The sequence below is a fragment of the Strix uralensis genome, chromosome 1 (assembly GCF_047716275.1).
Source record: "Strix uralensis isolate ZFMK-TIS-50842 chromosome 1, bStrUra1, whole genome shotgun sequence".
In the NCBI taxonomy this organism is placed as follows: Eukaryota; Metazoa; Chordata; class Aves; order Strigiformes; family Strigidae; genus Strix; species Strix uralensis.
This window is the reverse complement of record NC_133972.1, coordinates 123242387-123530744: the sequence shown is the minus strand read 5'-3', so window position 1 is coordinate 123530744 and position 288358 is coordinate 123242387. Positions and strand designations below refer to the sequence as shown.

The 288358-nt window shown below is 40.6% G+C and overlaps 6 protein-coding genes across 18 annotated transcripts in view; 3 read left to right on the top strand and 3 right to left on the bottom strand.

Annotated features, from left to right (window-relative positions):
* Positions 1-97311, bottom strand: part of LAMA3 (laminin subunit alpha 3) — a 119517-nt gene extending 22206 nt beyond the window's left edge. Inside the window, exons 1-50 of the mRNA XM_074879676.1 lie at positions 97057-97311; positions 90981-91133; positions 79010-79127; positions 78271-78389; positions 76533-76703; positions 73402-73499; positions 71834-71949; positions 67361-67479; positions 62674-62764; positions 61505-61636; positions 59653-59709; positions 57191-57325; positions 54496-54630; positions 52910-53047; positions 52367-52413; positions 51355-51454; positions 50092-50144; positions 49610-49715; positions 47808-47907; positions 47181-47337; positions 43797-43929; positions 42371-42513; positions 40953-41053; positions 40684-40837; positions 39165-39325; positions 36840-36948; positions 34570-34667; positions 32136-32301; positions 31602-31728; positions 31378-31517; positions 30898-31013; positions 30163-30374; positions 29136-29340; positions 26409-26553; positions 25481-25621; positions 24320-24484; positions 21327-21428; positions 20151-20234; positions 18976-19206; positions 15099-15212; positions 11223-11332; positions 9235-9315; positions 8196-8302; positions 5492-5542; positions 4950-5101; positions 4299-4409; positions 4087-4198; positions 3370-3537; positions 2022-2218; positions 460-576 (exon numbers count right to left, since the gene is read on the bottom strand). Coding sequence (XP_074735777.1) covers positions 460-576; positions 2022-2218; positions 3370-3537; positions 4087-4198; positions 4299-4409; positions 4950-5101; positions 5492-5542; positions 8196-8302; positions 9235-9315; positions 11223-11332; positions 15099-15212; positions 18976-19206; positions 20151-20234; positions 21327-21428; positions 24320-24484; positions 25481-25621; positions 26409-26553; positions 29136-29340; positions 30163-30374; positions 30898-31013; positions 31378-31517; positions 31602-31728; positions 32136-32301; positions 34570-34667; positions 36840-36948; positions 39165-39325; positions 40684-40837; positions 40953-41053; positions 42371-42513; positions 43797-43929; positions 47181-47337; positions 47808-47907; positions 49610-49715; positions 50092-50144; positions 51355-51454; positions 52367-52413; positions 52910-53047; positions 54496-54630; positions 57191-57325; positions 59653-59709; positions 61505-61636; positions 62674-62764; positions 67361-67479; positions 71834-71949; positions 73402-73499; positions 76533-76703; positions 78271-78389; positions 79010-79127; positions 90981-91133; positions 97057-97311 — 6453 coding nt within the window. The remainder of the gene's footprint in view (positions 1-459; positions 577-2021; positions 2219-3369; positions 3538-4086; positions 4199-4298; positions 4410-4949; positions 5102-5491; positions 5543-8195; positions 8303-9234; positions 9316-11222; positions 11333-15098; positions 15213-18975; positions 19207-20150; positions 20235-21326; positions 21429-24319; positions 24485-25480; positions 25622-26408; positions 26554-29135; positions 29341-30162; positions 30375-30897; positions 31014-31377; positions 31518-31601; positions 31729-32135; positions 32302-34569; positions 34668-36839; positions 36949-39164; positions 39326-40683; positions 40838-40952; positions 41054-42370; positions 42514-43796; positions 43930-47180; positions 47338-47807; positions 47908-49609; positions 49716-50091; positions 50145-51354; positions 51455-52366; positions 52414-52909; positions 53048-54495; positions 54631-57190; positions 57326-59652; positions 59710-61504; positions 61637-62673; positions 62765-67360; positions 67480-71833; positions 71950-73401; positions 73500-76532; positions 76704-78270; positions 78390-79009; positions 79128-90980; positions 91134-97056) is intronic.
* A 16694-nt stretch (positions 97312-114005) lies between these two features.
* On the top strand, positions 114006-148043 carry ANKRD29 (ankyrin repeat domain 29). Of its 2 annotated transcripts, XR_012630308.1 has the most exons (11): positions 114006-114049; positions 119345-119455; positions 121311-121409; positions 123508-123606; positions 130466-130564; positions 133528-133626; positions 139380-139478; positions 139925-140020; positions 141089-141187; positions 142825-145224; positions 147921-148043. XR_012630308.1 is itself a non-coding variant. In XM_074879660.1 (10 exons), the coding sequence occupies exons 1-10, from the start codon at positions 114029-114031 to the stop codon at positions 142906-142908; spliced, it is 906 nt and encodes a 301-aa protein (XP_074735761.1). In that variant the 5' UTR covers positions 114006-114028; the 3' UTR covers positions 142909-147772. The 2 variants fall into 2 exon arrangements, 1 of the variants encoding a protein (XP_074735761.1); XM_074879660.1 differs by lacking the exon at positions 147921-148043 and having other exon boundaries at positions 142825-147772.
* A 6807-nt stretch (positions 148044-154850) lies between these two features.
* Positions 154851-183757, top strand: NPC1 (NPC intracellular cholesterol transporter 1). 2 transcript variants are annotated; one of them, XM_074879590.1, is made up of 25 exons: positions 154851-155109; positions 162223-162345; positions 163604-163710; positions 164310-164485; positions 165392-165559; positions 166203-166452; positions 168368-168444; positions 169106-169476; positions 169839-170065; positions 170599-170699; positions 171671-171773; positions 172726-172915; positions 173323-173505; positions 174224-174338; positions 175139-175266; positions 175356-175496; positions 176066-176155; positions 176268-176458; positions 177218-177333; positions 177916-178045; positions 178435-178635; positions 179527-179758; positions 180816-180929; positions 182430-182592; positions 183127-183757. In XM_074879590.1, the coding sequence occupies exons 1-25, from the start codon at positions 155026-155028 to the stop codon at positions 183207-183209; spliced, it is 3864 nt and encodes a 1287-aa protein (XP_074735691.1). In that variant the 5' UTR covers positions 154851-155025; the 3' UTR covers positions 183210-183757. The 2 variants fall into 2 exon arrangements, with proteins under 2 accessions (XP_074735691.1, XP_074735701.1); XM_074879600.1 differs by lacking the exons at positions 154851-155109; positions 163604-163710 and adding an exon at positions 164017-164078 and having other exon boundaries at positions 162237-162345.
* On the bottom strand, positions 183673-199811 carry RMC1 (regulator of MON1-CCZ1). 5 transcript variants are annotated; one of them, XR_012630304.1, is made up of 21 exons: positions 199561-199811; positions 197334-197410; positions 195812-195896; positions 195372-195428; positions 194222-194308; positions 192867-193007; positions 191107-191210; positions 190557-190646; positions 190342-190447; positions 188903-189014; positions 187802-187846; positions 187336-187389; positions 186907-187035; positions 186449-186555; positions 185617-185736; positions 185359-185436; positions 185091-185195; positions 184937-185005; positions 184570-184795; positions 183929-184156; positions 183673-183850 (listed from the first exon to the last, which is right to left on the bottom strand). XR_012630304.1 is itself a non-coding variant. In XM_074879614.1 (20 exons), the coding sequence occupies exons 1-20, from the start codon at positions 199744-199746 to the stop codon at positions 184074-184076; spliced, it is 2061 nt and encodes a 686-aa protein (XP_074735715.1). In that variant the 5' UTR covers positions 199747-199811; the 3' UTR covers positions 183673-184073. The 5 variants fall into 5 exon arrangements, 4 of the variants coding, with proteins under 4 accessions (XP_074735715.1, XP_074735729.1, XP_074735738.1 ...); XM_074879614.1 differs by having other exon boundaries at positions 183673-184156; XM_074879628.1 differs by lacking the exon at positions 183929-184156.
* Positions 199812-202216: 2405 nt separating this feature from the next.
* On the bottom strand, positions 202217-214035 carry RIOK3 (RIO kinase 3). Of its 2 annotated transcripts, none has more exons than XM_074879536.1 (13): positions 213886-214035; positions 212761-212882; positions 211791-211936; positions 211558-211662; positions 210907-211016; positions 210032-210175; positions 209016-209143; positions 207695-207883; positions 207056-207215; positions 205972-206052; positions 205794-205883; positions 205324-205431; positions 202217-203843 (listed from the first exon to the last, which is right to left on the bottom strand). In XM_074879536.1, the coding sequence occupies exons 1-13, from the start codon at positions 213946-213948 to the stop codon at positions 203742-203744; spliced, it is 1548 nt and encodes a 515-aa protein (XP_074735637.1). In that variant the 5' UTR covers positions 213949-214035; the 3' UTR covers positions 202217-203741. The 2 variants fall into 2 exon arrangements, with proteins under 2 accessions (XP_074735637.1, XP_074735628.1); XM_074879527.1 differs by having other exon boundaries at positions 207695-207880; positions 213886-213963.
* A 3313-nt stretch (positions 214036-217348) lies between these two features.
* Positions 217349-278699, top strand: TMEM241 (transmembrane protein 241). Of its 6 annotated transcripts, none has more exons than XR_012630296.1 (16): positions 217349-217487; positions 219756-219802; positions 222334-222411; positions 226803-226884; positions 230747-230824; positions 232190-232212; positions 233632-233683; positions 234859-234907; positions 236907-236952; positions 237931-237966; positions 245136-245170; positions 246431-246500; positions 249633-249726; positions 259252-259453; positions 270987-271051; positions 274464-274529. XR_012630296.1 is itself a non-coding variant. In XM_074879564.1 (15 exons), exons 1-15 carry the CDS (start codon positions 217416-217418, stop codon positions 274522-274524), a joined length of 888 nt encoding a protein of 295 aa, XP_074735665.1. In that variant the 5' UTR covers positions 217349-217415; the 3' UTR covers positions 274525-278699. The 6 variants fall into 6 exon arrangements, 3 of the variants coding, with proteins under 3 accessions (XP_074735665.1, XP_074735651.1, XP_074735673.1); XR_012630294.1 differs by having other exon boundaries at positions 232187-232212; XM_074879564.1 differs by lacking the exon at positions 259252-259453 and having other exon boundaries at positions 274464-278699.
* Positions 278700-288358: the final 9659 nt, after the last annotated feature.

Sequence of the window (288358 nt, the reverse complement as noted above, 5' to 3'; positions counted from 1 at the left end):
TTGCACCTGAGGAGACCAAGGGGAAAAACATTCCCTTCCAACTTACTGTGCAGGTTACTGGAAAAAACTGCTAGTCACTACATTATGTTTCTAGACCCACTATGTAAAAACTGAGTCAGACCAAAGACCCTTCTAGCCCAGTATCCTGTCTCTAGTGGCTAAAACCAATTGCCCAGAAAGAAATACAAGAACAGCACAATCATTTATGGTATTACTCACAGATATTCTCCCAAATTCAGATATCTGCAGCTGTCTTCCTGAGACACATCGCAAGCTTCAACAAGCTTCTCTTATGGAAACCTGTGCAGGCAGGCTCCTCTTGCACCCAGGATGGGCTGTGAGATCCTTTCCCTTTTTGTGAGGCTCAGATAAGCCTTGTGTCCTAGCCACTGAGCTATGCTACCCATTACAGTGACAGCAAGATATTGGGGTTTTTAACCTTAAGAAGGTTAACTATACCTCTTTGCTTTTTTGCAATAATCCAAGCATACTGTTAGCTTGTGTCAGGGAAGATCGGGCAGAGCTCAGAATATCCAAGATACCATTCTGTTGTACATTTGTCTCCTCAATCCGTTTCTGAAGAAAAGGGTTGAATAACACATGATTGGGTTAAAAATGAGAGGCAGGGAAAACCGTATCTACCTAATCTAGTTTGCATCAGGATTTACCAAAGGTACTATGGCTGTGTTGATTAGATGCCTATATACTGTTTAGGGACTAATGGTATCCTACTGATTAGAAGAGTGAGGAAACTCAGGAGTCTGCAGTGGTATAACTTACAGCTGAGCAGGAGGCTACAGTAGTTTAGTTATTAGCACTCAAAGCAAAAGCAGTACAGGTCAGCTGAGGTGAACTGTCAGGACAGACCATCTAAGTGTCTGATCTCTTGAACCTGGAAACTTCAAACCCGGAAATTTTAGAAACAGCTCCCTAAATTTTCCTACGTTTTCAAAACAGCTCCCTGGTCACTACCCTCATCTTTTCTGTTCTCTCAAAGGCAGAAATAAAATGATTACACTATCCCTTTATCTGGGGATCTTACCAGAAAGGGGGTGTGAAACCTCCTCACTTTATTCTCTTGAAAGCTCTGAGGGTAATGAAGCCCCTTGGTCTGGAGCAACCCCGTGACCATCCACAGCATAGCTCTAGAGTAATGGCACACGACAAACACAGCCAGACAAGTGATGTTGTAAGGATGCATTAGCTCTCTTTAGTTGGGTTTCTAACATTGTAACATGTCAAATCTCTCTCTACCAGAAAAGTGTATCAGATTTACGACTTGTACAGATGCATCCATCTTTTAACACAACTGTGCATACCTATGTGGCACATGTATTGTGCAGTCCATGCACATAAAGAAACAATTAAATATTGAAAGGGACAGTTGAATGTACAAATTCTTTTGTTCAAGCAGTGTTAGCAAACTGGATGGACATGAGTGTGCTAAAACAGTGATATATTTCAGAAAAAATACAATGAATTTAGAAGAATGGGTCCTGCAGCATGCTCTTATTTCTTGTACTATTTCAACAGCTCTAAAAATCAAGCACTGCTCAGGAATGACAGCTGTTCCTTGTCACCTTTCTGATGAAACCTCAGAAGCAGTTCTGTAGAATATTAATCCCAAATAATTTAACAGTACTATACACATTATTAATCCTATCTTTCATAGCTGTTAAAGCCAAATACTTGAAGGAATTTATTAAAAAAAGTACATCAGCATCAGGGATTTGATCTAGACTAGGAAACAAAAATGCTAGTGGCAGCTGAAGAGAAGGGCTAGGCTTCCCTGCTACCATCAGAGCTATGTCTTTCTTGGTCACACTGCCCTGGTCACATAAAGAGGCCACAAGTGGGAGTGGACTACATTTATACCTGTCCATACACGTATCAAAAGATGGAAAGAGACCTTGTAGAAAGTCTGAAGAATTAGTGGTACTTGGCTTTGCAAGGTCAAAAGCAGCAATCAAAAGCACTTATCTCCTGAGATTTAACTTTCTTCTCCCGAACCCTGATATTACCTTAACGTCTTCCAACAGAACTCCATTATCTCTGTTTAAGTTTTCAGCCTGCTTGATTTGTCCCGTCGCCTCATTCAGAGCTTCACGGAGGTCAGTGATTTTGGATTCATATTCATTCAATGAATCCCTCACAATTTTGATAAGCCCATGATTTTCTTGGTGGTACTTTTGTAGTTCATTCTTAATACGTGCCAGTACTGCAGTATCAGGACCAGAAAGAAAAGTTTTATTCAGAAAAGAAGGGAACCAGAAAAAACTTCCTTCAAAAGGGCTTGACATTTAGGATTAGAAAGCTGTGGTTGTGTGAAACACTGCACATTCTTTGCAGCACTAGTTCCAGTGTTACTATAGCAGAGATGCTATTCAGCATCTCACTGGATCAACTCTGCTCAAAAGTTTGCTGCTGCAGATACAGAGCACAGGTAAACATTTATTTGGCTATTTCAATATTAAGTAAGGATGAAGATGATCTGCAAAGACTGAATAGTCTTCTCTTTTTATATGCAACTAACACAATTTCATCAATTTCATCTACAATGTAGACATCTACATTTGTGCTAGTCATCAAAGCTTCCTCTGTAATCAATGGAGAGATATGGGCACATTTAATCTCAAAGAAGGTAGAAACATAAAAGAGGTCAAATGATTCACACTCTTAAGAGTGCCCATTTCACTGCCTACAAGACAGGATACGGAAGAGTTACTCAGAGGTACGTATCAAAGTCCAAAGTTAGGGGAAATTACTATCACTCGTAAGGTCTTTCACTTTTCTCAGCTATGCCCCTGGTTAGGAGATAAGCCTGTGACTTTGCTGTTCTTGCTGTCTCTGATGTCCAGAATCAGTTTTCTGAATGTCTCAGTCAAACACATGCAGAGAACATAAAAGGGAGTACAACTAGTGCAACTAAAACTTCTGAACTTCCTTATCCTTGTATGTTCTGGCCCTTGGACTACTCCAATAGCTTCTTAAAATCTGTTCTTAAATTACATGTGTAATTCTTCTAAAATAGCTGCATGTGCCATAGCCTATATATTACAATACACAGAAACGTTGCATAAGTATATTATGATTGGCTACGCCTTTATTTTACCGAGATTCATCTTGTTATTAAAGAAGGATCTACTGGGTTTTTTTCCCCAGTTCAACTCAGTTTCTTCCATAACAAACTAAAAATGCCTTTAAATCCCTTCCAGAACTACTACTTCTGTGCTGACTAATGATCATGGCAGATCCCAGGGATACACTGCAAAATCCCCATCCCTGCACTCCATCCAAAACAATCCATAATGCTTCAGATTTAAGATTGATCTTTCTAGACAGTAAGAAGCTGAGAGAACAAGCCCTTACGCAGCTGAGCTTCTGTTCTCTCCTTCTCCGCTTCTGCTTGAAGGTGGCCAAAGTTGCGGTTTCGCATCTCCGTCATCATGCGTTGAGCTTCAGCCAGTTCTTTGGCAGCATCTCCCAAGGGCAAGTTGTTACCTTCTGCATTTGTACCAGCTACTTGTTCCAAGAGCACTAAAAAAAAAGTATTGTCAAAGCCAAAGAGGATGCGCTTAAGCTTATGGAAAAGACACAAATGACAGGGCTGGTCTCTTTTCTAAAAAAGACCTGCCTATTCATAAATTTCTTAATTAAGTAGATCCATTTTGCATTAACTGTATTAAGCTGAAAAGTATCCCATGTCACATGACCAGAGCTAGTAAGATGTCATCAGGCTTGAAATCTGTCCCAAATGACCAAGTTCCCAGGAATAATTTTAAACTTCTAATTTAAGAGCCTATGATAGCAACCCAGACTAAAGTCAGGATAGACAATTCATTGCTCTACATGTCCCTGTGGTAAAGCCTCTCTTTCCCTATTCAGTACACAGGGAAGGTAGGCTCCTAAACTAACATAATACATTAGATTTCTAATAGGAAGAGTGAATTCCACAGCTATGTCTAAATTCTGATTTATGAAGTTGTTTTCTAAGAAAACCTATCATGCTTAATTAAGAATATTGTAAATACACTGAACAGATTCCATAAAACAAAACAGGTTATGGAGTTAGAAACTATTTTTTACCTTCTATATTGTTGACAACTATTTGTATTCGTGAAACCAAATCCTTTCCTTTCTGATGAGTTTGGCCAAAATTATTAAATAATATCTCAGCTGTTTTGTAGTTCATTTCAGCCTAGTAAGGAAAAAAAAATTATTAGATTAAAAATATCTGGATACATCATGCTAATATGTAGTCAAGAGATGTGTGCTTTTAAATTGATTTGGTAAGTCACCTTTTCCTGGAGAGAATTTACATCACGATTTAGGTTAATGAATTCTGTTTCCAGCTCATCTACCTTTGAACCCTGATTATGGACAACAGAACGGTAATTGTTCAGTAAGACCTGAAAAGAAAGAAAAAAAAATCCAATAAGCCACCCATACACAGGAGACAAAAAAGCAAAAATGCACTAGGTTAGATCTTTACCCAAGGTAAATAAAAGCAGCATTACTGACATGAAGACTGACCAACTGCTGCCCAAAACCTAGGCTTTTTTATCTGTGAGTATAGCAACTGCCATGTCAACCAAATAAATTCTTTTTAGGATGAATTTTGGTATTGGCAGTTGGAAAGTTGGGTTTTTTTGGTAATGCAGAGACATGAAGTGCTGGAAAAAGACAGAGCTATACAGAAACCTCAGAGATATAGCTTTCAAGGCGAGCAGGCCTCAGAAAAAGCAGAGATACTGATTCTCTTTCAGAGAATAACATGGAAACAACAGCTGTCTTCTAACAAGTGAAGCCCAGTGCTGTCAGCATCTGGTATTTGAAATCAGAAGTTGATGTATGTTTCCTTGCAAGCTGACAAAAAGATGGCATAAGTTCCTAGGTTCGGCTGTTAGCTACTTAATCTGAAATCCACTTTTCTGTTCATGTGTGCCTACCTTTAAGTCTTTGATGCGTGTTTCCAGATGCCTCATCTGCTCCAGTGTGTGGGTATTCGCATGGACATTTTGCAGCCGAGACTTAATCAGCTGAAGCTCATCACCTATTGTGCTCAAATCCTTCAGCAGTGTAATTACACAGCTATCACAAGCTGGAGGGAGCATGAGCAAAGGAAAACAATAGATATTATTGATACTTGGTGCAGAGAACATTTCACTGAGTTCATTAATAAATGAGATGCAATGTAAAGACTTTGATGCTTGTCACCTGATGCCACCTGAAGAACAAAGGCAACAACAAAGCCCACACTATTAAGGAGAGTGACCAAAGCCAGAAATAAGGACGAGGCCCCATTTACATCTGGCTAGCTGACCACCTCTTTTATAATTTTTCCAAGTGTTTGGTTGAATGTTTACTTTTAAAAGATTCATTACAGGACATCCCCAGTCCTTTTTAAACTCTGCCACCCTTAAAAGGGTCATCAGTATGCACCTGAAGCCAGCAGAAGACAATCTAAGTGCCGTTCTATTTTATTACTTACAGTCACAATCTTCATTGGGATCCACATCTTTTGGTTCATTGTTGAAACACTCTGAAATCACAAGACTGTCATCAGTAACCAAAGTTTTCTTATGGAAATACTACTATTGTATTTTTGCCCTCACTTTTCATGGTTGGCAGCCATTAAAACATGGTGCCGCCCTTTCATAAATCCATACCCACTGCGCATGAGCTGAAATACCCAGAAGGCTTGAGCATGCCAAAACATTCAGCTCCCACTTATGCCTTGCTGAGATCAATGTCTTTTTCATCCCTGAAAGGAAACTGACTGTAACCCCCCCCAATATCTGCTGCTTGGGTAGCAGCAGGAGGCTCTCTCACATCAAGTGTGCTGAATGTATTGCTAGAATTTGCCTAGAATAACACCACCAGGATTGGAGCCAAGACTATATTGTTAAAGCATTTCACCCAGGACATATGTTCAAACTCCTTCATCTAATTTAGTGTCCATATTCAAACCACAGACTCTGATTCCCCAAAGGATGTCTTACCCACAAGGAACTGAGAAATGTTTATGTTCTTCCTTCATACCTGTCACAGCTTGAAAGATTAAGGGATTAATCAAGCTTGAGAGAAATCCAGTGTGTACATGGAAGGAAGCACTGTATGTAACCCAAGGCATGGAGCTTGGACCACAGATACGGGTGGTACCTAACAAACATTGCCCTCAGACTTTCCAACAAACTAGCACAAGTGACTGTCTCTCCAGTGTGCTGTTTTGTTTTGTTTGTTTGTTTTACAAACCCCATTATAAGAAGCTTAACACTCTCCAGGTGCATGTGGGATTGTAACATCCTGGGATCCTAACTTCTAGAAGGCAGGAGAGGAACTGGGTCCTAAAAGTGCCATCATATAGGACAGGAATCTCCCTGTCTTGATGCCCAAGTTCCTTTTACAGGCTTGGTCCTGCTGCCAAACTCTTATCTCCTCTTGAAAATGAAAAGGGCTGTGTGTGTCTTTTACTCTGAAGGCAAAGGATGCACTCAGGGTATAGGCTGCTGCTGTCAAGAGTCAACAACAGCTTGCAACTGTGAGAGGTTACAGTGATAAAATTGGACCTGAACTTTAACAGCAGCATGAAACAGCCTGGAACAAACAGCCTAGCTGTGCCACTTCCTTTGGCACTTGCACATTAAGTCATCAGGAAGTTAAATGGGATTGGTAGTGAGCGCTGCTGCCAAAAGGAGACAAGTCACAAAGAATATATTTGTAAGAGAATGAAGGAAATTATTCCAAAATTCAAATATCCATGCAGTTCTGCTGTTGTGTAATTCAGCTAACACCAGACACATTTCAGCTGTCACTGTGAAGTACCAATTAAATAAAACTATTATTACAGCTTGTGCACAAACAACATCAGCCAAGAAAATGTGAAATGAAAAGGTCTGGCCAAGTGCCGAACATCACGCACAAGAAACCTGCTAGAACATGCTGTGCTGATGATCACAGAGGGTTTTATTCCTAATGCAGAGAAAGAGATGGCTGATCAGAATATATAGTTGGAGACAAACTGAAAACAAACTGGCTTGTTGAATTTTGCCCTACGGATTAGTTTGTCCTAGCAAACTCTTGCTTCAAGAACAAAGAATGACAAAACATCAAACACTGCTTGGATCTGTTCCACACAAAGTATAAATATAATAAAGATGTATTACTTCAATGATGAAATATGAAATGAGAACTAGCTACTGAAAAATTGCACCAGCTGCCAACAACAGTTCACATCACTTGCTGGTTTTCTAATTTCTGTGACCAAGGAAAGATAAGGTGATCCTTGGCAGTCATTCAAACGCAGTATGAAGAGCAGTGCAGAAAAATTAAGAGCATGGAAATATTAGGAGTTATTAGGTTGACACTTCACTAACATCTGAGGAGCAGAAGCTGCCTACAGGGAAAGAAAAGTGGAATGTTATTGGAGAACGCAAATATGAGAGACTCAAGGTCCTTTTCAGGAGCAGGGGCCTATGCGTTTCTGAACAGAAATGAGCATCCCAAGGGACTGAAGTGAATAGAGGTAAAGACAGTCTGAGGAATGTAGGCTCAGGTCCTTTACTTTAGAATTATAATAGCAAACATATGCCAGTGGTGTAATATTCTTATAAGTGCTTACTAGTAGTGCAGTACATGTGTGACTGATACTGGGAAAATCATGGATGTCTTAGGTGGCAAAATGGTGTATAGCACTATTTATAAAACAGTCTTCTGAGTCAGGTCCTAACTTCCACTGTAAACACAGCTAGCTTGGACACCTAAGATGGCAGTGCCTGATGCAAACTCTGAAGATGTCACTGATCTGTCCCAAATACATTTTAAAAATGCATATTTAGACTGCTCAGTTTCATAAGCCCATAACACAGACTGGCAAGATACAACTTAACCATGTCAGAAGAGGAATCATGGCGCATTTAAAAACATACCCGTGATACAGAAAAACAAAATAAAATTTGCAGTATTTATGAGGGGAATTACATGACAAAATGGTTTACAAGGGTGAACTCAATTACTCAGGACAGCCCTTGTATTACCATGGTGTTATGTTTTAGGAAATCTTACTTTTTGATAAAAATGATCTGCATTTCTTTAGTCCACATCTTTCCTTCAGTTCAACTGATCTAAGTACCTGCCTCCTCTGTTTCCCAGAGAGAAAACAACATTCCCTTCCGTGTTCATAGGCCCTCACGTACCTCCAGTCAGGTGGTCACAGCTAGCCAGCTGTCCATTATTATTACAATTACATTTCTGACAGTAGCCTCCATATTTTTGTGGATTTCCAAAATATCCTGGAGCACAGCTAGATAAAAAGATACAAATATTTTTTATTAAATATTTGAAGTTACTTTAGTGAAACATACTTTCCCTTGACAAAAAAATCCAGTATTCTCTTGAAGAAACTTCCAAGAACTTTTTATTTCATTTCTTGACTTAGACAAAAAGGGTATATTTTTGGTTTACAGTATCCTCTGCACTATGCTAAAAATATCTTTCCAAGTACTGCAGAAATCTTTCTAAAAATAAAAGAACTCCCACAATGCTTGTACAGGAATAATGCACTTAACCTGAAAAAATACAATGTACACAGACACATACATACATAGAGAATTTGACACGGCTTAACCCAGAAAACCACACCATTCTGGACTGTGATCCCACCAGAAAACACATATTAAGGAGGATCATACTGCAAGCACATGTTGAGATTTCAAACAGCAATGGCACTGAATGACATTATCACCCTTCTGCTGGGTGATACCTCCTCTTGACATCTGCCAGCAAAGCAGTCTGTGTGAGTGATCTCTAAATATTTTATAGGTAAAATATATTGTTCAGACTGGCTTGATAATATTCCTAGAAGTCACTCTGTTGTAAGATCTATAGGGGTGGCAATGCGTGATCAAAGGGCCACGATGAACAGCTGAGGTACAGCTAGATCTGGAAGAGAAAATCTGTCTAAAACCTGCATCTTAGAGGTATAGGTAACAGTCTTCAAGCACAAGACAATGTGCTACTGGAGGTACTGTCTTCAGGTGAGACATCATGACTTACTGGCCTCAAGTTTCCAAGCCAGACACCACCACTCCATTATGCTTAAATTCCCTCTGGATCTGAAACGTAAGTAAAATTCCATACTATGCATATGCATACATCCATTTACTACCCAATACAGACATACCTCCTTTTATGGTGCCTCTTAAAAACCTTGGTCTTGAGAAACAAGTCACTTACCGTTCACAACGAACTCCGGTATAGCCTTCTTTGCAGAGACACTGAATTTCATCACCATTTGCCACACAGCCAGTTGCAAATCTTTGAGAAGAAGCAAAATTATTATTGTGAGCACATCATCAAACAGGTTTTACACTCGAGAGGCTAAGTTCAGTTAAATGACTTTCAGATTAAAAGTTTTTTATACCACCAAATTACTTCTCAGCTAATTTAATTGCCTCTAGATAAATTTCTGTGACTAATTATTTGAAGTTTTATATTTTTCCTCTAAATTCTTTCTTTAGACAAAAAAATAATAATTTCTTGACCCTCTGGACTGAGTATAATAGTTCATTACCTAAAGGAATGCCTAAAATAAACCTTACTAGTGATGTTCTAAAATAAAGCAAGTCTGGGTACCTATTTTATCTTACTAGGCAAGAATCAACAGCCTGTGCTAGACAACATTTCCTCCTGTTTGGATAGCACTTTTTTTTTTCTTTTTTATGGATGGAAACATTAGAGGATATTTTTATGTAGCTAATATTGTTTGGGTTTTGTTTGCTTTGTTTTGTTTTTTTAATCAAGGCAGAGTAGAGCTGAGCACCATTTTGGGGAGCCCTAGAGTATATCTGGTTAACACAACAAACACTTTTGTCTGCTCTTTCTAGCAGACTCATCTAGATTCAAATTTCCCTGGGAGGAAAATAATTTTTAGGCTGATGTTTGGGAAGGAGAAGGCAGGAGGTGAAGCAGGGATAGGCCATGTTTACTATTTCCATTTTTAAATCTAAGAGCAGTTGGATAAAGCAAGTCTGTGTATCAAAGACAGATGTCTGCATTAAGAATTACATATAACTTGACTAGGTGGAAAACTGTCAACTCCAATAATGCCAGCTGGGGTGCATTTTCTATGTTAGGAATGGTATTTACCACCCTAATGTGCAGCTATGAAACTGCACAGGTTTATGGTGTCCCTAGGTATTTCATCACTCTTAAAACAAAAGATGACTAAAAATATGCTCAGTCAGCCTCAGGCAAGCACCTGCAGAAGAGGCCAATGCTGTCAAAAACAGATCTATCAGAGAGTTCTCTGATAAGTGAAAAACCTGTCTGTTGTCTGCTAGTGTAAATCTCTAACTTAAGGCTACTTGGTGTTTTCTAACGCACCTGGCAAATACTATGTGGTGCCTTTAGCAATTTATAGCTTGTTTTTTAAAAAAATATTTGTTTTTATTTAACACATTTCACATTTAAAAACTGACCAACGATGACAATGTGGCTAAACATACCATGCGTTTAAAATGCAATTTACTGCCCTATTTTAAAAGCCTGGCAACCCTATTAGATCCAAGGAAATTTAATTTTTTCTAGCTCAGTATGTTTGTACTTCAGATGGAGCTTCCACCTGAAGAGCAACATACTCTTTCAGAAATCTAGATCCATGCTTAAGAGTTTTTATATTATTTTTGCATCAGAAAATTACTAAATTTTCTGAATTCATATAAAAGGCTTGTTCGATTGTTGTCAGTTATCTCCTAGCCAGAGTAATGGTGTCAAACATGAGACTAAAGATAATTTACATCTTGCATTTCAGTAAACAAGAAAGATTCTGGATATGCCCAATAAGGCAAGAGACTTCCATCTTGTATTTCTCACTACGAAGGAGTTACTGGTGATTTTGTACATGAGCCCATTACAACTGTCTGGGGCTCCCCCAGGTGATGAGCAGTGTGCCTTTCTGGTTCAGGAACAGAGTGAAAATTGGATACTCAACTTATTAAAAAAGGTAATGCCATGAGACAGAGCACCAACTTAGTGCTGGTCTAACATGCCTCAAATAGGTCTGATGCTCCACCATGTTGGGCAATATGAGAATACAGAAAAAGATCATTATCCTCCTACGGTAGCAGGGTTTTGGTTTGGGTGGGTTTTTTTAATTTTTTTCTTATTTTCTTTTCCACCTCCTCTTTACCCTCTGTTTGACTACCCATGACCTTTTACTGTACCTGTTTGTATAAGGGCAAGGACACACCCGACAGGAACCTTGAGTGGCATCTCCAAAATAACCATCCTTACAGCGCTCACATTTCTCCCCAGCAGTATTATACTGGCAGTTCTTATAAAGGAAACAAGCAAGACAGTTAACAGTGATTTACCACTCAATGTGGTTTTATTATTATTTAAAAACAATTATAGCCAATCTACTCAGAGGATATGTTCTTTCCCTTCCACATAATCAAGCATTTACTGCCGAACTGCCTTCACGACCAGGATAGATTGATTCTAGTCATTCTCTAATTGTAGAAAGCACAATTTGCTCACTATTGTGGAAAAGCAACAGATAAATAAGCAGAACTAAACATATTTTTAAAGGAATTCAGTCAGATGCGTAGTTCGTCAAAGAACATTCCATTAATGCACTCTCTATGCCTTGATATTTCAATTAAAACCCACTATGTTTAAATGGAACTTTAAATTTTGCATTTTAACACTAATTAGAAGGCAGATATAATTTAAAAGCATGCAATTAATTGAGCCCAAGTACATTCTTAAAAAAATGCCATGAAATTAATATTAAAAGTATTTACTGTAGTAGATTCAGATCAGAACTGAATTTCATGTACTTTCTCCAGCATATACGTAATTTGTATTTATCTGGGGTAACTGGAATAAATAATAAACAGCAAAGGCTGGGAAAACAACTGAAACTGATACAACTGAGCCACTTATTCCATGACAAAATTGTTGGGACTTACATCTTATTTTAGAAACATTCTTATTCCTAGTGCTAATTGTCACACACATTCGGTTGGACTTGATGATCTTAAAGGCCTTTTCCAACCTAAATCATTCTATGATTCTACATTTATACATTATGGGGAGAGGATGAGCAATTTGCTTTTGCATTACCTAAAATGATGCTAACTTAAAATCGAAGTTGTTCAAATACATTTTTGAGCAGCCATAAAAATTCCATGTGATCAACACTCAAGAGGCATTAAAGCTCCCAAGTTTTAACACTGTTTTCTTCAATGTGCAACAGACTGATCCAGTGTCCCACAGAGCTGAGGGTGTACTAATAAAATGGAAGATGGAAAAAGAAAGTGGGATATTGGCTGGAAGCAGTCAGCAATCAGACCGCACTCCCATTTCATGGATTTAGATGACTTAGGGCTACGGTTGAAGGCCCTGCTACCATGTTTGGCAGCAGAGGAGCATTTTCCCCTACAAATGAGAAACAGTTCTGTCCCTCCCATCTCCTCTTACACTCCAGTCTCCTCTGCGTTTCTTCACACCCAGATTCCCTCAACCACATCAACAACCCTTCCCCCGACTCTGCATGTAGTAACCCCTAATTTGTTTTCATCTTGGTTAAGGAACTAAATTTGTGGCTCACGTGTGAAAGCTTCTGGGAAAGAACAGGAAAAGCTCCAGTTCACAAACAGACCATTTAACTAGGGGAAGTTAAAGTAATATAAAGACACTATGTTTGTAATAGGAACCATTTTAAAATGCAGCCTCTGTAAAAGCTGGTTCCTGCAAAAAGCTCATGAAAAATTCAGACTGTTTCTGAATAAGTACTGTAAATTTTGATAACCCCGGGGAATAAATTAAACTGCAAAAAATTTAAAAGAGAGGTATTTAAAAATATTTGTGTTGGTTTCATCTTGGAGCAACCTCCCCCCCAATTTGTCTCCTGGCTTTTGTTTTGCTCACTCTGCCTATAGAAACTGAAGCAATTCCATAATTGCCAAAGAAAGTTTAAGATATTTCACATATAAGCCACTCTGAATGTACCATGTTGTTCTTTTAAGCTACATGGCATAGAAGGACTGGAGAATATAAACCAGTGCTCTGAAGGCACGGTGGAATGAAGCCAGAGCAGCAACTCCCTCATGGGTCTTTCTTCAAGTTTCAGAGGGCTGGAGACACAGCATCTCCAAACCATCAAGTATTGCAGACTCTGAAAGGAAAACTCTCAGCTGACTCCACAGGCACCCATATGGTACAAGGAAGCCCGAGCAGAGTGTGTCAGGGCCACAATAGAAACACCTATGATATAAACGGGGTTACGTGACATGCAACAACATGTCATGGGATGAGCAAGTCTCAGCATCATGTTGCTGCTGAGGGAACCTGCCTTTCAGGAAGAAGGGCAGGGACCACGAGGACACAAAGACTGATTAATGGCAGAGGGCCAGCTTTTCCCTACACAGGAGAACCAGTTCTTTTGTCTCTCCACCTCCTCCTGCACTCCCTTCTCCTCCACTTTCAGCAGTGCAGCACTGCACCCCTCTCCTTCCACCAGCATGCAGTGGGATAGGTATTGTCTGAGCTGGGGAGGATTGCCCTGCTCTCACAGAAGAAAATGTCAGCCTGGGCTTAGCCTCACAAAGCCTTCTCTGAAGGCTATCACTGGAGAGATGCTGGCATGTGAAGGTACTGAGGTCCAGTACTCTGGGTGAGGAGCAGGAAGAAGGAGGCCAAGTGAGCAAGCTTTGCACTTTGGATGCAAAACTTGATGACTCCACATTGGGAAGCCTCCTTGTCTTCTCTGCACCACTACAGGTCTTTGTCCCATGGCTCCTCTACAGAGAGACAAACTTGCTCCTTATTAGGTGGAGGCTCATGATGAAAATACAGCCCCTCTGGGCTTTCATTTTTCACCATATTATCCTGGATGACTTTGCTTGCCCTAAATTTTGTCCCAGGGCCAAGTGTTGATTTAGCTCTATCTATCTGAAAGTTAATCCAGCTGTGAGAAGGAAGGGATAAAGAGAAACCTAAATCACATACTTCATGAGGTAAAAGTGAAATTTGCATTTTTTTTTCCTTTATAATTTTCATCTGAAGTAAAACTTCCTCATCTTTATAGCTCTGCTGCAGCACTTTCCTGTCACGGCCTGCCCTGCCTCTCCAAAGCAGCCGCCTGTAAGTCATCCCCCAGAATGTGCTGAATTGGTTTATAGTTTCCATTAAGGCAAGAGGGTTGGTTGAGACGAAGTCGGGGGGAATGATATAACGTGCAGGAATGCACCGCGGGCGGAACGGATGCAGCACGAACAAGGAAGAAATAACAGAGAAGGCAGACCATGAAAGATGTTGGCAAGGCTCTTGTTTACACAGTAAGTGAAAAATTAGTGAAAAGGTTTTAAGTGGGAATTTTTCAGAACAAACTGTTCAAAGAAGTGTCACAGATAAAAGCTAGAGAAGCACAGTCGGCCAAATGTCACACTTCCATTGCTACGAGGGCTGATCCCATGAGGCTGCTTTGGGTTTAATAAGGTGTGCCAGGGAGCAAAATTTGTCTTGCTATATCTTCTCTAACAGCTGAAATTTTCTAATTAATTTTTATCCCCTGTATCTCACCTTATTTATTCCAATATTTTTTAATCTATCTAGTTGTAGATTAAGATTAGTGGAGATTTACTGATGCTGATTTATTTTAAATAAGAGATTCTGCAAAGGCTATGCTATGCATGAATGTGGTATCTGTCAGCATTGGCAAACCCTGGTATATATGTATAAAACTAAGGACTGCAGATGCCAGGATAAGACCCGTATTTATTATAGATGACTGCAAACACACATGTACTAATCTGGTGACTTTTTATACCATGAGCTAACAAAAATTATAGGGGAAAGAAGAAAACAAAAACAAGGACACAAATTATTCTAATCACCCACAGTTACATTAAACGTACAACGTTAAGTGTATGCATTTACGCTCATTAACACTACAAGACATAGAGAATGAGGCGTGCAAGGATTATTTTTAGTTGCTTGGAATTTAACAATACTCTACAGTCCATACTGCAGTAAGGTAAATGTTTTTTTCTTTTTTTTTCCAATTCATTTCTTGAATGTTAGCAGTAACTTACAATACATTTTCCAGTACCATCCTGACACCTATTTGAATTTCCATTGCAATTGCAGGGTACACAGCGTCCAGTAAATAATCCTTTATTCTCACGATAAAATCCAAGGCCACATTCCTAGACAGTAAGCAGAGGGAAAGAAAAATAGTGAGTGTTGGCAGAAAGAAAGTTTTGCAGGTTATGGGAAGTGTATTTTGAAATTGTTTGCCATTTCCAAGGAGCAGTGGAGGTGTACATTTCCTTGCAAGCTCTTCTAAGCCCATATTGTTGTTTAAATTACATTTTAATGCAGTGAATACCAATGAATGGAGCTGAAGAAGTTTCATCTGAACCCTGTGCTCTACACTTTGTGGTAGTGGGGATTTCATCATTTTGACTCTAACCTCTGAACAAAGCACATTTCCTGTGGCTATGTACAAAGGTGTAGAATATGACTTTTAAACCACAGAAAAAGATTTGAATATAGATTCACAGTACAGTGTTCTCAAAGAACAACATATGGAAATCTCACATATTATCTAGTGGTTATATGAAATCTTGATATTCATTTAACTATGGTGTATTCCTTGGAAATACTTCTAATGCGATACCTTTTATGTGAATTCATTGTGACTTCTACAGTAAGTCTACCTAGAGCTATACAAAGCCATGCTTAGACAGAGCTAGTGATATAACAAAACATACAGCGGTATAATTTCTACGTACAGGCTTGCCCTGGAGACCAGTGAAGCATGAGAAGAATGTTCAGCTACTAAGGGCACAGGGGCAGGAGCACAGCCTGTCAGATCTGAGTTGGGTTTAAATAGGGAGCTGAATCAGAAGAACATCACGAATAAAGCAAGAGACATGAAGTTTGTTAGCATACACCATGAAGGTAGTAACTAATATGTTAAAACCAGGTTCTTGCTTGGCATGGGCTGGGAAAGCACAGGGGTAGGGAAAGTACAAGAAATTCCTCCTGAGCATGGAGCCTTCCCGTATATAGATCAATTAAAAAATTCATGCCCACCTTCTCTGCTCAGCACCCTCCTAGCACACCAAACACACCAAAAATGACCAGACATTAAGTCTACCCCTTCTATTCACTAGCTCCTTTTCACTAGTAACTAAGCTGGTGTGGTGCAAGGAAGATCAGAGGCTGTACGGAAGCGGGGAGAAAGCTGTGCTCCCCACAAAGCCAACACCTCCCAGGTGCCTGCCTCTGGCAATGTACTTCTGCACTGTACCTATACCTCGCCTCTACCTCACAGTTAGAGGCTGGCCCCAACGACATTCAGTAAAAAACTGACAATTGAACTTTCAAGCCACAGATCTTGTCTCACAGCAACTGCACCACCAAGACTGATGGGACTAACTAATCTGAGGAGCAAAGGGTTTGTAGGACGGTGTCTCAAACCATGTTCCAGTGCTTTGAGGTGTATTTATGCAGGGGCAGGATTAACCAGTGAATTTATCAACCATGCAACTACGAGAGAAAAGATAAATTCACCTCTCCCAAAGCAGATCCCAAAAGGAATATTGTGTTATTGCTGTTTAAACAACATCTGCTAGCCGCACTTTTGCCTTCTTTACATGTGGGATAAATGAAAAATAAAAAATACTAATTTCAGCAGCAGCTTTTAATACTGACTTCAGTGTGAGCAAGGACTGAATTTAGAATAGGCACTTGAAATTTTTCAGATAAATTTTTAAAAGGGTGAATATGTTCCTTGAACAACAGGGACCCAATATGCACAGCTTGTGAAGAAAGCAGGGCCTGAAATACATTAAACAGCATGACCAAGTAAAATCCAGGCTCTAATGCATATAAATTTTATTTACAAAAAGTCTCTTTTTGGAGAGCAAAATGGATCGCTCATTTTAAAAATACATCCAAACACATTTGGAAAAAATCTATGCAGCTTTTTGGTTTTTTATTTATGCTGTCTTTAAAACAACACATTTGGAGTACAGATTTGGGCACTTTGTTTTTGAAGCAGCATTTGTGAGACTAAGAAATTGATTCCACACAAATATAAAGCTCCAGGCACTTTTAAGTGTTCAGGAGTTCAGGCTGATTGTTTTCAAGTAAACAGCAATTTAAAAGAAACTCCTCACACACACTTTTGTTAGCAAAGTACTTTGAGACATAAGAAGATGAGCATTCTTATTACTTTTATGTGAAGTAATATTTAAGTTGTTATCAAATTAGTTCATTTAAAAACAAAGAGAAAGAAGGAAGCAAGCGAGGAAGGGAAAATGAACAAATTACCTGTCTCGGGTAAAAATCCCTTTGAACTTGTTGCAGCTGACTCCCCTCCTGAAGGTGAGGATACCATAGCCTCTGTTGCATATCTTGTGCTAAACAATGCCCCAGGGCTACTAACATGACAACCAGCCATCCTACATTCCCTGGCCTCTGCGCTTGGACCATCATTTTACTTTAGCTCCACTGCAAACATATGCTGCTATCCTTTCAGTGCTCGTCTGTTCACTTATACTCTCTGTTCTTCTCCAGCTTCTGACTCAGATTAATGAGGCTCTGTGCTGTGATGGGCCCCACCTTTAAACTTTATACGTGAGTCAAGTTGTACAGCACACATTACTGTTCCTGAGGTTAACAAGTAACCCTGCAGTTCCTGTAGCTCAATATATACCTAAATTGGGGTGTGGCAGGCATCACCTCCTCCCCACCTAAGGCAGCCAGACAGAGCTAGGTGATTAGAACAGTAAATCACTGCCTGAGTAATGCTGCATAAACATACAGGGCGTACGAACTACCCAGGCAAGTGTCTTGATCACTTCCTTTGGCTACATATTTCCACCAGGTTATATAAAAAAACCCAACAGCTTAGTTTATCAAGGCAGTATGTTGAAAGCAGTGGGATGGCAGTAGGAATTTCAGTCAATGCTCATCAACTTGTATGTGGCACAGAACATCAGACGTGTGAAAAAACAAGTTTCTAGAAATATTTCCAGAATGGTATTTGACAGATGATGAACAGCTGCCCTGAGCAGTGGATGCATGCATGAGACATAAGCTAGCCATAAATGTTGTTTTATTCAGTCAGCAGCTGCTCCGGTCTAGATATTATTCTTTCATTCTCATTTCAAAAACATTTGCAAGATTAGTCCAGCAATTGCTGCTTTATAGTAACCCTCTGAGAGAACAATTCCTCCTATTTTGTGCACTTTGTACCCCGCTTATCTCTCCAGTACTTCATTCTGCTGCCCTGGGTGCTTCCACATGGGAACAGTCAAGCTCTAAGCTAAGCAGAGTGACAACCAGAAGTACAGCTACAGGAACAGTATCAGGGATAGGATATACAACTGCAGCTACGACTTCACCATTCTTCAGGTAACAGTATTACTTTGCAATGGTTACATTATCTTTCATAAAAATATCTCCAAATATTTTTTGCAAGTATGTTAACTTCAACTTTCAAATATTTTCCTATAAAAATAGGAAAGCATCCAGAATTATCTAGGTTCAGGTTACTTCCCTTGAACCCTGTTAAAATAAGGAACACCAGGAATCTTCTCCACTGTGTAGGGTCTCATAGACTTTGACCAAGTCGGTTCTGACCTTCCCTCCATTAAAGTAAGTATTGACTGAGATTATTCAGCCTCTCACAGGGCATCACAGAAGAATCCCTCATTACAGTGCCTTATGCATGTAAAATAACATTAACAGCTCCACAAAAGCAATCACAAGTTTAGTTAGAGGAACAGGATAGTTTGCTTAGACAGTGAAAGTATTTGAGCCATTGGAAGTGCACGCGCTTACAAGAAGCACGTTTAATTACTTTAATAACTAGCCTGTTCCTCCAACTAAACCAGAATGTATAGCTGTAGGCGAGACAGAAGGTAATGGTACAGTATAGAGGCAAACGCTTCCTACCTGACATGAGTCACCAGCATACTCTGGAGGGCAGGAGCACGTCTCTACGCTGTATGCAATGCTGCCGCTTCCTGTGCTGGTGGCTTCTTCCAGCCCAACCTCACCAAGGGTTAGTCGCTGAGTCTCCGTGAAGTAAAGGCCTCTGATGTGCAAGCCATCTAGTCTAGACAGGATTATCATCAGTTCTTCTCTGGATACAAGGTTATTGCTGCCGGCATGCCTGAAGTTTCCCTGCACATTAAGGGTATAAAATGAGCACAGCCTGGCTGCTTCTTAAAAGGAGTATCTGCAAAGAAGACAGGATGACAGAAAAAGGGAGAAAAACCCCAGGGAACAGACTTCTATGGTGCCAACTGGTGTGGGGTGAAATAGAGGTCAGGAAAATAAATATAATGAATATAAACACAGGATAGGTGGAAAAAGGAATAATGAGCATAAAAAAGCATGTACCCTTTACCTTGCAAGGTACACATGGCTTTGAAGTATCAAAAAGTGAAGAAGCATATAGGTTCTCCTACAGTTATCCAAATTTCTTTGAGGGATCCCCACCAAACCACAAAAGGGTGGAGGAAAATGGGTTTTTTTAATGAGTAAGCAAAGTTCTACAAATCTAATCTTTGAGGGCTGCCTTCATGTGCTTTCTTGCTACTAATAGACAAAGCATTACTGAAAATGGAATCTAGCGTGAAGAAACATTATCTGTTTTGCATATACATGAGATGGAAATAACCCAGTTTGACCTTCTGAGCACAGATTTAAGGTAGGTGCTAACTGCACCTAAGTGTTGGACACCCATTCTAAACTAGGTACCCAGACACCAAGGAAAACAGGTAACAGTCCATTCCATCCCTATTAAGTACAGTCTGGGGCTGTGATGTGATGAATCATCTTCCATTGATGACTGATTCGGTATTACCCCACTGGCCCTGGAGGGAGTGCCAAGGGCTAGATTGGACAAGATGCCTAGCGTAGAGGTGATAGAATTAGGTGGTGTGAGCTCAAACCTAGATTCACTGTGGTTGTAAAGAGAGAAAAAATGTTTGTATTTAAGGTCTACAGTATTTGTTTATATTTATTAACATTATCAAGTATTCGGCATTTCTGCACATACTGTCTGCATATTTTTATGTATCACCAGAAAGAAAAGGGAAGGCCATTCCATTTTCATTTCTTACCTCAACTAGCTGTACACGGCCATAATATTGACGATCTGGCAGGGGGTTGCTGGGATCCATATAAACAACTTTCATTTGCTGGCCCTATGCGAGAATGAGGATATAACATTGTCATTCCACTAGTTTTTGTGGTAAAGTGTTCAGATGCAATAAAATTTAGTGAAGCACATTAATTCTGTTTTGTGGAGGATAAAAACTAAGTAATACTAGAAAAACTGTATGTCATTTTGTCAGCGAAGTGGTATAGCAAGCATTGTGTTCTAGTGTCAGCAGGGTTTTCACTGCTTTTGCCTATTAACAACCTTGCTTTCAAATAAAACACCAAGAGGATTAAATTAATGGTAGTCAATTTTCACAGGAACTGGTTATTACTCTTGAGTAAAAACCTTTTTGCATTTTCAAACACTATCCTTTGCTGCCCCACCTTCATGTTAGAAAAGGAGCTGCCTCCTGATTATCATTGTTAGAGCTTGCTTTAGACATTTGTGGTTGGCATGAGGAGTGGAGTAAGACCAATATTGGACTGAGGAACACTCTTTGACCTGACATCCTGGTGCGCAAACAACTTTGGATACTACTGTAGTACTTCACGAGGCATGTTTCCCAATGAGAACTCTAGAACACTGAATTAATATTTCTGATGAAGAAACAAGACCACCCTCCTGGGAGTTTCAACAAACAGTAAAAGATTCCAATTTTTGCTCTGAAGTGGTTAAATTAAAAAACTGTTAACCTAAAATGCATTTTTACTTCAATCCCTTGAAGTCTTATAATTATGCTTAATTTTATGCTGAAGAAAATTCTCACAGAAAATGAGATTAATTACACATGGAATACAGGATATATTTTGCAGAGTCAAGGCCATACTTGTTGGCAAGTGTGCAAGGCACTAGTTAATTTTTTTTCCACAGGTGCATTTTACAGGGAAAATTCTGTTTTATCTTTTTATTTGCTCTCAAGTCAGTTATGCTTAATAATATGTTACTTTGGCAACAGAGATAGGTGTGTTGATGGCTCTGAGCAAAATGCAGTAAAATCACTTTTATAGAAACGCAGCAAGTTGCTATAAAAGTTAAGCACACGATAGGAGCAAAATTTGCCATAGTTGTCAGGTAACAGAAAAAAATCATGGTATTGTTATTGCTCAAAAGAAAAAAATGGTATTTCAAAACTTACTGTTAGTTGTATATCAGGTCTCTTATCCAGAAGAACCATGCCCTCACTAGGTAAGCCAAAAGATTTCACTTGGTAACTTAGGAAGCCACCATATGAAGAAAGCTATAACAAAATATACAAGACCTGAGATAGTTTACTGCACTATTGCTTGATATTAATACAACTTTGTATTCAAGTTTACCCCATCTTCCAGCACTGTAAATAATATATTTACTCTTTGTTCTTTGGACCAAATATTAAATATGTGTGGCTTGGAAGAAATTACTTTTTGTTGTTTAGTGTATCTGACATCACTTTTTGAGCAGTACCCATTACTGTTCTCTGTGTACCTACATTGATTTTTTTTTTCATACCTGGGATCATGCCATCTGTGTCATGGAGAAATCACATGTTCACATGAACATTGTTCTTCCCCTGACTCTACGCAACAGATTTGGCTCATCAAGGGCAGACATTAGACTGACAGTGGAACTGGTAGTGAACCCCATGAACAGCCATGGATAGAAAGGAAAAGTCAGACTAAGCGTGTTTAAAGGCGGCTTTCACAGGCCAGTATTTTCTGAACTTACTACAAGCATTAACGTAACCAGGAAATCTTTGCTCCACCTTCTGGAGAACAGGACTTCTACTGGTATCAGCTGATATCAGCTCTGTTGTAAACAGTTGCTGTAGGCTGAGCTGAAACCACACTTCTTTTGGCTCAACTACTGGTGACCACAGGTGGCCTCAAACCCAACCAAATACATATGCTGCTGCCCAGAACAAAGACTTAGGCAAGTATGTTTGAATCATCTGACAAACAGCTTCCCTGGGTTGTGTACCAGTGATTCAGATCAAAACATACTGAGAGGAAAGGAAGCTCCAGGCACACCCTAGACAGTTTTTATTCCAAGAAGAGCCTAAAAGTAAGGTTTGTGGGTACTAGGGGAAATCAGATGTTTTGCCACAGATATATGACTGTTTTGAACCCCTTGCTTTTTGCCCTCATAGCTTATTCTTGGTTTTGATCTGGGAGGAAGAACTGCTTTGTCAGGTTTTGGTGTTCTGCAGGTAAGCACCAGGCTTCAGCCTACCCCTTTCCATATACTTTGATGAATTATTACAAACAAAACACAGACATCTCAGTACAAAATTTGTTCCTTGGATCACAGGACCATACTTAATGCTATTATCTTTAGTCAACAACATTTTCAAAAGCATCATTTGGAACATTGGCTATATTTTGCCAACACAATCAAAACAACCCTGTATAAATATTTTTTTTCAAAAAGATAAGGAAATTCAAATTAGAGCTAATTTTGTTTAACACACATTTTAGGACTGCACCATATTACAGGCTGTTATGTTTGCTTTTTTAATGATTTTATTTTAAATGGGAAAATATTGGTGTTATAAGCTACCCTCTGTATTCTATATGTACAGTATTTATTTTCTAACATTAAGAGTGGTCTGATGTGATCTTAATTTCTTAATGACTGTTAGTTTCTGCACTGCTATAGATTTTACATTTGATCCTCTTTAACTTTGTAAACAAAAGATAGAGGAAAGAAAATATGCTCTGCTAAATATTAATGTTCCAGTGGAACCAGTTAAAAGGTTTAAGATAATGGAGAACAGTATTTATACCCTCATCATACTGAGAAATGTCTGGAGTGATCTTCACATTTTCCAAAAGAGATGCTATTACTGGAAGTAGACCAAAACCTGACATTTTCAGAATACAATAACATGAATAATTGGTAAATTTATGAGCTTGTAAAACTAGCAGCAAGATAGCATTTTGGGGGGGACTTTTACTACTGCAGTATTGCCTGTGCTAAAATATATGCTTACACACAGTGTACAGTAAAAGCTGGGCCAAAAATAGAACTATTTTATTTACAGTGTTGTCATTGTAAATAAAAACAAGTCATGGCATGCCTAGTTAGATACTCTGACATGCAACATAAAACTCATAGCACTGTTCTTAATAGCTGTGTTTAAAAAGGGTTATTGCCTGCTTTCTATTTTGGTATGGGAACAACAAAAGTCCTTTTGGTTTAACACTGTAGTAGATAACATATGCTTTAATATGAAATTTCTTTGAAAAATAGTTTGTAGACATTGAAACAAGAACCTCTACAACATTAACAAAAAGCACCCTAAATAAACGTGCTGTTCAACTGAAAGACATGTATCTCTGAGCGTAGGAGAGCAGGATGAAAAATACTGCTCTAGTCTTTAAAACGAGGGCTAAGAGGAACTTCAAAAATTGTACCATCTTTAATGCTCTGGTGTCTATTCCATTTATTTTCACTTGTGTGACAGTGGGATTGCATCTGAAAAGCCTGTGTGTCCTACAAATGGCTACCAACTACCAACACTGTCAGAGTTCTGAACCTGGGGCTCTGGAACTGCAAGCCACCACTAGCAAAGTCCCTCCGGTCAGTATGATCCCCAGGCTGAAATGCTGATAGGCATTAACCGTGACCAAAAGACTGCTCCCATGCATGAATAGAAAGAGCAGCAAGCAGTTCAAAGAACCCAAAGGTTAGAAAACCAGGTGTTGCTCTTCCCAAGCAACATATCAAAAGCAAAAGGTTGGGTTTTTTGTATGCTACTGAGCATGCCATCACCTTTTACTCTTTTGGAAATCTGCCCAGGAGATAGGCAGTCTAAAGGATAGTCAGGCATGTTGGCAAGCTCTACATGTTCTGGGTTTCAGAAAAGCAGCTGAAGGTACCAGCTCTCTGAACCATAGCTTCTGACCATGCTGTTCACATAAAGACCTTCCTGACACCAAGCAAGATGATTAATTCTGTGTTATTGGATATAATTTTAACACCATACTCAGAAGTAAAATGCTGTGATTCCTGGCATGTCAGGTAAGAGAGATAAGGATATTGTGAGAGAAGAGCGACAAACATGTCTAAGAAAAACAATGAGACTCTTTATCAATGATGCTGGCAAAAAATGAATATGTTATTAAAACAGATGAGTTAGGTGTCATTTACCTTCTCTCCCAGGTAAGATGGTGGTGCTTTCCAGTACAAACTATGCACTGAAGCAGGCAATTCTTGAATGTCAGCCACTACACTATTACTGACTGGATTGAAAGTGACTGGAATGTCAATATTTTCATCCATTGCCTCCAAGCGCCAGTTTCTCATGTCCACAAACTAATGAAAATACATAAAGGAAATAAAAGCTTGTCTCATTCTTTATTAAACTCTACCAGCACCAAGTAATGAGGAGAAATTGTTTAGCCTCTATAACTCCCTTAACATGAAATTCAACCCCTTCAGAGCCAGCCTACGGACTTTGCGCAATGGATGTTGCAGGGACCTCAAAAGAGGGCGTAAGTGGGACAGATGCGCCAAAGCTACTTGGGATACAGGCACTTGGTTTGTCACCTGAAAACTAAATTCTATCTTCAGTCACACGAAGACATAACCTTTCTGGAGGTGACTAGGAATTGTGTACACAAACCCAAGGGTATAATCTGGAGGTGCTTTTTTAAGTCCATTCTAAAATCAAACCAAGGACACTAACCTAAAAGACAGAGTGCAGACCTATTGTGGTAGGTTACCTGGGAGGAAGGGGACATGGCAGGATATTTGGGAGAGGCAGGCAATGTAGCCTAATATTCTAGCTCTTTAATGCACATTTTATGTTCATGGCCGTTGTTTCATGAAAGACCATACATCCTGTTATTTATCATTATGGTGGGGGAGAGAAAGCATAATGCATATGTACCAGAGCACTTCTGTGGTGGGTTGCCCTTGGCTGGCCAGGGCAATAAAACAAAAAGATAGACATGTTTTCAAAACCAGTCTTTGGTGAGGACAAGTCATCACTAGAAAGTATTTTCCTAAAGCAAGTGGAAGTTTGCTATTGACTTCACTGAGGCCAGACTTTCATCCTTTGCTTGTAAACAGTAAAGTGACACCATCTGGATTGCATCTATCCTTCTAGGACTCTCCTTCTCTCTTGCATTGGTTCAGACTACACCTAAGTCTTAACAAGGCTGCACTAAATCTGCACTGTTGCTTGCAGAATATTTCTCATCCTCAGAATTTAATAAAATATATTTCCAATTTTGGAGAAAATCTGGCATTTCCTTAATGGAACAAGTGTAGGTTCATGATAGCAAAGAAAAAAACTATTTGATACACCTTGGTTCTACGACGATTGGTACTGTTACAGTTGCTGGTTGCCCCAAAACAAAAGCAAGAAGTGCATCCCCTGGGATTAGAAGGGTCCAGATAAAAGGATCCTGGTCGGCAAGTATCACATTCTGCACCTTCAACATTCTCCTGGTAAGGCAGAGTTCAAAGAAGTGTCAGTCCTTTCCTTTTGGTTTTGGTGAGGCCCCCAAAACCTCCTGCACATAAAACAAATCTTATGAAAGAATATTTATTTAAATGTATGGAAACATGAACAAAAATGTGTGATTGTCTGGATACACCGTATTTCAAATGCAATAAAACTGACTTCCTGGAGATTATCTTAGTTATGAACTGTCTTTCCAGTTTATAAAGTAAACCACTGAGTAATAAATATTAGTCAGAGACAGCTGGTAACTTCCCTGCCAAAACCCTCCTGCTGGCTTTTCCAAACCTACAATATAAAAGGTCACTTGTGAAAGTTCACATATATCACATTTAATTATGCAGATCAGAACAAAAGAAGATTTCCTGAATATAATGATGTGTTGAAATGTCAGCTGACATAATATGGCTAAAAAAAGCATGGGACCTGGTTAACATCCAAAAGCCGAGATGCAGATGTATAAAGCGGATCTGTGCAGGGTACAGACTGCTTCAGTGAGTCAGTGGACATTGACTCTGCAGCTCTGTAACATCCTGCAAAGCCTAAGACCGCCTGTGCGACTGTCAGATACTGAACTCATTAAAAATGGCATTTAACTGCTACCATGATAATCTGTGCACATACTGTGAGGTGTGATGGTTTTGTACAGCTGCATTTAATTTTTACTGAAAACTTAATGATAAACTTGCTTCATTCACCCCATTAGATGTGAACTAGTCACTGATGTGCAAACGATGCTTGTGAATGCAGAAGTAATTTGATTTATCTGACCTTGCAGAGACAAATTCCTGTCCGGGGATCGCAAACATCAGGTTCTGTTCCATCTCTGTTACAGTTACATGGCACACAGTTTGGGAAACCGTAAGTTCCAGGCGCACACTGATCACACTGCCGTCCTCTTATTCCTGGTTTGCATCTTATCAACAAACAAACACATACACAGAGGAGGGAGTCAATAGGGGAGGCAGGAATGGAGCAAGGAAGGGAAGATTAAAACAAAAGGCAGGTGGATCTTTGAAGGGATTGCATGGCTGTGACACAACTTTATGATTTCCACGGAGAAACAGCAGCAGGTTGGTATTGTTCTCCAATTTGAATGGTGAGATGTTTTAAATGGTCATGGAACTGATTAGGAATGGATTTGCTTTTGAAGGCTATAAATGCTCACAGTAGAATTAGACTTCTGCAGCTATTCAGTGCTTGCAGTGCAGAACTACTCTCTCTATACACCAAGGTGTGAAACATGGATGTTGTACACAGGTAAGTGGAGCTGGAATAAGATTTATAGCTGGAGGATGTGACTGGGCATTACTCAAAGCACTCACCTGCTACTAAAAAGGTGGAGAATCCCAGGCATATGAATAATTATGGGGACTTCAACCTGCCACAAGTCTTAGGTTAATTTACAACTGTTCACAAAGGATACAATCCACTTTGCTCACAGTGAAAGCTGAATGCCTTGAATTGTTTAGGTGAACTACAGCAGATGCAAAAACCAACACCAAACTATGAACGAGGCTTGAGATAAAAGAGAACATCTTTCCATGGCAGCAGCTACTTGATCCTACCTTTACAAGAAACTTGCACAGTCTGATAAAACTAGTGAAATCGTAGGTCTGATGACCCTTCTTCCTCCTGCCTATACTGGTAAACTGTTTGCACCAGCCCAAAGCATATTTGAAGAGAGTAAGGATCCACTGATAAGGAATGTCTGTCACCACCACCATCCACATCTTTACATTTCAGTTGTGATAAGATAATTTTTAAAAGTCTCAGCAAGCTGGTGGAGTCTCCTTTGGCTCTCAGCACCAAATTCATATGTGCATTAACACTATTAACTTAAAGGAAATAAACAGTTAAAGAATGCGGACAAGGTAGACTGCCCTTCATGTAATATATGAAAGCAATTACTCAATTCAACAAACAGTGGGCGAGGTTTCTCAGAGTCTCTCTGAATACATCACCCCCACACACAGATAACTGGAGCTGGATGGGGACTTTGAACTTCATGTAATCCACTGAAGGATAAGTATTAATCAGAATTTAGTAGTTGGCTATATACTTCAGCAATCAGTCCAAAAGTATTTGCTAAACGTCGAATTTTCCTTCAGAACTTTTTACCAATATGCTGTCATTTCTTTGATGTTTCCATTTAGGCTGCACATGAAAAATAACACCATTATAAACAGGCAATACAGCTTTTCACTGAAACGGAAAATGTGACTATTTCTGCAAAAATTATCCTCAATTTTACTAGAGTAGAAATGTGCTAAACCCTTCCTTTGAAGTATTAGATTTTATTTGACTGAATTATTTATTTGATGTATTTTTGCATAGTATTTATTTTTATTTTGTATTGTATGGGGAAAATGAAAGCAAAGACCAATCAGATTGAGAGTGCATCAGGAGATATAGAATATGCTACCCTTTAACCCTGAACCCCAACTTCTAAATATTAAGACAGATTTTGGTTTTGCTCTTGCGATAAGACAATTAATTATTCACTTTGTATGAAAAGGACAGACTTAGGAAAATAATTTAAATTCAGGAAATAATATGAGCATCCTCTAAAAGTTAGTGTTCTCTATTGTATTTACAGGCTTAATGGCAGAGCAGGAAGGAAAAATTTCTCTTTGTTAAGACCCTAACGCAGCCAAACCAATCAGACTGAACTAATCCTGGCCTTACACAGCCTATTGGCTATCAAGTATTTGTACTTGCTATTTAAGGACTCGATCTCCCTGAGGAAGTAATAGAAATGTTCAACTATACTAATATGACAGCATCTGAATTTAAGATCATTCCCTATGGTTGTGGCTGTATGCTACACCTATTTTAGAGGATGTAAATAAGAGAATAAAACTAAAGAATTTATTCTCATCTCAGCATTCAGAGTTACAGAAAAATAAGCATGTCATACAGAAGGCATAATTTTAAGGGCAGTTATCACCTATGGCTCCAATGGAACCATATTTTCCATAGACAGAGCACCTATCATCAAAGTTCCTCAGAATTTATTGCAAACATTCAAGCTTTACAGTACTTAAAAACATCATTAGACTTAAATCCAGACATCAGACTGTGGAAGGTCAACTGCAAAGTTTTAAGAATTTGGGAAAAAATGTTCACCATTACAAATGATGTACATGTCCAGAAGTCAGTAGCTCTGATCTGAGGTCTGCTACTAACTGACATTGGGTAAGCCATATGAGCTGGACCGAGATTTGGTGACTTACCATGAGACACATAGCACATCACTGGCAAACAGAATGCAACCCCAGGAATCCAAAATCCCACCATTAGTTACCTGCACAAACCAAGTTTCCACTAAAACACTGCAGGTGTCCCTGAAACAGCTGAGTCCTCACTATCGCCAAGCATTGCTTAAACCCCTATTCACCACCATTAAAGTTTCCCACATCCCCCCCCAAATACCTGAAAAGAACAGTGAAGCAAACCACTCGGGCATTGTTTATAACACACATAACCCAAACTTACTTGCATTGCCCACTGTTTTTTTCACATTCTGGGCTTGCCACATTAATGACTCCTCTTTCTGAACAGTTGCAGCTCTCGCAGCCAGCAAGAGGGTGATAGCTGAAGTAATGTTTCTCGCACGCTTCGCATTTTGGTTTCACAGTTCGCGGAGGGCAAATGCATTTACCAGTCACGTCATCACAGAGACGCTGCCCGCAGTTGCATACTGGGTCAAAGAAAATGTTGTACAAATCAATCACACCTCGACTTACAATGATCAACTCTTACTGAACTTGCATATGAAACAGACACAACCTTTATGTATAAAGGACATGATTCTTTTCTCTCTTTCCCTACTTTTAAGCTCAGGGTCATGGAAATCAACTACATGACTGTAAGAGTCATTTCAAAGAGTAGCTTTAGTGCCTGGCTCTTTTCCATAGATTGGTTGCTTAACTTCACCACAAGCATGATTAATCACTTCCCAAAACTGCCAAGGATTAAAAAATAGTTTTGGTGTTAAGGGCACCATTTTTACAAAGTAACATTTATAAACATCGAGTATAATATCTGGGAAAGCGGCTGAGGACTGTTGGTGTAAACTATAAATCTGCTGGTGTTATTAAGAATAACATCAGAATATGAGGAATTAGGAATGCTGTGTCTCTGATTATGGAAAACCTTGAAGGTGTAAACTGGGATACAACAGTAATAACGGAAATGATTTAGCAGTCAGTGCAGAAAAATCCATTTGACTGAAAGAGTGGCAATCTGGATTTTAACCAGTTTAACTGAAAGCCTACTACGCCTGATCAGACAACTCATGCAAAGGTACACTCCGTTGTGAACCAGGTGTGCTTTAAGGAAATGGGGTTACTCCTGCCTTAAGCTAAAAGCTATGCTTATGCTAAATCTAAGATAGCTCAACCAGCCTCTCATAGGATCAAGCCCTATAGAGAAAAGCGAGGCAGCAGTACATACGCAGTAAAATCAGATAATTAAATAAAAGGTGAAGTCAGGTGCTGAATAAGTCCGAGCATGTACTTACACTTGCAGTATGGGAATCCATAGTAGCCAGTTTGGCATCGACTGCACTGACGACCGATGACATTAGGTCTGCAAATACACTGTCCTCCCAAGGGGCTGCAAGTAGGACTCATGGCACCTGCGCTATGGCAATTACATGGCAGGGCTCCGTTGTTGTAGAAAGCCACTAGTGACCTTACAGAGTCCTTACAGAAGGCTGATGATCCTTCTGGGCTATTTAAATTGAAATATAAATCACGTAAGTACTGGCACTTAGGAATTGTTATGAGCATGCTTTGCAGTGGTTCAGTAAACTAGGGTCCTGTCTTTCAAACAGTTCTTTGACATAAGGATGGCATCAGCACACATGCTAGGATATACTTTAATTAAACTAGTGGTGAATGGCTTTGAACATGCAGGTAAGAGAATTTTTTTCAAAGAAAGTGCGTATATTATTCATATCAGTTCAGACATGCCAAGCAAAATACCAAATACCAAAGATGGAAATACCAAAGACAGAAAGATGACATAGATTTTCCTCTTTTGTACTGTGAGCAATAAAGCTCTGCCTTTACATTTCATTTACAATAGAAAGTCATGGAAAAGTGACTCATGGAAATTTAATGGGCCAGCATAAGCCATGAAAAGCATTTTAACGTAGCACAGTGATGGGGATTTTATATGTATGTCTTTAATACAGAGTAAAAGTAATATTAATTCCCAGCTTCTTCAGGTTTTTTTAGAAAGCGATGCTTACTCAATATAAAAACTGTTTCCTCCACATTGGCTGAGAAAATCAAATGACTTGTCCACTGTCTTTTTGTCAAGAATTTTGTAACTGTAGATGTCTGCTGGAACAACTAAGACATTTTCCTTAAAACAACAAGAAAGCTAAATTGTAAATTTCAGAGAAAAACAAAAGACACAAGCTAAGGCATTTATATATTTAAATCTTGCTTCATTATGTGTTCTGGATTTTCTCAAAATCTTTAACATTTTAACTGAAAAAAATAGGAAAATATACTTCTTATCTTCCCCCCAGAGTTGTGATGCTACAAGCAGTGTACAATAAAAACAGTGTCTTAAAAATTTAAAATAAAACAGAAGCAGTGTACAAGATCCTAAAAATTTGAAACACAACAATAAATTCTTTTTGGCTTTCATCTTTGAATCTATCTCTAAACGAATGGTGAAACTAAGAATAACATTTCAAAGTTCATTTATGTAATAAGCGTACCAGAACCAGCATTCTTCCCTCAGGTATCATCACTGTAACAGAGACCTCAGGTTCAGAAATGTCAAGCTCAATTTGGTTTTCTGCAATCACCTGATCCCGACAGCCAGAGGTATGAGGGCAGAATGAAGCATTGAAGGAACCTAGAAGGAAAAACACGACAAAAAATGCTCCATGTGCCAAAATGCTGAGAAAGGAAAGGGGTTACCTCAAATTCAGATGCTCACCTGACCACACATGTCCTGCATCCACACGCACTTGCACAGGGAACACTGGGTATGCTGGCTGATAAAAATGTAACACAAATACGTATCTGCCCAAGCGGGGCACTCTGCCACTCAAGGTAATCTGGTTCTGCAGAAACAAGAACAGATCTGATTGATAGTATATTTGTTTCATGAAATATTCTGGGGTTTATGAGCTGTGCTCTGTGCCACCTACCTGCAGTGAAAGAGAGGGGGCTTAGCATCTCTTAGAAAGTTAAATATCTTCAAAATATGGCATTACAACTGCACGCCCCTATCTGTTTGCATGCCAAACACCTCTAATGTTCTGCAGTCTGTGAGGCTACTGCATAGTTTAGAAAGAAGCTGGCATTTTTGTTTCTCTTTCTGTATATTGTCTTTGTGGCTTACTCAGTCTGCAACATTTTGATCATATCACATCATTCAGTTCTGATTCTCTTAAAGTGTTTAATCTATTTAACTTTACTAAGAACATACTTTGTGACTCGGGAACAAAGTTTTCAAAATATGACATACCTGTAATGGTGTCAAGGTGACTCCATTAACTGAGTTGGAAGGTAAAGGGGCACTCAGTGGATCATAGAGTATATTTCTCCGTACTTCAGAAACTTTCCCATCCTTGAATGCATCCAAAACCAAAGCTGCTGGTGGAGTGTCATACACTGAGGAAATGCATGCTGCACTAAACACAGAATTACAGTAATTACTCTTGAGGCCAGGAGAATTTCTTAAGCATCATAGAAGGAAAAGTGGTCAACTCACAAAAGTCAATATATTGCACTGTATTACAATTAATAATGCAATAGTAACTCCTCTTACTCTCTGGGTTCTATGTAAGTGATCAGAAAGGAAACGAAAACAAGAGGTACGGATTTAACCCCCAAAGGGGAAAATGTACATTAACTGATTTTATTCACTCAAAATTTCCATAACCTGAACAGTTTCAATGGAACGAGTTTGCTAAGGAAGATGAAACCTAAGGGAACCAAGAGTGTTAAAAAATTAAATCAATTTTAGTTAATGCAGTTAGTTACATTTACCAGAATCTATACTAACATTGAATTCTCAGTTCTACAAATATTTACATAGGTGTATCCTTTAAACATGCAAGTTTTCCCACTGAAGTCAATGGGACTACTTAAGTACTTAGAAGTTAAGTATACAATCAAATATTTGTAGAACTGGAGCCAAGATAAATAACAGTGCTCCTTGAAAGCATCCTTATTCATTCACTGCTGTGTTTAACTATTTCTTCCTTGGTATATTTAATTCTGAAGAACCTGAATGACAGAAGTATTTTCCAAGACTGCAAGAAAAAATGGTTTGGGGGGTTTTCTGATAGTATTTGTTCACTTCTCATAAGTACTCAACAGACAGTGATTGATCTTTGCTCAGGACAGGCCCAGAACTGGAATGGCAAGTATGTTTCAGGGCCAGGATTGAGACATATTTGCCAGGCTTGTGTGGGAAATCATGTGCAGCATCCACTTATAATACTGCTAAATGGAGCCAAGACTCTGCATCTTTCAGCTTGGTGAACATGAAACACTTTCAGGAAAGCAGAAATGCTGCCAGATAATGGTCTTAATAACAGAACATAAACATACAGTAAACTATGCAAATATAACGAGATTAAAAAAACCACAACACAAAACCAAAGGAAAAGGTACATTAGCTTTTGTACATTTCTACATTAGCTTTATTTTACACCAAGTTTGTCACCCAGCCTCTTTCCCCCATTTTACTCATAATATAAATGCCCAGGATGCAAACCACCTTTGGTGTGAGGACAAGTATCTTCAGTCTTAGAAGTCTGCTCTCAGTTGTAACACTGAGCAGGAGAATTAAAGCTGTGATTCAATGCTACGAATGCTTGGAAGCCAACAGCAGTCACATGCTTTTATCCAATTTACTATCCAGATTTTTCTGCTTTCTATTTCAATTCAACCATTATATTAGAAGCTACCGTCTGGAAAATTATTAGACACAGTCTCCAACTCTTTCTGCCTCCAAAGTCCTGCAAATGACATTTACTTTGAGACCCTTCCCATTGCCAGATCAGTAGGAAGAAAGCCTTAGGAGTAGCATCACGAGGGACACCCTGGGGAGTGCAACAGGAACTGAAAAGTGGGGCCCCCTAATTTGGAAGCTGCAGTGATATTTCCTCCCTGGTCCAAAGAATAAAACATATGGAGAGGGGAAGAGCTTCAACATGACAGAGCAAGTGTCCTTGCAGAACCCAAACCTGACCACTTGGGAAGTGAAAATTCAGGTTCAGATCTTCACAGCAAGCAAAGAGTCATCAACCTGGCTCAACCAAGCTGTATATGAGTGCTCTAATTACTGATCCTTATACAAGTACAATGGAGGAGAAGGATCACCTGGTGTTGCTGGGGGGGGTGTGAATGCTGAGATCACACCTACCATACGGGCCCCATGATGAGATGGACAAGGGAACGGCTTGTTTGTGAAGCGGGGGTTTACATGTTGAGTAGTTTGATGCTGCCAAGTTGAGCTGGTGGATTTGTGCCTGAAAGGGCAGTCACATTCCCTGTCTAATGACAAAGCCATTTTGGAACAGCTGAAGCAGTAATTTGCAGAATGAAACTCCAGATGGAGCAGCAAGCTTTTCAGGCTGCTGAAGTAGCAATGTTTCTCCAGCTGGGACACCTATCATACTGGACAGAGTGTGAAAGATGCATGATGTCTAATGCATCAACACTCAGTAGTTCAGACAAGCCAGGAAGAGGCTAGTGTTAACAAAATCCTGCACAAAGACTGTCTAGATTAACACTAACACTTCAGCTTTTTTACAAATACTACTTTTCAAAAGTGGCCTACAAATCACCTGTGAGTCACTGGGCAAAGGTTCATTGAAAATAAAATACCATTTAGTCTGCCTTTCAAGGTCTTCTTCAGAAAATAAGAAGGATAAAACCAAGCAAGTTACCTTCCATCATGGGTACTTCTGTAAGCAGCTATGCATTGTACTTTAGGATCCACATATTCCGGAGAAAATTCTTCAGCTGATATAATACAAACCTTGTGCTGAAAAATAAGCAAAAGGCATAATTAACAATTAATATCATAAATAACTGCGCCAGGCCTGGACGGGAAGGATGAAGCCTAATTTTAGGATGGGGAGGCCTGAGCCGAAAGCCATGTTCTGTCATGGACTTCCCACAAGATTTTGGATCCCTTTACCTCTCTGCACCTGAATGCCTTAGTGTTGAATAGCATTTTTGTCCTTCTGAGGCGACTGTTGGCTGTTCAGAAGTTAAATAAATTAAAATGTAAGTATATGTATGGCAATGGGAATGACAAGACCAGCTTGCAGTGTCAGAAGCTAGGCAAGGAGCATACAGAGGTGTGAATAAAAGCCCTCATCTGTGGTGTCAGAGACCCTGAGGGAATTCCTAGATCTTCTGAAATGCAGACATGAACACTTGCTCGAACAAAGTACATCTGAGTGAGATTCAGTGACACCAGGATTTCTCCCAATAGATTCAGAACTAATTTTAAAAGCCAACAAGACCTCATATGATTTCTTTTTAAACTAAAACTAGACATGAGCAAATGAAGCTCTGGTAGTCCTGCTGTAGCCATGGTGGTAAGCACATAAGGGAAGGCTTGAGGGTAGACAAAACGGTTTCATTAATAAAATTTATTACCTGCACTTACAAAATATCTAATGTAGATTACAAAACTTGTGCATGAACTACTTGAAAGGAGATAAAGATGCCTGATAAGCTTTAAGAAAACTACCACCATGTATTCATAGAAATAAAAATTGCATAGGGAGAATTCATTAATGTGCAAAGTGATTCAGCTTAGAAGCAGCTCAGTTTGTGTTTTAGCAGTAGTGAACAGGGACTAGAAACTAGAAACCCTCTATAAGCTAGAAGGCAGAGTGCTAAAAGTCCCTTTTTCTGGGCAGCAAACACTGTGCCTGTCCTGCATGTAATGACCTACAGGGCTCCAGCTCATTACAGCAGAACAAGGGTAGACTCTGAAGCCTTGAACTGCACTTTATGAGCAGATAAAAAATCAGTGTGAAACATTGTCTGGGTTTAGACAGCTCATATGCATCAGTGTGAGATAAAAACTACCAAGTCATAAGAGCCCCACTTGAAAGCTGACCTCAAGAACCCCACTTCCCCTTTATTTAGACCAGATTTCTGAACTCCAGTGTTGGGGTGGTTCCCCTTTGCCTCTCTGGTCTACATGAGAAGGGGTCACACATGGGTCTTCAACTCCAAAGCTGCTGCTCCATGATTAGTGTCCATATACCTGAAGATCTTCTTTTCCCCCTCCTTCCTGTCTTTTGCTAAATGCAGTCTTTACATTTAACACAGGGAAATATTTCCTGTATCTCAGGAGAATATTGAAATTTATCTTGTAGCAAGTTACCCACAGAATGAAAACTAGAATTTAGAAATAAAAATACAGAGATTCTTAGCACAAGAGACTAATAGCAACATCTTTTCGATGTGGATCTTTTTAACACAGCAATTGCTGCAGGGAGCTAACAGACAATTTAAATGGTGTTTGTTCACATTGAACACTGCCTTATGAAATGAAGAAAGCATGTATCAGTTGTTACTCCTAATAGTTCCACAGAACTACTCTATGTTTATAGCTGTGTTTCAACTCTAGATTTTAACCAACTGTAACTCACCTTGTGTTTCTAAAATGGAACACAGAAACAACATAGAAAATTCAGTATTCAGAAAAACTTATTCCTGGGGTGGCCAAGAGAGGGCAGTGAAGGCTTTTCATTCAAAGTATTTGAAGTTCTATGATTAATAAATGCATTTATTACCTGAAATGAATGCATTTATTACCTGAATTTTGTAAGAGACCCAGGAAACTCCCACATGGGTTTTGGGGATTTAAAAGCAGTGAAAGATAGGGGGAAAAAAAAGACATATAAAAGCTACTAGAAGATTTTTAATTTAAAGTTTAGATGCAGAACAGAGAGGTAAACTGAAATAAAGCACAAGAGAGTTGGAAAAACCCTTGCCAAGAAAGGAGAATTTCTGTTTATCTTTGAAATTTGCGTCAGTATTCTCTGACTATATATATAAAAACATCTTTAAGCATCTAATACACATAATTTCACACATTACCACACAGCATGTGAACACAGGGAGAAAAGCATCTCTCTTTAGCCACTCAGGGAACACGTATTACAAAAGGGAGAAGAAAACAAAAACTTACCAGAAGAAAATTAATTGATGATGCCTTAAGATGTATCTTTGTATCTGCTAGAAGGTCATAGGCTGCAATGCGATTCCTGTCATCAACTACAACACTGCGACAAAGGAAACTGAGACAGAAAGCCAGGTTAAAAATGTGCTGGCATTGCAACGTTGTTTAGGCTATTGTCTAGGTCAGCCATCTAGTTTCTGGCTAGCCTCACCACTGGTGCCTAGCTGTCCTGCTGGATCACAGGTAACAACTACCTTTGGCCACTGGTGAACATGCAGTATCCTCGCTGTTGAGGCAAAGGATGTACCATGTACAAAATACTGCTTGTCTTTCATGGGCTGACCTACCCAGAGCCCAAACCTCCAGACCTCAATGAACAGATAGATGTGAACAGACACATACACACACATGCTGCCTTCAGAGGTTTCCAAGATGCGTAACATGGCGTGTAACTAATATTCTGTGCCTGGGCTGTGATCCTTGAGGGACCAGCACACACCAGCTGCTGCTTTCCACTCTGCCACAAGCCGTGGATGGTGTGGATCAGCAGCTCTCACCCACACAGTGGCAGCTGGGCAGGTCTTGATTTTAGAAAGCTCTTCTGTACACTGAGATACTCCTCAGTACAAGTGAAAAAATGTAAGTTTGCCTCTTACTGACTACCTTTGATTGGCTTTGGTAAAGACAAATACATACTAAGAGGAAGATTCTTGATAAAGCCTTTGAACTCTGTCTTGTTCAGGGAGCATGACCCCTGCAACTTGCCCAGAGTAGAAACAGTTCCCTTTTGCTAAAGAGAAATTATATATGGCTTTAATTTCTTTTCTTTCTTCTGCACTTCTGCTCTGTTAGGCCAGCCAGCATGCCATGGGTGAGAAGCTGTAACCACCATACAACTGCTTCTCTATTTCTCCTCTATGAACCAGAGAATGTGGAATTTTCACTCCTGTTGAGAGCACAGCTCAGAAATAAGGAGAGCTCAGGGCTAAAGACATTTAAGACCAGAGAAATATAGGTCCCTTATTTGTGATTCACTGGAAGTTTGCGATGTTTTATTCTCTTATGATGCTTTTTAGGGAATCATCAAGTTCACAGAGCTGTAAGAAGGCCTGGCACAATATATTCCTGATTCTACAAGTTACTCTTATATGCATGTACCTCAGTATGTCATTTCTTGATTTATTTTTTAACAGAAGAGACTTGTTGCTTCCTGCTTTGGAAAGCTGACACAGCAACTTACTTGTAGTGTGACCATTAGCTTCATGCAGAATGGCTACAGAAGGGATTTACTGCATTGCTACATTGAAGTAGCAAGGGCTTTCTTTGTCTTTTCATAAACAAGTTCTTAGTGTATCATACGAACAAACAAATATGTTAAAAATTAGTCCATAAAACATGTTTGGGAAGAAAAAAAAAGCAATAAAATGGAAGATTTATAGCAAGTAGTTTGGCACTCAAAGTGTTACTTAACAGGCTAAAATAAGAGCTTTCCCCAGCAATAACCTGACAAGGTCACTGCTCCACATAGCTCTGCTCTATATCACAAACACGCTGATGAAAATTATTTTTCTTACTGGGCAATTTCATCCTGAATATCTCTAAGCCTCCAATCGGCCAAACACTTGACTCATGGGAAAAACAGATGCATGTCTGTAGTCCCCTGGCACTGCATAGGCTCTCTCAAGGGCACAAACTGCAGGATCTGCAGGATCACAATCCTAATTTGGGTCATAAGGTGAATTGCTCAAGTGTTAAAGACAATTTTGCTCGGGACAGACAAAATCTCTTGTGCAGAAACATCTGCAGTAACCTCAGTAGCCAACAAGGATAAACAAGCATTCAGCTGAAGACCTTGCCTACAGCCTAACAGCCAGAGAGGATGGCTACACTCATCAGAGACCTTTATACTTCTGCTTCAGCAGATCTTGCTAGAAATGGTGGGAATGCTCTTGTAGAACTAGCTGCTACATTCTTTATAGCCAAAGCCCTTGGACACACTTTTAACTAAATAAAAACAGTGCAGGTATCTGCAGACAACAGCGACGCTCTTCCACTGGACATGGAGATTAATACTTTATAAGGATTTATGAATGGATATAAAAAAGTTGCCCTTTGTATAGGAAAACATGTCACTGAAGCACTAGCAATATTTAACGAGCTGATTGCACAGAGAGAATTAAAAATCTGTACAATACTCACAGAATCATGTACTTGCTTTTAAACCACCCTAAAATTCAAACAATCTACATAGTAAAATGGATCCAAATATATAAAAAGTATAATTATATCTCAAATGCTTATTTAATCATTTAGTGATTACTCAGAAATTCTTACCTGTATTTACAACTATATATTCTCACTCTGCCTTCAGTGACAGGTCCAGGGCTATGTATTATTACCTCAGCAGTGTATAACCGATCCTCTTCATTGGCATATTCAAAAACCAGAACATAGCGACCGACCTGAGGAACATTTATGGTCATCTGTAAATTGACCTAGGTCAAGATCATTGAAGAAGAAAAAAACTGTTAGATTTTTCAGTTCCTTTCTTGCAGAAAGCTGCCTTGTCCTGCTCTGCAAGCCAACTAGTCAGCATTAGTCCAGGGCAAATCTTGTAATGTCTCAGCAAAACACATCCAGCAGAATGGAAGCAATGCTTATAAATATCACTTTGTCCACTAATAAGAGTCAACCAAGTTTAAGAAACAGCTGCCATTATAACAGTTCTAGGAAGGCTGTAAAATAAGCCTAGGAAATGAGTATATTATTTCTCTTCTCCCCAGTAGAAAGTACCAATAAGTAAACATCAATGATACTAAAAAATTGTCACCGTCATCTCTAAGCTATTTTTTCCACTGAAAAAAATATTTCCAGGAACACAGTTTCTACAACAGCAGTGCTGTATATTGATTCCCTAAGAAGAGTGAAAGCATCTCTCCAGCAAACAGCCAAGTGACACTTTCTGAAGCATCAAGATTTCCTTTTAGTTTACCTGCACGAATTGGTTAACACAATACTTGATGCAAAATACTTTGAAGTAGTTGCATGGAAAGTGCTGTGGTTACAGAGGTTTTTGCTACAGTTAGCTATATAATTCTTTTCAAATTTAAACAAATTTTTCTCAATATTTCCTTAGGCTACAAACACTTAAACATGTAAATAATACTGTCAACAGCCCTCTTGACTTCACTGCAATTATTCCTACCAGTAAAGTTTTGCACATGCATCAGTGATGAAGCACCAGGGCCTGTGGCATGTAAGTATTCTTGTTGCACTTGGTATTTTTAAAAGCAGTATCCAAGTCCAGTAACAGAGGACATAATCATTTCACATGTAATTATCACCTACTTGATAAAATACCTTATTTTTACAAAACACACTTCTAGTAAAACTTTTCATTTCATAAAACACGTTTCTCTTTCAGTGGACATACAGCAGTGGCATAATTGCTTCTGCTTGTTTTTCAGTAAAGCAATTTTTACTTAAGTATAGCTATCTAAGAAAAAAATATTACAGTGATGTATGTACACCATTTCTGCTGACAAACCATTATGCCATTTCTGCAGCAATTAAACAGTATGCTGAACAAGCCAGTACATCTAAAGGAGAGGGATTTTCATTTAATGAAATACTTCTGTCAGAGTGAAATGTCCACTCTAGTCACAGTTATAAATTTGCCTACACTGATACGTTTACATAGTTCTGTATAAAATGCAGAACTTGGCGCAGAGTCTGTTTCAGGGATGAGTTACAGATCTGCAAATCCCGAGCTGTAAAACTGCAACCGTTTTAGTCCAGTAGGTTTACAGTCTATAGTGCAGATGGGACTGCAATTAGCCCTCAGAAATCTGACCTCTCTTCCACTGATATGGGTCATCACTGGTTGATCAGGAGTTGGCTGTCGCACAAGTATTCTTCTGTATTCTCCCCCGTGTCTGAAATACGCTGCCTCTGAACCAAGGACACAGGAAAATCTGCCCAATGGCAAATGCTGATAGAGCAAGCAGCTTACATAAAAAAACAAACCCAAACAAAACACAGGATTATTATTGTTTTCAAGTGCAGCAGGAAAATAATAAAATAATCCAAGGCACTGGTTTGTTCTGTAGCATATATACTGACTGCTCTGTTGAAGCACGTCCCAAATAGGTGCAAGGCTCTGTAACTTGTATCTGCAAGATGGATGCTTCGTAGTAATCACTAGGTAACAGCACCATATAATCCTAAGAACAAAGAATACAGCAATGCAAGCCATGCAGAAAATCACAGAAGAAACATCTCTAGACTTTCACAATGTAGCAATGAACAAAACCAATCACATAAATAATTTTTACAGAGGATATCTGCAATATATGGATTATTTTTTTTGTTACATGGGCCATTAACATCAGAATGTTAACTCTATTTATACTTTCATAGAGATGGAACGAAGGCAGCTGCCCTGTGAGCAGGGAAACTCTGAAGCCACTCTCCCATCAGTACAAGACAGTGCTCATAAAGGAGCCTCCCCACGGCTTGGTAACACATAGCCGGCTGGGCGCGGTTTTCACCCAGGAGTGCAATCCACGTGCACATCTCAACTGCGCGTGGCTCCACAAGGGAGATTCACGTATCCCAGGTGACTTTACAAAAATACTCCATGTAATCTATTAAGATGTGCTTCAAAAGCTGGTGTATTTTTGCTCTGCCTTGCCTACTTAAATTAACATATTAGAACTTATATATAAAAACTGTTATTGTGAGAACATGCTGGGCTAAGATCATTAAGAAATTCCTTTACAAAGGTATTAGTAAAAAAAACAGGCACAATAAGTACTGTCACTTTCAGCAAGAAATATGTTTGCAAGCTCTTTAGTAACATATAATGTGGTATTCCATAAATTTAACAGCGCTCCAGGCTTAATGACTGAAGACACTGGCTGCTTGTTAACCCTATATGAATTTCAGCATGCTGTCTTGATGATCATACATTTTTAAGGTTTTTCATAAATGATCACCTCAAACAATTTGTCTCTTTATAACAATTTCTCAGAACCTCTGTCAGAAAGTTTTTCAGTTTTTCAGGAAGTGAGAGTAATGATGGGAGGATAAAAACATTTAAGAAAATGACCTGCTAATCATGCAGTCCATCTTATACACATTTTGGAAGAATTTTTGTCAAGAAACTAAGACCTTGGTCAGCTGTGGCTGAGCCAAGCTTTAGATACAACACCTGATATGTAAGAATTACGAATTTCTGTGAGCATTTATGCTCAACCAATTGTGCTGTATATTAGTATTACTTTTTTCTTTGAAGGTACAGATTCTGGATAGACTTAAAGTCTGTAAGCACAAGAAAAATTAGAGCAGGTGAAAGTCAGAGAAGAAAAAAAATTAAATAAGAGGCAGAACTGTAAATTTTCATAATGATACTCTGCTGCTGTACTCTTTTCACTGGTGCTGAATTTCAGTTGTTTGCAGGGTTCTTCCCAGCAAATAACTCCAGAGCAACACTATCACGACAGCCTTCAAGCATTTGTTTTCCTCAATTGTTTTCTTACCAAGAGGACTTCCTCTGCCATTATACTGACAGTCCACGTGCCTGGAACCAGTGAGAAAGGCTCTGCGGAGCTTCTTCCTGGGATTGTGACAAAAGCTGGCTCCTTGCTGGGTGGGAAGACAAACTCTTTGCTCTGAGCAGCCCCTGCCAGCAAAAAAAAAAAAAATTAAGTTAAAAAATAAGGGACTGTGTAAAATGTCTCTACTTGCTTAGTGTGTTGGACCGATGATTTCATCCATTAAACTTGGTCTAACAGGAGCTGATCAATGCTTTTCTGTCAATACGTATCAACACTGCATTCAACCACACACAGTAATCTACAGAGCTATGCAGTGGTTGTTGTCTTTGTTCTTATTAGTCTTGAGCAAATTGATTCAGAAAGGCAGAGCTCTGCCCCCGTAATGGTCAGTTTTGCAATATTCTGAAATGCTCATTTCTTCACTTTCTCCTTCCATGATTTTTCCATTCAACCTGTCTCTGCACTGACTCACAATATGTTCAGCTGATGCAAGGCCTGTTCTCATGTGACTTTCAGCCAAATATTTCAGATACTGGAAGTTCTCAGTAGCATCTAAAATGTTTAGTTACAGATAGTAACTGAAGGTAACTTCTGAGCAGAGATGATGTACGACAGAGATGTAGCTGTGGTATGCTTTAGCAAAGAGAAGTCGTGAGGAAAAATTGTTACGAATATTAATGGTGTCCTCTTTGAAGCCCCTGGACACAGACAAAAGCTGGTTCCCTGCTTTCCAGGCAATATAAGCCAGACATGACCACAAACTGCTGCTACTCTGCTGAGTGGTATCTGTGAAGTCTTCAGTTTTGTCTCCTCTAAATAACTAAAAGGATCTATGACTAAACTCCATTAGCTCCCATCAGTATGCTGAGGTTAGTCATAATAAGAGATAATTCTGCACACAGGCTTGGTATGTTTCTATCATTCAAAGGACATAGAGTACTTATCTTTTATCAGGGCCCAAAAGGCATCACATGCTGTTGAGGTCTGTAATCAGAGCTAACTTGGTAGATTGGATTCATCATTAAATAAATGTTATTCATGGAATGAAGTCAGAAGCCACCTTTAAACTGAAATATTAAAGGCAACTAAACCAAAAAAAGTGCTGTAATCCCTTCTTTAAAAGCTTCATAAAACACACAGTTCAGAGCTTCCAAGTGCAGAACTCAAAGTACTAAGTTTGGCAAACATTTGAAAAAATCAATGGTGATTACTACTGTAAGCAGGGGTTTCATGCAAACACAGCCACATCAATTACATGGCAAAATATATTAGAAAAAGCACAAAAGCACTGACACTGTTAAAAGTGATGTATTTTAAGCGACATTACAAATTTGATTTAGGTGCACCCTGAAAAGTCTCCTCTGATCTAACATTCATCTGATCTGTTGTGCCACTGAGTTGCACCTACCTGTTTCAGGCCGAGATTGACAAGCAGATATGCGACCAGATACTGTTTCACTTCCAGGGTTAATATACCTCAGGATAATACGAAATAAGTAGAGGTTTGATTTTTCCACATTCAAAGTTATCCTCACTTCATTCTGAAAAATGGAAGTTAATAAACAAAAACAGCCGTAAAGTGCTGAATAGAGGAACAGTTAGAAGCCATGCAAGCACCATACTAAAGTCCTACAAGAAAAACACTCATGCAGACAAGTACTCGAATGGCAATGCTGGTGTATGACAGAGGACGACAGGCAAGCCTAGTGAGAAAATTAATTCACTTACAAGTATAATTAGTGCCAAAATGTTTTCCCTCAGCAACTGAGATCTTCCCTTTAGAGCTTTTTGAGCCCAGGCCGACATAGCGGAGGACTAGGTGGAAGAGCTTAGGGGAAGCCACAGTAATAGGCACAACCACCTCTGGCTGGGAAAAATAAAAAGAAAGGGAAAAAGGAGGAAAGGAAAGTATATTATTTGTTACTAGCACCCAGAGAAAGAAAAACCATTTGGCAAAGACAAACTCCATAACAGAAAAGAAAGGCTCAGGCAGCTTACAAGAGAATATAGAACAAAATCTCCTGTAAAATAAAACTCTTGTTGAATAATAGCTTATCAAGAAAGACACAGAATGGCTGAACTAACATGTGTGTTTATATTACACCTTGATAAATGGACAGTACTTTACTGTTATTCTCCCCTCCTGTGCCATAAAGGAGGCATATGGTATCAAAGGCTGTCCCTATTCCTGGCTTCCCAAGGTACAGGCCAGATCCTAGTCTGAGATTACACACAACACTTCACAGCATGCAGACATCTCAAACTGCCACTGAAACTTCTGCTCCTCCACCAGATCCCAGTTTCTTAGAGATGCGACACCCTGCATGACTTTGCCCTGGCACTGAACTGACACCTCTGGAGCCATGAAGTTCTCAAGCCCACAGGAGGCCGCATTCACACAGCCTCTGTTATTTAGTTTGCAGAGCAACAGAATTGGCTGAGACATATACAAAGGCTGGTGGTGGATTAGGAAAAAACAGGATTGGTGCAACCTCAAGTGTTTGGCTTCCTTCCTTCCATCCTAAATCCTAAAGCTCCCCTCATAATCCAGCTCCCACCAGTTCACCCACCACAATCCACTTGCTGTCCCTTTCCAAGATACTTGTGGCCCAGTGACCTCCCCACCACTGTGGTCCATTCTGCTTCCCCAAATGCACACAGGTTTTCTCCGTTCCATACATTTGAGAACAGAGCACAAAGCCTCATTTTCTCTTACTCCTGAAAGCTACAATAAATGCAAGAATGCCAGCTCCCATACGCTACTCTGAATGTAAATTCCTCAATTCTGTCATCATCATCCCCTAGACCTCCACCTTAATAGAAAAGCAAAGCAGAAAGCAAAGATAGACATATGACAGATGACAGGGCTGAGAGATCTACAGAGACTAGATAGCTAAAATCTAGGTGACTGCAGAAGGGCAGTGGACCAGAATGGAAAATACAAATAAGTAGGGGAAGGTTTTACATGTGTTGTTTTAAATGGAGAAGGATGACTTCTGAAGGATACTACATGGATAGGGCAGGCATTGAGGGAATAAAAAAAATAGATATGAACAAAAAAAAGGCAAAAGAAATAAAGAAACATGCTTCAGGAGACTTATCAAAATGGTTTCTAAGATTTTACGGAAAATCTAGAAGACACAGTGAAGAGAGAGAAAGTAGAGATAAGTGAGGAATAAGGGAGGAAGAGATGTCAGTCCCTGAGTTCAAGCAAAGGGAGAGAATGGGTAGAAATTATTCTCTGAGCTCTGTCACAAACTCTGGCCAGAGCTTTAAAATCAGAGCCTGACTGTCAGCTTCTCAATCTATAATGAGACAACCATGTCAACAGCATGACAGAGCACCAGTGACCTCCGCTGAGGTCACACACAGCTTATTTATTTCACCTCAAAAACTTTTAATTGTATTGAAATAGTTTCTTTTCACAAATAGTTGTTACATTAGCCTTTTGTGTGGTAGATATGGTAACACTATTTGTCTTCTACAAAATAAATGTCAGGAGGATTATTTCAGGGTCCTGCAAGACACAAAAACACTATGTCAAAATTAGCAAAGTTCCTTGAAATGAAGAACATCAGACTATCTCAGTTATGCAAGGATCTAAGGAGGGCCTGGAGCTTACATGAGTGAAAAGCTTTATCCAGGTAAGCAAAAAACCACACACTTTTAGCAAGATTAGAGACTAAGCCTTTTCAGTACCTCTTTACAAAATGCAAATCACTGGATATACAAAATCCGTATCACTGGATATGAAGTGCAAAAAGCAGCTGAGTTAGAAAGCAGAAGTTAAGAAATCAGTTACTGGAGAGTTGCCTTTATTTGTGAATGTGGAGTAACTCTGAAGATCCAACAAATATGAGCTCTGGGATGAAAAAAAACCAAACAAAAGAACAAAGAGGGAAGAGGAAAAAATGAAGAACAGAAAGGAAATCACTATGCTTGTGCAATAGTTATGCGCTTATGTCTCAGTCTATAGTGATCCATTAGTCCTTGGACAATTTATGGAGGCTGGACACAACTATACCAGAAAAGTGAACAAATCCCATTTACTGCTCAAATCTAATGCTTTAAAATCCTGGTTTACTTGCTCAGCAGTTCAGCCCAAAGTCCCTTCTCACACAATTAAATTATGGTAACTTTCTTCCTGTGATTTACAACTGCTGTTGTTTAGTTTATTTGTAGACTGTCATGAGATTAAAATAAATGTTGCCAATATGCTCCTCTTCACAGCTTCTTTTACTGAATCACACATTTTTCTGTTTGTGTAATGCAAAGATATAATTCCTAATAAAAAGTGGCACCTTTCTCTTCTTCACCCAATATAAGTTGCAAGTGTAAGAAGACTTCAGTGACAGCACTGTGATAGTACCTGAAAATCTTATGGACATAGACTGCCAAGGAATTGTGTAATTCAAATTATCTAGCCAGGCATCAAGCTTCTGCTGTTTCCACTGTCCTTGGCACGACAAGAATTTCTGCATTCAATATTATAGGCTTTAAAGCTATTAGTTCAATTGTTTACACCTACTGCAAAACACGTATTTCTCACCAAAAAAACCCTCAAAGAACATTTCTGAAGAACATATATTTGCACAAGCAATGACCAACTCACAATAATACCAAGACTTACTAATCCAAACAGTGATACAGTGCCAAAAGGTTCAGATTAGTGAGATCCTGTCCTTTTTTCTGGTTTCTCCATGACCTTGCACACACATAGCAGTACTACAGAGACATTTATACCATACACCTATGTTTTCACCCCAAATCCTTGAACAAAATACCAGCTTACTTGTATAGAGGACATCTGGGCGTATCCTCTCCAACTGAAGCTAGGAAATTCCTGTGGATCATAGCCAAATCGAATTTCCCTTCCCTTGACAGTAGTACCATCTTCAATCTCAAACTTCATGTGGTGCAGATCAGGGAAAAAATAGTTTTTTTCAGGCCTTTCAAGGAGAGAAAAAAAACAACAAAGAATTACCAGTTGCTGTATGGTCTACATCTAAAGAGCATACATAGGGAGGTGACCTACTGACTGAGGAATCCTGATAGCAGCTAATAAATTCAAGACAGCTGATAAGATGGATGTAATGAGAATTCTCTTTCCAGAAGCTTTTACAGCCTACATACATTTTGCTATACAACTCTTGATAGATATACAGATACATATGCAATACTATTGCAAAATAGGTATTGGTTATTTAAGGAAACAAGTAAAAAAATCTTATTTATGTTATTTCTTCTGTTATTTTAACAGAAGGAAAGTGCCCAGCAAAATTAATATCAATAACTAATACAATTTACCAGCTTATTTATCAACAAATCCAGAATCTCACGTGAAAAGATAGCAAGGGACTTGTGGGCAGAAAAGAACTATGCTGAAGCACAAGCTATCAGAAGCTACAGCCAGACTCACTCCCGACAGGCCGTCCCCACGATGTGCGCCCTGCACCGGCAGCCACCCAAGGGCTCAGCACACACCGGGCTGAGGGATCCTCCAACGTCACACCGACAGCCTGTCAGGCAAAGAGCACAAGCCAAATATCCCATCAGAAAAAAAAAATTATAAAAATTATAAGAAAACACCATTAATGACTTGTTTCCTCCTTCCGGAGCCCTTCAGACTCCCCTCCCTTCAGGCTCTTTCAAATACATGTTAACACACATGCATAAGATGCAACTATTTCAGGCCTCCCATGTTCACGGTTGTTTTTTTTATTTCTCCTTGGAATGTGACAAAAGCCATTTTAAAAAAAAATCGCAAGTAATAAGCCATGCCATATTACTAAATGCAGGTCTACAGTTTTGCAGAACAGCCATTCAAATGTTTTGATAAGAAATCAGAATTTCTACAACAATATCATGATGAATAATTATTTTAAAAGAAAACAAACCACAAAACCTAACTTGCAAAAATTGTAAAATGTTAATTTTTCAGAGTCTGGTACCCCAGTATTTAATCTATCCTACAAAACTTGCACACAACAAGAACATATGTGTTCATATAATAGCCAACAATATTGAAGGATTTTCTACAGGAGACAGGACTTGTGGTACAAACTAAAGGATACCCCTAATAACAAGATATAGTACATCATACTAAAGAACGAGTACATCTAGCCCAAAAATTTCAAGCTGAATTGAAAAATGGAAAGTTCCTAAACGTGTATTTACATATTAGTGTAAAAGCATCCTGTTTCCTAAAATATGTTAAGCACCTGTAATCTCACTGAAATCAAGGATAATTGTATTTGACACCTTTGTGAAACCAGATCCCTTTCATTAGCTTCTTGGTTTGCACATCAGGCATTAAAGCTCTGTTTGATACAGTAGAGATTATTTTTAACTTTGTACATACTAAATGATTGTCAGAAGTACTTCAGTGCTTTAAAAATAAATCTCTTGCATCAACCCTGGACAGGTGTAAAGCACACTGAAGTCAGTGAAAGTGCTGTCAATAATTTTAACAAACCTAAATCTAGCGGGGGGACAAGGAGGGAAGGGAACTGTTGAAGTAGCCCTACATCACTGAAAACACATGGCAGAGCAAGTATCCTTCAGAAGAAGGACCACTTTCTCCACATCACAGCTACATCTGACTCTGCTTCAAAACAGATTGAGCCCTGGGCTAAAGCAATACACAAATATACCTGAAAAAAAAATCAAGCTAGTATCTGTTGTAACACTTTAAGATTTTATTGCAGCAGCAGACTTTACAAAACTGCTAAGCAGCACAGACAGCTAGCACTCTTACAGGTAACACTTGCAGGAAAATCAACCACCCTTGGCCCCACCACTCAGGAGAAGGAGTGAGAGGAGGAATGACTCTCAGTTATCTTATTTGATAAGATAACAAGCTTTAGCATCCTGGTGTGATATCACTGCCAGCTTTGACAGAGAAGCCTCAGGCAGTGGTGGTAAATTAGGCACCAGGGAAGGTGAGGTGAAGGACAATGAACTCCAAGAGAAACACCTTTCCTCACGTGAGTGAGCCACAAAATGGCTGGGAACCACAGTGGTAACATCTGCCTTGTTCCTGCTCCCTTGGGAAGGCACAGGAGGAGTTACAGGGGTAACAAGCCATTACAAGCAGTAGTGCAAAATGCTGTGCACATAAGTGATTCAATATATACATTTAAAAAATATAGCCTAGGGAATTCTAAAGACTTCTGTACTAAGTGCAAATGTGCTACTAGAGATGTCCTTTATTCATTTTACCTCGGCAGCCAAAATAATTCGTGTTTTCGAGAGCATAATAACCAGCTTCACAAGTGTCACAGGAATCTCCACAAACATTAGATTTGCAGTAACAGTGCCCATTTTCCTGTTAAGAGAACAATTTCATCAAAAATGTTTCAACACCTTTTTCAGAACTTTAATCTTACAATATTTTGAATTTCCTCTAATTCTAAAGAGAAAAAACATTCTAATCTCAACAAAAAATATTATCTGGACATAACTTCTGTCATTTATCATCTTCAATGAACAGACTAGAAAATACATAAACTCAAGATGATGAAAATTTTTCAGAACTTTTATACATCACTAGGATATAAAACTGCTTCTTTGCTGCATAAAACCAGACACTTTATGTCCAAAAGCAATAATCAGTACTAAGATTTCCACCTTACCAAATGTTACAACAATTTATCTTTACAAAAATCAATTTAATTAATGTGTTTCTTTTAATTTCACTTTACCTGCTGACATTCTCCGACTCCACTTAGTGTTCCACTCACATCACACTGGCATGCTGCACAGATGAAAAAAAGACAATCTGCACTTCATTTTTCCAACATACTTTTGCCGGAAAAAAAACCCACCACCCTGCATCTGCAACTTTGAGTAACAGTGCCACAAGGTGGATTTTACTCTAGCAGGTTCAGAATAGCAGATGGATACTGGCACAAGGTGAGAAGAAAAAACAATGGAGAAAGAATGAGGCCTTCTGTGGGTTTTTTTTTTACTATTTAGTGGTGTGCTTTAAAGTGTTCTGACTTGTGTTCAACAAAAACAGTCTTGAGTTTGGATTTACAATTGTTTTCTTTCTTAGAAACATTCAGACAGTTGATGCAAAACAGTGTCTTTAAGCCTGACTGGCATCTTCTATTCTGCAGTGCTACTGTGGAACCAGTTCAACTCTCCATATGAAATATAAATGAAGCAAATATTGCGGGAAGCAGCTATGCTGACCTAGAGGTTTGGTGAAACCCTGTATTGACTCTGTGACTGAAGGCAGAGAAGATGAACTACATGAAAGGTCCAGTAATTAATCTTTGAGGAGATGTTTAGACTGTACAGCATTTAAAGATTTAGAGTCAAAGATGTAATGATATCGGTATCAGCTCTAAGGCTACTCATCCCAACTAGGTGGCTGTTGTGCTGGAACCCCAAATAGTTGGGGAGAAAAAAGATCTTTACCTTTTTTTATCTTTATCCTTTTTCATCTTTAAATTAATTATTATCTGCCTGAAAAACACACACTCGCTGTTAGCAAACATTGAAAATTGCACACAGATTGGTATTATATAGACACAAACCATAACAGATTTGTCACACCCTGAGGCCACGAAAAGGCTTTTTACTCCTCTACAAGCTAGGAGATGATAATAGATGAAAAAGCACCTTTTTCTCTAATAAATAAGACAAATTCTGGTTTCAGCATTAACAGCGGAAATCCTGTCTCGCTCCAGTAAAACTGCCATAGGGCCACATAAAGTACAAATCACTGTAACCCAGAGCACACCTTGGTCCAGCACTAGCAAGCACTCATGAAATTACGGTCTAATTTCTAAAAGTAACTGCTGGTATCATGGGTAATTTGGTGTTACAATTAAGTAGCGTGAAAAACATGCTGTTAACAAGAAAGTCACTGAGCACCAAAGACGGAGACAGCAAATAAAGATGACTTCCAAAAGAATAATACATTCCATAAGCCAAAGAACTATGTCATGAAGCCATACCTGTACACCCCTCAGGGTTTTCTTTGGCCAGGTTCCAGTACAACGGTTTGCATTTACTACAGGTAGGACCTTCAACATGCTGAAGACACTGACAATAGCCCTAATGACAGAAAGCAGTTAACATGGATTCATTCATTTCATAAAGACCATACTGCTCTTTAGTACTAAGAAAAACCTAGCATTATTGACAGCTCATGCAGTTTACTGACTTTTACAGATCCATAGAAACGGAGGCTGATTCAGACTTAGATTTTTCTGTCTCATACTACCAGCACAGGATTGTTCCATCCTGTGTATTTTTTCCATATCTAATTTATTCTAAAAGTCACAATGCACGTGCTTTCCGATTCTTTTATAGCCTTATTAGAACTGCTCTGAAGTATTAACTGTTTTGCAAAAAGTTTTTAAAAAATTTCCTTACAAATAATCATTAATTTTCATATTTACGCCTTATTTTCTTGGTGGAAGACATACACAGCTGTATACATAAGCCTGCATAGATGCCTCTTCCATCAGTCGGACTTACCCTCTAGGTCTTCTTTGCTACACATTTAGCAATGACTGCAATTTCTGGTAATTTGCTACTACTAATAACCATCACTGTATTAATAACAATAATAGTGGAACAGCAACAGTTACAAAGAGATAATATTTTTTTCAAGAACAATTTGATGCTGAAATGGCCTTTTGCAACCCAGAACCAGAAGGTGTTTCAGACACGCATAGGCTTACATGCCATGTACGTATTAGTGTTCTAGCAGACCAAGACATAAACAGTATGCATATTCTATATACAAAAGATGAAAAACCCCACCCTCAACAGCTAATTGCACTGGTATGATGAAAGAACAAAACATAAAGTTTATTTCCACTCTTACTCTGCAAATAAGCTTGTGCAATGCTTTCACAGTCTAAGAGCAGGCTTCAGGACTTGAGCAATGAAGTAAATGAATTCAGCAAAGGCACATGAATTATTAACATGTACTGTTAGCTGCAATGATAGAATACTTACGGAATGAGATCCAGCGCTACCTGAAGGGTCACATTCACTGTTGACACCTTTATGAAATTAAAAAACGAATACATTGAAAGAACTTTTGAAAACAGAGTTGTGGAATGTAGCAGTGCATAAGTAAAATGCAGCAGGTGTGAGTTTGAAAGGGCTTTTTAATACGGTTACCTTGGAGGGACTGAAATATTTTAAACTTCAAGACAAACAGAAGCCTTTAATAATGATTTTTCAAACGTGTATTTAGCCTTGGTTTAGTATGCAAGGTAGTCACTTGGAAAAATATAGCACAAACCTACAGAACTTTAAGTTCCTGTAACATAATCTAAAAAAAAGGTTTTAATCTTATAGTTCAGTTCCTGAAATAACATACAGAATGACAAATAAGCTCATCTAATATGCGCTCCTGATATGTCACTCCCTCCCTCCCCATGCTTCAGGGGGTTTCTGTAAAACTTTGCACACAGAAGACTGCCCCAGAGAACGCTGCAATAAAAACGGGGGCGATCTGAATCAGAATGGAGGATTTTCCCCCAAAAGCGTTACCTTTGCAGTAGGGGAAACTGTTGCCTGCAGAAAGGCATCTGTCGCACCGTCGCCCTGTGACGCCCGTTTGACACTCGCACTGCCCTGATGCCGGCTCACACGTGCTGTGCTGGGAACCGCCGGGAGAGCACTGACAAGCTACACAGCAACAAACACAGACAGTGGTGGGAGGGTTTACCCTGTAGGTAACAAGCAACAACTTTCCAAAACTTTAGTTAGAGGCTTTGAATAGTATTTGTCTAGAGTGTTCTTCATTTTTCTTTCCAATAAATAGCTCGCAAGGTCCTCACCCCTGCTTGGAACCTATGAGTTTGAGGTGACCTGTATTGTCTTGATATTGTCTTCTTCCTTTGCTCTTGACAGAAACGGGTAAGATTATCTGGAACTGTATTAAATCTCTCTTCCTCAACTTCTTTGTCCCATCCTAAGAGCAGGCTTGGTTTTGGCTTTCTGCTTTCTTGATGGTTATAGAAAGCACAGGGCAAATTCTGTAATTAGACCTGCACTTAAAAACATTGATGGTGAAATATAGAATATAAAATTGTATGCCCATCACACCTTCAGATCTGAGGGCAGAGGAGGCCAGAAGCAAGCTTTGAAATACACCATGCAACGGTCTTACTCTTTCAGATTTCTACATAAGGTCTCAGTTGTGCAATGATTTACACACACATGGTAAATAAGAATAACACCACAAAAAAGAACAATGCTGCTACGGCCCAGGGGCCTAATCTTTGCTCAGATAGAGTCTAAGGGTGAAATGGTTAATGACAATTATTTTAGTAAAGTAGTAGCCAGTCTCCTAAAGAGAGAGAACAAACCTGACAGATTATTTTTTGCTGTGGTTGTGGTGATTAGTAATACCAGAATTCTGAGGATACGTTCCTTTTTTAGCACTAATAATCTTTTGATTTCTAGGAAAAATCAGTCCTGTTCATGATGATCAAGTAACTTGCTGATTTTAGTGACAGAGCCTGCAGGTTTCCCTTTGCTTAATGTGAAAAACCTGTACACACGTTCTGGGCATGATCAATTGATCCACTTGGGCAGGAACAATTGTTGATACGATGGAAGATTTGCAGAGTCAAGCCCTTCTAGACTAGGATTTATGGTGCAATATTGGCACATGTCAAGAGCACACAGTAATGCACTTACTTAAAAGTTTACAAGACAGCATATCAAATATTAGAAACCCAAATCAGTTGAAACACAGCTTATGTTCTGTAAGTTGAGTGAGCCAGAACTCATAAAGGTAAATGCCCACCATCCAGCCTAAGCTTTAGATTTCATATTTTAAAAGAGAGATACAATTGCATCAAGGCCAAACATTGCCACGCTCACATTAATCCAACTAGCACAGGAACAGCAATGATGTGCCAGGGAGGACTACCAGAGTGTGTGCCTGCCAGGAAGCCTGGCCACTGCCTGGATATTCAGTGTTACTGTTGCCAGCTTTGGATGGAACAAAACTATCACGGTTACCTAGGTAGTTTTAGATGGAAATATATTTGAGAAAATGTATTTTCTTCTGTATTGTAGAAACAAGAAAGGAAACTGCCGTAAAAGGAGGAAAGGCTTTTACTCACGCAGGCAGCTGGGATAGCTGTAATAACCTGGAGCGCACTGGTCACATCTAAGTCCAGTGTAGTTACTATGGCACGGACACTGACCTCTAGGACCACATGTATTCTCCACTGAGCCAACAGCATCACAGTTACATTCTACACAGAGAAAAAAAATAATAAGTACCCTGACAGACACATGTCTAAACCAGCAGTTATTTAAACCAGAATTTGCCAAAAAAGTTACCTTTGAACCATAGTTTTACCACCAAAAATAAATATCCTGAAATAGATGCTTATCCTGTAATTGCCTTCTCAACCATTGATAATCAGTTTCTTACTGCAATTCTATAATGTACAGTTTAGAGATTTAGTTTGATGCCTTGCAAAACACATGTATAAGGGACAGAAATCCATCTTACAATGGAAAGAACATCACATGAGAGAAGTACTTAACATCTTTAAAAAATAACCTCTGAGAAACAGCATACACAAAGCTGGGCTAAGTCTAATGGCTAACAAGAAGCTTATTAGTAATGATGCACAAGTTTATGATGCACAAATAAATGATGCACAAGGTAGAAACTGCTGACATCTTAATTCTACAAGCTGGCAAGCAGTGCATTGCAGGAATCTGCATGTCATACATACACAAGGCATGTTGTCAGACTATAAGAAAAGCTGTTGTCAGACTATAACAACAAACTTCTCTTGGAGTTACTACTATTTTAGGCTAACAGCTCTATCACAGATAAGACGTGCTACTTTACTGAAAAGATGCTGAATGTTACACAGGGTGACACTTTATAGGTACATGAATGGGAGACCGTCTGGGAATCCCAGCTGCCCCAGGTACAAGCTGAAGTGTTGCAGTTAATCACCTGGATTTTATGACTGACAGAAATGGCTGACTGACAGAAATATAAAACAAACACTGTCTTTCTGTTTCATGTTCATGTTCCTGGTTCCCCCTTTCGGTTCCTCTTTCTGCTGCAGCCAAAGACATCTGACTTTGCTGTGTTTCCTTCAAAGACGCCTGGAAAGACGCAGGGCTTGCTAGGAAGTTAGTATAAGAGAAATACAAATACTGAAGCTTCCAAAAACATCACCTACACTAGAGTCCACCCCCAGCTGAACATTCTCTCCTCATTTTAATAACACTGAATTGTTTAAAGGCTTTATCTTGATATCACTCCTACTGAATAAAGCTTCTATTGAGTTCAACAAGGCAAAACCACAGAGATTAGTTCTAGCTGCAGCAGCCAAAAAGTTATAGATCTACTGAAGATGACAACGCCAAGCATGAGTAGCAGGCTGGACTGCTCACTTTCCACCACAGTTTGCAGCATACTGCATTAGTTTAAGTTTAAATCTATGGCAGCTTATTTTAACAGAACAATTGTGAATGCAACAGTTTTGCGTGGACACTGACACTGTTTTCAATTATTTTTATCTGTCTTTTACATTTTTTTCTTGTGTGCTCTTTTAAGCTTTTATGTCTCTTTTCAGCTTTTGGTGTTAAAAGTTCAAACATATTCAACATGGGTTTGATTTGCTTTAAGATTGCTACCTGAGTCAGTTCTAAGAAAAAAAAAGTGGTTAGAGTATTTTAAAACCACCAAACAGCATGTACCAACCCAGAATCCTGATTTTATGTTTTTCATTAAAAAATGTTAATCTACTCCAGACTATGAAACACAGTCATGTGGCATTTCTTTATTCCACCCATTGTGTTGGTAACACAACATAATATATCTTTGCAAGGGCATAAAGGATTCTGCTGTCTGTTTATAGGACATAAACAAGTACGCAAGCCCAAAAGGAAGACGACTGCTATAGCGAACAACCAAAAATAATAAGAGAGAAAAGTAAATCATAATGTTCTATATAAATCTTGCTAAGCTGTACAGGAAAGTACATACCAGAACTCAGCAATATTCTATATTCTTTCTCACTGTAAAATTCACTAAGGATTAAGGGCCTCTCTCTCAATCACTGCAAAGGCAGATGAAACCTAGGGGCCAAATAGGATTTGATGGATTCTTCATACACACACAAAACCATTATGATATTCAAGGTTATACTTCATCAGTGCTGACCAATTTTCCTCTCTTGTAAAAGGCAGGATAGTCCTTGGTGGCAGGTACACTGGTGAAACCCTATGAAGATCATTCATGTTTCATGATTACATGGACTGATGTTGGCTCAGTGCCTATCAGATGATATTAAAATGAGTGAGAAATCACCATGAAGGGCAAAATAGAGCTTCTAATTTTCAGATTTACAGGACACACATTTTACAAGGTACCAAAGAAAGACCCTCTGCAAAAGTAGATTAGTGCTTCACAGCTCTGCTATGCCAGTTCCTTAACAGTCAAACATGCTCTGCTGCTGTAGGCCTCATGTGAAAACAACTTTAAAATCCTTTGGTTATTAGTAAGAGAGCTGTGCTGACTGAGGCTATATCAAACAGTCTGACCATGCAAAAAAAAACAAAAGCCTGTGAGAAACCAGACTATATAATTCCTCCCTACTATGGAAACATGCCTGGAATTGGAGAATTAGAATATATGAGGATTTCACTGTAGAGCATAAGAGTCCCTTGCCCATTTACTGCTGTGAACATTGCTTCAGCCACTGTAAAAACGGTACCTGGAAAGCACTCCTGTCTGCCTTTTCAGGAGCTGTATGATGCTGTACATGCACTAATCAGCCTTACCTTGACAGGCAGGGAACGAGTAGTGGCCAGGCTGGCAGCTGTCACACTGAAGTCCAGCTACCCCTGAGCGACAAAGACACCTCCCAAGAAAATCGCAGACTTCGGGCTGGGTACCTGCTGAGTTACATTCGCACACTGCAAATGAGAAAAGCCATTTCAGAAGTGGGCTCTGCGCAGACTCTCTTCTTTTATCTTTCTTGAAATTAAAAAAAAAAGAAAAGAAAAAGCAACTCCCTGATGCTCAACATGACCAAAATCTTCCCATCAATTCATTCTGATTCATAACAGCTTTTATTGATTGCCCACACCAGTAATAATTCAGCATCGGGGAGACATTAATGAAAGAGCAAAAGAATCTGGCTCAAAGTAACTACTGGGTTCAATATCAGTGCTGAAGCACTACACTTCGCCTGTCCCCACTCAGAGTCTGATTTATTGATCCCAAGTAGTATATCTATTGAAAGTAGTTAATGGTTAATGAAGTTTAAAAACAGACAGTTTTCTAGTATTGACCAGAATGGGCAGCTTGATGCATCAAATGAGGTTGCAAACTCAAATAATTTTTTTTAAAGACAAGGATAATTAAGATAAATGTTGCCACTGGTATTCTAAATTTCATCAATGTTACTAAATCCAACCCCAAAATGAAGTCTGACAGCTGCATCACACAGCAGACAGCAATCAAGGAAAAAGGGGCATTTTCAGATAGAAATCCCCTGTCATCACACTCTTCTTCTTCTTTGACTTCTGTGAGTTTTGGGAGAGCCCTTTATGAACACACCTCTGTGGCAAAAGAATTTCATCCCTCAGTATAAAACTTGGGTCTGTATTTTGGATATGCTTGCCGAAAGGGAACGTGTGGCTTACCCTGGCAGAAGGGGTAATGAAAATACCCAGCTGCACAGGTATCACAGGAAAACCCATGAAATCCGGTTCGACATCTGCACTGTCCACTATTTCCATCACAGTCACCTCCCAGCACTCCTGCGCTGTGGCACTGGCATGCTGAAGAGCACATTTGTAAAGAAAACATTTGCGGCATTACGACCTTAAAGTTCCTATTTCACTTGGCATTTACACTGGAGCGCAGGCCTCCAAGTGTCAAAGAAACTATGGCACTTACGCAGACACTGGGGGCCAAAATACCCTGGTTTGCAGCCACCTTCTAGTTACAAGAGAAAAGGAAATGAAAGAAAGGAACAAAGTTAGTGCATAAAATCATGCAACCCCTTGTATTTTTGAAGAGAAAAACAGACCAGTGCTTAGTAATTATTACCCTTGAATCGACAAAACTATTTGACCCTTACACACAAACCTCATTTTAAAAAATAATCTGTATTCATGCTTAGTCTGCCAGCACAAATTTACAACTTCATCAGACACAGAAGCTTCCACTTAGAGGCAGCTGCCTTTCTCATGCCTTCAACTCAGATGCTATTCATTGAAAATGTAAATAGCTCAAGATTTGTTTTCTCCTGTTTATTAATTTCTTGAGTTTTCTTTCTTCTTCCTTTTAAAAATATGTGAGAGAAGGGGATATACAACAGAGCATACCCAGAGGCCTACCAGGGCAATTATTTTGGATGCTGTACAAAGGAGATAAGTGGTACAGGAGATTGAGGCTTCATGGGCTGTGATGGCAACTGCAGACACTTTCAAGAAAACAATTGGGACTTGTAAATACATACATGGATTTGTACTGTCTGCTTATATCTCAGTGTCTGCTACACCCACAGAAAAATACCACTTTTTCATTTGCCAACATAAACTCCAGTTCTATTAAAGCTAATTGAAATAAAGGGGAAGAATGTTAATTTTAGGATATGAAAAAAGTTTTGAGGGTTTTTAAAGTTATAAAGTGCATTATAAGCATGTTTGTGATTAAGCACTAGCTGTGATGATGTCTCCATTCTGCAATATAATAATATATCTTAAAAAATGTAAGCCCACTGAGAGAATCATTGTATGGATTTCAGGCAGATTTGCAGTGGGCTAAATAAGAAATATGTAGCACTCTCAGAAATCAAAGTCCTTCACAGCCAAGGGCAATGTACAATTTGCCAGGTGCAAGAGGACAGTCCAGAAGCAGAGGCCAGTTAGCCGTAAGAAAGAGATTTATGCTGCAAAGCATCTGACACATTGTACGTGTCAGAGTCTTGATGAATCAGTTCATAAGAGCACCAAACAAGATGGTCAGTCTCTTCTGCAGATGTTTTCCGGAGGCTGGTCAAACTTATTTTGCTCCATAACTGTTCCTGAAACTAGCCTACTAAACTGTTTAATATGAACATGACAATAAGATGAACTTCTGGCAAGAACAAAGTCTCTCCAAAAGATAAATACCAACAGTGGCAAAATTACTACATAAATCTCTACCAAAGAGCAGGCACCACCAAAACAGTCAAAAATAGTGACACAGGGGAAAACAGTGAAATGGTGGGGAAAAAACACCAAGAACTTGCCAATTATGTCACCAGCCATAGCATCGCTTGGATTTGGAGAAGGATATACAGGAATACCTTTAAAACAAAAGAAACAGTGAAGTGTATTTGAAACAGACACATTTATTTCATTACAAATTATGACAAACCATGAAGTCATCTCCTGTCAATTCAGAGAGCATGATATTCACATGACTCTAGTAACCAACTTCAGCTTAGTTTTCTTTCAGTTAGGAACAGGGTAAGAAACATTTAGTTTTGATCTCCAATTCAGATACAAACATTTCTTCTCAAAAGAACAGTGTGACAGGCCAGATGCCATTTGGAAATGCTACCAGGTTGCTTCCCTGCTCCCTATCCTTTTGTACTTAAAGCCTTCTCATGCTAGACAGTGTTATGACAGCTATCTAGGGAGGTCCATATTTATTTCACATTTTCTGCTTCCAGTTGAAGGTCCATCTCCTGCTATTTGGCATCACGACCTGCTGCCTGATCTGCCAGAATTCATTACATGTATGGCACATCTTGGGAGCTTTTTATTTAAGAATCCTCCAGATTAGGAATGAGAAAGACATCCCAAAAAATTTTCCTCCATTAAGATGGGATCCAGAGTTGATGAGCTACAAACATCAGTGGGACTTAGATCAAGGTCTACCTGAGCTGAACTTACTTAAAAATGTTGAATTACAAACAAGAGGATACATGAGATGTGATAATCTAGAATGCACTGTACAGAGAGGTTTTATTCTATCACAGCCATTGAATTCAAACAATATTCATTTTTTCCTCTGTTTTGTATCGATTTCCCTCTTCCTCCATTTTTATCATGGTACCTCTCTTTTAGTTAGACCTCAAAACTTTCCCCATAACAACACCTGTTTTATCAACTGTCAGAAACACGCTTCTCCTGAGGGCACAAAACATCTCACTGATGCATTTTTAGAATCTGTTCATGGAGTCACAAGCTTTTATGCAGCAAACACAATGCTGATATTACATCTTCTTCTCAGTTATTTTATATAACATTTGTTTATGGGGAAAGAATTTAATTTTCTGAATTCCCAACATTTAATTTTGATCTTCTTATTTTAAAGTAAAAATCTGATTTTCAACTAATCAATAGCATTAGATAGTATTCTATTACCATTTTCAATAAATGGAAGCACTCAGCAGTTCTGTGTCACATTGTTTTTTCTAATATGTTTGTTTTCTTTGGATTTACAAACACCTTTCCTTCAACTACTTCTGAAAAAATCCGAAACATACTGGAACCCTTCCCTCAACCACATATCTGCACCTACCTGCAGCCCAGCAAAAACAAGAGAGCATGGCTGAGAGCATTATGCTCTGCCAGGAGAGCCTTTCCAACATTATGTAGGCACTATTTTAGAATTATTTTCCTTTATTTTAGAATCCTCTGAAAGCCCACAAGCTTTTTTTATCAGGAATACAAGCTCCAAATCCTAGGAGGTGTCAAGAACACATAACCATTTTCTCCCCTCTCTCTCACTACAGTCATGTTTCCCTTCCCAGTCCCAGTGGTTTTCGCTGAGACATGTTTAAACAGTTTGTCCAGGGCTTTAGGACTCGAGTTTATGACTTACTGAGAGATAGGCTGTAGCTTCGATGAAGATGTTTTAAATGAACTCAGAATTGTGAGAATGAGCACAACCTATTTGATTTTCAAGTAACCATTATTTTGTAAAATAAAACAGACTCTCTTCAGTATTATGACAACTGATTTATCAGAACGTGTAAACATGTGAAGCTGAAATGCCAGATGTTTTAACCAAGTAAAGTGTAATGAAAACTGTTAATTCTTTAATGCACATTTCAAATATGAGAAAAGAGACGTTTTTATTTGTATACTTACGGACACAGAACGGATAGCCATAGAATCCATCAGCACATCGTTCACAGTTTTCTCCCTGGAAATTCTGCTTACAGAAGCAGCGACCAGACCCCTCCTCACAGCCCTCTGCATGCTCTGAGTTACAACTGCAGGCTGAGTAAATATCAGCAATTAGGCACTCTTTGGGAAAGAATCAATTTGCCTTGTACAGCAGTGCACAATGGCATTATAATAGTAAATCTGAAGTTGTGAATGACTCATTATTTAAGGAATTAACATTTGCATGCTGTTACCTATTTTCCAAGTACTTTATATCACCAACTAATCTTTGTGATACCCTTTAGAAATAAAGCTATGTTATTTTCTTAGAGTGTTCAGGGTTTTTTTTAATTCAGAAAGCATGTTATTACTCCACAGCGCTGCAGCAACTATCTTTTCTGTGATATCCACTCATGTCTCTCCATGGTCTAGGCTAAGCCCCACGCTCCACCTGCCTTCCCTTACACACCACGTGCAACACTATGGCAGCACGCCACGGCTCTGTTGACTTCCCATTTATTTCAATACCCAAACACAACAAACCATAGCTTCCTCCAACCTGTCACAAGGCTCCTTCAGCCTGTTTGTAATTCAACCCTTAACTCCTACCTATACTCAGTTCTTTTTTAAATGTTGTATTAGTAATTATCCTATTGGATCATTTATTAGTTGTTAGGTTCAGCACTGCATAAAATACTAGCAGTGATCCCTGTGACCTTTTGAGCTACAGAATAAAATTTTCAAGTGACCAAGAGCTAAAGGATATCTCATGTGTACATCAGATGGCTAAGAGAACCAAGGTGATGAGGGTAGGATATGAGAGTGGCTTCCTAGAGGTCATGCCTCCTCACTGTGGGGTATGTAACAGCACCCCAGGCTTATGTGATCCTATCTCCTCAGCAGCCCTTTCTGGATTACTTCCTCCTATTGTCCTGCTGCTGGTCCAAAGCTTTAGGCTCATATGACACATAAGTTGAGAAGAATATCATTAAAAGGGTCTAAAGCAACACAGAAAGTAATGTGCAGTTGTTCAACATCTTTTGGCCACTCTTTCATTTTTCCTCCCCAAAAGATGCGTTCCATGCCTTGATTATAGCTAAAAAACCCCCAAGCCACCAACATGAGAAGACACTTAATAGAGAAGGACTCACGTATGCAGCCATCAGGGGCTCTCGCTGGAACACCATAAGGACGATAGTAACCTTTTGCACACTTCTCACAGTTAATGCCAGCTGTGTTATGCTGTGCAAAATAAAACAAAAGGAGAATATGAGATAAAAAGGGGAACTTGGAAGAATTAAGAAGCAGTAACATCCTTTACACTGTTTCTATATACAACTAAGAAAGAATCAGTGCAAGAAAAAAATGAAATATGACTGCAATAAAGACAGCATTCATCATTTGGTGTTCCTTAACCACCTGTTCTCTACAGATTTCTGAATCATGGTATTCTTACATAAAGCAGCTGAATTTTATCTTTAAAGCATTATAAAAAAGAGCTATTTTTAAAAAAAATATCTAGGGAAAAAGAATGTCTTTTTCCTATCACATGATATATCTTTTTACGCTACTTTCTTATCATAACGTATATATTGTTCAGGCAACTGCATCATGAATCTTTCCTCATGCTATATATTACTCTTTTGAATATCCTACATCTGAGATCAGCACATCAAAATAAACCAAAACCTCATCAGTCAGGTCAGCACAAAACAGACCTTCCATTAGAAAAGTATACGTCTCTGTAAACACAGAAAAGCACATAGAAAAAATATTGTAAGTAATTTGAACTACAGCAAAAATATGTAACTCCCCTGTCAACACAGTCCTGAGTGCATTTCAGCTCCTGCAGCAAAGCTCTCCCCTGCGGTGGGGCAGTAGGAGCGTGTAGTGGCAATGGCATGCACCAGTTGAGTAAATCACAGTCATGAGGCATCCTGGCAAGCTCATGGTCTCATGAGCAGGAAACGGGAGGGGGAAGCTTTGCCCTGGAGCAACCAAAGCAGCTCCCCCCAGCTCCCACTCGCTGTTTAGTTCCTCCTTAGGGAGAGCTGCAATTCAGGGCTGAGCAGGGACCTGGCATTTAATGGAGGGACTGGTGGGGCAGTTCATGAGCAGGGCATCCAAGATGCTGCTGGGGCTGCTGCTCGTGGCTGGCGCTCTCAGTTTGTGCAGCAGATTTGGGTTCTGCTTCCAGCTCTGCTGGGAGCCTCCTCTGGCATCTTCAGATCTGAGCTCCTGCAGGGAGAAGCTGATGCTAGATCAGGGAGGATGCTGCTCACATCGCACAAGAGACGCTGTGGTTGCTGCAGCACTTAGCATGGCAGGAGCACGGTGGGGGGCCAGCATCTCTGCTCAAGACTGCAGGGCTACTTGGAGATTGTGCAGCAATGGTCTCCACACATTGCAGGGCACATTCTTTGGAGACTACTGGTGCTAACTCCTGTGGCACAGCAGAGTCCCCACCCCGGACAGAGCTCCAGGAGGTGGATGCCACTGTCCAGGTCTGAGGCTGTAGATGGTGCCTGAGTCTCTCCTTGGGGCCTGGGGCAGGTGATGAACCTGTGCAGAGCTTGAAGGTAAGGATAAGGACAGATCAGCACAGCTGATATTGCAGTAGGTGTCTATTATAGACCACCTGAACAGGAAGGCAAATGAAGCCTTATTTAGGGAACTAGAGAAAGCTTTGGTACTCTTGGATGACTTTAACCATATCAATATCTGCCAGAAGGGCAATGAAGCTGGGTGCAAGCAATCCAGAAGTTATTTTGAATGTATCAAAGACAATTTCTGGATGTAGGGGTTCATGAACCAGTTAGGGAAGATGCTCTGTTCAAACTGGCACCCACTAACAAGGAAGAACATAAGAAGGTTGAGGGCAGCCTTGGCTGCAGTGACCCAGAGACTGTGGATTTTAAGAAGTAAGCAAGACAAATATCAGAATTACAGTTCTGGGCTTCAGACAATCAGATTTTGGCTTGTTCAGGTATCTGCTTGGCAAGATCCTGTGTGAAACTGCCCTGGAAGGGAGAGGGGACCAGGAGAGCTAGTCAGTTCTCATGGACAGCCTCCTTAGAACAAGAACAGTTCTTTCCAATGTATGGAAAGTCAAGCAAGTATGGCAGAAGGCCAGCATGCATAAATACAGAGCTCCTGATTGATCTCAAACTCAAAAAAAAAGTACACAGAAGGTGGAAGCAGGGTCAAGCTACTTGGTAGCAGTACAATGACATTGTCCACACATGTGGGAGTGGAGTTAAGAAAGCCAAAGTTTAGCTGGAGTTAAAACCAGCAAGCAAGGTGAAGTGAAAAAGCAGAGTTTCTAGGAGTACATCATCAGCAAAAGAAAAGCTAATGGGAGTTAGGGGCCCATTGATCAATGGGGAAGGACATGCAGTGAACAAATCATCTTAGAACACACGAAGGACAGGAAGGTGATCGGACATATTCAACATAAATTTACCTAGGGCAAAGTATGCCCAATCAACCTCACTGATCTCTGTGATAATATGACTGGTGCTGTGGACAAGGGGCAGGCAGAGCCACCAAGATGAAGCACATGACACCCAAGAAGAGGCTGAGACAGCTCGGTCTCTCAGCAACAAGAAGAGGAGAACATAGTGCTATCTACAACTACCTGATAAGAGGATACAGAGGGGATGGAGCCAGACTCTCCTCAGAGGTGCAGAGCAATAGGATGAGAGGCAAAAGGCATGGATTGGAACATGAAAAATTCTGATTAGGTATTAGGGAAAAATATTTATCATGGAGGTGGTCAGACACTGAAATGGGATGCTGGGAGTAGTTGTGGCATCTCTGTCCTTGGAGGTGTTCAGGGCTTGACTGAACAAGTTCCTGAGCAACCTGATCTAATTAGACTTGCTCTGAGTAGGGGGTTGGACAATGTGATTTTCAGAGGCCCCTTGCTATCAGACTCCAAAGAAAATTAATCTAACTTTGTATGCAACATTTCCATTCTATCACTTCTCTGTTCAGGCATCCATTCCTAACACTTTTTTCTCTGACACAAACAGAAAAAGTAAATTAAAATCCATGTGCTTTATGCATTAAAAAAATGCTATAACTTATGTAAACTCATTTAATCCAGCATAACTTCCACAAAATTAGGTTACAAAAAATTCATATCAGTCATATAACCAGGACTCACAGATTTAGATTAATTTTGCTGTTTTCTATCCTGGAAGCAATATAAGAGAAATGGTCTTTCATGACCAAAGAGCTGACAGGAAGGACCAACATAATAAATCTTACCAGACTGCATGAACAATGTTCTGCACAGAAATGTCATTTGGAAGACAAAGAGCATTTCTTCTACTCATGCTAGTAAAAATAACTCTATTCTCTTCCGACTGCCTTTTGGACAATGTCTGATTATATTGTGGCAATAGGATGGAAAACATACCCTATAAATTTTACTGGATATTTCTTTTTTTTTTTTTTTGCTTAAATACAGCTATATTTTTAAATGCACAGCATGGTAATACACAAGTCATGATGCACAGCTTTCATATGAACAGAGGCTTGACCATAATTTTCCCTCTGAATTATGTTCTGGTCAGCTGCTTGTCATCATACTTCAGATCACTTGACAACAAAAGGAAGACAGACTTCCAAATAAGTCTGGATGTATTTAACCCTGAGATCACTGAACTGATGAATAATGTAGGTTGTAAGGGAACTCAGGAGGTCAGGTTGTTCTGTCCCACTCAAAGCAGAGATAAATCCAAGATTAGATCAAGTTGATCAGAGCCTTGTATGATCTTTCCTGATTGTAATTAGTCACAGCAGAACAAAATTCACTCAGGATGAGAGACATTCTTTCTCTTTCCAAGAACATGTTATCCATTAACGACAGACAGAGTGTAAAGTCTCTGATTCCAAATTTGCATTTGTTGATTCAATCCAACCAACCTCTAAGACAGTTATGGGGCTGGATAATGTAAGGAACTGAGAAGGAGAAACTGAGGGAATGGCTTTGCTTGGCTTGAAGAAGAGATGTTAAAGGAGGGTGGAGGTGTCTAATGGCAGTCTTCCTCTATCTACCTCTACACAGAAGACAGAGCTAACTCTTCTCAGACATGCACAGCAAAAGGACAAAAGACAGTTGTCACAAGTTGCAATTGGGGAAATTCCTACTGAACAGTAACAAAAATCCCTTTACCATGAGACCGATTAAGTGCTATAAAAGATTACCCAGAGTCTATGTAATCTGCATCCTGGGAAATTTTCAGAACTCAACTGGACATTTTTCAGTGCAACCTGATATAACTTTGCATCTAGCTTTTGTTTGAGTGGAACACTCATCTAGATGACTTCCACAGGTCCTTTCTGTGATCCTGTGCTTTTCCAATACCTACAAACTTCCTTCTTGGCATAGGCTATGCCCTTCTTTACTTCTGTTAATGAGGGAGAGCCCTCTATGTCTTGCTGCAGTAAGGAACCAGCTGGCCTGAGCTGGAATTTTATTTGGTTAATTTTACTTCCTTCTGTTAAGCAGAGAAATGGCACAGTTTGTAATAACAGGAAAGGGAATTTTTGTAGTTGATTTAATTGTTGCATTGTGTGGCTTTATTTGAATCACACAGTACTGGGCATAAATACAACTTATATGTGTCTTTTATATATTAACAAGCAATGTTGTACAATGTAAATTACTTTCAGACACCTTTTTCCCAGCTTTGAGTACAAGTAACAACACCAGAGAAATGGAGCTATCTACACTGGTTAGCCTCCAGCCTCTCGGTATGGACACAGTCCCACTTTAGCAGCCCTTCTTCAAACGTCATTTATTTAAACTGACCAAAATGACCTTTTTACCTGGCAGTTAATGCAGACTCCTCCACCTTCATAATGGCCATGTATGTTTAAGCTTTCTCGACGCTGATCAACATCAGCATCATAGTAGCAATCAGTGGCATGTTCATGGCAATTGCAGGCTGAAAAAGTAATATTGCAAGTCAGCTTTCTTTATGATGCTGGAATTCAGTAATGTAGCAGAAGTGAAAAAGAAGCTTACATCTTTTAATGTATACATACCCTCAGGTATGTTTGGAGTATGCTCAAATGCACATATTTACCTATCAACAACTGAATTTTCATATCAGAAACATGGTAAGATCATGCAGACATGAAGAAAATGTGTTGTCAGGCTTATCAGAGGAGGCAACAGTTGAACCATTTCAACACTATATATTTATGTGTAAATGCAGAACTAGGAAGCTCCAGAAGAATGGTCTCAGCAGTTTTGAAAAATTATCAAAAACATCTTCAAATGCTTATTCTACTTTTCCATGTCTAAAAAATACACCTGGGCTGAAGCTGTGTGCATTAAATATTTATTTAAAACAAACAATTATAGGTAAGATATGCACATTTGAATGAAAGACCTACACCAAAGAACTCTCATATTAAGTCATAGATACAGATATACCAGCAAACTTGGCTATACATTTACCCAGCTGCTGTCTTCTGAATGGAGAAGTTTTAAGTACGAGTTCATTTTACTTCCTGAAAATTGTGGATTCAAAAAGAAGCATGGTATGAAGAACAATAATACCACCAACAATATTATTACTATCTAGAAAAGAATAGAATTAGGTGACTGAGATGACTCATTTTCCCAGTGTATGGTTGTTTATAGTCTCAGCTGTGATACGCTTTACTTTGGGTGGTTTGTGGTTAGCTCCTTTCTTTTCCCTTCTGTTAAGCCAAATAAAGCTAACAGTGAACTCACAGGGGCTCTGAATCCACCTCTACGTACATGTTCTGCTATACTTTTAACTCCATCTAACAGATGTTAATACTGCAGTGCTCAGAAGAGATTCAGAGATACCTGTGAGGCTTTGCTTGCAGGCACATCAACCTCACCGACGCCTCAGCCTAGGAAGTTCACCTATTGAAAACATCTGAGATATATCCACTGATATATCTGCTTGTAGACTTGTACACACATCAGCTGGCTTCACCAATCTCCTTACATCAAGGTGGGAGACCTAAATCCCGAAAAAACATTGCTGTTTTGCCTTTGGCAAAAAGGCCTAGCAATATAAATCCCAGAGCCAGCCCAATGTTCATGCCTTGTTTGCAGAAGAGAACTAACCTGAAAAGTAGCTCCACACTTTGAACAGTTCCTGCAAATACATTTTGAGTAAAGGGTGATGGATTTACCCAGAAAATAATTTATGTCATTTCCTATAGATCACTTATGTGTATCTCATCTTAGTTAAAACTAATCTCTTCACATCGGTCATATAAAGCTCTGCCTGTCTTCACTGAAATCTTCCAGAACTATAATATAATTCTGAGTAGGAACCAACCATAATAGTAAGCAAGCAGAGTAAATCAAAGGGCAGGGCCATTGGGTTTGCCATAAACTCAGCCTATGTCCTCTTTTTTCTGATCTGATCTTCTTTCCTCGCTGGAGAGGAACAATGGGAATTTTTTGAAAGAATTCAGGAAGCAAAAAAAAGGCTTCCCCAAGCATCTGGGTGATAGGTGAGCTTTTAATTACAGATGTTCCAGCACTCCAGGGAAACCTTCCCAGGAAATTCCTGAAGTTTTGACTTTACAAAGCTATGATTTCATGTTTAAGGAAATCATAGAATCATAGAATCATTCAGGTTGGAAAAGACCCTTGGGATCATCAAGTCCAACCATCAGCCCCTACACCATATCCCCCAACATCTCATCTAAATGACCCTTAAACACATCCAGGGATGGTGACTCCACCACCTCCCTGGGCAGCCTATTCCACTGTCTAACCACTCTTTCTGTGAAAATTTTTCTCCTAATGTCCCTAAGGACTAGAGGAAACAGCCTTAAGTTGTGTCAGGGGACACTTAGATTAGATATTAGGAAAAATTTCTTCACCAAAAGGGCTGTCAAGCATTAAAACAGACTGCCCAGGGCAGTGGTTGAGTCACCATCCCTGGAGGTATTTAAAAAAAAACGTAGACATGGCGCCTAGGAACATTGTTTAGTGGTGTGCTTGGCAGTATTAGGTTAATGGTTGGACTCAATGATCTTAAGGGTCTAAATGATTCTATGATTCTGTTCTCCCTTCATCTGGAATAAGGCGATAAGATACTCTGGAAGGCAATGGGTTCCTGAAAGCACCTTAAAACAGAAGCTAAGGGCCTTGGCCCTACTTCCTTCATGATGAGGGAAGCATATGGGAAGTAATCCTTCCAAACTCTATTCCAAGTACCTGGCACAACTGGGAGCACAACTCAGGGATAACTGATTCTCTGTGCCTTGCTATGCAGATAAGAGAAGGCAAACTGGATCATTCTATGTATCTCTTCTGTATCTCTACTGTATCTCTTCTACGCCTTTATATCTGAACAGCTTTGGGCAAGGAAGCCTTTTTCCATAAACTGCCAACAACACAGCTGAGGCCATGGCCATGATAGGTTTTTCCCTACCATCAGGTTCCCTTACGGTCTGCTGACAAGAACCAGACAAGTCAAGACTGGGTTCCCTGGCCGGGTTGTGATAGCCTGTGAAGCTCTTTGGGGTTTTTTATTCATATAATTCTTCAGGAAAATAAAACCTTGCACAGATGAGATGTTGGTTCAAAATAATAAGTCAGAAAAGGAAAGAAGATAACATCCGTCCTCCAAAATATTTACACCATAAATAAGAGCTCCTTGCCTCCAGGGCCAAACTGTCTGTGAGCTACAGCTCACAAGTACGTCTTCTAAGAGTGATGGGAAATTATTTGCTCTGATTATAGTAATAGCATTTTTTCTCACAGGGGAATAGAAACCCCTTGTACCTCACCAAGCATCTTCTTACCACTTTAAGCCATTTGCTGACCCATACAGTACTGGGAAACTCATAGCGAAAGGTTGGGATTATCCCTACAAGTTCCCACCAACCTCTTTCAATCAGTTTCTCTCAAGGGACACCAGGCTTCTTAACCTCTGGGAAGCTTAACGAGTTTGCTTTAATTCCTTCACTACTGGCTGCCAGGAAAAGAGGTCTGCACCTGGCAAACACTTTCAACAAATCACCTCAAACTGCTAGGAGCAATCCATACTAAAAAGGGTATATTTTCAGAAGTAGTTAGAAGCAAAGTTGTTTTGGCTCAGAATCTTGTAGATGATCTTTTATAAATTCATTCTTTAAAAAGTATGACATTATTTATGCTCTCTGTCTACCTCTTTCCTGGCAGAAAATGTTTTCCTTTCAAAGAGGGGAATTTCAATGAGGTTTCAAATATTGTCCAGAAACTGTGTCCCAACATGCCTATCTCCTATGAAACGTTTTAATCATCTTCCTCCCCACCCCCCAACACTCAGTCTTAGTACTACAGTTTTGATTAAACAAGCCCTCTCTTTATTCCTCAAACTAATTATATAGGTACATCTCTTTGGCTTTCAAATAAGGTTCCCCTCTTAACAGTTTGTACTCACTGGCTATGCTACTTTCAGGAATGGCAGATGAGGAAAATAAATCAGGCCAGACACAAAGGAAACTTCAGGCTGCCAACACATTTGCTCAGAATAGGATGTGCACAGAGATGGGAACACTGTCTGTACCACATTCACTGGTTTCTGTCCAGAAGGGTGCAAAACACCCATGTGTGACAGTACGTATCCCTCCACCAAAAGGGGATCCACATGGTAATTTTCTTTAACAAAAGAATGAAACACAAGGGAGGTGGGAGACAGGTCAATGGGCTTCTGCAGCTTGACTAATCAGTCTGTCGGGCTAAACAACTCCAAACTCCCAATCACGAGCACAGGAAGGGGTGCAAGTGTGGAACTGCCAGGGTTCCCCACCAGAAATGCCTTTGTGCCCATTTACATACAGTCAGCCATCTACAGAAGAACAGAGGGCAGCTCAAGCATCTGTAAGCAGTGGCAGCCTTGAGCAATTTCTCTGCAATCTGAACACCAAGAGGCTAGGTGATGGGGAGGCAAATTTTGGAGTTGTACAGGATGCCTATAGTCTCTGCTCTGCTTGGGGGGGATCCACAATTTGTCAACAGACAGCTATGACTGTGGAGAGATGTTGACTCAGTGTACTACAAGAAGGCTTCCACTTTTCTCATATAATATTCTCACATGAATTACCATTTTAATTGTTTAATAAGAGAGGAGAACATAAATAATATTCACTGCATCATTTGTTCTTTATTGCTGCATGGAAAGAATTTTCTCAGTAAAGAAAAAAGGTGTTAAAACATGCAGTGTGCTAGTTATGTTCCATGAACACCTGTGCTATGGCTAATTCCCACCCTCTTGTCTATGTCCCTTTTAAACTAGCATCTTTTGGGCTACTCACGTTCGCATATGTTTGTGCTCCCAGCCGTTGCGGGTTGCCACTGTTTCTGATTATATCCAGGGCAACAGCTATCACAGGTTTCCCCACAAGTGTTATGCTGACATTCACACTGAAACCTACAAAAATGAAAGCCTTTTATTCTACTGAAGCTGATTTAAAGTTTTTTTCTTAATTTTTTGCAGTCCAAGACTTACATATAGTGTGAAAAGGACAGGACATAACTCACATGTAAAGAGGTCAAACAGTAATACTAGAACATTTTGGAAGTTTCCTAAAATTCTTCATGACTGCTTACTTTAATCATGTGATTATGAGTTTATTAGCACAGATTACTTATAAAGAATATTTATAAATGGATTCAATAGACTGGATTATGTAACTTTATTCTAGAATATTAAATAAAGACAATATACAACAGTTTAGGATGTATCCTATTTTAGCTTCATTCCAAGGGTCAAGCTTGTTGTACAGTACATCAAAATATTTATCACCTTCATACGCGCGCCTTCATAATTTTTTCATTATGCTTTGTTTACAATAATTTTATTAGCGTTTTTAATAAACCAAGATCATATCATTGCCTTGTTATTTTTAAAATAGTACATACTATTCATCAAGAAAATGTCATTCATATTTATTTTGATTCAGCTGAATAGCCTACTTAAAGGGCAGGCTCTCATTATGGGCTAGGTCTTACTATCATGCATAGTAAATGAAACCCAAGAGGAACAAAGACCTTGAGACTGGAGAGGCCTTTTCCAGTGTTCCCCTCTTATCTGTGTAGTCTAATAACCAAGGGGCAATAAAATTTTCAAGTATAACCATCCTATTCCCGTAGATGTCACATTTTCTGTACTTAATGTTCTCTAGCATAGACAGCTGAAAAGGAGGCACCCATCTGCCCAATTTTCATTAAAACACAACTGAAAATATTGCATTGTCCTGATAAAAGTTTGTTTCAGTGCCATCATGGATAAGAGCAACAGCTGGTTTAAATCAGGCTTTTAAAACGTTTTAGTGTGGTGGGTTTGGCTGATTATTCACAGTCACCTCCCTATAGCAGATAAGCTGAGGAGCCTGATCAAATTCCTTGTGAAATCAATATGGAGATCATAAACTTCACAGGGAAAGGGAATAGTTCATTCAGTTTGTTTTTATTTTTTCTAGTAATGAGCGAAAGCCATTGGATCTTGGCTGAGCTCAGTCATAATGCTCAGTATCTCCAGGAAGTTCACTAACTTTGTTATTGAGTTGGGCTTGTAATTCCTGCTGTTGGAAGATGATATCAAACCATGTTTTCCCAAAAGAACTAAGGGTTTCTAAGAAATTATTCAATCTGCTGAACTCTTATTTCAATTAAACAGAAAAATCTAGGACTTTTTATTATTATATTTCACATACAATAGCTCTTGACACGTTTTTGTGTCACCCATTAGCAGATTCTAGTTTTTTAAATATAATGAAAAATCCCTGTAAGACTATATCATTCTATAATTAAAAAAAGTCATTGGAAAACATTCATGTATTGTTTTTCTCATATTACTTAATGTTATGCTCAGTTTACTTACTGGTAGTGGTTTTCAGCATTCTTTGCATTGCATACTTCAGCATGGCCATGGCAAACACATCGACCACCAATACTGATGTCCTTTATACTGTAGTAATACTATGGAACAAGCACAAGAAGTACATATAGGTCTTTCCTTACTTGTGTTATGGTCAGAAACATCAACATGAAATTGTTAAATCTTACTTATCAGAAGTTTAAAGGCATGCCTTTACAAAAGACCAAAGTCAGGCAGCCAATGGTTAAACCTCTGTTGATGTCTATGTCTCAGTATGAGTACCAGCAAATCAAAGTCAATACCCTTGGGGTGCCTGACAGCAACAGACTTGTGAAGCTCAGATGCATATTGCTGTAGCTCTCCATTCCCCAGCAGCTACACTGCCACCAGTACTCAAGCCCAAAGCTTGCTGAAAGACAGCTTGAGGATGGAGATGTAAATACTGTCAAAGCATCAATTTATGAGACTGTGGTCAGGCCAACACACAGGACATGCTGGTAGGGGCAGTGCAGTTTCCCCATTGAGTCAGACATGATCACTAAACACTAGAAAGAGATTAAAATCACCAGCCTGGTCAGAATCACTCGTGACTCAAGCTGGATTTGAAATTGTAACCCGAAGTTCAACCACTTTGTATCATCCTCATGCTATGCAGGCATCCAGGCAACAGAAGATAAAAATTTAATTGGTTCAACTCAGTGAAAATATCATTAGTGTATATATACCAATAGAAACTTCTGCATACATTTTTGTAGCTCAGAAGTTGTTTCCTTGTCTCCTTAGAGCACCAGGCAGAACAGAGAGCTGGTTGTAAATCTTGATCTCTATGTACCCCCAGAAAAATTAAAGAGGCAGATTTAATGCTACTGGAGGATGAAGAGAAAAAGGGTCAGAACATTATGCAGGTACATCTCCTGTGCTCACTCTACTCACAACACATCCCCTCTAAGTGGTATATATAGACTCTCTCAGTGGTGATCCTTCCCCTTCACTCAGCACTGGTGAGGCCACACCTGGAATGCTGTGTCCAGTTCTGGGCTCCCCAGTACAAGAGAGAGTTCAATAAAAGGCCACGAAGATGATGAATGGACTGAAGCATCTCTCCTATGAGGAGAGGCTGAGTGAGCTGGAACTGTTCAGCCTGGAGGAGAGAGGGCTCAGATGGGAACTTATCAATGTGTATAAATACCTGAAGTCAGGGTGCGAAGAGAACGGAGCCAGGCTCCTTTCAGTGGTGCCCAGTGACAAGACCAGAGGCAACTGGCACAAACTGAAATGCAGGAGGTTCCCTCTGAACATTGGGAAACAATTTTTCCCTGTGAGGGTGACCGAGCACTGGCACAGGTTGCCCAGAGAGGCTGTGGGGTCTCCCTCCTTGGAGATACTCAAAAGCTGTCTGGACATGGTCTTGGCCAACCAGCTCTAGGTAGCCCTGCTTGAGCAGCAGGAGTTGGACCTGAGGATCTCCAGGGGTCCTTTCCAACCACAACCATTCTGTGATTCTGTGATTCATTTTGGTTGCATATACACTCTAATTTTACGTAGGTGGAGTTGGCTGGCACAGAGGAGATGCTTCTCCAAGGCAGAGAGCTTTTCCAACTAGCTCTCTTTGCTCTAGGCAGGTGAAGAACAGTAGGTGGGATATACAGACTAGGAAATACTTATTGCCTTCTGAACTATCTTTATTCAAATATGCACATTCATTTCTAACTATGCATACCATTTTCATACTGCAAGTAAAACTTTGAAGTAAAAACTTTCAAGTAAAAGCTTTCAGTGTTTTCAGCACAGCTAGAAATGATCACTGACTCTTGCCAACATATTTTACAGTGTTTTTTGGTATAAGAGTCTTCACAACCCAGTCTATAGTTTTACACAGCTTTGCAGAGCTATGCTTTACTACTAACAGTAATTGTACTCTCACTGGTCAGTAGCAAGTCGAATTAGTAATAGGTCAAAACAATTAATAGGACAAACTGCCACAGTATAGACATAAAACATACTCTATATAATTTAGTGTGCCATGAGCTCAAACCATTAACAGGGGAAGCCAGGCAGTTACTTGGATAGGAGAACAGAAGTGGTCTGGTTTTCATCTGTTTCTTTAAGTTTAACACAAAGATTTTCCTTAAGAATTAACTATTTCCTAGACTTGGAAGGTTTCTACAATAAAAACTTGTGCTCTCTTTTAACAATAAAACACTTGACATTTCATTCATCTAGCCTGCATCCCACGGCTATGATAATATCAGAAATTCCTTACACTAAAACTGTGCTGCTTGCCAAGTAAACTAAAAACTGCATTTATATCTGCCTGTGAGCAACATCTGAAAATTTACTTAAGACAATAAAGGTACTTAATAGGAGTGCTGTCAAGTAACTGGAATAGTTTTATGTTTTTCAATGCAGAAACCCTCACACACATTTGTGCAGTGCCTCACCCCAGGGTTTCCTCCAATTGTTACCAAATCTTCATTTTAAATGAAAAGGTTAAAAATAACAAAACAATATGAAGTCTGCGATCTCTCTAAGTATATGAATTTCTATGCGGTGTTCCCTTGAGGGAGCTTAATTTCCTTACATTTCCCTACTGAATGGGAGTGGGACTTTGCCTTTCAAAACTCCTGGATAGCCCAAAATCCACTGAAAACACCTAGGCATCTCAAACGATTTGTAGAAAGATAGTAACTTTCAAGTACGCCCTTTGATTCCTGCTTTGTCAGAAAATCAGGTACTGTTTCTTGAAAATCTTTCTTTGAATAAATAAGGGAAAGTAGTGTCAAATAAAGCTGAAGAGATTTAGTTCCTCAGTTCTGTGTAAGATAGTTTAGAAGATTTCCTCTTTGGCTCCTTATAGCTCCCATGATGTACCTAACTTCCTTCCATATTCAAAAACAGGGAAAGAAGACAGTTTGTTACAAAATCATTATTCATTACTTCCCCTCCATAAATCTGTGCTGACCCAGTTACCTCCTTGTCTCAAACGAACCTGGAGAAAATATGGGGATTAAAGGTGGGTCACTGTAAATTTCGATTGTTAGGATGTTGCAAACTTAAAACATTTGGATCATTTTTTTGGTCTCTAACATGCTGAATATGATCGTTGAGCGTATCTTGGCGAAAACAGTACTTACTCTACGGGTTACAGTGGGGTCTCGTTGAGCTTTCGATATCAAGTGTCCAAGAAGTGTATTAGTTCTGAGAAAATGAAGGCGGATGTTTGTTGCTTTTGTGAATTCTCGAAGGCTAGGGGAATAAGTGAAGTTTTTTGCTCCTGGGCGGCCATTTACCAAAGATACTACAATCTAACAAAGAAGTAAGCACATTTTTGTTAAAATATAACAACTGTGTCAGTAGTGGCACAGAACAATATTAATATAAGAATTCAAAAACTTACTATTGTTTCTGAGCATATTTGCAGTTACAACTACACATTTCATACTGAAGCCAGAACATTGGGAAAAATAATGTGGTTAGTCTTGGACACTCCTGAATTCTCATTACGCATATGGCACATCGGAAAAAAAAAAAGTGCCTCTATCTGTTTTGAAAACAGTAGGTATAACACACAAAAAGTACATGGTTTAATAGGAAAAACAATAGGAATAGTTGCAAATAGCTATATTAGCAGTTGATAGTGTCAATAGGAGTTTTGCCTGAGTAAAAACATCAGGTTTTGGCTCTTTGCCAAAGCACATTTATTTTTGGGTTAAGGCACAAACATTCCTGGAAAATATTATTGTTACCAGCTCCAGTGCCTGGGAGCGTATTAATGGTCTTTTGGAAGAAAGTACACAGTGTTGCTTTAGAAAATCCCCTCACATGAAAGCAGGTTTATCTGACTTTCAAAACAAGGGCTCTGGTACGTTTTTATTCTTTAAAGAAACAGATGCCAGCAGCCTAGCAATATTGAATCTCTACTAAATTAGCAATCCAGTGTGCATGTACAGGACTAAATAAGAGACTGGAATTTATTTATAGCCAACCAGATAACAGATTTCTATTTTCAAATGGCTTCTATACTCCAAAGCACGTAACAAAGGAATGGTGACAGTTCTGATTGCAGCACAATTCCTTTAGGAAGTCATACAGCATGTAATAGGGTACGGGACCAGCAGTGTTCCTCTGTGGAAATTATTCTTTACAATATTTTATTAGGAAAATTTTACAGATATGTTAATAAACAAATTCTACTTTAATATGAAGCTACAACCCCCAGAGCCATATGCTCAAAACTCTGGGTAACTCCTGAGGACTTCAGATCTGGATTCCAACCACATCAGGCATAAAAAGGAGAATATCAGCAGGACCCATCAGCACAGCCAGGAGTGTAACATTCATTCAAATAACACAAACCACAGTTCTGCATAGCAAGGAACAATGGCTAAAACCTGAGCAACGTTTTCCAAACACATGTATTATATTATAAACATGTAGCATATTATATATTTTTTTATTAAAGAGCTACTTATTCTTGAATGGTAAATATCTGTTTCTACAGCCTTTACTCCCGTGAGCAATTCTGCTGCAGTAAGTTCTGCTATATACATTGGAAGTGCTCAGAAAATGCGGTCAACACCTTCAAATGCATATAGCTAAAGTGAGGTACCAAAATCATGATCAAAATCAACACAAGGTGGCTCTGAGCAGCCCCTACTCCCACAGGGAATGGTGAAAGTCAGGAGGAGCCAGCTCGCCCTCCAAAAATCTCATCAGTTACTTAAGTGCTTGGTTATGGACTTACTAATGTGGAATCAAGCACTCATAGCTGAAAAATTACTTCCAGTTCTATGTTTTTACTGAAACAGCAAACATCTGAAACCGATGCTGTTTGCTTCCAGTGTTCTACATTACTTTTGTAAAAGCACTTACCTCTCCATTTTCAAGAGGCAGAATGCGAGAGTACTCTGTGGTGCAAAGGACATCACTGTCCCTCCTCACTGGAAGATCAGCTTCCTTTCCGAAGCGCTCCAAGCAATCTGCTTTGGAGTCTAGTCAAGTGAGAACAACATTATTTTTATATGTGAAAATAAACACTATTGTTCTAATTTAAATTAACAAAGAAGAACCCCTGTGCTTTCAGGTAAATTCCCCCCTGTAACTGAATAATAACAGTGACTGTGTTGCTCAGCACAGAAAAATGGGAATTCCTAAAACCAAATCCATTCTCGTTCTAAGCAATTCAGTGGTGCCTGGCAAGACATGGCACATTGTTTCTCGTATTGTCACAAAAAAAGCTATACATGTACTCCAAGATTTTACATCTGTATTTCACTTTGATTTTTGCAAGGAACCCTGGGGTCCCATGGGATGAAGGACACTGTAGTTCTGACAGACCCCAAAACCAAGACAAACAAAGCAAAACAAAAATTCCCAACAGACTGAAAAATATTAATGTGCTGAAGTACACTTTCAAAATATCATACTCATTTTTAGTTACACTCTTGTCACTAATTTATTGTGGATAACTAAGACAAGAGAAGTGTATTTGATGTTCACTGTCTTCACTGCAGTTGAAATCTTTAGTGCGCCCCATGGTCTGATTTTCCTATCCTGAATGATTAAAGAAACCTGTCCACAAAAGAACAGTGACACAAGGATTGATACTCACAAGCAAAATATTGCCAAGGAGTGTAAGTTCTTCCAAAGTCCACTGATCTTTCTAAGATCCAGAGATCTGGACGAGGAGAATTTGCAAACTTGATAAGGATATAGGCAACATGGAAGAGCTGGTAACAGAATATACATAGATCTTATCAGGAGCTTTTTGAACTCTATAAAGTACCACAATATTAAAACTAATTCCAATAAACACCTGTTTTTTCGTGTACAGTGAGAAGGCTATCCTCTGCAGTTTCATTCCCATTAAAATAATAGGTCAGATTCTCAGCTAGCTACCTCACCTGGCAACGTGCATTAAGAAAGTTGCAATAGGTCTGTGTTAAATGCCATCTCTTGCATTTCAGGAAAGCTCTGTTTTGGACATGACTGATTGCTTGCGTGTGTAAAGAGTACAGTACTTGACCTTGAAAAGTTAGCATCTCAACACATCATTAACTCAGATACTTTTGCAGCATCCTGGTACACCTGTGTTGCATTCTAATCATGAAATTGTGCTTGTAGTCAAGGAAAATCACAATGATGTAAGAGAAAATGCACACACCCTTTACACTGGGACTCCTTTGGTTGTGTTTGATAGTAATCTAAGCCACCTGTTCCCTCACTTTAAGAATATTTCTAGTTAATTTTCCCACTTGACAGACTTTCCAAGTAACAGAAGCAAGACGCCCCAGAATTTTGTGGTTATCAAGTAACACAGGAGAGATTCTTATGAGTGGTAGCTCATGCATTGTCTGAAACAGCTCAGAGAGCTTCATCAGCTCAAGGTTCCCAAGGCCAAGAGTCCCATCTGGCTTCTTTAGGTGCTCACTGTGTATCACAGCAATAGACCACAGAGACAGAAAGCTCCCAAACACCAGAGCAAAAATGGACTTGACGAAAAAGGAAATTGTACTGTAAGTATCTTGGGATAGTCCACAGCCATAAAAATCAAACATCAGCAAAATTACCTCTACACAAAAGGCTGAACACAGATTGATTCTAAGGGTCATTTAGAATTTAAACAACCACAACATGGATATGAGTTGTCATAAAAATGATCTGATACTGAGGTACAGTCAATATTCAACTGAAGCTGCACCAGAATTTCCCATTCAACATCCTCAATTCAGAATCATTCTTGCAAGAGATTCTTACTTTGGTGGAGGAGGCAGGAAGTTACAGTCAATAGTCTGTCATGCAACTGCTGCCAGAGCTCCTTAAATTACCAATGGAAAGTCTCTACACTGATTGTCAGAAATAGGTGAATACTTTGGGGACTGTGGCAAGATTTGCTCTTACTGAGTTTCTGATACTCTTTGCCTAAGTAACTTCTGCTACTTGATCTGCAAGTTTCAGAGTAGGGGTATTGGCCATACTGACATTACATGTCATCCAGTACGGCCATCCAGTGCAAGGACTGGTATCCTCCCAGGAAAGCATAATAGCTCTGAAACTCCTAAAAAAAGTGTTTCATGTTCTTGCTTTTGGCCAGCTGAATCTCTCAAGGGGCACTGCCCTGTTCAAATCAGGTTCGCATTAGGCACGCAACTGCCTATCTGTTAATAGTCTTACTTCCCCTATGTTTTAGGGTCTTTGGGAGTCCCATCCTTACATGCATGTTAACAAGTGTGGATAACACTCTTTGTGTTGATTGATACAGATTTAATCAAGACAAGTGGTTTAGAAAGCTCAAGAGGAATATGTTGGGTTTGTGTGGCAAGATTTTAGTAGCAGGGGGGAGCTACAGGGTGGCTTCTGTGAGAAGCTGCTAGAATTTTCTTAGAGCCGATGCCGGCTGGCTCTAAGAGGGACCCGCCACTGGCAAGGCCAAGCCCATCAGCGATGGTGATAGATATGTTATCACAGAGATGCTAAGAAGGGGATAAAGAAAACCGTGGAACCATGGCCGGAGAGAGGAGTGAGAAACAACTCTGCAGACACCAAGGTCAGTGAAAGAGGGGGAGGAGGTGCTCCAGGTACCAGAGCAGAGATTCCCCTGCAGCCCAGGGCATAGACCATGGTGGGACAGGCTGTGCCCCTGCAGCCCATGGAGGTGGAGAAGAATCCACCTGCAGCCCGTGGAGGACCCCACGCTGGTGCAGGTGGATGTGCCCGAAGGAGGCTGTGACCCCACGGGAAGCCTGCAATGGAGCAGGCTTCTGGCAGGACCTGTAGGCCAGTAGAGAGAGGAGCCCAGGCTGGAGTAGGTTTGCTGGCAGGACTTGTGACCCTGTGGGGGACCCACACTGGAGCAGTCTGTTCCTGAAGGACTGCACCCCGTGGAAGGTACCCACACTGCAGCAGTTTCCAGCCCGTGGGAAGGACTCACATTGGAGAAGTTTGTGGAGAACTGTCTCCTGTGGGAGGGACCCCATGCTGGAGCAGGGGAAGAGTGTGAGGAGTCCTCCCCCTGAGGAGGAAGGAGTGGCAGAGACAACGTGTGATGACCTGACTGCAACCCCCATTCCTCATCCCCCTGCACTGCTTGGAGGGAGGAGGTAGAGAAATCAGGCATGAAGTCGAACCCAGAAAGAAGGGAGGGGTGGGGGAAGGTGTTTTAAGATTTAGTTTTTATTTCTCATAATCCTACTCTGATTTAATTGGTAATAAATTAAACCAATTTCCCCAAGTAAAGGCTGTTTTGCCCACGATGGCAATTGCTGAGTGATCTCCCTGTCCTTATGTCGACCCACGAGCCGTTCGTTATATTTTCTCTCCCCTGTCCAGCTGAGGAGGGGAGTGATAGAGTGGCTTTGGTGGGCACCTGGCATCCAAACAGGGTCAAATCACCACAAGGAAACAAAGGAATATAGAAAAGGTCCTGCCTTCTCCAGGGCCCCATTGCTTGTAGTCATGTCGTGGAATAATTACAATGACCTTCTACCTACTCTCCAAAAAAGCAGATGACATCTGCTTCAGCTTGTCATACAGTTACTATATTCTTTTACTTGGGTGCTACTCAAAGCACTGACACAGCCAGTCTTGTCTCATCTTTCATAACAGGTGATACCTTCTCATAAGTGTAAGCAAAATAGTAGCAGTGAATTCCATTTCCACAGTGCTTCCACACTGCTGAAGAAATACAAGACAAGCTCACTTACACATCAGTGTCACCCTAGACTATAACCTTTCATAAGCCTCTAAAGAAAAAAGTGGCCAAAATGAAGGCACACAACAGTAACACAGCTGAAACAGCACGTGGCACCCGTCAAACACCTGTATGCCATGTCTGCTATGCAGCTGTGGAATTTGCTTAACCCTGTGACTATTCAGAGCATGTGAAGATGAAGTACTGTCCAATGTGTGTATTATATCAGGAACTCTGCAAGTCTGCCAATACTTAAAGAACTGTCTTCCAACACCACACTTTGCATACTTCCATGCAAACCACAAAATGGAAGAAAAAAATGTATGGCAACTTCGAACTACTGTTGCATAAGAAATCCTTCAATTCACATGCAGCTCTCCTTACATCTCATAGTTTGAAATACTGCTCAGGTTTGTACAGTCACATTCAGAAAAGGGAAAGGGATAGGTCTTGATAAAAATTAAATTAGTGTTAGTTAATGACAATATATCACCAAAACTTAGTCACCAACCCTATCATCTGTTCTGCTTCTGACTTCACATGGCTGCCAATGATTTGGTTCTGACCTGGATCAAGGATGCAAAATAGCACCCGAAAATCCAAATTTCTACTATGATTGAATACTGATCAAGTTGATGAGTGGTCTCTCTCCAGATGTGATGAGGCAACAGTGGAAGAAAAATAATCCTTGGCTTAGCAAATAAATCCTAACTAAAGATAGAAGAGTAACCTTGCTGACATAAGACCTAGAAAAGCAACCATTAAAACCAATTTGAAGCACGTATTCTAAGCTGGCATTTCACTAATTTAAACCTTGATCCCATTGCGTTGACAGAAATAAGACCTACCCTGAAAAAAAGGCATGATAAACTCCAAGCAATTTTTTTCTTAAGTCATTCACTTTGGGGAAAAAGGAGGCGAGTTCCTTCATTTTTGAAAAAAATGTTTATTTGGTTGCTTTTAAGTCAAATTTCTTTCATTAAAAAAGCAATCATTTTGCAAAATGGGTGTTAAAAATATAAGTAAGAATTAAATATAAGTGCTCTTTTGGTGCAATTATATAATAGTAAAAAAAATTTCACCAAAAAAAATCAGAAATATGGCTTAATAAAATTTCTGACAGTTTTCTTATATGAATAAAGAATTAAGTTTAAAAGTAGAAACAGTATTTTGCTTCCAGTAATGGAAACAATCCACTCTGGAAATGCATGCTTGAAAGAGGATGTATTCGTGTAAATGTCCCAACACCATATCCTGCTGTAATCTAGCAGCATGGGTCAAACCTGATTGATTGTCAACAGCTGGAATTTAACCAGTTCCATATTGATGTGACCTTTTCCTGTTCACTCAAGGTTGTTCAGATTTGAAATGTTCTTGCAAACAATGGCCTTAAAGATTTATAAAAACCCAGATAAAATTTTAAAAAATCATCCAGTAGAATGAGCAAAATGTCATGTTCATCTGAGAATGGAAATTATAATTCAGTGCTAGGAGTTACCACTATTACATTATAAAGACAGAAACATTTCTATAGAAACCGTTACAGGTGAATTTAACAGTGTTTTAAAAGAGCTCATTTAAACTGAGTGAGAATCACACTGTACCATTGTTGTTGATGATACAATATTCATGATCTCTAACAACATGCATACTACTTGTCTTAACCCAGCAGAAAGAAAACATCCTACGACCACTGCATTCTCATGAGAAATTTAAAAATTACAAAATTACAATTTAAAATATTTTCTCCATTTTCTCCTTAAAAGTTTAAACAACTCTTTAAATAGAGGAACTCCTAAGATTTGTTTGAATCCTGAAATACACACACAAATGGAACAAAGATGTGCATATACAAAAGTATAGCATATTTTCCTCCAATCCTACCATCATAGACTAAATACAGAATACTAAAATGCTGGAATGACTTGTTTGCTAAATGTTGGACATAACCTAGTACAAAGAAAAACCACACTATGTTCTGAACAATCGTTATGCTGTGTGCTGCACATGTAGCAAAGAATTGTTCTCCATTTTTGGCTCATGAAGAACAAAAATCCCTGGAGTGTGGTAATAACTAGAACACAGCTAGAACCAGGTAGATCATCTATCTGATCATTCTAATCTGAACTGTAGAAGCATGGAGAACAGCTGTTCCCAGCACGACAGTACTTCCTCAGACTGTATTAGCAGATATATTTACACCACCAAAACTTCCCTCAACATAATATGACTGCTCTTCTAGGCTTCTGACATCATCTTGAATAATGTCACTGGGGTTGGCATTACACATTACACAGAAGATAGTGAAGTCCCTGCACTGAAGGACCTCTGCAAAAGATGCCCTGCATTAGCAGACATGCAACCTTTCTCTACTTGCTGATATGCTAGTAAAGAAAGTGAGAAAGAGGCAGAAATCTGATGATTGTTCAATACATAAACAAAACTTCTCAGACATGGACCAGTGCAGTAGCGGGATGCAAGGAAGCGTGACTTGTGCACAGCACCCTCTCCAGAACACACCTTAGTGCCATTGATTTCACAGGGTTGGCATGAGTCTGCCCATTAGTTTCTTAATGGATTGAGGCCTTAAGGTCTTGAGCATTGATTCTTCTCCAAGACAAAGACATATAAATAACAATCTATTAAATGAAATAAAAATCCCACATACTCTGGTTAAAATGAAAGGCTTTGATTTCTTGTGGTTACAAAGAGGCGAGCACCCCCTTCTTCAGTGACCTCTCAGTTGGACTTAAGGCACCCTTGCAGATCCAGAGACTTAATACTCCTGACAGTCAGTATTTGGTAATTCCCAATGATATATTTCACAGCTGGAACTGTAATATAAAAAATGCCAACTAGAGAGAGCTGAACCAGCCTTTTTGGCAGTTGCCAGCCACACTTCTGGGTATGTGGAAAAGCAGCTATGGCAGAGGTGTAGAGAAAAAGCCCATGTAGGTAGTATCCAAGAGGCAACAGATCCACTGAATGTGCTCCATACAGTTTAACCACATACACGCATATGCAGCAATGCTAAAAGTGCGTGACCAGTGACAGTGACTGGAGAGGCTCCCAATGCACAGCATGCCAAAGTCGTTCCTTGCGTGCCAGCTTCACAGTCTGGGGTGCAGAAGCCAAGAATGAGTGCAGGGCTTCCAACATTGTTCAGTTAGCACTGCACATGTTGCATTCATATCACTTCTTTGTTTAACTAGCCACTGAGGCTAAAAAGCTACACTTTTGTTTAGTTATGTAAGTGGTGCCTGCAAATATGCTCCACTGACAGGTCTGGAGATGTTAAGTTTTTCTCTATCACAGTCAATGGGTGGGACCAGAAGGGAGAAGCTCTCCACACTTCACACAGTATTCTGGAAAGAAGGAACACTTCCAGAAATGAAATTCATTGTCCAGGTTGGTCTTTTTGCCAAGGCTGCAGGCAAATACATTAATGATTGTCAGTCACTATCCTGAAATTTCTCATGCAGCCACTTTTCCATTGAGATCTGGACAAAGATCAACTCAATGCTCATAATTATTTCTTACATATGGCCTATTTCTTCACAGAACACTGAAGCTATTCATATGGGAAAAGGATTTGTACAATTCAGACCTCAGTTGTTCAGGAGATAAATGTCCCCTTATGAGGGCTGCAGTCCAAAAGTAAAAAACATAGTACTGTCAGTGCTGGAAGGAAACACAGGGAAGTGCAGAGGGTTGGAGGCTATTAGCAGAGGCTCTGCTTTTACTATATTGAGTTGAAAGAGAGGTATTTAGGACAATGTATCACAAAATGAAAGTAACATGTAAGAATGAGCATGAAAAGGGAGGTGGGAGAAGCAGAAGTACAGACATGGAGGGAAGTGAGATCAATGAGTGGGAACAAAGACCTTCCTAAAGGGATGCTGAAGAAGAACCAGAGGAAGACAGTGTCAGGAAAGCAAAGGAGAGCAAGGAGAGCAAGACTTGCAAGATTTTTTCTGTATATTTTGAGAATACTAATTAATTAATATCAAAACCACATTTTAAAGCCAATGACATACATCTATTAATGCAAGCGTAAGTATAAAAATGCTAAGGCATTCAAAAGGTTTTTAATTAAAGCTTTAAGAAAACAGAACAATTGACTACATCTTAAAGGATAACATATGAGCAAGAAAGGATGTATTTAGGGTATTTCCCTGTTTAAGGCTGGCAGCTCAGCCCAGAATGAGCTGCTTGTAGTGTGACTGAGGAATAAATGGAGCGTGCATTACCCAATACAACTTTTAGAAACTTCTATCAGACAGCTGCTACTTAATCAGCTGAAATTGTGTTAATCTAGAGTTCACAAGTAGATTCACCTTACTGCGGTATGAGCCAAAATCAACTAACTTCAAAGCATAGTGTTTTGTGGCATGATCCCAAATCAGCTTCCTGCACAAACTGAAATACTCAGAACCAGTGTTCTCTAATATGAGGTAACACACGATTCTCTCTGCTGTTAGCATCTCCCTTTCTGGGTACTGCAGGGACAATATGGTGCCTTCCTCAGACCTAAAAGCCTCTTTTCTCCCCAGTGTGAACCAAAACAGCAGATCAGGGGTCAGTGCTGCTGCAGAAGCAGGGCTGTGCAGGAGTTCCAGAGGAAAGGCTTTGTCTCACAGCTGGGCAGTTCTGTAGGACTGCAGAAGTTTTATGCAGTGGTTCTCGTGCCCTAATTTGTAGGACTTCTTGGTGTTATTATAGAGGTTACATAATTCCACACTGGAGCTGGGTCTAATTTCAAGGTCAGCGGTAACATAGTCTTCAACAGTCAAGCACAATGAATGCAATAACTATTTTTGGAAGCCCAGTTCAATGCAGCTTATGATCTCCCAGCACCTCGACAGTTTCTTGCTACAGAAGAACGGCCTACAGGACACTATATTTTATAGAATGACAGTTAAATTAACTGTAACTTCAGACATATTTTAAGAAATTATGTCAATCTTTCGTAAGTTAAGAACAATTGTCTTAAATAACAGCAATTAGCCAAAGCTTATTAATAGTCCCAACCACAAATATTCTTTGTAAAGCTCTGAACATAAAGGATTACTATCAAATATAAAAATTAAACCCATAAGAAATACCTACCGTACAAAAGCAACTCAGATTTGCCAAACTGCAAGGCTTTTTTACAAAATGTTTATATGCTTTAACTGGCATATAACATAAAAGCATAAAGTCCTCCACAGGCCATAACCATGAATCTTAAATTCATGGTTAAGTTTCCCTCCCTCCCTAATAAAACTACAAATTTGGACATTACGCTCCACTGTGTGCCTTTAATTTACAACATTGACCAATAATATCACTACATAAAAAAAATTCAACATTAGTACACAAGACTTCACCAAGCCTGTCTTTCAGTGTTATATTATTGCCACAAAAGCAGAGTAAAAAAAGTGACACATAACTAAAAGCAACAATAAAATTTGTGGACTACACTTTTTGAAGTGTAACAGTTAGACATTTCTTTTTTATCATACACTATCACGTGATCCTGAACCTTCATGTTCTTCTGAAGACAGAGTTCAGAAAAATACCTGGGGGAGCATTACTGTAGTATCTGCTGATCGTTAAGCAATTCAAAGATGAGGGCACACCTGCTAAAATCAGGCAATCCAAAGAGTCAGGAGAAGGACAATGAATTTCAGTCAGACATTCTCCATTCAGAATTTTAAAATATGTTGAAAACTACATTGGGAAAATCAGGACCAATTAAAGGAATAAATGAGACTTCATTTGATCCAAATATTTTAAGCAAGTCAGGAATAGTCACAGTGTAAGCAGGTATGTTAACAGGATTGAGAGACTGCCGCAGGGATCAACATTATAATTATTATTATTCAAAAGGACTGTGATTGATTAGAAATGTAACCATAGTACAGAAAGTCAGAAAGGGAAGCAAAGCAGGGCTTTTGCTTTTTCTCATATTACAAAGTACAGCAAAATTAGCATTTTTCTAGCAGAAAGATTTAACATCCTGAAGGGATTTTAACTTTCAAAATCACCCCTAGCCCTTGTGAAACAGAAGCAGCAGCAGGTGGGTGTTCTGTTCAAACTCCATAGTAGTGAGTGCTCAAACTTCCATCATGGTGTAACTATGCAATTAAATATCATCATCAGACCATAGGAAAAGGCTCCACTGGGACTCCCCTCTCAGTCTTAAAGATATAATGGCAGGAACACAGTAAATTAAAAGCTTCTGACATTGCACTAAGTTCTGCTTCCTCTAATTTTGAATATTTGATGACCAACTTACAATTCAGTCATTGCTTCCCCGCATGCATATGTACCTTACTGTTTGTCCTGTTTTGCACCTGCAAAAACATTTCCATATGTTTGCAGAAAAAGGTGGCTTATGTCAAAATAAAGAACGGAACAACTACTCAGTGAGGAAAACTACATCCCTGCTACCTTTTCAATATTACAGCCTGTGGTTCTGCAAGGTATTTAGGCACACATCTAACTTTAAGAAAGTTTATTTTTCCTTAAAAACCAAAACCCTCATTCCAGCTCCCTTGAGGGGGAATTACACTCTGAAAATTTCTGTCTCCATCAACTACTGAGAAAGTCTGCATGACTAACACACATTAACCTCTTAATTTTTAGGACACTAAAATAAGGTAAAATGAATTGGGGTCTCAGTGTTTACCTGTTTGCTTGAGTAGACTTACTCTGTCACAGTATTTCATTTTCTTCTTCATTATTATATTGTGCACTACTGTATGAATTTGGGGTGTGAGAATACTAGGCAAAACGTTGAAAGTGAATCTCAAGTTCAAACAAATCCTGAGATTAAAGTTTAACTGAGTGAACACAGATACGAGATAATGTCAGTGAAGTGAAAAAATAAATAAACATTAAAAAAAAAAAAAAAATCAAACGAATCTTACTAAACCCTCACCCAACCACCAACTAAAATGATCCCTTCCTGATCACAAGACTTTAAATCATTTTGACCTTTGTCTTGGGTCTCCCTTGTTTCCAAGTAAGGGAATTCAGAGTCACCTTTGAAGTGGTACCAGAGCAAAGAGAAACACACAGCCTGCCACTAAGAAATCCGTTAATAACTATAAGAATTTTAGTACATAGTGGTTGGTCTTCAAGGAGTCCCATAAGAAGAGGACACTTAGTTCATATCCTTTCTCTGAAGGAAGGAGGTTTCTCAGAAGTTTACTCAACACATAAAAAAGAAGGTGTCTGTCAGTAGATCCTCCAAAGAAGCTAACGAGTACACAGTGGGAATAAAAGTTTCGGATGGAGCAATGTGCTACACAGGTGGATGATGGTGAGGATGATGCACTAGTGTTGGTCACAAATATGCTGGACTACACTGCAAAACAAATTACAGCCTGCAGCCTAATCCTGCATCTTGCAGAGACCACGATGGATGCAAGCAGCTCGGAAGGTTAAGGTCTGCTTTACCAGGAGGTGATTGCCTTCCCATGCCTATCCATAGCACCCTGCTCTGCATCCAGTGTCCCTACTCTGTACACCCAGCCGGAAAGACATACTTCCTTACAGTTTGCTGGGAAAGAATGACTGAACAACTCACTTCACAGGAGCATAAAGCATCAGGGGATGCAACACCCCTCAATTGTTCAATGTAACAGAAAGAGCAACACAACTCTGAGGTAGGTCCAACCACTGTGTGCTAGGCTAACATGGACGCTGTGGCCTAAAAATTCATGAGGTTCTATATAGCTCTCCCTCCTTTTGTGGTACAGTGGAGAAAAGCAACCAATAAAATAGGCATGTTATTTATTTAATTAATAGAAATGCAAATTCAAAAATCACAGCAGTTTAGTTTAACTATTGATATCCTCTATTCTAAGTTGTCTGGCCTTTCTGCACTGCTGCTGTACTGGATCCAAAAGCACCGACTGAAGATATCCTCAAAATGAGAGCCATTCCAGTCATGTGAGGGACAGGAGCATTAAAACCCCATGCAACAGAAGATGTGAAATAATTTGCACCTCAATCGCCAGCAACATGGCAGCTTAGTCTTACAAAGAAACATTCTTCCTTAGTTATTCCTCCCCTTGCTGTCAACTAAATTGAATGCCTGTCCTATACAATCAGTCAATAAGCAGCTACTACTGTCCAAAATATATATACGCATATGTATACAGATATTTTGCAGCCCCTAACATATTTATAGTCATATATTTTCAGCTGGTGTGAAGTTGCAGAGCATAACTAATTTCCCTGGATCAGCGCCTAATTATGGCAGCTGAGAATCCGTCCCTATGGCTTAAAATACAGATACAGAGGCTTTACTGTTAGCTATTTGACTATCGCCTGCAGAGGAAATATGGGTGTTCATGTTACTGTCATATTACTAATTCATATTACACTGGTTTTGCTGTCCCTTCCCTTTTAGACCATGTTATCGGTATTTTCCTGTCTATCTTGAAGATCTTGCTGGATGACAGAGAAACAAGAAGGACCCTTGAGGCAAAGGCAGACTCCAAACATTATTCTCAAAATGTATGCACCGTAAGAGATCATGAAAGCTTCCTCTGTCCATGGAAAAGGAGAATATGAAATGGAAAGCAGAGCCCCAGTTTCAACTGAGCAGTCAGTCCCCCCTGTAACCTCTGGTTAACAAGTTATAGTATCTGTGCAAGAAAGCACCCACTCATTAAATCTGTGTCATGACAGTGGCAAGAACCCACATCATCAGAATTCCTGAAGGAAAACAATCACTTTAATAAAGTTAACTTCTTAAAAAAATAAAAGAACATAAATCAGACAAAAAAGATATGGTGTTGGAAGTTAAAATCATCAGTTCAAACATCTCTCCCAATTGCAAATCTTGCATATAGACGCAAGAAATGATTAAACCTCACCCAATAGCTCATGCACTTACCTGTCCCAGATCTAAGGTGACATTGACTTCATTGTACTTCAAGCCCATAGAAAGAGGAGGACTTTGCCACCAGCGCTCCGTGCCATCAATTGCATTGGTTACCGGGTGAGCTTTCCTGGGATCAGCAGCATTGCAATAATCACAAAACTGTCCCTGAAACACCACAAATTAAAAAGATGGTCTCAGCTGAAATCTTATGCACTGCAGCTGCATGCTGTTGTTAACTGAGATTCTGAACTAGAGCATTGACTAAAAATGGGGTTACATTTCACTTCTCTCTTCATATAGTGTAATTTTTAATGTATAAATGATTCCCCTAACTATTAAATTACACACTTATACCCTGAAACACACTGAATTTTATGTTACAAACTAAAATTTCAGAAATCCCTTGTAGCAAACTACAGTAAGTCTTTCTTTATTAATTAATTTATTGATACTTTGGTGAAATTACCTATACTATGTCTGCAGGGGTATCTGCAGAAAATTAATGAAACAAAGATTCTCAAACTTGGATTAAGACCAACAAACAAATTATCCTCAATTTTCCTAAAAGACCATGGAATATCCACATACGTACATAGCCTGGTATTAATAAAACCATAAAAAATACTCTATCTGTTACTTGCCTATAAATTTGGTGTTACAGTTTTATAATACTGCTTTCATTTTTTTCATGCCATTACAATACATTCTGAATCAGAGACTTCTGAACAATATGTATTCGTGGAAAATGCAATGGATCCTATAGACTGTTCCCTTTAAATTTCCCTTTAGAGAATCCCATTGTATCTTCATTTGCAGAAGTTACCACCCAACTTCCAGTCTACAACTAAAGCCACACTCTGGAGATGCCCTGATAATGTCTCTTTCATAGTCTCTAAAGCTCTTTGTACTCTTCTGTACAATAAGGATGAATAAACTCCAGGAAACTTAATTGTCTTTTAATCTGGCATCGTGGCTTGCCCCACAAGCAGTATTTTTATCTTCAAGAAACTGCATTTTACAGTCTACTAAGATTAGTGCTGAAACACTGTAATTATTTATTAAGAGATCTTTTTAGTGTCCCATCCACTTCTGACTCCAGTCACTGGGTGGAGATAATCAATGAAAATGCTAAACTGTGACAGGCACAGATCTCTGTAGAACCCCAACAGAAAAATGACATTTTCATTGAATGGCAGTACCCCTTTAACGGTTACTTCAGTCGGACAGTTGCTTAATCCGTTCAGCCTGTGAGGTGCTGACACTATTGGACTCCTGTTTTAAGTAAGGTAATATTTGCACCATTCCCTTTATCAGCTAAACATATTTTCACCAAAAAGATGTGACAAATCTTTTGTTGTTTCCACAACCCGTGTTGCCTGGCATGAAATATATTCTTACCTTTTAAGTATTAACAGAACCCCATATCACTGACATTATTTTGTTTATTGCTGTTGTCAGACTAACCAGTGTAAAGTAACTGGAGCAATCATACTTGTCCACTTTTATCAGAGGAATAACACTAGGGTTCTCACATTCTTGCTCAGTACAGTCTTGCAAGCTTGGTGAATTTAAGATGTTTATCTCTAGCAGAATTTGTTTAAGATCTGCCATAGTTACTAATGGATTGGAAACTACCTCTTCATTCTCATGTGATACAAATACACCATCTTGTGCCTTTCAAATACCAAACATACATGTTCACTGAATATTTCTGTGTCGGTAGTAATAATTTCAGCATCTGCATCTAGCAATGGTTCCATCCTGATCTTGCTCTTCCAGAAAGCCCAGAATATGATGCTGTTTCCAGAAGACATGGCTACCATTAGCTGTTCTGATTCAGCACTGCAGGCGTCAACGTGGCTGAGGGTTAACTCTTGAGAGTTCAAAGAGTTCTTTAGAGACTTACTAAATCCTCATGTACACAGGTTGGTTAACTGTGTCTGGAGTCATGTTGTAACATGATTCTCCTCTAGCTCTGTTAGAGAAGATGGTTTGGCTGATTTTCATACAAACTACAATATGCCAGGACACTGCTGGATTCAGATACAGTTCACTGCAGCAGACACCACATCAGCCCGTGCTAGCTACAGGCAACATTGCCAGTTTCTGCAGTGACAACAAAGAACATCGTGTCACTATCTGCAAAATCAATACACTGAGAAATCAATCTATGCACCAACAACTGCAGTTACCACATCAGAGCATCTTTCCTGACAAATGCATACTTGAAGTTCTGACATATGTATTTTACAACAGCACAAGCTTCCCTAAACAGTTTTATAAGGTGCATGAAACGTGGTCTTTAGATCTAAATTCACGTTCACAATGATCAGGCTGGAAAGACACAGGAAACAGTTGCAGCTACAGCAGTTTCAGCTCTGATCTGGAAACAGCCTCGAAGAAAGGCTGAATGAGCAGAAAACAATCGGGAGTATTAAATGCAAGCATTACATTTACATGCACCTATGTGATTTCAGCACACCAGAGCACTTGATCTGAACTCCAGATACCATGTTTTTCTTTTTGGGCACATAATTCAAAGAATTTCATTGCAACAGCTGGAGTTTCAGTTATTTAAAGTACATTCCAGCGACCCTGCCAACAAGGCAGCAAAACAAAAAATGAAAGAAAATAAATTATTGGCCAGAGCAGCCTTCCCTGCTTCCCACTAGCAGTTATCTCAGGCACGCTGTGCTCAGCCTGTCTGCTACAGGACACGTCTCCATTCCAGGAGACTGGGCCTCGAGACTTTTGTTTGAATTTTGGCTGCAGTTCATCAGGCAGGCAGGTGTGCATTTGCTGGTGACCTTGTCACCCTTCTTTCCGCTGGTTCTCCTGAGCGAAGGAAAAAACTGGAACTGCATGAAGCGAGTTTGCTGAAATACACCGGAGTGGACCAGAGACACCCAGGGATGAAAATGTCTAGCTTGTAAATTATAGAAAGTGACAACAATGAAGGATTTGCTCACTATTTAACACCTAGCAGTTCTGCGCCCATTGGCAAGGCAGGAGAGGTATGCAGTTAAACTTTAATTCACATCTGCACACTACTGTGAACACGCTGGCAGACAAAACCAAGCATGCTATTTATCTATCAGCTGCTGAAATATTTTACACTGCAGTGCATCCCTTCACTCAACACTGTTCTTATCAAGTCACTGTCCCACTTGCCAATGTGCTAAGGGAAACATACTGCTTCCCACGGCATATGTCCAGCACCACCTTCAGAGCCTCAGTTGAGCTGCCCGTGAAGGGACTGTCCACCCCACTGACCACCTCATGGAAGAGCTTTAAACGACCTCCAAACGCTCCTTCTGGATTTGCAGGGTACTACAGGCTTCATTAAAAGACCCATCACCAAATGACAAGCTGAACGAGAGAAGCCAACGACAGAGCAGTGGAAATGAAGCCAGGGCTGCTCTCTTTGCCTTATTTTCAGTGCTTAGGATAGCACTGGGATCCATCAGAATGAGGATCACCCTCCACACCTTCTTTCCCATTTCCCTATCCCTAGAGCAACAGCCACAATCCATCCTTGTAGGGACCCCAAAAGTGAGTGACTCAAGTGTACGGCGTTGCTTTAAGTTGAACTGGTCTGACGTGGTGGCTATTACACCTATCACTTTATGTAAAAGCCTCATGACCTTCCCTCCAACTCTTAAGAAACAACACGTGAATACTTACGCTGATTTTAAATCCTTCTGTGTAAGCTCAGCTTCTGTAAGAGTTTAATGCACTTCTCTCCCTTTTTCCATGAAAGAAGAGATTCTCTTATTTACAGTGTCTATGACCTTGTGAGGTGGAGTTTCTTGATAATACATACATTGTGCTGTTATCGTATTTTCCATGGCTGGATTTGCCTGGCCTTTTGAAAGACTTTCCAACCCTTCTTGAACCACAACAACTACTGGTAAACCACAGAAGTATTTATGTTATGTACCTGAACAGGGCTTTGTTAAAACTGGTCAGAGATGTTGCTTTATCTGTGCTTACACAAACGCTGCAAAAGGCACAACATGCTTCCCTGGGCCAGGGCTGAGCTATCAGTAGTCCTTCTGGGAACTTGAATCAGGCATGAATCATAACTGTCCTCTAACCTAGGACCCGTAAAGCAAATATTTAACAAGAGGAATTTCCCCTCTTTCTAGCCTCTTCCTATATACAGCAAACCCTCATCTCCAGTTGAGTGTTAGCATATAAAGGGAACAATTACAAAAAGCATCAATGTCAATGTACATCACACAACAGGCTTCGTTCCGCTTGCTTGACACGTTTATCTGATGTTTGCTTTGGCCGAGTTTTGTTATACTGTGATTTCTGATATTCCAAGACATGTTAGTATGAGATTTCACTGCAGCAGTGGGCTATAGTGTGTTGCTGAGAGATTATTGGGCTTGCTGTTCACCTGGTGGCATGGATGTTTCAGGCAACTTTAAACATGCGTGTTGCATTCAGTATGGATGGATGGATGGCCAAACTTCAGAGGTTAGAAACAGAGGACCGAGCAGTTTCCTGATCATCACAACCTTTTTTTTGTAACCTTAGTTTAAGCATGTAATACCTGTTACCCAGTTTTCCTATTAGTAAAACTGTGTATTAGTCAGCCCATAAGCACCTCCAAAGCACTTTGAGCTTTTTATGACAGAGGGCACTACACAGATGTTAAGGTAAACTGAGATTTCATGGTGAGGTAGGGAGGCATGGCAGAGAGAAGTTCAGGGCAAAGCACACCGCTGCCTGTGGCTGGCTAATGAACTTGGAGGGCAGGCTGTGGAATGGTGCACACTCCCTTCTGACACGACAAAGAGTACATACGCTACACCTTCTTAGTCCCCCTCTCTTGAGGGTCTGTCCCCATCAAAAAATGAGAAACTCTCTTACCCATTGCAACCTCTTCTGAAACCAGATATTAAGGGTTATTTCACTATTAAAACATACAAACACCTCGTAAGACTTTGAAATGCTAACTCTTCTTCTGAGATGCTAAAAATTTGCTTGCATTCTCTCTGTATTGCCTGGAGTCAGAAAGCAGACCATAAAGCTTTCGAAATCCCTTTCAAATTGCAGTTTTATTCTGGCTCTCTTCTCTTCCCATCAAGAGAGAATACAAACAAAATGACTTTGGAAGGTCTGAGGCTTTAGGAAAGCCCCTCGTTAACAAAATTCTGATCAAACAGATACTGAACACCCATTGCAGTACATGACAGAGTTTGGTGCATTTGTTATTCCTTCCTTACCCTCTCACGGACATGTTCATACGGGTTTCTAACAAAGGAAAAATGTATTTCCACTAACCTTTTGCCAGGAAATGTTGTCTTTCTTGTGACTGGCACAAAACGCGTGTAGTAATCTTATGCTACGCTAGGAGAGAACATCATCTTCCTCACTGCCCTCTGTACTTACACTCACTTTCAAGAGTCCCAAGGAATCTCTGCCACAACCAATGCACAGACGATGAGCCTCACATTTAGTGCTTGTAAATAAAATACCAGAAAGCCACCTGACTAAAACCAGCCCTCTCTCCCCGCCGCCCTCCGGAAAGATGCCCGCTCTCCGCCGAGAGGTGACCGGTGCGGTACGTCCCCACCGGCTCCCCCCTTTACTCCCTCCCAGAAGCATCACGCTGCTCTCCACGGACCGTGGCCGAGCGCCGAGGCCACGAAACGCCGCCCGGGTCCCCCCTCACCCCGCTCCAGGCGCCCAAGCGCCCGGCGGGACGCGCGGCTCACGCATCCCCGGCGGCGGCCGCGACACCGCGAGCGGCCTGGGCGGCGGGGCCGGAGGGGAGGGCGGCCGCTCCCGGCGGCTGGGGCGGGGGTGGTATCCACGGGGTGCCAGGACACCTGCGGGCAGAGGAGCGGGCAGAAGCGCCGCTGCCCACCTCCGCCCGTGGCACACGCCCAGCCGGGAGGAAACCCTCGAGAAAATGAGACCACGCACCTCAGCGTAACGCCAGCACCCACCCCGGAGGGGTCGGGATGCCCCAAAAAGGACGGACCCCCCCCCCCCCCCCCCCCCCCCCCCCACACACACACACACGCCGCTCCGGGGTGCGAGGGGAAGCGGGTCCCGGCGGCGGCCCCGTTACCTGGATCGCGCGCCCCAGGGGGGCGGCGGCCGGCCCCCCCACCAGCTTGCAGTACAGCTCCGGCCGCCCCCCGCCCGCCACCTCCCCGCAGGTGGCCGTCGCCCAGATGCTGGCGGCCGCCGCCAGGTTGAAGTAGGGCGGGTGGAGGCTGAGCCCCATCCCGGGGGAGCCGGAGGGCTCCGGCTGCGCGGGGCAGAGGGCGAAGAGCGACGGGAGGAGCGCCCAGAGGAGCGGGGAGCCCGGCGCCGCAGCCATCCTCTGCGCCGGGCTCTGCCCTCGCCTCCCTCAAGGCGGCCCTATAGCGGCGGTGGGCGGGGAGGAGGCAGGGGGCTGGCAGGGGGCTGCCTGCGCGCTGCCCGCGCGCTGCCCGCGCCTCCCTGCCAGCGGGCCGAGGGCTAGGGCGGGGCGAGGCGAGACGCAGCCCCGGTGAGGGGCGCCGGGCGGAGCGGGCCGCGGCCCCCGGGGCGGGACGGGACGGGACGAAGGGAAGGGAAGGGTCGGGTCACCGGCGCGGTGGGGTGTCCCCAGGTGTGTGCCCTGAGGCTCAGCTCCGCCGGCGTGCCGAGAGGTGACACCCTCCCACACCCTCCCCCCCGCCACCACACGGCTCAGCTGGAGCTTTCTAACCCTCCCCCCTCAGTAGTATGCGGGTTAATATTTTTAGCGGACCGTGAAGAAATCGCAGAGCATCCATCCTCGTAAGGCGTGACCTGTCACGCCACACACGGGCAGTAAAATGGAGGTTTCTGAGCTTTCTCCTGGCTCCGGGCTACCTCCCCATGAGGTAAACTCCGCTCCTCTCTGCAGGTCCCAGGGAAGACACCCCGCGCAGCCCCGCTGCACAAACCGCAGCTCCTCTTGCCATCGTCGCTCTGAGGCTGCTGGAAACTGCGGCCCAGGCCACCCCGCCGCGAGGCACAGCCGGTGCTCTCGGCCCCTGCCTCATCCAGGGCAGACAATGCACCTCCTGTCCTTCTGAAGGTATTTGGCACAGGCTTTGGATAACACAGAAGCCGGAGGGAAGGTTGGGGAGGGAGAAGGAGGCCTGAGAACCATGTCACCTGGACCAGGGGTTGCACAGCTTAATGACATTGCTGTTCTAAGTTTCACACCCATTCACATTTCCAACCCCACACACGCTTACGCATCCAGCATCCAGTTCTCTTAATAAAATTTGCCAGATTCAGGCACAAAGATATGGTTAAAATGCACATACCTCTAATATTTTAATAGTGATTCATGTGAGTAGCAAAGTATTTCATAACTTTATGAGGGCTTTGCTACATGCCACACAGCACTAGCAAGGGAGATCCCTGGTATACTGTTTCAGGCAGCGCCAGCCACAAGCTATTGATTTTGTCTGCAAGAAAATATCACCACCCTTGGTTTTGTACCTCTATGGCTCTAGCACACCATAAAGACATATCTGTAGGAGACAATTTTTGTATCCTTCATAGAAAAGTTGGCTTTCTTACATGTGGCGTGCTGCTAATTTAAATATATCAGATTTGACTATTCTATCCATAAATGCTTTCAATTTCTAGAGCAGCTTAAAAATATTCTCCTTTTCCAGCTGTGACATTGTGGAAGGAAAATTATCTTACTGCACATGTCCATCATGTCACTTCCTACAGTAGTTTGTACTTCATAAAAACTATGAGAGTTACAAACAATTGAATACAAACAAGCAACAGCATCTTCAAATGTTCCATTAAACAAAATGTCTCATTATCAGATAGAATACCCACTGATCTTTTCAGCCTATTTCTTGAAAACCTGTTAAATCGTAAGTATATCCTGGGGTGTATCAGTTTTTACAAATGGAGATCTGGAAGTAACTGATGTAAGTGGCCTTTAAGTCCAGAGCAAGCAAGCTGTTACAAAGGCCTGGCATCCATTAAATTGCTGAGCATCCTTGTCCTCTTTATTGTTAGAGGAACTAAATCAAAGTGAATAAAAGCTGATCTTTTAAGGGAAATCCATTATAAAGTACAATATTAAGAGGAACCAATGAAGATTACAATTACAAATATTAAAAAATCATCACAATCTCTTTCAGACCTGTCAGATTATCTCCAGGCTGGACATTCAGTTAGCAGTCTCTGAAAGATGTTGTCCTGTATATATCCAACAAGCTGTGAAAGATTCTTCCCTCTTCAACCAGAAAGAAACTTACCGTCTTGCACAACATTTAGGGAAATTAGTTTACTCCAGTCATCCTGTACATTCCTACAAATTGGATTCCAGTTGTGGGATTGTTGATTTTAACAACAAAGCATCTTTTGCTAAGAATGGTTCAAATTGAAATAACTGCAAAAAAAAAAATAACCTTTAGTTAGTTTGGACACACTTCTTGCAGAGAGCCCTGCCTCTACGTGTGTGGGGATTGTAAGCAGCACTTCCATGTTTTGAGTTTTTAATTCTTCTGCACCTCTGTCTCTGGGCTCCACAATAAACACTTGGGAAGGGTTTTCTGCAAAGCATAAGCCTAGAATAAGCAGAATGTAAACCAGGTGATTCAAACACATTTGACGAAGATTTTAAAAAATCACAGAATGTACTGTGAAAGTAGAGGATGTAAGTGCCTAAACTAAGAATTTGAGATGAAGAGCTAAATCCTGTGTCTACTAGAATCTGCTCCATATTTTCTTTGACTGCATTTGTGCGGAATAACACCTGGCAAATTTTTCTGGCATAGTTATACAGGTAGTTCAGGTAAGGAATCCAGCTGCAAGAGATCCTTTGCAATCTCACTTTAAAGAGAAGATTCTTGTGAGCTGTCTGGTAGGTTGCTCAGCACAAAAGGCAGCCCTTGCTCACAGGAGATGTCCTTTCTCAAACAGGGAGTATCAGTGAATTTATTGGAAAGTATCACATGAGAAAACACAGCTTATGCGAGCAAGAACCTAATACTTTAGTAAAATAATGACATGATCTTGTATCTGGTTTCCTAAAAGTTAAAAACACAGATTAAACTTTGTAAATATTCAGAAAATTAGCCTATCAGATAGAAAAAGAGGAAGAAATCCTCCTGTTCCCTTCCTCATAAAATGAGGTGTATTTTGCTTAATGTGTAGCTGGATTCAAAAATATTTTGTGGCCTTCTGGGTGATTTTTCTGTCCTTTTGTTAAACACCTATGCCAAACAAGCTTTCTTTATTTGCTGTGCTTTCTAGAAATGGAGACTAAAATGCCCCCATTTTCTTGAAAAATCTCTAGAGATACTTAAAGATGTGGACAAATTCTGGGAAAAATGTTATGACAACTTTTGCCTTTGACTCAAAGCAGTTGGAAAAATAATGTTTATAGCAGCATTCCCAACACAGATACTCAATAACTTGATTTCTCTAAAAAGTCTTAAGTGACCAAAAATTTTATGCAGAAACTCTGGATCTATGTAAAACCAGAGTGAATCATGAATGTGAGGAAGGAGACAGGAGCAGGACTGTGGGTATATATGTAGAGATGACAGAGTGGCCTGTCACTAGCAGATGGAAATTATCTAGCAGATTGCTCCTCCTGTTCCGATAGCATTGTGCAGGCTGCCATGTGACCATGCGCAGGCACGAGTTTAGCCTGGCTTCTGCAGGGCTTTAGGACCACAGGAAGGAAGAGTAGAGTAAGGAGAATAGAGAAGTGAGATTTTTTTTTTAATGCAACTCTCCAAATTCATAAACTCTCTATCTCTTTTTTAAAAATCTATTTTAAGCCAAATCCAAAGCCAGCAGAAACCCACAGGAAAGCACTTACTGACTTGGTTGAGCTCACGCAATCTAACGTAGAACTCCATCCTGTAAAAAGGTCAGTATCAATAATTCATGGGATGATACTTCATCTTCCCCTCATGTCATCTTTTGTTGTAATTACAGGTTCCAGAAACACAGATAAGAATTTGTTATCTGATAAGAAATCAGCATTTATAAGACAGTGGTCCTCTGCAGAAAAACTCTTCTACAGCTACCTTGCCCTTTTACACTACTATGATTATAGATCATTCTTTATGTTCATGTTTTCTATTTTAAAAGATGTTAATTTAAGAATGGATTTAAAATTAAAAGTCAAGAATGTTTGCTCCAAAATAGCTTTGCTGGTATAATTTCTCTGTTTCATTCTCTAACTGATATGTACAGTATAGCATATCTCATACTGCCATTTCATAATATATTTAGGACTTGGCATATTCAGCTCACCAACTAGAAACCTGCATTGAAAATTATATTGTCAAAAAATAGTCTCAGCGAGCAATACTAGCAGTAATATTTAGCTCCTACTTAATATTTAAGTTGCCAAGGAAGGGGAAAGTGGCACCAAGTACCCCAGAATTTAAGAGACAGCAAAACTAGCACGGATGAAGACTTGTGAATTGTGCTACATGACCTGCACAGCAGGTCAGTGGAAAAGGTAGGAACAAAACCTATGGTTTCTGTGCAGGTACCACATTCACCATCCGACGTTGCCACACCAAGTGATATGGCAATTTGCACTTTCTTCAAGATAATAACGAACCAATATTCTAGCAGGTATACCGCTAGAAAGTCTCTCAGATTAGATAGATCTGAGTCTCGTCTCAGTGATCGTTAAAGATTAAATTGTGCATCTTTTCCTCCCACAGAAGTTTTATATCTGGCATTATGTTGAGGCCAGTCCTAAAGCTTTAGTCTGTGGAAGAGTCTTCCTGCAACTACTGAAGCTCTCTTCACTCCTTCAAAGTTAAGCATATTTGTAGCCTAGTGTGTAAATACACAACCAGAACATTTCAAGCTCTGATTAAGCTCCCTACTTCTATCAAGAAAATAAGGCATTTATCACCTCCTGTCAGAAATGCTTATGCATGATGATTATTCAGTTTGTGTCTATAAGTAAACTTTCATTAGTTTTACTAAAAGTTTTTTGCAATACACCTAGGCTAAAATAAGGTTACTCACGCACACTCTGGTTTAACAGCAAAAAGGTGCAGTGTACATTTATGTGCTGGTAAGTCCTATGTCTTCACTGCCTTTCATCATGAAAGATGCATTCTATTAAGATCATTTTGGTCTCTGCTCTTCTGATTAAATTATCTTTTTCATCTTGCAGAAATTTCTTTTACCACAGTATTTGAGGATCCTACCATATTACTTTGAAAAAGAGAAGTTATCCTCTTTGTAATTGGAATGTTGAGACCCATAGAAGCTAGGACCCAGGTCTAAAAATGCAGTTCTGTCAGCAGAAACGGTTTAGATGCCTACAGTTCTTAGTGTAATCCAGAACCAAATTATTCAGAACTGCACTTTTGTCTTGTTTTGCTATTTTCTTCTTTTTTTCCTTATCTCTCTCAGCTGTTTCTATCTGAGCATGCACACTAAGATGATGCCAACCTTCTTCATAGACCAGCTTCTTCTAAATCTTCTTGTACTGTGCCTGTTGGATTTTACTCTCCATCCAGTTGGAACCTCTCTTATTGTCCATCCTATCATCTCACATGATTCAGGTCTCTCAGCTGGTGCTCTTTCAGCTTTTTCACGATTGGCGGTTTGCTGTTTTGTGGCTTGCATAATGGTGCAGTACTAACTGTGCTTGTTGTATAGTAGCTTAGTAGCTACCATTTTACTTAGCATCCCTCTACAGCCTCTTACCAGGTCTGTCTTTTCTTTTGCCAGTCAGCAATCTCATGTACTAAGATTTTCCTGCACATTCTGCTTCCTATGTTTACTTGACAGATTCTTAGAAAACCGCAATGAATTTCCTCACTTTCCAACAGGGCTCTCAAGGTAAATGGCAATCTGCAACTGCATTCTCATCATTGTTCAACCCTGAACCATTAAACTCTTGTATAGATTTCAAATAGTAATATCTAATTTGGCTGGTTTATCACTGCCGTTCTCAGAGAAGCACCTAATATATTTTGGATGACTCAAACCACCACCTTCTAAAGTAGCTCTTGATTGTTCTAGATATTTTGGTTTTTTTCTTTGCTGCATAACATGATAGGAAGAGTTAATGAAACACTTTTGCTCTGCATCAAGTCAGTCAATACAGTTTTGAACAGAGATAGGCTAAGCTGTGATCCTTGATGCAAGAGGCAGTTTGCCCACTGAACGGCCTCCCAGTACCGCTGCGTTCCTCTAATGCATGACGTCTGAATGCATGCCTTTGACAGAGTGCTCAACTAGCAACAATCTGTATTAGAGCCTTTTCCAAGTCCATGATGTGTTAAGTGCAATTTTTTTATATCTTTTGGTCTCTCTTGAAATGTTCTAGCTACATCTTCCTAGCAAACACTCATGACTTAGAATCATAGAATCATAGAATCATTTAGGTTGGAAAAGACCTTTAAGATCATCATGTCCAACCATAAAAGACTTGATGGGTTTGTAGACAAAAAAAATTTTTAAATGTCTACGTGGCTGATGCGAGACTTAGCTTTACTATTTCGCACCCTTTTATTGCAGAGAAGTACTAAGCCAAAGAGGAGAGGAGGTGAATGTTTGGTACACAACACTTTCCCCCATTCAGGAGAAGACAAATTGCATTTTCAAGGCAAAAACATGAGTCCTCATCAGTAGCAAGTGTGTAGAAGTCATGCCAGTCCCTCCCAGTCTTGGTCTTTGTATGTTTACTCACCGAGTATCCTAGGGGCTAGGGCAACCCTGGAAGTGAGACACAACTTCTTTGCCACCCAGTTCCAAGGAATAAGTCAAGAGGAACACTTGGGGGCATACAACTAAAAGTGTACCTGACATAAGATTCCCTAAGCAAATTACACTTGACCAGTCACTACTATGTTGACTACAGAGCCTGATATATCTTTTTTTTTTTTGACTTGAAGAAACTTCCTAATGGGCAATATTAAAATCCATCCACTCTATTGTTTTGCTTCTTAATGGATTTCCTTTTTATTTTTGGCTTTCTGTACTTTTTAATAGAGTTGCTCATGGACTTGAAGTTCAAAAAGAAGAAAACATGTCTTGGTCATATAGTGCTTGATTCTTTGTGAAGCATGTGCTCCCTTTGGTCAGTACCCAATGACTTGTCAGTCAAACATCTGGGGAAAATAAAATGTCTACTCTCATATTTTTCACATCCTGTTTTTTTATTTGCTGATATCAGTGCTATTATTGTTGTTTTGGCCATCATGATTGGGGAAAACAGCTATACACAGACTCCCTGCCACAGTACGCTGAGCAGCTCCTCATGGAAACCACTTATTTGTAAACTGCTTTTCTTAACAGACTTTCAAACCATTGGTTGGATTAGATTTGTATTTGAATTTCATAGTTTTCTCTGCAAGAATGTTCTATGATCTAATCTCAATTGATACGGCAGTGCTCTTTCTGGGATCTGTTTCCAGCAAGGTGTTTGTATTTTTACATTGTGTTGCTGTCATAAATTTAGATGCTGCCTCGGGTTTACTTCAACCTTAGCTCTAACCTGACCATAGTCTCATCAAGTTCTTAAGTTTTAAAAAAAACTTTATGTTTAAATGTGATAGGAAGACAGACCATCAGCAGTATAAATTGAAGAGGCTCCAGTTTGTTCCAGCTGAGGATCAGGCAACAAATGTAACTAAGAATTCAAACAGATGCAGTTCAAGATTTACTTATTTTTATTTTTGGAACTTGGAAAAGATAGTAAATTTAGAACAAATCCCTTGTAAAAGTGCAGAAAATTTAACGGACAATACCTTTGCTATGTTTTTTTTAAGCACAATTATAGATTTCCATAACACAAATATATACACTATCAAAATTCTCTGTGGAAGACAGATTTATAATTATGAGTTATAACTCTTACAAATCTCTTTTTTTAAAATAAGATTTGGTTTCAGCCATGTTAATTATCAGACACTTCATCAGGAGATGTGATAGTGCTAGCTTCTTAGCACTGCTGTAATATTATTTTGATGTTTGGGTATTTTTTCATATAGTTGTGTCCCTATGTTCTTTAGCCAAGTTTTTTCTTTTCAATTGGTGGATTGATTTTCTGACCAGCAGGGCATAAGACAGAGAAATTGAGCAGACTGAGATGTGGACAGTAACTCAAATAAATTTTGTACCTGGCAATGTAAGTAGTTTCCCTCTCACATGTATAGACATGACTCCTATCAAACTTGCTTATGTCCTGTCATCCTTGCCCTCAGCCCAAGGTCCTCAGTCCCTTCCTTTGAGGACTTCCACTCTCTCCAAGTGAGGATGAAACCAACCTACCAGATCAGTTTTACTGAGTGGGGTAGGCTTCTAGAGAGCTATCTCAGAGTGTTCGGACCCTGAAAATCATCCTCTGCAATGGCTTCTGTTGTCCTTGGACAAGGCTTTCAGGACAAAGAAATAACCAAACCCATACAGTTCTGCCATTCACAATGTCTTGCGTGAACAAGTCTGTGAGAATCTTATGCTTCTGTGCTAAATACAGAGCAGTTTTGAGATTCTTGGGCAGCGCTAATGAGGTGTGTCCCCCTTTGACAAATCTGTTTACTTAGGCTTAGGATGATAACTAGAACTTGGCCCAATTTCTTATATTTAGTTTTTTTCTATCTTAGTTATGCAAAACTTCCACTGACAAGAATAGGAGCCAATTATATTCTGGGGGAAAAAAATAGCAAACCCTAGATAATCTGTTGTTTTTCCCTACCCATAGTAGCATATGGGATATATCATGCATTGTTCTCACACTCAGGTGATATGTATGTTCTCAGACCCACATCACCTTCCATGGTAGACTAATATACAGTAATATACAAGCAATGCCCAGGAAAATGGCCGTGATGTGATTTCGTTGGAATATGCCTCTATATTTTGAGAGCTTCACTGCCCATCAAGTTTAGATTCTCCATGGACTCAGACAGCCATTTTTACCATCCATACCAGTGTTGGTCAGTAGTTAAGTGCCATGTGTGGAATTAGAAAGCCTGCAAACCCAAAGCACCTGAACGCAAGTTCACTGGCTTCTTTCTGGCTGAGCGGATGGAAAATAGGTAAACAGTTAGCTTCAGACTGAGTCATAAAATCAACATATACAGAGGATAAGCAAGGAAAAGAAAAGGAAATGACAGATGAAGAAAATATACAGTGACAATCTGTACATGCCGTCTTAAAGCAATAAAACTTCAGGAGAGCAAAATTCCAAGACTGGGAGGGGAAGGATAAAAAACTTTAAAGCATGATGTACCTGTACAGATGCTAGCATAGAGGTGTTTTAAGTTCAGCTGTTTGAAGGCTGAAAAGCATTTGCACTAAAGTGAAGATGGTACGCTGGTGCTTATACCGGACTCTAAATTGGTCTTAGATGGTAGTTGTAGTCCTCTCATTGACTTCCTCGACATGTCAGCTAATCTCTGTGGCTAAAAACATTCATTTGCTGGGAACAAATGGAAAAGAGGAAACAAAAGAGCAAATCCGTTGAAACACTCAAACGACAATTTGTGGAAATTATCCTGTACTACTTAACTACAATGCTAACTTCTCCCTGATTCCTAGGTCGCTAACCCAGCCATCATTTTGAAGGTCCATGTGAAGGAAGTTGAACACTTGTGTGGTCCTTAGCAGCTGGGTGTCCTTACACCAGCTTATACCAGTAAATTTGTTATCATAGGAGGCCTCAGCAAAAGGAGCATGGAGTGAAAGAAAGATTCAAGATAGCAGCCCCCTAGAAGGATGAATGCATACAGTTATGAACATGTTGGGTAAACTATTTCTATTATTAAATAAACTTTTCCTTTTTCAGGTCCAGTTTTGTAAATTCTCTGTTCTGTTTTTAAAAGGTTTATGGGATACATAAATATTTGGGACAGTTTTCCTGAGAAGTCTGCAGGATTTGTTTCTAAAGTAATTTTTACTTTTTCTCTCTTATCACTATTCATTTCTAAGAGTATCCCTCAAAATAAAGAACAACTCAAAGTACATTCTTTATGCACTAGTTTTACTAAAATAGGCCTGTATTTTTGTAAATATTATAGAAACAAGACACAGCCCATGTAGCTTATTATGCCACAGTTTAGCAAGGGAAAAATTAATGTAAATGATAGGCCAGATGGAAAATTTTTTGGTTTATACACTGGTTTATCAAAGTTATTGCTGATGATTTAAATACATTTTCTTGAACAAGAAAATTTACAATAAATAACAGTGCATTAAGGCAATTTATTTGTGGGACATTTATGATTTCTATCTTTTTTTTTTTGGAAAGAACTAGATTGATTGTGATCTTACACTGTAAGAAGCTAAGCTTTAGTTAAATTGTTTTAAAATTTTAGTATTTCACAAATTTCACCACTACAGTCATAATGCAAACTTCAAGACTTCTCAGTCTAGTAAAAATAGCAACTTTAGGTAATGCAAAAGATACAATATATTTTAGAAAACTAATAACATGCTGGAAAGATCCTACCATTTTATCATTAACTGGAAGAGTACTTGCTACAGTCTTCCTGTTGTTTTCATTATTTTAACTCAGGCATATCTTCAATGACTGCTCTGCTTCTTTTATAAGGAAATAAATGCATGAAGATAAACTGTTTAAAGACTTGCTGTAACTCTGGAAAAGACAGACCAACTGCTCATTTCTTCTACTCTTCAGAGTATCATTCTCTGCACAGGCACTTGTCAGAGTCTGAACTCAGTATGAACATTTAAAGCTTCAGCTCCAAGCTCCATCACCTGTGTGAAAGGAATAATTGGTAGCACTTACTCAGCACATGGGCTAGCCATTGGGAGGAACCTCTTTTTACCAGCACTTCACAGACTTACTTTCCAAATTACTAAACTCTGTTACCAGCTCTTAAAGAGAAGCTGGTTGAGGACAGTGGTGAAGGCAGAGTGGCCAAGTGTCATAGGAAAAGCTCTCATGGGAAGCTCTGCCTTTGAACAGATCTCATGAAAGCTGGTCAGAATGGGTTGCTGTCCCGCAGAGGTTTGTGTTCAACAGCTCAAAGCAGCTGGAACTCAAATTAGTAAGCAAAGCAGACCTGTGCTGCATCTCTTGGAGCAAGGTAGAAATAGCACATTTTTTTCCAAAGGCAGTGCTATTTAAGGGATAGGAGCTTCTAACGGTTACACTTTTCTGTGAAGTACTGGGAATGAAATGCATGCCTTATGCTAGGTGCACGAGAGACCTTGCATTGCCTACTTACAGAGTTAATGATGGATGTTAGCAGAAGAGCTGTAATGTGAATTGTAGTTTCTTTACAGTACACAACACTCTTAAAGGTCCACAGCAGATTATTTGTTTCTCTGGCACACAGATGGACTCTAGTTAAGAAGCCTGAGCTCTATACTCAGTGAAGAGAACAAGTAGGCAGCACAGTGCAACTAGTTTGGCTTTGGGACTGAATGAGTGGTAAACTTCCAATATGTTACATGGAATATATGCCGATGATATTTTTCAGAGGTTTATGTTTCAGCCAAATGCAGAATCTAGTCCCAAACCTTCTATGAGCTTGCTGTGTGATATTGGAAAAAATTGCTCAGTTTCCCTTACCCGAGTATTACCACCTGTATAACAGAGATACAAGTATGACTTTAAAAAAAGAATAAATTCTTTACATGGAAAGTTTAGTATACAAGTTGAGTTGAAGACCCTAATGTTCCTGGTAGTTGTAAAATTGACAGTTACTCAATCTATTAGATTAATTGTCTCTGAATTTGGCAATATTCGATTTTCAAATTAAATCAGGTTCTACAACAAAGAAATCAACAAAACCAGGTCATATTACTTAAAGAATCATGCATAGGTGCTTCCCAGAGCCTGAAACAGGTTTTCTAAAAGAGGGTGCAAATATATCGGAAAGACATTACATCATGAATTAACCTGATGCAATTCTGTGGATTAATCCCAGGAGTTGTTGTTGTATGGTAGGACTTCCCGATTTCAGTGTCTCGAGTATCAGATCTTCCTGAAGTTATGTCATTGAAATCTTTGTCCATAGAGTGCTAGCAAGAATAACATTTTGGCTTGAACAGCATCTTTTTCGTTCATAAATAGATGAAGTTAGGGGGTCACATACCACATCAGCAGCAAGGCTGCGAGGCATCGTGTGTGTGTGTGCCTATGCATTTTCACAGTGACACATTGATGGATGTGTACTGGCACTTTCATGATTTAAGTCTCCTCATACACACAAGTGAATGCTGGAAGTAAAATACCAGTTCACTGAACTAATTTAGAAACATGACTCAGATCTGTCACTATTCCTCTTTTTAGGAGCACTTGTCTAAAAATATATTGAAAGACAGTTGGAATAGCAATAATATATTGCACTCAAATTAATATTCACCTCATAATATCCTAGCATTTTGCAAACAAAGGTTAGCTAATTACGTAAGCAACGATCCATCTGAGATACGCAGCTGGTTTTATCTGTGGTTGTTCCCGTGTTTCACATGAGATGAGCAGCGCTATTCTCATTTAAAGGAGGAAGCCCAGATATTCAACACTAAGTACCTGTGAAGGAGCCAAAGGGCATTAAAAGTTGCAACCAAGAAGCAGCTGAGGATTCTCTTTGGGCAGAAGAATACTCCCAGCTGGTGTAGCATTAAGAATGATTAATAGTCCCAGACAGAGGATGGGCATGCCCAGGCACTCCAAGGTGTATCACTCTTGTTGCACAGGGACAAGCTGATGACACAAAGCTGTGCTTAGTAGATAGCATACTTGGAAAGTATCACATTTATTGTGCATGCTCTGTACCATGAATTTGCCTATGCATAGTGCACCCTGAAAAGGTCGAGTTCATGTAGAGGGTTGGTGGGGCACACGTACATGAAGTCTACCGTAAATCAGAGTGGGCAGGCAGATTTCCAGATGTTTTGTGGTCCATCTGTAGGTACTGCGGGACATCTATAAGTCCTGAGCAAATAATGAGACTTCCCAGATCCTCACTGGATGAGAGAAGACACACGGGGCATGGGGAAGGAGCAGTGGCACAAGACTTTGGCTACTTCTCAAGGAGGAGGGTGTGTCAACATGGTTATACCAGCCATCTTATTATTAGGTGTTTTTTCTGCACTAAAGATTGCATTGCAGTATAGAGATATCTAAGCTAGTTATGGTAGCAGTAGCAATCTACTTTGGACAACACAGGCTGTCCTCATCTGCGAGTAGCGGAGACTAACAGGTGTGGATCTGTAGAGCAGTTGGTGGTGAGGACCTGAAGTCCACACTGTACTCGTTTCATGTTGGGTTTTTTGGGGTTTTTTTTCAATTCAGACTGGCTGCCATTCAATCCTAGGACATGAATACCCATTTGCACCTGCAGCCCACTAAGTCTGCTCCTGGAGAAATTCTTTGAGTTTAGTTAAAATACATACCCAGTTTGCATACTACAAGATCACTCCACAATGAGAACAGCACAGTAAAGGGCGACAATCGAGAGATTCACTTCAGAAGTGTGCTCCTAATCCAGACTAAAACACTACAGACATCCCCACGGAGGTCAGCGTGAACTGATTTAGCCAGCCAAGCAGTTGGACTTGTTGATCTACACAGACCTCCATGCTGGTGGTGTCCAAGCTGGCCAACTCAGTTTGCTATGGGAAATGAGAAAAGTTAGTGCAGAAACATATTTGTTAATGCAATATCTGCAATATCTCCTGAGTTACACAGATGCAGGGTGTGATACAGCAGGCAGTAAAGAGCTCTGGAGCCTAGAAGATGGCAGTCAAATTTAGCAATAGGTTCTCGAGATGGGGAAGAATCCCATGTCAGACCTCACTGAAGTTACAAAACATATATACTAAGCACGGTACTCTGCTGAAATATATTTATCTGTTTACATATACAACAAGCAAACTTACGTTGCTCTTCACTGACATTTCTAAATGTGTATTTGCTTGTTGATCGCTATTTTTTAAAGCAAATATAAATTAATGTATGTGTTTGCATAAAAACTTGGAGATGTTTGGACTGAGATCTCCAAATGAATGTTTTGGCTAACCCTAAATTTGTGTTGTTTCTGTTAATTCTCCATATATAGCTGTGCCTGAACTGCTCTGCTTAGATGAGGTTGGTCTGTGACTTACACAGAATAGTTGGATCAGCTTTTAAAGGCAATGGTTTCATCTGTTCCAGCTTTGTAGATATCCTTCAGATTTGTACAAAACAACATGACTCAGGGTATTTGAAATAACGACTGTGATGAAATATTTGGTGGTAGGAATGCAGCCTGCTGCCCTGCAGATTAATTCTTCCAAACAGGTAACAAATCCCAACCAGTTCAAATATCTTGCAATCTTAAATATCCTGCCAAGAATCAAGAATAGGGGAGATGCTGGTAGCATAACCATGTAGCCCTAAAATACAGCATTTCCACTGCTAGTAATAGGCACTGAGTTTGCAAGGCCTCAGGACTGAGGCTTGTCAGACTTGCTCTATTTACCTCCCCTCAAATTTGTTTTAGATTAGTTTAGCTCTAACAGCAGTTTTTCCAATTGACCAAGTGTCTACGAGTAATATGTTTTACTTTTGTTTACCTTTGTATAGTACCACTGTGGCTTTACGACTCTTAACATAATGATGCAGCATAGAAAAATGCAGGCCTGGTGTGACTGAAAAGTGGCGACACAGGATACAGGGTACCTGAGCACAGGCATGGGATGATAAGAGGTGGGACACAAGCTTGGCACTGTCACCCCATGGCTATAAACAACTCACCAATAGACAGGTACAGAAATGCAAACCTGGAGCTGGACAAAACTGGATTTAAGGATAACAAAAGGAACTAAACAATAGTATCCAACAAACATAAAAGCCACCATGAGTAGTACATTTGGTTGTAATGTGGAGCTGCAGATCAGTGAAGAAAGAGCAGGATGTAAAAGTGTGTTAGCAGAAGTATGAAACGACCCTGTGCAGATCCTAGAGGGAGGAAGAAGAAGCCATCAACATGAACATCGTAATCCCTGCAGTGACCAACTCCAAATGCTGACAGCTCACCATAGCATCCCAAACTATCACCGCCAGAATGAAACCACCAACTTTAGGACCCAGCGGAGCAGGGGAAAGGTGAGGATAATATCAGGAAAAGGAGTGAAAACTAGGAAGTGTGTATAAGTTTTAAATGTAGTAATTTTAATATTGATTTTTTTTCTGCATAGACTTACTTTTTTGTTTTTCTGCAATAATTATATCTGCTCTAATAATGATTCTTGGGTTTCACTGCTAAGATTCAGTTACACTAATTATAAATTCTTGGTTTTATATATATATATATATGAGGTGTTTTTCCCCTTTGCTCATAAACAAGATTGAGTGTAACAATAGACAGAGACATACATCAAAAACGATAGTTTCTAAATGCTTTCTGGGATAAACTTTCAAAGGGTCACCAAAAACCCCCATACCTTATATATATATATTTCTGTATTCAACAGTTCTGACTAATTATTGCATCTGAATATGAGAACAGCAAAATCACAGGAGACCATGTGCAATTGAAAATAGGTGTAGTTTCAGATTTTGTGGGCAAATTAAGAAAGGCACTGCAAAATTTGTCCCTTGACATATAAAATAAATACAGACCCAAAAAAACCTGTACTGCATTAGTCTCCTTTTTTGTTGTTCATACAGAGAATTCTTTGGTTTCTCTTTGTCAGAAAATTTAACATTTTGGCTCATGAATGTGAAAAGATTGCCATGTTATTCACAATAGATTGAATAAATATGGGGATTTTCCAGGGGTGAGGCAGAGACTGTGTACAGATTAGTAATATTTTCCTCTATCAGTGGGCAAACATCACTGTGCAACTGGATCAGAGCAAGGATGACTCTTAACTATGCAATCAACTGAGTTTATTCAGTATTTTTAAGTTTAAGAAAAAATTGGAATGATCATCCATGTTTGTATGATCTTCTTGGTAATTAAGGTGAGGTTCACACCAGGCCACACATTCTGAGATGATCTTATGCTATTAGCAGCTTTCATCTGCTTGCCTACGGTTTGTTTTACTGTATGCACAGATGAATATTGCCTTAGGAAAAAAATCTGCAGAAAATCCTCCACTTGCAGATTTGTAGAATAAACCATTTGGATCTTAGTGCAAGGATTTTCTCTCAGTGCACACGCGTAATTTTCTCGTGAATGGGATTTATGTGTGCACATCAAAAGAAGATAATCCCTCGGGGCTCAGCTGAAACCAACAATAGCAAAGACATTCAGGAATCTCCCACCAGAGCATGCCCTGTTTTGCCTACTCGATATCACGCAGACTTTGAATGAAATCTGTGGCAGCCAGGCAAAACAGGACATGCATTGCTGTTATGGTTGATAATTTCTGAAGGCTTAAAATTAAGCCCTTAAGAATTTACTGTCTTCCTAATGGGATCGCATCACCCATGGGAGATAGCGTTGGTGATAGCGGGTGCGTGTGAGGTGAGGGAACCCTCACCCTCATGGGCTTGCATGGCTGCAGCATGCGTGTACTCATACAGATCAATACCTTTTGACAGTTTTGTCCAAGCTACGAAGGGAAAACGCTGTGAAATGCAAAAGAGGTGCCATGGAGGTGGCATTAGCTCCGTGAGGAGACCCGGGCTGGGGTGGGGATGCCTGAGGTTTGGACCATTTCTGTGCTATTTCTGAGCAGCGGAGGCCCCACCTATAGGTCTGAATCGACGGCCGAGCGCTGTGGGGGCCCACCGTGGGGTCTTGCTTCTCGGGATGCTGCTGCTGGAGCAGGGGGTGCGGGTGGCTGCGGGGGACCCGTACCCGCTGATTTAGCATAATAATAATAAACAATAATAATTAATAATACTAAATAAATAAGTAATCCCTACACACACACACAGCACTTTCTCCCCCAACAAGCCCTCAAAGGGGAGTAATAGCCAGAAACCCACGAGCATCAAGTCATGCGGGAGGGAGGCGCCGGCCCCACGCCGCGCCCCGCCCCGGCCCCGCGCAGCCCCGGGGCGCGGATCGGCGCGGAGCTGCGCGGAGCAGCGCGGGGCTGCGCGGAGCTGCGCGGAGCAGCGCGGAGGGGCGCGGAGGCGGGGCGCTGCGATGTGCAGGATGTCGTTCAAGGTGAGCCGGGCGCTGGGGCGGGGAGGGGGGGGATGCGCGTTTGGCCTCTCGTTTTGTGCTTGCGGTGCCGGCAGCCCGAGAAATGCTCCGTTATATTCTTGGATTTAGGGATTTATTTGTGTTTTTTAGGAAAAAAGGGGGTGTTTGAGGGCGGAAGGAAAGAGAACAGAAACGTCCTTCCCGGGCTATGGGGTGCCCTGGGAGTGCTGCGGTGGCAGCTGATGGAGCGGGTGCTTCCCAGCGCTGACATCCCAAAAGGGTGCATGGTTCGGGTTACATAAACTGCAAGCTTCCATGAAGCTTTACGTCGGCTTCAGGGTGGCCAGGCTCAGCGCTGTGGGCTTTGGTGCAGTCAGGAGCCTCCTCTTCACTTTTCCGATCATCTCTGCTAGTGCTGGTTGTGTAATAGTTGGGAGGCAGCGTTTATCCGTGCTCTTCGTTCAGGCTGTGGTGGCCACTGAAGCCAGGCTGGTTCGTTCCCTTGTCTGTCTGTGATTCCTGTCACTTTTTGTACTTTTTCCATCCAAAACCAGGCAAGAGCAGTCATTTTCAAAAGACTGCCTGAAAAGAAGTTTTTTAATCTGAGGACAGGATTAATAAAATCAATTGGCAAAGAGGGAAGCAAGCAGCAATTTACTGATGCTAATGGATAATATTTATGCTAGCTGTACATCTTCTTCCCTGTTACGCACTTTCTGGATGCTGTGCTTGCCCTTCTCTTATTGATCACCAGCTCTGTGCCAGTCCTTTGCCATGTTGCTTGTGTTGCATTGCTTTATTTGACGGCTCGCTCCCTGTACTTGCCTCTCAGTCCTGCGAGCGTGTCTCCCCACGGGAGCTCTGGTGCTGCAGCGGTGGCACCGTGACTGTCGTTTGATGGTGGTGCAGCAGGTGGTTCCCACCTGCAGTTCAAGCCCTGATGTGGCAGGGAGCAGGGTACCTTTGCTCACAGCACAGCTCGGCCTGACGCTGGGTGGTGAAATCTCTGTGGTCATCCCCTTTTTGGTCCTGCATTGGTTTCATGCCTGCTTTTTTTTTTTTTTCTTAGACTGTCTCTAAGTAAGAATGTCCCTCCACTCTGTCTTTGAGTTTTTTCCCACCTTCATTTCTGACAGGCACCCACCCTAAAGGATGCTAGTCCCATGTTCCTGGTGGTGCCAGCCCTTTTTCTTGCTGCCTTCTCCTTTTGTGGCCTCCTTGGGTTTTTACCTTGACCTGCAGGTCTTCTTTTCTGTTCTGTCCCTATCAGCTCCTTTTCAGTGCTCTACTTCTCACTTTCTGATTCCTCAAGTACTCCCATTCAAGGTAGCTCAATGCCTGCTCCCTCTCCCTCTGGAGAACCACAGCCCCCACCTCTCTCTGCTTTCTCTCTTTTCTATCTTCTTGCCTGGCATTTTCTCTTTCTCCCAGAAGACTCTGTACTTACCTTGGATTCCTACCATCTCTGTTTGCTGCTGTCTATTCATCTTACTATTCTACTTACCCATGAGATAGGCTTTATCTTTCTTTCTCACTGTTTATACACATGAATACTCTTCTTCTACGAGCTATTGCCTGTCTAAATTTACATTTATATCTTGAATGACCTTTCTTTATCAGGATCCTTCATGTAAGATGTATTGCTATCTAATGAAGTCCTCTCTCTTTCCTCCAAAGTCCCATTAACACTTTCCATTGCATTATTCTTGATCCTGATTTCCAGTTCTTCTTCTTGAAACTTTTTACTCAACTCCTCCTTTCCATCCGTTTGGAAACTGAGAAAGAAAAGGGAATTTTCTTGTATTTTGACAGTACAAGGAACAAGCTGCTGGGCTAGTGTTCTCTTTCTCCTCTCTTTTCTTTTTCTTTGCCTATTCTTTCATCTTCAAGATCGCTGTTTAAGAACTGTAGTCTTCCTCCTCAGCTGTTACCCCACTGCGACCTGCCTCTTCTCTGCAAACAGTAAGTCAAACGTAGGGCAGGGAGTGGGAGCTGCTGATCACAGCATTTAAATACTTTCCCCCTCAGTATTCTTAAAATGACACATACAGATACATAATCACATTTTATGTTTTCTGTATTCCTGCATAAAAATGCTCTTGGCAGATTTATAACATATATTTTCCTCTAGGCCATTTTTGAATAAGTATTTTTGCTTAATGTCAACACAGCATGAACATAATGCCAGCTTTTTTGGATCTTTGGGCTCTTGCAGAAGCATATAAACAACTGAAATGAATAGCAGAGACAAAGTTTGAAATAATACTTTAGAGATCTTGATGAAGGGGAGGAAATTGTATCCTGAAAGTTGCTGATACTGAAGCAAATGACATAATGAAACATGTCATTTTCACCAAAGCTATTAGCTAATCACTTTTTCAAACATTTATTATGTTCTGTTCCCAGACTGTCAATGCTGAGGATCAGTTGTTTACTTTAAGGAAGCTTTAGGAGCAGACTAGCTTTATAATAAGAATTACATAAAAATTGTATCCAGTTAATCTCTTGAAATTCAACATTACCTCCCCCTAACTATCTGATGAGACAGGATTGAGTTCATAACTGAACAACAGCAGTCAAGGCTTATGTCACATCCTGCAGTTTAAAACCCATTTATTGCTCAAAAATTATTCAATTAATCAGATTATTAATCCCAAAGTAGTGTTTTACATTTTGCCTACCAGTGATGTCAGTATTGTTGATATCACCTGAAAATGAAGAGCATAGAGGTACAGATTCTTGGTTTGAAGAGAAATTACCACATGGTATTCCTTGAGGCTGTCCTTGTAGGGTGCCCAGGTCATCTGAATGATTTTGTACATTCTATTCACCTGAGCAGGTAAAATGCCTCAGATTTGTGTTTGCTTTTATTATCTAATCACTACATGGTTGATGGTCTGAGTGTGCTGTATACTCTACTTTTAAACAAGGAATCCCCAGCAATGTGAGGGCACGAGGGGAAATACAAGTACTGACAGCAGTCATTCCAAATTGGGTCAAAAGCACCACTGGGAAAAACCTGATTTTGTGTCCTTGATGCACTGGAAAATTCTTCCATTCCTTGGGTCTGATCCAAAGTATGAGGACAACGTTGCTGGAGAGCTACTGAAAGAATTACAGGGGAAAAAAAGAGATAGGAATTTATGACTCATAAGGCTAAAGACTTTGGACTCCTACTTCCAGACTAGGGTAACACTGGCAACTTAGTTGTCTCCTGATGTAAGCTGATGAAAACAGGTAAAGAGTTCCTGAATATTGATTCCAGTTCCTGCCTACTTGATCAATAAAGGCGTTGTTGTATTGTAGGCATAATAAAATGCGGTCACATTGCTACTGTGCCTTCATAGTGCAAACCGGTTTGGATGAAATAAATCTTTCCCTATATGGATATATTGACATACCCAAAAGCTTTCTAAAACTTTAAGCGATAGAGTGAGACAAGAAAAGGTAAGGAATTTGATTTCCCATTCTGTAAGGTCTAAATACCATTCTCCTACTTTCCACTGAATATCATAATAAAGACAATAAGATGATATTCCTAACTACCAGCTCTACAAATAAATGTCTGCCTAATAATTCGGAACAAAAAGGGCAACATGGGCCACTGTGTGTTTAGGTTAATTGTTTGCTTTTGCATAAAATTTTAGTGGTTTTAAGGGTAAAGATAGGAAAACACTACTGTTTTGCCAGCAAGGAGGGTGTAAACTGGTAGCTCTGCTTTGATCAACATTATCTACTAATTCACCAGGGGAAATGTATTAGCTGTAAAAGGTAGATCAGAATTTAGCCTATTGCGCTTGCTAAATTTTTCAGACTCCTGCTCCTGTGTGTGCTGGCACAAGAAATACCACTATCAATTTATAGGAAGTGTCTTATAATTTATTGAATGGTTGAAACTTCTCTCATCTCAAACAGCTGCCAATTTTCCAACCTATGAATATTAAAAATGCATCTCGTGGAAAGTGTCTCAGTGCGATAGATCTGGGATAGATTCACACAAGATTGGTCTTGTGTCTGCTGGTTTCTGCGAGGTTTATTACCTGCATGTCAGAGAAGGAAGCAATTTAAACTCTGCTCTATGCATGCATTTTAACTATCAACCATAAACCATTCAATCCTGATTCTCTACCACATTACACGTGTGCATTGACATTTAGACATGGAGAAGTGTGTATTACATTTTCTGAAGCAGAATGATTGACTTTTATATCTACTCTGCACTCTCTTTGTCTTATCCTGAAGGAAGGAGTTATTGGAGAACAAGGCCCCCGGGTATTTTTGACACCGTTGTGGTCTAAGATGTCTATCGGTGCAACGACGCTTTAATAAACTGTTGGTAGTTTGGGGCCTTACTAAAAAATCAGTGGCATGAGCCTGCTCTAGAATAAGTGCTGTTGCCATTACAGTGTTGTTTCCCCTCCACACTTTACATGTTGCAGTGATTACCTGTCAGGGCAGCCTTCTGGCAGCTGCCTGCATGGATCAGATAAGGAGGTCAGGAGAAAAGTCTGTGTCTTTCTGCTGTCCTCCTCCTATGCTGGGCAGTGATGTTTTGCTCCTACCCAAAAGTCACACTGTGACATTGTTTCTAGGACTAGGAAAGTCTCAAAAGATTATTGTATTACTACTAATTTGTTTAACAGTGGCCTGTGTTACCTAGATTTCAGAGTTTCCCAATTTTGCCTTACATATTGCCTTGCATACCTAGTAAATGAATCCCTAAGTCTATATAGACAGCAAGATTTTAGCATTTTTTTTTTTCTAGCATCACCCAGGAGATATCTCATGTGCCCACAGTTACAGGATGTTATTCCAGGGAGGAGACAGACCAAACAGTATAGGAGATGCATGAGCGATACTTTTCCTGTATTGGGACTCTATGTGCAGAAAAGGAGATGGCAACGGGCTAACCTGAAACCCATCCTGCAGCAGGACATGTCAGCAGGATGATTCAGCCTCTCTAACTGTGCCCAGCCCCACCACAGAAGCAGACAATACAGGTACCAGTTAGCACGTTGTTTTCTGTGATGTTTCCCTGGGGATCTGGACTAGCGTTGTCCTCTCATTACACAGCAAGCTAAGAGTCATAGGCTGCCATGGACACGGGGAAGACGTGAAACAACATGAGGTAGCACAGGGAGACCGATCTCTTTAATTGCACAAAGAAATTACGTTAGCTTCCCTTCCACGGTCTGGTTTTGAAAGAACAGCATACTAAGCTAAAACTTGCTTGCCTTGAATGCAGAATTTGCATGTATGTTTGTCCAGTGTATCTTCCTATGTGTTTTAGTTCTGCCTTTTGTTTTTTTTCACCAGAAAGAAACACCACTTGCCAATGCTGCGTTTTGGGCTGCGAGAAAAGGAAACCTGGCTCTTCTCCAGCTGCTGCTGAACAGTGGGCGAGTAGATGTGGACTGCAAAGACAGCGTATGCACACAAAGCACCTATACCCACGGCGCTGATTTTACATCGCTTTCCATAGCCCACTGCACTGAGGGTGTGGCAGGCATCTAACATGAGACATTTGAGAGTCTTATGGCACTTAGGGGTGATTTAAAACTTTCTCTTGTCAGGAAGCAAGTTTGAAACTCAAGATAAAATAGTGTGATGATTTACATCAGTGGCAAGGGGTTAGGAATTTGCCAGTGCTCAAAAATGTGTCTTACACAGTTATTTGTGGTGCTGACATTAAAAACAGAGATCCTAGCACCTCAGGCTTCTCTTTGCAAGAAAATGTCATTGTAGTAATAGATCATGATGAAGAGTCAACTCAACTGAGCCCAGGTAGCAATGATTCTGTCAGCTAGCAGAGCTCTCATAATTAGAAGAACTGCTGGCCTAACTTTTTCCTCCCCCAGCCGGTATCTCCTGGACTTGGCACCAGCAGGAAGGCAGAGTAAGGCTGCCAAGCAAATAGGAGCCCAGACACGTGACAGATAGGATTCATGGGGATTTCCTTACTGTAATCTGTAATTGGCATGGGTTGCAATTAGTTTTGAGATTAGAAATGGCTTGAAAACACAGATAAGTCTTGCTATTCTGCCTACAACATATGGAGAGGTACTTGACTGTACTAAGCTATGGCAAAAAGCAGGGGAAAACCAAGGTTGAGAAGTTCCCAGGTTTCTTTGGTGCTGGGACTGACTTACTGAGAGTTGTGCCTGTGTTGCACAGGATTAGTGCCACTTCCAACCTGAAACATGAACCTGCCACAGTTTCTCTCACTTTGAATACTTTCAAAGTGCAAGAGATTTTCTAAGCCCATTGACTTCAAGCTGTCTTTTAATTTTAATTTCATTTTTGTCCTGTAGGCAAGTATTTGTCCTGCAGTACTTCCGGAGCTAATGCTATGACTGTCATTCTGATAGGGAGGGAAGAATGTTCAGATGGGGATATGAGGTAAACAGGACAGAGATTGATGTAAAGAAATAAGGTCCACTACTGCTCATTTTTTCTCAAAAGACGGCTAACTTCGGTCAAGAATTTTTACAATGCACTATAAAATATCCTGACTTATTAATTACATCAGGCATACACATTTTCTAGACTAAAATATTTTTGTCGGATTAAGGCTGCACGCTCCGTTTTTGTAATGTCACCTTCCTTCTTTAAATTGAACGGGTGTGCGTGAATGTTTTAGAAGGATGAGTTACATCCTTACTCATCTATGCATTGTCCATACACCACATATATATAGTTTAAATCTTACTTGGTTCACTGGAGCATTGACCTTATGGTGTACTAAGAGAACTTGAACACAGTTCTGGTATGGAAAGTTGTCTCATGTAACGGGAAGAGTCACAGAGTGAGTTTGCTCTCATTGTTTGGATAGGGAATTAATATTCAAATCACCTGGACCTTACTCCTGACTATGACTCAGAATTAAGTGACTCAGCCAAGTCACTCAGCTCCTGTGCCTAAGGTTATTCTTCTGAAAATGATGCAAAGATCTTTGGGATTCTCTGATAAAAATGCTGCGTATAAACAAAAAACATTCTTGTTATTCTTGTTGCACTTATTTTGAGACAATAAGGCAAAGTCATTGCATACATACTTGGTCAGGCCTGATCACTGCAGGCAAGTCTGTAATGATTTTGCTTTAACAGCTGCTAATTGCTCATTTTCAAAGTATTCTTGATAGTAAGTTTTAAATTACAGCAAGTTTTTCAATGATCCTAAGTTTCCTTCAGCTTTCCAGAAGAGGTGCTGTCTCTTCCAGACAGCCTGATTCATTGTTGAAGGTGTTTGTTGAAGATACTGACTTGTTTTTCCTTTCTCCCAGCTTGGCACGACAGCTCTGATGGTAGCATCTTACTATGGCCACATAGATTGTGTACGGGAATTGGTGTTGCAAGGAGCAGATATCAATCTGCAGAGAGAGGTAGGAGAAGTTCTGCATTCAAACAGGGATTGATTAAGTGACCCTTGGTTTATTACAAACAATAAAAGAGTGTTGTCTGTTGCTTTTTGTCAATTGCTTATTTCTCAGTTGCTGTGCAGTGCATGTATAAACAGGGTCAAGGAATCAGATGTCTGGAGTTTATAACAGAAAATTAGATGCCAGTGTTACATTTATAAATAAATCATCAAACATTTCCAGCACATCTGGTTGATCATGGGCAGTTACATCTGAGATGTAATCCCCCCAGGGTTACAGCATTTATGCATCTGCAGTTTTACTTATTGGCACAGTAATTTCCAGCTCTCTGAATGGGATAAATGATAAGGAGAAGTCCTTTACCTTTTGGTTTGCAGAGTCTGGTCATTAAAATGGAGTGGATACCATTGCTAGCCCTGGGGATTATTTTGACTCAGTATGCTTTGGAGTTTCTGCCTCTTAGTCTGAGCTGAGTCATCTCTAACGATCACACAGTTTAATCACCCATACTTTTCCCTGCATCTCTGCTTTGCATTCAAGGCATCTCTTGCACCATGACATGCTTGCTTGTGGAAGGAACAATGTCAGTGGCTGGTTTTGGGAAAGTGCTTTCCCCTCATACTCTGTGCAAATGATTGTAAGAAGTACCTGCAGCCTCTCTGGTCTGTATGCTCGTCACTTTAACAATGCAAGCCAATGTTTCTCACTTTGCTTGGTAACCTGGAACTAGAGCATTAATCTCATGATGACGTCTGCAAGTTACTGAGTCAGTGAATGCCATGTTTGATGATATAAGTGTCTTTGCACTTACTGGCCTCAACTTGCTCTAACCATGATTGTCAGTGTCTTTCAGTGGGGTCCTGTTCCAACAAAACATGTATTTAAACATGTCCCTTCCCTTAGGTAAATATTGCTTGAAAAGTAACAACAAAAGGAAAGGTGAGAACAGTTTCATGGAGCTGCCTTTGAGTATCATTCAAGACATACTGATTCATCAAGACAACAAAAAGAGAAACACTGAAATCCTCCAAAACCACTTTGTTGCAGAGAGAAAGCAAAACAGATGAAGTTTAAGGCCTAAAGACCAACAGCACTGTTCTGAAATTAAATCCACATACTCAAACCAGTGCTGTTGTACTCTGAAGTTGTTGTGAAGCTCAGGGAAGTGAGAGCCTCATGAGTGCCTCTGGGAGAGGGGGCTCTGAAATTGTGTCAAGGTGCCATGTGCTATTGTAAAGGCTTTTGGCAGTGGAGTGAATTTCATGTGTAGCTCCCTTTTCCTAAACCTTCTACATGGGATGGAAGAGCCCAAAGTCAGGAAAGCCTGCTTGTCTGTCTGCCCTTCCCTTCCTTTTCCCTTCCCTTTCCCATCCCCTTCCTTTCCCTTTCCCTTCTGTCCAGCCATTAAAATCTTACATATTCATTTTCTGGGTCCTGGTTTACTCACGTGTTAATGACAGTATTTTATACTAGTATAAAATAGGGATTTCAGTGAGTTTAAGGGAAAGCAGGAGTTGCAGGGCTGGTTATAGTTGCTTGCAGGCTGCTTGGCTGGATGGGGATCTACTGCTGCAAGAGACAAAGGATGACTTACGCCAACAGCAGTCACATTTGGTCAGCAGAGAGTCAAGCAAGGTGGAGCTCTGCTGTACCAAATAACCATTTCCCTGGTCTTTTCACACCCTGATCCAAATCCATCCCATGCTCCTTTTTGTCTCAGGTTGTGCTGGCAGGTGGAGTAAGGGTTGGTTTCAAGTTGGCTGTTCCTCTGTTGTTCTTTTCTCACTCTGGGCTTGCTTTCCCTATCTGGTGACTGGGTAGAAGTGAGTGAATCCTAAGAGGTCCATATTAGAAACTCCGTTTAGAAGCCCCTTGCAAAACTTGGGTTTTACTCAAATGTATGATGCTGGACAGATTTCTCAGTGCAATGAGAACAAAACTGACCCAAGATACCTGGTGTCCTCTGAAGTCCTCAAAATCATCATGTCTTTTCCGCTGGTATTAAACTGACTGTGCTCAATACTTTTTAATTTGTAACGTCTGTACTTCAGTCAAGCGTGTTATGTGTTTGGGGCTTTTTTAATCCATTCTTTCCTTACAGTCAGGTGCAACTTCTCTGTTCTTTGCTGCACAGCAAGGCCACAACGATGTAGTGAAGTTTCTCTTTGAATTTGGAGCCTCCACTGAATTTAAGAATAAAGTAAGATGATGGGTCTATTTTTGCATGCTGATACATTCTGACAACCAGGGCTGTTTTTTCCTATTCACATGAAACATGACATGGCAGCAGGAGGATGATAAAAGGATTTCCTCACTTGAATATTTTCTGAGTAATATGAGTAATGCAATATATTGTGAAAATATTAACTTGGGACTAGCTTTTACTACCTAGACTTAATGGCATAAGTTGATCAAAGATCAGTCCCTTACTAGTGATATCAGTCTTTTCTCTTAAGCCATCCTCCAATACAAGAAGAAAGGGTCTTTTTGTACATATTAGGTAGGATCCCATTTTAGGTGTATATGTACTTCATTTGCATAGACTGAAATTTCATCTACATTGTGATGTCTCTGCATACCACCATAGGACACATAAGAGTGCAATGGCTTCAGTCCTCCCTAAATTCACATATACGCATCTGTGACAAGAAGATGAAATGCACCTCAGAGCTTCTATTTCTTTGTTCAGGCAGGTTCTTTTTCAAAATCTTCCTAGAATAGCCAGAAGCACAGACAGCAGAGCCTGGGTCTAGTTCATTACTCCTCATGGGGTGAACAGTATCAAGAACAGCAGTTCATCACTGACAGCAGTACATCAACTCAGTTTCTTTGCCCAAGGCAGTACTAGCACCTCTGCTTTCAGCAAACAAAACCAAAAGCAACATATTTTCATTAAATATTCTTCTCCTTGACATACTGGCCACATTTTGGAGCATTCCCATAATCTCAGGAGGACACTTGCCAGTCACCCTGGGATCCATACCAATGTGTTTGAAGACAAAGGAATAGTTCTTTACCCCACTGTAACCAATTTTTCAACGTATTATATTCTGTGATTTCAATGATTCCCTCAACCCATACCTGCTTTCTAGATTCCCTGGAAATACAGGCTTTAAATACTAAGGGAATTGATGGAACATCAGAGACTCAATTCCTTATGCTCCAGGGACTAAAAATCCTGAGGTTTTGTGGCCAGAGTCCACACATGCCCATACAGTAGGATGCCGGTACTCCAGGGAGCTGTGCTTGTAGTAAGCAACTCTCTGACCACAGCAGCAATCAGTAAATTTAAAAACATGAATGAAATTGTGGCTGTTTAACATAACACGGAGTGCAGCTGTGGAACTTGGCAGTGCAGGAGGTTGCAATGTTAAATACAACAGCTGGGTTTTAAAGTGCTGGATAATCTCATGAGGAACAGAGTTATTGGGAGAAGCTGCACATTAAAATAAAGGTTGCTTCTCAGTCTTTTTTTTCAGAGTACAGGTGAGGGTTAGCAAGATTCAGAGGATCATCTTCTCTTGCATTCAGCTGTATACAAATGGGTGAGTGAACTTACACTGTCCTTTGAGTCATCTAGCCTATAAAAAGGCCACAAAGACATGCTGAAGGAGAAAAGGTGTCCCAGGCATAGGAATAGCCTGGACTACTCACTGCAGTTCAGCATGCAATTGGGCAGTGTTTTTGCGGAGGGAGGGAAAGCAATGAATGCAGGAAATTTGATAAAGAGGGAAGACAGAGGTTGAGTACCTTATTCTGTCTAGAGGGACAGTTACATTTTCACCAAACCTTTCCACGGCCTGTGAACTAGGAGTTTGTGAAGAGGCCAAGACTTGGCCCAGAAAGTGAACAGCAGGCTCAAAATAGTCTGATCCTTCATGACAATGTATGATCTTTTATGACGCATGCAAAATATATTGACGTGAGTCACTAGGGCAGATAAAAGGGGGTAAAGATCTAAATGATAAGAAAAATATTCCTGGATTCAGCTGCACCTAATGGCTTCCATCTTTGGACAAATGCAGGTTTGGGCTCTACTGTTGCTCACCTTGAAACTTTGCTCCCAGCACCCATATTCCTGCCTGCCTCTTCTTCTGAATTCAGACCTGACTTGGCCCATGTGCCAGTTCTAAGTATCTTTTAAGCTGAAGGTTTCTCTTCCTCTCAAGGCCAGTTTTCTGCCACTTCCAGCTGAGCTGGTCATAAGACAACACCAACTCCCATGGGACATAACATGAAAAACTGGCGTGTGATGTGTATGTGAGGCTATTTTCCAGTAGCATCAAACATGCCTGTCTCCTTCCTCCCTCCTTCTCATCACCTTTTCAAGAGGTGTATCAGTCACTTCAGCACTCACAGTATGACACAAGCTATAGTGCCTGAAAAGGTTCTTAGAAGCTAAACAAAGGATAGCTCGGTTAGAATGAATCTGTGCAAGATGAAAGTGACACTGGTTTAAAAAGTTGAGGTTAGCTATCATGTCCATGCCCTCTTTGCTGAAAGGATCTGCTCTCTCTGAACAGTAGTATGAGGGCTTTGCTAGATTCATCATTAATGCTGGGAGCTATCCTGGAAATTACCATGTTCATCTTTCTCTCATTCCTTGCTTGGAGACTGCAGCTCTTCTTCTGAAATGAGGATCTAGACACAGGAATCAAAATGCTTACAGCTTCCAGACTGGGCTTTGGTAACCCACCAAATTTTTGGACTGAGGGTGGGTGGGAAACTAACTTGCACTTTGTGCAGCAGTGTGTACCAGAGAGGGAGGCACCATTGAGACTATGCTGCATTGACCGTATGCATCTTCCACTGGCCTTCTAATGTGGTTTTGTATCAGTTTAGTTTTCTAATTTAATGATGCAGTTTTCATAGCTTGGAATTAACCCATCAAACCATCATTCTATTAATGGGCAACTAAAATAACAGGCTCCTCCATCTCCCCCAAACCCCAGAAACAATATAGTTGACAAAATATGCCTTTTTGGTTCAGAGATAAGGCATTTTCCAATTAAGGCACTCAGCTGGGAGCAGCGCTGGAAAAGATGTGGCTGATCCTGCATGTTTTTAAAGGGGACTGCAAAATTAATCAAATTTCAAAGAACTTTCTATTATAAATGAAGATGTGGAATTGAAATAAGAAATCAAATTGAATGTATCGTAGAAAACAGAGACTTTAAAGAAAGGAAATGCAAAGCCCAACATCTTCTTTTTCATGTACCTCTCTGTAAATTGTAATTACTACATTTGTTACTCATAGGTAAGAGTGCTGGAGAACTATCTTAATATAGGCATTCAATACTTGTTACTCCTTGTATCATTAGAGTTGATATTCACTATGGCAGGCAAAACAAACACATTCTAAAACAGTATAATAAAGTAATTAGCAATAATTGATAATGTTGTAAAGAGAGTGAATAGTACTATTGAAGGTTATTTTATATGTATTATAAAATACATGTTAGTCAATAATACTATTCTGTATTGTCCCAGTCTGACATACAGTATGCACCAGAAATTGAAACATGTTCTCTTTTCTTCCTCTGAGACATGTTATAAGCATGTGGGTTCTTAAAAGGGTCTTCATGGTGGCATGTTTTCTGAGCCATACTGTAGGTCAAATGGTATGTCAGAGGCTATTTTTCAGCATGTAGTGATTGCAGAAGATCAGTTCCCCTCCCTTGTAGCATATTTCAGAGATGATAAAATGCCGTGTATTTCTAAACTACTTTCAGGTGATGATAACAGAGGTGAAGGAAGAGGTAGCCAAATAGGGAAGTCTACCCCAGATAGCAGGGTCTTATCAGGTGCTGCTGTTCCAAGTGCTTACATGGGAGATTGGCAGCTGCTGCATATGCAGCTGGTAGGGAGGACAAACTGTGAGGGAGTAAGAAAAATGGTTTCAGAGGAAGAATTGCAGAGGTAGCTGAGAGAACTGGCTCCTATCTGAGCTGGAAGGGTTTGTAGTGAAGAATTAATAGAAGCTACATTGTGTCAGAAAAAAGGATATGAGCAAGAAATAAACCCAAGGTGCTGTGCCTTCTGTTAGCTGCACCACCAGCCTCCAGCCCACTGCAGCCCTAGAAGCGCCTCTGTGGTTGCTCACATGTCCCTGCTCCCACTCACTGCCCAGCTCAGAGTTTCCAAGAGGCTTGCAGTACCAAAGATGCTGCTTCAGCTTTTTACTCAGCTGAAGCCAAAAAGGAAAGAGGGAATCACGTGGCTGAAAGGGACGTTAAAACTCTGTCATTTACTATTTTTTTTTTTTTGTAACTGCTCCTCTGTCTTCCCTATGGCCTGTAAAACACTGAGGTCTCCAGCTAGAGGTTGCTGGGGGAAAATGTAAGAGAAAGAAAGATGGAAGCCCAATACAGGTGAGAGCAGGCTGAGTTTTTCTCCTCCTGAGAAACCATGGACCTTCGCACTGTTTGACAATTCCTTGATTTATCTGAGTTCTGTCTTACTGCATGGTCAGTGGAAAAGATCCTGGCCCCAACTTTCCTTTCTTACAGAAAGACCTATCTCTGTTTGTCACAGTGGTAGCCCCACTGCAGAGCATGCAAATGAATCCCAGTCTCTTCTGTTGAATGTATTCAGCTTCATAGGAGAAACATGGTAGAGCAAGTCTTAGACCTCAGCTGTCTTCCTGATTAGAGACCAAATCTTTGAGCCAAGGAGTTGTTACCCAATTCTTTCTGACCCAGTAAATATTTGATTCAGGGTGAACAGCTAGAACTGGGGACCACCCAATGGTTTTTTCAGATCCCTGGACTCTGATCAGGGTGATCTAAGAAACTTGGTCACTCTGGGCTGAAAGATTCTAAATGGAAATGTGTTATTCTTTCAAAAAAATCTGTCTGTCTAAAACTGTTCACTGGATTCAACCAAACACTTGCTCAGGATCACCCTTTTGAGACACTTAGACATATTCTGCGAGAAATGTCTCCCTTCCTAAACCTCAGGCTGTGACATCTCCAAAGGTGGGATCACACACTTGTACTCCAAGCGCTGGGCATCAGCCCCACTATGCTAACTGCAGTTAGCTTTGCAGGCCTGATTTTTATTTGGGACCTGTCATTTGGTTCTCTCCAGTAGATATGTTAATAACCAATCTTCTTAAAATAACAGGAGTTTGTAGAGAACACAAGAACTTTAGAAAACAAAAAAACAGACCATAAAGCAAACAAACTATTCCCATATGCAGCTAACTGAGCATGTCTATTTACCCTCCACATGGGGAACCTCAATATTTTTAAGCTTCCTATAGTCATCCTTCCCTGACTTACTGCAGAGGATCTGCAATTTGGATAGCAGAGTTTCTCTCTTAACTCATTAACCTTTCTCTCTCCGTTTCCTTTGGGGAAAAACAGTCTTTAAAAATGTCACTGTTTTTTGTTTGTAGCCCTTTGATCTGGTAACTCATTACTCAAGCAAACTGGCTCTCAGCTGGTTGGAAACAGGAAATAGGTTTCACGAAGCTACTAGCTTTTGCCATTGTCTTTTAAGCGTGTATAAGGTGTTTTTTAATCCAGGAACCATTGTGGTTGCTTTTGTGTTTTGTTCCAGCAGTTCCGATCAAATTAGGGTAGTTTAATTTGACAGGAAAGTCTAATGACTCATTGTAGCAATAAGTAACTTAATTCCACTGACCTGATTACACAGTATATTTACTCAAATAATCCAGAATTAATATGCAATTTTTAGATTGTTGCATAACAACTTCACATCTGTGACTTTGCTGACACTGAAGTCTTGTTTGCTTTTCAGTGTCGTAGGGAGGAAGGGTGAATATGAGTTTTTGAGAGTAGCTATAGACAGTCCCTGTGGGTTAGTTCAGTCATGTCAGAGCTTGAGTTTTCATGAGGTTGTTATAGGCATGAAATAACACCACAGGTTAATAAATTTGATTGGCACTTCCCATCATAAAAGATCCATTTGGCCTGTAACTTCTCTTGTGGAGATCTGTGTGGAAAATTTCAGACAAAACGTTCAAGCTATTTCAAAGAACAAGTCTGAGGGAAAACAGTCTCCTGCCTACATTAATAACAACTCTAGAAACCATTTATGTGAAATACTTTAGCTAGTTTATCTTGTGGAGGAAGGGATTGAGACAGGGAGAAGGCAGGGAAGGAGAGAGAAGAACTCTGGTGTGGATGACTTGGGGTGTGCGTCATCCTTGCATGATGACATGGTGCCATCCCAAGCAGAAGATAAGAACTTCCTTTCCATATCAGTGGCAGAAATAAGGGTAATTTTTGAGAGGGGAATAGTGCATTTAACAAGATGGCAGGACACACATTTGCTGGTTTAGTGGTTTCAGCTGGCTGGGAGTCATTAGTGACACTGAGGTGTTTCCCTTCTCAGACCGCTCCCAAGGGAGTGGCTCTACAAGGGGGATTTGATGCATGTGCTTAGGTCTCCCTTTAGTGGTGATGTGCAGCAACTATAACCACCTGGGATTGCTCCTACCTGCAAGGATTACTTCTTCAGCAGAAATAACGTGGCTTTCACTGGTGGTCATGGATTTGGTCTGATGCACACTTCCACAGTTAGCTAGCATGCTTTAAGATGTATCCTCCCTACTCTCCTTCAGGCCAATACTCAACAGATGAGAGGCAGGGCACAACAGGGCATTAGGTTCTGGCCAAAAAGGGGTAGATGATCAGCAGGCTTTGGAGCAGGAAAAAGGTGTGCTATCCTTCAGTAGGTGGAAGAGCTTGGCAAGGGTGAGGGACTTGGTTGTAAATGGAAGAGACATGGAGGAGTTTGGAGTTGTGAAGAGAACAGTGGGAAGGCAAAAGATAAGGAACAAAAAGCAGAATTTGTTTGGTTCTGTCCCTGACTAATAAAATCTCAGGAGAAAAATGTTTATAGTGACAGAGCCAAGGTTAAAGATTTATGGAGCAAGACTTGATACTGAAGTTATGAAAGATTCAGTAGGTAGTCACTACAGAAATGCTGTGAGCCAAATTCTGAAGAGCCTTAAAATTTGTTTGGTTTATGGTGTTATTCAGTTCAGCACCTGCCCTCATCTGACTCTACCCATTCTTTGCTTTTCACAGGACGGAGGTACTGCTCTTCTAGCTGCTTGTCAGTACGGGCATGCAAAAGTAGTAGAAACTCTGCTGAAGCATGGTGCCAACATTCACGATCAACTTTATGTGAGTTACTTGACACAGATAACATTGACAACACTGGTGGTGGAACAAATGTGCTGTTAGTTGGACAACAGCGGATACTCTGGCTCCAGCACAGAGAAGCATTTGCCAAACGTTGCAGTTTTACAGTATTCTGCTCTTTTAAGACATGAATTTTGTTAACTGTCTGCTTTTCATGATCCTGGGAGAAGTAGGACAAAATCAGAAAAGATTATTTGGGTGCCTTTTGATTCATTATCTGTATGAAGGATACATACCAAATCTGGATCAGATTTGTACTATCCATTAGCCTTGAAGAAAAGATCATGTCATGTTCTACCATGATTTTCAGTGCAAACAAAAGAGTGAATAGCTATAAAGCCTCTGAGGTACTAGAGAATCAGTTCATCAGTTTTCTTCCAGGAAGAGTAGTAAAGTTAAAATCTTTAAATATCTTTAAAATCTTTTTTAAAAATATCAGTTAAAGCTACGTTATTTGGTATTTGTGCATCTCTAGCTTGTCAGTGCTTTGGGCAAAGAATGGTTAAAATGGCTGAACTGACATTGTTTAGTTGACTTTTCAGAAAGCTGGATTGAGCCAGAGAAGCACTGGATTTAATTTACTCCAACAGAGACACAAATAAATTGAGCTTTTCAGCGTTCAACAGAAACGAGCAGCGTATTTTCCCTCCACTTCTCATCACTCTTTCCTACCCCAGGGCACTCAAGACTGACAAAAAGGAAGTCGTTCTCCATGGATATACGATTTTTTCAGCCATTTCACTGGGGTTTGGATATTCAGGATGCTGTCACACTCAGCTCCCATGAGCATGCGTGGGAGCCAAGGGACTACAGAAGCCACCAGCATGCTAGGGGCTGTGCACTGGTCGCACAGGGCATCCCCACCTCTGTGCTGTCCTCACCCTGCATTTATAAAGAAGGGTGTCCTACCCTCACTGTTGTGCAAATAGCAATTGCCTTTCTAATCTGAGGGCAGTGATTCATACCTCGGCACGGTAATCCCAGGGGTTACCACTTGGTTTAAAAATAGCCATGCTGCCACACCTGTAGACACTTACCTAGAAGTGAAGGCAGTAAAATAACTTCCTTGTTGTCTTTCCTGGAAATAAGCAATATTTACAATTGGATTTAGAGACATATTTGTATTGCTCACAGCCATTGGACAAAACCAGTGAGAAACCGCTGCTTAATATTATAAGAACACAATCTCTTGAAAAGTGATAGCCTGACTCCTTTTGTGGGACATCACCAAGCTGCATTTGCAAAGTGGTGTCTGGGTGGCAGTTTCACTGGCAGGCAGCCAAATGGGAGGGATTTCGAGCATACATTTCAGTAGTCCTCCCCAAATGATCAAAATAGATGTTGTAATCTTAAATTGATTTATGTGAGGGGTAGAGGAGAAGACAAGAGAATACCCTGACTAAACAGTATTTCATGCAGAAATATGTTATAGCCTCAAAACAGCTTTCTCATTACAGCATCAATTCAAATCAAGTACAAAAACCTAATAATTTTTAAAATAGTTGGGTAATAGGGAACCCAAGGTTCTCTATCTTGATTGATGATACAATAAAGAGCTCTTATTACACAACCTTGTTTACTTTCTAGATGGGAGTCTTCTCACTATACCTGTCTCTGGAGGAAACCTGCAGAAGACCTGAACCATCACCCTATTCCATGTACTCTCATAGCAACCAGAGAAAACAGCCCCTCAGAGGGCCCAGGCATGTGCATTTGTAGTGCCAGCAGACACCTCTCTTGTTTGTCTTGAAATCAAGGTCAAACATTCCAGATTAAGCCCCTGGGGCACTATGTTCAGCTCATGCTTCACTAAGTCTGTGCTGAGTTTTGCAGGAAGAGGAGTAGCTAAGCAGTAGCTCTCGGCAGATGACAGCATTCGGTCCCAACATGGTGATATGCCAACAAGGTCAACAACAGGCTTGCACTAAAATGCCCTGCATTTTCTGATAAGCATATGCATGAGTTGGCATGAGATCTGTACTTGCACATCTGAGATGAAGGGGATCATTCATGTGTCTATTTAAACTTTTATAAAAGAGTCTCACCTACTGGGAAAACTTGCCCTAGCATGTTCTGTGCTGAGTGCTGTGGATATGGGATGGGTAAACACCTGTCCCACCCTCAATGTAGATTTCCACTTCTAGTTGGTTGGATGGATTATAATGCTGTTTGAAAATTTTTCATCAAAAAAACTTAATGAGATATGACTTTTAAATTTTTTTCCTAAGGAAAAAGTTTCTGTGAAGTCAAATTCTGAGACCATCTGCACATGAAAGACATGTTGAGGAAAAATAAAATCCCATACTTGTTCACAATTTGTTCTTTCACAAGCTTTTTGTAGAAAAATGCTGGTTTCTGGTAGGACTATGAGATACTCTGTCTTGCACGTGCTACTTTTACATTATTATATTACAGGTGAAGTCTCTTCTGCAAGGCGTGCCAGAGCAGTGGCCTGGTAGCTGCTGGGTTGGCACAGTAGTAGGGCACAGTACTCACTTCTTCAGCCTCAAGGGCAGACTTCAGTGCTGCAGTCTCCAGTCTTGCAAAGTACTTGAATGTGTTTTCACCATGTGTCTATGTAGCAGAACACTTCTGCACGAACATATAAAAGCTAAATGAACCTATATTGCTGTACAGGAATGAGTTTCTAGTTTTTTAGATCAATGCTTCAATGAACTAGACTCTTGGTATTTCAGACCCAGGATTTAATGCTTGGTTTGATATATGATGGGAGTCAGTACTTGTGCATACTGAATGAAAATGTTACCATAGTTTGTTATGAACTAGACTTTGGATTTTGGTAATTATTTCTTAAGCATGGCTGTATATCTGCGGTTACACTGCATAATGGCTTAAGAATGAGAACTTGATTCAGTTTGGTTTGGTTTTGTGTGGAAAAATGGTGTCATTTCAACACAGTGTAAGATGGATGTATTTGTTCTTAGGATGGAGCTTCTGCAATTTTCCTGGCAGCACAAGGAGGCTATCTGGATGTAATCCGATTGCTGCTTTCTTCAGGAGCAAAGGTTAACCAGCCACGGCAGGTAAGTTCAACACTTCAGGGCAGAGCTGGGGTCTTAATTTTTTACAGTTATGAAAAATTAGCACTGGAACTTCCTCTGGGCGTCAGGTTCCCATGGAGGTGTTTCACTGGAAGGCAGATTGCGGCTGTGCCTGCATTCATGTTTTAGTTCAGATTGGTAATGCGGTTTTGAAGCAAGTACCTCAGATATTTCTGCTTGCATGCAAACTAGATCATTTCTGGAAGAAGTAAAACTGGAAGCTCTTTTCTAGGTCTAGTTGCACTTACACCTTAAAACAGATCAAACTGCTGACTGATCCTTTGAACAGGTTTGAACCACATGCACGTTTGGGCCAGGGACCAAACTAAATCAAAATAAAACCCTCCAGCTGCATATATTGTTGTGTGTTAAGAGCCTGGCACTACCTCTTGCAACTACTGATCTGCTTCTGTTGTACCAAGTTACTTGTGAAGGTCTACACAGCCTACCACATGCCTGCATTCTTTTGGAAATCCTTGAAAAAGCCTTTGGAAATCCAGGAATTCTTGTGAGACACAGTACTAAATTTGGTATATTGCAATCACCAGGCCTTCAGTACTGTGGCTTCAGTGTCAAAGCTGATCTTTGACAAAAGCTCTTACTTTTATTTTACTTTTTTTAGTTTTACTTTGTGTCATCCCTCTGCACTCTGAAACTCAAACATGAGTGTTACCTTCATCTATGGTATTTCTTGATAGATGTGGAAAGCATTGCTGTCCCCATTTCTAGCTAGCTACTGTAGTAGGCCTGATCCTGCAAACACATACAACCAGTGGGAACTGTATTAGCTCCTCTGTAGGCAGTGGGGCTGCTGTTTGATCATTAAATTATATGTATGAGCTAGATTTGCTGGTTCAGAGGTCCCTGCTAGGGGGCTGAGGGCTAGATCCACATTGCATCACTGTATGCTGGTGTGAGGTAAGGGTGCAAGAGACTTCCTAGGTGTTAAATTAACTATGGGATATGTAAGTATACATGGTGTACAGAGACATATATAAAACCTCTCTTGGTTTCCAAAAAAGGGTTCCTTAATTGTTTAGCTGGTTTTTGAGTCTGAAATCAGTGCTGAAACAGCACTTTAGATGCTGCTTTGAATAGCCAGATGTGGGGGTTGCGCAGCTAGCTTTACTCCCAGCACATAGAAATGTCTGGTTAGAGACAGGGCTTCCCAGGAATCTTTGCCTGCTTTGAGAGAGCCTCCCCTGTGGTCTACTGAAACCCTGCAGGCAAGGTAGCTGTCCTGAGTCTCCACTGCACATTTTAAATTGATGGGATAAGGTCTTGTCCTTGCAATTAGTCATGTATGTCTGCCAGGTGGCTGTGATCACTGACTGCAGCAAGTAAAAAAATCAGCAGGCAAGAGCAAATGAATGTGAAAACTCTAATAACAGTGGACAACGTGGCATGTGACAAGCTTTGCCAGGTATTTTCAGTATTTCCTTTCATCTACACCAAAAGCCTGACAAATCATAGCCTGGCAGCAGAGATTGATCTATATGACTTCTGCTGCATCTGTAGGTCTGTGTAGTCTCCTCACTGCTCCTGTAGTGTAAGGAAACTGGATTAGTATTTTATGTGCTCAAACTAAAGTAATTTTCCTGCTGCCTCTTTCCCCACCTCTCCAGCACCAGAGCTGTGCTGCCAGCTACTCCCTGGACTGATGCTCTAACTGCTCCTAGGCTGCCTCCACACTGTCTCGCAAGATTGAGATTAAGAAATGTTAAAAGCTGTTAATTAATGAGTTTAAAAGATCAGTGTAGAAGGGTAGACCAAGGTATGCGTTAATGCCTTCTGAGTCAGTCAAAATAAAGTTGGGGACCCTCAGATTTAGCTGAACCACGTTGTCATAAAAACTGCATTCTGCTAACCATAATTATAATGCACCAGCTAATTCTTTCTGACAATATTTTTTTAGCTCTCTAATCCAATCTCTACAACACAATGTTCTATGAGGCATTTTTAAATCTTAGTTGAGGCAAAGACTTGACTGTGTGAATGTTCCTCCTGGCTCTGTTTCATCTCCGGCAGGACAGGCTTACTTTGCTTCAGGGTACCTCCGATCCCTGCTAAGATTATGCCTGGATAAATCCGTGGCATCTGTATTTGGGCCCACTGTAATCTGAAACATTTCCTTAACAAATGGAACATTTTTACTGTTTAATTAGTAAAGTAATGGTTGGATGGACTTCAGTCTCTTTCTTGCTAACAAACAAATTTGTACTTTGTTCGAAGGTGGCACGTTGGTCATGACGAATGTAGCTCTAGATGGAGCAGTTTCGATGCCAGATGACTCTTACTGTCAGTTACAAACTGCATTGCTCTCGCTGCTGTAGGAAACTTTTCTAAGCAACATAACATCGAATACAGGGCTGCAGAGTGCCAGGTGTGAGTTCATGCTTCTCCTTCCTCATGGTGTCTAGGTTTTCCTCTTTACCTTGTGAATTTGGGGGCACTTAAATCATGTGTCTGAGTGTGTGCATCTGCCTTGTATGTCTCCTCCTGCTGCTGCAGTGGGTGCCGGTTCCCCTTCAGTCTTGTGTCCCATCTCCCAGTCCCACACGGGTGCTCCTGACACTGTAGAGCATCTCAAGTGGTGTTGGCTGTCTGTGTGCAGGCCCTTCAGCTCAGGTTTCATAAGACTGAACAGTGAAGCTTCCTGGTGACTTTCTTCCCTGGCAGTGTCATTTCTCTTGGATTTTAGCAGCCTTCTGTTCTTTCTGACATTGTGGAGCCAGGCAGGAATTCTTTTGTCATCTTTTTGTCTAGACAAGAGTCAGGGATAGTGTCTGAAGCCTGGTGCGAGAGACGTTTCTTTGCTTCTCCAACTCAAAAACAAAGTGAGAAGATCATTTCCCAGTGAATTTTTCACTGTTTTGGCAGCCTGTGTCCCAGCAGGCTTTACTCTGACTGGCTAAGCAGATTCAAAATACTCTGAAAATTAATGTTTTTTTCTTAACACTTGATGCGCGATTACACATATATGTAAGCCAGTAAACCTATAGAGTGTAGACTTCAGGCAAGCAAGCAATTTTTATTAGCAAGAATTCAGCTGGTGTAGTGGTGCGAGTGGGCTGATGGTCAGAACAGTGGAGGAGATGATGCCGAGTAGCCTGAGGGTAGGGGTTCTCTGTTCCTGGAAGTCCTTACTGGCAATTCGAGGGGTATTTCACCTCCTGCCCTAACCTGGCCCTATGTAAACCACAAGCAAACATTGAGATTCAAAGCTGCAAAGCAAAGTCATTAGTTAATGGGTAAGAGAAAGAGCATCAGAAATTTCAGACAGAGTATGTTTGGAACCACTGGCTGCTGGATATAGCGAGATGTAGTCCAAATATACTAGCTTGTAATCCAATATGGAAATAAGCACATCTTAAGAACGTATCAGGTATTTAACATTGTTCTAGGAACATAATGGTCTGCAGTCTGCTGGGTGGGCAGAGGGACAAGGAAACGAAAGTAGTATTTGAACTGCATCTTTCCCTGTTCTCACTTTCTTCCTGACTCATCTCCAAGCCCTCATATCTGTTTACACAGGAACTCTCATGTGGCCTCTTAGTACAATGTAATATCGCTTTTGCACCATACACCAACATGCCAATGGACAGAAATTTCATCTACTCCATATAAATGTTATACAAGTTTGCATAAACCTGCATGTTAGATGCTGTTTGCTTAAGAGACAGAAGCTGACAATAGTCAGTGTGAACCCACCATCAACTTCATCATCTTTCTTCTCTTCAGGCTAAGTCCTCCAAGACAGTCACTCTTCTCACAATGTATTTTTGCCTCTAGCCTATAACTGAGATACTGATGATGATGTCTAACAGCAATGCTATTAAGGACAGCTAATGGTAACAGTGATGTTACCTAACACTTGTATTTCTTTCTGCTCCTTTTCATTTATACCTGAAAATAAGAGTTGCTCTTACAAACTTCACTGTGAGTAAAAGAAAGCTGTTCTGTTCCCCATGCAGTGCTTCTGCTTGCATTTCTTGTGTAAACAGAAGCATAGATGTGCACAGCATTGGTTCTTCATACAGATTAAATTTTGTAGGCTGCTCTCAGATATTTTCCAAGTTTTACAGGCTTTTTCAGTGCCCCTATTGCTCTTTTCTAGAGCCCTCTGGTGGGGGGAGATTAAAAAAAAATATGAAGTGCCAGCTTACTGGTAGGGAAAACACTATAAATTGGAGAGGAACAGTTTTTCCTATCGCACTAACATCGCATAGGCTGTATACAAGAGAGCCTTTGTAAGTCTTGAATCACAAAGAACACTCATTGTATTAACAGGATATATACTGGAATGAGGTCAGTCACTAATTTTAATGAGTTAATTTATAGACCAGTGGTATGAGAGTGGGCAAATCCTGTTCCTCACCATTTGAGAAGACTGATGATCTCAGGATGTGCATTTGCTGTTTCTTAGAATCAGAAAAAGGGAAGCCTAGAATATTATATTAAAGGAGGAAATAACCTTTCTGTTTCTTCCAAAGGGTTAAGTCACTAGCCCATAGAAAGCAGAGAACTGGTTCAACAATGTTTTTTTGGATAGCATGAGCAAGTCATATGAATCTTCAGCTGGCACTGCGGAGAGGTTGCTTCTTTGAGCAACGTGGAAATAACTTATTTAAAGTAAAAAGCTTTTTCTCCTGAAACTTCTCATTAAGGCTCTTTTGGAAGCCCCAGTATATTTTGTCTTCCTCTTTCCTGCCAAGTCTTCAGGCTGCTGAGGGTGGCGAGGGGGACTGGCAAGCACTGAAGACAGAAGCAGGCACCCTGCTACACGAGGCCTCACTTTTATGTTAAAGTCCATACAGGCAAAGCCTTTTGTTAAAGGCCCACAAGAATCAGTTTGGCACCACATAACTGCTGGAGTCCTCCTGTAGTCTGGAGAATCAGGCCATTTAGAAGCAAAAGGAGGAAAAGACACAAAGCTAAATTCTAATTGCGGTCAAAAACACTTACAGTGCTTCAACTCACCTTTGCCTTTGGGATGGAAATCCATCGAAAAGTTTAGCTTGTTCTGAATGTACATTTTATTTTCTGAGATTTTCTGCTCAAATAATGATTGCATAGGACAGTTTTTCCAAACCAGATTGTTTTGTGCTGGATTCCTTGATAATTGCTTTGTTTTCTAGTGGTGTTTGTGAAGATAAAATTTGTGAAATACTCACCATCACTGTAAGGCAGGACGTTTTTACCAGATTCCCCGAGGGTGGATAATGTAACTTACTACTGAAAGTTAGTGATCATCTTGCAGTGCTCCTTAGCTTCTATAAACAACTTCCACTCCATATGTACAGAGGCCCAGCTGCAGAATCTGCCCATGCACGCTGAGATTTGCCTGTATCTTCTGTTGCGTCTAGCCACATAGAGTTCAAAGTACACAAGATACCTCTGGTCTACATTTCAAACATCCCCGTGTATTTTAGGCACAGCTGGTAAGCCAGAGAGGGCTTTAACTGTTCACACAGCGATGCACATTTCAGGCCAACTATGCAAAGGAAAGCAGCTAAGCATGGCTCTACTCCACAACTGGAATGACTCTGACTTGATACACTGAGCTCCCATGTGCTTTTGGAAGCAACTCTGGATATATAAACATAAATCCTATGATGCAGGATTTAACTGAGGAATTGAAGTACGTCCATTCCAGTAGGCAGACTTGGGTGGTAAAATACCAGGGAGCACGGGATCTGAAAGTGAAACCATTAGCAGTCTTATTTTGTTTGCAGGATGGGACGGCTCCCTTGTGGATTGCATCGCAGATGGGTCACAGCGAAGTGGTGCGAGTAATGCTGCTCCGGGGAGCTGAGCGAGACGCCGCGCGGGACGTGAGTAGCACTTCTTCCTGTGCTCTGTCTGCAGCTTTACACCTAGGGTATTTTTGAGGCTGCAAGTCTGCCTGAATGGAGGCCTGGTGTCCCCCAGAGTCCGTCCTGTTTGCCAGGTTGTAAAGACCCACCATGGGCTCCCTTTTTCCTGTTGTGTCTGGGACAGCTTCCTGGAGGGACCTTCTGGAATAAGGGAATGGAAATGTCCATATAAATGAGAGACAAAGATGACATATGGTGCTACTGGTTCACTTTACCTTGAAGTTTTCACCTGCTAGATGCCCTAAAACCAGCAGCATGTGCTGTGGAGGTGCATTCTCAAAGACAATGAGCAGAGGAGACCCTTCTCTCAGAGGTGTGGGGGAAGCTGGTGTTTCTCTCCAGCCAAGGGGAATGCAGGTAAAGCATAGGTAATAACTGAACCCACCTTCCTCTCTCTTTTAAAGGATGGTACAACTGCTTTACTGAAGGCTGCCATTAAAGGATACAACAATGTGATAGAAGAGTTGCTGAAATTCTCTCCCACACTTGGCCTGCTGAAGGTTAGTAGTCAAACACACAGATTTTTAGGCAGAAACTCAAGAAGGCAAAGGATCTGATGACAGACCTGACGTTTATGACTATGCCAGTGGAAGATGATAAGGAGCTTGAGCCCAAAAAGTCAAGAGAAAAGTTAAATTATCTTATTTAGCCTTTAATGCCACACACAAATGAATCTTTTCAAATGAAATTGTGAATTTGATTTTTGGAATGAGGAAGCAGTGTTGTAGAAGGAATTCTCCAGCTTTTCATCATCTGATTTTATTTCTACTGTGAATGGATTGCTCTCAACAATGCAGTTTTTACCATTATACCCTGACCTCTATTGCATTTAGTCAGAAAAATAGTATCCTAAGAGATCTGTTGTGAGCAGATTCTCTACCTGATTTTGTTTTCTTCTGCATTCAAAAAGTGACTTGAAAAATAACAGGTATTTGGAAGCTGCTTTTTAATAGTTGATCTAATTTTATGTGCCTATATATCACATACTTTGATAGCCTCTGTGCGTGCAACTAATTGGTAATTTTGATGTACTTGAAAATCCAGGTGGCATTAACTTAAGTTATTAATTACAAGGATGAAATAGCTTCCACACATATTTGAACTGTCAGTTTGCAGCCACAAACAAAAGGCCAGCCATAAATATCACCACTCAGCTGTCTGACATTGAGACCATTAATCATCAGAGAAAGAAGATAAAATGCACAGATGGTTTCCATTACTGCTTGTGCTTCTGTTTCACTTGCTAATGGCTGATTTTGCCAGGCAGAAGCAAGTGCTGTGTTCATTTCACCTCTAATCTATTGACAAGGGTAATTTTTAACAGGAAATATTGCTGTGGTAAAGTGAATTTGACTCTCATTTTTATTAAAGCATTTAAAATCACCTCCTTCGTAGCCCACTAGCCTGCCAGAACCCTGTCTAAAGCAGACCCTGTACCATTGATGACCTAATCACTTTCATGTTATTTGTTTCTTGTTTGTAGGTTTGTTCTTTGCAAATGTCTGTGTTTCACTGCCTTTTGATTTCTTCCCATGCATGGTACAAACATCTCCACTGGTATTTTCTAGAATGGGACCTCTGCTCTCCACGCGGCTGTCCTGAGCGGCAACGCGAGGACAGTGGCACTGCTCCTCGAAGCAGGAGCGGACCCATGCCTGAGGAACAAGGTACGTCCTGACGCCGTCCTGAGTGAGGAGCTGGTGGGGAGGACTGAGCAGTGGAGCTGTGTGTGCCACAGAGGTGGTGGCAGCCCGCGTTTCTGTGCTGGTCCATGGTTGCCCCTTGATCCTCTCCTGAAGCACCACCGTTTGGTCCATTCATTTCTGTATACAAGCAACTGTAAGGGTGCTAGGCAGTGCCACTGGTGATGCCGGTTCTTGTGAAGTTACATCAATCTGAGAATAACCAAACTGTGCACTCACTCACTTGAGCACCACAGATTAAATTGTTAACTATAACTAGTCATGGGCTAGCTAGGTTGCATTTTAGGGAAAGAGTAATCCCTTACTGTTTTGATAAGTCATAAATTATATTCATATCTCCATACAGATGTGTAAGGAGGTTATTTCTGCAGCAAGACAAATGTGTATCTGGGTGCCTTTGATAAGAAAACTTGGTTAGAATTCAGCACATACCTAATACAAAGAATATCCCAAATTACATGCATCTTTCCCATATCTTACTCTAAATCTGTTAGTTTATTGATATAGTTTCATATGCTTTCTATAACAGCAACTTTTCGGCAGAAAACTTGTCTGTAAAGTGTTTTAACATGACAAGTTTGATAATTTCCATGAAAATGTCTGCCTCTCAGTGTCTTGTGTTTATGAACTATTTGCTACTAGTATTTGATATCTAGATGGGTTTTTTAAGCTGTGCATGGGTGGTCTGCTGTTTACGTCTGGTTTATGACTGGATGAATGCAAGTTTGTAATACAAGTAATCCAGCACACACCTTCTAATTGTTTTGGTCATTTAATACAAAATCTGTGCCTGTTATTTCTGTATCACTCCACTTGATGGCAGCAGAGTTAACGCCTCTCATACAGTACCTCGTGTTAATAGGCATTTTGTTTTGATACTATTATCCAAACAATGTGCAAGATTTTACTTCTACTGATGGTGATTTGCAGCAGGATGGTGTGCAGTATAAGAAAGTCTGTGGCTGTAACCTCTCCTACTGATTTTTTTTTTTTTAAATAACATGAAATTTGGCATAACACAGTACATTTGCAGGACAGAATTACTGATCTTCAGAAGTGGCTTCTTTATAAATACTTTATGTTACCAAAATTGTATTCAATAAATACAGAATTACTGATTTTCAGAAGTATCTCCATTATAAATACTTTATATTACCAAAATTGTATTCAATAAATACAGAAAACCAAACTCTGATGTTCCATTACCAATCCTACAGAATAGTACTGACTATTTCATAGCAATTAAAGTCTTTCCTTGGATTTTTATGGGCTTTGGTACTTAAAGATCTGCCTAACCTAACCAAAAAAATCAGCAGCTATGCTCTATATTACTCTGTGGCAGAAGCATAGGGAGCCCAAGGGATACCATTTAGCCTGGACAGTCAGCACAAAATAAACTGACCACTCAAATCCCACGCTGGGATTATTCTGAAGACTTAAGTGTGACTTGCACACTGAAAGGTGATTTCTTAAGATATCTCCAACAGTGGTGAAGACAACAGTGGAATAAACACGTTATTATAATGCCCAGTACCATCTTCTTTTAAACCATGTCTTGGAAATAATTCATTTCTGCTAACCTCAAGGTTTTTTTGTTCCAGGCAAATGAACTGCCAGCAGAACTAACAAAAAATGAACGCATCCTCCGACTCCTACGCATGAAGGAAAAGCAAAGGAAAAGCTAATCCAGCCCTGTAGCAAATGCAGTTTGACAGAGATGCACCCTGACCACAGTAGCATGACAGTAAACCTAGGTTGCCCGAGAAGGGCTTGTTGGAACAGTCTGCAGAACTGATTAGCCTCTCCAGTACATGCTCCCTGAACGCACGAGACCCTTGCTGTGGGGTCGCCATGGGCTAGGGCCTCCATCTGGCATCTCTGAACGCAGGACTGCGACAAGAGCAGCATTTGGCCCAGGAGCTGCATTTGCACTGCAGCCCTGCCTGTACCCCAAGATCCCACCGGTCCCAGCACCGACGTTTGCTCCTCCATGCCTACAGCATATGTATCCCCGTGCGTGCAAGTGCTCCCGCCACTTCAGACACATGTCCCCATACTGACATGGCTGCACACCTGTAACGGGTGCCTTGGGCGCACGTGTGGGTTGGGAGCACTCTGCCCTTGTGCCAAAATGACACCCACACCTCGCAGCTGTTTGGATGCAGTTGGTCCTGGAGTAGTCCCACGGTGCCGCTGCCCTCCCTTTGCTGGCAGTGCTAGCTCAGACCATTCCTCTCTACCTCCAAGTGCCGCATGGGGCTAGAGATGAGATCCCACCTGCGACATCCCAACAGGAAAAGTCCTCCTGCCAGCCCAGGGCTTTGGTAACATTTTGGCTACTACATGAAGCTCCATAGAAATGATCCAGAGCATTACAAATTATGCCAAAAGCTACTGACTGAACAATAAGCAAGGAGGTGTCCTCAGTTGCAGCATCTTGATCTATCAATCTGTCCAGCAACAGAAACACAGAGGAGCGGTTGATAGCATTTTGCAATGTTTATGCAGTGCTGTGGGGATCCATCCCCAACTCTACAGCCTACAGACATGCATTTTAGTGGGTAGGGGAGGACCAGTTATGGAGCAAACCAACCAGGACATATCATTCACTGGAGCCAAGTACATCAGAAATTTAGCTGTCAGGCACAACAGCACAGATGCTATACAAGTGGTATACATATGTTCTGCACATGCATATATGTGACACTCTGGTTTAGTACCCACAGTTACTATGCAATGCACTTGTTCCCCAAGTCTGTGACAGGAGTTAAGGGAGAAGTGCGCAGTGTACAGGTGTTTCAGCAGCTGGTGAGAGGGTTACGTGTAGCCACACTTGAACAGGCACACTAATTAATGCAGGCATGGAAAACGAACTCTCAACAGCAATTTTGGCCTTTGTTGTGGTTGAGACACTTAGACATACTACTAGTGCCTGTGTGGGGAAGGCAGTGCAAATTGTAGACAGTTTGTGAAGAGTTGTGTTTTAAACCACGTTGCTGTAAGACACCCCATTAAAACTCAGTTATTTTTGCAAACAGTATATATTGTAAACAGTATATACTATGTCCCGTAGTACATTAGAGGTTATTTTACAGTGAGTTGAGGTATAAAGTTAATTCAGTACATAAATCCAGGCACTTCATCTGCCTTCAAACCTTGGCAAATTACTGAAAAATTGCTTTAAAAGTTGAAGACAGAGAAGATTGTAAGGAAACAAAACATTCCCTGATTAAAAAATGTCAGCCTAGGATTCAGCTGAACTGTTTGCTTCAGTGAGTTAAAAAAAATCTTTTAGTGAGCTAACACAAATGAATGTAGTTTACTTAGTGCAAATCAGCCATATATATTACCAAATCATAAAGTTATTCTTTTTGTGAGTAAGTTAGGTAAGAAGTCAGGGTTCTGGTGAAGAGAACAGAAGTGGGCGTACCTTTGCTTGCAAGCTGGAATTGCTATTCAATTTCTATTCAGCATTACAAAGAAAAGCTTTAAGTTTTCCAACAATGTGAGAAGACACCAGAAAAATATATTTGTTTAGGTAATCCATGTTGCTGTATTTTTAAATTAAAATAATGTTGTGCCTAACAGAAACTTGCAGACAAACTGGTACAGAACCAAAGAATTATGCAAGATGCTTAGAGGATGGTTGTATCCATGGTTAAGTTCCACAAAGGACTAAAAAATACCGAGCATGCAGAAATCTCAAGAGCCTTATTGGGAACTTAAGTTACACAGCATTACATGGGTCTGGACTTTAACTTCTTGAACAAGCAACACTGGAGAGGACAGGTTTATTTGGAGCCCCCAGTGGGTCTAAGATGAACATATTGTTTTGGAGAACACTAGAGGGACTCTAGGCAGCCTGGCCTCAATATTGATCTTTCTCCCTAAAGTTTCTTCTGATCAACAGCTGGGAACAACCACATTCTTAAGATGAAAAGCCCTTTCACAGTTGTAAAGGAGAAGAATAATCACTGGAAAGTCTTCAGTAGTCACACTGGGTGAGCAATAAATACTCAATATCAGACAGGCTGTAATGATCAAGCACTCTTCCTAAAAAATGTGGAAGCATCCACTGTTGGTGAGGATCTCCTATTTTTTCCTGGTAGAGCATGGGAGAGAGGACAGGGCAAGCCAACAGTGGTTCTGTGACAGCTGAAGTAAGCAAGCTGAGACGACAACATAGAGGTGTCCAGTATCTGCAGGTGGCCTCTCCTTTCTTCCAGATGTATTTTCTTGTGAGAGTGGTCTCACCCCAAAGCGGGGAGCTGCTCAGCAAAGAGCTGCTTCTTGAACCATGCCTGTCCATGGGAAGATGCATGTCTGCTCCCCACCACTTACAGTTGGACGTTCCAGGTTGTGTGCCCAGCTGCCTCTGTGACTGGCCACCGCAGCCGGGGCTCTCATGCAACAAGTGGAAAACACCTGGGATGCTGCGTCCCATGCGGAGCATCTGCTGACCACCTTCTGAGAGGATGCAGTTACCAGGCCCTCTTTTATTGAGTGATGTTGGGCTATAACAGGCTTTTCTTATTCCTAAACAAAATTTGAAATGTAGGGCTAGCACAGGTTGAAGGGAGAGGCTTATAGCTCTCTCCTCGCTCTCATTAGTGCTGGCTGATACAGCACACAGGCTCTGTGTGTGGGGCTCCATGGTGGAGAACTGGCAGTGAAGTCTTTCTCTGCCCCGTTCAGGCTGAAGTTGGATCTAACTTCAGCAAAGACACTATTCAGCCAACACAGGATTTTTAGGCATGGAAACCTTCCGTTGGAATCATCTGTTTCATCTCAGAGCCTCTGGAGAGAGGGCTGGTTTTAGTTTTGGGTTCCCTGTAACCAAAAGGTGCTTATTCCGACTGTAGATGGGCTCAGAAGTTGCAATACCTTTTCTCACCATGCAATTAACCTTTTCACAAAGAAACCTTAATAATTCTTAGTATTTATGTAGCTACTGTTATCTTTAAAGTGCTCAGTAAATACTGATGTGGTTTGTTTGTTGTTCTAAAACGGAAATGTGCTTTCCCTTTGTGGCTGAAGTGGTTCACTAATATTGACAGTAGTTCTTTGCATAGTTGTCGTGCCTTTTGTGCAAGGCTTTCAAAGTGTTCTGCAGATGCTATTACCTTTGTAAGTTCCAAAATTCATTGCTGGGGGAGGCAGGGAAATAAATGGTTTCATTCACACACCAGTGAAACGCAGCAGCTGTTCATCAGTTCATGTCAATAGATGAGAGTAAATTTAGACCAGAAATTAAGGGCCACCAAATCCATTCCATAGGTGGCAGGATGAAGGTAGGTACTATATAATGATGTGAAATAGAACTGAGACAGGATAACAGGCCAAACTGGGTTTTGGGTTGGGTTTTGGGGTTTCTTTCTCCCTAAAAGTGCCATATCTATATCCATCTGATACCCCCCAAAAATCAGCTCAACTAGCACACTGCTTTTAGGCTTGCCTCTGCACATTCAGATCCAGGGGCCCAGCCTGCTGTCCTCTCCACCTGGGATTTATGCAGGTGGCATAGCCTGGTGACTTCCCATCAGCTGCAAGGGAGTACAAAGGATGTGCAACCCAAGAACAGGCTACACAAATGAGTCAAGGAAAAGTATAGGGCATCTTTCTTTTATTTCACTAATATCAAGCCATTGTAGATGGGGATGAGCACAAGGAAAGGCCCATGGGATATAAAGAGAAGTGGCACCCCATCAGTGACATGGTAGTGGTGTAGCCTCAGAGGTCCGGAATACATAGAGCTCTTCATTTAAGACAATCACTGCAGTGCAGCGTGCAGGGACACCTATTTAGTAATGATACAAAAGGCAATGTTGTACCTCCTGACTTGCACATGCTGTTCTTCCCTTGGAGCGAAACCATCTCACTATTGACCCACCCACCTTTGTTTAGTTCAGAAGACCTGAGTGGCTTAGAGCACCAGTTCAAACAGCTGCAGGTCATATTTAATGCACTTTAACAACAATGATTATTTGCCTCAGAGTCAGAGCCTAATTGTAAGAATAATTCAGGCTTCTTTATTCAGCCAGTCATGGTGACTATTAGGAAATCAGTAAGGAAACCAAATCTTGTGTTGTCTCAAAAATTTCAGAATTATTGTACAGAAAATGAGGTAGCACAAACCCCAGCCCATTTGTACTTCACTTAATATGAACACTGAAGAGACATGAAATACTGCCTTTGTCTGGAACCCTTGAGTCAGCAGTGTTAAAATGTTAACATTTGCTACGAGTCCAACCAAAGATTATACACAAGGTTCTTTCTTCCAGCAATGGCATATTGTACTGCACATACAGGACTAAATGGAGTTGTGCCTTCTCACAGTGGCTCTGCATTTGGTCCTTGGGAATGTCACAATAGTTTCATACTTTTCTGAATTCCACAGTTTGTTTTGACCTGCCCTTTCATCCATTTGATAAAATCTATATACATTTATGTATCTCTGTGTAAGACTAATATTTTGCAACAGGAATGTTGCTTTGCTAAAACACATTCTTCTATACCATCATTTCAATAAAAATTAATATTCTACTTGGATTATCTTGTCTGCATACTTCAATATTTCTTTCCTTTCTTCTGTATTCTACTCTTTCTCTTTGTAGAATACCAGAATTAATTTCCTGTATACCTGAAGACCACTTTTGTTTTATTCCACTTGATTGATTAGACTTTTATTATTTTCTAGGTCTTTACAGATGAGATGCCCGGGCTTGAGAAACAGGAAAACTTAATTCAGCATGACATAACAAGGTTTGTTTCAAAGATCCAGATGTCACTGACAGACTCCCCTTGACATTAACATCCATTAGGTCAGATCTGAAGGGAAGATGATAAAAAGCAACTTAGGAACCAAAGGAATAAGATTATTCAGTTATTCAAACCTGTCTTGATGGTTCTGTTCCTAAATGTAAAACAGGCCCTTACACTGATCTGACATACTTCAGTTAAAAAAAGTCAACACCCTGTTATTATGCTTATTATGGTATGCAGTGGATTATGCGCATTATAAAATGGGAAAAGACTCCACACTGAAAACCATCTTTCTGACCTTGTATTTGACATCCCAGGCTTTTTGCCTTATTCCTACAATTTTCATCATCAAAAATTCCTACAGCCACAACTCAGTAAAGCATCCCCATCTCTTCAGAGAATATAAAGAGAAAGTGCTGTGACTTGTTCATGGCATAAATCACTACAAAGTATGATTTCTGGTAGTGGAAATCTTAATTTTGCACATGAAAGCATAATAAAACAGTGTCAAGAGGTTGAAAATACGCAAGTTCAAACTTCAAGCTGTGGATTTTCAAGAGTGAGGTAATTATCTATTTACACGAATTGCTGAGATGATCCCTTCATCATTTAAAAAAATCAGAAAATTACTTTTTATTCTGAAATATGGGTTTCACCTGAAACATTTTGTGTTTGATGCAGGAATTACTGGATAAAATTATATGATATGCAGAAATTAACATTATGTGGTCATAATAGTCTCCTTAAAATATCTTAAAATATATGAATCAATACATTTTTTGCTTTATCTCCTCAGTGATTTCAAGAGATGCTAACTCTCATGAGATCAATAACAAAACCATATACCTAGCAACTGTGGCCGTAACTACACAGCAAAATGAAGTCTGAGACACATAGTTGTCTCTAACAACACTAAATTGTCTCTAAATAATCTGTTTCGCTCTCACAATGTTGACCAGGCATTTTAACTGGACTAATGCTTTAATGTTCTTCTTTTAATGTTGAGTCAGTTCATTCAGAGCTGGTACAAGGGCTGTGTAGTACTGGTCCTTGCCAGGGAGCAGGGATCAGCAGAGCCATCTGGGATGTGCCGGTGGGGAATACAGCTAAGTCAGGAAGGAACAAGGGATGCAGCTTTTTGCTATGGATGCACAGATGGAGCATGACACTAACCTACAACACAGACCTGAAACAGACTGCGATTTTATATGTACTGCACAGATGTATTCTTGTGTGGTATATACATGTATGCATACATACTTTCTATCCAGCATATAGGCACAGGCTCCTATAATCCCCTTGGAAAAGTGATACCAGAACCTCGTGGTCTGCTTGTCCAGACTACATGGCATAAAGAGGAGGAAGAACTATTCCACTTTCTGAAGACTCCAAGAGCAGTCTCTGCAGGCGCTCCCTTGGCCATGCCACTGCATTGGATCCTACTCACTGGGACAAACTGCTATTAAAACTGACAAAATGTCTTCAAGTCCAGCCATAAACAGGCTGTTCCTCAGGTGAATTGTGGCTCATAAACCTGTCTCCTGTTCCTCCTGCCAAGTCAGATTTTGCTAGTGCCCTCAGGGACTCCCCTGTGACAGTTCTGCCCATATTCTCTACTTCAACAGCAAATCCTGAGTTACTCAGCAAGTGGCAGTATGGTGCTCACAGAGACTCAGTAAATGGATGTTAATGCAAATCAGGAGCCATACACAGCTGTTAATAGGTCAAACCTCGAATTGTTAGCATAGCAGTGCTTACGCACAGCATGTGGCACGAGTACACCCTGCACCTATTTGCTCACAGCAACAAGTGCTGTGTGTCTCCAGACTCTGCTGCAATAATAAGCTGCTTTTCTACAGTGTTTTCCTTCAACAGCTCACTGTTTGACACCTGGTTTTGGAGCTCTTAAGCCACATGTTGCCATGCAATTGGCACCACTTTATAGAAGAGGAAATTGCACCGGGTTGGGACCTTCCCAGGTTATTCAGTAAGTCTGTAGCAAAACTGGAACAAACTTTGAATCGATTGAGTTCAAGTCCCAAGCTTTTGCTACTAGGCAATAAATAACTTTGTCTACTTGTAATAAAAATGAACAAGTTTCAATGACTTCAATGATAAATGCAGAAAGGGTGTGATCTTAAAGAGTGACTATAGGACCTTCTAAGGTTAGCTAAGGAACACACTGGCACAGGTTGGCAGAGCAGCCATCAAAATACACTAGGGCAGATACAAAGATGAAAAGATAAAAAGACTTGATTCAGCATCACCTGACATACTACATGTATATTTAAGTGAGTACTGGCAGCATCAAGCAGATGATTGCTGTCAGCCCCCTCAGTCTGCTCTGATCCCACATGGGAAGTCTGAAGCCAAGACCATCTGACCAAAGTAATAGGCACATTGAGGCAGGTGTAATTAAAAGGTGAGCAGGCCTCCACAGGTGAGAAAGGCTAACAAATGAGAGCTGATGAAAATAACATGGTTTGCTTGCAACACCAAATAGGGAACACCAGATTCATTTAGTAAAGTATTATTCTGGTTTAGCTGGAAAAACATTCTTGGAACAAGCTATAGTGGTTTGGACTGGCTCTACAAAAAAATGGAGGTGTGAGGAACTGGGTGAAACTTCTCACTCACCTGTTGCAGCTTGTCTTCACACAGATTGCAAGACATCCAAGGAGAATATCCCGCTTTCCCATGGGCTTGTGCAGGGTGTTGCTTAATGTAGTTCCCACTTCTTGCAAGTGCCTCTAGGTGCTACTGCAATAGAAATAATAAAGACTCATAGTAAATTATGGAGAATAAACAATGATGGACATTTTAATTGATTTTGCTGCAAAACGATCACATACTGTGTTTCTATTTGTATGCGCAAGTAATTCTTCAGACAGATTGCCATCTAGAATTTGCAAGGTCATTACCACTAGGTGCTTGAGTTTCTAGTGGAAGCAGCAACACAAATTTAATTTCTGCATTGAGCAAAGCAATGGAAACAGAGTGAGACTACACCTCTGAAGGCAACACTCAGGGCTTTCCATCAAAGATGTAGAACAGAACAAAGGCGGCACCTATTTTACACAAGCTTCCCAGCAGGCACCTTTATACCATTCAGGGTATTCAGTGAGGGAGAGAGCTTATTTCATCCTAACGGACAAATAAAGGACTTGTTTGGTGTGATGGAGGCACCAAGTGACACCTTACACTCTGAATTTTGGCCTCTTCCAGGAAGCAAAATTTAGTTTTGTGTATGCTGCTGAGAACTGGAATAAGTATTCCACATTAGTTTTCCAAGAGGGCAGTCCCTAACAGCTGTGCATAATCCCAGGTTTAAAAGGAAACCTTTTAAGACATAACTTGGAAAATGTCCTTCAACAAGACCAGCTGGGAGTGGGGACAGTCTCTTTTGGGCCATGTGTACCACAGACAAGGCAATGAGCTGTTGGCAGCATTGATCTAGGTTAACTATTCAGGGTTACTTCTTCCCTGCTGCTGTGGTTTGAGCCCAGAGGGCAACTGAACACCAAGCAGGCACTTGCTCACTCCTATGCCCTCAGAGATGGGGAAGAGAAAATACAATGGAAGGCTTGGGGATCAAGAGAAAGACAGAGAGGGATGACTCAGCAGTTACAGTCATGGGCAAAAGACAGACTCGATTGGGGAAGAAAAAGAACACCAATTTAATTTGAACACCACCATCACCACTAATTTACCAGTCAAACAGAGTAGGACAGTAAGAAATACAACTACATCTTAAAAACACCTTCCCCCATCCCTCCCTTCTTCCCGGGCTCAGATTTGCTCCCAATTTCTCTACTTCCTCCCCTGAGCAGCACAGAGACCAGGGGATGGGGGTTGTGGTTGGCTTGTCACCCATTGACTCTGCTGCTCCTTTCTCCTCAGGGGGAGGACTCCTCACACTCTTCCCCTGCTCCAGCATGAGGTCCCTCTCATGGGAGACAGTCCTCCATGAACTCTCCCTGGCATGAGTTCTTCCCACAGGCTGCAGCTCTTCATGAACTGCTCCAGCATGGATGCTTCCCACGGGCTGCAGTCCTCCCAGCAACAGACTGCTCCAGCGCGGGCTTCCCTCAGAGTCCCAGCCTTCTTTGGGTGCAGCCACCTGCTCTGTCATGGGGTCCTCCATGGGCTGCAGGTGGGCATCTGCTCCACTGTGGACCTCCATGGGCTGCAGGGGCACAGCCTGCCCTCTCACCATGGGCTGCAGGGGGGTCTCTGCTCCAGCACACCTACCCCTCCTCCTCCTTTTCTTCCACTGACCTTGGTGTTTGCAGAGGTATTTCACTCACAACTCCCTCTTCTCTCAGGTTTCCCTTCTTAATATGTTATCACAGATATGCAGCAACCGTCGCTAATTGATTCGGCCTTGGCCAGAGGAGGGTCCAACTTGGAGCTGGGGGAGCTTCAAGAAGCTTCTCACAGGAGCCACATCTGTAGCCCCCTCCCCCGCTATCAAAAACCCACCACACACAAACACCTGCCTGGAAGGAAGAAGATAACTTTAAGATGACACAGTCAATGGTGCCAACTTTATCATCAATAACACTCATGCAACTATACTTAAATGCCTGGGAGCTGCTAGAGATAGCTCTGCATCCTCACCCCCGGAATATGGCACACAGCCACAACAAAGACCAAAGGCTGCAGCAGGACTGAAGGAATACCTGCTCCGGTCTGCTGGCTGCCAGTGTACAGAGGCAACATAAAAACAGATACATGTTTGAGTTTCTGCATTTGCCATTACACAAGATTTCAGAAGTTTCTACGACCAAAGATACACTTAGTCTGATCAGCGTTTGGTAAGCAGTCTTCACACCTACAGCACTTCAGCTGGTGAGTGCAAAAAAGCAGCACTCTCTGAGGGATTGCACTGGAATAAGAGTGTGGATTTAGGCATCAGAAATTTAGATAAATGTTAAAATAGTACCTCTTCTCTCTGTTTATACTGTAGGTGGTAGACAAGTGTGATGTTACGGACTTAGTTTATGGTGGAAGTTGTCACTGCAATAGATTCCCTTTTGCTTGTTTTGCAATGTTATTAATCGGTTCTCTCTCATCTATGATTCTTAAATCACTTCTTATGTAATTCATTCAGAAAGGAAATGCCGTTTCTGTTGTCAGTTTTGCTATCCTTCACCTTTTTCACAAGCACTGAAACAAGGTTCTTGCATTTTTTTAAAGTTGTAGCTATGCCAGCTATGCCCACTGTGTCCTCTGCTTATGTGGAGTGCCTAGAAAATGAGGCACTGCTTTTGAGATCACACTGCATAGTGCTGAGTAATTTTTTTATTTATGACATCAAAATTAAAACACAATATTACTTTAGCTACTCTAGCTTTGTTTAGCACTTGCCAAATGCCAAATCCTGCACCTGGGATGGAATAATCCCATGGAAAAGTACAAACTGAGCAGCGACTAGATGGAAAGCAGTTTGGCAGAAAAGAACGGGATGGTGGGGCTGAACATGAGTCAGCGGGCTGTGTCAGCAAGAGGGTAGCCAGTAGGTCACGGGTTGGGGTTATTCCTCTCTCTTCGGGACTTGTAAGACCACATCTGGACTACTGTGTCCGGGTTTGGGCTCCCCAGAATAAAAAAAAAAAAAGCCACTGACATACTGGAGCAAGTCCAGTTTACAGCCACCACGACGGCTGGGGCTGCTGGAGCACACGAGCTGTGTTTGCTCAGCCCTAAGCAGAGAGCTGGCTCTGGGGACATCTCACTGCTCTCCGCAGCTGCCACATGGGAGGAGGCAGAGAAGGGGGAGCCGCACTCTTCTCAGGCAGGCGCAAGAGGCAAGGGACTCAGACTGGAACACGGGAAAATCTCTTTAGATACAGGAAAAAAAAAAAATTACTGTGTGGTCAGAGTGAAACAGTTTGTTCAAAAAGGCAGTGAAATCTCCACCTCTGAAGCTATTCAAAACTGGTCGTCCAGACAATTCTCTGAGCCACATGATCTAACTGGATACTGCTTTCAGCAGAAAGTTGGGACTATGTGACCCTCCGGAGCTACCCGGCCAACACGTCAGCCCGTGAAGCTACGACACCACACTAGTCTGCGCGTTTGTCACCACATGGCAATATCACCCAAATTACGTATTTTATTCCAGCAGCGCAAGGGCATTAAAGTGGTGGGGAAATCCCAGAGGGGCTGCCTGAGAATGCGTCGCACCCCGGTCCCAGTGTGCTTCCTGCCAGCCAAATCCCAAACTGATCCCAAACAGAGGGGCAGAGTGCAGCCCGCGCTTCCAGAACTGCCTCTTGCACCATGGCCCAGCCCCCCGCCGCCGGCCGGCCGGGCGCAGCACCCCAGCCCGCCAGCCCACGGCACCGGCAGCAAATGCCCCGGGAAAGCGTTTTTCTGCTGGGCAGCCTCCGCCTCGCTTGGGAGGTGTATTTATTGCAGCTGCACGGTAACAGCACACGGGATTGTGAGACTAACGCTCAGAAAGGATGAATTAGGAAGCAAAACGAAGACGCTTTTGTCCAAGCCAGGATTTTTAAGGCGACTTTGATATTTATAAACTACGTGACTAACATCCTCGCGCCCACACGAAGCCGCTGACCAGGTTTTCCGTTACGGAGGGGCACAGTTTCGCTCTGATATCGGCCCGAGCTGCCCGCCACACGCCCCGCCCCGCCCCGCCCCCTCCCCTCCCCTCCCCTCCCCTCCCCTCCCCTCCCCTCCCGCCGCCTGAGGCGCGGCGCGTCCCGCCCGTGGCGTGAGGCGCAGCCCCGCCCCGCCGCCGGGGGGAGGCGGTGCCCGGGGGCGGGGCGGCGGCAGCCGTTGGTGGTGGCGGCGGGCGGGCGCGGCCCCCTCACCCCGCTCCCGCCACTCCTCGAAGGGACCGGCAGCACCGCCCGGCCTGGCGAGAGCGGCCTTTCCGGACTTGCGCGGGCGCGTCCGCCCGCCTCCTCCCTCTCTCCCGCCTCCTTCTCCTGCTCGTCCCGCCTCCCCTTCGCCGCCTCCCGGTGCTGCGGCCGAGAGCCCTGCTGGCCCCCCGCGCCGCTGCCCGCGCCGCCATGGGGAGCCCGCACGGCAGCCCCGGGAGGGGCGGCCTCGGCCTGCTCGTTCTCTTCCTCCTTCTGCTTCTGTCGCCCGTGCAGGTGAGTCCCTGGCGGGGTCGGCGCCGCGGGGCGGCCGTGCCCGCGGTGGGGGTGACCGGACCTCCCGGCGCCGTCGGGAGGAGAGGAGGCGGCGGGTGCTCGCCGTGGGAAGCGGGGCTCCCTCTGAGGGGGAGCGGGGTCCCCCTGGGTGTTGCTTCATGCCCGGTGGGAGCCGCGGTGGGTCCCCGCGCTGCCTGAAGCCGGCGGTCTCCCGGGCGGGAAACTGTCCGGGGGAGCCGGCTGCCCCGTCGGCCGCCAGCTGTGGGTTAGGCCGCTAGGCTGGGGGCGGTGCGAGGCCGAAGCGTGGTACCGGGGGGTCCCCTCCTTGTCCCCGGTGGGGCTCTCCCTCCCTCCTCGACTCGGTGCCGGGCGAGCCGGAGTGAGGCGGGGGTGCGGGACAGCCCGGTGACACAGCAGGCCCGCCCGGGAGCGCCTGCGGCACGAAAGCGGGCGCGCTCGGGCTTAGCAAACTTCAAACTGCTGCCCAGTCCTGGTCGCCTGCTATTGCATCCAGCGGCAGCTGTTCCTGCTGTGTGCCCTGGTTATGCAATGCCCGGTGCATGTGAGTAGCCATGCAGTCACATGTTTGTGCAGAGGCTGGCGTGTGTCCTCAGTGTCTGGTTCGGTTTGCTTGGAGCGCTTCTTATGCTAGGCGGACAGCTTCCCGGGAGTAATAGTCTGTGTGTAGTAAGATCTGCTATTTACTGATGTGCCAATAGGAAGACTACGTTCTTCTCTAAAATTGAGGACTAGAATAAGTTCGACTTCTTGATACTTTAGGAAAGAAATACTGTAAAACCTTCACTCTTCTCAGTCACATTTTGTTTATGCTGTACTCCAAGATAGGAGTGAGATAGTTCACATTCCTCTGGAGAAACAAGGAGTGCCTTGTAAACCTTAGTGTTGTTTTTTTTTTTCCTCTCTAACCAACTTGAAAACATACTTTCTAGGTCAAGTTTTATGCTTAACCCTTTTTAAACTCACAAGCTTGTCATCTGGTGTCTGTGCTGAGGCTCTGCGATTCTCATATCCTCTTCAAACAACACTTAAAGAGCTTGAACAGAAAACTGTGCTAATTTGCTCTTCTATTACCACTGGAGAAGCTGATTGTTTAGTAGTGACTCATGATCTTCAGGTGGGTAGGTGAGGACTTCACACCTTACCAACACTCCTTTATGTAATGCTTTTGGAGGGAGGTACCATCTTGTAGCAATGAGGTGTGTCCTAGGCTGGTAAGGAAATTACAAGATGTTCTCCTTCAGGTGACAGAAGGATACTGAGCTAGAAGAGCTTGAAACAAGTTCCCCTAAGATTTAGGGGATCTTTGTAGAGGATGTGGCTTTTGTGGTCCATAAGGAGTAAACACTGCAAAATGACTTTAACCATGCAGGTTTCTGTTTTGTAATGTAAGAAGGCAAAATTTTGATTATTTTTGCCATTAACTCTTATTTACAGCCTAACACTCCACAAAGTGGACCTTGATACCTTTCAAATAGAAGCTGGTCCTTCAGTTAAACTGAGCCTATATAGTGTTAGGTGCTTGCAGAAGAGAAGCATTGTGAAAGTGAACCTGTTCTCTCCCTCATGTATACTGGTAGTGTGCTTTTGGTTGTGGTGTGTATAAACCAGAGTGCCATATGTCATGTTTCTTCTTTTTAAAGAAGTCAGTGGACTAGAGTGTTGTTTCAGTTTGCAATCCTTCCCTTATGTACACTTTCACAGTGAACTGGAAGTGTTCAGCCTCTATAGGATGTATCTTTCACTTTGAACAGTGTATGGTACAGGACTTGTGCCAGCTAACCTGTTACTAGTTGATAGTTAACTGCCCATTAATACCATTTAAGAACTACATTGAAAATCTTGGCTCCTCTTTAGTCCTGTTTCTGAATGTGGACTTACAGGAGGATGAAGTCTTGAAACTGTTCTTGTTCTCTTATGAACATCCTAATGTACTGGATGGCATCTTGTGTACTTAGTGGCAGCTGTTTCGGTTGATCCTTGTATAATTATACTAAAACACAAGCTGTCAAATTAGTGGCTAAGCAAGGTTGGACACAGGTTTCCTATCAGCAGCTGGGATCTCAAGCTGTAGAATATATTTGAATTTCTGAAATCCTGTGGGAAGACGTTAATGGCAGGTGCTGCTCTGTCTCAGACTCGTCAGGTGGCCTGCAGTGCTGTGTTACCTGACCTTGGGCATGAAGTTCTGAAATGCCAATGTGGAGCAGCTTGCTTGGCAGGGATGGCAGTGTAGCTTCAGAACAGGACAGTAACTACTTTAAGTTACTTCCTGGAAAATCAGGAGTGACTTGTTCATAGTCTTCTGGATGGAAAGTGAGGAAGCCTTCTTAGAAGGGGAGAGATGACTGAAGGGAGTGACTGGTAGAACCAACTAGTACTTTGCTGGGCAGTAGACAAAACAATCTAAGTGTTGTGCAGTATTATTACTGTTCCCCTGCAGGGCATGAGAGGTGTTTTGGTACAGGTGGCCTTAGTTGCAGACAGCTGCTGGTTAGGGGCCCTGTGCTTTCTGGTCATGCATGCAGTAAGTGTGTATTTTCCCAAGAAATCATTGTCAGCTAACACCAGCTTGCTCCCACAGATACTGAACTATTACTATTATTGCAGCTTTCTCTTCCTGCTTGACCTTGACTTTCCTGTGACATGTGAAGTGTGCTTAGATAACTTCAGAGCTGGGGCTTGCTTTGCCTGACCAGGAGTAGCTAGTGATTTTTCTGTCTGAAAGGGAACAGTCCCTTACCTGCGAGCAAAGGAACAAGAGGAGCTTGGCAGACAAAGCTTGTCTCTGAATTGGCTGTCTCTGAACAAGTTACAGAAGGAGATGAAGTGAGAGTGAGAATTAAACCTGTAAAGTTTCCTTTAGTCCATGGACCACTTCCTCTCTTAGAGAGGGCTGTATAGTAATGTGCAACTTCTGGGGCAGATTTGCAAACTTGACTTGGTCACCTGTTTCTATAAACCAGTCTTGCTGCTTATTAAGGGTAATGTGGTATTGTGTTTCCATAGAACTTGGTTTCTCAACCTAGTGGATAATATCAGCTATTAAGTGTGATGTGGACTAGATATTAGGAGGGGGGAAGAGTATGCTGTTTCTTGGAATCTTTCTTCTTGCCCTGCAAGATCCCACATGTACCATCCTAGATGAAGGAAGGGGAAACAGCTATGTCTGATGCTGTTGCCTTTTCCATACATTAGTAATCTTAACTTGGAGAGCCGAACAATGTTTACTTGTCATCTGGCATTCCTAAGACTACAAATAGTTGCTGTTTCTGTATACAACCTCATCATTGTTCTTTGTCTGCTTAACAGCTACATATTCATTGTTGGTGATGGCTAATGGTGCTGAAAGCATTGAAGATTATTGATTTGTTTCAACATGCAGTTGAAGAATCTTGGACTGAAGTAAATGTGTTTATGATCTGTTGGAACACTAGTTTTATTACAGAAAATGATAATGCCTGGGAACCAGAAAGCTGTAACAGAAGCTTTGTAGAATGTTATTACTTGTGAAATGCCCATACTTGCTCATGTGCGAGTTCTTTAGTAGGGCTCCTGGAGCTCTGACCTGAGGTGAAATTCCTCTTCAAACAGAGTAAGTCTACCAGAAGTAGGAATACAGTTTTCTGAACTCTGGATATGTACTGCTGTTAGTGTACTGCCAGATGGTTTCTAATCTGTGCTGGGGGCAGGAGAGAACAGCCTTAATCTAAGGTTATGTTGCTATTGCTTTGTGAAGTACTTGGGAAAGTGCCATTTTAAAATATGGAGCAGTTAGTAATGTGATGTTTTTTATAAAAAAAACCCAAACAACAAAACAACCAAAACTCAACCCTGTGTTAGTCTTGTGGAGTATTTTGCCTTGTTTAGAAGGCAGTTGGGTTCAACACAGCATTTCTGTTAATTTTGAAGCTAGGAGGGCTTTCACTCATTCAAGAAAGATGATTGTTCACTCAAAACTTAAGTGACTTGAAAGCCTGACTCTGCAAGCAGTAGCTTTGTTATTTACAACCACACTTACTCATCCCTATCTCTTCCTACCAGTGTAGGAATGTTCTTCAGAAAGAATGGAAAGAACAAAGTACTTGCCTTATTCTGTAACTGAATCGAGCTTTTACTAGAGGGTTTTTGGGCAAAGAACTTCCAGCTATCTCTTATCAGTGGTACTGGACTAGTTACTTAGTTACTTGTAGTATCCCTGAATAGTGTCTGAACCCTTGGAGACCAGTCCTCTCCCATAATTGGTGGCTGACTCAGTGATGAGCATGCTATTAACTTCTTGATGTCTGAGAGCTATGTTGGTGATTTTAGGCTGCTGACTTCAAATGATTTGGTGTTTTTTAGGCTTATTGACTAGGTTCAACTACTGTAAATCAAGGATCACCAAAGCTTAGTGGTTTGAGGAATAAATTCAGACTTCTATTAGTGAGATCCTGCTAGGACATGGCATGAATATATAATCTTAGATTGTCTCTGAAATTGCATTCTTGGTGTTAATGCTGAAATAGAGTATTCAAACTTGCAGTTCTAGGTCTAAGTGTTCTTCTAGTAGTTAAAAGTAACTGATCTGTTGAGCTTTTCTGAACAGGATGAAAGTTTGAGTGATAGACGTGTTGGGTTTTCCATTGTAGGTTTTATCGATGTGGAACTTCAGTAATACAGTTCAAAAATCTTTATTCATATTACAAGTGTAAACTAACACTGGGCTGAAACATCTTATCTTGCTTTGTTTTCTTGTGTGTTTAGCTGAATACCTCTAAGTGTCATGTGCAAGTAAGGGGCTTTATGTTCTGTCTTGAAAATCATGGCAAAAAGCCTTTTAGGTAAATTTGTAGACATAATACAGCTTGTATTTTATTTTGTGTTTGTGTGGCTATAACCAAGTAAGTGTTACCTTGAAATACAGCTAATGATTTTAAAACAATAGAACTATCAGCCTGATCTGGTAGCTGAAATTTACTTTAAGTTTTCTATGTAAGAAGTGCTCTGATAAACTTTTTTGTAGCTGGTAACTGCATTACCAGTTTTCCCACACTTTTCACTGTGAAAGAAGCTAAGTCTTTCTGAGAAGAGTAGGTTGATAATTTTGTGGGGTTTAAAAATTAAGAAGTGTTAAATAACAGACTTAATGAAGCACAGAAAGTGTTTTCTAGAAAGTATGATTACAAAGCATTCTAGACATGGAAGCCAGCCTGATATTGGAAAAATACCTAATTCTGTTCTCACAGGCAGGAGTAAGCAGCTCAAAATTCTTTGCCCTTTTTCAAGAATAGCAGTGAATCTGCTTCTTGAAGAGATGATTAATTAATTTCTAACACTGGTACATACAAACACTAAATCAGCTTCTTTCCCCACTAGTAGATTGTTGGCTGTTACAATTGGGGTATACAGCTGTGAGGAAGTGGAGGTGAAGATAGTGACTTCTAAATTTGTGTCAAAGTAGTGTTGACATCTTAATTTGATGCATGAACAAATTTACAATGTAATTTCGGTAAACAGTCTCCAAGTTATGGGAACTTAGCTCTTTGCCTTATGCTGATGTTAAACATTCTGTGTTTACAAGTGCAATCTTAAGGGGTGCTTTCCAACTCATATGTAAGAATATGGTGATGCTGAGCAGCTGGTTACAAGGTTTAGCTAGAAGAAATGCTAGGGTAGCCAAATGAAATAGTGATCTGGATGAATGATACTTAAACTGACTTTTGGACCTGGCTTCACTGTAAGTAACTTTGAATTGGGCCATGTTACCTAGGTTAAGTTAAAGGGAAGACAGTTCTAGCAGGGTCAGGTAAATTGGTGATGGTTATTGTCCCTGATTAAAAAAAAAAAAAAAAATTACTGATGTACTTTTTGAAGAACTGTCAGTGTTGTTCAAGCACAAAAATGGATGTAGTGGAGGCATTGAAATTCTGGGTAGCTCTTGCATGATATGAATACAGCCTTTCAGGGGCCTCTCTGGTCAGTAAACAATATTATTCATGGTCAAGCACAAAAGCACAGCAATCTGTCCTTGCAGTGTAAGCATATGGTGTTTCTACAAATGCTAGGTCAAGGTTGTTCAGGAGATAAAAATAAGTCAGTTATCTCTCAAACTGTACCATGCAAACTTCTGATCAGAGCTGGCAGGAGTGTAGCAAATGTTTGTGCAGTCTGCTTTCTGCTTGCAGCCCAGGTGCATAGGAAGACCTTGGAGCTGTCTTAAAGCTTTTGCTGTAAATAACTTGTTATTGCATTAAATGTTTTAATTTTCAGAATAAATATTTTGGTTTAGTATTTCATGTGTGTTGGTGTCAGTACCACTGAACAAAAGAACAAGGCTTGCAAGGTGCCATTGTCCTTTTTCGATTTCCTTTATGGATATAATAAAGAACTGATTTCTGAATTTTTCAATAGTCCCTTAAATCAAAACATCTTTAAAATAAGATGTGAAGCTTTTTATCACTGTAAGCTCATTTAAGCGTTGCGTGCTTAGGCTTGAAAGTGGTGATGGAGGGCGTCCTTTGAGATTGTGACAATACATGGCATTCTATGGTGAGCGCAGAGCTGTGAAAGTCTGTTTAAGAATCCTCTTTATGCTGCTGCTTCTTCATCCTGTCACTGTAAGTGACTGAGTTTGCAAGAAGGATTAAAAGGTGACAAGAGGAACTGAAATATTGCATATAAGCAATACACTTCTCTCCATGTACACTGACTTGTGCTCTAAAGTGAAAGTTTAACTTACTAATCATATGCATTGTCTTGTATGAACAAATTATTTTCTATATCACCTTATTTGGAGATGCTTTTCAAGTATTAGGTTTTTCTTGAGCAACTCTTATACTTGGTCTTAACTACAGACAGTGCACTTCCTGCTTCTAGGCTGGACAAGGAAGGGTGGGGACCTGAGCTGGAGATCGGTGGTGATGTGCACCCTGTCAAAAACATGTGTTTCTGTTAATGGGTGTTTTAGATAGTACATGCTGATGTTTAAATTAGCATGAAGGTAGCCAATCTGGATTGTAAATGACTTGTGGAAAGGTGGCACATAAACTCTACAATAGCTGAGGAATTTGGCAACTATTCCTTGCAGTTAATCAATTACCTCGTGTTGATTAGGTACTTCCACAATCGTGTGTCTGGTATGGTGAATGTGGAGTTGCTTCTGGAGACAAGAGATACAACTGTGCTTATGATGGACCACCAATAGCACTACCAGAGGATGGCTATGACTTAATGCAGGTGAGCTTCTTTTGGAGGTCTGCTGCTAAAAAATTTCTCCTACACTTCAGACTTCTGTATTGGGTTCTGTAAGATCTGTACTATGACCTTTAGCTTTCTCATCCTAACTTGATGAGAAAGTGAACAGATTATCTCTGATTTCTCAGGTATAGCTTGTAGCCTCAACAGTGTGAAAGTAATACACCTCGGTTTCTGTTCAGAGATATGAGAAGTCTCCAAAACGTGTGATTACAGGCTTTCACAGACATAACCTTAAATATGGGATTGTTTCACTTTCCTGAATGTTCTCCTCACTGGTTTGAGCACTGTTTAGTCAGACTGTTTATTGTAGGACTCTTCCAAAGTACGATACATTCCACAGTTATGCCCTTCTAATATCTAAAGGACAAAACTTTTCCATCAGATGATGATTCCTGATCTGTTCCTTAAATAGGAGGGCAGTAACTGGCACTTATTCAAATGGAGCAAACCTGGACAAAGTTCAGTCTCCTTAGCTATGCCTAGTGTGAGACCATTGATTCCTTATCTGGGCTTTAGCTATCAAAGTGAACAAAACCATGGTCAAAATAGAGTTTGTGTGTTTGATGCACAATATAGGATGATATTGCCAGACTTGCCTTCTGGCAGATGATAGTTCAAAACTTTTAAAGTGTGAAATAGCTATAAACAATGGTTTGGCTGGTGGCAAGAGTGACTGAAATATGTAGATGAGGTAACTACTGTTTTGTACTGTTTCTGAAGACTTAATGTACAGTTCCTGTGTGTTACTATCAGTTATACCTGTATTAAATGCATTTGTCTCTTCTATAAACTGACATGAAATAGTTCTTCCAGGTAATCAATGATTTTGTGGTTAGTGGCTTGTCTTCTGAGACTTCAGTATCTGACTCTCTGGAAGGTGTAGTAGAGGATAAGCTGCAGGAATACTTTCAACTTGGATAAACATGTGTTGTCCTCTTACTAATAGACTCTCAAATGCCATTATCATTCTATATATAGACCCCGGTGACTAAAGATCATCTGAAGGAGCTTTTTAAAAGGAAGTGATGATGCCTTGAATAAAAGAAGTGATTCTTCTCCCTATTCTCTAAAGAATCTTGTTGGCTAGACTGCTTATTTTTTTCTATGCATCTCCCACAGCAACAGTTACTGTCTTCTGAAATATGTTGAAGCAGAACCCATAACTATAGTGAGATCTGAAGTCTTAAACATGCTTTTCCTTCCTTCCCTCCTGATCTCAATACTGTTTTTGTTTAAGGAACTCTGTCCAGGTTTATTCTTTGGCAATGTTAGCACTTGCTGTGATGTTCGTCAGCTTCAGACCTTGAAAAACAACTTGCAGCTGCCTCTGCAGTTTCTCTCCAGGTATGCTAATGAATGGCAAAGCAACTAGAGCTTTATAACATAATAAAGTATGTTAAGACTCTTCTGTTTTGAGTACGCTGTAGAAAAGGTGGTAATTTCGTTTAAAGGCCTATTGGAGCAAGCTCTTGGAGAGACTTCCTCATCCATATCAGGAGGCTTTAATTTTGTGAAACAACTGCTTTCAGTCTAGATTGAGTGAGTTGGTAGAATAAACATTACCTTAGTTTGTCTGAAGCTACTGTATTTGTAATGAAGCCTTCAGAAGAGGGTGACATAAAATACTGTTTGTTTTTTTTGTTCTAACAGAAGCCTTCCTGCTAGCAGCAGTTAAATTTTCTGTCAAATTCTGCTTGTATCTGCTATTTGGGGTAGGCAATTTTGCTAGTGAATGATGTTGATGCTACTTATGAGTATTAAGTGATTTTTTTTTTTTTTTTAAGCACCAACTAATGTTGTATTGCTGACTAAAAACTTGCAGAACTTAAATGTTTTGTTCTGTCACTGAGTGGAATGTTTACACTTGCTGTGTAGGTCAAATCAGATATGCCTTGCATCTTTACCTCTTAATCTGATTGCTGTTCATTGACTTTCCTACGCAGGTGTCCATCATGTTTTTACAACTTGATAAACCTCTTCTGTGAACTGACTTGCAGTCCAAATCAGTCTGCCTTTTTGAATGTTACAAGCACCATACCTTATTATGATCCAGTTTTGAAAGAGAACAAAAGTAGCATCACAGAGCTGCAGTACTTTATTGGAGAACACTTTGCAAATGGTGAGTAAACAGTGTGTTAATTTACCTAGGTTTTTGTCAAGGTAACAAGACCAATACTTTCTCAGGAAGAATTGGGAGGAGGAAACATGTCTTTGACTGTCTTCTAAAGTTTAAGGCATCAAATAGGTACCAGCAGGTCCCCCTTAAAACTGCTGGAACACTAACTTCTGCCTGGGTAGGACGCATTATGCTGATGCTGTTAATAACAGTGTTTTTGAAGACTCAGACGAGACTGGACATCTATACAAATGGTTAATAACTGATAACCCTGATTACTCTAACTTCAGAAAAACAAAGTTGTTGCCAAGTACTGAATGTCCAAAGCCTACCTGATACTGAGTCTGGCAAGTATGATAAAGTTTGTACAGAGTGCACTACAGTGGGTCTCTAAGAATTTTATTTGAGAAGTTTGTGATTGACTGTTCTAGTCATTTGTCAAATCCAAAGATTTTTTTTTTGTTCCTAAGAACAAATGAATTTGGGTTAAAGCTTGAAGCATGAATTCAGTCTCTGTATACCTTGCAGTAACCTTTAGTCAAGTTATGAGACACTTGAAAGTCATATATGGCCTACAGGTCAAAAGTACCTTAAATATTTGTCATGACTTTCCCTGAAAGGAACTTTATATGAAGTACTGTTCCCTCTCAAACAGTAAAGTAGGTTGTAGTGTAATGCAGATTCAGGTGGCCTACAGAGTAGTAACATAGCTGTAACAAAGCATTGCAACCTTGAATACTGAAAGTACAACTGGAAGCATTATCTCAGTATCTTAATATGTTGTCTCTTGAAAGCTATAAGCATGTTCTTTGAACTTGGTGAGTCTGTAATTATTGGAAATACTTGGAATGCTCACTTAGAATCATTAAATCAATGTTGTTATTTTTTGTCTTCATGCACTCTTCCTAGCAATGTACAATGCCTGCAAAGATGTGGAGGCTCCATCAAGTAATGTTAAAGCCCTGGGGCTGCTGTGTGGGAAGGATGTCAAGGACTGCAATGCAACCAACTGGATTGAGTACATGTTTAGTAAAGACAATGGACAAACTCCTTTCAGCATTACTCCTATCTTTTCAGGTAAGAAACTGAATAGTCCTTGTCTTTGAAGCTTCTGTCAAAGGCTATGTGCTATAGCTAGTATACTGATTTGTTAAAACAGCTGCCCAGCAATGAATGTCTGCAGTCAGAGACTTTCAAAGAAATATAAGATAAACTGATTATCTTTTTTGATTTCTGCTTGGAAGTCATACTTTGTGCTTGCTTTGTATGCAGCTTCTTGCTGTATAGATCTCTCAAACTCATTAAGGGATAGACTGAGCTTAGGCAACTGAATAGCTTGTATTCCTTGGGAAACTAGGGCAGTACCCTAATCCTTCAGGATTTCTTTGTAAGGAAATTGTTACACCTTTCACAGTCTGAACAGATGAGGAGGATGACAGATCATTGCTGGGATGACAGAAGTATGTGCTTATTAGTTTTACAGACTGAAGTGTTCTAAAACATGACCAGTCATTTAATTAATAGACAACTGTAAAGAGTTGGTACCTGCTATGGAAGAGGCAGTGTCTTCTTCAGCTGTAAGACCAATAAAAGCTACTTTATATAGAGGCTAGGGACTTTCATATAAAGGGCTAACTCATTTAACTGGGAAGCTTGTGTTGTGGAGATCTGAATTTCTACCTGGTAGTAAACTGGCTCTGCAACTTGTGATCTGTCACAGATGTTCCTGTCCATGGAATGAATCCTATGAACAATGCTACCAAAGGCTGTAATGAGTCTGTGGATGATTCGACAGGACCATGCAGCTGTCAGGACTGTTCAATTGTGTGTGGTCCAAAACCTCAACCCCCTCCATTGCCTGCTCCTTGGCTTTTGTTTGGTTTGGATGCTGTGTATGTCATCATGTGGATCTCCTACATGGGATTTCTACTTATATTTTTTGTACTCGTTTTTGGAGTCTGGTGTTACAGGTAAAGCATTCAAAATGCTCAGCTCTGAAGGTCACTTGCCTTTTTCCTGAAAACTTCCTTTGCCCAGGACACAATACTTATGCCTCTACTTCTTCACCCAGCCAAAAGTCGTGTTCTGTGGCAGGTGCCACAGACAGGAAGTGTTCTAACATCTAAAACTGTGTAGTAAAAAGTGAACGCAGAAATCAGTTTAGTTGCTGCACATCTCTCTCAATATCCTTAGCTACAGGATCAAATACACAAATCTCCAGTTTTCACAAGCAAGAACTTGAGAGTATGCAGAAGTCTGGGGAAATGCATATATCTGCTTAATCTGATTGACTTTAAGCCTTTGTGGTAAGGAGTAAAGTCTCAGAACTGTGTCTGTTCTTGGATGGTATGCATTAAGAGACCAGAGCACTGCCTGCCAGGAGCAGCGAACTGCCTTTATGCTTGAATGTTAAACTTCTCTGGAGGCTGGGGTTTTATAATGCTTAAGAGTGAGTCAGTACACTAATAAACTAATAACTTGGAGAACCCATATGACTAAGTAAAAACACAATCCTGTTCTTTTCCTCAAATCACTTGTTCCTTAAGTTGTAATTGGAATGAGCTGGAAAATTTCAGTGATGGAGAGGCCTGTTTGCCACATGCAGTGTTTCATTAAAACCTCCATTACTTCTGGCTGTTGTTACATGTGCAACAAAGGGTTTAACATGCCATACTTCTTGAGGAGATGTGGCTGAGGGGGAAAGAATCACTGAAAGTTTGACTTAATGGGATTGTAGGAACTCCATTCAGGATCATTGTGGGAGAGCAAGATCTGGTGTTGACAGCCACATATGATCATAACATCGTTTTCCTGCAGACTAATACTTTGAAACAATCACTGCTGTATTGCAAATTAAGCCGTGAATACTTTTCCTTACTCTCCTGTTCTGAAAAAAAACTAAACTAAAGCCGAGCTTCCAGTAATTATAGCATTTTGTAAAGTAAGGGGCAGCAATCCAGCTTCTCTGTGGTATGTGATACTCGCTAATAAAGTGCACAAGTAGCTGTAGCTATAAATGCTTTGATGTGGATGTGCTAGCGATCCAGAGCATTGGAAACCTATTAATATTTCTTAATAGCGTTTTCTTGAGGCTTCTAATATCCATAAATGTGGTACTTTTCAGTGCAATTTAATATTGTTCAAGTATGACTAAGAATCTGAAATTGCTGTATAGCGATTAAGTCTATGTGGAAAAGGATAGTGGGTACAACAAATTTATGACATGCTCAGCAGCCTTATCTTACTGGTCAACATACCTAGTAAACTACATTAAATAGTAAGGGTGTTTGAGATGTCTGGTTTGTAGCCTGAAACCTCCTGCCATAATTGGAGCACTGATTAGATTACCGTGAGGAGGCTATTGAACTTACCCAGGGCAGGATGTAATCAGGAATGAGTATAAACAATATAGATCTATTATAAGTGTTCTGTGCTATAACTTTCCTGTCTTCAGGAAAGGAGGAAAGTACCTTACTTTTTTTCCTCACTTCCACATTTCTTCAGGCTAAGTAGGTGTAACTTAAGCAGTTTGACTAATGAAGTGAAATAATTCTAATGATTTCTTGCAAATGTTATCACTGATCAATTTAAAGAGATTCTCTGTGATGTTAATGCTACTGATCTTCTAAATAAGCATAAAGAACATGTGCTTGATCCAAGCCAGAGAAGTTTATCAAGACAGCCAACGTGTCTGCAAGATGTTCCAAAGGACAGCTGGAGATGACTGTTCTTGAGTTGGATGAGTGTAGGGGGAACGTGGTGCCTATAGATTCTAGAGGAGTCAAATATCAAATTTATTACTAGGATTGGACTCTATTCTTACTGTACAAACCCCAAAAGACACCTTTTTGGGAGAGCATGGTAACGTAGCTCTTTGTCTTGCAGGAGGCGGCACTTTGTCTCAGAGTACACACCCATTGACAGCAATATAGCCTTTTCTGTGAATTCCCATCGTGACAATGGTATGTCTTAGATTAGAGCAATAGATCTATTAAAAACTCAGTGTGTGTTCCCTTCCTGTGGATAGGTTCTGGAATTTTAGCTTTGTTAGGCCATATAATCTGTTCTTACAGGGCTTTATTTCAGTCTTTTGGCTAGTATATCTCTTCTTTTAGAGTAGTACTTAACCCTGTTTTGCTGGATGCTGAAAGCCCTGGTTGCAGAGTTTATAGATCTAGCTGTGCTAATAGGAAGTTTTGGAGTGCTTTGTAGCTGGGGCAGAGGGGGCAACATGATACTAAAATCGATTTGGTCGTGTTCTGACCCATCCATGTATCCATTCAAAGCATGCCATGTTATAGAACTGTAGTTTAATTTGGGTAGCAGCTGAGGTAGCTCATTTTAATGCTTATGTATCTTTTAGCTGTCTCCTGCCTTTATTTGCTGTGACTACTAATGTCAAAGACAATCTTACATTAGAAGGGGCAGTGTTAGGCACAACCTGGTTTCTGCCCCCTTGACCTCAGTCAAGGATTGGTCCCCGGGTCTGACATCAGCATAGATGTAGCTTCTGGTGCTTAGTACAAACAGAGCTAGAATAAAATTTCATCTTCCTAGTGGATTTCAAGAAGATTCTGCTTAACTGACTTGTGAACATTTACTGTTCACTTCTTGCTCTTACAGGGAAAATCAGCTGTGGTGAAAGGCTTGGTGAAAGATTTGAGAATGGCCTAAGGATGACATTCACATCATGGGGGGCTTTCTGTGTCAGAAATCCACGTCCTGTTATCCTCTTCTCTGTGGTCTTCATAGCAATGTGCTGCTCAGGCTTTGTATATATTAAAGCAACTACAAACCCTGTAGATCTCTGGTCAGCCCCAAGCAGCCAAGCTCGCAAGGAGAAGGAGTACTTCGATGCACACTTTGGGCCTTTCTTTCGTACTGAACAACTTATTATTCAAGCACCAAACAGCCATCCAGACACCTATTCGCCTTACCCATCAGGAGCAGATGTACCTTTTGGCCCTCCACTTACCAAAGAAATTCTCCATCAGGTAATTGAGACTTTCCAAGAGCAAAGACCGAAACATACCTAATGGGTATAACCTTACGGAGCTGGCTTCCATCTGTAATGCCATGTGTCCATCAAAACAATCACTAAATATTCATATTAAAAATCCTAGTCTTGCTGTAAAAGCTTTTTGCTGAAAATCTTTCTGTTAGAGGTAGACTTGCAAGCTAAGTCCCAGTAAGCATTCTTGGTGTGAACGTGGAAATAATAGGCTTAGTAATGTACTTCTGTTGCCACCGTCTCTGGAAACTTACAGGACTATAGCATGGCCTTAAGTCCTGTCTTGCAAGGAAAATGCTTTCTTGTGCTGTTCTTAAACTACAGTTTAGTTTGTCTTTTTTCAAGGTACTGGATTTGCAGGATGCTATTGTCAACATAACTGCTTCTTTTGACAATGAGACTGTAACGCTGAAAGACATTTGCCTGGCTCCTCTTGCTCCCTACAACAATAACTGCACTATACTGAGTGTACTCAACTACTTTCAGAACAGTCACTCTGTTCTGGATCACACTGTTGGGGATGAGTTCTTTGTCTATGCTGACTACCACACTCACTTCTTATACTGTGTTCGGTAAGTAGTACAATTACATGTTTTTTTCAAACTGTAGGCCAACTAGGTCTTTGTCTTTCTGGCAAACAAAACTAGCTAGTTCTCATTACCCCCCTTGAACCTTTTCTTACCCCTTTGTAAACTTGCAATACTATGTGGAACTGCAGATTAGTGTAGGTTGCTTGTGTTTCTTTGTCTTAGTGCTTCAGCAGGAGTTACGTTTTAATCAGGTTTCCAGTTAAGCTTCGTTTGGTGCAGGCATTGGCTCTGGAGAATTAGAGTTTTGTCACAGAAGACAGTTTCTAAGCTTTTGCTTCAGTTTATATAGTTCAGTTGGATAGCAGCTACTCCTTGTCTTAGAAGCTATAAGGAAGACACCTTTAAAACTGTATTTAATTTCAAAGCGAACATAGCACAAGGCAATGTATCACTAGCAGTCTTACCTCATTTCTCTTGATAGTTATAACACAATTGCTTTAAACTTTTTTTGTTCTGTGGTGCTGTGCCTCAGGTGTCAAGCAGAAGCTAACAATTATTGTTGGTGATCTCTTTAGGGCTCCAGCATCACTGAATGACACAAGCTTGCTTCACGATCCCTGCTTAGGAACATTTGGTGGACCTGTATTTCCATGGCTGGTGTTGGGAGGATATGATGGTAGGTGGCAAAACAGCATTGCAGTTTAGGTCTTGAGAGTACGTACTTGTGTGCTGTCTTCAGCTCTAAAGGTGCATTCTCACTTAACACAGATGTTTAAATGCACTCCAGAGAAACTAGAGTTTTGTTAAACTTTCAGTAAGTAACAATATTTTAAATAACTCTTCAGTAGATCCATGCTGAGATTGAAGGCAAACTACTCTGGAAGTGCAAAACGCAAGCAGCCTATTACTGGAACATACTACTTGTCCTGTTGACATGTATGCAAATGGACAGTCTGCTTTGGGCCTGCTAAAGGATCTCTAATTTCTGGAGACTAGATAAAGACATGAAGTATCTCAAGTTGACGTGCTGGGATGTGCATGTATTTTCCTTTTGAGTTAGAATAAATTTTTGTTGCTGGTGTGACAAAGCAGTGAAGAGTAGACTAAGGTGTTCACAAAGGAAATCTTTCCGTAATTATTCTGAAGCCAGAATTTTGTTCAAGCAGTTTATCCAGTTAAACGTAACTTGGTAGATACATCAAACACAAATGTGCTAAAATAGCCTTTGAAGGCAAGCCCTTCTTGATTAAACTGTAGGGGTTTTGTACTTGCTTTGAATAAAATCTAAGTATGCAAGAGGCACAGCATTTAGGAAACCACATCCTGTTGCTCATTAGATGGAAAGCTGTAAACTCTGGTTCTATAGTAGCCCCTTGTCTAACCATGTAATAGCTTAATGTTGGAGTGCCATGAACATGGTAAATAATGAATAATCACTTTTGAATACAATCTGGAGTGCTTATCAGTTTCTCTTCTGATTTCAATAGTGTGTTTGAGAACTCAGTGTTGTTAAACAGATTGCATTTAACGGGGTTGTAGGGATGGGATTGTTTTGGACAATACTCACTTTAAACTTAATTGTACCTGCCTGTACTGAAATGTAAGCTCCATTTCATCATGCCTGACATTTTTTTTTCTCCTTCATAGATGATAACTATAGTAATGCTACAGCTCTTGTTATTACTTTTCCTGTCAACAACTACTACAATGACTCAAGAAAGCTAATGAAAGCCTTGGCATGGGAAAAAGAGTAAGTAGGCTTCCTATATTCTGAAATGCATATGTTACTTAGAGCAGCTTTAAATATAGATACATGAAAAACACCTGTACTGTACTGACAGTTTCTCAGTATAACTATGGGGATGTTTTGAGAGGCAGCAAAACTGGTGAAGGACAGACTATACTGGTCATAAGACTCATATCCGGTGTACTTCATTTGCTTTGGAAAGATAGGTTCTAGTCTTGTTAGTGACCATCTAGTCTAGTAGTACTTGCTAATAACTAACTTTAGAAAGGATTTGATATGTTTTACTTTGGTAGAATTACCCAAGTAGACTCTTCAATCTGCTGGACTGTTAATCATCATCGGAAAAGTCCAGCATTATCCTGTAATACTTAAACTGTAATTTTTATAAACATCTTCCAGATGAGGATCTAAAGCTTCCATCCCTTTCACTGTCTTGAAGAGCTGATGTTGGCTTACACGGGCCAACTGCTCGGGCTAACAGTTCAGGTAAAAAGTACTGTAGTAGAAAGTCTCAGACTAAGTACAACTAGTGTCTACCTGTGTCATAAGCACCTCTCTTCAGTTAGGGGAACTGAAATGAGGGCTAATAAGTTGTTCAGGTACTGTAAGCAAGCTGTGGTCATATTTCATGTATGTACTTCTAGGTCTTAGCTTTGAGGAAAACTGCACTGACCTTGCATAAACTATTTCAAAGTGTATCTGGTTGTCCTCAAGCTCTGGAGAGAACATGGAAAGTATTTCAGCATAGTGTATTTCTAGTGCTTGGAGTAGAGTTCTAGGGATGTGTAGCCAGCATGCCTCTCAAAAAAAAAAAAAGTCTATCAAAGTACTATTTGGCCACAACGTACTCTGTACCACACAGATAATTTAAATTTGCCTTCAACTGACTTCCGAGTATTTCTAATACAAGATGTTTTATCTTTTAAAGTGTTACTGATTGGGGTTTATTTTTTAGGTTTATTAACTTTTTGAAGAACTATGATAATCCCAACTTAACTGTATCGTTTTCTGCTGAACGGAGTATTGAAGATGAAATCAATCGCGAAAGCAACAGTGATATCAGCACTGTGTTGATAAGCTATATTGTAATGTTTGTGTACATCTCTGTAGCTTTGGGACATATCCAGAGCTGTAGAAGACTGCTGGTACGTGTATAGTTCTCATTGCTATAAACACTGAAGCTACAGCTTGCTGACTAGTTTTTCTTAGCTTTAGGTGACTTAAATATTTGCAGAATGCTTGTATTCAGTCCTGTCTTAAAGCACTGAGTCCTCCTGGAGCAGGAGCTAGGGGTAGCATTGTCCTTCTTGTCTTGATAAGTCATGGGTACTTCATATCCTCAGCTAAGTATTTTAACTGTAGATGTGCAATTAACTTCAGCTTTAAGGCTTGTAGCTTCAAGGTTCTTTTTAAATATCTGGATCTTCAAAAGAACCAGAACAGTAAGCTTTCTACTAACTACACTAAATGTAAGAATATGGCTTTTACCTTTGCTATCATCTGTCCTGTGTGGTGATGATGGTTTGGTTGAGAGTCATTACAACTTTTTCAGGTGGATTCAAAGATCTCCCTGGGCATTGCAGGCATCCTGATTGTACTGAGCTCAGTGGCTTGTTCTGTAGGCATCTTCAGCTACTTTGGAATCCCACTGACACTGATTGTGATAGAAGTAATTCCCTTCTTGGTGCTGGCTATTGGGGTGGACAACATTTTCATTATAGTTCAGACACTTCAGGTATGTATTCTTTCATACAGACTCTTCTAAATGTGCCTGTCGTATTTGAAGACTGTTAACTTGGAACAGAAAGTTTTCTGCATTCCATTACTCAGCCCAGTCTGGGCAACTCTGGACTCTGACAGCATATCTAGTGGTTTTGAAGAGAGCCAAGATTATATGTACATTCAACCTCCACAAAAAAAAAGATTTAAATCTCCTGCTTTTTCTTACTGCTGGTTGATATCAAGCACATTTAACATGGTTTCTGCTCCACATACTAATGATGTAGAAATGAATAATAATATTAACGTCCTTCTCTGGTAGTTGTAGACTTGACTACTTTTGATCACTTGTAATTTTAGCATATTGTGAGCAGTAATCATGGACTAAACGACATGCTTCAGACCAGGGACTTCTGGCACTAAGTCTTAGTGGGTAATAGGCTTTCTAATTTGACAGACTCAATAACTCAGTGCAACTGGCACTGCCTTTGGCAAGTGTGTAGTTTTGACTGATGTTCTGAACTTAGTATTGTAAGTTGGAAGCAAGGCAACAGGGGATGTTCATGCTGCTTTTGTGTTAAGAATCTCTGCTTTTATTTTAACTCATGTTAGTGAATGCAGTGAAAACTATATTTTATTGTTTTGGATGTTTGAAAGTTTGCAGGAGGTTTTAAACCATATGAAATTGCTTTCTAAATTGCATGATTCCTAATTATAATAAATTACTGCCTTAGAGAGATGAGCGCCTTCAGGGTGAAACTCTGGATAAACAGATTGGCAGAGTCTTGGGAGATGTAGCACCCAGTATGTTTCTCTCATCTTTTTCGGAGACTGTGGCATTCTTTCTTGGTAAGATTTCTTTAATATTTGAAGATAAGGGCCTTATCATACCTGCATGTTGCAAGAATAAATGCAAAACTAAAATATAAAAACAAAGCAAGAATTTGTAGAGGAAGTTTAGCTTAGTTGTTCACTGCTATAATCACCCACCTCTGTGGGGATAGGCATTGTAGTACTTTAAGAGACTGGCACAGTTAAAAAGATCTAATTTTGGATCTGTCAAGATCTTCAGCTTGGAAGGGTGGAGCTTTTTACTGATTTGTAGTGACTGACAAGTCTAAACTTGACCTTAGTAATATATCAAATATCAGGGTGTACAAACTCCTGTATTGCATTCAGTCATCTTGCGACTGCTTAGAAAAACGCCCCTATGACAGATTATGTTTGAGGTTTACTCTTGCAGTATGTGTTAAGGCATATCTTATGTTGTTACCCCTCAAGTATAAATTGGCCTTCTTTCATAATGAACTTGCTATTGGTTCAACTTGCATTGAGTGGCTTACTATTGAAGCAAGATCTTGCTTGACAGCACTCCTTAGCTACCCTCCTACGCAGCCTGCACAAGACTTGTAACTTTGGAATGGAGAAATGTCTTAAAGCTAGTCACTTCTTTGCACAGCCTTAATGCTGTCAAACAGGTCAAAGGCAGCAGTTGTAGCCAGGCTTATATCAGCTGTTTTCTTTACTCTGAAAAGAAGGGCTCTTTTGTCCTGCTGTAAGGCTAGCACTTAAATTGGATACCTGTCTAGAAAATGCTCATACGTTTCTAAGAAGGGAGCTTGCTTAACAAACTGGGTCACTTCCTTCAGGGACACTGTCTACGATGCCAGCGGTTCGCACATTCTCCCTTTTTGCTGGAATGGCTGTGCTCATAGACTTTATTCTTCAAGTCACTTGCTTTGTAAGTCTCCTGGGCTTGGATATTAAGCGTCAAGAGGTGAGTATAAATGTACCTGTAACTGCAGTGTAGTAAGGATGGCATGTTCTGCAGAACCACGCTAAATCTGACATTTCATCCATTTGCAGAGGAATAGACTGGATATTCTGTGTTGCATCAAAAGCAATGAAGAAATGAGTGGAGTCCAGCGTTCTGAGAGCATCTTATTTCTGTTCTTCAAAAATCTGTATTCTCCGTATCTGCTTAAGGATTGGATGAGACCAATAGTAGTATGTATGCTCTGTTTAAAGTACACAGTCATCTAAACTCCATCCAAAGTGCAGTGAGCCTGAAAGTCTGAATACTGAAGAAGAATCTTCAACACAATGAAACAAATGAAGCTTCTAGTATTTTTGCTTTCGGCATTAATACTGGAATAAGCTTTTGTAACTGCAGGAGTATTTCTAGTAAATAGAGGCTTGACCTTGGATTGTCCAAAGGCCAGATTTAAGAGTTGCATTACTGTCAATCAAATCATTCTGGGCATATGTCAAAAATCAGCACGTGTTGGCTCCTACGCTGCATTAATCTGGAGTGTTGTTGCTGAATCCATGATTCAGTTTGAGGTTACTGTGCTTATTTACAGAAGGTGTTTGGCTTATCTTTCACGGCTGCCTTCTAAGTATAAATTTTGCCTTAAGACTCCAAAGGGAACTCTGAGTAGCTGGGTTTTACTGCCACTCTTGTAGTAAGCCTGGGTAGCATACTTAAAATAAAGCCTCTTTGCATGGCCCCTATTAAATTCTATTGCTTGTTGTTTCTGTTTAGTTCTCGCTTCCATGAATTTTCTTTTTTGCAGATAGCAGTGTTTGTGGGTATTCTGTCGTTCAGTACAGCAGTTATACACAATGTAGAGATTGGACTGGATCAGGTTCTCTCAATGCCAGATGTAAGTCTTAAGATTGTATCACTCTTCAGCAATTTGTGGCTGAATTGAAACTGGTGTCTTGTTGTGCTTACCTCAACATGATGTAATAGTAACTCAAAACTTTCCCTTTAAGGACTCCTATGTAATGGATTACTTCAGCCAGCTCAGCAAGTACCTGCATGCAGGTCCTCCTGTCTACTTTGTCCTAGAAGAGGGGCACAACTACACCTCTTTGGAAGGGCAGAACATGGTGTGTGGTGGAATGGGATGTAATAATGATTCACTTGTTCAGCAAGTCTTCAATGCTGCAGAAATTGGTAGCTAGTAAGTTTTTCATGCTTTTCTCTGCATAGTCACATGGAAGAGATGTAGCTGACCAGTGTGTCCTTTTTAATTTATTTCCTGCTCAGCTGTTGATTGTACAACTGATGCTCTATTGTACTTTATACTGTGGTTTTGGGAGAGGGGAGGAAGGGAAGAAGCTGTGGCAATCTCATAGAATGAGGATGAAACCTGTCTGGACTGGTGGGATAATATTGATGTGCTTGGGTTTGGAAAAGGGATCCTTCAGGGAACCTGGAAACGGTAGGAAGAAAATCTCTCAGTATGGATAAGCTCTCCTGCAAAAAGACTTGCATGCTCAGCTTCTAAACTTGGTGGATAAACTAGCCTAGCAAGGCTAAGCAGGAGTTATAGCTGGAGTCCAGTAGCTAACAACTGAAGAAAGTCTCTTCCTGATTCCAACTGTATTTTGGTGGTTTTACTTCAGCCTAACTGAAGGAGGAGCCTTGCTTGAAAACAGAGGCAATGATATCTGGGATAGGGTGGGGCATAGAACAGATAGGGGAATGAAAAGCTGAGCTTGGTAGTGGAACTTGAATGCAGGGAAGAAGCTCCTGCTGTTTGCTAGGTGCAGCGTTACAAGCGAGACTGGCTCTTAGAGCAGGGTACTACATGGAGAGCTGAGTAGCTTGGACCAGAATGAGTTGATGTGGTGTAAGTCAGTGCTGGAGAGATCAAGGGATGTGTTCCGGAATGAAACATAAAATTACTGATGATGAATATGTTACATTATTTTACTAGCACAAGGATAGGCTATGCCCCATCGTCCTGGATTGATGACTACTTTGACTGGGTGAAGCCACAGTCATCCTGTTGCAGAGTCTACAATACCACTGGACAGTTCTGCAATGCTTCAGGTATTAGCATCTATCTTGTTGCTAGGGAATTAGCTTAGTTTAAGTTTCACAGCCAAAACATTTCATCATGCTCTGAATCAGGTGAATAGCTTTCTTGCTGTGAGCAGATGCCTCTTGAGTTGCCCTCTAATTTGTTTGAGCTGCTGTTTGAGGGAATTTAAACATTCTGCTGGAATGCTGCAGGTTGAAGATAGCCTACCTAGACAGCCAATGTAATAACTATTCCAAAAATAACTTGTCATAAAAATTTTGATCCTTCTGCTAGTTTCATTAGAGCACACAAACTTAGCGCTCTGTTTTTGTTTGGGTCCTCCAGTTTGGTATAATCCTGATAGTTCAGGTCCTTCAGTTTGATCTAATGTAGATAGTGCACAAGTAACTGAGTTCTCTGGTAGCCCTTGCCTTAGTAGCAATAACTGAAGGACTACAAATTTTATACAAAATTTCAGTGCTGATCTGTTACTTAATTGATGAAAATGCTTTTTATGAAATTGTATCCTGTAGTACTGCAAGTCAGAAGTTGCTAGTGTTAGGACAAAGAATTCTTGAGCCTGTAACTCACCTTCTTGCTGTATTTCTTAGTCACTGATCCATCCTGCACTCGTTGTCGACCACTGACTCAAGAAGGCAAGCAGAGACCACAGGGCAAAGACTTCATGACATTTTTGCCAATGTTCCTATCTGACAACCCTAATCCTAAATGTGGGAAAGGGTAAGAGCCATATTCTATGTATCTTGCTTAGACCACTATGTCAGAGATACTTACTCTGGAAGTGTCACTTCTGTCTGCAAGGTTGCATATCTAATGCCCTTTTAAAAGTCATACAAACATTGACATCTCGCCTGTTCTGTAGCATTTTCTGAAACAAAACTGGGAGAACAAATGCATCATCAACTAAATGGAACAGCAGCTTTCCCCTGTACAAACAACTTCTGTAGTCAGTCTGTTCTAGGATATCCTGTGCAATCTTGAAATGTATTGTGCTCTGAAGCCTTTATCTGTTTTGGAAACTTCGAAACAAGATTATGAGTTATAAAAGCTGGTACATTTGAATGGTGCTTACTGACATTGACATCTAAAATGTTACTATGTTTATATAGAGGACATGCTGCATATAACTCTGCTGTCAACTTCATTAACAACAAATCTGATGTGGGAGCTACTTATTTTATGACTTACCATACTGTACTGAAAACATCATCTGATTTTATTGATGCTATGAAGAAAGCTCGGGTTATAGCAGATAACATTACTGAAACCATGGGCATCAAGGAGAAGAACTACCGGGTGTTTCCTTACAGGTATGCTTAGATCTTTCTTGCCTTAGTGACAGATACTCAACTTGAGCAACTAAGAAAAGCTACTGGCTAATAACACCTTAGACTTGAGTCTTGGGTTTTGTCTAACAGAAGGTACTACAGAGACTCTGGAATGTCTAGTAAAGCTACAGAATTACAACTTGTGTCCACAGCACTAACTTCTCTTTACTGTGGTTGATAACTAACTAAAATCATGAAACCTGTCCTTCACAACAGAGGTAGCCCTGGCTTCAGCTTGGGCACTTCCTAGCTTTCATAGTAGGATTTAATATTTTAACTTAAGCAGATATGTTGACCTGGGTTGTTGCAAGCTGTAATGAGAACGTACTGACTTCAAACTTAAGTTATTTAAACCTAAAGCAAGGGCAGCAGTAATGTCAAGTACTGCTTATCTAATGCTTACATGATTAAGACTAAAGACTCTTATACAGAGTACCACAATGAAATTGAGTCAGAATTGGTATCTGTACAGCTGAAATACTCATCTCTTTGAAGCAAAGAATCCTATTCATCCTTATGGTCTCCCTGCATAATCACAGAATACCAGGTTGGAACAGACCTCAGGGATCAAATAATGAATCAGTGCAGATCCTGTGCAGTAGTTCCTGCAGTCTTCTGGGAACTACTGTAGCTGCTTATATTGAAGTGTGGGAACTACCCTGACTTCCAGATACAACCTTTATTTGAAGTGTTAGTGAGGAGTTGTCATCTAACAGCCAGTGTTCTACAGGAGTCGTTCCACTGATGCTGGGAAGCCAGTTCCTGCTGGTGACTCCTACAAGGAGGGAACTACTTTATCCTCAGCACAGAAGCGAATCTAATATTAGCATGCAACAAGGAAGATGGCTAACTAAACTTCTCTTCTTTCCACAGTGTGTTTTATGTCTTCTATGAACAATACCTGACAATTGTGCATGATGCTATATTTAACCTCTGCATCTCCTTGGGATCGATATTTTTGGTGACAACTGTGCTGCTTGGTTTTGAAGTATGGGCTGCTGTTATAGTTTCAATAACTATTGCTATGATAATCATCAACATGTTTGGAGTGATGTGGCTCTGGGGCATCAGCTTGAATGCAGTTTCATTAGTAAATCTTGTCATGGTAAGTTAACAAGTCATCCCTCTGCTCTTTCCAAGTCCTGAATAGTTCTGTGTCTTATGTATTCATGACAAGTATTATGATTATGTATTCATGAGTAGTACTTTCTACTAAACTTTGCCAGGCAGTTGAACAGTAGTGGAACTGTCTTAATACATCTAGGCAGCGTGTAGAAAACGGGTTTATTCCGACTAGTCTCTGTACTGATGAGATACAGCAATTTAACTGTAAGCTGTACTGCATCTGGCAGTAGTCTCTTCTGTTGTGCATCAACAGTTGTTTTGCTCCAGTGTAGGCTAGGTGCTGTTTCACATCAACAGAGGTTGTTCATGCCTCTGGTAAGGATACATAGGTTACTGTTAAGGCTTCTGCTCTATTTATGTTCTGCAGAGGAGGTCAGTGATGTGCCAGCACCAGTATTGTTCCCCTGTAAATGGGTGAAACACCTGGGCAGAAAGTGCCTTGGTGAAACACTCCAGAAGTTAGTTACTAATAGCTGAGTGCTAGAGCTCTGGCTTGTTCTCAGATCTGCCACAAGTCTCTAGAGAAAGTTAGGAGAGAGTAAACTGTTGCCCCGTGTTACAACTAAGCATATGTTCATGCAAGCCTACCTGCTAGATAAGTCTAAGACTTGCCAGCTGTTCAGTCAAGTGTTGTGAATGCCTAATCAGCTGAACTCTTATGGTATCAAATCAGGATGTATATTCGGTGTTATTCTAAAGCAATGTTATTGCAGCTAATAGCTGTAAACTTGACTTAGTGTTCAGCATGCACTGTATGGAAGCCAGCTATCTTCAACAAGAAACTTGTGTCCTCCAAAACCATCTCGTGTTCTGATTCCTGTTTAATCAGATTCATTGTCCATTAGTAATGACTAGTGCTAAAATGCCATACGGTACCAGCAACAGCCTCTAGAAAGCAAGTAACACTGAGCTTGTAACTTCCAATAACACTTTAACCTGCTAGAACCTCTCTAGCCTGTCTAGAGTTCTGAGTAGAGACCTTACCATCAAAGTGCTCATCTAAATGATGTTTTAATGTGTTTCTTTCTGCTTGCTAGAGTTGTGGTATTGCTGTGGAATTCTGCAGTCACGTGACAAGAGCATTCACTGTTAGTACTAAGGGCAGTAGAGTAGAGCGTGCAGAAGAAGCTCTGTCTCACATGGGCAGTTCAGTAAGTATATACTGGGGGGGGGTCAGGGGGTGCAATGAGCAGCCAAGTTACAACTGTACAGACTATGCTAATAGCAGTGCTACAGGCTTGGGGAGGAGTGGCTGGAGAGCTGCCAGTCAGAGAGGGACCTGGGGGTGTTGATTGACAGCCGGCTGAACATGAGCCAGCAGTGTGCCCAGGTGGCCAAGAAGGCCAATGGCATCCTGGCTTGTATCAGAAACAGCATGGCCAGCAGGGACAGGGAAGTGATCTTACCCCTGTACTCGGCACTGGTGAGGCCGCACCTCGATTACTGTGTTCAGTTTTGGGCCCCTCACTACAAAAAGGACATTGAATTACTCGAGCGTGTCCAGAGAAGGGCAACGAAGCTGGTGAAAGGTTTGGAGCACATGTCGTACGAGGAGCGGCTGAGGGAACTGGGGTTGTTTAGTCTGGAGAAGAGGAGGCTGAGGGGAGACCTCATCGCCCTCTACAACTACCTGAAAGGAGGTTGCAGAGAGCTGGGGATGAGTCTCTTTAACCAAGTAATAAGCGATAGGACAAGAGGTAATGGCCTCAAGTTGCGCCAGGGAAGGTTTAGACTGGATATTAGGAAGTATTTCTTTACAGAACGGGTTGTTAGGCGTTGGAATGGGCTGCCCAGGGAGGTGGTGGAGTCCCCATCCCTGGAGGTGTTTCAGAGTTGTGTTGACATAGCGCTGAGGGATATGGTGTAGTTGAGAATGGTCAGTGTTAGGTCAATGGTTGGACTAGATGATCTTCAAGGTCCTTTCCAACCTAGATGATTCTGTCATTCTGTAATATCCTTAAGTCATAAGGATGGCCTTGCCTTTTCTCTTTGGAATACTTGATTAAAACTTTTAAAGGTCAACCTAGGCTTCTGTTAGTAATAGGGGTGATCAAGACTCTGATTTTTATTCTGATGTTACTACTACTACCTAATAATGGAGAGCAGATCTAAAAGGTTTAGCTGAACTAGTAGTTTGGATTGACCTTGAATTGTCCCATTAAAATTTAAGTGCTGCTTCCTTCCAAATACTCAGAGGTGACTAGGAAAGGTGATTCAGAATATGGGATGCAAGTGGAGCTCTGGGAATGCAGGCAGGGCTCAGTATTTAGGCAGTGCCGTCATGTCACTTAAAGTGACCTGGCTGGGGTTGGAATAGACTGTTCTGGTGATACATGTACTGGACACAGGTAAGGAACTTCACTGGAATCTCAGTTACTTCAAGTAATGGTTTTCATCTGTATCTGCCTGAAGTAAAAATTAAACTAAAACTAGGTGGCTGTACAGATTAGAGTGGATTTTTAATCATACTGAGCCTGGCCTGCAGTGTCAGGTTCTAGTGGGACCAAGAAGTTGAACTCTTCTCCTGAGTAGTCTAAGGACTGACAGGGAAGGAGATATAGTGCATACAGGAGCCTCAGATTATGTAAGAATTTTAGCAGATGGATTACATAAAGCCCTACTTATCACTTAACCACTTTTTTTATTGACAGGTTTTCAGTGGTATCACACTGACCAAATTTGGAGGAATTGTAGTGTTGGCTTTTTCTAAATCTCAAATCTTCAAGATATTCTACTTCAGGATGTATCTAGCTATGGTTCTCCTGGGAGCAACACATGGACTGATATTTCTTCCAGTTTTGCTTAGTTACGTAGGTAAGATGGGACAGTCTGCTCTAAAACACACTTCAAACAAAACTAGCTGGCTACCTGTGGACACTTTCTCTCCATTAAATGGGAAGGATTGCAAGGATAAACAGTGCTACTTGAACGTGCCCTCTCTGTCATTCAAGTAGCCACTCTGTTGGAAAGCAAGGGTTGACTGATGGCAGCACAGGCTCCATGATTCATGTCTCAGCCTTGGGGGCAGGATGGTGGGTGGAAGCAACAAACACTTCCTGCATTTGCAGAAGGGATCTCGCTTTGCATTAAGGATGATCCAAACACTGTCCTCTTGATTTTTTGGCAATTCATGCCTATGGTGTAGTTCTTAAAAGCAGACTTTAACTGAGCTTTACTGAGGGGGTTAAGACTGATGGGGACTCACCTGCTGCCCTTGCTGCTGCAAACAGCTATTAACAGCTGAGCAGAAACATGTTTCTGAAGTCTCATCAATGTTAAGCTGGACCTAGACTTTGACTGATCTGCTGTGATGCTGAGACTTTGGAATAACTGTTTTTTCTCACTCAGGCCCATCAGTAAATAAAGCTAAAACTCATGCTGCACAAGAGAGGACCAGAGGTACAGAACGGGAGAGACTCCTCTACTTCTAGTTTTTAACAGTGTTCAGTGGATTCCATGAACTGTGGCTTAGGCCCAACTCTTCGTAAGAACTGAAGCGCAGCAATGTTCTATGACTATCACACTGTAACCACCACTGACTTGACTCCTGCACAGATTCAACTAGAAGATACCAGCTGCAGCTTTGGACATAGCTTTACACTCAGGAAGCGCTATGTGTGGCTCATGTAACAGTATTACTAAAACTAGATGTGTTAACAAGATTACTAAAACACTTCTGTTTTGAAGAGGTTGCATCTTTTTCTTCTAGAAACCTAAACCAGCTGTATTGCAAGTGGAATAGCTTTTTTGTCAATGAAGCAGAGGTGATGTGTATGAGAATGGACTGCTAAACCACTGACACTAATTTTAAATGCAGGTCAATGCAATTTTTGTCTCTATTTTTAGGGGGAAGCCATCACAAGTTGTAATATTTTTTAGTACTATTTGCCAAAATGTCTTGTATATACTTTATTATAAAATAGCAATTTTGTAGTTCAAAAATCTACTTAAATGCAATAAATTAAGTTTATACATTTCAGTGGAAGAGTCTTTCAGAACGTTGTGGGCTTCATGAGAGCTTGTTCTCCAAAAACTTGTTTGAAGAAGGTGACATGTTCTTCACAGTGCTCACCTAAGAGTGGGGCAAAATAAAAGTTAATGTTAACTTTAAAACTCAAACTGAGAAGCAAGATCGTGTAGTTTCACTTACCTCAATTTGTAAGTACTAATTCTTATCTTTAATGTCTTTTGAGTAAAGGAGTTTAACAGTCTTAAAGCAGTGGAATACTGCGGTATCTGCATTCCTGTGACATGTAATCTTGTGGTGAAGCAGAGGTGTGATCTAGTTCTTGTATTTAACCAGCAGATTCATATCCATGACAGTTCTTTACTGTCAGAATGTAAGATCTTGGAGTGGGATTCTTTGCCTGTAGCCTATCTGGTGATTAAGAACATGTTACTGGTGCAAGCAGTATAACTTGATTTTATTTATTTTTTCGTTAAATGAGAGGAAGTGTGGTATAAAGCAGGCCTTGACAACTGAACTCAAAGGTTTCTTGACCCAGTTGCTGGCTTCAGGAGAAGCCACTAATTGAAGATAATGGCTTTGCTAAACTAAGCTCTGCAAGCCAAAGGGGTTAGCTTAATCTGCAAGTTCCTGTTTGGTTCAGCCTCTCTACACTTGTATACAAAGGGGTAAAACAAGTTAACTTTGGAACTAAGCCTGTATTTTAGACTTACCTTCAAGCTGAAGTGCAGCAAGAGGCTTTATCTTATAAGACAGACTTCACTGGATTGGAAGTAAAACAAGTTTGTCAACTGAATATCTTGGTCTAACTGCTTATTGCTTACCTGGTGTGAAACTAGGGTTTCCCCGTAACCGCTGATTTCTTTGTTCAAAGAATCTGAATATAGTGTAGAAAAGCATGTCATCTTCTGCTTGTTTTGCTGCGTCAAGGAACTTGCGGGCTGAAATACTGTCATGTCCTCCAATACCCCTGATGAATCTCAAGGCAGCCAAAACTTGGTGTTTGGACAACAGAACTTCCACTATTTCATCATTTGCTGTGGAAAGTCTCTGTGAAGTCAATCACAGCTGTAAGACTATGCTTCTAACAAATGACTGAGATGCTAGCTAGTCACTTCAAGCTTGGTCAGGTAAGCTGTTTGACAAGTCTAACCCACATGTAATGGAGTTACTATAGTCTGAAATGCTTACTTTTAACATGTCCAGAGAGAGCTGATGTGCAGGAGGGTAAATGCTTTCCAGGGACAGTAACAGACAAGCCTAGGGCAAAAGTAGAAACAACCTTAAAATTCTGAAGACTTCCCACCTCCATCACCAGCTTATTGAAGCAACTGGTCTTACATACCAAAGGCTTTGAGTCACTGAGCACATGGTATTGCAGAAACTGATGGAGCATGTAGAACAAGTTGTGTTGAACAAGGGTTTTGATGACCAGCTCGTACAAGTAGTGCTGTGAATGCAGGAGGAAGACCATCAAAGGTATGTCTCAATAGCAGTTTTTACAGTCTAGAAGGTAGCACAGTATAGGACTTAGACACTTGACCAAGACTGATCTGAAACTCCGTGTAATTTCAGAGAGTGAGGTGATGTACTTTGGCACATAAGTACTTTACCTGAACTGCAATCTGGAACTGGTTAAGAGAGCGAATGTATTCCATCAAGACGGCTATAGTGAACTTATGAGGTGCTTCCTAGACAAGAAAAAAGTATTAGGTGGAACTTGTATTGCTTCCCCTGTTAATGACAACCCTCTAAACAAGCATCAAAATACCTAATCCTGACAACAGAGCCTTCTGCAGGCTAATTCAAGTGGTCAGCTTAAGTTTGCTGCTCTGAGACTACTGCCAAACTAGCACTTAAAATTAACTTACCTTCTTCTCTGTAAATACAGATAAAACATGTGTGTACATGTCAGACTGGTCAATAACTGCTTGAGTGCGGACTGGACGTTTCAGGAGTGGATTACTTCTACTCAGGCCTGCTTCTACCACCTACAAGAAGAAAGCCTTTTTAAAAGAAAACTGTAGTGTTGTAGTACAGTTTTAGTCAGTCTCATCTGTACAGAGACTGTTTTCCACAGGGAATGTAATGATAAACATGTCTTGCTACTGAGCAAGTTAACATCTGTGGTCATGTTATACTGGATGTGTTCTGGTCAGTGTGGGATTTTGTATTAAATTTAAAACTGCTTTTAAAAGTTATATAAATGTAGCTGCTATTATATGCCCTAAAGCCAGGGGATGAATCAAACTTACTCTGTTGACACAGGCCCTCAGCTTTAGGATACTTAGTATGGGACTGTACTGTGTGAGTTACTGTTTGAACTTGCTAGTTCAATAACTAACTCTGAGATGTAGCACTGTTGTAGACATGGTGCAGTGTGCTGTGGAATCAGTGGTTTGGAAACTACTGTGATAGTGATGGATTCCAAGCTGCTCTTTGAGCTTCTACCCTCTACTTTGAAGCACTGGGGTGTGTTACTTGTCACACTGGAGATGAGCTATGCAGCATCTGCCACAACAGAGTGCTAAGTGGGGGTCTTGCTGCACCCTATACAGTAGATCTACAGGGAGCCAGGACCTTGGAGTAGGCCTGAATTTCATAAGCAGAAAAGAGCTGGTATTGTGCCTTCACCATGATGCAACCTGAAATGCAAATAGCATCATCCTGTCTTTGTAAGCTGCTGTAGCTAACATGGTTTACCATAGTATAGCTTTGCTCAGCTTCCAAGTACTTCTTATATTCATGATTCAGTTTGTCAAAAACAGTTGCAATCACAGATAGTGATCCCCTTTCTGGCTCACTGAGCACTGAAAAGATAAAAAGAAAAAAGAACTATGAGGAGAAATAACCAGGGGCTTTAATATTGCCTTTTTCAAAAGCTGATCTCTGCTCTGATTCTTTTTAAAGTTTAGAAATCAAGTTTACTTTCAGTCATGTCAGAGGTATTTTAACTAAATGGGGGGTGTCAAATTCTTTCATGCTGTTAAGTAATTCCTTTAGAATGGTGACTGAGGGTAGTTTAGGCACATGACATTTTACAGGACTAAGCTAGCTTCAGAGGTGATCTCTAATCTAAGAACAGTCCAGCTAACTTGTGCAAGTATTTATGAATAAGCAGTATTGTATTTTCAAGAGACAGACAAAGCATGTGAACTTACTTTGAGAGCACACAGATAGGATAACCATTTTGCATTCTCTCCTTTGCAGAAGGAAATCCATTAGTTTTCCTTTATCTAGCAAGAGGTTAACTACAGGTTCAAGTTTTACTTGAAGACTCCAGAGATAACCTTGATTTGAAGGAATAAAACAAAGTTAGTTGCCTTATACAGCATAACCTAGATATCCAACTTTTCTACCTTAAATCATCATCTAGATATGTTATTTATTTGCCTTCCTAAGTCTGTTTTAGAGCAGCATTACCCCTGAAAAGTTGTAGTAAAAAGATGGTAGTAATCCTCAGTTACCACTATCAAGAGTCATCATCTTACTAGCTCCATCTGCTTACTTGCTTTGTTTAAAGCTGCTTTGTGTAGTGAAGGTATAAACTGGCCCCCCGTTTGCACTGAGTCAAACAGCTCACAACTTACCTTCACTTGCACTGATGATAATATCAGGTTGAAAGACAATCCAGGAAGAAGAATCTAAATGTTAAAGTTCTAACATCCATATTAACACTGATTCTAGACTATTGCTACTAAATCCACACTATGGTATGGAAACAGACCCCATTAACATACTTCTGTTTACAGCCCTCTTCTACAGAAGGTATTGAACCATATTCTTGGAATTATCTTCAGTTTCATGGTGTACCCATGTAATTCCATACAAGCATCTCAAATGACCAAGAAATCCTAATGTAATATTTATATCTCCATATTTACAACTCTATGAAAGTGTTAATGTCTTACAAAGAAGCTGTTTTGTCTTGAAGTAAACAAGCATGGTCAGCTAAAGCTGGATTTAATGGGCCAAAGTAACAAATGCTAGCATCTTCCATCCTTGGTACACTGAAGCTTTTTCTATAAGACTTGTACACTTGTATTTAAAGGATACAGAGTTTACATAGAACAGGAGACTGACTTGTCACAGAGGCTGGACCTGCAGAAAAAATAGCATCAGGTGAAGAACAGTGGCACTCTAGCAACTCTTCTACACTAACAAAATACAAACCATGAGCTTACACTGAAAATGCAAGTATGGATCATAACATGTCTAGCAGTCCTACAGCACACAGACAAAAAAGTGTACCTGCATGTATAGGTGGATCATCTACAAAGAAAATCTGATGCTGTGGGAAGGCAAACATTCTTCAAAACATGATTGTTTTGTTTTTCAGTCAAGTGAAATCATGCCTGTGGTGGTACTAATATGTACTATCTGTAGTACTATAATTCTAAATACATTGGCTCAATTTGCTGTATTTATATGTAATGACTTTAGTTTCTTAAAAAGCAGGACTGGTTTGTACTTTCTGGTCCTAACCTTTGTTTAATATAAACCTCCACCCACACATTTATCAGTCATACCTTCTATTACTGACTTCAACATTCAGATGTTAAAGAGCTTTTAAAGAGAGTCTGTCTTTTCTATATAGAGCACAACACTGCTTTGCTATATGCTAGTGGAACTATGCTCAGACTATTTCTAGCTACTTTCAGTTTGACAGTAGCTATCTGCTACACTTCTAGGACAGGAAGACAATCCAAGAAGAAGAATCTTTAGTGCTGAAGTCCTAACAGTGATCTTCATATTGTTTCTAAGCTTGGATTGTCTTTCAGCCTCTTTATGTGACTTAGGAAGTTAAATAGTCATGACATAAGCCAGAACCATGAAGTGCTTTTGAGCACACACAAATGTTTATAGCTGTGGCAAAAAAACCAACCCAAAACAACACACACACACCCACCCCACTTTGTTTTTACACTTCAGAGTACTATGGAAAGTATGCACCTTAAACAGCAACTCTTGTACATACTATAGAAAAGTAAATTTGGAACAAAAATTTGTGCTCAATTCCTTATCTTCTTTCCTCCCTTACCCTCTCCTAAATACATATAATAGAAATGTTAATGACCAGCATCCTAAAAACTCTTGTATGCCAGCTGTTACACTTAGATAATAAATGTTAAGATATTTATTATATAGCATCTTTACCTGCTACAGGTATTTGATATGGTTGTATTGATCGAGGAGGCAGTACAAATTGATGGATGGTAGTAGACCCATCAAATTCTCCTTTTAGCTTGATATCAAATATAACTGAAGTCTGCAATTGAGAAGAGGAGATTAGCATTCACAAACATGAATTACCACCCATTTACATGTATTTAGGCTGCTTTTCATATTTCCATCTTGTGTTCTCCTTTAGAATCATAGAATGCTTTGGGTTGGAAGGGAGGTAGAAGGGAAGATTAAGCTGCTCTTTGAACACTTCCAACAATGGGGCATCCACAACTTCCCTGGGCAACCTGTTGAGGGTCTCACCTCGTAAAAAATGTCTTCCTTAGGTCCAATCTAAACCTACCCTCCTTCAGTTTAAAACTGTTGCTCCTTGTCTTGTCGCTACAGGCCTTGGTAAAAAGTCTCTCTGTCTGTCTTATAGACTCCCTTGTAAGAGATTCATGTCAAATTCACTGCTTAGTTATGGATGCTAGAAACTGTGAGGAAAATTCTGCATCTTCCTACGATACCCTCATACTTGTACCATTCAGTCATCTTCAACTTGGGTCACTAATGTTCCTACCCAGTAAGGACAACATTCTTAGCTTTGCACACTGGAAATCTGCTTCACTTTCAGTGCAAATGAAGCATGACTTCCTTTATTGTTATCTACTCTATTCAGGCTGATTTTGTTTTCTGTGTTTATAGTTACATGTTTATAACTTGACTGAAATGCTGGAGAGTAAGTGCTCTGGGTTGAATGCTAATGTGTAGAATTAACATGAATTTTAACTGAAACATCAACTAATCATCCTAATGAGATGATATGTGTCCCAGTTCTTGAAGCTGCCCATGAGAAGATAATACAAGAAGCCAAAGCCTTTCCATGTGGTAAGAGCAAAGTACCACTTTAGGTTTACCATTGATCAAGCCTTGCTACTGAGACTACAGACAGGCAAGTTTTACCTATGCTACCGTATGCATAAGATCATTTGTGTTCATAGAAGTTTTTGTAGATCCAGGCCTCCAACCTAAAAAAGCATAAGTTTGTGTCATAGAAACTGATCATTTGAATGTTTGTGATATAAGAGGTTCCCAGGATTCAAAATTTAGCACCCAATTTCACTCTGCTTCTTTATATAATGCCTTAAAAGCCTACACAGTGCAGCAGCAAAATATCACAGGAAACTAACAAGGAAAAAAAAGTGCATGAAAGAAAGAGGCATTAGCAACAGCCCTGATTGTTACCCCAACAGCCTAAAAGGATAACTTTGAATCTCTTATATGGTTTTGTTCCTGCAAATACTCTGGCTTTTGGCAAAGCTAAGTAGATGCAAAAATATCTTCTAGAGCTAACAGGCACTGTTATTAAAGTCTGCCCCTCACTTTTAAAAGATAAGGCACAATGTAATATAAATACGTAATATAAACACCTCAGTATCCTGATGATGTACCACCACCAAGTTATCCACAACATTCAGTGCAAACTTTCCAGTTCTGTTCAGCTTCAAAATATGTGTCTTCTTACAGGAGCCCTCTCTATGGAAATAAGAGATGAGAAGTGGTCAGTAAGCCTGTTTAAACGAGAAGAGCAGAAGTCTCTTACACACATGTGAATTGCCACTAGTGTTCTTTATTCTGCTCTTACCTTGGTAAGTGATAGAGGACTACTTCTGCTCCTGTACTATTGGAAGTCCTTGAGTGATGCCTCAAATAGAGAACATAAAGCTGTCCATATCTAACAAGACAACAGGGTTAAAGCATTATTTTCAAATAAGAGCTCTACCAGTCTGTTAGAGCCATACATTTTATCCTAAAAAACCAGATGTGAGATTACCCAAGCTAAGTGATCAATTAATTAGAAGTGAAAAACAGCACTCACAATGCATGGCCTATACTCATGCAAGTTAGGCATCTAAGAACAACTCTACCAACACATCAGTTCAAAAATGAAGCATTCTCAAAATTTCTGTACCAAACAAGAAGAGTTCCATGTAAGACTTCTCAGTTAGCTTCCCCTTCCCACCTTGCCTCAACAGAGTTTAGATGCTTTGTTCAAGGCAGTAACTGAAGCACTTTAAAGCAACAGTACTGCTAAAACAAGAAACGAGCACAACTGTGTTAATGTTCTTGTCTTTTCTCAGCATCCCCAAACTGTTACACTTTTCTAAGAAAGACCTGATTAGTTAGATACGTACATTGTAGCCATAGCAATATCTCTTTCAGAAAGGCTGAGCTTGGAGGACTTGGGTGCTGCAGGTAGTTCGATTTCAAATTTTGATAGTTTTGACATTGTTCCACTCTGTTAAACAGCAAAAAAACCCAAAGAAATACATTGTTAAGACTTGAAACAGAAAAGGTCTCGAGTAACCTTTTTTCAAATGCTACATCAATAGCACCCCCGTGAGGTGAAGAATGGTGATACCCGAAAAGACAAAAAGGGTTTGACACATTTTTCTACTGTGATCCTAACAACATACTTTTAGGAATTTTAGCACCTTTATCATCTTGATTCTATAACATTAGCTTCAGCTAGCAAAACATTTCCATTTTAATTAAGTCAAGACAAATTTCTATGCAGATCCCACTAACAATTGGCCTGGAGATCTCAAACAACAGTTCTTTTAACTTCCTTTTTCTCTTCCAGCAAAACATATGTTTCAACTCTTAAATAACTGCTTATTGGAAAGGGGAAAATATCAGTACCTTCTACCAGTCATGGTCTCCTTTTGTTCCTGCTAACTCCAGAATCTGCCTTATACTCAGAGTATATTCCTGCTCCTGCCCAAGGTTTCCTCTCTCTTCCTCTTTTCATGTAGAATTTATATTTAAGCAAGTTTTCAGAATTTCCAAAGCTTCTACTGAAATTTGCTTCCCATTCTCATTAACTCATTCTTGAGTGTGAAGTGTGAACACTACAGAAATATATCCTTTGCTAGAGCTCTATTTTCAAAGATTATTTTAGTCCAGTACCTTTCTCAGGAAATCTTTAAAGATTACCTTCTGAACACAAAATTAAAATTATTTAGCTTGAAGCTCAACTTGACACAAAATGTTAAGGAGGGGAAACATGACCTAAGTCCTCAAGAAGAAAACTGTAAGAAGCTAATAAGTTCCACCTAGCCACCTAAGAGAACGTCATTTCAGGATCCAGTACAGACCCTACACAAGATCAAACCAGGATACACATTTGAATAAGCTTCTTTTCAATCTCTTCCCTTAAATGACCAGAGAAATCTTTCTAATCCTTTGAGAGAAGCAGATGAACTCTGTAGTTCTTTTCTCCTAATTTTTTAAATCATCTTACTGCATGATTAACTTAAAACAGAATCTAGTTTTTACTACACGCTTTTTCCAAACCAAAAAGAAAAATATTTTCCCAGTAACCTTAAGTGCTGTCCACAGGGAAGAACACTAAGAGAAAGAAATGCGGTAATCAAAACCCTCTCACTCTTGGGACAATAGTTGTTTCTTAAGCACTACCTTTTCTCTTTCTTTTTTGAATTCATCCACTCACATTTGGAAGGTTGTAGTTATAACCACAAGTGAAAGGCCCTTAATTTTTCTTTATTACCACATTACAGAGTGCAAATGTCCATAGCAAAAGTAAATAATATACACTTAAGTGAAAAATGACCTCTCAAAAGATATTTAAGGTGCCAAATACTGGGTCACTAATTTTTTTTTTTTCCTTTCTTAAAGTCAGCTGTTCAACATTAGGTGGACATGCCTCTTTCCAAAGAGGACATAAGAAAGAGTGAATTACTTAATTTTAAGCCATCACCTAGGAACTACCTTATAGATTTTTGCTTTGTCCTTTGCTTGTTGTCATATAATGATGTGAACATATTCAACTCTTGGAAGAAATCCAGGAAAAGCAATAGAATATTTGAGTGAAGAAGCAGCCTAAAAAAAACGGAAGCACACAAAATGAAAGGTTTGGAACATATTCCTTTACCTTGAAATAGAATGGCTGCAGGACATTGCCAAGGACAGTGGTCGACAGAAGAATAACAGAGCTCTCTGGACAATACATGTACCAGTTGACATTAATACTCTGATTCTTCAGAAGTTTTAAACTTCGTTTCTCTGGTAATACCTGGAAACACAAGTTATTAGCATTATATTCCCATCAGGATTCCAACAGCATAAATGGTATTACACAGTAGTTAGGAATGTTAAGTGAGAAACAGTTAAGTGTAAGGGCATTTACAGTGCTAGAATTAAAAATCAGAAACCTGACAGTTACAGCTTAGGCCCCAATTTACTGTAGCTAAGGAAATGCAGATCAAATCCTCCTCAAATTCTGATGAGCCAGAAGGTGCTGTCTCTTCCCCCTCACCCAGGTCTGGGTGTAAGTTCTGTCCATAATGGAGAAAACACCTAGCTTGACACAGCTAGGTAAGTTCTATTAAAAATTTATTACAATATCTTTGCTGCCTTCACGCCTCAGCTTCCTTAATCTTTTATTTTAAGAACTAAGAGCATATAAACTGATTCTCTTAATTTTTAAGGGCTTAAATAACTTCTCTTCAAAAACACACGTACTTGATTTGGTCCTTTTACCTGCAGGGTTGACATTCATAATCTTTTTGGGTGCTAAATATACTTTTCCCTCCTCAATCAGCAGGAAATAACGCTGCTTCTTCAGTTACTGTCTTTAGTACTAGCTATTAGTAACAGTAATTATGTGAAACACTGTGTCTTAGCTCCAGGACTGGAACTACTGGGAAGTGCACAACTTTGGAGGAAGTTTATAATACCCCTCATCATGAATGTCAGAAAGGGCTATTTATTCGTAGATTTCTTCAAAAACATACGCAAAGGTAGTTACACATAACACAGAGAAACTGGAACAATGAGATTAACATAGGAGAAATCTGCCAATCTGCAGAAGGGTATCACTATCTAGTCAATTATTTGTTCTTTTCTGCATTATAAGCATGCACATATCTTCCCTCATGCTGATTTGTTTTGCATGAAGTGATATTTCACATTATATTTAAATACTCACTTCCATACAAGCCAAGATCTTGTATTAATCTAGAGTTCTCAGGCTTAATTCAGTACTTGTATACGCAGGGTCTTTGTTAGCTGTGCTAAATAACCTGTTAATGATAAATCCCCTCTGGCCCAAAAATGTATTCCTCTCAAAAGAAAAATAATTGTAGTCTGCAAACAAAACAGCAAATTTTCTTTCTTTAGTAGTGCACTTTCTCAATTAGAGAACTAGAAGAAAAGAATTCAAAGATACTGTCACAAATTTACATTTTCAAATCTCTAAATATGTCCTACAGGAGTTATTTGTATTACCTGATAGAATTCAATTCCTTGATCTGTGATGAAGACGATTTCTGTAGAACTTGTCCAGCAGAATCCTAGAATATTGGCATTCTTTGTCTTTTAATAAACAAGCAAACAAACACTCTATTACTTGGAAAAAATAACTATTCGGATAAGCTAATATTACTAAATGAAGAATGCGAGACCAAAGGCAACGTAGTTATCCAATCACTGAGTTAATACTTCTGGCCAACTAGATATCCAGCATGCATCAGCTACTTTTGTAAAGACTTCCAAAACTATGTATGAACACAACTACTGTATGATCTGAATTTCTGGCAGCATGTAAGATTTGCAAGTTTATTACACAGTCAAATTTTCTTTTTGCCCTAAATACAAACAAGTTCCTCTGGTTCCAGCCATACTGCCAATTCAACCAATTCCTGATATGAAAAGCGGGTTCCTTGTGTTGACAGAAATTATGAACTAACTTGCCATGACTCCACTCAGAACACTACCATAAATGCTTTGCTAGAATGGTTTACTCAAACACGTAATCTTAAATAATGAAGCAGAGTCCTTCAGCTTTAAAATCTACAGGAATAAAGGGATCTGTGCGAATCAGATGTTTAAAAATTTACTTTAGCCTTCTAATACCCCTAAATGTAATTTATCTTCATTAAAAAAAAAGTTGGAAAGTACTAAATAATGGTACTTGTTTCTGGTAAAACAATCATCGAAAAACTGTAAGGGTTGTTTAAAAATACCAAACATAGAATGGAAAACTAGTAATAGCTTACTATCACTGATCAGTGAAATTAGGGTAAAACATCCACATTAATGTATCTGGCATTAGTACAATTACTGTCCACTACTTCTGTATCATCAGCACTTTGTCTCTTCTCCTTCCCAAACCTTGACATCTGTTGTCTCGACAGCATTTCCAGTCCTTTCTAGGAAAGAATTCAAGTGACTGGACCAGGAAGTTTTTTAGGGTATTGTTAATACCTGTTCGTTCACCTCAATTCAAACAGGCAGTAGTGACTACACATCTCGTTTACTTCATGACAGTGTTTTGGAAGGTATCTATCTCAATTAGTTCTCTTGTAGAGTAGAGGCCATCAGCGTCAGTGACATTCGAGTTTCACTAAAGCATATAAGCTTGGGACATTTAACTTACCTTACATTCCTGTGTATATTCTAGCTGAGGGCTATCTGGAATAAAATTCAAAAAATCCTGCAAAAACACCCATGAAGTGTATTAGCAACTATGAAGCACAGACAAGATATATACACAGATACAAAAGAACAGTTATTAGTTTATCAAATTACTTTGGATGAGATATATAGAAGAAAAACTTGACTCGTTATATCCCACTTCATCCCCACCAGGGAATTCTTTATAGGAGTTGGCTCTCCCCACACTTTTTCTTAAGTGATGATACTAGCAAAACAACGATGTTGCCTTTTCAACCTCTCAGTGCGATACGAGGAATTTTCACTACAGCTGCTGCTAGCCACCAGACCTCCTGAACTTTCGTCTCAGAGGCTTCTACTCTGGTACTGTAAGTAAAAGATTTCCAGCTCCAATTCCCTATTTGCAGGGTGTAGGTTTCTTACCACACTCTTCAAAGTTCTTTGCACAGCCAGTATCTTGTTCCCCAAGGAAAACTTGATGCACTTCACTTCTCCTTTGTCTTCCATCCTATACAGAAGTAAAAAGAAGCTATGGAAATAGCATCTAAAAATAGTTTCTTACAGAATTCTGTAGTTCTAAAAGACAATGCAGTTCTAAAAGACAATGAGAGAGGAAAAAAGTGTAATGCAAATGCTTTTGAATACAACTCATGAGTGTTGCCTGACAGGTACAGGATTCAAAATTCAGACTAATGGCAGTTCATTCTTCAGAAGTCCTGAACACATCTGTTGCAGAAACATGGCTAAAGCTGCACAAATTAGCACCTGAAGTTACTACAAATGCTCAACTCTGTTGGCCTGTGATGTGGAACTATTCAAACCTGTGTTCTCAGTTCTGTCCCAGTGAGCCTGGAGTTCTGTCAGCCCTGGCAACATCCTACAATCAGCTCCTTTACTTCCAGAAGTACTGCTAAATGACCCAAGCCTACCTGCTTCCCCCATTAGGACACATCATCAAGAATCATTTCTGATATTAAAGAGACAGCGAGGCTCTTTTCACATCATTTGAAAAAATAAAAAAATGTATTCTTACCAAACAAGCATCAGTACAATCAGCATAAATAAGGTAGTTCTACTTCCAGTATGCATTATTAAGTCCAGACAGAGAGAGCGTGAGATAGTCAAGCAGAAAACTTGAACCTCCTGAAGTTCACTGAGTATTTTCAGCTCCCTCAAGATTTGTGACAAGGGTAGTCAAATTAAAATGTCAAATAAAAATATTAACTTTCAGGACAGGCCCTATGTAATACCTGACAGACCACAGTAAACACACCTCGACTACAAACTGTTTCATCCATATCTGGATTGAAGCAACCTTCAAGCAAAAGAATACTTCTTTACATATGGACAGCAGAGTGCAAAGAGCCATTGCTCTTAACAGAGGCACGTACAAAATGTTTCTAAAGACAAAGTAGTTTCATTGAAAGTACTGTTGTCAGATTCTGCAAGAAAAACATTTCAACAGAAAACAGAAGATATAAAAAAAGACAATTTAGATTAAACAAGAAACAGAATGCAAGAAACCTACACGTAGGAAACACTGTGCTTGAATCACAGGCATGAAATTCCGAAATTACAGTTCTTTACACATTTAAGTTTACTTCATTTTGTTTAACTTGCTAAACTGCATCCTTGGATAAGTCACTGCTATTGTAGGAATCATAAGTTTGAATCTCCACACTCTCTCACATATACAGTGTGTTTTATTAAAAAATTGCTGTTTAACAAAAAAAAGCCATAGTCTACTAACTTTTTTTTTCCCCAGAAGACTATAAATTAATGAGGGCAAAGCATGCCATCTTAATTGCAAGATTATGTCTAAGAACAAAATCAAAATATGATCACAACTACTTATAAGCTTTATGTCTGAAATACATTAGGTCAGGACTAAGTACCACATAATTTTAAGATTGCAGAATTCTATCCCAAGACAACAAAGTCTTACCTGAAGGAAATGGGATTTCTATCCTCTAAACCTTTAACAACAACTCCCGTAGCTCCACCAGATCGAACAGCAAAAACCTATAAAAAGAATTTTGAACATAATCTGCCAGTTTGCAGTGAGATTCAGTAAATAACTCCTCCTTCTGGAGCTCCAAGATTACTTAAACAGGTTTCCAACTGTACTGTAACAGTCTTGTAGGCATATTCTGAACTACTAGGCAAGTTAAAATGGTAAAAGTCTGTATAAGCTTTTATTTTCTTTCTTTTTTTTTTTAATATTCATATTTTCCTAAGTCAGGTAGTAGTAAAGGTATCTGAGACATCAGAGCATCGTTTAAAACAAAAAGGAAGTCAGCTTGGGGATTGGGAAGAGATGCAACTCCATGACCCAGGAGCTTGATCCTGTCAGATCATGTTATTAGACAGGAATAGTTTAATAGTAATCTGTACTTTTGCCTGTACGTAAGAAGTTTCAGCTGACTTCCACTAACAACTTAAAGACTTCCTCTAGCACAGCTACATATATGTGTATAAAACCTGTTAGAGTTATACCGCTTTTGAGCTGCAATAAGGTAACATTAAAAAAAGTCATGCTGTTACAAACTAACTGGCTTAAAAAAAAGAAAGTCGGGCAGATGCCTTATTTGTACTTGTTGTACATGTAGAAGCACTAGACACACAGATCAGAGTAACATACAAATTTTTGCAGCATTGGCCACGCTACTGGTGCAGTATGCTCATGCAGGAATACAGGTGTCAAGACTACAAATCGCAAACAAGTCCACAGCCTTACTAGAAGGATAAATACTTAGTTTAACTCCTTTTAATGTAGATAGACAATTAAGGCAACGCTCTCTTTGCAAGATGAGAAGACAGCAAGGACAGATCTCTCAGAAGGCTGTTCACGTGGGAAACTGTTATTGTAATACTGACTACAAATTATTTAGACACATCGGAAACTAAACAATTTTAGAGCAGCAAGAAAGCATGGAGAAGTAAATTTACAGTTGAAAATAAGTTTCTTTCAAGTGAGCTCTTAAAAACGAGTTTCTGTGTAGTTATATCACATCCACACTGTGATACAGTGTCTCCCAAGAGGCATGTTTAAGTAATCTTGTTTCAGCTGGCCCTCAGAACATAAGTAAAGGATTACAGTTTATAAAGAGAAAGGACACGAATAATTCTGAACAGAGTGCAACAGCAAGAACCACATCCCAGAAATATGCCTCCTCTCTCCAAATATGCCACTGACCAAGTCCATGCTGCACGTGGCAAACCATGCCATTTATATGGGGAAGAAAGCTTCAACATTTCAATTCTGTCAATGCTGAGGTGACAGAACGGTTACAGCAATTAAACAGCGGAATATATCCACATCTACATAAGCCTTGTGACAGACTGGATCTTTTAGCTATACTGAGTTGAATACTCAGAAGTCCATAGGCTTTCTAAGGGGAAACATGCTTAAAAGAACTAAAGCCAAGAAATAAAAAACAAAGCATTCACTCAGGTCTGAGTCACAAGGCAAGCCACAAATATTAATTTTTATGAATATACTGAACTTTAGGAATTGAAAAGGGAAAAAAAAAAAAAAAAAAACACAGAAACAAAGCTAACTGTGAAGTGTCAAAGTTTGCCAGTAATGTTGGGACATTTCGAATATAAAGTAAAAGTGCTGATTCTGAAGAATTCCAGAAAGACCTTACAGCAGTGAGAGTAAAGGCAGGTGAAATTTAACCTAATAAATCTATGATGATGCATTTCCCCAAAAATTTCTACAGGTCCTGAGGCAGCCGCCCAGCAGCAGGACCTCACACTGTAACAGTTCCACAGAAGGGCAACAACCAGACTCACGCTCAGCAGCCGAAGGGTGGGGAGGAAACCAAACCCAGGCATGAGAGCCTGCACACACCTCTTCTCGGAGAGCCAACAGAGCAGCGGCGGGAAAGGGTGAGAGGCAACAAGCCCGAAGCCGCGACCGCAGCAGGCAGAGCCCGGCGAGGCACGGAGCGGGTGCCCGGGACCCGCCGGCTGCTCCCTCTCCCCTGACGCCCTCCACGGCAGGCTGGGGGCTCGCCACTGACAACAGGCAGCGGTTCTCCCTCACACAGCGCCGGGGCGGGCGGTGGGCCGAGGTCCGGAGGCGACGGCGAACACCGCCCAGCGGCCTGTCAGGACGGGGGAGCGCGGCCTCCCGCGCGGGGAGGGGCTGCCGCCGCCGCACCCACCTGCTTGTTGGCCTCGTCGAAGAAGACGCAGTTGACAGGGTTGGCCTTCTCGAAGTGCACGGGCCGCGCGCACAGCGCCAGGTAGCAGCCGCCCTCCCCAGCTCTCGCTCTCACTCCTTCCTCTCCTCCTCCTCCTCCGCCCGGCGCCTCTTCCTCCGCCGGCGGCGGCGGCGCCTCGCGGCTCATGGCGGCGGCTCGCGCGGCACAAGTCACCCGGCACAAGCAGCCCCTCACACACCCGCCCCACCCACCTCCCGGCCGCCCGCTTCCTGTTTACACTCCCTCCACACGTGACGCGGGACACGGCTGCCTTAAAGGCGCAGAGCGCCGCGGCAGGAGGGCAGCGCGCGGCTGGGCGCCGCCGGGCCGGCAGGGGAGGAGGCGGCAGCGGCGGCGGCGGCTCAGGGGTATGAAGGCCCCGCCCCGCACGCGGGCGCGCGCCTCCCCCACAGGCCGTGGGCGCGCGCGCGGGGAGGAGGGGCGGGGCTCCGGGGTTGCCCCGCCCACCCCGTCGCTCTCCTCACGGCCCCGGTGCGGCGGGAGCCGGCCGGGCCCATCGCCTCCCCGCCTGCCGCCCACGGGCAGGGCGGCTCTTCGCGGGAGGGGGCCGGGCCGCGGCCACAAGCGCGCCGGCGCCGTGGGTTCTTCCGGGGCCTCGCCTCGCCCCGAGGGGCAACCGGGCCCTTGGATGTGGGGAGGCCGCGGTGTGGGTACCGCTCTGCCGTGCGGCCCCGCGCCGAAATCTGTTCCTGCCCCTTTGTTAGCCAGCCGGTGGGTTTGCTAGCCTCCTGGAAGAAAAATACTTCGAGCCGATACGTCCCACAGGAGATAAAGACGTTTGGCCCAACCTTTTATAGCGCTTGCTCAAAAAAAAAAAAAAACCACCAAAACTTTTAGGTGGGGAAAACAAGGAACCAACCGCTTCAGAGCTCTGCGTTAAGTTGTCCACACTTACTGCATCATCACTGAAAAGCAGTCACTATCGATGCTGCTTTTGGGCATGAAACTGCTTTTCAGTGGCTAGCTGTAAAACTGCTCAGAAAGGGAAATGATACTCTGAAAATAGTCCTTGGTTCAGGAACAATATTAATAAATCATTATTGAAATTAATGCCTGGAATGTTTCTCAGCATTTATGCTTATCTGTATTTTAGTTTGGACAATAAACTACCAAAAGGCTTTTTTGATTGATGCACTGGCACTTAGTTCACTAGTTGCAAAACCTACAGTGTAATTTGGAAATTCTGTGAGATCATCAATTACACATTTGCTTATTGGTTTAGAAAGGGAAAGGAAGGAAGTAAAAAATAGAGGGAAAAAAAGACTGAGATCATACAAATTTTAAAATTCTGAGATTAGACTGGAGTGGCACAACCTAGTACAGGAGAAATAGAAATTTAAGTACCAGATACACAGTATCACACAAAAACCTGCTTGCTGACTTGTGACCCAGTTAGTCCAGCTGCAATAATATCACATCAGATTAGAGAAACTAAAGTCACAACTAGGAATTACAACAGGCTCTTTGTTCTGCAGAACCCTCCCGTGTGATCAAACAATTCTATGTTAACTAGAGAGGGAGCGCAAGTATTTCCAGAGCATGTAAACTACCTTAAAGCTTATTATTTTTTACAAAATAAAAAATTCATTGCATGTTAGCCAAAAATTTAGTTAATCCAAGGTCAAAATTTAAGAAATTCTACTGATGCTTAACCTTCTCCTACTGCCCTCCAGGACAGCAAGCACTTTCTACAACTGCACTAAGAATGTTAAGACAGTAGAAACTGAGGTACATGGGGGGGGGGGGGGGGGGGAATCAGCAGGCAAGTATACAAACACACAACTTGAAACTATTGTGATAATTTTGGAATTGGCCATTAGAATAGTCATAATGTCATTGGCTTAATTAACTATGGAAAATCTAGATTTACTTCTAAGATTCTATTTGCTTAATAATAATCCTAGAAACTTTTTATCTCAAAGGAGTCCAAGAAAATGCTTGTTTTAGCAACTATATGCTTTCAACTAGTTGACAACGTGCCCAGATGTCTTAAAATCTCAAAGCAAGTTCCTCAGCCAATTTTACTGCTGGAAGTGAAAAGAAGTTTAGGCAATATAATCAGGCCCTGTAGCTTTGAATCACAGACTTGAGGGCCATTGCTTCATTTATTAGAGGGGTGTGGGTGTGTGGCTTTTTTTTTTTAAATCTGTGCTAGACAGATTTTCAAAAGAAATTAAAAATTACATTAACTGAGGCTTCAGTCCAAGCCCAATGATACGAGCAAGTGCCTGTTTCAAACAGCAGCTCAAAATACACCCTCCCCTCTCTTCCTCTCAGCTGATGCAAATATCCTTAACAACCACCATCTTTCCTAGACAAGCACCTGAGAAAGTATTAGCCACTACTTTATTTTTTTTCTCTAAAAATTATTAGAGTACTGATACTTCTCATAAATCTAGAATGGGACTTTCCTTTTCTTTTTAAAAGCCTTCTCTGCTGAAGAAGGTTTGGTTATATTTGACAACAGCAGCTTTGTCTTCCTGAAGGGGTTAGATAACTGTAGCACCTCCTTCTCAGTACCTAGTCTGTTCTTTCCCCAATACCATTATTTTGGGCAACTGTTTCACTGTGTAATTAGGAATAGACTTAAGCCTCCAAAAGATGCAAGTTCCTTTATTTCAAAAGTGAGGGGTAAATGCAAGACAACTGTCTAATTTAGAAAAGGGAAGGGATCCAAGTACTGTTATGAAACTGGCAAAACCGTCAAGGTTGTTTACTGTTTATGTAGCACCCACCAAAGCAGTGAATTTCATATTGTTGTAATGATCTAGAGTAGACTTACCCTAACACTGCTTTAGTGCAACACTGAGGATCAATGAAGGCCTGTATGATGCAAAGAACCACGCAAGAATACAACCACACAATCTTAGGGTTTTACTTCACCACCAGTTTTTCAACACCAAAAATTAAAAAAAAAAAATAAAAAAAAAAAAAAATCACTTTCACAGCACACTGTGAGAATGTCACGTGTAGCCACACTATATTCTGCTTGATTAAGAGCAGCATCAAAACCAGCGATCAGTTAAAAAGAAGTTGATCAGAATTTCTTAATTCCAAACCATCCCACTACATCAGTTTGGTTTTAAATGTGTTGTTTTGGAAAGAAACTTTGCTAGATTTTTAGAAATTGCCAAAATAAAAAGACTGACCTTAAGAATAAAAGCATGAGAAAGACAAATTTGAGTATTCTTTTTCTTCTTGTAAGCAAAAAGGTTTGTTCAAAAATAGTGATGATAAATATTTAGTTTTCATAACCTATTGACTATCTTTAGGGTGAGTAAGAATGATGCTCTACCCAGAATTTCAGTTTAGAGACAGGATATTATAGAGAACTTTTTTTTTTTTTTTGCTTGCACTGCGTTCTTGGAACCACTTGTATATTAAGAGTGAAGCTAACTGAATTTACTCTTTGTTACCCAACTTGGATGCAGCCCTCAGGATTTCCTGGCATGTCACCAAAGTCATCAAATGGATTCAAATCTGTTTCTCAAGTAGTACCCAATTGTATTTACAGAGATAGAGCCCCATTCCATGTACTTCAAATGAAAAGGTTCAGACTTTTGCATATCTAAAGACACCGTTTTGTTAAATTAACATTTTCATACGATTGCAGCACATAGTTTGATTTTTCAGGTTGCCCTTGGTGGAGCACATGTAAAGTTCACCAACATTGGGTCCATATACAATTTTTAATTACTTTTTCAAGTAGTAATAGGAAAAAAAGGACTCTCCTAGTGTGCTTTCTGACTAAATACTTTAGATGATCTAGATGATTTTTTAACATTTTTTTTGTTAAACTAAAACATATAAACTCTGAATCATGCAAAACATGACCACCTCAGCTACATTAGACTAATGTAACTGGGCAACTGGTGAAGTTGTCAGACCATCCGAAGAGGTAGTGACAGTCCATTCTCACAGTGCCAGCCTGATGTGTGGGCTAAGTTAGAAAAAAAAAAAAAAACAACACTGAGGCATCACCGTATGCTCGCTGTGTTTTCCATTTTGGTATTCCCAGTCAACCACTCTCTCGACATTAGTAGTTGACATTTACCACTGCACCAACATAGTTAGAAGCAGTAAATTTGTGTTTTGTTTTGTTAGCAGCTATACATTCAGTGCTATTCATCATATATAGGTGGGTCTCCATCGCTTGAAAACATTGACAGTTTCTTTCCGTGATTCTGCACGTGATCTTCATTCATCTTCTCCAAAGCTTCAATCTAGAAAGCCAAAAATAAATCCATGCTGAAATCATAAACCCACACCTGCGCCAGAATGTTTCTAAACGGCGTTAAACGGTAGCTTCAGATGACTGAGCAGGTATATACCATACTGCTACTTCAGTGATTCAGTCACCTGTACGGAGCAACACACTTTGGAAGTACAGCTTGAGACACCTGTTCTGAACAAGTTTGTAAAACAAGTAGCACTGCTTTAGAGTTTCATGCTGTGTAACTGAAATGCACAAGTTGCAGGGAGGACTGGATGCTCTTAAGACTTCAGGTGTATTCCCCAAAGTACAGAAGTCCTCCAACTCTGCACACCTCTGCTGTAACTCAGCCAATCCATCAGCACTGGAGAAATTCCAAGTAATACTAAGATTACAAATCCACTGCAACCATTTTTAACGGTGCAAGTTGAGGACAGTTACGCTTCAAAGTTTTGTGCAATCAAAGTAACGGAGTACAGTAGCTTATTTTCATCTTCAGATTGTTATGATTATTTCCTCTTGTACTCCAAGGGAGATCATTTTAGTTACTAGCGACTAAAGTCAAAGTCTCAAGTTTAAGGATGGGCTGCTCAAATTCACCTCTATGTAAACAGCAATGTAAGTCTTTCCCATAAAACTTGTAAGCACAGAAGGTGACATAGAACACCAAAACCCACCACACCCCAATGCTCACAACACAGTCACTGTTTTGATTAACTGATACATAAGGATTGTGGAACAGTGACACTGTGTTCACTTTATCTCTTCCTCACGTAGAGGACTTACCCCAGGAGTTAACTAGTTTCAAGCTCCCACCTACGACATACTGAACTAGCATAAACCTACATGGTCATTAGGAATCGAGTAGAATTGCCATGTTGCCCTTACTTTAATTAGTAAATATGGAATTTTTAACAACTTATTTTTATAAAAATCTAGTATCAGGATGCACGCCTTGAGGAGTTACAGCCAAAACTTGAAAATTAAAAGCCAAGGGTGACCAAAGATTCCTACTCCATATTTGTATTAGCATGATTTTAGGCTTGAAAATTGAAAATACTAGCTGAAACTTTGAATTCAAGTAAATTAAAGTCTAAAACATGAAAAACAAACAGAACAATTCTTTCTAACCCAGCTTTCCTTTCTCTGCAGAACCTTTAATGTATGCAAGGAAAGAATAAAGCTCACTTTTAAAATAAAACAGATCACTAAAATTTTCCTTAACACTGAAAGAAGCGAGTATATGCAACACAAAGCCTTCAACACTTGGGAGCAGGGGGATCAGGAAAGGGGGTGGAGAGGTCTGTCAATCTGAGCTGCTGAAAATGTTTGTACTAGGTCAAAAGAGTCTTTTGAAAAAGAGATGCAGAATGATTGCTGAAATTATACTTGCACACACTAATCATACAAACTAAATGTGGAAAGTTAAGGTATTACAATAGCTAATATAGCTAACAAAATTAAAACGCTAGACACAGAGAAAACTATACCTCTGCTTGGAAGTCAACTTCATTGTCAGCTGTAATATTTAAACCTGAGACAGCATTGAAGAGTTCACGCTCATTAAGTGCTTCTGCCACACCTCCTTTCTGGAAGAACTAGTCAATATAAAAAAGCACACATTAAACACTTCGCTACACAAACCAAAACACTCCTTTTCTCTCCCCAAGTTACAATTACAATATTTAGTCAAAATAACATTTTTTGGTTTTGTTGACCTACATATAAAAACAACTGAAAGAAGTTTTAAGTTCTAGTGGTACCGTTTTATGCTTCCACACTTTTTTCCCCTTTCGGAGAAGACCATGAGTATGGGCAACATGCAAGAGTAATCTGATCAACAGGTGGTGGTGATAATTTTTTACAGAGTTGTATTGGTTGGTTTTTAGTTAGCTCTGACTTGATTTTATCTTGGAAAACATTCTGCATAACAGGGGATTGTCAGATGAAGAGGTCCTACCTGTGAAACATTCTTACAGTCTCTGAACAAAAACTCAAGTCCATGAGGATGGGTTGGCTCCACAGACTGACTGACATCAATAAGCCAGACCTGTAGTCACAGAGGGACAGCAGTTCATTTTGTATTACCATTTCACATTAGCTTAAACCTTTCCTTTCCACATTAAGAATAAGCTCACCTTCCCATCATGCCAAAGCATGTTGTATTCACTCAGATCTGCATGGACCAGGTTGCACTCCTTATACAACTGTTGCATCATCTGCAAAGAATCAAATTAATAAAGTATGCTATACTCCAAATATTGTTTGCATGGCTATAACCAAAAAAAGCCGTTCCCCAATCACCCACCCAGTTTACATAATTTTCTACCAAGTCTTCAAAAAAGTTTCATATGGGGAAGTACAGTTTTGGTGAACTGCCAGCAAACTAAGCTTTTATCACTGAGCTTAGCTTTGGCAAGTCAGAAGAATCAGTCTGGTAAACTCATGTCAGCTCTGCCAACCAGTCCAAGTGCATGAGACAGATAAACATGTCCTCTAGATATACCTGTCATTCTCACCCCTATCACAGAGGAAAGAAGTCTCACAGTTTTAGATACCAAATCACAACTAGTATGCATATTCACTTAAAACATGGCTGTGTTGCTCTACGGGTCTCAAGATCTGAGGCACAAACCATTCATATTATCAAGCTGCTGGGTTGGTTGGTTGCCTTTTTTTTTTTTTAATGTCTATAGGAAGCTAATAGTGAGTGGACAGTTAGCAGGTACATGTTTGAACCAATTACAGCAGATAATAGGAAAGTGAAGTATCCACCATGAAATATTCTAATTCGTTCTCTGATTTCCAGATTTGTTAAAATGGGGGTGGGTAGGGGGTTATCCACTGGAAAGTGCTTAAGCATTGTAAATTAAGTATTTGGTAAGCCCAGAAAGACTTCAAAGAACTTACTAAACAACATACTGCTTCTATAAAACGAGAACTGCTTGGTCATAATTCCTCTGCTACTAAGTATCTGTTTATCATCAAGTTCCAGCATGTTTTCCACTCAGATTAAGATTCAATTTATTATTTTTTTAAGTGCATAATTTCTTATTTATTCTAAGTCACACATTAAACAGCAGCAAAATAAGCCTTTGGACTCCATATCTTGAAAGTGATGCAAACATCCTGACGAGTAAATAAATGCTGATTTGTCCTTTAAGTTATTCCCCTAAAAGAAAACATAACCCAGAACTGGAGGAGAAATCAGCATTGTCTTACATTAAGAATCTGATAGTAGGCCTTTTTCATATCTTCACTACTAAGTGTTACATCCTTTAGTTTAGGAGCTGGGACTTGATCCTGGCCAATGAAAGACATAACCAAGACGTGTTTCTTAAGGATAACCACTTGAGGACAAGGAATTCCTGCATTTTGCATTCTGTGGATCAGAAAAGATACTGATTAAGAAAAACAAAACAAAACCCCCCAAACCCTACAGTTCTAGTTGCTGCTTGCTCATGTCTAACCTTAAAGAGCTGTGTATGAGAAACTTGATCCAGATTAAAAAAGACTTTGAAACAGACCGAATTGAAAACTGAATAAATATATATATTTCACAATATTTCACATAGGAAAATTCAAACCTTAAAGTCATAAGTGGGTACAAAAATGCTCACTGAAAACTAATTGCTTCTACAGCTAGAGCCTGTTAACTTCATGGGCTTGTAAATTCTGCTGCCAAATCACTGAAGATGCTGTCAATTCATTAAACTGTAAGAAACCAGAGGCTTATTTAATCTGTGCTTAAAAATCAAATCTAAACTTCTAACCAGACGTAGTGTATCTTCCTTAAACAGAGAATAGGAAACCAACAGGCATTTGACAACTATGGGGGGTTTTTTTGTTGATTTTCTTTACCTTGTTAAGTTATGCATTTCTTTCTCAGCCCACATACGAATAATCTTTCGTGGATTCAATTTACTGAAGCGGTCTTTAAATCTGTAGTCATCCTTAATGTATTTGTCACGGTTCTTGAATTCATTAAGAGTTGTTTTAAACACTTTGATGGCACATTCTGGAGGTATAACTTTATCTTCAGTTGCACTTCTCATGGAAAAAGTCAAATATATAACAAAAGTTAACTATTCACATCTTCACAAGTAAATGCACGGTTTTGTTTTTTTAAAATACTGCAAGACAGTGATTTTTAATATAAGAGAGGAAAGGGTTTGATCTTCTATCAAATTTGGAAGCCAATTCAAGTTAAGTTTATAAGAGTTCTATGATTAAGCTTATATATGAATGTTTGGGTTTTGGCATTTTGATTAAACGTTGCTTATCAAATAGGTTCCATCTCCCGATTTGTTACTATTTTACTTCAATGTCATAGCTAATAACAGCCCTGTTAATGGATGTACTTGCTTCAAGAAATTACAAGTGGAAAAAGTTTTGCAGTAGAACAATAATGGTAGTATCACAATGTTTTGTTAAGCACCACAAAGATATTGCCCATAGAATAACAATAAGCAAAAGAATGCTCCTGAACATCATTCAAGCAAAGGTCAATTGGGGGGGGGGAGGAAAAAAAAAAAAAAAAGCAGCTCATCTTTTCTCCCCACCCCCAACTTACCTCTCTCTTGACAACTCTGAAGAGATTATCTGTATTTGGGTTTTGTTCTTAACTCACTTTAAACTAGTGGTGTTTCAAAGTACTACAATCACTGCTGAAGTACCACAATCCTTCCAGCATGGTAGACTTTAAAACTGGACTCTTGCATGACTTGCAAAGTGAACAGCATCCCAACACTGTTCTCAAGGTAACCCAAAAGTAACAAACACAGATGGAGCTGATAATACAGTGATCTGTACGGAAACACAATCTTCAGGCAGACAAAGATCATCGTGACAGCTCTGTAGTCTGCGGTGGGTCAGTGGAGAGTTGCTTAAAATCTCAAGACTTCTTTTTTATAAAAGGAGTACATATTTTTCCACAGAAAGCTAGAGTGGATTTGTCCCCGTTTAACGAACTGTCTCCAAGGAGGAAAGTGGGTTTTTTTTTTTACTTTACGGTTGGTACCATTTGGTTTTCAGATTTTACTATTATCTGCATATACATGAATACAAACTTTAAGTCTTGGGAATGAAAAAAGTGCCGATTGTTTAAATATTTTTGTGGTTTCTGCTCTTCAAACTATCTCTGGTACTTAAAGCTACTGTCAGTAACCAACAGTACACTTACTTTCCTCCATATGCATGAAAAACAACTGATTCTTTTCCTGTGCTGATGCAGCCTGTGATGGTCTCCAGCATCCCAGCATTGACCATCTTGTACAGAAGTAAACGCGTTTTAGGGTCCACTGCTTTCTCCTACAGGCAAGAAATGAATACTCAAATCATTAAAATAATTCTTTGCTTTACGGTGAGTTTAGAGTATTTATATACCGCAAGCGTTCAGCTAGGTGGAAAGGATAATGTATTAAGAGAATTCTCTCAATTGACAGAAAAAAACCCCAAAACAAACCAAACAGATAAAGCAAAGCCAAACTGCTCCAGGACTGTCATCTTAAGATTTAATACTCTCAGGTACCTTACCAGCTGTGTAGTACACACAGTATTTTACCAATTCTGCATAAAGTACAGACTGTGGGTCAAGAGCACTTTCTACAGTGTTTTCAAGAAGTCTTTACAAATCATGGATCAAAATATCCCAAATATTATATTCCTTTCGTGTCAGTAACAATAAAATAAAGCAAAACACCCAAATTTGAAGAAGGCCACAGCAGGAATTACCAGAGGCCCTGCTCTAAACTCACCCATAAAGCATATCAACTGACTTCCTAAATTATTAAGTCAGAGTTTACTTGGTCACCTTATCTTCCTGAAACTTGCCAGGAAGACAGATATTTGGAGTCATGTGGTTCAACTGCAGAGGCTTAGTCCTCTGGATGGTTTCTATAAATAATTTCTAGGCAGTTTATTCACTGTAGCTGATTAAGATACAAGTTTAGAAAGACAAAGAGGAAAAAAAATGAAAGCTGCTTGCTCTTATTTTGATATGGCTCTCACAATAATGCAGCTCAAATAAAGACAGCCTTTTTCTAATAGCAGCTGGCTGATACCATCTCCTTCAGCAACGTTAACACAGTATCGCTTAACTGTTTTACTAAAAATGGGATGTTTCAAGCAATTACCAAAACAGTGTTCAGCTGTTACACAAGATAAAAAATATAGAGAGAGAATTTATTAAAAACATACAGCAGTGGAGTGCTCCTTCTTTTCATGGAGCCTTGCACTTCGACGTTCCTCAGAGTACGCGTGTTGCTTTAAGGCATTGAAGACTTGATTTGACAACTTTAAGTCCATCCCAATTCCATCCCCAACTTGGAATTCCGGTGCAAACTACAAGTAGAAGTAATAGAAATTTAAGCCTTGTTACTAGCAGACACCAAAATTTGGCACAAGCAGCAATTTCTCATTCTGATTTGCAAAAGTCTAGGGTAGATTAGGACCTGTGTGAAACCCACTTTGTGTCATGTTGTCACTATGTTAAAGAAAACATTGCTCTAAAGTCAGAACTCGAAGTTCAGCCCAAATTGCTATGAGATTACCTAACATCCTGTAGAAGTAGCACTTGCAGCATTTCCTTATTTGCAGAAGTGGCATCAGTTACATTAAAGAAAATGGAAGGTATGTACTATGGATAAATAGACTGAAAAGCTGTAAGTCAAACAATTGATTGAAAATAAGTTACTTGGCTTAACAGGCAAAATGCATTTAAAACAAAAAGATTACACAATAGCTATGCTTTTCAAAAATAGCCTTGATGTTTTATCTGTCTGTGTACCAAACTTGCTGATAGTTTTGTTTTCCTAAAACAGTTCCGTGAAAATTCCTGAATCATGGTCATTAACAAACTATTATTAAGCAAAAACCACACATAAATCGAAGTGCCAATTTGAATAACTAATCCAAACACTGCATTGCTTTCAACTGATGAAAAAAAAAAAAAGGCAAAACAAAAAAACCCATCATCATATATAGTAGCACAGATGGACAAGCATTAGTTCTTTGGCTGAATTACAACATTCCAGTTTTACACAGAAAATACATTTCCCTAAGTTTTCACTTACATTTTCCATGCGAGCAGTGTTCTTTCGTCCACATACCACTTCATCATGTTTAGTAGTAATGTCTTTTCCTTTTCCTATGAAGCCCTTTCTTGGCGTAGTCGTGGGTTTATCTGCCAGCAGTGAGGAAAAATAAATTGAACTTTACATTTAAACAAATGTAACTAATGTTCATAAAGGTTCCACAGTGCCCCTAAAAGTAACATAATTTTATTTATTAAACAGAATAAAATACTTCAGTTGTATGATCTTAATGCATTCCTCTCTTATCCTAAACATGACAGCTTCTTTTGCTGTGTTAAGACTTACTTCTAGGTCTTCTCTGAGGTGTCAGACACACTTTTGGCATGTTAACGACAGGAATATTCAGTATCACGTGCAGATGCCCCTAGCCAAACGTAGATGCAAGATATATCTATCCCACAGTACTTTCCACATACAATAATTATTTTGTCAGATTCAGCCACCGAAGCCAATATACTGGCAGACGGAAGCCTGAAGTTACCTACTTAACTTCCTGCGTAACAGCTCCCAATTAGGTGACCTGGTTTTACATACAACTGGCACGTCTCCTTACATTCAAAAAAAGTAATTTAACTATATATTCTTAGTCTATTAACCGAACAAATCATATTGTTTAAAACTGCCACATACCTGCTCTATAAGGATCGTGACGGGTATCCTGCCAATCAACCTCATCCTCCGAGCTGTCACTGTCATAGGGATGCACCTTCCGGTAATTTTCAAAGGATATGGAGACTTGAGAAACAAAACAAAGAAGCATATCTGTGATTATCAAGGATTTGCTACTTCCTCACAGCTCTGTCAACTTAAGCAGAGTGCCAATAATATCTCCAAAGCAAAAATATTTCTTCTGATGAGGATACCTTTGCTGTCTCCATTGATCTTCTTCTCTTCACGCCGAAGCTGTGCATCATATTCCCTGTCAAATTCCATCTGCAGCATCTGAGCTAGCATTAGGTCACTAGAAGTGTCAATATTTTCTCCTGTAATAAATGGTCCTTCAGCAACACTATGTAAAATGAAAGCAGAAATTTTAAAAGTTAAACACAATAATCTAAACACCGCTTTATACCATTTCATCAGTCTATACAACAGCTCCATAGAAACTAATGGATCTCAACTGTCCACCCCACCTCCAAGCGAATACTAAATATTAATAGAGCATGACTTCATTTCTCTTTGCCACTCCTTTACAATGCAAATATTACTTAAACTTTTACTTGTTCATCATTCTGTAAGAAGCATTAGGCTCTATTTTTAAGATGCCCTTCATGAAAGAGAAAGAAGGCATACAGGTGCATGTGTATGTACATATATTTTTTATAAATAAATAAAAATGAATTTTAAAAAACAAACAGTGTTGTTTTGCTCTGCTTAACAGAAAAGACTACAGGCAAAATTCGTATGAGTTTAGAATGAGTAAGCTCTCAGCCTATGTTCAGAGCTTCCAAGTATTAGGAGGATGCAGGTGATACACCTGACAGTTCTCAAAATAACATCATTAACAAGAGTTAACACGAGCCTCTAAAAAGGAAGAATGAAAAATGTTTCTGATAACATTTCTCAAAATGTAGCTTACAAGCTGTCTTAAAGCACCCAAAACAATGCAAAGAAAATATCAAAAAAAAAAGGAAGGGTGACAGAGAAGAGAATCTACGAGGTTTAACTGGTGAAACCATCTTCACTGAAAAAGACCTGAAGAAGCAGAGTTAGAAGATAATAGGCCAAGCATTTACTATATCGCTACACCTTAAGCACACTGTAAGGAAACGCACAAGAGACAGAAGATGGGTTCACAACTATAGAGATCACTAATCCAGGATTTAAACTTACGCAGCCACTTCAGGAAAAGCAGCATTTTCTTCTTCCAGCTGCAGCTCTTTTGCCAGCTGTTCACTCATTACATCAGCAAGGGAACATGATATTGATGTTGTGTTAGGGGCTCCCCACGGACACTGTAAATAAACATTTATTCAAGTTAGCAAGAAATGCAGTGGGAACACAATAATCAGAATAACTAGCTGTCAGTGGCTCTAAAGTAAGCTAACGTAATCTTATAAGAACTTGTCTTCTACAGATACTTAGGGAAGCATGATGAACTAAAGTACAGAAAATACCTCAAGGAGTAGTTTTATAAACTCAACAGGGAGAACTGCGATTGAAAAGATGTTGATGGTCACTTACTAATGGGGGGGAAGAAGAATCAGTTTGGCAGTACCCTCTGAAGACAGGGGCAAAGCCTTACCAGAAAGTTTACTTACAAGTGTACACACAAATTATGTAAAACTTTTCCTGGAAGAACAAGTTATTAATGGCTTATGCACAGCTTCCTCCCCAGTTTCTAGAGTGCTCAAAGGCCTGCCATCATACACATCCCTTCAAAAAACGCAGAAGCACGCACGCAACTTTGCTTGGGGAGGCAGGGGTTGAGGAATGATGAATCCAACCAAGTTGTGACTCACTGCCTTGATCACCAAACTCACTTAGATCCAACTCCCTGCTCACCAACAGAGCCTGGAGAGAAGCAACTCGTTTATCAGGGTCTGACAGCAGCTCTCTCCACCAAGATAGTTGCTAGTAGCAGCGAACCGCGCCATACGTTGTTCTCATTACTCAGGCAGTGGGGCCAAGCGCCCGGTTTGCCAAATGACCGCCCCTTGTTTTGTTGACACCGCTTCACAGCCTCCTCTCGACCGCCTCAGCCCGCCCAGAGGGAGCGGACGGGAGAAGGGCCGCTGCCTGCCCCCCTCCCGTCAGCGAAGGTCGGCCGGCGACGGTGCCCCTGCCCCGACACGCCTCCGTTCTCCTCCACCTCCCAGAAGCCAGCCCAGCTACGGCCCCGGGGGGTCGGGGTGCCGCGGGCGGCCGTGGGACCCCGGGGACAGCCCCGCGGGCCGCCGCCGAGGCCTGGCAGCGCCCCGAGGCCGCCGTTAAGCCGTTAAACGGCGTGAAGCTCACCTTGCTTTGCCAGGCGGGGCCCGGCCCGGCGTCGGGGGCGGCGGCGATTCCTACCGGGTCCATCTCCTCATGCAAGGGCGGGCGGGAGGACAGCGGCGGCGACGGGGTCTCTCCTGAGGGCAGCGACGCGCCGAATGCGAAACCTTCCGGGTTCTGCCCCGCTCTCTCTTGCCGTCACCCGCCGTCAGGCTCCCCATTGGCCGGCGGCCCGGGGCCTCACCCGCCTTTCCGGTGATGTCACCGTGGCGTCACCGGCGAAAGCTGCGGGAGGGGCTGGGCCGCGCCGGGTGTGAGGGAGATGGCGGCCTCCCCGCGGTGGGGCCCGGCAGCCGGGGAGCCGCGCTGGCACCAAAACAAGTACGATGACGTTAGATAGGTGACATTTGCTTTTATCTAAGGAAGTAACCGAGGGAAGGGGGGGAAAAAATCCATTAGTGAACAAAGTCACTTGATCCTGATCCCCTCACTGTAAATACAAAATTAAATACTTCCTATGCGATCTGACGCCTGTTACACCTCAGTTGTATACGTAACATTTATCTGGAAAATAATACTGTGATTAAAATGCTGTATTTCCAGGATGGGCAGCTGGATGGCGTTTTGCTACAGTACAGTTGCTGTTTTAAGTCTGCTCCAGCAAGTTTCCCAACAGGAAGGAAGTGATGGCTAGAAACCTCCTCAGGCCTGGCTCACCACCAGATATTGGAGGTATCTGCAAACGTAGACAAATGTGCTGTCACAGCCACTGCTGATAACCAGAAAACCAGCTTAGCAAAGCTGGCTGGCTCCCAGAGCAGGAGGAGTGGTAAGGGGTTGTACAGCATCCCCTGGCCTGCTCGGAGTAAGTTCCCTATTACACATGTAGCAAAGCCCACGCTGCCAGGGCAGGCCCAGAAAAACCCACTCTCGTTGACTCAGGCATGAAAAAAATCAGCTTTGTTGGCCAAAGTTCATCTATTTTGTCCTTAACAACCTGCAATGACGCAAGGCCTTACAATGTTCCAAGACAATCTGTTCCAGAGTTCGTTGCTGCGGAAAGTCCCCAACTAAAGGGCAGATGGTTTGGAAGAGGATGGGAACCCAGGTTGTAATGCACAACCTGCAGGCATGACACAGGCGTGTGCCGTGGAGGCATGAGGATGGTTTTGGCTGGTCATGTGGTACCAGTGTGCTCCTTATCCTCTCTGCCCTTAACCCTGGTGGAAAGAGATTATTTTTTCCCCTTTGCAGCCGCCTTTTGGGGTGTGAAGATTGGTGCCATGCCCCCTTCAATCTTCTTTGGTTAAATTTATCAGTTTTATAAATGAGCAGAATGTCAAAGCAATGTCCTGCTGCCCCAAGAAAATCATTACTCCAGCACAGCTGTACAAGTACTGATTAAGAAAATGGGATTTGGTAGTTTTTGATTCAAAAAGACATTAACAATGACTTAATATTCCTATGTCTTTTTATTCAGTTTCTAATTTTCAGGAATAAGTCTTCTATATTAGGCTCTTAAATATTACCTGATTAGGCCTTGATCCCATGACCTCTTATATGAAAGGATCAAACTTTAAACCGAATTATATTAAGAAGAAATGTTCTGCAAAATGACATGGAAATAAAATCATTTGCCCCACAGTCACATCTCCTAATAAAAATAGTGTAAAATCTAGATAGAGCAGAGACTTCCCTTCATATTACTCAAAATAATTCCAAAGCTGTATAGCAATTACTTAATGTGTAATTCAAGTTAGTTGTGATAAACAATATCGGCAGAAATTTCTATCTTCATTCTTAATCCTTCACTGTAAGTGGTTTACAAATATTCAAACCTGCCTTTGCATTTTGCTGTAGGAAGATACATCATCTTTGCCCGAGTCTCCCACTTTTAATAAGAAATACTACAAGAAGCATGAAGAGAGACATCACTGTAATATTTTGCATAAAAATGATACTCCACTAAAATAAGTCAAAAGGATTCTTATCACATGCTTACATTAGTCTTTGTAGATACCTGTAAACTTTTCTTACTCTTTTCTAAAGCTTTACAGGCTGAATTTTTGGCATCCAATGCAAAGTATACCTTTGTTTGCAAAATACACATTTGACATGTTTACAGAAACATGTGCTCCGAAGTGGAAATGCTATATCACCTACCCTGCCATCTCTACCACATCCATTACAGCGGCATGTCAGTGATCTCTGTAGGCCTGAATGGACAAAACCTTTCAGCACTGGAAATCCAATGTCTGTTTAGGGCCACCTCCTTACAAACCAGATAGGATTGCGTCTGATGAACCAAAATCCTTGAATTTGTCTTGGTGCAGTGGAGGCCATTCAGCTGTTGTGCTCTGCTGACTTTTGAGACTAAACGTAGCAGGTTAGGCTAATTTTATGGGCTGGATTTGGCCTCAGGTGTACCAGTTAGTGCCCCCCTCACTCCCCAGTTTAGGCCATGCTCAGTTCCTTATTTGTGCTGCTTTTCTCTGTCCTCTAAAAATAGGGTATGTGTGTACAGAGAGAGCCCTTTGTGTTACCTGAGCAAAGTCAATGTGAGAATGGCAGAGATAGGGCCTTGCTAATACCAGATCCGGGAAGAATGAGGCTTACCTAGACCATAATAAAAGAACACCCAGTAACTGTGACTAGGTAGGGCATGTCTTTCACTGCTTCTTTATCTCCCTGAGATATTTATAGTTTACACGTCACTGATGAATCATAGAACCACAGAGTGGTTTCGGTTGGGAGGGACCTTTACAGGCTGTCTAGTCCAACCGCCCTGCAATGAGCAGGGACATCTTCAACTAGATCAGGTTGCTCAGAGCCCCGCCCAACCTGGCCTGGAATGTTTTCAGGGATGGGGCATCTGCAGCCTCTCTGGGCAACCTGTTCCAGTGTCTCACCACCCTCGCAGTAAAGAATTTATTCTTATATGTAGTCTAAATCTACCCTCTTTCAGTTTAAAACCATTACCCCTCATCCTATCCCTACACTCCCTGATGAAGAGTCCCTCCCCATCTTTCCTGTAGGCCCCCTTTAAGTACTAGAAGGCCACTATAAGGTCTCCCTGGAGCCTTCTCTTCTCCAGGCTGAACAACCCCAACTCTCTCAGCCTGTCCTCATAAAGGAGGTGCTTCAGCCCCCTCATCATCTTCGTGGCCTCCTCTGGACCCGCTCGAGCAAGTCTATGTCTTTCTTGCACTGGGGGCCCCAGAGCTGGACACAGAACTCCAGGTGGGGTCTCACGAGAGCGGAGTAGAGGGGGAGAATCCCCTCCCTCGACCCGCTGGCCACACTTCTCCTGATGCAGCCCGGGACAGAGTTGCCTTTCCGGGCTACGAGCCCACGCCTGCCGGCTCACGCCCCGCTTCTCCCCCAGCAGCTCCCCCGGCCCTGCCCGGCGGCAGCAACGGCCCTTTAAGGAGGCGTCGCTCGGCGGCGGGACCCCGGTGCCCATTGGCGCGGCGGCGGCGCGACGTGTCGCTGCCATGGCCGCCGCCGGCCGGGCCCGCGCACCGAGGCGGTCGCGGCGGGGTCCGCCGTGACAGATGTATTTGAAGAGGCCGGCGGGCGGCCTCGCCTTCTGCCTCTTCTATCTGGCGTCCTGCTTCACCAACAAGGTGAGGGCGGGCGCGGAGAGGCCGGGCCGGGCGGGGGGGATGCTGGAGCGGGGACTGCGCCTGAGGGGGCGAGGTAAGTGAAGGGACCCAGCAGGAGGAGGAGGAGGAGGGACGGTGCCCTCTGCTTGCCCTGCCCTGCTCAGGGAGAGCCGGCGGGTCAGCCCCTCGCGGGGGAGGGCTACCCCACGAGTGAAAAAAACACCCAGCCCGAAGGCCCACCGTCGCCCCTCCCAGTGTACCCTCGAAACTGAGAATATCGCTGTCTTCTACCGGTCTCGTTTTTCTCAGTGTGGGGCACCTTTACCTGTCCACGACAGATACGTTTCACTGCTGGTGTGTTTAGGAGAGTAAAAGGGTGACATCATGTTAGTCAAGTCAATTAAATATTATAGAGACAGAAATTATGCTGCTTTGAAAGCATCAGTGATGCTGAATGTATTTTATTATTGGGTATCTAACAACCACTGAATGCATAGTCATTCCCAAAAGAAGATCTATTAACTGGAACAATAATACCAAGTATCGAAGGGAAAAATCTGAAATACTTAAAGTAGTATTAGTGAAACAAATATTAACTTTTATAGACCGTTTGACAGCTTAATTAACCTGCAAATTAAGGAGGTCTCTCCTTAAGTCTTTTTTCCACTGTGCAAGTTAATTGCCTGTTGGTATTGCTGAAAGGCCTAAGCAGGGTAAGTAGGCTGAAGATGGCCACATTGTGAATAAAGTTGTATCATTTAAACATAGTTTGAAGTAGTTTGTTCACTCTGGGAGGGGGAGATAGAATAACCACTCCTTGCTGTCCTATTTATCAGAGAGTGTGTCTGTATTTCTGGTGCAGATTTCTGAAAGAAAAGATGTTTTTGAAGCAACTAGGGTATGGATTTCCAGAGGGAGAGTTAGAAAAAAGCAGCATTTTGGAGGTGAAAATGAAATCTCTTCTCAACATCGGCCACTGGTTTCTGTTCAAAGGTGTGCTTGCCGTTAAGGATGCCCAGAAGCAGACTGAAGTCCAGACATGAAGCAAAGTTTGTAGGGAGAGATAATACAGTTGATTTGACAGACTGCCAGGAGCAGAGAATAGTTAAATAGAAAGGGGCTAGAAGAGCTGCTGGATTGCATTATGCGTTGGAAAAAGTACTTGGCTTAACAATACTTGAAAGGAAGTTGACATAGGGCCTCCATTTTCAAACCTGAATGCAGGTTTTAGTGTAATAAAGTTAAAAATAACCAGAATATAGACGTTTCAGCTGTTGCAGGTGATTTGTAAATGCAAGTAAGAGTACGGACATGTGCAGGTGTATTGTCCTGATTTAAAACCCAGTTCAGACAAGTGTGTGTAACATGACCCACTGTGAATCAGCATGCCTTGTCTCTGTATATTGATGCCAGCTTCTTAGTGACATCCCCCACACCTAAAAACTGGACCGTGCAAAGTGCTCAACACTGTTTTCTCTCTGTTGAAAGCTTTCAGCTTCCCCTTCTGCCATTGACAGCTTCTGCTGGCTCCTGGAAGGAATGGCAGGTACCTTTCCTTTCCTCTGAGGAAGCTTCAGTCATTCTTCTCCTTTGTAGAAATAGTATTAATATACTTTATTATGGGAAGCTGTTAGATCCTGACATACACATCGAAAGGCATATGTATTTCTGCCTCATATTTGCATATATACATATACAGTGGGAAAAGACACTAGCATCCATATGTGCAGACCCTGCATAATAAAGCAGAGACACAGAGGCTTTGCTTTTTTCTCCCCATATACTACAACTCCAAAGGGCTTTATGGACTGCTTAATGTTTTACACAAAATGATGTGTGAACAGAATGTTAGGGCTGTAAGATGAGTTAATCATCAGGAGGCAATTACATTAAAATTATAGGTCTTGATTCTGCCAAAGGTTGCCTCTGTGGTATGATATGATTTTAATTGACAAGTGCTTGTGTCTTTTTGTTCCTGTTAATCCTTTTCCCATTCAGTGCAACGCATGGAGTGTGCTCAGAAAGTGAAAGAGCAGTTCAGAAGGTAGCCTCCTCTCCATCGTTCAGTGTGTCCACTCATGTACTTTAGTGCCTGCTACCTTCCACAGTGACTGGGACAGCATCCAGTAGTTCTGGCATGAGAAGTGAAATCACTGAAATCTTTTTCTGTCTTTTTGTTTTTCTTTATTTTGGTAGAAACTTTTTGTGTTTTGTTGCTCTCATGACTGTTTGTTAACGTTGTAACGCTGTAGGTGTTTGATGTCCGTTAATTTGGTATTTGTTTTCCAGTATGTCCTGTCTGTCCTGAAATTTACCTACCCTACCCTTTTTCAAGGGTAAGTACCATTTTAAGAAAACAGTTGTTTGAAAAATGACTTTAATCAGTAAATGTCTTGCTCTTCCATGCTGAAGCTAACTTTAGTACCTCGTCATTTCTGACTTTTGCTGTGTAGAGAACATACTTTGTGAGGCCTTAGTAAAGCATTCATTAATGTGTCTTGGTTAATTTTTAATATCATGATGATGATGTAATTAAGATATATAGACTCCGTAATTTCTCATTTTCCTGAAAGTCTTACACTTCAGCATAGAAAAGTAGCAAATGTAGTACAGCCTGTCTTCTTTGGAAATGACACTCATGGGTAATGTGCAGTTGTGGTGTATTCTTTCTCTAATGAAAACCAACCTTAAACCCATCTTCAGGCATGCAGAAATACCATGCTGCTTATTTTCATGCTTAGTCTTTGTTGCAAATCTGCATCACAGGTCACTATCATGTTTTAATGATGTAATGAGAAATTTAATGCTTTGTCAAGTATCCATATATACCGTCAGTGCTGTTAATAATTTGTGAGATATTTAGTGAAGATCTGGCTTCTCAGAGTGAAGACTTCCCCCATTTGTTCTTTTGAGATAATGGTAAAATCTGCAGGCACTGGAGATTTTTAATTCCTTTACTGCTGCTTAGCATGGCTTATATTTTTGCCTGACTTGCAGCCCCAGGACTACAATCAACTCTAGGAATAACTGCCTTGGGAAATCTCCATTTTCTTTGAGTGTACTTAGCTTTATTAAATATGCAACAAATACTTTCTTCAGATTTGATAGACATACATGGACTGTCTCTTGGACAAGGCTTTTATCATGTGGGGAAAGGGTTTTGAGTAATGTGTGTAAAATACAAGTGTGGTAAATCAACAGTAAAAAAGCATATTTCAGTGGCAAGCAACTGCCTTATGGTATCTGTGTTATCATAGTTATTTCTTTTTTCTATTATTTGGAAATGCATCTCAGCATTTTAATATTTTTCCATAAGTTTTGGGTTTTAAAAGTGACCTTTCCTTGAAAATTATTAAATGGCTGAGATGCGTTTTCATTTAGAGCTATGACAGATGAGCAGTTCATGCTGTTATTGTTCGTTGTCATTGGTTTTGTTCCCTATATAGTCTAAGACTATATTGCATAGTGCTAAGCATCTGAAACTGTTACTAACTTCAACTTCTGTCCTTAAAACCTGAGACAAGAGGAAATTCTTCACAATAAAGTTGATGGGAATTCATCACTGGCTTGGAATAGAGCATGGTCAAGCTTGCAGCAAATATCAGGGATACTTGGCTTTTAAGCTCTCATATGCTTCTCATCTAAAAAGGTGAAGTGAGCTGTGATAGTAGCGTTGAATAGTCATCATACCTATGTGGAGAATGAGCTTGCTCCTCTCTGACACTGTCCAACTGTATGTGATACTGCATAGAGTGAATATTGTTTATTTGTGTATGTCTGAGAGAGATTTCAAATAATTGCTTAAATGCATTGCAATGAATGGGAATAATAAATGAAACCACTTCTATACCTGTTACAGATGCTAATGTGATTTAAGACTGTAATACAGTATCTCTGTCTTAACTATGCTAGATGTTCAAGGATTTTCACCCAAGAATCATGAAACACCTCTCTGAAAACCACTAGCTTAAGGAAGAAGGAAGCTAATAACTTCAAGCTTGAAAAAAAACAGTGTGCATCACTACTCATTTGTAAGGCCTCACATAGTATTTCTATAATAGATTAGGGAATGCCTTTATGGTAGGATAAGTCATTAGACAGGTAGTCAATGCAGAATGTATGTAATTGTTATACACCTTTTCAGTGAGAAAACCGCACTATTGTGGTTTATATGCAAGGTTATCTGACTGTAAAGATGTTTTCTCTAGAGGCTCTGAATCATGCTTATGCAGCATAATGATGTTATTGTCGATGACACTTCACTTGGCGCTTGCTACGCAAGGTGTGTGTGGGGGAAAGCGGTTTGAATTCAAGGGAGTTTGTAATCTAAGCCTAGCATGAATAACCATGAGAAGTCATAGAGCTGATGTTTGAAGCTACTAGGACTACATGCGTCATCCTTAGGGCTTATTACTTCAGGTGAAATGAGACTTTGAATCCTGAAATCATGTTTATTTGTTCTAACAATAACAGTTTGTGTATGAAAAAATACTTGTCTCTTGCCACAAACTTTGCCTCACTTGCATCTTCAGATCATTTTGGCTGTAACATCACTATTATTATTGTAAACCTTGGGAAAAGATGATAACACGGGGATTCAGTAACATGACTAAGGTAATTGTGGTAGATTTACCAAACATTTAAAATGGGAGGTGAAAGCACCAGAATATTAGAAAATTTGGAGGAAATGAAGGCCCACAAAAATGAAAGATTCAAAGAGGAATAGTGGTATCCCTGGTAACCTAGAGAAACAATAGATAACTAGACTCATGGGTGTGCCATGAGAAATTCTGTGGGTTCTAAGGCCATACTCCACATGGTTAAAAAGGACAAACGATTCAGAGGTGCTGTTTTGTTTCTATTTCAGGTGGCAGACATTAGTGGGTGGACTTCTGCTTCATGTCTCCTGGAAGCTGGGCTGGGTGGAAATAAACTTGTGTTCAAGGTACTGTCGGGTTTTCAGTATCTGCTAAGTACTTATTTTCTGCAGCTGGGTTACAACATAGTTAAGTCGGTTGTGGAAGTTACTAATTTGCTAAAGTATAAGTCACGGTGTGTGTGTGTGTGGTCTGCTTTCCAGGTGTAGGAGAGATCTTGTGTTTTAGTCTAATAAATGTTCAATGACACACACTTCAACTGATTACTGATATAAAGTGGATGCAGTTTAACCTTGGTAAGACAATCAGAAAAGCATAGCCATTAGTGAAAACTGTAAGGATAACTTACCCAACCATCTGTCTACATCTCTTCCCTGGATTATTTTATAGTATTATAAGAGAAACCTTGGTAATGTTAGTTAAGAGCATTGACACCGCCTTCCCCAAAACCTCAGTGCAGTGAAGTCCACAAATGTGATCTGCCTTTTTCTCTAAGAGCTGTGTCCCATAAGTGGGAATAATTCACCCTTGCCTAACTCCAGCATTTATAACCGCACAGCAAGAGCAGCCATTGCAGTACAGGATTGGTAAAATAATCAAATTCCAAATTAAAAGGTGCTTTGTAGAAAAATATCATCTGCTTGAACTGAGTGTAACACCAACTCAGAAGAGTCATCCAGCATACTGTACTCTGCTCAGGTGGATCCATTCTGCGGTATGGCATGTGGCGTATCATTTTTATTTTGCAAAATGGTGTAGTTTAGAAGATGTGTGTGCACAGCAATTGTTGAATCTCTACCTCTGGAGATACTCAGAACTTTACTGGACAGTGACCCGAGTAATGTGACTTGACTCTGAAGCTTTGAGGGATTGGACTAGATGACTACCAGAGTTCCTTTCTAATGTAACTTTTTTTCAGTGATTCTGTATTAGCAAGTGAGAACTGATCAATTTTCCATTTGGGATTCAAACAGTCAGCTTGTAAATCTGAATCTCCTCATTTGGAATGAAATCCTGCGTGTATGTCAGAAGAACCAGGCTATGTTCTGTTTTCATGTCCATGAAAGTGTCTACATCACTGTTGAAATTTAAGTGGATTTGTAAATGGAAACACAATTTAACTTCCTATCTTTTATCTACAGTGTAGATAAAATGAGGAGATTGGTGTAAAAGCTGTCAGTAATATTGGTAGAGGCAGGATTAGGGTCCAAGCCGTGCTTTAGTGGCAGTTACTACTGATATATATGTTATTATAAAATGTATATTGTTTATGCAGATTCTGATTTCACAGAACAGTCTAAAGGAATACAGGCACCAGTAATGTCCTTTTCAGTTCAGCTTTTCATCACTAGATGATTAGTTTTGCTTTAAATCATGAAATTAAGGAGGTTGAATCGTTTTTTTTCCAGCTTGGAAAAGATATTTTCAGTGTTTCAAAACTTGAAAGACATTAAAGAAAATACTGGACAAGAACCATTTTCTGCTGTTGGAGAAGATGTTTTTATCTAAGAAAAGTTTTCATGAAAAATTAGTTCATGTTTTGATGATAGAGACTTCAGGCCACTAGATGTCAGCACACTATCGGAAAAGTGATTAAAATACATCTTGAGACACTTCATTAGTTTTAGCTAATACAGAATGCCTGTTCTAGAACAGACTGGATGAAATGACCAGAATTATTTGACATGTTAGCTATAATTCATCCAACTACTTAAGCATGAGTTTAAACCTATCTTTCTTCAGAAGAATTAGGCACATGCTTCAATGCTTTGCTGAACTGGACTTGTAGCATGTATCTCTTGTATTAAAAAAAAACCAAAACAAAACCATTCTCCCCCCCTACCCCAAACAAAAAGTTCCGCAACAAACATAATTTCTCAAAGCTTCTGTCTGCCACTTCCTCTCAAGCTCCTTCCCCCTCCAGAGGTGCTTTTTCTTAGTACTACCACTGGGACAAGGACATTTCCACCCCTTCCCTTACAGAATATTGGTCTCTGAATCTATCTGTTGGTTTGGGGGTGTTTTCTGTATGTGTAGGATGCTTAAGTAACACCATATCCAGTCCCCAGTCTTGTCACACTTTAAATAATAAATTGCCACCCATTCACTTGTTTATTTCCACAAAGTCTCAGTATTTCTCTCATGTGGACTGATCTCATAAATGCTTTCTGAGCCAGTTCAGGTTATCCCAAAGTGTCTCAGCAGAACTATTTTATTACATAAGAGATCACCCTTTGTCTAAAGTCTGGAATACTAGCTTCACAATAAAGACCAAATAGAAACATATTACTTAGAATAATTTCTCTTAGGTTTTGTGGATATCCTGATTTTCATCTGCCTACCCCTAGTACTCCCAGCTGTAAGGGACTCTGTCACCATCATTGTTGCTTCTAAAGGGTGGTGACTGTCTGCAAAACTTGTATCCAAAACAAGGGTGCTGTGAAGCATAGAGGGGTGTGTGTAGCATCTGCATAATGCTTCCAGCACTGCAATCTGTCACCCAGCTTCTGCCTAACCCTTGTAGGCACAGAAGTCCTATGTGGTCTGATTGGCCTTTCTTGTAATGCTGAATTTGCCCCGCAGCTAAGCAGCAGCTCAGAGCCTTGGTTAAACCAAAGCCCCAAAGTGTGGTGTAGGGGAAACTACTCATTGACTTTAGTGGGCTTTGGATCTAGCCTTATAACCACAAGCTAATCAGTTCCTGTTTTGCATGTACATCACTGCTTTCCTGTTTTTCATGTACATCACTGTATTGCCAACATAAGCTACTAATTGGTTTACATACAAGACAGATTGTTGGTGGTGACACATTGCATCAAACATCCATGCATTCTTTTTCAGTCCTGAAATTCCCACTTGGCAACATAAAATTCTACGCTTACATCATGGAAAAAGCATCTGAAGTCTTTTTCCATTGCACTTCACAGTATTGCATTGGAGATGAAGATATATTTGGGATTCCTAGAATTTAGTGGTGGGGAACATGAAAGAGTGTTATGTTCTAAACGAAAATTCAGTTTTCATTGTGTCTTCCCAGCCCTCCTTTCTTTTCTTCCCTCCCCTTTCTTCTTTTTGTTGCAGTTCCAACAGGGTGGGGATATTTTTGTTGGTGTCTGATGTGAACTTGTTGATAATGAGGTATGGCAGTTTTAAATCCTGGTCTTGGTGAAATTCCAGTTGAAGTCAATAACCTTAAAAGGAACAGTGTTTTTATAAAAAAATATGGTGACTACCCCAAAACCCAGAGCAAATATTTATGCCACTCAAAGGACCTAAAGATTACTCTGGTTTTGTTACCCTGGGCTTCTGATCAAGTACCTTAGAAAATTATGTATTAAAAAAAAGAGGAAATGTGTTGTTTAGGTTTTTTTCCTTGTCTGTGTTTACATGAATCTTTGGGTATGTTTTATCTTCATTCAGACTGTTCTGATTTCATCATTTGGTGGTCTGTTTTGCTTATGTTCCATGACGTGTGGTAGTGTAGCAGTACCTATAATTATGTGTTAAGTCTTACATGCTAGTTGGAAGTGTAATCCAAAATAAGGAACTACAAGCAGTTTGGCTGTGTTTTGAGAACCAGTATTATTCACTAACATTTTCTTGACTTTAGTTCAAAGCTTGGGAAGAATGGGGGTAGCAGCGTCTTCAGTCCTGGGAAGTCTTTGGGTCAAGCCTTTAGATCACTGCTACTCCTTTCCTCCCTTGCTCAAAATCTTACATTACTCTCTGTGAAATTTACCACCTACCTGATCCCTTTTTCCCTTTAAGTACTGAGATCAAAAAAGGAAAAATGCAAATTCTGAAGCCCTTTCTCAGAACTGAAACCTGACCCTACTGCAGTAACCATGGCTAAAAAAAAATCAGATCAATCTGTGATGACTTCATTCCTCCATTAGTTGTCAAACTGCCTCTAGGAGTTAGGCTTAGTCAAAGGAGTATCATTAGGAAATCTTAAGAGACAGGCTCCCACAGAGACAATCTGATCTTTAGGAACAATCTCTTTGTAAATCTGGCTGAGAAGTGAATGTGTGGGTGGGCAAGTGTGTTTGTACATAGTGAAAATGTGTGCTGTCTGTGCAAGTACTCCATTTTATGCCTTTGTCGGTTTTTCTTCTTTTTACAGCACATCAAGGAAATTAGTTGAAATTTCTCTCCCGTAAAAACCAATAGGAGTAATTGCTATGAAACGAACGATTTTGCAGGGAGAGGAGCCAGGGAAAGAGTAAAAGAAAGAAAATATATCCGCAGATAGCTCCTAGCTGGGATTAGATGAAATGATTAATTTCTGTCTCAGACTTCTTTACTACTTGGGAGAAATACTGAACAATCAGACAATGAATTTAATACACACACTGTTGAAATATATGTGTATGTATTATTGTATTCCTTGCAGGCAACTGTTGCTGACTGTATGTAAACAGAATGTGGTGAAGTAATGGGATTTTAATTGTTTTCACAGGTCTGAAATCCTGTCATGGCTTCCTGCTTCAGTACTGTTTGTTGGCATTATTTATGCTGGCTCTAGGGCCCTGTCTAGATTGGTAAGAAATGCACAGGTAGAAGTCAGTTCTTTATTACCTCTTCTTTATGAGCAAAGAACATTCCCTTCATACAAGGTGTTTAATGCTGTTCCTGGGTTGGGAACGAAGGGAGGGGGGATTTAAATAACACATACATTGTTAATGGTGCTAGAGCAGCAGTTCAATCCTACAAAGTGCAGAGCAGTATCAAAAACCACTTCTGTGACAGTGCAAAGCACTCAGCATCTCTCCAGAGGTCTCAGTGTTTTGCAGAACTCAGTGGTCTGAATTGTGCAAGGAGGGAAGAAGCTGAAGAAGTTGCTAGCTGTAACTTTGCGAAGTGCGCTGTGGGTTCTGTGGGAAATCCTTCCAGGAATAGGATGAAGACCATTTCAGTGAGAGGCTTTTGATGCTTTACAGGATTTGAAAAAATAAATTGAAAGTTGGAAAGAGATTATGGGAAGGGTTAGGTTAATCAGTTTTACGATTCATTTCACAGAATCACAGAATCATATAGGTTGGAAAAAGACCTTGAAGATCATCTAGTCCAACCATTAACCTAACACTGACTGTTCTTAACTACACCATATCCCTCAGCGCTATGTCAACACAACTCTGAAACACCTCCAGGGATGGGGACTCCACCACCTCCCTGGGCAGCCCATTCCAACGCCTAACAACCCGTTCTGTAAAGAAATGCTTCCTAATATCCAGTCTAAACCTTCCCTGGTCCAACTTGAGGCCATTACCTCTTGTCCTATCGCTTATTACTTGGTTAAAGAGACTCATCCCCATCTCTCTGCAACCTCCTTTCAGGTAGCTGTAGAGGGCGATGAGGTCTCCCCTCAGCCTCCTCTTCTCCAGACTAAACAACCCCAGTTCCCTCAGCCGCTCCTCGTATGACATGTGCTCCAGACCCTTCACCAGCTTCGTTGCCCTTCTTTGGACACGCTCGAGTAATTCAATGTCCTTTTTGTAGTGAGGGGCCCAAAACTGAACACAGTAATCGAGGTGCGGCCTCACCAGTGCCGAGTACAGGGGTAAGATCACTTCCCTGTCCCTGCTGGCCACGCTATTTCTGATACAAGCCAGGATACCATTGGCCTTCTTGGCCACCTGGGCACACTGCTCGCTCACAATCACACTATTTGAATCACAATAACCTACCAAATGTTTAGAGGATATCAAATCTGCTTTCATTAAAGTTGAATGCTTTATACTTAAATGATACAATCTTTCTTTAAAAAAAAAAAAAAAGCGGTGACATGAATTTAAAAACAGCAGTGTTTTACTGCTGTTACGCAGTCTGCAAGGCCAGATTTTGCACTAGTTCTTTTCTGCTTTCTGTCAATGCATCCTAATCTAATTCCAGAGCCAGCTCCTAAACCCCAAGAAAAGGGAAATTTTTTGACAAGATTCTGCTTGTAGTGGTCCCTCGAACATCCCAGTGGATAGGTAGGGCAGAAAAGGACGGGAGGTCTCTGTCCTCACAGACAAGGCTGGGAGCTTCACCTCAGACTCAGGTGACCTTTGGAAAGCACAGGCATGTGCTCAGAAGCCCCATGCCTCCAGATTAGCTCTGTTTTGGGGTGATTGCATTTACTTCCTTTTGAGTCCTTGTCAAAGCAAGTTGGGCTATTGGGCCTCCCTAGTGTAAACTGACTAAAGATCCTTAAGGAGAGCTCTGTCTGGAAACAGCAATAAAGCCTTGGTAGCAGCATCTTTGCTGCCTGCTCACCTGGAAGGTGGAGGAGGTATGAATCACATCCTCTCTGCTATTTATTCTTACTTCCTAGTCATCCTGTAAGTTACCTTGTTTCCCTTCTGTCCCTGCTCTGGTCATTCAAGAGCAAGATGCACTGGAGTGGCAGAGGGGCTATGAATGGTTTTGATTTGTATCCCAAACCTTTCTTAAGGAGCATCTCCCATTTCTGAATGTTTTTTTGTTGTACATGAATGGGGATTTAGAGGCCTAATTCTGTGGCCAGTTTAGGTGGAAAGACAAAAGGACAAGTAGTCTGAGACCATAGTTACTGTATAATGCCTTGTACTGGGGCTAAATTCAATTCTACATAGAAGCTTTACTTACAATAACTTTGTGTACAACAATTTTATGGCACGATGAGAAGGAAAATGAACTCTCCCAAACTTGTACCTGAATTGACTCACCTCAGCAGTATATTTTAATTAAGTGGGTTTATTCCTAAAGCAGAAATTACATGCACCTTTTTGATCAAAGCCAGGGAGACCAGCTTTCAAACGCTCCTGTATACTGGCAGGGCTACAGTCTTAATCTCTGTTTGTGCCTCTCCCTAGAGGTGCTGGCAGTCTCCCGTGCCCAGGAGTTTGGGGCTGGAGTTGGAGGAGGGCTGCTTAGCTCTGGACTGTGATGCATTAACAAAAGTATGCAAAGTGGAGAGGGGAGATTTGTACAGTCTATTCACCCTGCCTGCCCAACCAGTAAACCTTTCTTTTCGTAAGCATTAAGTCCACTCACAAATTTAAGAAACACATCAAAGACAGAAGACATATGGAGAAGGTTAACTGGGCTAGGCAAACTGGAGCCATTGTTGGCGCCAAAATACATTTGGAAGAGCCAAAAGCAGGGGGCGGAGGGAAAGACAAACCAAATAAATTGGCTTCACAAAAGGAAGTATGTAAATTCTTCTGTCAACTTTACTTGTGTATGGTTATTTCTTGTATTTCCTATTATTGTGTCAGGCTCAGAATGCTTGTGTTAGATACTTCTGGTTTTATGTTCTCAGTTGTCCCACAACAGGGTTGAGAATTGGTTTTCAGAATTGGTGAAGCTGGGGCTGACAACTTCATGCTGGTTGTGTTTGTGTGATTTTTCATTCCTTGCTAATTTAGAGGTGTTAAAAGTTATCTTGATGTAACTGCTGTGTTTATGGATCCACCCAAGTTGTCATTATGACTTAAAATGTTTAATTAGCGATGCTTATCCAGCTTTATGGGAATGAAAACAAAAATCCAGAAAATACAGATTTCTGAATACAAAGTCAAACTTATGAGATATTTGCTGCTTATATCACCTAATACTTAAAAGGCATGGACATCACTGAGAAATTAACTCATTCTCTACTAGTGAGATTTAAATACTATACAGAAGTGGGGAAATACTGCTTCCTAAAACTGTCTTAGTCTTTAGATTATCTTAATCAGAGCAGAGAATTGCTTCTGTTTCAACTGTCTGAGAGACCATGGATCTGATTTGGAGGAAGTATTATGAACCACTAATTCTGGTTGGGTTTGCCTGGGGCAATGGGTGTTTGATTCATTATTGTTATCATTGGGGTTTGTTTCTTAATGATTTCATGTTGGGATGGTGTCCAGCTACCTCACTGGGTATAATTTCAACATCACTTAAGTATGAACTATTACATTTCTACCCTAATTTTGGGCAGCTCTTCCTAGCAGTAACTGAAAGCAATCATCTAAAATCATCTCACCCATAATTCTGTTGCTAGGAGTCAGACTGTATTCTTAGTACCAGTAGACAGAGATGGAAAAACTAATGAGAACTGTTTACTGTGGAGGCTTCAGATACTTGAATAGAGGTGCAAAACTAGAGGCAGACACCTGAAGCAAATCTCACCAAGGTAGCTGTGTACAAACAAACCAACTGAGCACTTGAAAGTGGAAGAAGGAGCAAGCGGGGTCTGCATTTAAAGTTGCCTGTGCCATGTAATAGTGATTGGAATGGGTCTAAGTCCCTTTTAGGAAATGTGGCATAGGTTTACAGCTTAAAAACCAAAACAAACCCGCAAACGTGTGGGACAGCTGTCCCTAAGAGGAATGCCCCTTCCTATGTGTGTGACTGTTCTGGGTTGATTTGGGCGTTTTTGTTCTCTCCCAATGGCAGCCAATCCCAGTGTTCCTCACCGTGCACAACGCGGCAGAAGTTATAACCTGTGGGTTCCAGAAGTTTGTGCAGAAAGAGGTAATTGATCTATTAATTAACACATTCAGGGTACCTCCTGTGATATAATTGCCCTATAACAAGACACCTAATTTCTTTTAATATGGGCGTTAGTGCCATGTGCTTTTCTAGTCTTGCTGTGAAAGCTAGTCATTAATGAGACCCGGAGAGAGCTTTGCTGCTGACAAGTATCTATATTGATGTTTTCTTTTCCCCTTTAGTTGATGAAACACTGCAAATGTGTCTCAACAATTTGATCTGCATTTTTAAGACTAGCTTGGTCATGCTTTTCATTTTGAAAATTAATATCACCTCTCTTTCATGCCCCATGTAAGAATCTCATTGTTTGAGCTGGGAGGAGGGAGGACTGGGTCCTTAGATCTAACCAGTATAATATACCTAGTATTTGATGTATTGTATGATTATAGATAGATCTCATCTCCACATGAAATACAGGAAAACAGTGCACTTTTGGATTTGTTTTGAATGCTTGAGAATCTGTCCCAAGATCTGTCCCAAGATAAGTCAGTTTGTTTCTCACAAACTGCATTGGGGATCCTTCTTTTTAGGTTATGAAATGCTTTTCTAATTGACCAGAGAGCTGCTGTGTGAGGTAACACTGGGAAATCATTCATCACAAAGTCATTTCTACAGTGGCCCCTGGCTTGCTATGGAAGGGATCTTCCATTATTACCTCTGTTGTGTATATAAAAGACAAATAAATGGCCCATGTTTGCTACTAACAAACTGAAGAGGTCGCTAAGGTTATGCCTAAGGGACATAGCAGTGTGTACCATGGCATGTCGCTGTGGCTTTGTCCTCTGATTAGTGTCCCTGTCAAAGTGTTTCATATTTTCCTTCTAGCTCACATGTTCATGTCTCTTCTCTTGGAAAACAAAAGCACTCTAGACAAGGAGAATGCAAACACAGGTCTTGCTGGGAAGCTTCTGGAGAATAATTTTGGACCAGAGGATTGGGAAACTCTCATGAGTTTAGACCAAGACTGATCTGGCTGGGGTAATACCTAATTAATTAAGAGTACTTAGTATTTGAGGTCATGCAATACGTAGTTTTGGTATAGTTCAAGTGAAGTTTGAGGACCAGGTATAAAGTTCATGTCTGGTTTTAGGGCTACCTACTCGTAAATAATCTGAAAATATAAATCAAGTTGAAGTAGGCTAATCTGTAGTCCTGGTTCTTTTTTCAAATGAAATTTGCTAAGCAGTGCTCAAACATAATAGGCTGTTGAATGTTGCTCACTGTGTTTTTAATGTGTTCAGTGCAGTCTCAAATCTGCTATCATCACTTCCCTGGTTTTGGAAGGAGAAAACACTATTTCACCGTTTTTATTTTTAAATTTTAATCATACTTTCTTTTTTACAGCAGACCTCTCGTCTGAAAGTCTGTAGGTAAGCTTTTAATACTGCTCAGATTCAGATTCAGACTTGGTTTGGCTCCAGCTTCTGTATTTGCTTCAGATAATGGCACACCAAAACAATGAAGAATTTAAGGCACGTTCCCGTGGGCGGTGAGCCTAAATTGCAACATAGGAGTAATTAAGTATTTTTAAAATGTTGGGGGTTTTTTAACAATTGCTTAAATAGATACATTTTTTTTCTCCTTATAAAAATAAAAAAGCCAGAAGGCCAGTCTCCTGAATAACAAAGCAGTGCTTGTAAGTGTGTTATTGGAAAGGAGATAGAAGTCAGGTCTGAAGTTCCAGTGGATAATCTTAAACAGTAAGAGAAAGATTATTAATGTGATAGAAAATAGCTAAAAATGCCTTTCCTAAGAAATGAAAGGTGAGTGATACCCAGTTCTGTGAGAATCATTCATATTAAGCTGCACAAACTACCGACCCTTGTTGGCCCTAGTTGTTTAGGCTTCAGAAAGGAGATAGAAAGGGACAAAACTGAAATCAGCCAGTCATGTATTAAAAGTTTAATTCTTCCCCACCCATGCTTTTGAAGAATGCATATTTGCTGTCCTCCACATTTAATCTTTTAGCTGTACATGGAGTAGATAATGTTGGGTTATTATTTAGTGTACTTAGAGGCACCATCTTCCTAATTTCTTCCTGTTGTTTCCATTATCTGACTTACTGCGGCCTTGTTTTCACCACTGGATTATTGTCAAGGATACCAGGGTTTTTATCATCATTATTCTGTCTTTTCCTATGCCCCTAAAGAGCAGGAAAATAAGGGGTTTTTTGCTGCAAAAGCAAATGTTTGTTATTATAGTGACAGTTCGTAGAAATTCCACATCAGTGTATTCAGTGTAGCCTGTAGAAATACTGACTCAGCCACAGGTTAATTTATTTGATCCAAGTCAGTGGACTAGGGAAGGACTTGTGCTGTCCTTAAGCCATTTCTAGTGTAATACCACTCCCACTTTGCTCTGTGTTCATCATAACTTTTAATGGAGTCACCTCTGCTGGAATTGTTGTAGTATGTAATTCACCTTAATGAAGGAACTTGTTGGTAGCCATTCACAGTCAGAAATTGGTTGATTCTAGCTTTCTGAAGTAGCCTAGGGAAGCCAGATGGCAAGTGAAGAATAACATTTCCTACCAAAAAACTTGTTTTCATCACTGCTGAGATGTTTTGTGCTGCTTCTGTTCTCATACAACTTTGCTGTGTATGAGTTATGAAGAATGCATGATGTGAAACTTAATTTTGGTGGGAGAAATTACTTTTTAAATATGGAATAAAAATTAAATAAATGAAATGTCAGTGTAAGATTGAGTGGAATTGCCTAATACTTTGCTGAGAGTACAAATCCAGGTTACAAGCTTTTGGTCTTGTTTGTTTTTTTCCCCTTCTCCACAGTGTGCTGTTCCTCCTGGTAGCAGCAGTGTGCCTTCCTTTATGTGACACACAGGTGAGCTCTGCTTTGCGAAGCAGCCCGAGTTAGACCTTGATGTTTGACATCTTGTTAGCATATGAGGGATGCAGCTTTTACTTGTAAGCTAGGGTGGGATTCCTGTGAAGGAATTGTAAATGTTGACTGTTGTTGTGTTGTAGTCTTGCTGGTTTTAATGTGTTTGCATCATGGTAAAACCTCTGAATAATGCAGGCATACAGCTCTTCAGTGAAGGTGATGGCTGGGGAAACCATGGTTTAACTTCTTACAGGGCTTAGAGCAAATAATTTAGGTTTGAATTAATAACATGTACTTTCAGGAGATTCCTAAATTAGCTTTGTATTCACTCTACATGCTTTCTGTAGCAACTGGAGAAAGAAAGGAGGTACCTCAGTCCAGCAAAAGAGAGTGCTCAGTCCAGCAAAATCTGTTCCTTGGAGGTGCTTTTCTCTTTTGGAGACTTAGAAAGGCTGCTTCCTTGTTTTAAATACTTTAGTTAACATCTGAAGTCAGGTGGGATGGATCTGGGAACTTGTCTGGATGCATCTGATCAAATGTAGCCACCAGAAGTGCTGTACCTGCACTAGCTCCCTTCATAGTCCATGGTGCAGAGCGGGAACTTCTGGTATATAATTAACCTCACCTGAAAGCAGACATCTAAAATATGCCAATATCCTCTCAAAAATGTTGATTTTTCCCCATTGACTGTGAAGAGAACCTGCCTTGCTCAGAGACAGATGTCTGTTTAAAGCACTCTTTTGGATGCTCTGGTGAGGCTCTGGAGCCTTGGGGAGAGAAACTGCTTAGCTGCTGCAGGGGCTGAGAGGGGAAAGCAGACAAGACGAATACTTTAGTGATGTTCCTCTGACACGTTTGCCCCTCCCTGACTGCCAGTACAAGACTAAACACACTGGAGTCCATATGCTGAGATTGTTTAAAATGGTGTACATCTCTGAAAGAAATAGAGCTATTCTCACCAAGATTAGCTGAGAGCCTGAGTAACTGGCAAATGCTGGGCCTCTAAGCGGGACAGGAAAAACTTTAGTCTTCCTAGTCTTCTTCAGTCATCTTCTCTTTCTTTGTAGCATAGCTCCCACCAGCTGTACTTGTTTTGTGAAGCTAACTGTGGGGAAATAGTGATATGTATGTTTACATGAATGTGCTTTTATTTATGTAGATGTTCTTTATTGCAGTTTGATCCAAACGGTTATTTATGGGCTCTAATTCACTTGATCTGTGTTGGTAAGTCATTTCCTTTTGGAAAAAGAATTAGGAAGAGTAAATGTGTTGGAGAAATCAGCTTTATTATGAAGTTACTGATATTTAAGCTTCTTAATGTAAGAAAAACTTGGAAAGAATGAAGAAGCTCAGTAAATATAAGAAAGTGCATTTGCATTACTTTTATAGCTTTTACATTGAAAACAACCACTGAATAAACTAGATACTGCAGTCAGTTAACAGTGGATGAGAAAAAAACACGTACAATTTTAATCAGCACTAAGCTTTGCTGGGAGTTTTTTATGGTTGCATACTAAGAGACGGGTGAAGAAAAAAACCAAGCAATAACTTGTAGTTGGAGCTTTATTGCAGACACTGATTTTATTTAAAAACTGACAAAAGTATTCTAAAATATCATGGAATATGCTCCCAGAGGAAGGATGCTGAAATGTTGGGGGATTTTATGCAATCACAGGCATTTTTAAAAAATTTTAACAATGAGTTGCATAACCTGTCAGGTTTTCTTTTGTCTTTTTCAGACTAAACATTGATTTGGATAAATCATAATTCTTCCTGGAAAGACTAGAAACAGTCAGACCAAGAAAATCTGAAGAAAACAAGAGTAGTAATTTTTGACTAGGAGATTTGTGTCTTTTGGAGCATTAAGCTGGATAATAAGGGACTTACATTTGGGTCTTAGCTGTCCTATAGACTTAGTGAGTGACTCATTCATACGTTAAGTCTTGCCTGCAAATTAGGGATGATTCCTTCTTAATTTTGTCTATTCATACTGTAAAAATTTCAGGGCAGAGGTAATGTGTTTATATGTATTTGTGTCTAGGGAAGTCTAGAGATCTCATTCCATATGTATGTTGTTAACCTACATATAAGAAATACTATTTTTTTTTTTCCTTTAGGAAATGTTATATGGTAAACATTTGCTCATTTAGATAAAACGAAAAGCTAAGGACTTTTCACTTCAAATACTTGTTTGCTGTAATGAGTGATGTTATTGCTTTCTCAAAGCCAAGAGGTCTCATTTGTAAAGCAGTGCTAGTCCATGGAGGTGGAAAACTGCTTAGAAAGTCTTCAGGAGGCCTCTTCTATGTGCTTAAAACATGTAGGAAGTGCCAACATATAGTTTATGCTCAAAATATAGCTTATTTCAATTTCTCTTGGTTTTGAGAGAAAGTTGTTGATACGACTGTTGGGCTTTTTTTGTGTAGATTTCCTGTCAACTGACACAGAATAAAGATGCTACAAGAAAGGGCAAACAGAAGAACTAACATCGCACAGTTAATCAAGACAGAGCATTAGAGAAAGGACATGTGTTCTACCCTTCAGCTTGTCTAACAGAGGCAGAATTGAGGACATCTATTACAGGGTTCTATTGGATTTGCTTTTCATGTTCTGGTTTTCTTTGTGAATCAGAAAAACCCCCCAAACCCTTGAAGAAAGAGTCTGATAAAATAGAGCCTGAAACTATATTGTTCCTTCCTTGAGTGCTTAAAGCTTTTCCCAGAATAGAAATGGGAGCTCACCAAGAGGTGGGTAGGTCAAGAATGTAAAGGACCTGGAGATCTTAGAGCTGAGAGAACTCTAAAGAGGAAAGATGGCTCAGAGCCAACAGTTGTAGGGGTCTAAACAGATGAACATGTCATAGAAGTTACCCCCAAAATGGGGTGGGCTGAAGAACCCCTTCTGTGACACTTTTCTCTATGTATTTACACACACATGTACACAGACACACTCTTTTGTAGTTGCCATGAGCTAGGAGTTGCCTCTTCTTCAGAGGACTAGCAGAAACACATAGCATTACAGTACTCTGAGATGCTAACACTTTGAAAACCATTAATTTGAAGCGATAGGTTCATTTTACTCAGGTTTTAAGGCATCCTTTGTGCTGTGTTGCTAAACTGTAATTCAGAGGGGTTCCATGTCTGCTGGTATCATGACCAAACAAGCTGTTGTTTGTCAGAATGATTGCATGTTATGGCAATTACACATGTCATTTCAATTACAGGGGCTTACAAAGTATTTCACAAGTTATGGAAACCTAGCTCTTTAAGGTAATGTGTTTTCATATTCTTTTAAAAAGAAAGTTTGCTATCAAAGAGGGTTAGAGACACATCTGTGTAGCAGTCAGGTAAACTGTAGGGATCTCTGCGTTATCAGCGTGAGCTGGGCCACTCTTGGTTAATCATTAGTGACTTCTCTTGTAAGAGGAGCCTTATTGTTGATAACAATAGCGTGTGGTTATTGATAGTTACACTGCTAACTTGAATACTGAATTAGTTTTAAACAGTATATTATCAAAGGGTGATGACTCAGTCCTGGGAAAAGAACCCCTAATTACAGACACTAAGAGGAAACGTTAGTTTGTGTTAGTCTTGAAAGCTGCATGGTTTGAATTTGTCAGTACCTCCCTTTGTGACACAGTCTCAAAAGTGTTTAGCAGCTGGTGACTTGCTATGGGACTGGAACGGCTGAGTACCTTAAAAACCTTGAAACCTTGCACTAATCCCATGTGCGTGTTAGAACTTCAGCCAGACAATAGTTGTTTTGAGAGCAGGTGGCATTACATGTTCACAGTGTCTGTAATCTGCAGTTGTCTGTATGGATGCGGATGGATATGTTGCCGCTACATATTATGTATATGTACATAATACATCTGTGTATAGAATATTGGTAAGGATTTATTTCAAAACCATTTTCCACCTCTGTTTAAAGGGTCTAAATTTTAGTCAGTCTCACTTTATTTTCACTTTAAATGAAATTCCCGCTGACATAGTAACAACAGAAATAATGTGCAAATGATGTGTAAATTAATATGCTGATTAATATATTGATATTATAATATTAATAGATTAATGTTACAATATATGATTATAATGTTAGCATTACCTAATTATAAATTGTGTCATATATCATTATATAATATTATGTAATATTACAGTGTTATAGTACTACTTAATATACTGATCTCTTATACCAAATGAACTGCATTACTAAAAGAACACCTATTTTTTCTTTCCCTCCTCTCCCAGTGATCTGGACCAACAGTACATCAACTATGTATTCAGGTAAAATGAATAAGCCTTTGATACACCATAGCTGGTTTTATGTGGTATATGTTTTCATTTTCAACTGTGGCTTGTTTAGGAAACTCATAGCTACCACTACTTAAATGTATTTATTTAGCAGGACATTCACTGAAAGAACAGTGCTAAGTTGAATGGCTTAGCAGCTGAATTTTTTTGGCTCTGGTTATAGTTGGACATGCCAATATACACCTGGGGAGGTAACGAGGTGTTAATTATGAATTTTTTAATCACCATGTGCACAAGTGATCTATCATTTCCAGAAATAATATTTACAGAGTAACTCCCTGGCAATACCCCACTTCAGAAAATAAAACTTGTGCAAAATTGCCAGAAGGGGAGGTAGTGATTACAGAAGTACGATGTGCAAAGAACATGAGCAGTAACTGATTGTTCAGAGTGCCGCTAGTGGGATTGAGTAATTCAGACTTTCAGTTGTTTTTCTGATTTGGAGATACAAAAGTGGCTTGTTATTTTGTAGTTAGTGAAAGAGCCTGAGTCACTGACCAGACTCCCCTATGGTTTTTTATTTTAAAAAAAAAAAAAAAAAGTCAGTCCTTTCCTCAAAGAGACCTATAAGCCAGAACATTTGGTGTGCATGGCTTTCACTAGATTTTTGTGAGTCTTTAGTTGCAGTAAGACATATAGAGACTTTACTAGAGTGTCCTCCATCCATAATCACATCTTGTGTATGTTGACTTCTTTTCTTGGAATGGTAGCTGAAGTTGTATGGGAACACTATGGAGTATGGATACTAGGTTCTAAGAAATGATGGTCAAAAGGAATGAAAGAGAGAGCAGAAGTTAGGAATAAGCGTAACAAAATTGAAGTTGTGCTTGTCCATTTGGTTAGATAGATGTGTGCTCTTGTCTGACCACATTAAAGATCCTTGATAGGAACACGTTAGGGACACCAGTGTAGGACAGTTACTTCAGTTCCCATTTATCTTGTGAGCATTATCAACATGATAATACTGTGTATCTCCTTCTATCTTAGTTCAATCGAATCTCCTATTTCCATAAATAATGCAGGCCTCTGATTTTGCATTTGTATCATTCCAGTATCTAGTCACCAAGGTCCCATGTGTTGACAATATCTGAATATTGCTTGAAGTAGGCTTTTGTTTAAGTCAGTTGTTGTTTTCCATTTACTGTGAAGTGCAAAGCAAATCAATTTTACTCAGAGAAGGTAGTTGTGTTTATTGAAACTGTTTTGAAGAATTAGTCATGGAACCTGCAAATATGCTGCTGTGTGCAGAAATAACCCATAAAGTCTTGAATGAACTGTAGCTATTTGTCTGTGTTGAAGGGAGAATCATGAATCAAGCATTAAAATCAGTTGATTTTTCATTTGGCACCTACATGACTATGGCTCTCAGTTGTCATTTTAGTTGAAAACTGCATCTGGACCTGAGCCTTTAAATTCAGATTTTGGCTGAAGGTCTTAATTTTGCAGCTTTGATTGAAAAGTCAGGGCTGGGTTCCCGCTCTGCTAGTTGATGGTATCTTTTGAAGTCTCTGAAGTTGTGTCCAGCAGAGAGCAGGAGTTCCACATTACATGCTAAGCATGATTATTGATTTAGAGGCTTTTGAAAGGGAGAAACATCTCACTAAGGAACTGTGAGGTGCAGTAGTATGTATTTTAAAACTGTTTTTTTTTAAGAAAAAAACAAAACAAAAGACAATGAAATTGTGCAAATTGGAAGATGACTTTTTTAAACAACTGCTTAAAAGAAAAAATATATTATCAAAGCTTGCAAAGATTTTCGCCATTAAGAGGCTCAAAGTTCAGTGTAGCTTGCGAGACGATGGTGCGAAGCAATTGCTGGAAAACAGGTGGTTTAGAAGAGGTAGAAGACTGAATGCGTATTTGTTTGGCTTGGGTCTGTGGATATCTATATGTCTGTGTATCTATATATGTATGTATATATTTCTGTGTGTTAGAGAAGCTTACAGTCCATAGCATTTGGACCTCATCTTGTCTAGGGAAAACAAACAATACCATGGGCAATGGGGTAAGTGACGTCTGATTTCTTTTAGAGTTTTGTTTTGTCATAATAGCTGATGATGTTTGAAAGGGCGTAAAATTTGGCAGAAGCTCTCTCCTTGTTTGCGACCTCCATGACATGCTACTGCCGTGAAGGTCCTTCAGCATCTAATGGGGCTGAAATCTTTCTGCTGCAGAAGGCACCAGCAGAGTAGGTCTCTTTGTGACACCTCTGCGCATATAGTTATGGAAATGACTGCCATTTCTCAAATTTGGATGAAGCTGGTCAGCGTGTTTGAGAGCTATGTTGAGCTATATATGTATGTGTACACACAGCTTTATTGCCAAGCTTAATTTCTGTAGAAAACAGTCAAAAAGTATTTTTTAAATCACACTGAGTAGAGGGCATTTTACTCTGAACGTTCTCTGAATGAGCACTAACTCCTCATGGGCAATTCTGGGTCAGAATTCTTGTAAACGTGTGCTTATCTCTGTCAGAGGGTGCCCAGCACTAAATTTTGTGATTTAGCAGGCGTTATGGTACATGCTGCTTCCTCTGCTCAGGGCTTCTCGAGGACTGTTTCAGCCATGACAGGATCCCAGTTCCACCTCTAGAACATGACAGTCTAATGTGTACTGGTGGTCTTGTCTGTACGAGCATGATTCTATGATTTATGAAGGAACTTGCTAGTGTGATATCAGTGCAACTTTATCCTCTTAGCACTATTATTAATATGCCTTTATACCTCCTTATTTCTAACCTAGATCAGACAACTGGTATGTGCCTGTGCGGGGAAAAGAAAGCAACTGTGTGGACACAGCCAGATAGTGTTTAGAATCATAGAATCATTTAGGCTGGAAAAGACCCTTAAGATCATTGAGTCCAACCGTAAACCTAACACTACTAAGCCCACCACTGAACCATGTTCCTAAGTGCCACATCTACACATGATTTAATACCTCCAGGGATGGTGACTCAACCGCTTCCCTGGGCAGCCTGTTCCAATGCTTGATAACCCTTTTGGTGAAGAAATTTTTCCTAATATATAGGGAAATATATAGGTTTGTCCAAAGTGTTTCTTTTTGGTACAAAAGCACAGTTGTGCTCTGAGTGTGGAAACTGCCTGGACAGAGCAGATCGAAAGTTCTGCCCCAAGCTACTAGATATTAGAATGTACCAATACATTTGATTTAAAAAATATATATTTAGATTAAAAGAAACATTAACTGTATTGACTCTGTTGGACACTTCCAGAGGTGCAACTGAAATTAGCAAAGTCTTCTAACATATGCTGTCCTTACATGCCATGCACTGTTTCTTGTTTTAAAATCTGGAACGGTTTGGTAGAGGAGAACATCTTAAGCAAATGTACATGAACAGGAACTTTTCAGAACCAAACAGATCTGAAGAAATATTTGCTGATGTTGAAAGTGTGGTGTTCTTCTCACTTCATCATTTTACAGCATGATTATTTAGTGGCTTTTAAAAAGGGAGCCAGACCAGGAACAAGTGTAAGAGGGAAAGCAGAGCTGTGCTATGCAGAGAAGGGAGGGGTGATGTTGCTTCTCAGTGCTCAACCCCATCCTGTTCATCCCTCTCCCTTTTGTTTAAATGTGTGGGGCAGGGAGGGGGAAGAAGAGGAGATGGGAAATGCACTTCCAAGAACTTCCCTCTAATCCTCCAGTCTTGTTCTCACGACCTTTTTTTTTAGTGCAGTATTGTATTTTCGCTGCACTCTATAGTGTTCTACTTCTTAGTGGTTTTTCCAGTAATCTCACTTTTTATCATATCATAGGTAAAATTTTCTTTTATTCCTTTCCAGTCCCCAACTTCTTATCAAAGAAGGAGCCAGATTTCTCCCCCTTAGCTAGCTGGCAAGGGATAGCATGAGGGGAGGGGGTAGTAATGTCTACCTGGCATGTTGAGGGATACATGTCTTAGAAGTGGGTTGCGGCTCATCTTGGGCTTTCTCCTGTGTTGAGGCAGGTAGAGATATGTTACTTCTTGTGGAGACCCTGGAAGAAAGTTTCAGTACATCCCAATATCTGTCACTGTCTGATACTTGTTCATAAAGGCATACCAGATAGCCTAGCAGTCACTGGTGTGGAGAAAACAAAGACTTACAGCAAGAGAGTTTCAAATGGTAGATAAATGACACTGACAAAGGAGTGGAGGTAAAGGCTCTACTCTATGCAACTAAACTACATCTGGCTTCTGGAAGAGCTGCTAATCTGTCACTTCTGTGAATTAAAAAAGCTGCAGTAGATTTTCTGCAATAGGGAGAGGCAGCTTTGCAGGCATAAATTGGTGTTCTTGCTGACAAAACCTCTTTTTAGCCAGAAAGAAAACCACTGGTGACCCAGCCCTCAGTATTGAGTACCGAGAAAAACAGAGGAGCAGAGAAATCCAGCACAGGGATTTTGTTTTTGCTGCAGCCTGATCTCCAGGCTGTCAGGCTGGATGGAAACCTCTGAATCCCTCATCTGGTTTTACATCATCATGTCTTTTCTACTGATGTTCTGTTCAGAGCAGAGTTACAGTACAGCTTTAATGCCATCTAACCCATTTGCCTTAACCTGCCCCACACTTCACAAAGAAAGCTTTGTTTTCCTCCTGTGTTTTCTTTGGATCAAGGCCTGGGATGTCTGGTAGGGTTATCAATTCCTCTTGGTTGCAGAAGGAAGTTTTTCTCTGAGCATTTCCCAGTCTCACTGGTTTTTTGTGTAAAAAGCAAAAGTGGAGAAGCACAGCTCAGTCATAATTCTCATCACTGTTGATACAGTTTCACTTGCCCTGTTTTCTCTGTTATTCAGTCAAAAGCAATAAGCCTTCATTTCCTTTTCTCTCTTTACCAGGAAACTGAGAAATCAGGCCTGTTTATTGTGAATTCCTCTTGGTGTCTCGTGTGGGGAGAGCACACGTGTGTGGGGAGGAGGGGCAGGGTGGAATTACCTACTGTAAGTGATCTACTTTGCCTTGTTTAGTATCCTTGTGACAACCACATCTTTTAAAAACATACATAAATATTGACAATATGAACATACTGTACCAGCTGATGCCTTTCAAAGACATTGTATAAAACGTTAAGCCTAAAATACCTGTCTGCCTGTCACTCATGAACCATTTCCTCCTTCAGCCCATTGTCTTCCACGGCTGATTTCAGTGACAAGCTTCCTCCTGAGGCTTCCTTGGCCACGGGATTTCCATGCTCTTTGCAGTTCCTTTTGCTACTGGTGCCTCTGCAAATGACACTGGGATTCACCAACGCCTGCCAAGGGCAGACCACCAAGTGCTGTAGCCTGGTCTTGTAGAGAACTGGGACCAGCTGAGAGCGAGCAGGCTTGGAAACAGTAGCTGTGATAACACTGGAAAAGGGAGTTGGCCTGGTATAAGCCCATGCTGATGAAACCGCACTGCTGCAGGTACTGGAGGTAGCTCATTTACAGCACGTTTGGTTTTCTAGCCTTAACCTTGTGTGTTGAGAACCACTTCCAGCTCTTTCTCTACCTTAAATTTTCATTGTGCAGGCTTCCATTCCTCTGCTGGCTGGGTTTGCATTTTACTGCCATTACTGGGCCTAGTGAACTGTAAGAATCACTGGTAATTAGCCAGGGAAAATTGCCTAGTTTTAGCATTCATAACATTAATGAATGTCTTTTTACCTTTGTAAGTGAGTGCTTATCAAGAAGCAAACTCTCCAGATATTCTTTTCTCCTTCTCCTTCTTGTCCTTTGTGTTTGTCATGGATGTATGTTGTTGGTAATTGGAGGAAGCTGTAGCTCTGCTTTAGAGACATGCATGCTTCTCCCATCTTACAGTGCCCCAGAATATGTTTCTGTAGCCTTCTAACCTTGTAAACAACATGGAATGAAAAAATTTGGAAAAAAAATCAGAAATTTACTGGAAGAATCAGTAACAGTGGAAGAGGCTCTGTACAGACTGTACTGCAAACTCAGAGGATAAAGTCTGTGTAGGACCTCAGAAATCTTAAGTGATACTCCAGGTAAAGAACTGGTCACAGCTGATTTTCTTGTTTGCTTGTATCTTTCTGAAAAGTGTGCATAATTTGTCTGGTACTTGGTTTTATTTTCATGCCTTTTTAAAAACTTATTTAATTGCAGCATTTGTCCTTTCTCTAACTGACATTTTGGGCGTGAATGTGCAGTGCATGCACAGTCATGTGCGTAAGACTCTATATTTGACTCGTATGCAATATATGCTCATCCCTATAAAGTGGACATCAGTATGCACACAGCTGCAATTAATCCTTGGACAGAGAGACACTCAAGTCTAGACACAAGTACAGTTCTCTCTAGATTCTCAGTGGTGTCACCAGCTGGCTGAACAGCAAGTCTGTTAAGAGGACTTGGGGGTAACAGTGAATGCTGAAATCTGTATGAGGCAGTAGTGCATGTTCATGGCAAACTAAGGCAAACCATGTATTGGGCTACATTAGAAGGAGTATGGCTGTCAGATCGAGAGCAGTTATTATGAGCATTGCTGAGGCTGCAGCTGGAATACTTTGTATTCAGTTTTGGGCCTCCCAATTCAAGGAAGATGCTGAGAACTTGAAGAACTAGCAGAGGGCTACTGACATTGTTAGGGACCCAGAGCACACAGCCTGCTTCAGGGAGAGCTTGAAGGAGCTGATCTTGTTGAGACTGGCAGAGTGGAGACCGAGGTGCAACCTAAAAACTGCCTACACCTTCTTGAAAGGGAGTTACAAAGGTGACAGAGCCAAACTCTTCTAAGGAGTGGCAGATGGTATAATATGGAACAACAACCATGAATTGCAGCTTTGGTGGTTTAAAGACAAGACATCAGGAAAAACTTCTTCACTACAAGGGTAGGGTGGCCCTGGAACAAGTTACCCAGAGAGGCGTGGAATCTCCATGCTGGGAGGTTTTTGAGACTGAGCCACAGAGGACATAATCAAATATTGGTGATAGTCCTGCTTCAGGTGAGAGGTTGTATTGCGTGACCCCAGAGATTCCTTCCCAACCAACTTTTTTTTTCTTTTTTAAATTGATACTTATGCCTCGGTTATTCTACTTAACTGCATTAAGTTCCACCATGAAAAAACAAACACAAAGCTGTCAATTTATAATGTTCAGGCCATGTCAAAAATTCTGTAGTATACAATTAATATTTTTTTATTTTTTAGTGTGGTGCTGTTGGCCTCTGCATCCCATCCAGCAGGTAAAGTGGATTGAGTTGTTCCTTTTTTAGGTTTCCATATTGCCTTTCCTTTCCATGCATGTCTTTAGAGGCCAAACCCTGTAGGATTTTAGCTCTGGAATTCAACAGGAATATGACCAATAATGTGATATCCTGTAGGAAGATGAGAGAAGGGTATATAACACTGTGTAATTTGCATCGTATTTACTAATATGTTTCTTAGCTGCCTTTTGCAAAGAAGCAGCATGGGACAGGCAACAAAGAACAGTTTTTGAGGTGATGCATGGTAAAAAACAAAGACTTCCTAGGTGAATATGTCCTCTTCAGAGCAGTGTCCCAGCAGTCCATATAGAATTGAGTTTCCTTTTCCGCACTGCCCTCAATGCTATGCAGAGATTTTGTTTTGTTGCTTTCATAAGATATATCCTATTGCTTGAGCCCATGGCAGGATTTGAAGTAACAAAAGATCAAAGGCTAAAAATGGAGAAATTGAGTATTTGATGGTGGCTAATATTCCTGTCATACTGATGTTTAAATAGTTAGAAGGAAAAAGATGTTTATCTGTTGCTTTCACTAGGCATTTGCTCAGTCAGAAAAACAGAAGAAGAAGCATTTAAATAACCATAAATTCCCCCTTTTGCCTGGTGGTGCATATTGTGTATATAGCATTCCCCTACCAGGATAGACAAACGTGTTAACCAAAATAGTGCTGCATTTCAAAAGTGAAAGATGGAGCTTCCTCTGAATCTGTAGAACCTGAAGGCTGGAGAACTCCTGGGAATTGTTGCTATCAAGAGCAACCAGGGCCCAGGTTCCTGCAAATACAAGTACTTGAGAGCTCTGCTTGGATCTGGGAGAATTTTTTTAAACCTCTCAATTTACTCTGTGTGACAGAGTTCAAATCCCAGAGGGGGAAGCAGCCAACATATGTCTGTGTTTCCTGTTGCTTCAGTAGGACCTATCACGAGCTCTGTATAAAAGAAGTGGATATGATGCATGTCTATCCACTGGCAACTGTTGTTTAAGCTATACTAGTAAAGAATACTCTTATGTATCCCTTTCCCCTTTTTCAACCAAGGCAGGAACTGTCTAGAAGCAAGGTCAGAGAAATCATTAAACACACGAGAAATGTGGAAAGCATCATAAATGAAAAGTCAGCCAGCTGTAAAGGCTCAAAGGAATGTTGAACTAGTAATGTTCATATAATTCCTGTTCCCCTGATTGTAACAGTGGGTAATTTTTTTTCCCATGTTCCACTGAGTATATTGCTTTGTCCCTCAGGTGATCTCTTCAGTGCCTTGGACTTTCCGTTCCTGTACTTCTACAGGTTTCATAGCAGCTGCTGCGCCAGGTAACCTCTGCATAACAAGACATGTGAATGTTTTGAAAATAAGAGATCCCACTGACTTCTGACCTTGACTGTCAATTAAAATTTTGGAGCATGCAAAACCTTAGTTATACTAGTTTCTGTTGGCATAAGCCAGTAAAACTGCAGAGAATATGTGTCTGTGGATATGCATTTGAAGGTCTGAGATTCAAATGTGCTGGAAGTGTATGTGTTTGTTTGGGTGAGTGCATTCTGATCAGGAGAGTTCCCAGTTGCCAGTAAAATAATTTTTACCTAATGTAGGAAAGCTTTGATAAATAGCATCTCTCAAATGCTTCTCAAGTTGGATTAGCCCTTTTAAAACTTACTGTTTGCAGTGATTACAAAGTAGTAGTCTTCAGCAGTATATGGGTGTACATGGATTTATTTGCCTGTACATCTTGTTATTTGGCAGAATGCTTTTTTTGGGTAAAAGGGGAAAGCTTTAACAAGCATTTCTGTATTTTGAGTAACAAAAGTTCACTGCCCAATAGTGTAATACCCACAGGGCAATGTAAACATGTTTTCTATAGGTCTTAATTATCTCAAAAAAAATTATTCCTATCTTTCCTTTCTGGTCCTTTGCCAAATGGAAGTATTTTCTTTTTAGAGGGGAAAAAATATTTTCATGCTAACTAGTGGCAAAAATATTTCCCGATTGTTAGGGATTTTCATACTTGTATCCAGATTTTCCATTAAAAGGAATATTAAAAGTGATTGTTAAATAATTTCCCTATGTGCATAGTTTTTTTGTATGAAAGTAACTTTTTTCAAGGGTGAACTATCCACATGTAATGGTTTAGCCTCTGCCGGGGTCTGAGACCACGCGGCCGCTGCCCCTCCCCCACAAAGGGAGTGAAATACAAAGCCCCAAGACTGAAATAAGGAAAGGTTTAATACAACAATGCAATAGCAACACAACAAATAACAACAATAACAGTAATAGTGATAGCAGTGAACAGAGCAAAATAGCTACCAAATACAGCAGTTTGAAGCACGATGTACAAAACCACACGTGCACCGCGCTCCCCGCCAGGAAAAATGTGACCTGCCAGGATGTGACGTCGGCATGGTATCTGAATAACCCGGCTAGAGCTCCCCCCCACTGCTGGGGAAACTTAACCCTATCCTGGCTAAACCAGGACACCACACTTACAAGTAACTTGCAATTAGGTATTAATGAATAAGTTGGTCCATGATAGGTAGATTTCTTCATGAAGGCAAGGTCTAACTGCAGGCACTAACAGGTATCTGTCTAGCCCAGATATTCTCCTCTTTCATTTCATTAGAATTTTACCACTGTTGTAGCCTCCCATTTCTGTTTCCGTTGCCCCAGCTTCAGTACATGTATAGTAGATAGCGCTGTACTCTACAGCAAGTGGAAAGGAATAATTAGATGGAGAAACAAGTATCTCAGTTGCTCTCCTGCGTATTGTAATCTAGTGTCTACAAGTATGTCTACAAAGTAGACACTAGAGGTGTCTAATCTACAAAGGATTTGGAGGAAAATATATACAATGTGAAGTAAGGGTAACTGATACAGCTAAATCTACTACCTGTGCAGAACATCTGAAGCATTAGTAGTAAGGTGCAAAGTGCTCCATTTATTTAATGAAATAAATTGGTGTTGCAGCATCAATAGTTCAGGTATTATAATTAGCTGTTTCACTTTTTATCTCTGAATTACACTAAGCAGCTTCAAATCACTTTGAATAAAAGCCCTTCTCAGCAGGGCAGATGATGTGGAACAAACTTAAGCCAGCTACTGGACTTTCAAAAGTCTGTGCAGTGCTGACTCATTGAACTCACTGATTTCTCAGAGTGGAATGCTCTACTGCTCAGCACTTCATCCTCTGCAACAAGGAGCTCAGTTTGGACCTATCTTTTATCATCAAAGCAGCATCTGCTTTCCTGGTTCCAGGCACAGTGGATAGTCCTTTGGAGTCTCGTGTTATGGCTCAATGTAAGAAATCCTAGTACCTCCTACTCCTGGGTAGTTATCTTACCCTACTGTTTGGTGTATCAAAACCACCTGTGCTGACATGTGGCTGAGATGCAACTTTGCCACAGGTAAAACAGGGAACAGCACTTGGCTGAGGTGCTGGAGCCCAGCATGGAATTTCTGACCTGGGGAGCCGCCATCTTCCACCTTTCTGGCCATCGCAGAGAGAGGACCAACTGCATTGTGTCGCTATCCAGAACAGCATACCCTCTTCAAATACCAAAGCACTTTTTGCCTCACCAACTCTATGCTGTGTTGATCCTATCTCCTTTCCCATGCAGCTTCCCACGGTACTTTGTAATCTCTTATGCCTCTCAACCAGCCACACAGTAATTTGTGCCTTACATATTTTGAAGTCCTTTCTATTCCCTGCTTGCTGGTTTACACTATTTCACTGGTTCACAACCAGTAGTTTGTAAGTATGTCACAAGTGAAACAAAATCCAGAGCCAAAGCTTGTAAGATATGTGAGGTCCAGTGAGATGTGGAACAGTTTCCTTAAGAGTAGTCTTGGCTACAGGAGCATTGGGGACTACTGTCCTATATGATTTGAGAATCAAAATTCCCTTGTCAGCAGAGAGCTTTGGACTATTCTGTTCCCAGCACTATTGAGTCATCTGTCTATTTGTTATACAGTAGAGATGTATTTGACTTCCTAATTAGAATTTAGGCTTCATGAAATTTAAACAGCTTGAAAGCTTCAGGCAGAAACTTTCCAGTGGTTATTTTTTCAGTTTAAGGCTCTGTGGAGGTTGAAGTGAGTTAGTTGCCAAACATGTGTGGCTCCTGTTGAAATTAGCATTGCCTTTATTCAGAGCCATTTCGATGCCAGAAGTTAATATTTCACCTCATGTTTCCAATAATCTCTACTTTTCTGATTATGCAAGTTCATTAGAGACCAACCATAAAAGCATCAGACTTTACTCAGACTCTAGTCACAGACTGAACAAAACTCGAGATGTACTGGACCATAATGTAAGATCTTTGCCCACCAGCTTGCTTTCTCCAAATGGGATTAACACCGCAGTTCTGCATTAGGAAAACCAAGGTGCCTGTAAGAGGTTGCTTAGTTGAAATTAAGAGACTTTATTAACAAGTTTTCCCCATCCCTTGCAGTGGCCTCTTGGGATTCTTTCTGATGTTGCACACAGTGAAGCTAAAAAGCAGCACAACCTCAGGGCAATATGCAGCATGGAGTTTCCTTGCAAAGGTAAGCGAAAGACTGTCACAGGAACACAGTGGATCTGTGCTTCTCCCAAGAGAACTGAGGAATTTCTGCATCTCCCTAGTTTTCTTTGCTATTCCTATTTGATGCTCCTAGGGCCTGTCTGTGCAACCTGCACGTAGAGTTGAGGCAACAAATACCAGGTGCATAATGAGCCAGGATTGTTAGCTAAAATGAAATACTGTATATAGGCTAAGTTTAATGGAACTGGGCTGATTACTGCAGCTAAGGATTTGGCCTGCTGAATCCCAAAGGTGTTTTGGAGAATACTCCCTCTGAGAGTGTGTGCACCAGCCATTTTTTCCAGTGTGTCTTCCCCAAGCCAAGAGTTAAAACTAGTTCGCTCAAGTTCAGTACCAGAACTCCCACTGTTATCGTTGCAGGGGAGAGCGGTGGATGTCATTTGCCTTGACACTAACAAGGCTTTTGACAGTATCTCCCACAATGTTCTTGTATCCAGATTAGATTGTTACAGTTTAGATGGGCAGACAATTAGATGGGTAAAGAAATGGTTGGATGATCAGGCTCAGAAGGTAGAAGTTAATGATTCCTACTCTAACTGGAGGCTTGTGACAACTGGAGTAGCACAGGGGTCTGTCTTGGGACTCATCCTGTTTAACATCTTTATTGAAGAGTCAGTCCTCCAAACGGGGAGGACCAGTCAATAACACTGAAGGAAAGGGTTGTCTTTCAGAGGGATCTGAACAGGCTGGAGGAATGGGCCAACAAAAATCTTACAAAATTCAGCAAGGACAGATGTGAAGCCCTGCACATGGGAAGGAGGAGCCCCTGGCCATAATAGAGGCTGAGAACTGGATGGCTGGGAAGCAGCTCTGCAGAAAAGGACCTGGGGATTTTGGTAGACAGCAAGCTGAACGTGAGCCAGCAGTGTGCCCTGACGGCTAAGAAGGCCAAAAGTATCCTGGGTTGTACTAACAGTAGCACAGGCAGTAAATTCATGGAAGTGATCATGCCCCTCTACTCGGCACTTGTTAAACCACATCTGGAATGGGAAGCCTTGTGTTAGGCACACACCTCAATACAGGGAAGACATTGATAAACTGGAGTGAGTTTGGCAGAGGGTTGCCAAGAAAGTCAGGGGGCTGGAGCACTTGCCTCGTGAGGAGTGGCTGCTGGACCAGGCTTATTCAGCCTGGAAGAGAGACAGCTTTGGGAGCACCTAACAAACAGTAGCTATGGAGAAATTATCAAGAAGACAGATTCAGGCTATTCATGGTGCATGGTGGGTAGGAGGGGGGTGTAAAATAAAAAGCGTAAGTTGAAACAAGAGAGGTTCAGATTGGGTATAAGGAGAAACTTTTTCAGCCTGAGGACAAGTCAGGCAGGGGCACAGGTTGCCCAGGGAGGCTGTGCAGTCTCCGTCTTTGAAGGTTTTCAAGACCCAACTGGACAAAGCCCTGAGCAACCCGGACTGACCTCCTGAGGTCCATTCCTACTGGAACTATCCTATGATCTGTGTATATAGGGTCTGGCTGTACTTGATTTAAGTTATTAACAGCTCATTTGTTAAATTATCAGTGGTCAATGGAGTCAGAAGAGCTTGTCAGACTCCTTTTCCCTGGTTAGATTTTACTTTGTTTCATCACCCTCAGCTAGGTCATCTGAAAACCACAACCTTCCTACGTGGTTTGTGATCACAGCTTTCCTACTACACTGAATGAAGCTGTTACCTTACCAAAAAAAAAAAAAAAAAAAGTAGACTTGCATAATATATTTGTTTAGAAACTGTAGTCAAATGAGTCTTTGTTTTTTCTGGGGATAACATAAAAGGAGTGATATGGCTCATTTTGTGCTTTGCAAGCTGTTCCACACTGTACAAGTCACATAGAGTTTCTCACCAGTTTGAATTTCTTCCAAACATTCTGACTGTGCAGATTTAGTACCCTGGCTTTCTTCTTGCTTCTTCGTAGCAAGTCAACTGATCTAAAGCTTGCTCTTGCATCTTTTTTTTTTTTTTTTTGCTTTTCTTGTTTGACATTCTGGGCTGGAGATGGGAATAGCTGGCTCTGCTAGTAGGTGTTGTGGATGAGGAGAAATGGTTCATGTGGTATTTATGACCTATCTGAAAAATATTCAGGCAAAGATGTGTTGTGAAATATATTTTAAGCAGATTTGGGTCCTTTCCAGCTGAAGGGGATCAGAGCCACAAAGTCTGGACTGGATCAAAGCTTTCCCAAACTTGAAGAGTTTCTAGATTTGTGGGGTTTTGGCCAGTTCTAGACATAAGTTAGACATGTTTGTTCTAGCCACTGTTGTCAATGAAATTACGTGCCTTTATAGCAACTAAAAATTTGTCCATGTCACGGTGATAATTTAATCTGTTCTTCAGGCTTAAAAGTCTGTGCTTGTTAATGTGCATGGTTTAATTATCTTACTTAGGAAGGTTTTTGTAACAGAGCAAATTAGTCCTTTTTGTGTTGTAGCTTCTAACCCAGTGCTCAAATTATATGTTTTGTCTTGAATTCAAAGAGGGCAATAAGTAATAAGGACGTGAGATCTGTCTGTAGCACTAATAATTTTACCAAATCTAGCAGTTTCCCTAATGTCTTTCACTAATGTTTTAAAGCTTTCTATAAGTATGATTTTAGGGCCCAGTCATACCCATCTGAGGCAGCATGGGGAGCATGGAGGAACTGCGGCTCTAAGTGCTGAATTGCAGCTGATTTTGGGTTAGAAGCCAGTGAATGTTTGAAAAATTTGGGAACACTATACATGAGTTTTAAAACAGGGATCAAAAGAGACTGCAGAGACAGACACAGGCAGAAAGCAAGAGCTGAATTGGAGCTTGCCTAGGAGGGTAGGGGCTGATCTACCAGCTCTTACAAAATTCTCACAAGGTATCTTATCAGAAGGTAACTATAAATTTACATATAGTCTCACAATGTAGCTATAAGGAACTATAAATTTACGTATGGAGTGGGTAAGAAGAGTCCTATCTATCTGATCACTAATGCTGCTTCCTGCAGGTGTTTGGAAGTGTTAAAACTACATACTGATCCAGCCCAATGTTGCCTGGGTATAAGCACTGTCTCAGTCTTAAGTCATTGTGAGTGCAGAAAAGCAGTATTTAACTATACTAACTATAAAAATCTCTTTAAATCCAAGTGTGTCACTCCCTTTTTTTTAAAAAAAAAAAAAAAAAAAAGAGAAGGAAGTTAATGTGGATAAAGAATAAAGATAGGAAGTATTTGAATCTGGACTTGCAGAAGGAGATCCAGTGGAAAAAAAACTTCTGGTCACAGTAACGGCTTTGCATTCCCACATGAGCATTTTTCTTGGATTGAGTAGTGCCCTAGATCATCCTGTTAATCTCTCAGACTGACTGGAGTTTTCACCAGCAGTTGGAAAGGAGCAGCATTTGAAGCCAGAATATGTTTATCTTGCAAATGAGCCAAGAAAGGAGAATGCTGTAGTCCTCAGGCAGCAGCACAGGCCTCTAGGGAGGTACAGAGAATCAGAAAATCTGTTTTCCATTTGGATGCTTTGTACCTATGTGACTGATGAGCTGAGGCTGAGATCATTGCCACCACTGCATTTCTTGTTAAGTGCTGGTAGACCAATAAACTAACTATGAGATCGGATTGGGCCTGCTTTGCAGATTCAAGGAGACATTCTTTGTGAAGCCCACATATTTGGCCTCCCTGCCCTCTAATTTTTCATTCACTTAAAAACTGGAGCTGGGTCATAACTTGTTTTTACGATATTTTGGCTGTGGCCACTTAATCAATGTATGAGGTTTTTTTTAATTCTTCCCCGTAATGATTTCTGACAGCTTTCGTGTCAATGCATTGCTTTGTGCAGAGACGGACAAAGCACAGGTTTCATCTGTGTATATCATCCTGTGTGGTATTTATAGTGACAAATGCTCTCTGCACTTTTGCTGTGAAAGCAAATAGTGTGTGTGTTAGTCAATCTGTACAGATTCGTGAGAAATGCCAAAAAATCCCTAAAGTGATCTGTAAAACAAACAAAAAAATGCTTTTAAGAAGCCCAAGAAATATGGAATGCTTTGTCGTAGCCTTGCACAGATTTAATCCCCAGAAGAGCAAGGATTTGAAGCTGTAATGAGATTTCTTGTTTTAATTTGAAAACTATGCTGGTATCATGGGTTATGTACTGGAAAGAAAAACTGGAGATGCTCATATATACAGACAGAAGCATCTGGTGAGAACGCTAATGAGCTCTAACAGTGCTGTCAGTGAGTTTGTTTAGATTAAGGCTGCCAATCTGTATCTGGTGATGAAACCTGTTAGGATCTCGATAAATTAAGCAGCAGAAATAATTTAAATCATGAATAGAAGGGAAAATGGTATTTCAGAACTTTTCTTCAGCAAGATACTCGTTACTTATGAATTCATATTACCCTATCATGTTATCCTAATAAACTTGTAGTAGAGAATTCAGCTTGTTTCCTGTAGGAACCTATTGAGACAGCTTGTTATAAAGAAGAAGAATAAATGGGAAGATGAGTGGATTTTGGATTCTCTCTTTCTTCCTCCCTCATGTGAAGAAATTAAGTTGGATAACTGAAATCAAGTTACACTGAGTTTTAGACTAGTTTGGTATTATGCATTGGTTGGAAGAAAATTTAGATGAATCTTACCAGGAGTATGCAATCCTTTTCTATATGGCTATCCCATGCACCATTATGTAATCCCTAGTGTATCTAAACAGTGTTGGAGGCTCCCTGATACATAAAAGCATCCCCTGACAGCTGCTTTGGTTCCTTGTTTGTTAACTTTAGAAGTGTTTTCCCCAGGTCACCCTATGTTTAATGCTGGCTGCCAGACATTGTGAAAGTAATTTTGCAGGAGTGGCTGAAAGGGTATCTTATCCGTGGGTCCTATGTACCTGACTGTTGCCCACTGTACTTTTACCCCAGCACTGTTAGTCTTCCCCAAAAATATATAACAATTATTCAGAATTGCCTCCTGTAGTCTTTGATTTTATATTTTGTGTCTGTGTATCTGCTTCTTTGGTCCCCATGGTTTCTTAAAGAGAATGGATGGATTAGATCCATCTTCATGTCAGTGCAAAAAAGTGGATGATACCCCTCTTAAAGATTGGAAAAGTACTGATTTTTTTATTAAAGCAGAAATTATCTTTTTCCTGCTTCTCATAAAATGGAGAGGCCACAACTGCAAGTCTTCTGGGGCTCCCAGCCTGGTTATGCTCACTACACCTCTCTCCATAGATAGCAGTTCACACGAGAATGTTATCAGCTTTAATTCCAGGGGTAAACCAACCAAGAGAAATAAAACAAATTCATGCTTTTCCACATTTTTGCAGTCTTAAAGCCTCTGTTAAAGCATGCACTCCTTTTTGTATATCTCTTAATTCCTCTCTCACTGCTGCTTAGCATGAAAGTGCTATAAAATATTCTGGTCCGGAATGTCAGTTCCTCACTTCTGCTGAGGGCTTGCAGAAATAAGTGCACTCTAAAAGAGTCTAGCCATTGGTACCTTTTGAAGCAAATGGCTCTCCTTGTTCATCTCTGCCCTAATGGGAGAGGCTTCTGGATTAAAAAATCTGTTTAAAAATCTAATACATATATCATAATCAGAACAAGAATGTGTTTGGTTATCTGGCACTTACCCACTTGGTTATACTGTAGACTGAAGTAGTGTCTTCTTTGCATGCTGTTGTGCTCAGGCAAAAGTGACAGTGAGATTCTTGGCTAAAAATCACATTGCTTTCTTGTCTTGGACCTCATAAAGCTTTATGCAAAAATGTCATAAACTCCCACTGGAGTTCCATAAACACAGTACGTTTTCATTCGGCAAAGATCCTGCACTGTGTGTAAGGCTGTCTCAAGATCTCTGCTTGCTCAATCTGGAAAATCTGTGAAGCAGCAAGCCAAAGCCCTGGGAGAGAGGGAGAATTGTGTGCTAGACCTGGCCGGACTCTGCTGGTAGGTGCTCTCCGTGGCACCACTGTGGTCTGAAGTGCGTTTCTAATCTGAGAGAGGGAGTTTCCATGACCCTAAAGATTTCAAGTATGCCAAGAAGGGGTTCATAAGAGTAGAAGTGAGCTTCTTCCATCTACGCACCTTGTGTACTCTTATGCATGTGGATATGCATGCACATAGGCATAAAGATAATTAAAAATGGTTAAAATCTGTATTGATTTGTGGTTGGTCCTCACTGTATGAAATATGTACATATTCTTGTCACATATATTTGATTCCTGTGAGTCACCATGGGGACTATGCAAATACCTTGGAAAAGAAAATGTGTTTCTCAGCTGAGCTTGACGAGCAGATAAGGCAGTGTGCTCTTAACTGCATCTTAAGGGTCTGTAAAAAAGACCAGTAGCTGAAACCTTAACAGTATAGGTTTTCGGGTAGTTTCCATGGAGACAGCTTGATAGTTACCTTGTAGCATCCAACACTAATTACACCATATAATTGTTGAGAAGACATCAGTCTCCATAACAACTCCTTTGTGTGCTACATGACCACTAAGCTAAGAGGCAGAGGCTCCCTGGGGCACCAATTCAATTTAAGGAAGCTGTCTTGTAAGAATAACAGACTTGTTGGAGATTTCGAATCTCCAGATAATGGAACATTTTAATATGTACATTAAGAGGTGTTGTGAAGGGCTGTAGGTGTGTATCCATTGAAAATGGCAGCTACACAGCTTTTGGGCATGACATGGTCACACAAAGAGGTACATAAAGTTATGTGTTGTGACTTGAGGTAGTATTGCAGCACAATTTTCATCTGTGCTTGATATAATAAATTCAGTCTCAGCAGATATTAATTGATAGATTGAGCCCTCAGAGATGCTCTGAATTAGTTATGTCTTTCACCCCTACCCTTGACAAACCATCTGTATGTACTTGACAGTAGAAAATGACAATTTAGAAGTAGATTTTGTCAAATCTAACAGAATTTTGAATTACAGAGGATGCAGGTTCATTGGTTTCTCTGTATAATAGATTTCTAGTCTCCCATGTTTTTATTTGGTCTCCTGTAGTTACTTACATATGCAAAGCTGAGGCTGGGAGATGAATCATAAGTGTGACAAAGAGAAGAGAAAAGAATGAGACTGTTTTGGAAATTGTTTCCATTGCTAATGTACTGGTGTAGATGCCAAAATTATATGGGAAAACCGTGCACTATATAACATACTAATGTAAGAGGTTTCAAAGCTAGGTAAGTCCAGGCTTCCAAAAATGAGCAAAAATAGCCACATTCTTCTCCCTTGCTGGGTTCCCTGTTCTTTTCAGGATCTGGATTGCTAGCTGCCTTTTTGATTCTTAAAAGCCTTCATGGGTGAAATGTCTCCAGACTGCCTCACCAATCTTAAGCGCGATCATTGACCTCTCTGATAGGCACTTGGTGTCACACTCCAGGTTGCTTTCTTCAGAAACTTCTCATGTTAGCGAGCTGCTGCTGTCTGAAACAGGTCTCCCTGTCTTACTCTTCCTCTCACTCCCCAGCTGAGAACCAGTCTTTGCAAAATCTCAAGTGCATTCATGTTTCAATCCCACTCTGTACACCTGTTTAAGGATTAGATTTTGACTTTTGACAAAAGTCAGCAAACAGCCATGGGGCTCTAGGGGAGTCAGACTGTGAACGGCTTACGTGTTGTCCCTGAAATATGTGGTGCTCAGGGAAATCAGGCAGGCTTTAGACAACCTCAGGAGATGACTCTGAGCTGTTCTCGTCCTTTCCACAGGTAGCACGGAGAGAAAGAGGGCAGAGTCCAGCTTTCTTTCCATGCATGTTGCTATGGATGGTTGTCCTAAGGGGGCAGAAGGGAATGGCCCTTCTTGCAGAGGCTTCCCCAGCCTTTCAGAGGGAATGGGAGGCCAAAGACTGTAGTCAACTATAGTCACTTCTGTCACTGTCTTCCCATGCACAAGAGACACAGGGACCCACAGGACTGAGTGTGTAACCTTGTGACATTGCTCATAAAAGGCATTGCTCAAAATGGATTAGCTGTGTTAGTGTTTTAGAAAATCTTTTTTCAAGTATCATGTTTTTTTAAGGTTTCTGATGGAATATTTTGACCTTTTGTAACAGTGAATGGTTAGAAAGCCCTGGAAAGACTTTTGTTTTTGAATGGAAAAATAAAACCTTAAAGAATACCAATTCTTCCTTGCAGTCCTTAGCATAATAATCATAATAATAGCATGTCAATTTGTTTCCATTACATCATTACTAAAACAGCATAAACACACCAGAGAATGGTAACGCAGAGACTGTGTCTCTGTTATTATTGTTGGGTTGTACAGAAAGGGGTCAGCAGGGAGATTTAATTATCTGGTCTGGGAATTGTTTGTTTATGAATTAGGTTTTCCCAAAGGATTCGTGAGATAGGAAATACAATAGGAAATGGACTTTATATGTGCACAGAAATACCGAAACTGTAAGTGTCATGCAGGAGAGAGGTTGATGGAAACTTGCTATTTTTGCTAACAGATTTTTAAAAAATACTTGATTACGCATCCCAAAGTTTCCTATGCTATTTTTGATACTAGTGATATCCTCCACAGAGTTCTGAGTTAGTTGTGACAGAAACATGTTTTATATCTGATAACGCTGACAGGAAGCGTAAGCACTTGAGGTGTTTCTATAGATTTTAACAATGGAAAAATGCATTATATTGCTTTTCACGAAAACATTCCCCTTACTCTAGGCATCCTCATTGGTTCTGACAATATCCTTGAACCCTTTCAGCAACATTTGTGTTTTCCATGTATAAGTAAAGCGGCATGTGTAAGATCTGTTCTCTGATAGCAGTGATACTAGGGGCAAGAAGAGATTTGAAGATGCACTCAGAAACTGCACAGGTCTTGAACTGACAATGGCCTCAATCTGCAGTGCTCAGCCTGAGCAATCTAGCATGGAAAGAGCAGTTGCTGAGAATGTGTGCAGCATCCTACCCAGCACCCGCCTCTACAGCAGGGTGCTCCAGATGTGATCAGTCGTGGCACAGTAGGCCAGTCCCCATCTGGGTCACTTCAGCCATCTGTGGAGGTGGCTTCAGAGTGCACAGCTGGGTGGGTGTTCACCTACCTGATGTCTGTGTGGAAAAGAAAAATTCAGTGTTGGCTTTCCAGGTTGCTCGGGGGATATTTTCTGCTGTCAGTCTTCTGGTCTGCTTTGTGAAGGTGTTATCTGGTATAGGGCAACAGCTAAGCACATGGCATTGGACTGAGTGTCCAGCTGAATGTTGAAAAGATGTTCAGTTCTTGTAATGCATGGAAACACATTGATGTAGCCTGTAACATATTTGCCTTTGGCCCCATTGTTTTGCCTGAGTCACCTCACTGTTGAAGTTCTCCTTCAGAAGTTGTGGTCCTTGAACTGTGTTCTCTTGCATTTTGAGAGAGAACAAAGTGACAGGGGTTGAAAGATGAGCCTGGTTAATTTGGACTTAGGTAAGAATTATGAAATGGTGCATATAAAGTAGCTAAATGCTGAACAATTGTCACATCCACTAAGTGGTCTGTTCTTAAAAATGTTGTCTTCCACCACAGTGTCAATGTATCCTGCCTCCAGGAAACTCAAGTCAATTTTTCGTTTCTTCATGGACCACAACTGCCAGAAACTTTACCTGCTGGAACCAGCTTTTTTCTTCTCCTGGATGCCAGCTGAGCTACCACTGAGCCACTGCTGTGGGAAGTCATGGTCCACCTGTGAGGAGTTTGGAATTGCCTCCTCTCCTGCCTTTAGTCAAAGGTCCTGATTCTTCAAGGCAGTTATAGTAACAGTTCCTACCTGACCTGGCTACTGGCCCACCCACTGGCATCTTGCACTTGGGAAGAAGATAGACATAGGCAGATGCTGAGCTCTGTAGCTCTGTCCTTCCCAAGGAGCCAACTCCTTTTGTGCCAGATATATGTAGCAAACTGTCAGTTTGCTTGTTAAATTTGCCTCTTAAGTGTGACAATGAAAAGTATGGTCGTCTTATCTGGGTAATCAGCCTTCTCTGTCTCTTTATGGTAATTTCTGTTTCATGATCTCATAAGGGTTAGATGAGGTGAAGAATAACTTGGAATGCCAAAAGGCTAGCTCTTGCTGAGCTTAGCGTAAGATGAAGTGTATTTTATTGCGGTATTTTACAGCGGCAGAGTGTTAGTACAGCTGGCTGCTCCCCAAAACTGAAAAGCGATACTTTTCAAATCAGATAGAAAAAATAATTCTTTAACCTGGTATACCATATTACTGGCCAGTAAAATTCAGGGCATCAAACAGAAGATAATACTGAGACAATTGACTGAGTAAGAGTAAAGAGAGGTATATATTTTTTACAGGTTCAGATCGGCTCAAAAGATTTCAGTGACTGGGTCGCTAGTAATTTCAGCAGAAGCAGATGTTATATGGAAGTCTTTCTAGGACATAAGTGGAAAGATTAATAAACTGCATGCCACGGGATATAAGTTTTGTATCAACTAAGGTCAAGATGCAAATCCCTCCTTTTCTCTGATCGACTGCAGACGTGCTGTGTTAGGGGAGGATCATAAAATATCCTGAATTCTCTACCATCGACAGATGTTGATTAAACAAACCTTTGGTCCACTTCAGTTGGTGTCCATGATCCTAATAGGTAGAATGCCTCAGTGATGTTCTTGTTGCTGTTGCAATGCTTACTCCATTACACAAATATTTAATAATTCATAAAATAAGAACAAGATGATGAATCACATTGCCCTGTCAACTTCTGAGCTCAGAGGTTTCAGGGGAGAGACTAAATGGCAGGAGGAGTTTAAGGCCTTTGCAGTAATGGGGCAGGCTGAAATGACAGAGGAAAGGTACAGTTAACCATTATAACGCGTGAAGCATTTACAGGAAACAGGAGGTGTTGGTTTGGTATAACCTGGAAATACAAATATTTCGGCTTTTGGCCAAATATACATGCATTAACAGTCAATCTTGTAACAGCAAGAATGGACAAAGCGCTTCTTGGTAAAGTCAAAGAAAATCAAAGTTATTTGGCCTAAAGAAGCCTTCTTGTATCCCTTGTTAAATGACTTCTGTTGTCCTTGCTTGACAAAGCTTCAGCTGCGTGGATTGTGCCTCTCATTTGCAGAACTGACCTGAACAGATGCTATTAGTCTGGTGCATGTACGCACACCTGTTTGAGTCACGACGTATAGAGTTTCCATATCAGCAAAGCATGTTTTGGGGAGAACATACATGTATTGTACAGGGTTTTCCCTTTGTCTCCTTAATACAGAACTGGAACACTGAGAGTAGTGACAGTATCTGGATTATGTTTCCAGTGGTCACATTGAAGTAAAATATTTAAATATGAACAGAGATACTGTTAAAATTGAGTTCTGTACTATAACCGCTCTACACTTTATATGCTGAAGATTGGTGGCACTTCACCAGCTATCTCATTAGTCATAGGAAGGGGAAGTGTATGTTTTGGCCGTTATCTCCAGTAGCGGAGGGCAAATGCTTCTTGTTTTGGCTTTCTCTTTATTATGATAGAAAGTCTGATGTTTGTGTTTGAGTGAAGGTAGGGTGGAGTGGCTACTTGATGTTCAAAAAGAAATAGCTACCACAATTTTTAACCTAATCTAGTATTTTACAAGGGGCAAAGAGTTTTAGTTTTCTTTAAAAGTCTCAGGATATCTTTCACTTTTTTTAGGAAAGCAAAATGAGTTATAATGTGCTTGTAATAGTTTGGTCCTATCTCATCAGTGATGTATGTTTATGTATTTCTATGCTGTATATAGTATATGTTTATATATATGAATGCATATATAGATACACATTGATAGATGTAGCCCTTTCTGAAAAGAAAGTCTTGTCTTGTTCATGTCTGATCGTTGTAAATATGACCACGATATCCGGCTTCTCATAAGAGAAGAATTTTCTTACACAAATTCTATTAATTACATTAATTAACCCACATAGCCTTCTTTACTTTCTGTACTTAACTGTTGTAAGGTGTCTCTGTAACATAAAATGCTGTATTTTTCTTTGTGGTAGCTCTTGTAAGGTTTAAAAAAAGAAAGAGACAATGCAGAACCAAGGAAATTAAGGTATTGCCAAGAATCAGAAAGGCTATCCATTAGCTATACGTTAAATCTTTGTATGGCTGAGAGCTGTAGGACAGGTGCCAGGTACCTTGAAGAGGTGAAGGCAGAGGATTCTCTAGAAGTGATTCAGAGGCAAGAGTCAGATGGGCTTTTTTGAGCCCTTTCTGCATTATAGGATGGGGCTAGGCACATTAGCTGGCTTCCAGAATGACCTAGTAACCACGGCTTCAGTATCCCCTAATGGCTCATTTTCTCCCACAGCCAAACTGCTAATGAGATGCATATGGTGCAAGAACAATAGCATGGCCACCTTTGTCTTATGAGGAATAAAAGAACGATGAAGTTAGACAACAGTTCAGCAGTTCTTTTGGCATTCACGTGCTGCTCATGGTTAAAAAATAGTTACTATAGCATATTAATCTGAAAGGATTATACATTAATCCTTGACAATGTATTAATTTGATAAAACAGGATGCTGAATGACTTCAAGGAAGCTGAAACAACCACCTATTGCTTCAGTCTCGCCCTTGCAGGATCAGCATCTTGGTTGTATTGGTCATCACATCCTGGAAACGAAAAGAACATACAAAAAACAGCGCTGAGAAAAATCTTCATAAATGTGGTAGAAAGCAGAGGGTGGATACCTAATTCTCTAAATACTGGAACTGCATATGAGTATCTAGCATAGAAATGCAGAGGATTATCTGCCCTCTAAATGCATACCAGGGATAATCAAGAAATCTACTTTCTTATAGCAGCTGAAAAACTGATATATAGAAATACTCCTTTGCGATACAGAAATCATCATTTTGGGTGTTGGTAAGGTAAAAAAAAACCCACCTGAAAATATCTGATGATTTTGCTAGCAGTGAGCATTTATACTGCTTCTGTTCTGAAAGCATCGCTGTTTGTGTTTCTTGTTTGAGCTACCCTCTCCCTCTTTTTTTAGTATATTTTATGTTTTAAGTACAACATGTAGATGATTTCAAGCTGGGTAAGAAGTTAATTGCTATGAAAACTAGATAGATTCATTTGCACTAGAACTAAGTTTTATCATTAGGGATTTGACTGTGAAGGCATGTTTAAACACTGGCTGCTTTTGAGTCGCAATACACGAAACTAATTGTGTTCTTAAAGAACCCCAGGAATTTACCATCATTGTTTTAATAGTTCTCAAAAAAATAAAGAGGACTAATATATAAGGAAAGGGCAGAGGAGAGTGACCAAAACCTCCTTTGAGAAAAATGTGCTTTAGGGAAGCTGGAGATCTGTGCAGGCATTTAGGCAAATATGAAATAAAGGATCTCAAAGAAATTTACAGCAGCTTGTAAAACTTCCGTGTGGCTGGATCAAAGCTGTGTGGATCATCAGGTTGCTGACTCTTGTCACTGTTGCCATGGTGCCATTGTTGCCATGGTGCCAGCATCACCAGGCTATACTTTAAGTAACAATGTGTGTGTCAGGGAGGGTTAAAGGGTTTTCTTCCTTCAGGAGAGCTGAGCAGAGTCCACCTGTGAGCAATGTGCACCTAAATATGCTGTAATGCACAAACTCATTGCACTGTCTGCTGATTTCATAGACTGACAGTTTCCACTTCATTCTGTCTGGGAATAAAAACCCTTAGGGCACGTCTGCACTTTGGTCAGGCTGTGAATGTAAGGCAGTAGACGTGCTCAAGTTAGCTTTAAACTAATGAGCGGAATTGACAGCAAAACCTGCTTTGCTTTCCCCCCTTCTCCAATGTATTTCACTTTGGATTGTTTCTTTCCCTTGTTTGGGCTGCTCAACTTTTCAGGAAGGCTAGTGGCATTGCTGTTTCCTTTGGGAAGAGCCATTATTTTAGTGGTTCAAGGCTAAAGGTTCATTATTTTCGTTGGGAAAAAGCTGCGTCTCTGCTTAAAATCCTTCCTTGTCGGTGGATTTATTAGTAGTGCTCCTTCAGGGGGCTACATTATCGCCTGAAACCATTAGGTTAAGCAGCATATTTTGTCTTGCCTTTTGATTGGTATCAACAGACTCTCAGAACAAAGTTGAAAACTCTCACAGGTCATTTCAATGTGTTGATTAATACAACTGAATCAGTATCTAGGGAAGGGAGGCTTTACAGGAGAGTTGGTTGGAGGAACTTTGCCCACATTTGCTGTATCTCTTTTAACCAGAGATTGGCTTTGATATTTTAAAGATGGTTTACAAGAAGCCTTTGAGCCTCTAGAAATGATCCAGAATGCACAGAAAGCCTTCTCGTTGCAATAGGCAATGTGCTTGAAGGCTTCTAGGGAGGTTTTATTTCCGCTGTAGATCATCCCCAAAGCTGACCTGAAATTAAACAGTTAATGATAGTTGATTTTGGTCTGGTTCTGCTTGCAGGATTCATTCAGATACTGTGCAGGATGGAGGAGGTCTCCTGTGCACAGTATCTGCAGCTGTTAACAGTGCTATATTTTGATTGATGACCACCGGAGAAAAACAGTATTTCTTTTTTTCTCCATATTTTCTTTGTATTTAATTTTTCCCTGCCCTATTCACAAGCAATCGGGTTGTACTTGACTTTAGTTCTAGTCCCATCCTATCTTTTTTGTGAGGGAGGATGTGTACCATGTTTGTCACCTCTAGCAGGGATTTTTGCTGTCAACTTATGGCAGGTTTCCAGTGACTCTACCAGCCTTCCACAATCGATGAGCTTACTGATGGTCATTGGTGCCTCTTGTTGTTCGTTGCTGACTTTCTGCAGTTTGTGAAACTTCACAGTCAGCACCTGCTCTGTGAAGATCTCTCAAGTCTGGGTTATTTCAAAAAGGCTTGTCAGTACACACTGGACCACTTCAGTAAGGGTTTAGACGGGGGTTTAGACAGGATCTCTCAGTGTTCTTCCATGTATTTGGCTATCCCAGTCAATGCCTTGTTCATTTGTTTCTGTAGCTGCTGGATCTTTCTGAATCAAAGTATTCTTGCTAAGGTGCAAAGTTGTTACCCATCTGGCAATGTTTCATTGCCTTAAATTTGGATGCAGCAAAGCAGAGGAGAGCTAGATAGAAATAGGTTGTAGTCCCGCTGAGATGAGAAATATATGTAAACAAGGAGGAGTGGTGTTAATAGCTTAGAAAATTCATGTGAAATAATACAGAAGGTGGCATTAAAAGATTAACTGTTCCTTTTTTTCCTATTCTGAAGTTTTTTGTTTCATTTTTGCTAGATTTTTCATACCTGACATAACATTTTGTGTGCACATATGTACATATGCTTACTCTCAAGTAGACATATATACAAAAGAGACATAACTGTGAAATCTGGGAAGTTATTTCAGTGGCTGTCCCTCAAGAAACAAAAGAGTATGTGTTGTTACTGACGTTTGCCTGCTGTAATTTTTGCCTTTTTGGTAGTACTGGATTATCTTGATGTAGCTGTTTTCAGTGGCACTAAAAGTGATCCATTTCCCTGGCGATTTTTGATGATTATCTTAGCAGCTGGTTAAAACATGCAGAAGAGGGACAAAACAAATATTATGTCTATAAAAAGCTTGATATTGCTTTAATTCCACCAGTAGAATGAAAACAAAGGTTACGTACATCAGAAGCTTTTTCCTGATGTTTTGAGAAGATGACCTGGTGATAAATAGAATGATTTATTTTGAACAGTGAGTGAACTTGATGAGCCGTTTCAAAACACTGTCTTTGGAAAAAATACGTGTTTTTCTAAGGACAGAGGTTTTGGCAGTTTGGGAAAGTGAGGTTACAAGGATTGGCTCTGTGTACACAAACTAAGGAAAACTTTTGTAAAGTATTCTATGTTCACGTACAGCAAGAACTATGACATTTAACTTTCTAGCAGTTTAACAGTGAATCAGAGGAAACATATTTTTTATATGGTATGTACAAGTATAGTTGTAATATTAACAAATCATGGTCATGTCTGGGCTAAATCCCCCATATCTTTCCATTCCAGATAGGAAGATTAAGTCAGAATCTAAATTTTGAAAATGTCCTCATCTGTGTTCTTGGCTATATAAACAACATGTTCCTGAACACCTCAGAAATGCTGGATATTCAAGATCTACAGCCAGCTTTTTCAGCTTGAAAATCTTTCTCTAAAGTAATTGTAAAGTCAGGGATGGAAGGGATCAATGATAGCTTGGTCAAGAATGACGCATTTATCTAGCTAGTGCTGCCTGGTTTGAACTGATTGAGCATTGACACCGTAGAGGCAGTGGGATAACCACAGCTGGTCAGTGGAGAAGGCAAGGCAGCACAGAATGCAGAGTCCTGCATGTCTGTATCTCCCAGGATCCAAGTTTCTGCTTTGTCAAGGACCAGGAACCCTTAGGATGCCATCTCCTGTCTTCAAGCCACATGTCAAACTTACCAGAATTTTCTGATGTTCTGTGGTCAAGAAATAGATCTAATAGGGAAGCTGGCTCAGCACTGATCTTGCCTGTTCTTAAGGTCCTTCAGCAAAGAATTCTCCAAACAGTCTTTGTTTTTTATTTCATTATCTAGAAAACTAAATTATTTTCTAAATTTTTTCTAATTTCTTAAAAACAACTTTTATGAAACAAATTTTTCTTTCTTATTTGAACATTTTTTCTTGTCTGACCATAATATGATTAGGAGAAAGGAGAGGATCATTCATGTCATAACTTGTGTAGTGGTCTGTCTATCGAAGTTCCTTGGGAGCTCTTTAAAGCTAGTGGTAATAGTGCCTCCCTCCACTCATGAATCACTAAAGCAAATTTACCAGTGCAGATGAATGGGAGCACATTCTTTCCTATGCCTCCTTTTTGCCCGTGCAAGGGTGATTTATGTGCTGGATTTGTCCCTGCGGTGCAACAAGTTCTTCTGCACATTAGGATATTTCTGCTTTATGAATCTTGGTCTGTTACTCAGCACTTCAACGATGGCATCATTTTTCTTGTTGCTGGTAATTCAGCCTGATGAGGAGCAAACTCTGGACCTGTGGAATTGACTCCCTTCTTCTGTTTGGATCCTGAAGTTGGGCACTGTGTTTTCCTTCAGAGCAGCTTGTTAAATGTAAATGACAATATAAGCAGTATGTAGGATATTGTATGGCATCCGGGCATGTCTTTGGTTCCCAGAATGATGGGAATGCCTGAAGTTTTCACCCTCTTTTGTGGGGAACTGAGTCTGGGAATCTTTTCTATCCAAGAAGTTTGAAACCACTGACTGTCCCACTTCTTGTGGGTTAATACTCAGCAGTCCCACATCCCTCTGCTTTGCCAGGCTGTGGTGTACCAGTACCCAAAGCTCAGCCTTTCAGACAGGCGTTTCACCAGTGAGGAAACACAGACTTTTTTTCCTCCTAAGTGGTTCCTCACGATCCTTCCTTAAAGCTTCACCATAGTTCATGTCTTATCAACTTCTGATGAGTTATCTTTGATGGTCATGATTTCTCTGATACACAAACCCTAGAGCTTTCGCATGTCCATGGTCATTAGGTACAATGAGTTCAGCCTCACTGGTTTCTGTTTCTGTGTTACAATAAGCAGGTCTTTCCTATCACTGAATCTTTTTGGTGCAAGGAAGGGTTTGAAAGGATTTCTCAGAAACAATTTCAGCTCAGATGGAATTGTATTGTTAAATGATGCTACACTTGGATTTTTTTCCTAATCACTGAAAGCTGTGTCAGAACTTTGTAGAAATGTTCACAGTACGAATGTTTTTTAAAATAGCTTTTGCAGTGCTGCCTGGTCACAGTTCCTTTAAGCCATTGTAGGCAGAGTCTGTGGAGCTATTCCTGTTTCTAAAATTGTTGGGGTTCAACCACCCAGTCTGTATCACTTGGTAGAATTAGTGATTGTATGTCAAAATCTTGGGGACCTTTGTTCAAAATGTGGTGGTTATAGCTAATTAAAATTTTCCTTTCCACCTTCTAGTTTTAAAGATTCGGCACCAAAATATATTTGGAAATCATTCACTTTAGTTTGCCCTTTTACTTGCTTTCTTTTGTCTTGCAAGCTCATTTCTTTTCCTAAGGCATCTGAATGCCTAGGAGGACAACTGTGATCTTTAAAGTGAAGAAAGAGAGATTACTGCACTTAGCCTGTTGTGGTTTTGGTTTTTTTAAAGGACATTCAGAACATCAATGTAGGTGGGGTTTTTTTAAAACTAAATGTGCACTTAAAACACTTTGGAAAATGCTGAAATGTACTTAAAGGAAAATTACCTTCTGAACTATGTCCCTAGACTTTAGATTCTTCCTCTGGAACAAATTATAAGATTAGCTTCCCTGAAAATTTGTTTTTCATTTTAAATGTATTCCTCTTTTAGATAAACAATCAAAGGTGGACATTTTAGCAATGTGTTTTCCTTTTGTTTTGTTTTGGGTTTTTTTCTTACACACACTTACTTCATGTGCTCTTCCAACCCACATTTTGTTTCTCTTTGGCACAGAGAGACTCTTACATAATTTTTCAAAAATACAACAGTGTTCTGCTGTAATAGTCCAAAAGGCTACAGCCTTGCATTTTTGCAGAGGTTTGGGATGATTGCAGTAGAATGGTGTATTGTTTTTGATAAGGCCTGTTTTTGGAGGGTTCTTAAATGCCTGTTTCTCTGCTGTTGGCTTCTCCTCAAGTTTCTAATAAACAGGACTCTACAAGGGAGTGGGTGACACAACTTAAAGTTCTCTTCTCAAATACAGCACTTCAGTTTCTTTCAGGAGAACAGCTTAAAGAAAAGTATGCTCTGTAAATACCACAGCTGCCATCCCTCATTAGTTCCTGTTTACATGCTCAGTAATGAATATTGTATATTTTTATGTAATAAATTAACATTAGCCTAAGTGCAGTTAATTCTACAATCATTCACACTGATGTAAATGAGAAATAGTTTCTTGTAGGTCAGTGGAGCTGCTGCAAGGTGTATAAGAGCAGAGTCCAGCCTGCTAGAACAAGATGTGGATGTATTTTAGAAGGCTGCATTTGAACTGATGTATATCCAGCCTAGGAGCTGTATTTAGGTAAAGTGCATGAAAGATTCAGCTCCTGAATGGTTAACGCCACTGTTGGGAGTACGTGTCAGCTCACTCTGACTGCAAATGACTATGAGATAGGCCAAGGTATAACTTGAATGTGGACAGTTGCAATGCCATCTTCTTGAGTTCTGAAGAATAGCTCTGTTTGTGACTTGTCCTTCTCCTCTGTCAGTCTCTTTTGTGTGTGTCTGTTTAGTTGTATGTTTGCTTGTATGTATACATAGCAGGCTGTAGGAGTAGAGCTGATACATGTCCTTGATTTTCCCCTGGAGTGGGAGCTCACTTTTTCTGTTAGCTTCGAGTTTTACAGCATTGCCCATGTTGTACATTACTGTGGTAGGCAGTCTGCAAATACTTAGGTCAGATGAATGAACAGTTCATATCAGGAGGTATGTCTATGGTTGTATTGGTCCCAGCAATTTGATTGCTGTGCAAGAATGGAGTGGATCTGCAGTCTCGTGGTATCCTTCCTGGATCGAGTCCATCTCCTGCCTCATTCCCTCTGCAAGGTGCCTGTGCTATAGGCAAATGGAAAGCAGTCAGGGTGTGATTCATGGTAATGTCTAGGAAGACAAAAAAAACATCTGCGTGCCTGAATCTCCCTAAAGTAGAGAACATCCCCAAACAGGCCAGAGGAGGCACTCACTGTACAGTCCCTACTGAGCACCACCACTCCTGTGTGTCACTGACTGCCATTGCATGGTCTCATTGCTAGCTTTAGATTATTGTCCCCTCTCCAGCTAACTCTCCAAGTGGGGCTGGATAAGTGACGTACAACCATCTCTCCTTCATCCGCTGCCGCTCATGATCCTGCACTGATTACACTCCAGGCAGATTCAGAATCCTGCCTCTTAAAATGCAGCCATAATAAATGTAGTGGGTATTGAATACTAAGAAACTGTTAGTGCAAGCTCTTGTGCAGAGAGTCTACTCTAAAATGGCATTTGCTTCCCTACTGCACATGTAGTAGTGTTTTAACAAGTAATAGATTACAGAATTAATTTTCTGCTGCCTCCCCTGGGAGTCAACTAGACAAACAACGATTAGGAAATCTTAGCTGATAATTGTTTAAATGTTTTGTTTCTTAGTTTCATCTTTTTCCTTGGGCAATTTTGCATTATCCTAAATAGTTCCTTTCATTCCTCAGTGCTTGTGTTTCCCAAGTATTTGTAAATCACTACCAGGTCTCCCTTTCCCACAGGCATTGCTTATCCTAACTGTTGACTGAAAATCAATCCCTCCATCTAATGACTTTGTCACTGTTCTCTGAACTCTTTCCATTTTACATTATCCATCTGGCAACAAAATGTCCAACACTGTGCGCAGGCTGCAGATGTGGTAGCTCCATAGCTGTTGAGGCAGGGATCTGTTACAAATCGGTGTGTGTCGGGATCTAGCTGTTTCTGGGATGAGTACTACGAAAATATAAAGTCATTTGCTCCTAGCTTCTCTGCCCAGGACACCTCAGTGTAATGAGAGATTTGTAATATAAACCTGCTGAAGTTGTGTTGTTTTTCTTTACCTCATACCCTATTCCTTTTTTTGGCTTTTCTACACCCACAAACACATTTCAAGCCTCATTCTCCTCAGAAATATAAGGCTTTTCAAGCCCGGGATCTGACTGCTCTCCATAGTCTGCTGTCAGCAAATAAAAGCTAGCAGGTTGCCAGGCCAGGCCAGCTGGGATGTGTGATAAGGGACCCTCTGCTCTGGCTCCCTGCTCTGCCTCTGCTGTGTCCTGGCTTCTGTAGGAGTCAAAATTGAACTGCGATGCGTGACCGTCATACTGTTTTCTCCATTGGTTTCCCAGCGTAATGAGCAGCGTGTTTTGCATGTGCTTTCCCAGCAATATCCCACAGTCACGTTCCTGCCCTAAACTGGCTGCACAGCTCTTGTGTCCCTGTCTGCTGGGTCTTCTTCTGCTGTTTCTGGCCTGCCTCACACTGGCCAGAGGGGAACGGAGGTGCCTGTATGTAGTCTCTGTACTTGCATTAGGAGGAAGGTTGGGCAGGAGTGTTTAGCAATGTCTCACTGTTTAGCATAGACTCAATGGGTTTCTCCTGTCCATTGACTATTTTAGGTACTGCATCTAATGGTTAAGGAAACAAAGGAAAAAAGAAAAGAAAAAGAATGCAACTGCACATGCAGAAATTTAAATTCAGTAAAAGTATTTCAGTTTTCATTTGTGATATCACAAGTTCACAAAGTGGTTTTTTTTCCTTTCAATTTAACAGGTTATCACTGCTAGCTTATCACCATTCTTCTTTGTCATGACTGCCAATGTACTAACAATTTCCTGGTAAGTGCCTACGTGAGCTTTTTTCTTAACAGCAAAAATGAATTTCCACACGGTGCTTCATCTGGAAATACTTTTTAAATGTCAGGTTCTATTAGTGCCAGTAATATTTTGCATGTAAGGAGAACCAGGTGTGCAATGATGGATGCAGTATAGAAATACAAGTAGAAGAGTGTTTCTTCTGCCTCTGTGGGAGAACACAGACATTTTGGACATTAAGCCTGACCACAATTCACTCAGCATGTTTTACAGCTAGACAAATGGATGCAATAGGCGAATAAATGACCCATTCAGAGTCACGCTATAAATTAGTGGCAGAATTGGAAATAAAACACAGGAGTCATGGTTTGGTGACAGCATCTTTTTAACCAATAGAGTACATTCAAGTTTCCCTAACACAGTATGTACTGTGAATGCATAAAATGAAAACAGTAGAAATATAACGATAATAAACTTTTTCCAAAGCTATATCTGGCACCTAACCTGATTTTTCTGGGTAGTAAGATAAAGTATTGGGGTGCATACTGCTTTGGTCAAAGACAGTGTTTTCAGTCTGTGTTTGTATAGCACCCAGTGAAAGGGAATCCCAGCCCATGGCTGATGCTCCTAAATGCTTCTGCCATGCAAATAACAACTAGATAAGGGGTTAGGCATGTATCTCTGAGGATGGATTTGTTATTGGAAATAAAAATCTTCTTACTTTTGAAAAGCTTTAAGCTTCCTTTTCCCCCCTTATAGTTAGTTTGATTGCCATCCTAAAGATTCAGCTCTGCACTGAATGGATATGTGTATTCTTTTTCCAGGTGTGATAAAGTTACAGGAAGGAGAATCTCATTTTAAACTAGCCCCATATATATGTGTGAATATGCATCCCCATATGTATGTTAGGCGCATGTAATCTCAAGTACTAAAATAAGTCATGTATTTTTTTTAGCTCTAGGCATACTATTATGTGGCCTATGTGTGTAAGAGGCTAAACTAATGTCAATGCACCTACAACACTCCTAATCTAGGCCATTAATTTGCCGCTCTTCACCATGTTTTACATGTGTTTGTGCAGGTCTGTCATGTGTGTGCTAGAGGTAGGCTTTTATAATATGTATGTATTCACTGACACGTATACTAAAAAATCATGTGTACCTTTATTAATGTGAGCACATGGACCCATACATGCACACATACTACACGCCCTATATGCACTCAAAGTAATATAAATGATGAACACATCTGTACCTTTAAGAGCAACTTTGCTTTAGCCCTTGGGCCACTGTTACACTTTGATTGTCATAATTCAAAAAGATAACCATTTCTTTTATTTGTTTATATCTTTGAATTCTGTTATTGCTTGTGCATCAGCAGTGCTTTGGCTTATCAGAAAAGCTCTGGAAATAGTTTGTTAGATGATAGCAGCTGCAAAGCACTCATGAGATCATTAATCACTGAGTTTTTTAGTGTTGCTCCACTGTTGTCATGGTCAATATCGTACGTTAATTTCTGAGTGACAGGCAAATGCAGTTAGCTGTCACCCCCCAATAAACAGAAGCTGGAGGATTGGCCAGATGGTAAATTGAAGGTAAATCAAAGGTTGGCATTTAGCCATGTTTTTTGCTCTGCTTCATCTTGAAGTTATAACAATGTTTCAATTGGCCTAGTAATCTGGATTGCATGGGCATGTGGATACCTGAGACTTCAAATCCTTCAGACAGGGATTCTTCTTCTCTGATGCAGGACATAGATATTAAAGAGTAATTTAGATGTGGGCACCTTTTTACAGAACAGGGCTATGCCATTTACTATCTTTTGTACAGAATTGCCAGTCTAATTTTTAGAATGATAGATCAGACATAGGTTTCTTTTTTAAAGCCTCTATTAAAAATGTTGTGGAAAACAATTCATCTATAGAAATGAAAAAAAAAAAAATTGAGTCATTTCTAAGGTTCTGTTGGTTTTAGGTCTTCCTATATAAAGTGTTTTTTTTTTTTCTTTATGATGAAGAATACATTATCCAACCTTAGCTTCCAAAGGAGTTAATGCAGAGGGTATGTTTATAATTGGAGCTGAAATCTAGGCAAGACATGGGGGTTAACCTGCTCTAGAGAAAAGTGCTCAGAGGTTATTAGTGATTACAGGAGAACAGACTCATGTGTTTTAGATCTTTCTGAAAAGCTTGCAGCACTCACAGCCCTTTGCTCCTTGTTGGTAGTTCCACACCCAAAGGTAGTCTGTCTCCACATTGGACTGTCTGCAGACTGTCTGTAGCATCTACTTTCCAGGGCTGTTTACTGTGTAATTATAAGATATTGTACTGTTGTTATACAATGTTTGTTCCCCTTGGGAACAAGGGCAATTATGTGATTTTTAAAACAGCTCACCAAAGCTAAGATTTAAGTGAATGTAATGCTATTAAAGACCAGAGAGCCTTCAGCTTTACATGCTTTTTTTTTCCCAAGAAAAAAACAACCCTCTTACAAATGAACTTAACAGAAGTTTGTTCTGTTTATAAAGTTCATTAAGAAGCTTTTTTGTTTCATAAGCTAACTCAGCCATGAGTCTAAGATGAAAGGTCAGTACACTCAGCTTTGCACTGTTGTAACAGGGGAGAAGAGTCGGTATCCTACCATATTCCTGTCAGCTATGAGAGATAGCAGAAGCGATTTGGGGATTATTAACTATTGTGTGGACTGAGTGGGTTGATAGCCTATTTCGGTGAATGGTTTTGTTTGTAAAACCATTCATCCTGATCTGGAGCCCTGCCTCTAGCCTGAGTGTTGGGGAGGAGCGTTAGTGCCGCCACTGCGCTGTGAGCCACACAGGAAGGACACGCTTGGGCACATGTGCTGTTTCAGCTGGAGCAGGTTCTTTCACCAGGTTCCTCACAAAGAGAAGCAAACACGGGAATTTCTGCTGGACTCACCACACCAGGGGGACCTCCACAGAGCAAAATTCTTTTTCCCCATTTCCTCAGTCCCCAAAACCTAGGCTTTACATCTCCTCCTGACTTTGTCAAGTGGCAAGTTTTCTGGACACAACACAAACAGAAACTGCAAGGGAGAATAATTAACCTAATGAAGTTCAAACTCTCTTGCCTTTCCTATTCTTGCTAGTGTATGGCTGTGCATCTATTCTTGTAACTAGGTGCACCCTGCTCTATCTAGATTTCTGTCTGTGTATTTTCATGTGAATACCACCAGCCTTAAAATATAGGAAGGGTAGTTTCTGATGAGATCAGTTAAATAAGACATTTCTGGTTTCAGCCTTTTCTTAGCAAGACAAATGAAAAAAATCACCTGGGTTACTGTCTCTAGGTTGAAATGTGTTTCAACAAAATAATACCTTTCTCTTAATGTGCTGTTTGGCATTGTATCAAGTAGATGGACTTGCCTGATGCTAAAGTTGTGTTATACTTTGTTTACAGCCTTGTGATCAGTGGAGTTGGAGAAGCTTTGCTTGTTTACACTGAAAGGACAGGCACGTAAAGAGGAACCAGATCTCACCAGCTGGAAAAGAGCTGACTTGCAGCCTAGAGACCCTGTCATGGATAAAATGCAGCAGCAGCAGGAATGAAGAAGTGCAACCAAACATGAGGAAAGAGACCTATTGTTTTTTATTAAGAAAGAAAAACTATGCTATTAATAGTGCTGGTAAGGGAGCAACATAGTTGGCAGTATGGTTAGGAGCCTTTGCCTCAAAGCACAAAACAAACTATTTCTGATTGATGTGGTAAAGGAAAAACTGCACTGTCTCATGCTGATGGCTCTGTGTGAGAACCTCTCAGTAGCAGCTTCTTGCACAGGGAACTGAACTCAGGAAAAGCAGCATTCCCCACAGGATGCCCCCAGGTTTTTTGTTGGAAGCTGACAGCAGGTTGTACCAAACAATGTCAGAGCCCAGATCCTGCTATGAATGCAGGATCAGGAAGGATGAATTTTGTCTCCAACTGTTCTGTAAGCAGCAAGCTGCCACACACAGGTCTCTAGTCACGTCATCTGAACTGGCACGGTGACTGAGGCCATGGGGCTTCTGGAGATAATCCCCTTCTGGAACTGCGGCAGTCTGACAGCTTTGCAGAATGGGGAAATCAGCAATAAATCTCAGTATCTGTAGTGATTGCTCTTTGTGTATTTTTTTCCTCTCCCATTCTCCGAGATTTCTCTTAAAATCTGCAATTTTTGTCAGCTGGAGGGGGTGGAGGGACACATACTCTTCCCAGCAGTGGTTTGTCTCTTAAATTATTGCAAGAGGCAACAAAGATTATGAGCCTTGAATGAATGTCATAAAGAGTGTAAAGCAATTCATCTCAAGAGTTCTTAAAATAATTTCATTTCTGGTTGCTTAATGGCTGTTAGAAATTAGTCTTGATATATCAGTGCCTGAGAAAGCAATCTGTGTGAAAGTAATATTAAAGAATGACTTGATAATGTCGTGGGGAAGGTCTACATGGTAAAAGGAGCTTGATAACAAATCTTCAGTGAGGAGAAGGACTTGTCTCACATGACATTAGATATCTAAAGTTTATTCCCTTAATCTAAGTTGACAAATTTTCCTTCATAGTCAGTGGAAGGAGAGGAATGCCCTCACAGAGATGATTCGTCTTGAATAGATTGCTGTGTTAATATGACTGAAAGACCCTCTGGAAGTGCTTATCTCTCTGTAGATGGAAACCAGGTGACTAGTCTAGACAAGACACATGGCTTTTAGAAGCCTACGGTTAGCAGAGGCGTATCTGCTTCAATCTAACAAATTCCACCAGCTGGGTTTTAAAGTATGGCTATATTTTAAACGTCAAATAAAACACCATAGTTTAACAAAGAAGGTAAATTTTACAAAGAATTGCAGTCAATTTTATGACTGCAGAGTTTTAGGTAAAGATTAGTTGGTTTTTAGAAAAAAATGCTATAGTTTAAAAAAGAGAATTCAGAGAAGTACTCTGTCCTGTATTGTACCTGAGTTTATCCCAATTAATCGCAAGGGTTCTGTTTATACTGGCATGTTGTCCATGTATGTTGGGTCACGCTCTGGCTTGAGTTTGGACTGAGCCATTTTCTTGCCAGGTGGTAAAACTCAGGTTTGGGAAGAAAGGGGGTGAGAGGGACAAGCATGAAAAAAACATGTGCTTGAACTTGAGCACTAGTCCTGAAACCACCATGAGCCACATGGCACAGGGAGTTGAGCCCATACTCAAGCCCAGTGAGCCAAGACACAGCCGGCCATGGCCCCTCATGGCCTTCCAGTCTGTAAATTCAGACAGTGCTGGCAGTGATGGCTGCAGCATGCTGGCCTTCCCCAGACAACTAGCTCTGCCAGCCAGTCATGGCAATACAGTAGGATCCTTGCTGTGCCACCTTTCTGCTGATTCTGAAATGACTAGTGACCCTGGGAGACCTCATGAGAGTCCCTGTGTGATAGCTGAGGTTTTGCAATCATAGCTGGAACCTTTGCTGTGGGAAAAGCTCATCGTGTACCTCTCTTGCATAACTTTCAAGGGTAGGCTGCAGTCTGGATTTTTTTTTTCCTCTCTCTTGTCTGTGCTGTTCATAGCAATGTACCAAAACCCAGAACACCCCATTTGCTTTCTTGCTGGTGGTCTCAGCGGAAAGCCAGTGGCCAAATCAGCAGCCAGGGTTGCTGTAGAATTTTAATTGCAGAGGGTGTGCTTGGGGCAGCTGCAGGAAGGTTGTTTGGCTGCAACAGGCGTTACGTTGTCTGGGCTCTGGGAGAAATCAGCCTCTGCAGCTGCTGAATTAGTATCTCCCTGCATAGTAAGTACACTACCTTTTTATTTAACTTCATGCATGTTAAACAACAGTGAGCCATTTGCATCTGCTTTCATTTTTGTGCCCTAGTGCAATGTGCTTTTCTAAGCAATGTGCGTTTCTAAGACTCTGCTTGATGTAAATAAAATACTGCAGGTTTAAATTGATTTGACACATAAATCAAGGAAGCAGGGTTAACAGTGGGGTTGGGCTGCTCTGTCAAACATGGCTGGGAAGAAAAAACACCCTCTGAACCGACCTGACCTGCTTCAGGTGAGGATGAATCTTGCAGACCAGCACAAGGCTTGTCAGTCTTGCTGAAGACTTGAAGTAGGGTGGAAGTGAAGCTTGAGGGCCTTCAAAATCCGTCTGTGCATATTCAGAGCTGTCTCAAGGTGCTAAAGGCATGGGCTGGCTTCCTTCTTCCTCAGGCCATGGCAGAGGTGACGGCAGAGCTGGGAGTCTGGTGTGGCAGCCGCCCCTGTGGGAGGGCCTGCGAGCAAAGGGGTGCTTAAGCGTTGTTACCCGTGAGCCATCGGAGCCCTGCTGTAGGGGAAGAGATTGTGGAGAGAGAGCCCTTTGGAGGGCTTCTGGCTGTTGGAACAGTGGTGCCTTTGTCAATGCATGTGTGCTAGGGTGGGGATGTCAGCCTGGAAATGGTGAGCTGCAGCAGTTGAAAAGCCCTGAGATGGCATCTCAGCTGGCAGTTCAGAGCAGGCCTGCCGTACAAATCTAAAGGTGAGCCATGGGAGGGCACCTACGGGAGGACCCTGGGCCCCCACTGCTGCCCTTGGGAAGGGGTGCATTCCCACCAGCAGCACCCAGGGGAGAGGGGACACAGAGAGACACTGGTTGGGCTCCGTGGGCCCAGCAGCAAGCAGCCCCAGACCGGGAGGCGATTACAGCAGAGGGGAAACGTGGGGAGGACAGGCAAGTACTGGCTGCTTGCGGAGGCTGGTGACTGGAGGGGATGGGGCAGAGCAAACCTCATGATTTCCTGAGGAAGCAGCAGCCTGATCTTTAATTCAGCCCTGCCTCAGAAGGGGGGATAGTGCGTGGTAAAAAACACACTTCAGGGTTGTTAAAATGATCTTGGAAGCAGGAAACCTCAGAAATTCAAGCTTAAGATGGCTCTTGCAAGACTAGTGAACAATTATGTTCGGTAATTTAAAGAACGAATATGCAAAGGTGGATTATTTATATCTAATTGACCTTTTTTCCAGTTAGTCAAAGATACAAACACACAGCTCTGAGGAAGAAGTTCCTTTACGTTGCAAAGATGCAATGACACCAATTAATGCCTGAATGCAAAGCAATGGATCTGTAGCTCAACTGGTAGAAGAACCTGTGGTTTTGTCAGTATCTGTCATTTGATAAACTTACCGTCTGAAGGCTCCCCAGTTCTTGGGCCATCAGCACATTGAGTGAGAGAGAGAAATTGGAGTTTGCTGGTCTTTCTGAGAGGCAGCAGATCCCTGGAGGCTGTCCCATCACGTTTTCACATCCACTGGTTTTGAATCAAACCACTCTGACAGAGATGGTCCTGAATCATGTAATATCTTTTTGATTTTACCTTGCTTGCACTTTTATTTTCCAAATGTCTTTTTTTTTTTCTTCCACAGTAATTGGTTTGGGGCAAGGCTTGTATTATCTGCTGCAGAAGCATGAGTCAGGCATGTGGCTGGCCTTTGTGATAAAGAGCCTCTACTTAAAGCCAAGTGCCATCGGAAGAAGACTGAAATAGTAAAGCTGCTGGATGTTGACTACAAGTGGCTTACTAAAATGCAGCCAACAGAGAGGCTGTTTCTAAACAATCTTCTGGATCTGGCAGCTGTGACATAGCTTCCAGCAGCAAATGTTATTAAATGAATTAAATGAACCTGATGCTTACCACTGAAGCAATTCTGTTGTTGCTTATTGCTGCGTGGCTGTTGTGCTTCATGTTGGAAGAGAATCTATGCCAATCCTTCAGTACCAGTTTAACACTGAAGCTGAAAATCTGCAGAGCAAGTGATTGATCGTAGCTTTTAAAATTATTTTTAAATAAAGCAATGGACCTATTAAAATGCTTGGTAAGGGATACAGTTCTGATTTACTATTACTCTTTTAGACACCTATGTCCAAGTTGGTGGATGAGTGTATATATATTTATGTTCTTGTTTCCCATCCTCAAACAGGAAGATCTAAAGAATTCAAGAAATGTGATGTCAACATAGGACATGTTTTGAAAAGGATGCTTTTATTAAGCATTGTAGAAAAGTTAGTTGCTGGGAGCTGCACCAAGTGCTGAGGAAAAGTTTCCTTCAGCTTTGTTTTACCTGTAAGCTAAAGGAGATGGTGAGGTGAAGAAAACTCCATGGCAAATTGTCTTGCCCAGAGCAGAAACTGAATGAACAGCTTTCAAACAGATCATCTGCTACTGTAAACCAGGCAACAGGCTCAGTGTGAAACTTTAATCCTGTTCCAGAGGATAGACACAGGGACAGGCTCATTTTATTTGAAAAGAAGGCGTGGGTGAGAGGAAGGAGATTGGGGGCAGGACGGAAAAAAATTGAGGCCAAAATACTTTTGTACCAGGCGATAAAATGGGATGAGATTCGCTTCTGAAAAATGTGTTGCTTATTCATATTTTTTTTTATTAGGGTATATTATAAATACATGTCTGTTTAGTCCCAAAAAGGAATTAGAGGAGCCCATGAAGGTTGTGTCACCATTTCCATATTGATTGTCTGGTTTGAGAAGCTTAACCCTTTTTTAACTGTGCTTTGAAAGTGACATTGTGGAAGCCTTAATTTCTACTAGAAAATGGACTATTTTTTGGAAGAATGCTGGTGAAAAAGTTGTGCTATCTTGTCCTATTCTTGATCACCAAGGTGACTGGGGTGGGGAGTGTATCTTCTCCTTACTATCTGTGATGGGAAGCAGTCACACAGTGTTCTTCTACCTTTTAATAAACATCTTGGCTTCCAGAATAGGTGGAGCTAGCCAGTTGGCATGTTAAGTTCTTGATTTGATGGTATACAAAATCTCTTTGAAAACCACACTGAGAGCATGCTTAGTATATTTTGTCTTGTGCTCTGTCATTAAGATTTAAAAACATATCGCTCAGAACTTCTTTGCCAGCTTGTTGCCTGTATAGAGAAGAATATAGTAAAATGGGTGTGAGCCTCTTAACACTCCTGCCTGGCAATGGATGAAATCCCATAACTGCATTCACAGACATGACTGTAGGAGACACTGCCTAATGTCAAGAACTGAGAGTGCCCAAGCTTTTCTTCCTGTCCCATACCTTTCATGACTCCCCACAAACATCATTTTGAGAGGGAGGCAAACTTGCACTTTCACAGATGAGACTGATGAAGAGGTGGTTGCTCTACCCTAAGACTTATGTTGGTTCAAGTACTTGTGGGTCAGTACACCTTGGGAAGTAGACATAAGGCCCATTTTCCTGTAGGAGTTTGATCCCTGTTTATACTTCTGATTTCTGTACGCACTGCTGATGAGGAAAGCTGGTGCACCAACAAGTTTGTTTATGATGGAGTTGCAGGCATCCAGTGCCTTGCGATACTGTGTAAGAACAGTGCCTGCCTGAGGCGAGCTGACTGAATAAAACAAGCCTCCAGCACAACCCCTTCAAAACTGATAAGGAGAAGGGTTGATGTTGTTCAGAGGATATGGATATTCAAATTGAGAAACTAGTAGTTTGGAGTTAAGCTTATTAGGCAAAGATGGAAAGGAAGGGTGGAGAGCTGGGAATGCCATTTGCCATGCCTAAGCACAGGAGTAGTATCACTAACACCAGATAGATTAACAAGAGGGTTAAAGTTGCTGGTAAGAGCACTATGGTTCAAACATGAAGTTGTTCTTAAGCAGAAATGTTTTGGAGACTTGCGAATGCCCACTGCAAGAACTATGCTGCTGTAATTAGCAGTCACATCGCAAAAGCAGAAAGCATTCGTTGTCTGGGGTGGGAAACACCGCAAGGCAAATATTTCGCAGACCTTCCTTTGAAAGCTGTGGAGACTAAGTCAGTCTGGCTAATCACCCCCTCTAGCCCTGGCTGGAGATGGGAACCAGAAAGGATTTTTGCTGTTTCTCTGTCATGCACTTTCTGGGACACCAAGGGGTGAGTTTTGGCTTCAAACAAGGCATGGAAAACTCTCAAGGAGTCACCTCTCCCTTACTGATGCCTAGAAATCAGTCTGGTCTTTGCCTTCTCAGGGGAGGGGTCCCTGTGTCTCCGTGCCAGTGACCTCCGTAAGTTCACAAGTTGTCAAATAAAGTTCATTCAGGTTAGAGCAGTCAGAAGAAATTTTAATTGAGACCCTCCATCCCCATGAGTCTGCAACCCTGCAGGCAGTCCAATGCCAGCAAAAAGACTGTCAGCATGTTGCCAGTGTTGCTCGGTGTGATCAGACCTTACAGTGAGTTTCTTCACTTCAGCTGAATAACAGAAATGCCAACCCCATTTTGGTGTCACTGGAGATCAAGCTAGAGGTAAAGTTGTATGTGACTCTGCAGGCATTGCCCTGGATCTCGCTTGCCAGCAGTTTGAATGACCCAGTCTACTTGTGTAGTTCGTGGAGGACACCCCGATACCTGTAGTGTGAGAGACACAATAAATTTTAGCAGGCAGAAATAAACAGCATCCAAGTTCTTCTCTTTGCCATCCTGCTTCTGGCTTTTGCACTGCTGAACACTGAGATCTGCAAATCGCTCCAGTGATGGCTACTCCAAAAATGGAGTTGAACTTTCGTTCAAGCATTATGCTCCTTCAGGGCAAAGTTAATTGTTTTCTCTCATTTAATGTCTCCAGTTATATTCAAAGAATTAGGATGTAGGATAGACACAGAAGCTAAAAATTTCAGCAAGGCAGCTTTTATTTCTTTATTATACTTGTCTGTTCATACTGTCTTCAGCATGGGTGCTCCTTGGGCGTATTATTGATGATGAATAAGAACAGACTGTGCAGAGATTAATACAGATGGTTGTAGCCTCAAGACTTGATGAGCTGTAACCAAAGAAAATAAATCTCTACTTTCAAGGAGAGCCTTACACAACAGAATTTCATGTGGCTCAGCTGTATTCAAAGTGGAATATTAAAATTGCTGAGCAAAGAATTGAATGGCTTGTGTTGTGAATAGCTGTGTTGTATGGGTAAGTTGCTTACTGCAGCCTCTCAGATGGAAAAAACTCAACTATATTGTTTTCTTTTGGGTTAAAAGAAACAAACCCATAAAACAAACCCTCCGTGATTCAGAAATCTTTGGCGAAAAGCAGTGTAGTTCACCAGAGCAAATGCTAAATTACAAAGGCAGCACCACTGTAAATTTTGACAGAGACATCCTTAACCTGCTGCTACAGAAATTGGCATAAAAGATATAAAATAACTTCCCCTTTCCCTTCAAAATCTCTCTCATGTTTTTTTACTTTTCTTGTTTCTGAAAACATGACACAAGGGCACCATTCTGGTTCTCTTTGAAACCATAGAAAGTCAGTTTTAAAGGGGTAAATGCAGTGGAAAACAGCCGAGATGATTGTGCAAACTCTTGCTGCCAGCATCTGTGGCTTCAGCAGCCCATAGCAAAATGGGGAGAGTTTTCTACACTAGAGGAAGCTTGGGTCTATTACGGTGTTCTGCACAGTGAGTTAATGAATCACATCTTTTTTTGAAATGATGCAAATTAAATCTGCTTATCAATCAATCATAATACTCTATTCACTTTGTATGGTCTTCAGGCTAGATACAGCTCCCTTAAACAGATGGTTCTGCCAATGGGAATGTCTTAGGCTGTGACTTCAGCTAGGAGGAGGAAAATAATGGAATATAATACTGCAGCAGCTCCCAGTCCACTTAGTCATTTCATCCAAAGGTAAAGACTGGAGGGGTTTTGCAAGTGGTTATGTTTTTTAGGGAAAAGAGAGAAGGGAACATACTCTTAAAGAGCCAATGTCTGTCATGTTGGTCTCTGAGAGATTTCATGAACTCACTTCATGACAAATTCTTTCATAGGCTGTAGATTCAGCTATCTTGCCTTAATAGGAAGGTACAAAGTACTCTGAAATATTTTTGACCACTCCAAAAATATATTCCTGCTATAGAATTCTATCATCATTTTCCATGTGATGGTTTAAAAACAAACAATAAAGCAAGACCATGGCATGAGATTTCAGCTGGAGCATTCTTTAAGATTTTGAGTTTGGGGTTTTTTTTTGGTGTGGGATCTATTAAGTTTCCATGTCATCATACTGGTTTCATCTCCTCCTATATTCTATAGTAGTCCTATACAAACAGCCATAGTTAAAGTTGTGCTAAAAATAAAGATTTCTTTTACTTTATTGCTACACTGTTAATTGCAAAAAAAATAATAGGAAGACAGTATTGTTATTAAATCAATCAATCGGTTTAAGAACTGCAATTCTGCTTGTTTTTTCAGCTTTTTATTTGTCTGTTTTTCCCCTTAAGAATCCCATTGCTAGGATCTAAGCGCAGTTGCACTTTGAAGTCTGTTCACTGATTTACTGTCTTCTGCTCTGCAGACAGCAGCAACCCAGGTGTAGATGAGTTTCCATGTGCCTTGATGGGCTTCTCCAATGTCTGATCAGGTCTTCAGTAAAGGCTACTACCATGACTTCTTCCGTCTACTCAGCTGCTTATTTTGATGAAACTAGAGAATGATGTCCCTGAGGTTCCTATCACTTTCTCAAATCTAGTGATGAGTACAAAAGCGAGCAGGGGAGGCCCAAGTGTTATCAGATATGTCTCAGATCTTTAAGAAATTAAGGAGAGAGTAACTTGGATGGTTAGCAAATTTAGTGTCACAGTGATAGATGTCCTATCGTATATGTTCAAAAGATCCATTTTGCAAAGTGTCTGAACTTCCTGCTGGTGAGGAATATTTCAGTTTCTTAGCCCTGTGGCCTTGCAGACTTTCATGCTACCCTCCTTTATCTTTCTAAGAATCTGCTTTGGGTCACAGATTGACATTTCTTTAATATTTGTCTGTAATAATTGTACTGCCACCATCAATTAAATTCACCAGATATTTTTCTTCCTGGCCTCCTGCAGCTTTAATCTGAAACTTTCCATTTTCCTGTCCATGGACACCATCACAGCCTGAACAGAGTCCAATTTTCCATTAATGGACACAGCAGGCTTTTAAAATAAATCAGATGAAGGGTGGAGTCTGCAGCTCCGGATGCACCGTGTGAAAGAGTCAGCCAGACCCAACTCCCAGCACTGCACCAGCTTCTTTCTGCTTATCTTTGTGTTTATTGAAATAATAAAAGGTGAACTGAAAGGAAGAAAAAAAAAAAAAAAAAAAAAAAGGAAAAAAAGACACCTAAACAGCATCAGTCAAGCATAAAGCACCTAACAAGGAATAAAAGAGGAAACAGGATCTCCTAGTTCTTAATCCATCTACATGATCCATAATTTAAACTGTGATATCTGAAATGTTCCTTAGAGAGTACATCTGAATGCAACACCTTGTATGCTCTACTGACTGGTAGAGGTCTAATATTTCTCAGGTTAGAGGAAAGTGGGTACTGGACGAAAAAAAAAAGTAATTTTTTCTTCTATGCAGGTTGTTGTCTTAATTCAGCTTCAATCTGTACAGAAATAGGATGATATACAGGTCACCCTGGAAGACAGATGGCAGCTGATGGAGTCTTGGATTCAGAAAACATTAATGAACCTCTCGGGCTGTCATGGTTGATGAGCATTGCAGTTCTGTTGTTGGCTTTGTGCGCATTGTAATTTTTGCCCATGGAAACACCCCAGATGCTGATTGGTGTCAAGTCTCTGCTGCTCGTTGGAGGACATTTCAAGCACTCTGTGCTTTTGAAAGATGAGCATGTAAATGCTCTGGGATTGCTTATAAGCTTGAGTTGGTCTAGTTTTGGCTAGAAAAAATGCACACAACTAGAAGAGACTGAAATTGGAACAACCTACTGATGTTTGGAAATGTGTCGGACTTTGTCCATCTGAAAATAACTAAATCCTGCTTAGATGTTTCGTTAAAATGCTTGTGCTCCATGAGGAGCTACAGTGCAGTTAGTTTGTGGGTTACATCATGGGAGATCAGAGAACAGACTGAGCCCTCTTTGAATAGCTCACTTTTGACCTTGAAGGCAGAAAGAAGGTTGCTAACGACTGCGTATCAATCATGCTGTTCAGCACCCTTTAATCCTCTCACAACTGGTGGGAGAAGGAAGGTCCTTCTCTTAAGAAGACATGATGATGATGATGAAGATGATGCTGTTGGTGAATGGGTAGTCATTGCTTCAATTCTCCTTTCTTTAGGTGGGTATGTCTTTAACATGCCTCAGTTCTCCCTTTTCCTCTAGGGATGCTCACATGGACAATTGTAGTGATGGCCCCTTGCTTCCCTTCTTGTCAGTGCTATGGGTTTCCTTCTAAAGGAAAGCTGAATGGGTGGTGGGTGGGTGCACAGCCAAGTCTTACCTCAACATGCAACCAAGAGGTAGCCAATGTATACAGGTGGGAAACAGGCCCACCAGGCACTCCTGCCCTGCACTGAAGACAGAGCTAATACTTTTCCCAATGAAAAAAGGACGGCACGTAGCAGTTAATCAACAGGAGTCAATTGCCTTGCAGGCTGTGCTCTCATCCACAAATGTGGGACGGCATGAGGAAGGTGTCTGGGCCTCTGGTTAGGGGCCTTCACACACGCGCTGTACTGCAGAGACATCCAGCTGCCAGCAAGTGGGGAGGGGCTGGGGAAACAGCATGCTCTAGACCGTTAATCCAACTCGGATGCTAACACTTCAGTCATTTTTGCTCTGAGAGGGATGAGAGCAGTTTAGAAATAAAAGCCTTTTATCCATCTTTTTAAAACTTTACAGCTACTATGTTTCTAAATTAGGTTTCTATCTTTTTTAACAAAAAACCCAAAACAATCAGGCTTCTTCAGTTGCAGCAGAAAATACCATCGGAAACCACAGACTCCCATTGTTTTCTGCATATTTATAATTTCATGAACCCTTCCTCCTTCACACAGCATGTCGAACTGTTCAGCTCTGCAATTCTTCTGAATCTATTCCTGGTGCATTATCTTCCCTCCCCATCCATGGTGGCTGTTTAGTCAAGCCCATGGTGAGGTGTGGAGGGGTGGGGGAGGCCATCACGCATGTGCTGGTTTGCCAGCTGGGCGCTGCCACATGTGCTCCTTGCAAGAAGTGGGGAGCAGACCAGCACATAACGTGTCTCTTGTGCTTACAGTTTGGTAAGTTTGCTTTTTTTTTAGCACTCTATAAATATGTTGAGATTTGCCATCTTACCTGCTTTTTATTTTAATGTGTGTATATGATGATTGGCTAAGTGTGAGAAAAAGAGAAAGAGCTGAGACCTGGGAATTCCCAGGGGTTCCTAATACACAAACAGATGGGCAAAAATTTAGGGACCAGACTGGGGACCCTTTTGTCTTCTGGTGTGAGAGACCAAATGTTGATGCTGCGCCCGCCATTCTTGTGCTGCAACACAGTGCTTTTGTCCTTTGTAAAAACCCAGCACAGTGCAGCCATGTGGGCAACATAAATAATTGGTGTGGCAACAGTGGAGAAACAGGTGGCTTGAGGTAGTCTAGATATCTCCAGACCTTTCCTTGCTGTAAGGCTTCAGCCTCTACAGGTGCTGAAGAAAAGCTTGTCTAAAACTCAGTCAAAAAACTAAAAGAAAATTCCAGTATTCCCTCTCCTAAATCAATAAACAGAATCCATTCCTGGTGAACCTGTCACTGTGTGTGAACACAGGGGATTTAATACTGGTTTGCAAATAAACCCTTCTGCCTCTTTTATCCTCTTGCTCTCCCAGTCAACCCCAGTAAAAACCCTCCAGCTGTTGGTAGAGGAAAGCAATGGGGAAGAAGGACACTTGCCCTTTGTGTCTGTATGTGCTTGGAAGGAAAGAAGAGTATAAAGGCCAGCTCATGGATGGTGAACTGAAAATGAGGAAACTTTAGGTCCTGTGTCAGTGGTTCTGAAAACCTGTCTTGTACATCTTCTTCTTCAATGGACGTACCCACTGCTGTTAGCCAATGCAACACTTCACTGCACTTGGAAGGTCTTGGAAGATGATTATTTTCTTGCCTCTCCTTTCTCTTTTCGGTATCTTGTCTAACTAAATGCCAGAACTTTGTTAAGAATAGCAGCTGCTGCTGAGGACCCCCCCATCCCAGAGTTTCCATAGGGAAGAGATTTCAGTTTCAAGTTAGATAAAATACTGACACGAGTTCATAAAGTTATAAATTAGTCACCAGTGAAACTTGACTGCCAATTGGAAGGCTTCTTCTGGTTTGAGGAATTAAGTCCTGGAGTATCTGTCTGTACAGTGTAGCAGAGGCCAGGGTCCTAGCTGGTTTAAGTTGATGCTCAGCAATAATACGGAAAGAGGTGTATGACAGGCTAGAGGAAAGCATAGAAAGGGCAAATAGTAGCCAATATTTAGCTCTCGCTAAGGGGAGGAAGTGTTTGCTGCTCGTCAGAAGCAACTTCAGCAACTTCTTAGTCCCCCTGCCTTGCTCTGAATGTATACAGACCATTTTCCAGGATCAGAGTTCCCGCTCTTTCCCAGTAGCACACTATAAGCATTGCTTCTCCCCTCACTGGTCGTCCTGGCATTTGCTCCTGGGGTCTGGGCAAGGGGTTTTTTTATGGTGACTGAAAAGCTCTCCCCTGAGCTCATCTGGACCAGCAGGGTCCAGGCAGAGGCAGGGTGCCTCTGGCTGTATGGGCTCACAGTGAAGTTGGTGGGAAGGAACAAGGTTCAGGATTTCAGAAAGGCCTTTTCGCTCATGTGCAACTTTCTTTGAAGGGATGCACCTGAAGTTTTTCCCCCCCTCTTCACTACAAAGTTTGCAATGGAAGATGAACAAATTAAGTTTGTATCTGCCTCCCACACTCCTTCCCTCCCTCCCCAAAGGTGCAATTTGGGACAGATTTCACTCTTAGCTAGCGATGTTGGCATTGTTGCTGTGATTGCTCAGTCTCTCACCTCGCTAAACTACTTTTACCTTTTTTTTTTTTTTACATGTTTAATGTGGGGCCTGGTGCCAAAATCCTTTAGCATCGTGGGAAGGTGTTATCGTCTCCTAACAAACTACTCTTCACCACTTCCAGGAAGACTTACGCTGTGAGCTCCATATTTTAGGAGGCTGGAGCAATTAGCTGAAGTTGTATCATTTAAACACGTTACAGGCTATCCCAAAGCAGCCACTGCCTATTAGTGAGTAGTTCTGAAAAATTTTTAGTAAAGCATTTTTCTGTATATTTGTATGTTCTGAGGTCTGTGTAAATCCAGCTAATGTTTGTATTGCCACAAATATGATTTACTGCTGAGGGTCTCTAGAGAACCCAGACAGTGATGGGTGGAGGTAGGGAGTGAAACCTTTTGTATAACTTTATTAATGTGGAATGAAAACACACGATAAATGGGTGTTGTTTGGTGAGACCACCTAGGTAGGTGTTGGATTTAGGGGGTCTCATAGGTAGAAAAAAATAGCTTGACTGCCAGTAGGTGGTGGATAATTGGGTGTGT

Bases quoted from the DNA above. Each gene is read 5' to 3' on its own strand.
- ANKRD29 (XM_074879660.1), top strand. From the start codon at position 114,029: ATGTGCAGGATGTCGTTCAAG. The intron at 140,021-141,088 runs GTTAGTAGTCAA...GGTATTTTCTAG, and splicing joins CCACACTTGGCCTGCTGAAG to AATGGGACCTCTGCTCTCCA. The intron at 141,188-142,824 runs GTACGTCCTGAC...TTTTTGTTCCAG, and splicing joins ACCCATGCCTGAGGAACAAG to GCAAATGAACTGCCAGCAGA.
- NPC1 (XM_074879590.1), top strand. From the start codon at position 155,026: ATGGGGAGCCCGCACGGCAGCCCCGGGAGGGGCGGCCTCGGCCTGCTC. The intron at 174,339-175,138 runs GTAAGATTTCTT...CACTTCCTTCAG, and splicing joins GACTGTGGCATTCTTTCTTG to GGACACTGTCTACGATGCCA. The intron at 182,593-183,126 runs GTAAGATGGGAC...TTTCTCACTCAG, and splicing joins AGTTTTGCTTAGTTACGTAG to GCCCATCAGTAAATAAAGCT.
- RMC1 (XM_074879614.1), bottom strand. From the start codon at position 199,746: ATGAGCCGCGAGGCGCCGCCGCCGCCGGCGGAGGAAGAGGCGCCGGGC. The intron at 187,390-187,801 runs GTATCCTTTAAA...TTTAACATTTAG, and splicing joins TCCTGTTCTATGTAAACTCT to ATTCTTCTTCCTGGATTGTC. The intron at 184,796-184,936 runs GTAAGCATTTCA...TTGACTTCACAG, and splicing joins TCTCTCTGGACATGTTAAAA to AGACTTTCCACAGCAAATGA.
- RIOK3 (XM_074879536.1), bottom strand. From the start codon at position 213,948: ATGGACCCGGTAGGAATCGCCGCCGCCCCCGACGCCGGGCCGGGCCCC. The intron at 212,883-213,885 runs GTGAGCTTCACG...GTTTATTTACAG, and splicing joins GCCCCGCCTGGCAAAGCAAG to TGTCCGTGGGGAGCCCCTAA. The intron at 211,937-212,760 runs GTAAGTTTAAAT...CATTTTACATAG, and splicing joins GCTTTTCCTGAAGTGGCTGC to TGTTGCTGAAGGACCATTTA.
- TMEM241 (XM_074879550.1), top strand. From the start codon at position 217,416: ATGTATTTGAAGAGGCCGGCGGGCGGCCTCGCCTTCTGCCTCTTCTAT. The intron at 232,213-233,631 runs GTAAGCTTTTAA...CCTTCTCCACAG, and splicing joins TCTCGTCTGAAAGTCTGTAG to TGTGCTGTTCCTCCTGGTAG. The intron at 249,727-270,986 runs GTAAGCGAAAGA...TCAATTTAACAG, and splicing joins CATGGAGTTTCCTTGCAAAG to GTTATCACTGCTAGCTTATC.